Here is a 288,358-nt window from a genome sequence, read left to right on the forward strand (position 1 = left end):
TTTAGCAAACAAATTTGCTCAATGACAATCAAAATGGCAACACAGTACTGCTTTCATGCTTGGCTCACACCCCCCAGCCTGCTGGTTCAACAGCTGCAATAGAAGAGGAGAGGTGGAAAACTGCAGGACCCCAAAATCCACGTCTTGGGGTGCAGAGCGGCAACAGCAGCAGCAAATCCTCAGGTCTGATCACACACCAATGGGCACCACCGCCAGCTCAATGGACCATGGTGAAGTTAGCACAGCATCTGATCTCAGGGACGGGGCACCCATGGAGCCACAGCAGCTCATCCTGCCCTGTGCAGCTCCCCCCGGATGAGATGGATCACTGCCAGTCCGGGGGAGAGATGCACTCCCCAGCTAGGGTGACCAGATCCAGATGTCCTGATTTTATAGGGCCAGTCTCGATATTTGGGGCTTTGTCTTATATAGGCACCAATTACCCCCACCTAGGGTGACCAGACCGCAAGTATGAAAAATCAGGATGGGAGGTGAGGTGCAATAGGAGCCTATATAAGAAAAAGACCCAACATATGGGACTGTCTCTATAAAAGTGGGACATCTGCTCACCCTACCGCAACCCCCTGTCCTGATTTTTCGCACATGCTATCTGGCTATCCCCAGCCCAGCCGTGTGTGACCATTCCAATCCTGGCTGCCTGCGAGGAAGTGAGTTACTTTCGCTGTCATTCCTCAGCAGGTAAGCAGCCAGCCTCACCTCCCTCCCAGCACCTCACCCAACACAGCCCTGAGAGCCCACACGCCAGGGGAAAGAGTCACACTCACAGATGAGCATAGGCAGCAAGTTTGTATAATTTTTGGTGGTGCCCAAAATGGTGTTGCCCGCCCCCCTCCCCCCCACTGTAGCCCTGTAAGCTGATATAAAATGAAGCTACAATGCGTTGGCACCACAAGATTACAAGGGTCAATTAAAAGTGTAAACTCAGAAGCAGCACTTGCCTGCTTCAATATACAGTATTATATTTTGTTGCACTTGTGAAAAAGTGGGAATGTTCTAAATGTTTTCTCTGAATACTGTGTGTGTGCCTCAGTTTCCCCTGCAAGGTGCCAATTGAAGGTGCTAGGGACAAAGAGATCAGAAGAGATCTAGAAGAGACACAAAGGCTAGAGGCGGGAGTGTCAGTTTGGAGCTGGCTGGGGAAATGGGGAGAGGCCCAGAACTTGGGTCTAGGCTTCCCACCCTCCAAGATGGACCTGACTGAGGGGTCCTGTTTTCTGTACCTACAAGCTTTGTTTTAGACTGTGATCCTGTCATCTAATAAACCTTCTGTTTTACTGGCTGGCTGACAGTCACGTCTGACTGCAGAGTTGGGATGCAGGGACCTCTGGTTGACCCAGGACCTGCCTGGACAGACTTGCTGCGGAAAGCGCACAGTGTGGAAGGGCATGCTGAATGCTCTGAGGTCAGACCCAGGAAGGTGTAAGCGTCTTGCTCTGGAGACAGTATGCTCAGAGAGAGGAGGCTCCCCCAGAGTCCTGACTGGCTTTGTATGGAGTAGTTCCAAAGCATCCCAGCATCCTCTTCCAGGAAGTCCAAAGAGGCACTGACACTCTCTCCTCTGGCCTTTGTCTCTTTTCCAGGCATTAGGAGGCCACCTGATCTCTTTGTTCTCCAACACCTTCAGTTGGCACCTTGCAGGAGAGTGACCCAGGCCATCAGTTGCCCGGAGACAGGGTTTCAGCCATTCTCTGTGCAAACGGCATCACACTGGCACTCTAGGGCTCTACAACAATCACACATCTTTATCCCACCATCTAGATCCTTGAGAAATGCATAGGGGAAACTGAGGCACCCACACAGTATTCAGAGAAAACATTAAGAACATTCCCACTTTGTAACACCTGTATACTTTAAAGGGTGTAAAATAATCAAGTATTGTGCTAAACACAATGATACTCCAAACTGACCACCAAATTTAAGTTGCATGTTTTTCCCCTCAAGTGAGGGCTCTGGGATGGGGCTAGGGATGAGGGGTTCACACTGCAGCAGAGTGCTCAGGGTTGGGGTGCTGGGGGCACAGGCTCTGAGGTGGGGCAGGGCTCAGGATAAGGAACTTGGGATGCAGACAGGCTGCCCAGGGCTGGGGCCAGAGAGGACTCTCCCCCCTACTTACTGGCAGAAGCAAGCTCCAGAGAAGGGACCCCTCCTCTCTCTCCTGCCCCCCACCCGCAGCACACTCACTCTGCACCACAGTCACTGCACATGCTCCTAGTGACTCTCTCAGGTCCAGAAAGCCCGCTCGCCTCCCCTATGATGGGTACCAGGGTGGGGGGGGTTGCCATCATGTGTGGTCTCCCCATCCCTGATGCTGCCACTGAGTGCGGGGGGGGGGGGGGGGGGAGAGAGCTCCCAAGCATGTGTGTGCCTCCTTCCCCCTCCTCTCTTCCTCTTCCCCTCCCCCAGTGCTCCAAGAGGCTGCCTCCCAATGATCTCTATAGCCTTAGGCAAAAGCAGCCCAAACAAAGGAGAGAGGCACTGGCTGTTTTCTTTCAGCCAGGGAAGTTCCGAGGTGGGGGCAGAGGAGAAACCCAGCTCCAAATATTGGTGGAGCACAGCCCCCAGCCTTGAATATTCCTGGTGCTTGAGCACCTTGAGCCCATATAAGCTGCCACCCCTGCAGGTGAGTTCCTTCCCCTACCCCTTCCCAGAGACTTCCCAGCAGCCAATCTCCTCCCTCAGACTGTGCTGCATTCGGCTCTCTCTAGGACCCAGCAGCCCTGCTCTTACATTCTCCACTGCTTCCCCTCTGTCTGGGCTCCCTGCAGAGAGGTGCCCCCAGACCTTTTGGTGCCCTAGGCGGCTGCCTATTCTGCCTATGGCTAAGGATGGCCCTGCCGCCCGGACTGGCCGGAGCTTCCCCGTGCTCGCTACCAGGAGGAGCTGCCTGAGCTTCCCCGTACTCCCTACCAGGAGGAGCCGCCGGAGCTTCCCTGTGCCTGCGGCTACCCGGAGGAGCCACCGGCACTACCGTGGCCCGAATATCCCGAGGAGCTCCCGGACCTACCACCCAGCCCCGGTTGTGATGAGCCTATGCTCCTGGACCCCGCTGAGGCCGTTAGGACCCAGGTAGGTCCCGAGGGGGAGTACAGAAGCAGCCCGGGGGCAGCCGACCCCAGTCAGGCTGTGGAATTGACAGAGCCTATGTCAGTGTGTTGTGGCCAGGAACCCCACTGACTGACCAGAGGAGTGACAGCCGCTGTTAGGGCCCCGGGCTGGGACGCAGTGGAGTGGGAGGGCCTGCGCCCCCCCTGCCACCTCACTCCGGGGTGGCAGACTCCCCCCTCTCCCTGGCCTGAGGAGGCTGATAACTGTTATTACTGACCCAGCGTTTGCCGCCCGCCCTGACCAAGGGCTGGGCCTTTAAACTGCCACTGTTGCTCAGCCCTGACCAAGGACTCAGCCTACTGATTCAGCATTTGCTGCCCCGCCCTGACCAAGGATTGGGTCTTAAACTATTACCATTGCTCAGCCGTGACCCAGGCCTGAGCTTACTGATTCTGTGTCGCTATCCGTCCTGACGTAGGAACCGGCGCCTCGCGGTTGTTACGGCTCAGCCCTGCCGGAGGGCCTGAGCCCCTCGCCCATCGGGCAGACAAGTACCGCAAGGACTGCCGGGCTAACTTCCCAGGCCAACAGGAGCAGAGTGGGCCAACGTGGCTCCCCTCCTCCCCGGAGAGGGTCGAGCCCCGGCGCCACCTCGTTTACACCTGGTACCAGAAGAGGGAAGAGCGAACCCTTGGCCCCTGTGAGAAGGGGCCGAAGGGGGACATCGCCCTCCCCTAGACAATCATGGAGATGGAGCGGCTGTTCCGGCTGCTGGCGGAGAATCAGGACCTGCAGCAGGCCACCCAGCTACAGCAGCAGCAGGCCGCTGCCCAGCTCGAGCAGCAGCAACAGTGAGATGCCGCCTAGCTCGAGCAGCAGCAGCAGCTTATGCAGCAACTTGGGACCCAGCTGCAGCAGCTGGTGGCCACACTACCCCGCCCTGTAGGAGCATCAGGGGACGGCGCTGGGGCACCCTGCTCTGCCGCCCCAGTACGACTCATCAAGATGGGCCCCGACGATGACCCCAAGGCGTTCCTGGTGACCTTCGAACGCATGGTCCTCGTCGCGGGATGGGCCTGGGACCAATGGGCCACCCTTCTGGCCCCGTATCTGCCCGAAGCTGCAGTCCATTTCTGTGCAGTAACGCTGCAGGTGTCCCGTCTGCCCACACCAGAAACAGGGTCCTAGTTCAGGGTGGCCACCCCTGGGACCTCTGAGGGGGCTCCACTGGGCCCTCGATGGCATACCGGGGGCTGGTGACGGACAAAGCCAGGGATTACTGCCAGGTCAAGGCCGCGATTTTGGATGCCCTAGACGTTAGCCCTGAGACCTTTCGGCAGAGGTTCCGGGGCCTCCGACCTCGGCTGGTGGCCCAAGCCCTGAAGGAGGCGTGTCGCCAATGGTTACAGCCAGAAACAAGGACGGCAGCGGAGGTCACTGAATAAGTCGTCCTAGAGCAGTTCGTACACACCCTGCTAGCCTGAGGACGAGCCTGGGTGCTCCACCACTGGCCAGCAATGTTGGCCGCGGCTGTCTCACTGATGGAGGACTTTCTCACGGCCGAAACCTCCGTGGGACTCGCCTTTCGGCCTCCAAATCCCAGACCCGAACACCCTACCTCGGACAAAACGGGGAACGCCCTGACCGGGCCGCGAAACCTGGTCCGCGGGCAGGACACCCGTCCAGGGCCCCGGGCCTGACGCCCGAAGCGGTCTCCTCAGTCCGGAACAGCCCCCTCCAGGTCAGGGCCCTCGAGGGCTGAGTGGAGCCCCCTCAGAGGTCCCAGGGGTGGCCACCCTGAACTAGGACCCTGTTTCTGGTGTGGGCAGACGGGACACCTGCAGCGTGACTGCACAGAAAGGGACTGCAGCTTCGGGCAGGTCTGTGCAGGGGACACCTGGGCCCGGTTGCCACAGGCCCCCAAGCTTACAGTCCTGGTAGTCGTCGGGGACCAGGCAACCTAGGCGTTGCTCGACTCCAGCTGTGGCCAGACGTTAATCCAGCAGGCCCTGGGGCCCCCGGCAGGTCCCCGTTTAGGAACAATACTTCTACAATATATCCACGGGGACATCCAGCCATACCCCAGTGCCTATATCCCGCTGACAGTAGCTGGAGTCACCCGACGGGTCGTGATTGGCATAGCCTCTCGGTTGGCATACCCGGTGACCTGGCCTGCCTTCGAGGAGGTCCTCCAGTTGACACCGGCGCTGGAAGCAGAACGCCAGGAGGCCCTACCAGAGGAAGTGGATGGGGCCCCGAGGACTGAGGAGGGGACCAAGGAAACTGGTGACCCTCGACTGGAGCCCACGGTCGAGCCCCCCCTTCATACCGACTTTTGCCGGGACCAGAGGGCTGACCCTACCCTTAGTCTGGCCTATGAACAATTCGCAGCCATTGATGGGACTGTCATCGACCCACAGCGCGCAACCCAGTGTCCCCACTTCGAGTTGTGCCAGGACCATCTTTACCGGATCGACCGGGACTCCCGCACAAAAGAACCCCAGACACAGCTTCTGGTACCCGGGGTCACTGGCGCGCCGTGATGAAGCTGGCCCATGATGTCCCGGCTGCGGGGCATCTGGGCCATGAGAAGACCCTTGCCCGGATCTTGGCATGGTTCTTCTGGCCCAGTGTTCACCAGGAGGTGAGAAACTACTGTAGCACCTGCCCAGAGTGCCAATTAGCCGCTCCGCAGCACGTGCCCAAAGCACCCCTGGTCCCCATGCCAATAGTTGAGACCCTATTTGAACGAGTGGCCATGGACCTGGTGGGCCCGCTCCCGAAGAGCAATGCCGAATTCCAGTATGTCCTGGTCATCGTCGACTATGCCACACGGTTCCCCGAGGCCATCCCACTGCGGAGTACTACCGCCCAGACCATCGCTGAGGAACTGGTAAAGGTCTTTGCGTGGGTGGGCCTGCCCCGTGAAATTCTGACCAACCAAGGCACCAATTTTACCTCCAGGTTGTTACAGCAGGTCTGCAAGCTCCTGGGGGTAAAACAGCTACGCACCTCCATCTACCACCCACAGACAGATGGGTTGGTCGAGCGGTTCAACTGAACCCTTATGGAGATGTTGCGGAAGTTCCCCCCAGAGGAAGTACGCCAGCGGGACCAGCTGCTTCCTCCCCTGCTGCTAGCCATCTGGGAGGTGACCCAGTCCTCAACCAAGTTTTCCCCATTCGAGCTGTTGTATGGACATCGCCCACGGGGCCTGCTGGACTTGATGCGGGACACTTGGGAGTAGTCCCCCTCTCCGACCCAGGGACTCTTGAAGTATGTCCTTCCACTACAGGACTACTTTGCCTGGGCAGGGACTCTAGCTTGGGAAAACCTAAAGGCTGCGCAGGGCAGGCAGGAAAGGACCTATAACCGGGAGGCCCAGGTGTGCGACTTTGAACCCGGGGACCGGGTTCTGCTCCTTCTACCCTCGAGCGAATCGAAACTACTGGCCCGTTGGCAGGGGCCCTACGAGGTGGCTCAGAGGGTTGGGCCTGTCACCTACGAAATCCACCAACCAGACCGGCGTAAGAAGACCCAGTGATACCATGTAAATCTTTTAAAACGATGGCGAGACCGGGAGGGCTTATTGATTAACCCTTACCCGCCTGAACCAGAGCTAGGTCCCTGCGCACCCCAGGCAGAGGACCTCAGTGCTCCCCTGCTCTGCGACACCCTGACAGGAGAGCAGCAAAAGCAGGCCCAGTGTCTCTTGCAAGCCTTCCAAGGGACCTTCACGGCCCTACCAGGATACACGAGCTTGATCTACCACTCGATCCAGACCGAGCCAGGGAAGGTAATCCGAGAAACGACCAGGCCGCTACCATACCGGATGCACCAAGAGGTGGAGGAAGAGGTGCAGGCCATGCTAGCCTTAGGAGTCATTGAGCCATCTCGAAGTGAGTGGCGTAGCCCGGTGGTCTTGGTGCCCAAGCCCGACGGCACCCTCCAGTTTTGTATAGCCTTCCGGCAGGTGAATGCCATCTCACGATTCGATGCCTACCCCATTCCCCAGGTGGACGAGCTGCTGGGCCGCCACGGGGAGGCCCAGGTCATCACCACCCTCGACCTCAGCAAAGGGTATTCACAAATTCCACTTGAGGAGACCTCTAAGGAAAAGACAGCGTTCACTACCCCAACGGGACTCTACCAATTTACGTGGATGCCTTTCGGCCTCCATGGGGCCCTGGCGACCTTCCAGCGGCTGATGGACCGCCTACTGCTGCCCCATCGAGAGTATGCCGCCGCTTACCTGGATGATGTTGTGGTCTATAGCCGCAACTGGGAAAATCACCTAGAGCGAGTGGCGGTGGTCCTGCACTCCCTGCGACAGGCGAGACTGACCGCCAACCCAAAAAAATGCCTCATCGGATGGCAGGAGACCATGTATCCGGGGTATAATATCGGGGGAGGCCGAGTAAAGCCCCTTGTCCGGAAGGTACAAGCTCTGACCACCTGCCCGACGCCCACCACAAAACGCCACGTCCGGCAGTTCCTGGGGCTTGTAGGGTACTATCAGCGCTTCATCCCCCAGTTTGCCTCCATCGCGGCACCCTTAACCGGACTGCTGACCAAGAACAGCCCTCGGCAGATACAATGGTCCCCAGAATGTGAAGAGGCCTTCCGGACCCTCCAGACATGCCTTTGCCAACAGCCCAGATTTCCACCGGAGGTTCATCCTCCCGATGGATGCTTCAGAGGTGGGGCTAGGGGCCGTCCTGTCCCAAGAAGTTGAAGGAGAGGACCACCCAGTGCTGTACCTCAGCCGTAAGTTATTTCCGCGGGAGAAGAACTATGCAGTGATTGAAAAAGAAGCACTGGCTATAAAGTGGGCCTGTGATGCCCTAAGCTACTACCTCCTTAGGGTCCCGTGCACGCTGGTCACCGACCATGCACCCCTCTGATGGTTGATGAATATGAAGAATAATAATGCCCGACTCATGCGGTGGTATCTGACCTTACAACCTTATGCGTTCACCGTCCAACATCGAGCCAGTAAGGACCATGCGAACGCGGACTTCATGTCCAGCCTCAGAGGGATGGACGGGTCTGGCCCTGGCGAGTGGGAGCCAGACTTGGGTGGGGGATGTAGTGGGCCGGCGTGGCTCCCCTCCTCCCCGGAGAGGGTCGAGCCCCGGCAAAGGCCAGAGTGGGTGGAGCTATGGAGCTCTGAGCCACCCCTCAAAGGGTCAGGCAGCAACCCGGAACTATAAAAGCCAGCCCTCAGAGCTCAGTCAGGCCCCAGCGGCCAGAGAGAACAGACATCCCTCCGGGAGCTCGAAACTGGGAGACGCCGGCGACCCAGGGGAGCCACCCAGACTGGCCGGAGTTCCCCGCGCTCGCTACCAGGAGGAGCTGCCTGAGCTTCCCCATGCTCGCTACCAGGAGGAGCTGCTGGAGCTTCCCTGTGCCTACTACTCAGAGGAGCTGCCGGAGCTTCCCCGCGCCTGCTGCTACCCGGAGGAGCCACCGGTGCTACCGTGGCCCAGGTATCCCGAGGAGCTCCCGGACCTACCACCAGCCCCGGTCGTGAGGAGCCTATGCTCCTGGACCTCGCTGAGGCCAATGTTAGGACCCAGGTAGGTCCTGAGGGGGAGTACGGAAGCAGCCTGGGGGCAGCTGACCCCAGTCAGGCTGTGGAATTGCCAGAGCCTATGTCAGTGTGTTGCGGCCAGGATCCCCACTGACTGACCGGCGGAGTGACAGCCGCTCTTAGGGCCCCAGGCTGGGACGCAGTGGAGTGGGAGGGCCTGCGTCCCCCCTGCCACCCCACTTCAGGGTGGCAGACTCCCCCCTCTCCCTGGCCTGAGGAGGCCGACAACTGTTATTACTGACCCAGCGTTTGCTGCCCGCCCTGACCAAGGGCTGGGCCTTTAAACTGCCACTGTTGCTCAGTCCTGCCCCAAGGCCTGAGCTTACTGCTTCAGCATTTGCTGCCTGCCTTGACCAAGGACTGGGCCTCTAAACTGATACTCAAGGCCTGAGCTTACTGCTTCAGTGTTTGCTGCCCCGCCCTGACCAAGGGCTAGGCCTTTAAAACTGCTATTGTTGCTCGGTCCTGACCCAAGGCCCGAGCTTCCTGACTCAGCGTTTGCTGCCCGCCCTGACCTAGGGCTGGACCTTTAAAACTGCTGTTGTTGCTCAGCCCTGACCAAGGCCTGAGCCTATTGACTCAGTGTTTTGCTGCCCCGCCCTGACCAAGGGTTGGGCCTTAAACTATTACCGTTGCTCAGCCCTGACCCAGGCCTGAGCTTACTGATTCTGTGTTGCTATCTGTCCTGATGTATGAACCGGCGCTTCGCGGTTGTTACGGCTCAGCCCTGCCGGAGGGCGTGAGCCCTCACCCGTCGGACGGACAAGTTCCGCAAGGACTGCCGGGCTAACTTCCCGGGCCAACCGGAGCAGAGTGGGCCGCCTCCTTCCAGGAGAGGGTCAAGCCCCGGCGCCACCTCATTTACAATCTCCCACATTGCAAGAAAATACCCTGACCCACTGGGCTATGGCATATTTGGATATAGGTTGCTTTCATACTCTCCTGTTGAAGCTATTCCACTGTGCAAAAATAATTCATTTGACCTGAAATGTACTTTTTCGATTCACTGAGTTTCTCTGCATCAGAACAAAATCTCGTTTTTAAACCTCAGAAGTCTTCACAGAGTAGAATTTTTGATATCTGGCCAGTTCTTCTAATTTTCTTCCTGGCCGAGGATAACTGGACACGGATCTACCCAGCAATTTGAGGCTGACAGGAAGGGCTGTTGAAAAAGAATGTAGAATTTTTCTTTCCCCCATGGAATGAGTACACTCACAGTCACCACTACTTCAGAGGAAGAGACTACATTCTTCCTCCAGCAATAGTCCATAATTCTTCCCAGGAGGCAGGGCCGGCTCTAGCCATTTTGCTGCCCCAAGCACGGCGGCACGCCACAGGGGGCGCTCTGCCGCTCACCAGTCCCGCGGCTCCGATGGACTTCCTGCAGGCGTGCCTGTGGAGGGTCCGCTGGTCCTGCGGCTCTGGTGGAGCATCTGCAGGCACGCCTGCAGGAGGTCCACGTGAGCCATGGGACCAGTGGACCCTCCGCAAGCACAACTGCAGGAGGTCCACCGAAGCCGCCTGCCACCCTCTCGGCATCCGACAGAGCACCCCCCGCGGCATGCCGCCCCAAGCACGCACTTGGCGCGCTGTGACCTGGAGCTGGCCCTGCCAGAAGGAAAGGGCTTGTTTGGGATTTTGGCCTTGAGTCACATTTTCTGGGGTCCTGTAGCCATGCTTTGGATTGGAAAGTAACTACAGAGGTTATCTACTGCTGAGTCTACAAGATAGGTTATGGTTTCTAATTATCCAAGGTCATTTTGTTATCAAGAAAAGAAGTGCAAAAACACTCCCCAACTCATGAACAAAAGGATTAGCTTGAGTCTCTAATTTACCTACCCTGCATGGAAGAGTTATCCACCAATGAGCAATTTGGCCAGCCTTAATAATCACATTTTCACCTAGCTGAACTTACAACTGTTTGTTGACAAATTAACTTTGGCCAATATATTCAGAATATAAGAGCCAAAAATTCAATTTCTGTATTCTTACTAGGGCACCTGCCTAATTTTGAAAAGTGCTGAACACCCAGTTGCTCCCCTCAATTTCGACATTTTTGACTTTTGTTGTTCCATGGAAGGGTTTCAGGTTGGAACCAGCTTTGTATTTTTGTTCCTTTGTCTGAGGTTCCTCACTACCACATTTTTTGTGGATTTATAATTCTATAAGTAGAAACTCATATTTATTTTCCACCCTTTTTTTTAGCCACACTGAATCAAAAAGGAGAGTATCAGTGAATGTAGATAGCTAAGTGAAGAAGCAAGATCTACCTTCCAGGCAACAAAAAGAGAATCCTTTAAGAAATCTTGAAGCAGTTACCTGCCTGATTTATGCTGCAGCCTAATTTTGTGCTGAAACTGACCCCCAAGAGTTGGCCTGCAAGCCATGTGTTAATGGGGTGATATGCAAGATGGAAAGAACCCAGCTTGATGTTCCCGGGATTCTTATATTGTTATACTTTTAAACTGGGAAAAAATGATCTGGAGTCACCAAGGGCCAGATTCTCAAAGGAAATTAGGCACCTAAAAATGTAGAACAGGGGTCGGCAACCTTTCAGAAGTGCTGTGCCAAGTCTTCTTTTAGGCACTCTAATTTAAGGTTTCGTGTGCCAGTAATACATTTTAACGTTTTTAGAAGGTCTCTTTCTATAAGTCTATAATGTATAGCTAAACTATTGTTGTATGTAAAGTAAATAAGGTTTTTAAAATGTTTAAAAAGCTTCATTTAAAATTAAATTTAAATGCAGAGCCTGCTGAACCGGCGGCCCGGACCCGCGCAGTGTGAGTGCCACTGAAAATCAGCTCATGTGCTGCCTTTGGCATGCATTCAATAGGTTGCCTACCCCTGATGTAGAAGGTGTTTAAGTGCCTAAATAACTGAGTTCCATTGAAATCAACAGTAGTTAGACACAACTGATAAGCACCAAATGGGATTTTCAAAAGGTGTCTAATCTCCATTTTTAGGCATCTAACTGCCTGTGGAAAATCTTGCCCTGAGACACAAACACAGAACCCTCACAATGGCATTTTCACAATAATTTTTCAAAGTAGAACAGAACAGCACTTCAAACAATTTCATATACTATAATAGCAAAATTTGTACAGACAAATTGGATATCTCCAGATATGAATTTACCTACTAACCTACAGGTGACACTACACCATTTATCACATACTTTATATATTACCTTTTATGCTATATACCAGTACTGGGTTGTCTTCCATCACTGAGATAAAACTCCCACACCTTTGGAGTGAAATGTAATGGCAAATATATATATATGTGAGGCTTTGGCAGTGGAAGAGTTGGATTTAGGTTCCAATCCTGCAAAGACTTACGCATATACCTAACTTTACGCACTGTGATTAATCCTAATGAGGCAGATCCTCACCTGGAATAATGGTCAATGGAACTGTAACAGTTTACATCTGCTGAGAATTGAATTCAGTGGAGCTGCTCATAGTGCATAAAATTAAACTCATGTAAATCTCTGCATTATTGAGTCCTTATTTGGTATAAACAGACCAAATCATGAGGTTTTTACTTATTTTTAATCAATTCTTACTAAGAAAATCTCTCACTGAAGTAAATAAATGTATCTAAGCACAGAGTAAAAAAATTGTCAAAGGAACTCAGAGACAGTGCATGTGAGAGTAGCCCAAATACTGGCCTTCAATATATGAGCTTTCCCATGACAACACAGGAATTCATCAAAAATGATTATTTTCCATGGGGAAAATATTGTTTAATAACATATTTTTATTTTATTGGAAACTGAAAATGTTTTGAAATTTTGATATTTTAATTTTCCCTTTCTTCCCCTTTTTCACCACTGAATGTAATAGAATGAATAACTAGGCTGGGGGGGGGAAGGGGTGACATCACTTTCTTTTTCCCTTAACTTTTCAAAACTTCCTCAACTTTGAAAAAGTGACAGGGTAGAGAATGGAAATGCTAACTTTGCCAGTCTGTCACTTACCCAAAGTTGAAGAAATGTTGAAAACTTAGAGTGAAAAGAGTTAAAAATGGGAGGGTGAGGGGAATCCCTGGACATTATTCACTTTATTGCACTCAGTGGCAAAAAGGAAAACAGGGGAGGAACTAAGGTTTTGGGGTTTTTGCCCCCCACAAGAAAGGTTGCAAAAGTTTTTCTATCTTGAATCTTATGAAACAGAAACTTTAATATTTCCAATTTTTTAAAATTGTTTTTTCAACCACCTCTAATACACACAGTTGTTTTATATGTTTCTATTAACAGTGCTTTAAAAAATTACTTACCATGAGCCTCTCCTGCATTACTTGAGCATACACAACACCCATTGAAGAGAATGAGAGTTTGTGGAGTGAATAAAAAGCAAGATGGGGCTCTGAATTCCCTCTGATTTTTCCTTTTACTCTCCTACCCCTTACTCTATTTTTTCTTTACTTTTATTGTATAAAACTTGACATATACAAGAGTTTGCCACATTTTCAGTAATAAGTGAATAGGAAAACATTACACATTAACAATACATATCAACTGAAAGAGAGCGGGAGGGATACAGCCTGTTCACTCCTCTTGTACAGTGGCCACATAGGGCTTCAGATGCTGGTTTCTCCAAGATTTAAAGGTTCAGCTACCCAAAAATCAATGCTGGGAAAGGCATGTTTAATAGAACAAACTCAATCTAGACAGGTCAGTGGAAACCAGGTAAAGTAGCTACACGGAAAGGTACTGAATTCCTATATTGCTGAGGCCAGGAATCAGGGTGGTAGACTAATGAGTGTTTGAGATGCTCTTTGTATGTCCTTTTGGGAAGTTTATACTGTATGATGTTCCAGTATAAAATCTGGGTCCTTTTTTAACAGTAATGTGTCCTATGCTTTATGTTTGCTATCTCTGCTTTCCTTCATTTTTCAATACATAATAATTGCTTCCTTGTTCCTTAAAGTTCAGACTCCGTCCACCCCACTTCTTCCGCTTCATTCTCTTATCTTCCTCATTTTTTCTTTTACTACCTCCCTCCACCTTTCTTCTCTCCACATCTACTTAAACTCTCCACTTCTCAATTTCACCCCTCTCTCATTCTGCACCTATCCTACACAGCTGCCCCACAACCCCCAGTTACACTCCCACCCAGAAGACATTAGGATACATCCTGGCTTCTAACCAGAAACCCAGCAGATCTGCTCCCCCGAGGATATCAGGAGTTTGTCCAGGATAAAGATGACCTGTCCAGAGCATCTCATTACCATGTCAATCCCCTGGGGCCCAAATAACCCTTGAAAACATTGGCAGACAGCCCTCAATTACTGCAGCGTTGAGGGATAATCTCATTTACACTAGTCTCTGGATGCTCTAGATTTTAGGGAGCATAAGTGTTGCTTAAATCTGTCTTTTTTTCCACCCACTCCAGTTCTGCACCAAGCAGGATTCAGCTGGACAAGATTATCTAGCCCTACCTGTGCTTTACCAAACATACTCTTTCCATGGAAGTCCCATATCCCCCTTTCACCAGTCATAAATCTCTTTCCTCCACACCTATGTGTTTTCCATCTCCTTCCCCAGCCATATTCCATTCCACCTTCCTATAGTCAAGAACATCTCCCGTGAAACCACCTTTCGGCCTTATGTCTTCTGATGATACTGCTGTGTTCCAGCTGCCTACTTCCCATAGAAAAGAATCAGTGGCAAGATTTGACTGGAAGGTGAGGAGTATCTGGTGTGCTCCAGGGAGCAAATAGAACCTGGGACAGATGTAATCAGAGGAGGCCAACATTCAGGTGCAAATCTGGCTACCCTGATTTTGCTGCCCTCCTCAAATAAGTCACCAAAAGCAAGTACATGGTCAGCCTGTCCTGTATTGACATCCCTGTACTTAATGATGAATATATTGATGTTAGATATTGAATTGTGAGTTATAGCAACATTTATAAAAACTTCAAAATCTGTGTATATACTTCCTTATAACACTCACCTCTCTTACTTGGGATTGGTCTACCGAAGCAGCCTATTGTGCAGCCTTAATCTCCTCTTTTATGCTCTTTTATGGTATCTTAGATATAAATATTGAATCTCTGTAATGTACTAGTAAAGAAATTAAATATAACAGAAACATAAAAGTTCATAGTGAGATAATTTTATTCAAGATAGAGAACTATCCCAGATCCCCCAGTCACATGCCACCTGTTTATGTGGTGCACACCGGTAGCTCTCTCTTTCCTGGCTTGTGCACACCCGTAGCCCTCTTTCCTGGCTTTTGCAAGTACTAGGCTTTGGTAGTAAACACCAAACCCACACTTTCTTGAGGTGCTAGGTGGTTGGAATAGCCTGTGGGTACCTGACAGCACCTAGGCAGGGTTGTATGTCAGGGCTAGTTGTTCTCTGCAAAGAATGCATCAGATACACCTAAATAGGATGCATCTTTCCCACATCTGACTAGCAATAGCTTTGCGACTTTGTCAACCTTTAAAAGAATTTGTTGAATGCTTAAAACATATGACTTTTAATATGATAATCCACTCATTGTCTGGAGCTGTGCAAAGTGACATAAAAGCACAATGAAGCCTAATTAAACTTGTTCTGTGAAAGCTAATTTCTCAAACCCAGAAGCATAGTTCATAGATAAATGCTAATATTTGAAAGTCAAATTAAAGTTGAAAAGGTTTGTAATAACAGTTAATTAACTCTTGTTTTGTTTTCCTCTCACAAACTTGAACCAACTGAAATACTGTTCAATTCATCTTTAACATTTTGGACCACAAAGATAAAATTCAAAGCTTTGAGATAAGCCTTTGATGTTGGTATTCTCTACAGATTAGATATTATTTTAAGATCTCTTTGTTTAAAAATTCATTTTTATTATCCCTGCATGAAATGCATGGCAATTCCCTAAATAACTAACCATCAGGGCAATTAACATCTTCGATCGACACCATATTCCTGATAATTAATACAGACTTTGTACCTCCCCTGTGATAGCTGCAAGGGTTTGATTTTCCAGAGCAACTGTTCATTTACAGAATCAGTTTCATCCTAATGAAAATGGATTGTGAAACTTTAATGAACATGACTTTGCTGTCATAATAATAAAGACTTTGAAACAACACGAAGACCTACATAACAAGCATCTGACTACACTCATGTTGCTACAGTATATCAAACCAATTAAGCCATATGATGAATATTTACACCAAATGTTTTTAAGCTATATGACATAAGAAACTCATAAAAGTGAGCATTAATTCTCCTTCGACAGCTACTGACATTATAGCTTAATAAACTAGCATCTATAAAGCAACATGGCTTGATCTGCCCTTCTCTCTTTGTTTTATAATAAAGGAAAACAAAAAATTTTGAAAGTCTGAAAATCCAATTTACATACAGTGTGTGCACTTGTTAGGAAAAACAATCAGTTGCTCTGTATAAATGTCTTTGTGCCTGCTTTTAGTAACATGTATTTATAAAAGCAAATAATTACTAAAGAGATCTGCCAAGAATGTTACATCTGCCATCAGTGCAAGTGTCTGTCCATTATTATCATGTGCAATAAATAATTCACCTACTAACAGGCAGGCAATCCCAATGGGAATTTCTGTCTTTTAGAACCAATCCTGGTTGAACTGACTGCAGAAGGTCATTCTTCTGGGTAAGAGTTCACAGGGCCATCTAAGCAACACTGCCCAGTGACATATTATTCCTGGAAGTACTATATTTGAAAGCATATTTTGGGGACATGAAAAGAAAAAGTGATGCCCCATTTGCCCTTCTGTTTGGAAAATGGTCAGTTTGGCAAAGACAAAAATAAAAATAAAAGACACCTTGCCCAGAATTACTTACATGGGGTTCCATCCAAAGCCCATTCAAGTCACTGGGGTCCAGAGTCTCAAAGGTATTTAGGCACCTAATTCCTGCTGATTCCCACTGGAGTCAATGGCAGTCATAGAAATCAGTAAGGACCCTCAGGACCCTTAAGCCCTGAATTCTTCATTATTAGAATGATAAAACAGGCATAAAGTTGAGTTCCCGAGGAAGACAATGTCATGTTACATGACTTCTTCAAAACAATGCAAATAACTCTTCAATCACAGTCTCTTATGTTGGTGTGCAGCATAATTTAGGAAAAATTAGTTCCTGTAACGGCTACCTGTTAGAGTAGTATATTTGTGGCAAGAATAGAAATTTTAAAAGGTCAGGAAGCTTTTGACCCTAGCACACATTCCATACACCACAAAACAGTTTGTTTAGTTAGTCTAGGGATGTTCTGGAATATTACTTCCTTGAAGGATTGGGTTGTTAGTTGTCTATGGATGATTTTGAAGCACTTTCTTGTTTTTATATCTTTCACAGTTTCAAGGAAACTGCACTTGTATTCCCCTACTCTGTGGTCCACTCCAGGAGTGCCCCCTTCAGCTGTCTCTTACCTCTGGGCAGGGATCTGTGTCCCACTCCCTTATGACCAGAGTTTTTAAGGGTGCACAGCTCCCTGGCTTATGCTGTGATATCCCCTCCAAGCCAGTCTGCCTAATTGTCAGCATCTGTTCGAGTGCTATGAACAATGCATTACCAGCTGTTACAACACAGCCTTCCTAAGCAAGCCCATTTATTCTTAAGGTAAAGGCATTAGAAAGAAAACATAAAAACAAACATTTAGACACACAATAAATATAGTGGAAGTCACACAATCAGTCTTACAGGGCTCTAGTAGGCCAAAATCCTTCCAACCTGTCCACAGCATTGGGGCCCCTCAGACAAAAAAAATCATGTTTATTTTTTGGATTAGAAAGAAGGCCCTGTATCAATTTATATTCAACCTTCCTATACCCAAAGCCCTTTCTTTATCTGTTGGTCTCTGGAAAACCTGATCTGAACCAGTATAGGCAAGCCTCACCAGGGGGATAATAACTCTCTGTGGCTGTTTACAGTTTCAGAGACTTGTCGTAATCTCCACCACACACACACACACACACACAAGTTCCTGGAGGACCTTTGGTAACCCTACCCCATGGGGTAGAACAGTCACACTGAAAACATTTGTAAATGTAGTAGTGGCCCCAAATCATATTCTGTGCGGTTGCAACATCTATAACTGTATCTTCTATTTAACGCCATGAAAACAGGAGCAGAGAGAAGGAAATACATATTATCACAGCCCCAAAGATGGGCAGAGTTGGACAGCTAAGGATGAACTGATTCAACACATTCCCAGGAAGCCTCTTCTAAGACTCTTGTGGAGCCTTGGCTGTGATTTAAGCTTTTCCTTCCCTGGGAGATGTTTTCAGTGAGCCCATCAGGTGCAGGTAAGTTACACACACTTCCTGCAGCAGTGGGTATGAACCAAGCCCAACTTGACTGGCTTTTGTTAAATAGTAGTATTGAAGAGAACTGAACCACTACGTAGATCTTCCTGGAATATTTAATGCAGAAGTACACTTCAACTCCATGATGGAAAGTCTTTCAAAGCTGTAACTTACCTGTAGTGTCCTTTTAGTTTTCACTTGGCTAGATTCCCCTCCAGAAAAAAGATCTGGTTGATGGTTTCCATTAAAAATGAGGGCAGGGGAAATCATTAGTAAATGAATGAATGGGATGAATTTTCAAAACTAATTTGTTCAATCAAGAGTAGTTTGAGCAGCATATAAGTAGTCACGGAAAATCAAACTATTACCCAGTATCGTGCTCTTTTGACTATTAAATGTCTCCTTTTCCACATCACCGCTCTGCCAATAGGACTGTTGCTTCCTTTTTGTTGATGCCACCTTCTTTGTATTTTTCTCTGTTTTTATATTGTCATTTGATTTATTGTATTTTAAAATCATGAAGGGGCTGCATATTAATGGATGCTATATAAAAAAAAGATTCTGCAGCCCTCATTTCTATCAGCTGTCCCATTGATTAAAGCCAGTGGAACAGGAGCAAACCCAAATATTATTGGGCCAAATTAATCCTTGGTGTAATTCCATTAGGTTCAATTGAATTACACCAGAAATGAATCTGGTGCATTGATTATTCAATATTGCTAAAGTGTCTTTATCCAAGAGACATTTATCTCATTCAAGTCAATGGGACTGTTCTGATTGACTTTATTAAGCTTTGGCAATAGCAATGAACATCTTTTTTCATTCAGGAGGTAAACGAGGAAACAGTCTTATTTTATAGTTCATGCCTTTCTTGGCTATAGAGTCACCCTAGAATTGCAGAGCTAACAGCGGATACTCTGAAGTTAAAATTGGGCCTGCTTTTTGTTAACAGAATTTATTTAATCTTACTATGTAACATTTCCCTGAAATACTATAGAATTCCATTAAGAAAATAAAAGTAATATTTCATAATTAAGTAAAAAAATTTTAAAAAAATTATATGAGGCATGTTTTACTGATAATACTGACTGTGTCACTCTTAATAAACCTAGAGCAGAAAAGAGGAGGAAATTGGCAGCTTTATTTAATACGAGGAAGGTTTATAGTTTTTTGCTCTGTAATATATGTCTTGTATTGCAGGTTGAGCTTACTGCAGTGAATGGTGCAGTTACTATATCTAGCAAAAGATAGCTTCTGTTCTGTGCTGATCCACACTGCCTTTTTTGAACCGAATCCTCTTGTGCTCGAGGCAAAAGACATGGTGAATATTTTCCATTAAAAATAAGAGTAGGGACAAATCACTGTTAATGAGATGTGGGGTGGGTCAGTAAAGACGCACAATAAACAGTCATTTAGGCTGAATAGAAGTAGTCATGGAAATTTATAAACTATTGCCCACTATAGTACTCCATTGACTATTAAACATCTTTTTCACACCAAAGGCCTGAATGAGTGGCTTGGCAGAAAAACATTGGCCACGTGGCAAAATGTGCTTAGTAAAACCCATGTCAGAATATTTTGTTTGGCCAATATCTAACAGAAGCTGGTTTTAATGTATATCTGTAACCCTTGGTGTGCCACAGACGTATCTGAAGAGGGACCCACTGATATTCATTGAATGGCATGACATATTCAGGGTATGCAAATATGTTTTATGAATTAAAATAGCCCTCCATACTCTGCCCGTCTTGCCACTTTGCACTGCAATTCTGTTAACGATCACAAAGTAAGCAGAGTAGGGTGGATGGTACTATCTTTTAGCTGAAGTGTGAAGAGGCCCTGAACTCCTTTGATCACTTTGCTTGGCAGGGTGTCAATCCTGGTTTTCTGGACAGACTTTAATTTGGGGGCCTCATTTACTTCATACAAGAATAACCCACATAAGGAAGAGGAAACTTCCAGTCACAGAGATTCCTACCCATTAAACTCATGAAGTTCCCTGCTCATTCTTCTCTGAATTGAGGGACATGGTTTGCCTCTATCCTGACAGAAGAAGTCAGGAGCCAGTTTAAACCTAAGAGGTCCCTAGAATCTACGTGAGGCAAGGAGTATCTGCGAGGAGGCTCCAGAACACCAATCTACTGCCTGGCCCTATACTAGCTCCTGCTGGCCCCTGGGGAACACAGCTTTTACAGAAGCCATATTTCCAGCTGCTCATCCAACAATTGCTCCTCTAAACATTGCTTACACTGGCACCGCACAGCACAAAAGGGGAAACCAGTGCATTTTAATGCCCACTGGGCTCCGTTAACTTGTGTGGTAACCCTGTGTGTCTGGAAGAAAGAACAATGAAGAATCATATCTTTCCCCTTCCAGAGCTCAGACCCTGCTGAATCCCCACAGAAGGGGAGTGCGGAACATGCTACAGAGACAGCAATCCCACCCACATGCGGACATTGAGGGGCCAATAAAATCCTTGGGGAAAAATCAAGTCTGCTCACCTACACTAATTACTTAGGGCTATATTGTGCCTGGCTGAGGGCACAAGGACAGGCCATGATAACTATCAGATTTCAGTTTGGACACTATTCATAATTTGGGTGAAGAATCAATCTCTTACATTATCTGAACTGTTTTCCTTACCCTGAACAGTGCCAGTTACTCACTAAAGCTTTAAGTTTTTAAGTAAACTGTCCTATTTTCCATTATGACATCAGACATGGCCTGTCAAGGGATAGAATATTCTGAATTTTACTCCTTGGCCAGAACTCTGCCCCAGCTTGTGAATTTCTTCTTTACTCCCAGATAGAGTTACTATAACAACTTATATTTATACAGCACATCTTATTCTGAAGAATCCTACAGTGCTTTATGAACATACACAAACAAAAGTCACTTTGTCTACCACTGAAATGCAGACCCTACCAAGACTAAACAATACAGTGACCCCTGACACAGGTTAACTAGCACCCTGTTGCAGTCATCCCCATGGGCCACTGCAGGGGTGCAGAATCACTGGATCATAAGAATATTGCCTTCCCCACTGTAACACCTCCCCCACCCTGGAATGCAACCCAGGACTACAGGTTGCTGTGGAGATGACAGAGAAGACATTGCACCTGCTGTAGGGGCCTCCTACACTAGTGATATTCCCAAAGGTGGTTACAATTGTCCTATGACCCTTTGTGCCCCACTGATCTATGTTCAGAGGGAATCCTCACCTCTGTCGTATTTCCCTTTTCCTCCTTCCACAAGGGATTTACACAGAGGACGGTGGGAGATAGCTGGGGATTGGGGTACACAGCCTGTTTTGGGTAAGAGAACGGGCTGGGGTATGCATAATGTTTCCCCTCCATTCCCCTCTGACCTTTCTATGGGACTGCTGCAAAGGGGCCACAAGACCACACTGAGTCAGGCCCAACAACTGTAGCCAAATGAAACTGCAGAAGGTATTTAGGTAGGCAACAACACAAAAAATCTAATTACCGGAGCTGGAATTGGGCCAGGCCACCTTCACTAACACCTGTATTCATATAAAAAAATGCCATGAGTTCCTTAATGACCGCCAATGATCAGGACCACTGTTTTACATCTACAAAAGCCAGCATGTGCTGCAGCACCCTAGAACTGAATAAACAGAGAAAAAAATTTCCACAAATATTACTTCACATTTTTAAACAAATCCACATTTAAACAAAAAGACTCAACCCAGTTTCTCTTGAGCCAATAATATCTGAGCCCAAAAGTAGGCCAACTGCGGACAGGTATGGCAGTCAGGATCTGGTACTTTTAAAATACTCCAAACAATTAAAAAAAAACCAATAGCCTGCAATATGTAACACTATTATATGCAGCAAAATAGAAATAATAAACCTGAGTGTAAAAAGCTATCTCATTCCAAAATTTAAAGCCTTTTCTGTACCTTTTGGTCCTGCTTCCAAGCCCATTGAAATCAACAGGAGTCTTTCCGTGGCCTTCAGTGGACTTCGGACCAGGTTTATAAGGTGCCACAGGACTCTGTCACTTTTTACAGATCCAGATTAACATAGCTACCTCTCTGATAATAAATAAGGGCTAGATTATGCTGCTAGTCCATAGCAAAACATCTGACAAAGTGGGTATTCACCCACGAAAGCTTATGCTCCAATACTTCTGTTAGTCTATAAGGTGCCATAGGACTCTTTGTCCCTTATTTATTGTTACATACTGAGTTGAACTGAAAGGAGTCAAACATATTTACAGAAAATTCTGGCAGATACTTGTTTAAAATGACAGATACATTTCTGTACATTTCTGTCAAACTTATTAGCGTAAAACAGCTTGGAGCCAACGGCATAGCTCCAATTTATGCCACCGATGAAGTTTGCTCTGCTGTTTTCAAAAAGAGTTATGTTATTTTCCAGTGCCAAGGAATACAGAAATCTCATGCACTGCTATGGAAACATAAGTGAAACAAGGCTGTTTCTGATCCATTAAGAGTTTCTTTTATATTGGTTACTACTTTGAAACACGTCTTTAGGCACTTTTGCAGGCTATAAAAATGGCCAGAATCTGTTCTTTCTTCAGATTGTGCAGTTCTAAAATCCAATCAAACCCAAACCTTCATGTTGAAAAAGAAGATGCAGCTACACTTCGCTTCCGAAGTAGACTAGCATTTTGTCTACCTTCAGGAAAAAACAAAGCTTGTAACAATGTTCTGTAATAGGTGGCTCTTGTGCTATTTGAACCATTTTTAATACGTGTAACTGTTGGAAAAAAGTTTTAAACCTACTTGTAAGGAGGCGCCCTGGCTTCCCGCCGCGCCTGAGAGGGACGAGCCAGAGCAGGTGCCTCAGTGGGCGGAGTCAGCACTGCCTGTCCCCGCCCCCCGGAAGTCAAGGGGCGGGACAGGAAGTATAAAAGCCCGGCCCCAGCGCTCAGTTGGGAGTAGGCTGCCGGAGAGGACAGACGCTGGTGCCCGGGCTCCCACCGGGCCCAGCCTGCCCCGCGCCCACTACCCAGAGGAGCGCTGGCCTGACCTGCCCCGTGCCCAATATCCAGAGGAGCGCTGGCTGGACCTGCCCCGCGCCCAATATCCAGAGGAGCGCTGGCTGGACCTGCCCCGCGCCCACTACCCAGAGGAGCGCTGGCTGGACTTGCCTCAGACCCGGTACCCGGAGGAACGTCCGTCTGACCTGCCGTGTGCCCGATACCCCGAGGAGCGGCCTGAGCTTCCCCACGACCAGTACCCGGAGGAGCCCATGGTCTGGGACCCCCCAGATGACGCTGGCAAGGACCAGGTACCCAGAGAGGGGGAGGTTGGAAGTGGCCCGGGGGTAGCCGACCCTGGTTTGGCTCCTGAAGAGCCCGAACCCATATCAGTGTGTTGCGGCCAGGATCCCCACTGACTGCAGCGGGTCTTGACCGCTGCTAGGGCCCCGGGCTGGAACGCAGTGGAGTGGGAGGGCCTGTGTTCCCCCTGCCACCCGTAACCGGGTGGTAGACTCCCCCTCTTCCCGCCTATTGCCACTGCTCTGCCCTGATCCAGAGGGCCAGAGCTCACTAGACTTGTGTTTGGTGCCCCGCCCGAACCAAGGGCTGGGCCCCTTTGACTTTGCCACTGCTCTGTCCTGATCCAAAGGGCCAGGGCTAACTAGAACTTTTACTGCCCCGCCCTGCCAAGGGCCTGGGCTGATACTGTGTTTGCTCAGCCCCTGCTAGAGGCCTGAGCTTGAACTGCTACTGCCCCGCCCTGCCCAAGGGCTGGGGCTTATTTACTTTGAGAGCCCCGACCCCGGCTAGAGGGCCGGGGCTCTACCTTGTTTGCAGACCCTGTACCCCCCTCAACACGTGCGGAGGGGCTAAGCCTACCCAGACTGTGGCGTGCTAGGAGGCGCTCTGGCTCCCCGCCGCGCCTGAGAGAGACGAGCCCCGACACGACCGGCTTACACTACTGTTATGCTGGCAGAAGCTGGAAGTAGTATAGAAACAATATACTTGGCTCTGGAACATAGCACCTAACTGTTGCTCTGCATTGACCCCCATGACTGAGCAAAACGAAGTATTGATGGGATCTTAAATGGACTCCCATTCAGTCCTCCTCAGCCAATAAGGGCTGTTTTAAAGTGGAGGCCTAACTTCATATTTCCCTGCTTTCATTTCACCCTTAGCTGTGGGAATGAATTAAATTAGTTTTGCTCATATATTCTTGGCTTCATTAGCATGATCTTTCCGGTGTCCTTTATTAAACAGCCGTTGTAAAACTCCCTCAACTTAAGAATTTCAGCTAGTTACAATTCAGAAGACTTATGCTACTTTAACATGATCATCGTGCCATTCTTTTCTGCTAAATACACGCCACTTATTACATCTACAGGATCTCACTGTTTCAGTTATGGAACAAATCCGTAAGATAACAATACAGATACAAAACATGCAACCAAGCAAGCTGATTTTGGCACTTGGATTGTCAATAAAATTTATGCTTCATTAATGGACGTCTAATATATATTAAACAGTTTAGAATTGACCTCAATGTAGCCAGTGAGGCTGGCTGACTCCCTGAAAATATGATTACACAATGAGAGATTAGAGAGTTTTGTTTATTGTATTTGCCATTTCTAGGAAATTACTTTGTGTCTGTGTAGCTGTGTCAGCCTTCCTGTGTAAAGTTGTGGGGTTTTTTTTAAATGTTATTAAATTTGAAAGTTAAACTACCAAAAATACAGGCAATGGCAGCACAATTTCCTTTCAGATCAGAGCCGGTGTTTCTCTAAAATCTTAGCAGGCTGGGTGTGCCGTAAGATCAATGCAGCTGAACATTCCACCTGCAGAATGAGCTCATTGTCTATGCATTACACTCACCCTCTGCCAGCCCAAGAAGTAAAACTTCTGGGGTTGGTGCTGGACCTGTTACTCCCCACAGTGGAGTACTAAGTTCTGCTACCAAGACACCAGGCATGGTGTTAAATGCATTCCTGTTGCTGTTATTTCTTAGTACACATAGGACCAAGTTAAAAAGTCAAAAAATGTAATTAGAAGCAAAGAGTGAACAGAATGCAAGAAGACTTTTCCTAAGTGTGAAAACTGCCACCAGGGCCATCCCTAGGGGACAGGGCAGGATGGGGGCAGAAGTGATGGATTTGTCTCTTCCGAGACTGGCCCCATAGCAGTCGCCCTGGTTCACTCTACCCAAGGGACAGCTCTGACTGCCACTTAAAGATGCTCTGAAATATGCATTGGACCTTGCCCTTCCCCACACCCCAGAATCATCACCCCCTTTTGGAGGAAAAAAAGAGTAAATAAAATCCAAGTGAAATGCATCTACCTTCATCCCAGCTCTACAGTCCATTCACCACTGTTATTTAACAGTGTAGTATTTCCATCTTCCAGACCAAGAATCTTTTCAGAGGCTATAGCTCAAATGCCCCAGACTTTGGAGCCCCCTACAGCAATTTGGAGTACCCATTCCATTGAGGGATTGCAAAGCAACAGCATCCAGTCTTCGGAGTGGTCACAACCTCTTCAGTGAACAACCTGGAAATTGCAGTTGAGGACCGGAGTGCTGCTCTTAATTAACTTGAGTACAACTAGTGAACAGGGAAGTGAAGTTCACGTAAAAGCATTTTGGTGGAGAGATTTAACTCAGGGTTTTACAGCTCTTACCGGGGAAAATGAAAATTGCTATTTGTGGTTATCTAGTTTTGTTTCTTAGAGTTGGAGTCTCAGGGCACCTCATGTTTATCATTTGATAAAAAGCTAGGAAATGTACATTAGATAGATTAAGGCTGCTAGCATCCTGCCTAAAGGTTTTCCCAAACATCAAGACAACAAAAGGAAGCAGTCAAAGTTTCTTGAGGTCCCGTGTGGAACTTGAAAGTTCTCAGGACACTAGTATCTATTTCAGCAAATGTAGCAGACCAATTACCACTGTAATGATAACTTACTCCTTCCAGAACCAAGCCACTGAATTCCAAGCCACTGTTCTAGCATTGTACACTTTATAAACTAATATTGCTGTTCTATTTCTAACTATTTTATTGGTAGAGACTTAATATAAGCTTTGCTATTCATTCTGTGTATTTTGCTAACCAATAGCTGACAGTAAACAAAAAGAAAAAGGAAGACTTCAAAAACATAAACATTTCCTTTGGAACACATCACTGTATCTAGATGTTGTTGTACAGATGGCAGAAATGTAAATATAACATTGCCTTTATGCTAGTCAGGTAGGTCAAGCAATTCTTTGGGATAAAAAAGGACCAGAGTGCCAGCTGGTGTAACTTGGTGTAGCTCCACTTGTTACAAAGGAGCAGCCCAAATTTACACCTTCTGAAGATCTGTCTCTTTAAACTGTAATCACACAGTATGGCATTTTACTGTTAGCTTTATTGTAGTAAATAGTTTGAACAGCCATAGCTCATCATACAGTTCATCTCCAGACATTAATATTACTATTATGATCAACATTAACAATTACTCTGTAAAATCACTTTCAGCATTTTATTTTTTGATTAGTAGTTTTACATTTTGACCAACTTGCCCAATGACTATTATGAAGAGTCAATCAATAGCAGCAATATATTGTAAAATGCACCTGTGGCTTATTTATGCTTTGTGTCTTCTATTTAATTAGCATTATATAGAAAGTCTGGCAACTCCTACTTGGTCAATCAAAGTAACCAAGCCATAGAGTGAAGCTATAATAAGAAGCAAGTGTAAAATTCTGTGGTGGAGATAAAAATTGTTAATTCTACCTCTTATTCCAATATTTTCCTCAATGTTGGAAATTACTCCCACAATTGTGCACAATTAATATATTATCACACAATGGATTCTTCTAAGAGGCATTTAAATTGAACCCTCCCTTGCTAAATACCCATGGGAAGAATGTAAACTGAGAGAAAGTTCAATAAGGTTGACCCTATGATGGGGAGTTTCCACACAATGGGGACAAGTTAGGAGGAATCTTTGCAGATGTAATGCTGCCCTTCAGCTGCCATCCTAAGCTTTTGAAAAAATCTCCTCGCTGAGGTAACTGCAGTTACTGTGCCCAAATTAATGCTGCTTCAGGCGAAAATATTCACCACCTCTGGGGGAAATGAAATACCGTAGTGAATGGCTCCTACCCTCCCATCCTCAGTTCTACCCTTGAGTTCATTCACCATTGAGCTCCTGAAAAGGAGTTTCCACTCAGTTAGGGGAAGAAGAAAATAATGCTGAAGAAACATCCACTCCCTGCATCAGTGTTCTCCTGGGGATAGAATCCATCTAAGCATGCCTCCACTCGTGGAAGCTGAGAATACGAACACGGCCTGAGATACTTTCATAACATCAATATTGCCAGACCCAAGTGTTCAAAACTCATGAGTCAGGCCCCAACAAATCATGAGTATGTTTGAAAATCATGAGCTTTTAAAAAAATATACTAAATATTGTACCCTTTATTTGTTTTCCAGTTTGGGGGGCCTTTGATGTTCACTATTGTACAGTTTCTCTCTGCAACCATGAAGTCTAGAAGATGTTTAAAATGAAAGATGAGGCCCTTATATTCAAATGACCCCAGGAGCTGGGGCTTTGAGAAAAACCCCAGCTATTGTGAGACTCACCAAAAAAGGTCACAAGCATTGACAACACTGCAGCTTAAATTATCAATATATAAGAATTCAGCACTGGTGTCCAAAAGACACCTTACTTCCTCATGCCATATTCACAAGGTTTCCTATCTGACATTGGAAGAGCACTCCAATCTGTACTAGAAATGAAATAAAAGTTAGTGAATACAGGCTTGATAGGTTCAGCTTGTGTTGGGCGTTGAGATATATAGATATATATGATCACTAACATACATATATAGCCATGGTCACCTTTGCTGGTGACTTTACAATGAAGTTTTGGATTCCAAGCTAAAGGCAAAGCTGTCACCAAGAATTACCTCATTGTAAAAGCACCATGCAGTTGACTATTGTGACTAAGGCACTCAGTTAAGATTTAATTATTTAACATTTCAGATTACTTAGGGTGTTTTAATATCAAAATTCTAAATTAGGTGAAAGAAAAAAATTGTATAACAGATATGTTCAATTTAAATAGAACACTGAATATGACAGCAAGATTCACAAGGTGGATGAGGTAATATCTTTTATTGGACCAATTTCTGTTCGTGAGAGAAACAAGCTTTCAAGCAGCTGTCACATTGCATCACTGTAATGGAGAAGGTATGCTGTATCTTCAAAGAAGGAATGCCTCATACTCATGGGAAATTAATAAAATTTTGCCTATCACATTAGGTTCTAACTCCAAAATCTAAGGTGATGCGTATTCCTCAGGTTCAAGTTCGTAACAAAATTGTAATGGCTGATTTTCTTTTCATATAGGTCAGGCAGGAAAGAAACTTTTTGCTGGTAAAGTTTGAAGCTAATTGAAAAATTGGTGGAGTGATAAGAACTCAGCATTTGTAGAAAATGATCTGGATCACTTGTTGAGCTGGGTTCATTTGAATAGCATGAGTGAAATCCTAGTCCCATTGAAGCCAGTGGTAGCTTTTCTATTGACATATGGCCTGGCTTTCCTCCATGTGTTTCAACACAGCCAAAAGTACAATCATAATGTAGGAACAACAAGAAGGTAACTCACACATACAGAATGGGGAGTTATATCCTGGAAAGTAGAGAGTTTGAATGAGACTTAGAAGTTATGCTGAAAAACCAACTTACTAGGAGTTCCCAAAGCCATTTGGCTAAGAAAGCTAATGAGACCTTTGGATGTATAAGCAAGAGCAGAGAGATAGTATTACCTCTATACACAGCATTAACAAGACCATTACTAGAATACTGTCTCCAGTTTTGGTTTCTATATTTAAAAATGTTGCAAAATTATAAAGGACAAGAAAGAGTTTAAGTAGGATTTGAGGTTTAGAAAGCCATACCATGAGAGATTTCAGAAGCTCAATCTATTTAAACTTGTCCAATAGAAAGTTAGGAGGTGCCTTAATCACAATCCACAAGTATGTACATAGGGAGAAGGTTTCTGATAGTACAGGGCTCTATAATTTAGCAAAGGCATAACAAGATTGCATAGCTGGAAGCTGAAGTTAGCCAATTCAGAATAGAAACGAGGCACATTTTTTTGAAATAACACTGTGTGGAATTAACCATTGCAGGAATTTAGGGATGTGATGGATTCTATCTCACTTGAAGTCTTTAAATCAAGGTCAGATGTCTCTCTAGAAGATATGCTCTAGCTCACCAAAAATTATTGGATTCCTGCAGGAATCAATCAGTGAAATGCTCTGGCCTGCATTATGCAGATTAAACTAAATGATCGCAATTGTCCCCTTCTAAACTTAATCTGTGGAACCATGGTGAAAATCAGGAATAATCTGACTGACATCAATGGAGCTACACTTAGTGTAAATGAAATCATATCCACTATTTTTTAAATGCTGGAAGAACAATCAGTACTAGTGAAAAGAGTTGTTCAAATTCATATGATGATAGCCTAAGAATAAAGTCCTCCCATCCCATTCTGAGTATAATAATGTTTGACTCTGACAAAAAAAATTACATTAATTGCATTCATTCTAGCAACCACTAAAATACCATTAGAGCTTGTGCATACAATCACATTGCCATTAGTCAAATGGCAATGGTAATCAGTATTCTGTCTTCTTCTAATTTGGCTTTCTTCATAATTTCTTGCTGTATGTCTCCCCCTGTGCCAGTCAGCTACAGTGGTTGAAATTAAGATGGGCAAAATTGTAACTAACAACATGTCAACGGTACTCCCTATGGGGAATACTCTGACCATCAGGGCAGTGATAATGAAGTGCAAAGCAGCAGTGGTAAGAATCTGAATGGTGACCACCGAATGCAATGTCATGGCTTCCAAGCTACTTTGCTGTCAATCCTGCCAGTCCTTCACCTTCTGAACCCAGGGGCATGCTCACTCCTGAGGGATTGCCGCACACTGGTCCATGTGTGGTACACAGGAGTGAGGGAGGAGAGAAAACTGCATAACCCTGGGTATGTAATGTGGTGTGGGGAAAGCAGTGCATGGTTTCTTGAAATCCACCTTCCTTCCCTTCTCCTCCCTAATCCAGTTGGTCAAAGGAGCCACTACACATCCAGGGCTAGCAGTTCAGGGAGCAGGTGGCTGGCCAAAACATTGTGTGTCTGTTTTCGCAATATTCAGTCCAGCTGAGAGTGCACATGTTCTGGTCTCTCAGAGCCACCAATGATACCCCTTGAACTGGACTGAGCTTTCTTCTGAGTAGAGGGCTGGGGAATGGCCCAGGGGAGGGGCACAAAAAGCAAGATGAAGAGGGAAAGTGAATAAAAATGGAAAGCATAAAAAGTAAAATAAAGCATGAAGAGAAAAAGTAATGGGGACAGAAACAAAGAGAGAGTGGGCAGGAAAACAGAGAAGTGGCAACTCCTAAGGTGAGGTGGAAGAGATACAGGGTCAGGGGGTTCTTACAAAGGTCAGAACCATTGTATAAAAGACTAGGAATTTTACTGTCTGTCATACTCCAGGTCAACTTCAGTGAAGTCTTCTTTGGTTTTCCTGGTACCAATACACCAGAAAGAAATCCCCAGATTATTAGAGGCAGAAAGCTCTTTTACATAACAGGAAAAAATAATTTCAAAGCAAAGCAGAGTGTGAGTTTTTTTCGGTGATTATTCAGGTCATATGGATCTCTATTTTTGTCAAATAATTAACATTTTTCTCAGATCAAGGCAGTAAGGCAAGAGATTAATAGATTGTCATGTTATTTTGCAAACAGGAAATGTGGTTTGTCCATTGACCTCAGAGAGGCATGATTCTGAACAAACAGCACACAAAGGAGTGGGATCTCCCCACTATTTTGAATGTCTTCATTCCACAAACAAATATTGTTTGATGTAGTAACACCAAACTCCAGTACAATATTGTTTTAAATCTAACAGTTGTTCATTTTGTTATAAATCCTCGTGTTCCTTCAAGTCGAGCCCTTTCATTTATGTTCATTCTCCCCCCTCTTGTGGTTCTTTATAAAATCACAATTGTTACTTTCATTTACTTTCAGAAATGGTCTACATTTATGCTTTGGTTCAGAAAGGATGAAAAAAGGGCCCCATGATGGCTACCAAACCCAAGAAAAATGCTACTAACAACCTTAACAGACTCCAAATATAGCAGTGTAAATAATTAGCGTGTTATTCAGGCTAATTCCCATTCCTAATGTAAGTGTTCTTTATATTTTCCAATTGAAAGCAAGAATTGCCACTATCATTATGGAATACATTTTTGAAAAGACAGTTTTACTGTAACTACTAATGGAATATCATGTGATATTGCCTGGGAAAGATTTTAGTACTATGTATTCTAAATCTTTTACCATACATTATAGGTTTTGAACCAGATCCTCAATTTGTGTAGGCTGTTGTAGCACCAAGAATCAATGTGATTTATACCAGTAAATGCAGTAAGTTGTTGTCATGTTACACAGGGTTTGATCTGCAAGGGGCTCAGTACTGCAGCCTGATCCAGCAAAGTGTTTGAGTCTGAAAAGCATTAGCTGAAAATGAACATAGCATCTTTGTATACATATTAGGAATGCATGTTTACTTTAAGGTCTGCAGTAAAAGTAGGTTTGAGGCATGCAAACAATCAGTAGTGAATAGACATGAATTTGCATACACGCATGGGGATCTTAGTAAGAAAAAATGTATTCTCTGTTTCATGATAAATCTGCACCAGGTAAGCTAAATAAGATGGATAGATTGATAGAAACCTGTCAGCTGAGCAAACCAGGAACACAATGCAGGTATGTCAGGACACGGTAACATGCGAGATTAAAACCTATTAATACAAGTCAGAAAACTGTCATGTCAGACCTTCTCACCTTAATGCTGATTGACAGCCAAACAGTTCCAATTCTGAACATAAGTTAGACTATCAAATTTGCAATCTGTTTCACCTGACATTCTCATATCTAGAAAAACACCATTTTAAGAAAGATCTCCCTTTACTGGAGAAACTGTTCCTATTTAGAATGTGACCTTTTTCACAAGGCTGAACTGCAGGTAGCAGGTTTAGGATATTACAACAACCCACATGCTCAGAAGTGCAAAACCACTGTTAAATCCCCATGTGGTTGCTCTTGTCTTGCCTTTGAGTCAGAAAATAGCAGGTTTGCATTTTGATGAATGACAGCAGAGCTGTTCCAAGAATAAGTGTTTTATTTTGGAAAATGGTGGATGGAAAATTCTTGGATCAGCAACCCTGTAGTTTTTACTAAAATAGGTACCATAGAAGGTAAAGTAGGGATGGCGGTGAGAACTAGATGGAAAAAAACACAACAAAAAAACTAAACAAAACTGTTTTTAGATTATGCAAATTGAGAGAATTTAAGAAGGCCAGTTTAAACAAACAGCATTAATTGGAGGGAGACTACTTTTTTGCATTTCTCCATTTGGACAAGGAAAGAGATCTGTTTCTTCTTTGTTCATAGTTGGTTTCTAGTTACTTTCAATCTAAGTAGTACGATGAGTTTGGATTCACAGCTGTTCAGGAGGAATATTTAATCATTTTTTGCCCTTTAATTTTCTGAAAATATTCCTATTTAACATTCAATTATTGACAAACTTTCTCCCACTTCCTTAATGAAGCATCTCATTGAAGACATCTTAAACAAAATCAAACTAACAGGCCTACATTTTCAAAAGTGACAAGTGATCTTGGGTGCCTAACCTGACACCATAAGCAGGCTTGAAATTCAGAAAGTGATGAGCACCCAGTATGTGAACATCAGGCCTCTTTAAAGATGTGTCAGATTGGACACCCAAAAAGCATTTTTAAAAGTAATCCACAGTACACATTTCCAAAACACATTCAACTCATGCATTAATCTTATACTTCCTTTCTCTACAGGGAATTATTTGTTGACGGCCTACCTCAGCAGCAAGTGATGACACCCCTCCCACTGATTCATACTGACCAGTTACTGTGTGGGTGAGGGAGCATAGACCCCCCACATTCTGTGGCCCTACCCTGCACCTTCCTCACCCAGCTGCTCCAGGGAGGGAGTAAGCAGACATGCAGTCCTCTGATTCCTGCACACCCGAACCCAAGGTTCAAGAATTCCATGTAAGGATGTAACAGGAGGTCTTACTCCCTTCCATGATACGTAGTCCAAGTCACAATTTAGTCCCAAAATACTAAGGGATTAAGGTTGGAATATAGTTTTACTTGGAGCTGAGCAAATCATTGTCACTTAATACATTTCATGATGCATAAGTTTCACCTCTCTATCCAAAATTACTCAGTGATTTATTTAAAATTTTTCTTTTAATTAAGGGTTGCTATTCAAAGGCCAAGTGTTGTTGCTCAATTGAGATTGACCCCATAAATCACTTAGTTTCGTTTCTGTTCCCCAGTCAGGTGAACATAACTCGTTCAATGAGCTTTGGGATGCAAATATTCAGAAAGCAAATTTAAATTTCACTTTTGTGAGAATAGTCCATTAGGAGAGCTTACTGTTTATTTTCTGACAGTATTCACACTATTAAAAACTTACTATAGGAGTTTGCACAGAAAATGATACCAACATAACCCAAAAAAGTCTGAAGCAGATTTGTATCAGTAGGAGTATTTTTGCATCATATATCCAGCTCTAGTCCTAAACCAAATATATCCTGCTAGCAGACTTGGAAGTGCATGATGAAGTGTTTTAAATTTCCAGTAGATGTCAGCACACCTTCCCCAGCAAGTGCTTAAGTAAATCTATAAGAAGCTTTTAAAAAGCTGGTTGCAGTGTATCATACAGTGAGAACGCTCAGAGACTTGTGTTGCTTTGGGTGGCATTTATTTGTTGTAGCAAATATTTTTCCAGTAAAATCTGTTTTCTTGATTTGCAGTAGTGAATAAGCAACCTTACAGAAATCCTGTCACTAATGTGATCCAAACCCTGACTGAGTTAGGGGTTTGAAAAGGGAAAAAAAAATCCAAAGAAATAATGATATCACTGACGCAAAACTATTATTTTATAAAACCTTACAGTTTTACTTTTGTGATGTTTTCCAAGAATACAGAATTCAAAAAAATATTGGTTCTAAAATAAGGATCAGCTATAGACTGAAAGAGGTTTGATGACACTAAATATAACAAGAACATATTTCATCAAGAACACACATACTACAAAAACAAATGACAAAATTGAGCTTTTGCCCTTTGAGATTTGCTGTTCAGCTTTGTTGTATCCGTATACAAAGTACAGAATGGGCCAGAAGTACAACAGTTTACACCGGCTGAAGATCTATTCCAATATGTCAATTCCTTTTGATGAAAATAATTGCCTGGACCAGATGCTACAAAAAGCTCTACAAATTCAGATTTTGATTCCACTGTGGTCAAATTGTTGTGTTACAAGAAGTGCAGGGAGAGCAGACATCCAGGTATATTCTGTAAGTAGATGCAGCAAACAGACCTTTCTGGGGTTTGCCAATTCCAGTGATCAGGGCATATCATGCTGGTGTCTTCTTCTTACCCCATTAGTGACGGCTAACATTCTGGAGAGCTAGAAAGGAGAGTGCTGAGACTATGATTCTGGCCAGCTGCATTCAGCCTTTATAGATTTTTGTACCCTCACTTCCCTTGCACACCTCCTCCAATGCCCATTAAAGTCAATGGGAGGCTGTTGACTTCAGTGGGCATTGGATCAGGTTCAAAAACAAGGTCTAGCCTTTATCTGGTTCTACAAGTAAAGGGGCTACATCATCAATGGAGTTCCACATGTTTACACTCATTTCAGTTCTCTATGTCTGTAAAAATTTTCATTGTATCCTATTATATTGAATTACTTTTCACCATTTATATTTTCACATGTCAAATTAAGACAGAAAATTATTATTCCCTATTCTCTTAAAAATAATACCACCTAAATCCATATAGATGAGAGAATAATATCAATAAACTATCTGTAAAATCCACCTCTGTGCCAAGGATTTATACAACACATGCTCTGCACTTAAACCTCTCTATTTCAAGAAGTTAAGGGGGAATTCTTGTGGAGACTCTCTGCCCAGATGTGAATTTCACAGTTTGTTGATATTATTCTCAATCTATGACAAGCATATTTCAGAGAAAATTCATTCCTAAAAAAATCTCAGAACAACAAATGTGGGTTTTGTTTGTTTGTTTTGAGATTTTTCATTTCCCAGCATCTCAATAGGCTGCAAATATAAAAGCAGTGGTTCTTCTGGATGTATTTCATCACTTCTGCTTCCGGGTGCATTACACTGAATAATAATAGATTCTATTCTCGATTTACTAAACCTTTTTAAAACTTCGAAGATTCCATTCTGAATCTGGATGAAGGCTTACATCCAAATGATTTTGTCCTTCTCTAATTCAGAGTACTAAAGCTCTACCTCAGAATGTTATAATACATATCAAAAATTGGCTCTTGGAATAATTTTAACCGATGTCCGGAGTTTCTGGTGCATTCCTAACCAGAATATTTTTTGAAGGTTTTTGTTTGGTTGTTTCGCTGGAGGGGGTTAAAACCACCATGTGGCTTAATCTCTCTCTGAAATCACAAAGGGTTTACAGACTAATATATTGTTACCCCTTTTTAAACTTGAGCAGCTACTCAAAATTTGGAGTATTGGGGTTGTTATGGTTCGAAGTAGAAATTGATAGTGGTGCCAGGCATTTTTTGTTTGATGCAATCTTGTTCATTTACAAGGAATATACAAAGTCCTGCTTCTGCGACCACAGGAGCAAAAGGAGAAGTTTCTTAGCTCCTGAGGCCCAAGCTTCTTTCAGCCAGCACCTCTGACTCAGTATCTTTTTTTAGGCTTCTCTCAAGGTCGCACTGTGCTTTTCAACCTGCTGCTTCATTTTCTCTCTCTGCTCTCAGTGTGTCTGTGCATCTTGTCTGCAGCCTCAGCTTCTCTTTTTCCACACACATGCAGACATACCCACCTTCCTGGCCAGAATGATATCCAGCTGAACCATCCACCTACATGGGGCTAGTTTCTGAGTAGACTCCATTATGCCTTGTTTTAGGTGTCGGTCGCCCCTTAACTGTCTCTTACAGCAATGTTAAGTGAAAGGTGCAGTCACACATCAGTTACAATGAGGTTTCAACTCAACCCATACTAAGGCTGAACTAAGCTCATAACAATACTATCACTGGTATTCGTAATACGACAGTCACAGTTAACATCAGGTTGAATAATAGCTACACTAACTTCGTTACAAAAAAAGAACAATCTTAAAATAAAAATGTGACATGGAGATGACCTTAATATGATTCCTTTTAGTGCTTTTTAATTCTTAAAAAAAAATCTGTTCAGTTTCAATTTCTTCAAATTACATATTATTTTCAGAAAGTTAGGCTTTAACTTAAAAGTAGTTCAAGTAAAAACCTATCAGGTGGTTTATTAAATCAGCTACAAGGATGGCACAACAGGGGAACAATAAGAACAATCTGCTCTGAGAAAATTGGTTAATTATTAACTTTAAGCCTTCCAAGACAGAAGCTGCAATAACGTTCAAAGAAAGTTAATAACTCACAGTACCTAGAAGAGGAAAAGTATCAATTTTGTGGCTCACTTGATTGTGGTTTTGTGGATTTTAAGAGAGTCCAGCATGAATAAGCTAAAGGTAAAGAAGATGCCTCTAAAAAAGGTTGAAGACACAATGGCTCTTCAGTGGGCAAGAGTTGCAAATCGTGGGGAAGAGAAGAGGAGTGTTGATAAAATCAAAATTATCCAGAGGGCTGCAGCTCTCCGCTGTGCTGATGTGGATAGAGAGAAGGCAGCTCTCAAGAAGTTTTTGGAGAAACTTAAAAAGTCCACAGGACACATGAAGGAAGACAGTCACCAAGTAAACACACTGAGAACCAAAGATCATCCCAAGTGAAGCATGCTTCATTGGTTATTCAACAAGACAAATCTCTGTAGGTGAGACTTAACCACTTGCTTTTATTCCATATATACACTGGCACTTGGCCACAGCATAAAAACAGACCTTCAGTTTGTAGAGAGCACAACTACATGGCTGCTCTAAATTAAAAAGACAGGACTTCTGTTAACTTTATTATTATGAGTCAAAAAGCATGAAAGAATTTTGCCTTGATAACTGACACCCTGGAGTCTGGACCGTGGATAAAAAAGCACAAATAACTGTTTTGGAATATAACTAATAAGAAAATGCCAAGTTACAGTGTGGCAACAATTTGAAGTGAGAGAAAAATCTTTAAATCTCTGCTGACCTCATCACTGGGGCTTCCAAGATTCACAGAACAGTGGAGTGGTTTCTGAAAGTGTGACTCCAGGAGGATAGTTGTCATGGCTTTGTTTCTTCCTCTAATGAAAAATCACTAGGCCCTAAAATGAGATGATTGCTGTAGCTGAATTTATTAGCAGTAATATTTTATACTTCAAAAAGTTTTATTTCCCTTCATCAATTTTCTTTTTTCTAGTTCCAGGCAAATAGAAATTCATCCATAAAAAATAAGTACAATACATTTGAAAATGTAGCCTCAGAACTACAGTTAAAATACATAACTTATCCATTCATGCCAATAGGCAAAGAGTCAATGCTATTCATTTGTATGCTGCAAGATATTATAAAGCAAGCTAATGATCAAATAATGTTAAACTGCTTTTTCTAAATAAACTTTTATCTCTTGATTATTCCTATGCCTATCTGTTTTATATTCAGTATTACTAAATAGGAGTTATGATCTGAGTTTATTTTAATATTCTAAATTATAATGTACAGCTATATTAAAATAGCTTTTGTATGGCAATGAGTAGAGCTGGTTGAAATATGCCAAACAAAATGTTTCTCTGAAAAAAAAATTCTTTTTGAAAACAATTTTATCGTGAAAAATTGTCAGCATTGTTGAAGTTTTTTCAATTTGTGAAAAATGTTGTGCCTTTAAAAAACAAGTTGTCCAAAAAGTGACCCCAAAATCTTATCAAAACTCAGTTCTGATAAACTTAGAATTTGAACAACAATTTTAATAACGTGAGAGAAATAAGCGAAGGAACAATTTCAATAATACCAATACTTTTGATTGGCAGGGGAGTGGAATTAAGTGACAAACTCCTCAAAAGCTTTTCAATAAGAACACACACAAAAATCAATATAGAACCCTTCAAAAGGAAAGCAACTTTTACATTTCAATTTATTTTGCAAAACTACTTTGTTTGTACCAGTTCTAGTAACAATATTTGCATAACAATCAGTCTTCTCTGACATAATCCTACAGGGCTCAGTATCAGGGCTGATCCCCACACTCCATGCTCTAGGATCCTGCTAGACTTGGACCTACTACATGGACCTATTACTCTTCTCTCATTCCCACCTTCAGTGGATTATGAGGGTCTCCATCTTTCTTCCCCTATTATCATAAATTAGTAGTAGTAGTAGTAGTAGTATTGTAGTGCCTAGAAGCACCAGGACCTGACTAAACACTGAACAAACAAAAATAGTCCTTCCCCTAGGAGTTTACAACCTAAACAGATCATCATTGAATGGGGAACTCTTCACACTCACTACTTGACAAATATACAGTAAAATACTGAGTCACCAAAAATTGGTAAAGGGGCTTTTCATTCATACAGCAAGAACTCTAACTCCCTTTACATTGGTGACTCCTCTCCCCTCCCTTAGTCATCAAGAATTCATAGTGTATTAACATTTCATGTCTCTTCTTCAACTCTCCATGACTGCAGTACAAATGTTCTGGCTTCACAGTTAATATGTAACGCACAGTTAATGTACCATGAGTTTATGGACCATTGAACATTTCACTGATAATTCACAATTACTGATTGACAACAGCAAGAACAATCAAGTAAGGAATAAAAAGGGCATTTATGTACCAAACTAAATCTGGTGAGACATGTGTCTGTTCCAATTAGATATGATGAAATGAAAGAGAGCCATACCAGTTATAAAAATAAGATATTTATGGAGTATTATTCAGTAATCCTGATTTTCTAGCTTCCACTAAGTCTCCTTAAAGGTGCTATAATGTAATCATGGATTAAAATTCATCCCTGTGCCCTGGCCCAGCACAAGCCTATGGACCAGGTTAGTCCCAATGTGTTTTGAAAGCTTAAGTGGGACTTATATAGGGCTTCAGGAGCTATTTAATAAGGGGCAATCTCTAGGCCATATCACCTGTACAGAATGTAGTAGGTTTCTACAAAAATTGTTACCAGAAAAGGAAAAGAGTATTTATGTGCAAAAAGAAAAGGCACCAGATGATACAATTTAACAAGCCCGTTACAAAACCATCACAGCAAGAGGATCAAGGGAAAATATAAGGGAAATAAGTGAAGGAACAAGATAAGAAGCATCTGTCTCTGTCTCTCTCTCTCAATAAATAATATAGCTAATACAGGAGCTGTGGAACTTACTATAGAAGGATTCTTTTTAGGACATCTGACTTAAAGGATGTCCCAGTCTGAGTACAAACCTCTTTCGTGTGCATTAAGGTATCTGATGCATTTAGAAGTTCACACCTCCAATTGAGTCTTGGCTAGTATTAAGTGTTTTTGTATAAAAGCCTTAGGTGCTGTATTGGGGGGAGGTATACTTCAGTGGTTTAAGCACTGGCCTGCTAAACCCAGGGTTGTGAGTTCAACCCTTGAAGGGGCCACTTAGGGATCTGGGTTAAAATCAGTACTTGGTCCTGCTAGTGAAGGCAAGGGGCTGGACTTGATGACCTTTCAGGGTCCTTTCCAGTTCTGTGAGATAGGTAACAGAAGTACTATCTGATAAAAATGGCTCCCTAATAAGCTAGCATACAACAAATTTATTTATGGAGTACACTTTACATTTAATTATTCTTACTTCATGAACACTGCTATTGAAAATATACCACAACAGAATAGGCAGTAATCTAAGATAAAACCATGTAAAATTAGTAAGCATTCACCATACATGAACACAAGATATGGTGAAGGTTGCAAGAATGTTTTCAGGAACTATACCATGTAATATTAAAGAGACAAAGAAAATGCTGATACTTTCACATGGTTAACATTCCTTTTACTACATCAGCTCTGAGAGGTCACAAACATTAAGGTCTCAGTGTACTAGGCACTTGTCATAAACAGATAGCTAAGGGTTAATGTCTCTTTCACCTGAAAAAAAAGTAACCTGAAGCACCTGACCAGAGGACCAATCAGGAAACAGGATTTTTTCAACTCTGGGTGGAGGGAAGTTTGTGTCTGAGTTCTTTGTCTTCTGTCTGCCTCTCTCTCAGCTATGAGAAGGATTTTTCTATTTCCTGCTTTCTAATCTTCTGTTTCCCAGTTGTAAGTACAAAGAGATCAGATAGTGAGTTATATGGTTTTTTCTCTTTTGTATTTACATGTCTATAGTTGCTGGAGTGCTTTAAATTGTATTCTTTTTGAATAAGGCTGTTTATTCAATATTCTTTTAAGCAATTGATCCTGTATTTGTCACCTTAATACAGAGAGACCATTTTTATGTATTTTTCTTTCTTTTTATATAAAGCTTTCTTTTTAAGACCTGTTGGAGTTTTTTCTTTAGTGAGGAACTCCAGGGAAATTGAGTCTGTACTCACCAGGGAATTGGTGGGAGGAAGAAGTCAGGGGGAAACCTGTGTGTGTTAGATGTACTAGCCTGACTTTGCATTCCCTCTGGGTGAGGGGGGAAGAGAGATTGACTCTCGGTAATTCTGTTCTCCAGGCTGGGAACGGGGAGGGTGGAATCCCTCTGTTTAGATTCACGGAGGTTGCTTCTGTGTATCTCTCCAGGAACACCTGGAGGGGGGAAGGGAAAAGGTTTATTTCCCTTTGTTGTGAGACTCAAGGGATTTGGGTCTTGGGGTCCCCAGGGAAGGTTTTTGGGGGGACCAGAGTGCCCCAAAACACTCTAATTTTTTGGGTGGTGGCAGCAGTACCAGGTCCAAGCTGGTAACTAAGCTTGGAGGTTTTCATGCTAACCCCCATATTTTGGACCCTAAGGTCCAAATCTGGGACTAGGTTATTGACAGCACTGTACAAACACAGCAAGAGCCAACCCTTGTTCTTGAGACCTTACAGTATAAAACAGACAAATTTGAATTTTCACACAACCTGTTTGCAGGGTTTGATTGGTTGCCTTAGGTATTTCAGGTTTGATCAACATTTACTTAATAATGACATGATGTGCATGTACCTCAGATAGTGAATTCCTTCAGTTCTCAAGTGAACATACACAACTACAGCCAACTGTTCAGCTTCTTTCTCCCTTTATTTGGGATGATGAATGCCTTTACCAGCATCTCCTCAGTCTGTCTTTAATTAGATGGAAACCCTAAAGAGTAAAGAAAATAAAGATGCTAAGGTTATCTTGAAGAAACACTCTCACTGCACACACACTGATGTGCCCTGGCTAACTTCATCCCCAAGACAGGCTGCATTTCAGAGCAGTTCTGGATAGTCTGTAAAGTACGTAGAGATCTTTCTCAAGAGAAGATGCTTTCCAATAGTTAAAATATTTTTCAGCAATGGCTGCCAATACAAACTTCAATCTGTCCTAAGTCTAGCGGGTTGGGAAATTTTTATTTTCCAGTGAGAAGTTTCAATGAAGGGAAAAAAACCACTAAATTACCAGTAGGAACTGACCTACTAAAGCCCTGCAACTCCTTTTATCTGAGCCTGCTGGGCTCTGATTGGCTCCTTCTGTGCAGCCTTTCTAGGCAGGCATGGAAGACCCACCTTCACTGCACTTTTCCTGGGGCAGGGTCTAGTAAGACTGCAGCAGGAGGCTATGAAGGCCTGTTACATCCCATCATACAAGTCCTCTGCTATAGATGTATTGTTCTCATAACTTGACTTCAAAAGGATTTCCATGCAACTAACCATTACATCTTGGTTAGTGACGATCTGCTGAGAAAGTCAAAGACAGACACCATATAGACCTGCCCTAAGATTTCAAGCTGGCAATGGAGTTCCCCTTTGAACCAAGTCCTGAAGAATTTCTATCTTTTCTATATGCTACAAATTGTTCCTTTAGGTAGTGGGTGATTAGGCTTTTGGTATGTTGGTTTCTGACCACGGGACATGCTCTTATTGAGCATCTGCCTTAGCTTATCCATTCCTTTAACTTTTCTAAGTTCCTGGAGACATTTAGAGTTTCTGGTTAAAAACCCAACACATCATCAGTGGTTTAATTTTTCGCTTATAATAGACAGTATTTTTTATGCTTTCTACTGTTGTGCAGGGGAGTTAGAATCAGCTACTAGCTGTGCAAAACCCAGTATAGGTCAACCGGTGGATTTATAAATATAGATCTTGTTCTTTGTACCTAAAGTCATTTTTTGAAACAAATAATGTCAGATCAGTAACCTTCACTGTAAATAATGTTTAATGTAATAGACACACAATACATTGAAGTATGAATTTTTATTCTGTGAATAAATGTCTGAGTCAAAATATCTGTAAATACTAGAACTAAATATAATTTTCAATACAAATATTCGGTTCATAGTCCAAAGTCATAAGGTCTGTTAAACAACTTACAAAGAAGCTTGCAGTTCACAGCCCATTTGTCCAACATTTCAAAAACATACAATTTAAAAAACAGTTCTGAGAAATGAAATGAAGAGAATGTTTTTTTCGCAAGCGTAGCTGTCAGATTCCAAAGTAACTGAGCTAAATTCTGCCCTATGTACCCCACTGCAGCTCCTTGACTTCAGTGCGGTTGAATACATATATTTTAGAGCTGGTAACAATTTTGGTGCACAAAATTTTCCTGTTAAGAACTATGGTTTCATTAAAACTGAAATTTTTTAATTGGAAACTGTCAATTCTTATTTAAGAAACAAGATGGGTGAGATAATATCTTTTACTGGACCAACTTGTGTTGGTAAGACAGACAAGACCAACACGGCTACAACGACATTGCATACAATTCTGATTTAAAACACTGATTTTTCCCATGGAAAGGCAAAACAAAAGGGTTTTTTTTTAGAATCAATGTTCTAAATGAAAATGTTTAATTTAAGAATTTAAATGTCATTTTGTTTCTTTTCAGCTAAAAATACAAAACAAAAAAATATTGTGTCTAACTGGTCAATTGAAAATGACAGTTTTCATTTTGTTCTGTCTTCAAATGTTTGGGGTTTTGGTTTCCAAAAAACAAAACAAAAAAAATGGAACACAATTTAGTAAAAACCACAGGCACCAGCTTCCTCCAGGCCCCATGGGTGCTCGAACCCAGCTCTACCCCAGGCCCCGCCCCCACACTTCTTTCCATCTCCACCCCGCCCTGTTTTCTGCTGTACACAGTTTGAGGGCTGTTGACTAAGTTTGTATTGGGAATCAATACATTACTTGTGATCCAATATGTGGCTGGTGTAAAGGGTTGTTTGGCTGTGCTTTTCTATGGATTTTCTCCCTTTGTACTATGCCCTACTATAAACATTTCCTGGTTCACCATGGCACCTTTACTATTATTTCTGCTCTCCCTGAGTCAGCGCTGAAGTATTTGTATTCCTTCTATACGCTCTTACTGACTAGTTGCACTTCCAAAGAGTTGGATGTACTCCGAAGCATTCTTCAGCCTGTGCAATACTGGGAGTACACTGCAACAAAATACCTACAGCTGGCCCATGTCAGCTGACTCGGGCTTGCTGGGCTCATACTGCAGGGCTATAAAATAGCAGTGTAGACATACAAGTTCCCAGAGTCAAATTTGTGTTAAACTCACCAAATTATTCCAGTCACACAACAAAATTCTGGAAAAAATAATTTTTTTATTGACATCTTTGAAATTAAATGTTTCAGTTTTTCAATTCAAAACAAGTTTGCTTTGACATTTAATTCAATTTCATGAAAAAACAAACATTTTAGAAAGCTCAAATTAAAAACAAATATTTTCTTTTAGGTAAAAAAAATTTTGTTCAATCTGAAACAAAATTTTATTTTTTAACTCAATTCAATTTTGTAAAATTTTTGGTTTGGGTCAACCTGAAACCAATTTTTCAGAACTGCCACACAGATGACCAAAAAAAAGAAAAATTAGTTATTCACTCAGTTCTATTTCATGTGATTCTGGCAATCTAAATTCCACTTGTACCTACTGACAAAGTAGCGCAAAGTGGTGTCTGTGCACATAAGAAATGGATTTACTTAATTTTTATTGATAGCTATTTTTGGTGCTTATATAAACATCTCTTTGGCATTACACAGGCATAAGATGTACTTGTGAATTCTGTCCTCTCTTGGATGTTACATATTTGTCAGTAGAACGATGGCATGCAGTTTGTACCTATCCATTTTTGAATGCAGCTGTTGACTTGAACACGTTATGGGACAAATTCTACTATTAGCTACATGAATGCAAATACAGAGTAATTGGCATTAGCCAGAGCCAAAGAAGTGAGGCTTACAACGGTGGAACAGAGCAGAATTTGGCCCTTTATATGCAATTTTGGATTATAAGGATAAATTATAACAATATCTTAATAGGATCCCTGTAGTAAACGCTATTACCCTATGTGTTGCTATTCAGTTAAATGGTTTACATCCTCAGTGATGATTTCACCATTTAATGTGTCAGTTCAAATATGTATTTGCTTTTAGTGAGGAAAGTGTCAGAGTCATTGGTATAATACAATGAAACCTTTACAAAAGACCAATCCTTACAGTGCAAGGTCACGTCTTAAAGGGCTGCCTCAAAATAGTCATGGTATACTAAGTAGAATTAATCTCCACTCATATAAGAAAAGCATCTCTGTAAAGCATCTGATTTTTGTCTGAACTTTGAGTGGTTGCTTAAAAAGACGGTTACTCACCTTTGTAATTGTTGTTCTTCGAGATATGTTGCTCACATCCATTCCAGTTAGGTGAATCCCAAGCCATACCTAGGCGGTGGGGTCAGAGTGAGAAGTCGCGGCATGGAGCACTGCAGATCCGAAGGCCGCGTCCTCTCTGGACTGCTGGACCAGGGCGTAGTGGGAAGCAAAGGTGTGGACCAATGACCAGGTCGCTGCCCGACAGATTTCCTGGATGGGCACACGGGCGAGGAAAGCCAGCGACGACGCCTGCGCCCTGGTAGAATGCGCAGTCACACGGCCCGTAGGAAAGTGGGCCAGCTCATAGCAGGTCCTGATACAGGATGTTACCCACGAGGATAACCTCTGCGAGGAAATGGGAAGCCCCTTCATGCGGTCCGCTACTGCCACGAAAAGCTGAGGGGATTTGCGGAACGGTTTGGTCCTCTCCACATAGAACGCGAGAGCCCGACGGACATCAAGCGAGTGGAGTTGTTGCTCCCTGCCTGAAGAATGAGGTTTCGGGAAAAAAACCGGTAGAATATCTCTTGGTTGACATGGAAGGCTGAGACCACCTTGGGGAGAAAGGCAGGGTGCGGCCTCAGCTGCACCTTATCTTTATGGAAGACTGTATACGGGGGATCTACCGTGAGAGCCCGGAGTTCCGACACCCGTCTAGCTGAGGTAATAGCTACTAGAAAGGCAGTCTTCCAAGAAAGATAGAGTAGGGAGCAAGTAGCTAACGGCTCGAAGGGGGGCCCCATGAGCCGAGACAACACCAGGTTAAGATCCCAGGTCGGGGCAGGGGGTCGGACGTTAGGGTATAGACGTTCCAGCCCCTTCAGGAATCTAGTCACCGTCGGGTGAGAGAAAACGGAGCGGCCATCCCCACCCGGGTGAAAGGTGGAGATAGCTGCCAGGTGGACCCGCAGGGATGAGATCGCCAAGCCCTGTTGTTTGAGGGACCAAATATAGTCCAAAATATTGGCCACCGAAATTTCCATCGGGAGGAGACCTTTCTCCACGCACCAACAGGAGAAACGCTTCCACTTTGCCGAGTATGTCGCTCTAGTGGAAGGCTTCCTGCTGCCCAAGAGTACCTCACGTACCGGGGTGGAGCAGCGCAACTCAGAACTGGTCAGCCACGCAGGAGCCACGCTGCTAGGTGCAGCAACTGGAGGTCCGGGTGACAGAGAGTTCCGTGGTCCTGGGTGATCAGGTCCGGGTGAAGGGGCAGGGGAACTGGGTCGGCTATGGCCAGGTCCAGCAACATGGGGTACCAATGCTGTCTGGGCCACGCCGGGGCTACCATGATCACGCGGGCCCTGTCCCTGCGCACCTTCAGAAGGACCCTGTGGACCAGCGGGAATGGGGGGAACGCGTAGAACAAGTGGGTCGTCCACGGAATAAGGAAGGCGTCTGCTATAGACCCGGGTTCCCGGCCCTGAAAGGAGCAGAACGCCTGGCATTTCCTGTTCCCCCTGGACGCGAAGAGGTCCACTCGGGGACAACCCCACCTCTGAAAGATCGAGAGGGCGACGTCCGGGCGAAGGGACCACTCGTGCGAGAGGAAGGATCTGCTCAGGCGGTCCGCCAGCATGTTCCGTACTCCGGGGAGGAAGGAAGCCGTGAGGTGAATGGAGTGGGCTATACAAAAGTCCCAGAGTCGCATCGCCTCATGACATAGGGGAGAGGATCTGGTGCCGCCCTGCTTGTTGATATAGTACATGGTCGTCATGTTGTCGGTAAATACCGCGACACAACGACCCCGAAGCTGGTGACAGAACGTTTGACAAGCAAGGCGGACCGCTCTCAACTCCCGCATGTTGATGTGTAGCTTCACCTCCTGTGGGGACCACAGGCCCTGTGTTCTCAGGGTTCCCAGGTGGGCCCCCCAGCCGAGATTTGAGGCATCCGTCGTTAGGGACACCGAGGGCTGGGGCGGGTGGAATGGGAGCCCCGCACACACTACGGACTGGTCTAGCCACCAGCTGAGAGAATCCAACACTCCCTGGGGGACTGTGATCAGCATGTCTAGTGGTTGCCTTGCCGGCCGGTAATGTGCGATGAGCCACGACTGGAGGGGCCTCATGCGGAGCCGTGCATACCCGGTCACAAATGTGCAGGCTGCCATATGGCCTAACAGGGTTAGACATGTCCGTATCGATGTCAAGGGGGCTGTCAGCAAGCGCTGAATGATCGCCGACAACGCCTGGAACCTTGGCAACGGCAGAAGGGCCCTGGCCACGGTGGAATCCAGGACGGCCCCAATGAACTCCACCCTCTGTGAGGGGAGCAGGGTGGATTTGTCCACGTTGATCATGAGGCCCAAGGTAGCAAATAGGCCGGTGATCCTGCAGACGTGGCTGCAGACCTGCAGCTCCGACGTGCCCCGAATTAACCAATCGTCGAGGTAAGGGAACACGTGAATGCGACTGCACCGAAGATGTGCCACAACGACGGCCATGCATTTTGTGAATACCCTCGGAGCCGTAGAAAGGCCAAATGGGAGGACTGCAAATTGGTAGTGAAGGCGGCCCACCACGAATCGAAGGAAACGTCTGTGGTGTGGCCATATGGCAATATGAAAATAAGCGTCCTGCATGTCGAGGGCGGCATACCAGTCTCCCGGATCCAGGGATGGGATAATGGTCCCCAGGGATACCATGCGGAACTTCAACTTCACTAGGTATTTGTTGAGCTCTCGCAGGTCGAGGATAGGCCTGAGGCCTCCCTTGGCCTTGGGGATCAGAAAGTAGCGGAAATAAAACCCCTTGCCTTTCTCGTTTTCCGGAACCGCCTCTATAGCTCCTTTGTTGAGGAGCGTCTGTACCTCCTGTCGAAGGAATTGCTCGTGAGAGGGGTCCCTGAAGAGGGACGAGGAAGGGGGGCGGGGGGGAGGAAATGATACAAACTGCAGACGGTATCCCGTCTGCACCGTGTGTAATACCCAGCGGTCGGATGTTATTTGGGTCCACGCCTGGAGGAAAAACGAAAGGCGGTTGGAAAACGGGGGGGAAGGATCCGTGGGGGAAACTGGTACTGCGCCCTCGGGCGCACCTTCAAAACGAAGGTTTGGGTCCAGGCAGGGCTTTGGAGGAGCTCTGATTCTGCCCCCCTTGGTTCCCCGACTGTCTGCGCCTTCCATTTCTGCCGCGGCGCCTATTAAGGTCCTGCCGCTGGCGGAACTGGGGGTATGGCCGACACTGCTGCTGTTGCTGCGGCCGGAAGGGTCTGCGTTGCGTCCCAGGCGTGTGCATCCCAAGGGAACGCATAATGACCCGATTGTCCTTAAGACTTTTCAGTCTGGGGTCTGTCTTCTCCGAGAACAGGCCCTGGCCTTCGAACGGGAGGTCCTGGATGGTGTATTGGAGCTCCGGTGGAAGGCCAGAAACCTGAAGCCAGGAGATGCGGCGCATCGTTACCCCCGAGGCGAGGGTACGGGCAGCCGAGTCTGCAGCGTCCAAGGAGGCCTGCAACGAGGTTCGTGCAACCTTCTTGCCCTCGTCAAGAATCGCCGCAAATTCTTGACGAGCCTCTTGTGGCAGCAGCTCTTTGAACTTGTCCGCTGCCACCCAAGAGTTAAATGTGTAGCGGCTAAGAAGGGCTTGTTGATTGGAAACCCTGAGCTGAAGGGCCCCAGCCGAATAGACCTTGCGGCCGAGGAGGTCCATACGCCTGGTCTCCTTGGATTTGGGGGCTGGGGCTTCCTGTCCGTGACGCTCCCTCTCGTTCACCGACTGCACCACCAGGGAACATGGTGTCGGGTGAATGTGGAGGTACTCATAGCCCTTGGAGGGGGCCATGTACTTCCTTTCGACGCCCCTCGCAGTAGGGGGGATGGAGGCCGGTGACTGCCAGATTGTATTGGCGTTGGCCTGGATCGTCCTAATGAAGGGTAGGGCGACCCTGGTGGGAGCATCGGAGGAGAGGATGCTGACGACGGGGTCCTCGATCTCAGAGACCTCCTCAGCTTGCAGGCTCAGATTCTGTGCTACGCGCCTGAGGAGGTCCTGATGTGCCCTGAGATCTAGCGGAGGAGGGCTATTGGAGGAAGTGCCAGCCACCGCTTCGTCAGGAGAAGAGGATGAGGAGACCCCTGGCAAGAAAGTGTCCAGCGGGGGGTCCGCCTCAGCCCTCGTCTCTGGCTCAGGAGGGAGACCAGGGTCTTGTTGCTTCGATCCGTCCTCCCCGTCCGGGGAGGGAGGGGGGCGAGACAACGACGCCTCCGGCGCCCTGTGCTCTGCCGTTGCAGGCCTAGGAGGAAGCTGTTGGGGGCCCTGGGCTTGATGGTACGCCCAGGGTGTCCAGAACCCCCACTGCTGCGGACCCTGGTCCTGTTGCGGAGGGTCTTGGAAAAGAGCCGCTTGTCTGTCGGTGCCCAGCGCGTATACGCTGTCCACCTGTGATGACACCGACGGCTGTCTGGAAGGCCATGGAGGGGCCGACCGCGGCTGGTAAGAGTCTCCGCGGTCCGGCACCGAAGATGTTCTCGGTGCCGGGGACCGGTACCGGGAGTCATACCGGTGCCGGGATCGGGATCGGGTTCTGTCTCGGTGCCAGGATCTGGACCGGTACCGGCCGCTGCCTCGGTGCCGGGATCGGGACCGGGACCTGCCACCGACGCGGTGGGAGGTCGACCGGGACCGGGACCTGCCACCAGCTCGGTGCCGGGAGGTCGACCGGTGCGCTGATCGACGGCGGGACTGGCTCCTAGAGTCCCGGTGCCGGTATCGGCAGCTGGAACCAGACCGTGACCGTCTGGAGGCCGATCGGTGCCGCGAGTACGACCGGTACCGCCGAGGGGAGCGGTGCCGGGACTGCGAGCAGCGGCGGGATCTTGAGCGACCGTGGTGTCGGGACCTCGACCGCGAGCGTGAGTCCCGAGATGGCGCCGTCATCATGGGTTTGCCCCTGGACGCTACCCGCACCGGAGGTACCGGGGGTGGAGGCTGAGTTGACTCAGTCAGGGCAATGAGGTCCCGTGCCGAGGCGAAGGTCTCTGGAGTCGATGGGACCAATAGCTCAACCCCAGATCTTATGGGGGAGCTCGGCGGGACCGGACTCGACGGACCCACCGGGCCCGGAGTCGACGGTGCCGGTAGCGCCGCGGCAGATGTCGATGCCGGGCGCTCCACTCGAGTCTGCCTGGATGGAGTTGCAGACTTCGAGGGTCTTGCTTCTGCACCCGGTGCCGGGGAAGGTCGGTGCCGGGGAGTCTTTCCGGTGCCGGTGCGATCCGGTGCCGGTGTAGAGATGACGGTCTGTGAAGCTGCTGGGTCAAGTGCCGCTTCCATTAGGAGAGTCCTAAGTCTCTGGTCTCTCTCCTTCTTTGTTCTGGGCTTAAAAGCCTTGCAAATGCGGCACTTGTCCGACCTGTGCGATTCCCCCAGGCACTTTAGACACGTGTCGTGAGGGTCGCTGGTCGGCATAGGCTTCTTACAGGCCGCACATTTCTTAAAGCCCGGCGAACCAGGCATGAGCCCGGTGCCGGGTGCCGGGAAGGGCTACAGCCCAAACCGGCTAACAACTATCTACAATATTATTTACACTATTAACTATATAACTAACTATACTTAACCACTAACTAACAACCGTAGAACAAGGAGAGCTAGGGACGTGGAGGACAGCTATGCCACGCTCCACAGTTCCAACGACCGACACGGCGGTAAGAAGGAACTGAGGAGCGGGTGGGCCGGCAGGGGTATATATCGGGTGCCATGGCGGCGCCACTCTAGGGGGCGACCTGCCGGCCCACTGGAGTTGCTAGGGTAAAAAGTTTCTGACGAGCGTGCACGCACAGCGCGCACACCTGACTGGAATGGATGTGAGCAATCACTCGAAGAAGCAGCAGCGGTTACTGCACATGTGCTAATATTTATAAAAGGTATGTTAACCCTTATCCAGGATAAATGCATGGTTGACCTAAGACATCAGCAAGAAGATGTCAGCAAAGAAATTTCTTCTGCACCCCTACACATCTGGAAGTGAGCTGGACTTTGTCATACATAGAATAAAAGATGGAAGCATCTTTCATGAAAACTGGGAAGATGATGACAATTTAGCACTTTCACAGTGCCTTTCATTGAAATATTGAAACACTAAACAAATAGTAATGGATTAAGCCTCATAACACTTCTGTGAGGTAAATTCAGGAAGTAGGGTTAGGTAGGGTTTCTCTTTAACTTTTTTGGGGGGAAAAGAGGGCAGGGGGGGATACTAGCACCAGAGAGTTGCCTACCACAAGTTATTCAGAGCAATATTCACAAACAACTACAAAATGTCAAACACAAATCTTCCTGAGTTACCAAGAGACATAGAAGCAAAAAGACTCCCATGACATTGCTGACTGAAAAATTTCAAAGTTCAAACATTTTGGTTGAAAAAATTCTCTATGTAAACAGAATAACTCAGGGTTCAGTCAGAGTTATAATTTGTTTACCTGTTTTTTAAAATATATGCACACATACTTTCAAACAAGTATTGGCTTGAATCACTTAAAAATATGTCTGGGGCTTATGCACTACAGGAATTCATGTACAACTATGGAATGCAAATCCATTTTCCTTGTGTGACATGCTAAGTTATTTGCGGATATCTAAACATTTTGTACAGAATCAGGTATATTTTTATACATATTTTTACAAACTACTATTTTCCAGGATTTTTTAATTTCATGTAATTAAAAAATAGAAAAGAATTACCTGTAACTATATATCCTGTAAAGGACCACATTTTTAGACAGCCTAAACCACTTCTCAAAAAATCTCAACAAAGAATCCTGTGGCACCTTATAGACTAACAGAAATCTCTAAATCTCAGAATTCAGCCTTGAAAATGTGGCTATTTGATTTCTTACGTACCTTCAGTATCTAATCCTGTGCAGATATTTCCACAGTTCTGTTTATTAAAAAAATAGGACCAAACCTTCAACATATCAGCAAATCAGCATAACTCAATGGAAACTTGAGAATTTTGTGCCCAGATAGTACTGTTTCTATTGTATTCTATTGTATTCAAGTTTATTTTTGCATTTTTAAGAATCAATTTTTGTGACATGAGTGCATTAAGCTAATAAATCTTTTGGGCAACTTAACAGTACTGTAATTATAAAGAAATAGTGATAAAATGTCAGAACATTTAAAATCAAGTGACAAAATTCTCCCTAGTTATCATGATGCACCAGTGTAATCAAGAAGAAAATCTGATCCCAAATCTAAAATGACAACAGTTATAATAATAATAATTTTCTTTTCTGTTGACATGTCCATAAGTATTGCAGAAAAAAAAAGAGCGAGGGAGAAGGATTACTTGCTCAAACCACTGATACAAGATTGCTTTTTCTGTTTCTTTTCCTCTACATACAAGACTTTAATAGTTTTTAAATAAATTAATCACAAAAATAATATTTTTAGAACTACATCATTCTGCGTGTGTTAGTTCGATTGCTTTCGGAGGCTATATTTAGTCATTTATACAAAGCTCTCTTCCATATTTGTGCAGAGCAAAAAGGAATCCACGAGTCTAGGCTTTACCAACTGCTGGAAATCTGAATCCTCAAGGCCATCAGGACTCATAACGGCTAGTCTTCGTAAGGCTGCCTGTCAGAAACAATGACAGCACAATTAAGGATTAGTAAATTCTTCACTTTAAGTCCATAACATACAGTGCCTATCGATAATAGTCAATACTTGAAACTGACCCCCGTGCACAGGGTCAACATATGGCCTATGTACTAGACTGAATTGTCCACTCATCCACTTAAATCTCTCTCTCAATGTGATTATGAAACTGTTCTTTTGAATGCATTACACTGAGTGCATGACCTGTTCTGTGATCTTTGGCAAGTCATTTCACTTTCTATGCCTTTGTTTCCCCTCCCTATTGACGGCCAGTAGCCCACTGGGCATCAATCAATTTGTGAAATATATGTATAGATATTTAAGGAGTTGTGAGACTGTACTGAAAATTATGTTCTTAAGGCTGATAACCAGGAGTTGACATGTCTCAGGCCTGGTCCACACTACGCAGTTACATCGATTTAAACAGCGTTAAATACATTTAACGCTGTACCCGTCCACACTACAATGCACTTTAAATCGATTTTAAGGGCTCTTAAAATCAATTTCTGTACTCGTCCTCAGCGAGAGGAGTAATGCTAAAATCGATATTACTATATCGATTTAGGGTTAGTGTGGACGCAAATCGACATTATTGGCCTCATTCTTTTACAGTAGCTACCAACAGTGCACCGCTCCAGAAATCGACGCTAGCCTAGGACCATGGACGCACACCGCCAAATTAATGTGCCCCAGTGTGGACGCATAAAATCGACTTTATAATATCGGTATTATAAAACTGGTTTTAGTTAATTCGAAATTATGCTGTAGTGTAGACGTACCCTCAGACAGGTTTCTTTCAAGTAGAAGGTAACAGACACTTCTCTCTCTGGTCTTGTATATATTGGGCATTGTATGCAGGGGTGAAAGTAATTTAAAGGACTTACTGGTGCGCAGGTCGGCTGGGGTCCTGGGCAAGGTGAGGTAGGTGGCTCTGGGGCCCTGGAAGGGGCAGGGCCTCAGGCAGAAAGGGCAGGGCTGGGGCCAGACTCCCCCAGCCAGCCCTTCAGCGCTGCCTAGCCCAGGCCACCCAGGGCTCCTGCAGTGATTTAAAGGGCCTGGGGCCCGGGACAGCTGCCCATTTCCCCCGCACACACCCCGCGTCAGCGGCTCTGCCGGTATATTGCTTTAACATCAACTGTGTACCCGTTGCCACTTTCTTACCGATATGCCATACTGGACCATGCCAGCTTACCTCACCTCTGATTGTATGTCTCACACTGGATTACTGTTTGCACAGTGAGCCAAATGCTCACCAAGAGATTATGAAATCTTCAAGAGAGGAAACTTGCAGGATGAAATAAATAGCATGAGGGGATCCTCTTTATGAGTAAATACAATGGATTGTTGTGGTGTATCAGGATGTGCAGAAATACAACCTGGATCTTTCACAGAGCCATAAGCTAACAGCATGTTTGTCTTATGAATGGAGGTCACAGCTAATTTGGCTGTAAGACACACAGGACTTTGGGCAAGATTTCTCTACATGAGAAAAGAGTGCCTACTTAATTCTAGGTTTTAGAATGCATATTTAGGGTTTGTTTTATATGTAACTGTATTTCCAATATTTGTACTTGCTGTCACTTGAATCTCTATCCTTAGTTAATAAACTTCTACTTGTTTGCACTATAACCATATCTAAATGCTGTGTGTTAAGTGGAGTGGCAAGCTGAGGCAAACTGTGACTACTGTGAGTATCCATGGGACCAGAGGCAGGGCACTCCAGAGAAACCCTCAGCAGGCTCAGGGGTTGGAGTGTGCCTATCTGTAATAGGCAGAGTGGCCATTGGGACTGGGGAGCTGACCCCCAGCAGGCATAAACAAGGCTTCCTCACACTAAAGTCAGGTGATAGAAAGGTGCCTCACAACCCTGGGTAACCCAGGAAGCATGACAAAGCCTTATTGAAGAACCAGTCCTTGCATTTAGATGTGAACATGGTCTAGTTGGAACTCCGTCTGCTCTTGTCCTCTAAGGCATTCCATAGTTATGTTTACTCACTGAAGGCGCTCTGCCCCCATGTGCAAGAGTCTTATTCTGCACTTTGACAGTACACATTCTGGCTTCATAATTACTGAAGAAGAGAACTGATGGTATTGAACCCTGTGGCATTCAATATGAGGAGACATATGTCTCTGTCAGGATTCATTCTGATCTATCTTAGAGGAATGAATGAAGCTAACATAGTGCTGGCTTCTCCTTCTCCTGACAGGTCGTAAGCAACACCCTACAGAATCAATGGCAGTAAGGAGGTCCAGCAATATCTATTATACACAAAAACTATATTAAAGAAAAGTTAAAGTTGCCAAGTCAAGCACTCAAAAGGGATAGAAAAAAATAGTACACGATCATGTAATTAAAAACTATATCATAATGCCTGCACACCAGGGCACTGTTTAAGATTGTACATGCAACTTAAAAGTTAGGAAATGCCAAAATTTAAAGTACTTGACTTTGCAACCTTAAACGTTCTTTAAACGTATTTTTTGTGTGTGATTTTCTGGATTTTTAAAAAAGCAAACTGAAAATACAGAAATTCCATCAAGTGGAATCATACTGGCCCCTAGAGACATCAGCAGCAGAGTTCAATCCATTAGATCCACTGCCCAGACTTCTGGCACTTGAGCGAATAAAGTAACCAATAGCAGTAGCAAGTTGTCATCCTTTATGTATACAAGTGACTAGCGGGGGACAAGACACATTTTGTGGATTTAATGGACATTGTCAGCAGCAGAGGAAGGTTCAGACTCAGGAATCTTGGGTTCAATTCCTGGTGATGGAAAGGAATGTACTCTAGTTCATACAGAGCCTTCTGCCTCTCTTCCTCACAAGCCTGATCCATTGTGTCCATATCCTCTCCAGCCTGCCCCTGTGCCAGTCCTGTCTCTCCAACCCCTAGGACGCCTCATCCCACTTACAGTCTCTTTGCCCAATCAGTATCAATTTTCCATCCCTTCAGGCTCCTCCCAAATGGTTAAACTTTAGCTAAGTTATAAGCACCTGAAAACAGGTCTTATGATGGAAAGTGTCAGGCAACCTTGACTATAGGCTTTGCTACCAGCTCCACTTATGATGGAGGTTTCAACTCTAGCCAAAGGAAGTCAGAGCCAGGAAAAAGCATTGTCTTTGCACCATGTCCTATTCCAATGCCTGACTGTCAGTGATCTAGGAAACTGGAGGAAGTTAGAAGCCATTGGATGAGTTTTAAAGTACAGTTAGAATCAACCAACTCCCAGTGTGGCATTAAATAGGTCATGACTGTAACTTCACTGAGGATGACGATGACACAAACCTGCTAGCCAACTCTTCCAGGTCCTCTCATTCCCAGGGACAGTAAGTCAGCCCATCCAGCTCCTCTGGCCAGAGCAAAGCTCCCTTCCTCACCCTGCTGGTCCCAGCCAGGAATTGACCTGTGCAAGCCGTACAGTTCCTTTTATTTGAGCCTGCTAGGCTCTGATTGACAGCTTTCCCCCCCCCCCTTCTCCCTTCCAGGTGTTCCCTCCCTGGGTTCCTGGAGAGATACACAGAAGCAAGCTCCGTGAATCTAAACAGAGGGACTCCACCCTCCCCGTTTCCAGTCCTGAAAACACAAGTACTTCCCTCTTCACCCAGAGGATATGCAAAGTCAGGCTTAGTAAATCTAACACAGAGATTTTCCCCCTGACTTCTTCCTCCCACCAATTCCCTGGTGAGTTGCAGACTTAATTCCCTGGAATTCCCACTAAAGAAAAACTCCAACAGGTCTAAAAAAGAAAGCTTTATAAAAAAAAGAAAGAAAAGGACATAAAAATGGTCTCTCTGTATTAAGGTGACAAATACAGGGTCATTTGCTTAAAAGAAAAAAATGAATAAACAGCCTTATCCAAAATGAATACAATTTAACACATTCCAGCAACTACACACATGTAAATACAAAAAAAAACAATATAAACCTTATTGTCTTACTGTCTTGTACTTACAACTTGGAAACAGAAGATTAGAAAGCCAGGAGATAGAAAAATCACTCTCATAGCCGAGAGGGTCAGACACAAGACAAAGAACAAAAAACTCACACCCAAACTTCCCTCCACTCAGATTTGAAAAAGTTTTGTTTCCTGATTGGTCCTCTGGTCAGGTATTTCAGGTTACTGGTGTTACTCCTTTACAGGTAAAAGAACATTAACCCTTAGCTATCTGTTTATGACACTTACACACACTGAAATCCCATTGAAACGAAGGGGATTTCTGCATTTTTCAGGAGAGATAAAGGATGGCTTAAGTGCACCTACCAGACAAGCCACTAGAACAGAATCACTGTTATTTCTTTCAGCGGGTGATCTGCAGAGTTCTATAAGGCGAGGAATACCTAAAAGTGTAGAAAAGAATGGAGATAAACAATGTTTGTTGTTATCGAAAACACACCATTTTTACACCAAAAATCAGCCTGGTGGATTCTTTAGTTTTATCTGTCTCATTTAATACAATTGTATTCATTCACAACTGCTCTACAAGAGGTGTAGAAGGAATCTCCACACATGCATTAGAATGAGCTGTGCAATTTAAAATTGCCACAGTTAGATAACGGCAAAGCATAAACAAATATATTGTTTTTACCCTCTACTGCTCTTTTACAATGAATAGAGCTGACCTAAAAAAAAATCCTTCCTATCCATCATCACCCAACTCCCCAAAACAAACATGTTTTTCCCTCAATTTTTAAATTTGAAAAATCTGGTCCCTGCTGTGTCTCTTTGCTGGAGGATCCTACTAGTCACATGTGTGTGAGGTTTTAAATTGAGGAGAGAGTAGATGCCACATCTTCAAATGTCACAGCGTCAGCTAGTCACTGTAAAAGCTCTGTATCCCCTCCATCCCTAGCTATGTGTAGGAGGAAGCTGCACCCAGTTTTCACTGAAAAATTAGCCACATATTCACTTAGCACATTCTCCATATCCACTGTCAGGACAAACTCTGCAGGGAACCTTGTGGTCTGTAGAGAGCAACCATTAACAAGTGATATAAGAGAGCCTTTCCTTGCTAAACCAGCAAGAGCCTCTGCAGCCCTAGTCTCAGCAGGAAGTCATTCTCTCCATATTTTACAGTCTCCCACTAGGTCAGCATTAAATTCTTACAGCTGAGTTTTATGGCTGCATGTGCCACTTCAGGATCTCGGCTCAGCCGTGCCAGAGTAACTGCAGATTTCTGCTGAACTCGCTCACAAGCGGTGACTTCTGCTGAATTCCCAGAAGATGATCTTTCAAAGAGCATTTCCATTAAAAGCTGAACTCCTACAAAGTGAAAGTTGCTGTTAGTATCTCTCCCAGAAAACAAAAACTTCTATACAAGAAAGTTTAAAAGCGAAGCAAGCTTTGCCTGAATAATGACGCACAACTGCAACAGATGATTTTGCTGTTCAGAATATAGGCACAATCCCTATCTGCGCAAAAACATATGTTGTCTACAGAAAACTGGAAAACATAGGGAATCAGCAAATACATTCACATTTCCCCCTCTTCTCTCCAGATTGTTCTAGTACAGACTGATGTCTGGATTTTTGACTGACCTATCATATCTGTCTCAAAATCCACTGCAAGGCTTTTAGTTCTTACTTACATTCAACTTCTTATTTGAGATAAACCTATATGCAGGGGCCTGACATACATTAGAAGATCTTTCAGGTAACGTATAACATGTAACATGTACTAACATGTATGTAACTTTCCTTTCCAGCTCATATGTTTGAAAACACCTTTTTAATGTTTCAATTTAATCAAGGCTAATAGACTGAATTCTCAATTCAAATACATTTGTATGTTTCCCATGGACTTCAATGACAAAGAGGTGGATGTGAAGGAAGATATTCATCTCATGTTTTAGACTCTTGGGGCTTGTTGCATTCTCAGTAAAATTTTATGCTTCAGTTTATTCATCCAAAAAATCTCCAAGATATGTGCCTTGGTTTCCAATTGTTATAACATAATATTTACCATTATTTTAAATGTCCACTAATCAAATCTATTTTGCTGGGCTAGTGTCAAGTTAAAAGCCTCTATGATGTTATTAGCTCACCCACTGACCAATGTTAAGCTCAAAGCCTTTGTGAAATTACTAGCTAAGTACCTTTACTTTGCCAGGCCTCAGTGCTTATGGCTCAGCAACATTAGCTTGTTAGGCTTCTGTGAAGGCTCAGGATTTTGTGAAGTTATTGGGTCAGCACATCTAATCTGCTGGTCTGTGGCCATGGCTAGTTTTGGGAAGATTCAATTTAAATTGATAAATATTGGTAAACGTCAGTTTCAGCTGACACACTGAAATGGACTAAAAAAATAATCTCTCTGTAACAGTCAAAGGGAGTGCAACTTCCCTCCTGCACCATGAGCCTGCAGAGACTGGGTGTCACTTGCCCTGTGGCACTGCAGGCATTCCTCAGCATCCCTGCTCTCTCAGCTCCATTCTTTCACCAGCTGGGAATGCCGGGGGATCTCTGCTCTACCAGAACAAGTCTTCCCCATGCCTTGTGCCTGCAGGGAACAGATGTCAGACGCTCTGCAGCCCTGCTGTCAGTGCTGGGAACCCCCAACAACCCTTCTGTCAGTACTCTCCTAACCCGAACCCCACTTCTGTTTTAATTTCCTGCAACTGTAAAAAAAACAATTAAAACAAAAAAGTAAAAAAAAATTAAAATAGATATTAAATGTTAAATTCTGCCAATGTAGTCATGGCACAGGCTGCTGTGAGGTGTCTGGTTCAGTATCCTTACCTTGCTAGACTAATGTTATTGCAGAGGACACTGACGATACTGACTTAGGATTTCCAGTTTGCTGGCCTAATAACATGGGAAAGGATATAGTGAGGTCATAGGCTCATCACCTCTAGCTTGGTGGTCTGATGGCAAAACACAAACCTCTTACCAACATCTCATCCAATGTCTTGTGCAGGGAGGAGATGCTCAGATTAGGAGGCAGCTCCTCTGTGCTTCCCTCTAAAGATTAGGCTCCTTTAAGGTGTTTCAAGTTGAGCATAGATTTACTAGTCACTTTTTGACTAGTTGGGGCACACATGTGCATATGTATACATGCACGCATACAGGGCAAGATTGTCACTTTAAGTCATTACCCAATTTTGCAGGCTTTGGGCTGCACAGCGTTCCGTGTTACACTGTGATTGCTGCAAGTTCATGCTATATTCTGTTACTAGGGTGGTGTGCACACAGTATCATGTCCAGGTAACTCTGTTGGCTAGTGCATAGGAAGCAGGTTCATAGCCTTATCCGTACACACCACCAACAGAAATCATACCACCAGCCAACCGAGATTCCTCTGCCCTGGTGCTTTGGGGGTGGCAAGCCATGGGGGGCACTCTGCTGGTCGCCATGAGGGCGGCAGGCAGGTTGCCTTCGACAGCATGCCTGCGGAGGGTCCGCTGGTCCCGCAGCTTTGGCAGACCTCCCGCAGGCATGACGCCGAATCCGGGGGACCAGGGACCTCCCGCAGCTGTGCCACCAAAGGCAGCCTGCCTGCTATGCGACAAAATACATAAAGCCGCCCCTGTGCGTAGTTAGTATAATATGTGCCTTGATACTACACTGATGGCCACCCTGTAAATATCTGTAACAATAATACAATCAAAACAGTAATGAAGCAGCTACTGTACTCAATTAGAAGTTTTGATGATCCATCAGCTCTCTGGACACATCCACACAGTAAGAGGGGAAAAAAGATTCCTTGCAGCCCCTAGACTTCTCATGAACCAGATTACAGGGGAGTACCCACTGGGGCACTAGTAACATAGTTATCTATAACTAAAACAAAAAATATCACACTGCCAGTATATCTATGGCAAAACATCCTAAGTATAAGTCTTACAGGTATCATGATTCCTTTTAAAACAGGACATAATGATTAAGAGATGAGAGCAACAGCCAGACTATTAAAATTATATCATTCACAAAAGCTACCCTTTCAGTACCAAAACAGAAGAGAATGGTAGATAGATAGATACTATGCCAAAAACATGTTAAAGGGGATATGAAGCCCCTTTTCCACTCCAATTAAATGCCATTGCAATTGAACTCCCATTTGTTTAATAGAGCCAGGATTTCATTTAAAATGTCAACAATCTGTACACTTCTGTCTATGTATTTATTGTACCTATATCTGTAATTTAATATTATGGTAGTATTTTATTTTTATATTTTTGTTAGAACATTCACATAATTAACAAAAATATTAATTGCTTCCAGTTAGCAAAAGAATCAGCGCTAGAAACCAAAGTTGAGAAGAGAGCCCAACTAAGATCTTCCAATTCCAAAAACTCTTCTCTCATCAGTATCTCTGGTTTCTAACCAACTGCTAATTGTTACCATATTACACAGACATAGGAAACTATTATGCATAAGTTGGATCTCATCCCTTTTCACAACCCTAGAGGCAGCTGCCTTGGTCTGAGCTTCCAACAAGAGGGAAATATGCAGACTTTATTGTACCACAAACACACTTTGGTTAATTAAGTCTAAGTTTTACATGGACATGTGCCAGGACTAATATGATCACTTACATGCATCTTCTCACTGGCTAAGAGGGAGGGCTAGATGGCACCGTGTGCTAATACATTAACATTTTAATGCTCTGCGTCTGGGTCCAAATAAGCACAAATGAAGTGCTTATTCAGCACAAATGAAGTGAACGTGTGGTCTCAGTTTAGACTATAGTGGATGTTCATGCACATCCCCAAACTGCTGCACAATTTATTGAAACCTGCAGCATCAATTCAGCAAGGACCTGATCCTGTAAGGTGCTAGGTGCCCTCCACGCTAACTGGGCTTGATTCTCCTCTCACTCATTTGGCATCGGAGTAACTCCACTGACTTCCATAAAGTCCCTCCTGATTTACACCAATCTGAGTGAGAAGAGAATCAGACCAAATGTCTTCAGTGGCAGTGGAGAGTGCTCATCACTTCTCAGAGGACTCAGCACCTTGTAGGATTTGATCCTACAAGGAGTAGACTGGAATAGTGGGTGTATTATAGCTCAAGATGAATCTGTAACAACAAACTGTTTAGATGATGCCTATAGCAGGGTGGTTATCCTGCTCCTGCCCTGAAGGGCTTAAAACAGCCCTGGGGGAAGGTTGTGGCTGGGAGCTGCTAAGCTGGGCTGACTGGGAAGTGGCTGCAGCTGGGCCACGCCTCAGTTAGGCCACAGCTGGCCTGTATAAAGAGGCTGGGAGCCAGGAGCTCAAGAGTCCCCCTCTGCCTGTAGAAGGAGAAGGGCCTGGCTACAGGGAGCTAGACAGGGTACCTGAGTGGTGCAGGGCTGAGGAAAGTTAGAGGAGCTCCAGCCTAGAAAGCCCCAGGCTGTGGCCTAGCATAAGGCCAACAGGTACTGGGGGTTGCAGAGGGCAGTCCAGGGATAGGCCAAAGCAGCAGGTCCAAACTCAACCTTGCCAGTGATGAGTAGGTTGATACTGCAGTCTGCTCCAGAGCATGAGGCTAGACAATGACTGGCAGTAGCCACATACTGAGGTGAGGTGGGAATAATGAGTGGGGGTTCCCTGGGGAGGGGAGACCCTAAGACTGAGGGGTTACTGCCAGGGGGCAGCACCCCAGGTAAAAAGGGCACAGGGATCCAGGGAGGGACATGGGGGCCAGAGGACAGGTGGATCACCAGCCTGCAGAGAGTGCTCCGGAGCTGGAACAAGCTAATTCCCAGAAGTCACCAGCAGGAGGCACCACAGGGGTGAGTCTGCTCCTCTATAATGCCTAATTGAAAATACATGAACTTACAAACAGCATGACCCTACACAGACTTTTGCCTAATATATAGTGTAATCATATACAAGAAAATCTCCTTGTAAGGCAGCTTTACTTCATGCGCTCTCTCTCTCACACAAAACACACACACACACACACCTGACACAAACACACAAAAGTAAGGAAATGAAAACCTAAGCCTCTTATGTGTCCATGGACCCTATTGAATCCAGGTTAGTTTGTGCCAGTCCTCCATCAGTCAGGTCTGTGTGCTTAACACTTTCAGCTATAACATGAGAAATGACTAAAAATTACCCTAAATCTAATTATATTTAGTAAACAGACCACTGTATCATTTCTCCTCAGAATCCACCTCTACAAAGTTTTGTGTAAACAAAAAATGATTTTAAGAGTATTGGTCAACACTGAAAAAGTAGGTCTGCTAAATAAATGTTTCAGCCACAACTCAAATTCAAACCTTTTCTATTAAAAACATATTATGCAAAACCAAACAAAGCTTCATGGGACAGAAAAAGCTGTGTGAAATGTCACTGACTAGCCATCTACTTTTAGAGATCAACAGGAATTTATGCCCCATTTTAAGATCATATAATCATAATTATAGAGCTGCTACCAGGTGCCTCCTTAAAATCAGTTAGATCTGCTATTCCCTTATCCACAGGACTGTTCTCCTGCCCTTACAGTCTCCTATAATACCTTGTTTTTGGTTTTTTAAACCTTTCCTCATCTGTCAGGTTTTCTAAACCATTTATCATACTTATTGACTCTGCCCATTTGCCCACATCTTTCCTGAAGTTTAATTCCCAGAACTGGACACAGTACTCCTGCAGAGGCCTTAGCAGGACAATTACATTCTGTGTCTTAAATACAATACACCTCAGAATGATGAGCTTTTTTGCAACTGCAACACATTTTTGACTCATTCAATTTGTGATCCACCAATGCCCCAGATCCTTTTCAACAGTAATACTGCCTAGCCTATTCCCATCTTGTAATTGGGCATTTGATTTTTTTCCTTTTTAATGGAAGCACTTTGTTAAACTTCTTCTTGTTAAATTCAGACCAATTCTCCAATTTTCAAGGTTGCTTTGAATTCTAATTCTGTCTTCCAAAGTATTTGCAACCACTCCCAGCTTGGTGTCTTCTACAATTTTTATAAGCATATTCTCCATTCCATTATCCAAGTCATTAATGAAAATATTGACTAGTACTGGACACAAGACTGATCCCTGTTGCACCCCAATAGATATCCCTCCCAGTTTGACAGCAAACCGTTAACTACTTTTTGAGAAGTCTTTCCACCAGTTGTGCATCCATCTTATAGTAATTTCCTCTAGACCACATTTCCTTAGTTTGCTTATGAGAGAATGTCATGGGGACTGTCAAAAGCCTTACTTGAAATCAAGAGATATCAGATCTACTGCATCCACCCGATCTCTAGGCCAGTAAACCGGTCATAGAAGGAAATTAAGTTGGTGTGGAATGATTTGTCCTTGACAAATCTATGCTGGCTATTTCTTACAACACTATAATCCTCTAGCCGCATACAACTTGATTGTTTAATAAGTTGTTCTAGTATCTTTCCAAGAATCAAAGTTAGGCAGACTGGTCTAATTCCCTGGGTCCTCTTTGTTGTTCTTTTTAAAGGCAGGCCCTAGTTTTGCCTTTCTCCAGTCCTCTGGGACCTCACCCATCCTCCAGGAGTTTTCAGGAACATTAGTTTTTTGGTTTTTTTTTTGAGACTGCTCCAGCTAGTTCTTTAAGTATCCTAACTACTTCATTTCATCAGGGCCTGACTTGAATGTATACAACTTAGATAAAAAGTCTTTAACCTTGTTCTTTCCTCATTTTGGCTTACATTCCTTCCCCATTTTTCTTAACATTAATTGCACTGGAGTATCTAGTCACAATTTTTAGTGGAGACTGAAGCAAAACAAGCATTAACCCCGTAAGTCTTTTTGATATCACTTAGTAACTTTCCTTCCCCACTAAGTATATGGTACCTATCTTTATCCCTTAAATTTTCTTTCCATGGGACCTTACCTACCAGTTCTCAGTTTGTTAGTCTGCTTTTTTTGAAATCCATTGTCCTTATTCTGCTGCGCTTTCCTTAGAATAATGAAATCCTATCATTTCATGATGACTTTCACTCAAACTGCCTTCCACCTTCAGATGTGCAATCAATTCCTCCCTGTTGGTCAGATTCAAATCTAAAATGCACACTTCCCAAATAACTAAGTTTTGCCAAAAATATAATTAAAGGGCTATGGGAAAGCATTGCTTTTGCTGTTTGTACATTTTGGAGCAGTAATGTCTTATTATAGTATTATACAGTTTGAATGAAACAATGCAGGATGCTAATGTACAAAGCTCAATACATAGATGATGTAATCTGATTTATGAGAATCACAGGTCTTCTCAAACATTTTAAGTCTTAATTTATGGAAACAAATGTCACTATCACAATGCTTCAGATTGCCTCAACATACATCTGCGGGTAATGATGTGAACTACAAATATTAAATCAGCAGGATGGCTATGTATTTGAAGACTTCTAAATCACGTTTATAGATTCATAGACTGTAGGACTGGAAGGGACCTTGAGAGGTCATCGAGTCCAGTCCCCTGCCCTCATGGCAGGACCAAATACTGTCTAGACCATCCCTGATAGACATTTATCTAACCTACTCTTAAATATCTCCAGAGATGGAGATTCCACAACCTCCCTAGGCAATTTATACCCTGACAGTTAGGAACTTTTTCCTAATGTCCAACCTAAATCTCCCTTGCTGCAGTTTAAGCCCATTGCTTCTTGTTCTATCATTAGAGGCTAAGGTGAACCAGTTTTCTTTCTCCTCCTGATGACACCCTTTTAGATACCTGAAAACTGCTATCATGTCCCCTCTCAGTCTTCTCTTTTCCAAACTAAACAAACCCAATTCTTTCAGCCTTCCTTCATAGGTCATGTTCTCAAGACCTTTAATCATTCTTGTTGCTCTTTTCTGGACCCTCTCCAATTTCTCCACATCTTTCTTGAAATGTGGTGCCCAGAACTGGACACAATACTCCAGTTGAGGCCTAATCAGCGCAGAGTAGAGCGGAAGAATGACTTCTCGTGTCTTGTTTACAACACACCTGTTAATGCATCCCAGAATCACGTTTGCTTTTTTTGCAACAGTATCACACTGTTAACTCATTTAGCTTGTGGTCCACTATGACCCCTAGATCTCTTTCTGCCATACTCCTTCCCATTCTGTATGTGTGAAACTGATTGTTCCTTCCTAAGTGGAGCACTTTGCATTTGTCTTTATTGAACTTCATCCGGTTTACCTCAGACCATTTCTCCAATTTGTCCAGATCATTTTGAATTTTGACCCTGTCCTCCAAAGCAGTTGCAATCCCTCCCAGTTTGGTATCGTCTGCAAACTTAGTAAGCGTACTTTCTATGCCAACCTCTAAGTCGTTGATGAAGATATTGAACAGAGCCGGTCCCAAAACAGACCCCTGCGGAACCCCACTTGTTATACCTTTCCAGCAGGATTGGGAGCCATTAATAACTACTCTCTGAGTATGGTTATCCAGCCAGTTATGCACCCTCCTTATAGTAGCCCCATCTAAATTGTATTTGCCTAGTTTATCAATAAGGATATCATGTGAGACCATATCAAATGCCTTACTAAAGTCTAGGTATACCACATCCACCGCTTCTCCCTTATCCACAAGACTCGTTATCCTATCAAAGAAAGCTATCAGATTGGTTTGACACGATTTGTTCTTTACAAATCCATGCTGGCTATTCCCTATCACTTTACCGTCTTCCAAGTGTTTGCAGATGATTTCTTTAATTACTTGCTCCATTATCTTCTCTGGCACAGAAGTTAAACTAACTAGTCTGTAGTTTCCTGGGTTGTTTTTATTTCCCTTTTTATAGATGGGCACTATATTTGCCCTTTTCCAGTCTTCTGGAATCTCTGTCTCCCATGACTTTCCAAAGATAATAGCTAGAGGCTCAGATACCTCTACATTGTAGAATGGCAGCGTATTTCAATTACAAGGCCATTCCAAGACCTCACTTTGTGTTCCTCATCAACCTGTATTGGCCAGCAGTTGCAGATTCCACAAAGAATTATAGCAAACAACAGGCTTAATTTGCATTGGATCGCATCCATAGATCATGTTGCCCTGTGATTAACACAGGTCACCTCTCAAGCTCTCTCCTTTTCTCACATGCATTCCATACATACAAATACATCATTAACTCAGCTCAAATACATACCATTTCCTTGGATTATTTCTGAAGCACACTGGTCCAGCACAGACATGTTTGCTAATATTGTCACAACCTGCATTAATGAAAGAATAGAACATAAAATATAATGTTACAATTTAGAAATCGTATACTCACTATTTCATATACTAAATAAGATAGTATAACCAGAACAATAGAGTAGAATAAAAAACTATCCTTGTGTGCTAACATTTTATTATCACTTCTCCACGCTCTGAGGTTGCCTTAACTTACACTCAGCTGTTAATAACATTCAAGAGTAGCTGGAGTGTATGTCTCCTTTCCCCCAGCCATGCCACCAACATGTACCGGGGGTTGCCAGATGGAGGTTGTGGATCCATTACTCATACAACAGAGGATTTCCTTGGTGGCAAGATTTGCATGCTTTATGGAAGTCCCTTTACTCTGCTAATTCATCATAAAGGGGCTCAACAGCTACAAACAATTGAGCCTCTCGCAGTCCTCATTTAGGTACAAATCCTGAATTCCATACTCAAATTCAGACACAACTCCCATTTAGTAAGTACTGAGAACTTCAGTGTATATCCAAGCAATACTACTATTTAGAAGTTAGTTTTAATCTGCAAAGCAATGATAGAAACACTGATTAATCCTCAGAACCCCCTTGGGAGGTTGCTATTTTGGGCCCTGATTCTGAAAAGCATACCTATTCAAGGACAACACATAAGTAGGATTTAGCATGCACTCAGGTATTGTCCTGAACAGAGATGGACTTAAACACATGCTTAAATGTTTTCCTGAATTGGTGCCACAGTCACATTTTTCAGCTGAGGAAACAAATTAAGGACCTGATTGGCAGAGCTGCTGAGCAACCACAATAGTTGTGGGTCTTCAGTGCTTCTCAATCAGGTATTCGTACTCTACACCTTCTTGTAATAATCTTTATGCAAAATATGCCTCAAGATGCATCATTTAAAAACTGGTAACACTGATTAATAATCTTGTGGAAAGTATGTACAAAATTCATATTAAGAGTTCTGAACAAAAACTGAAATTATGACTACAGTGTGTTTACCAGACAAGTCTGGGAAGTGAGTAAACCAATTTCTCAAAGACAAAGGAAAAGTTAATGCCTCCTTCCAGGTGTCATTTGATTAGCTATCACCTAGCAAGTGGCCATTCTTTGGCAAGGAAGAGAGGCAGGAACAGAGAGAAGTGCATTTTTGCAATCAACAACATGGAACCTCTTTTGTCACAAGACTCCATGTCTCCAGCTTCACAGCGGGAATTAACTGTATCTAGGGTAGCCCTCAGAAAATGCCTTTCAAAAGGTGACTAGTCTATAAAACTGAGGGGCAAAAACACCCCAAGCTATCGCTCCCTCTCACCTAAGAACACAAAGGAAGCAGCCCTTTGACTTTGCATGGGGATTCTGATGAGAGTTTGCGTCATCAATGTTGGTGGGAATACGTGATAAGGATTTTTTACCTTGAGCCAAATCTAATTTTTTAAAGTTTTAGCTACTAGAAAGTGTTTTATCCTTATTTCTCTTGTAATCACTTCTGACTTTAATACCTTATACTTACACATACTTAATCTCTATATAGTTAAAAACTTTTTAAAAAAACATCAAGACTAATCTAGTGTTGTAGTTAAACCAAACTGTTAGGGTAACTCCAGTTAAAGTAGCAAACTGTTGAATGTTGACTGTTTACAGGGACAACAGACCTCTAATATCTGAACTGCCTGGGGAGGGCTGTACAGTGCAGATACATGTTTGGGGGAAATTTGAGAACTGGGAGTGCATTGAGTCACTCTGCAAGTAGCAACCAAAGCTAGTGGAAGCCAGAGTGTGATTGGAGTGTTGCTGACAGACTGCTGGGGTCAGAACTACTGGACCAGGGCTGCAGCTATACACAGACACTCGTATGTGACCTGCATCCTGTTTGTGAGAGGCCCAGATTGGGAGGTACAACAGCAAAACATTGTGAAGCACCCATGCATTCAGGACAGGTGCTGACAACCCTCACTGGTATGATTGCACCCTGGAATGTGACAGAAATTAGGGAACTGATTGGAAGGACTGCTGAGCAAGCACAATAGGAGTTGTGGTCTTCAATGCTTCTCAAAATCAGGTCCAAAGCAATTTGTCTTTGGCCATACGACGATTCATCGATAGAAGTCGGATTAGAACTCAAACAGCTAGCTCCTAATCCACTACACTAAACTGGTTTTGTTGATGCAGTGCTTCAGGGTCACAGGCAAAGATATTGTTATTTAACATTAACATAACTTCCTGCATATCTTGCTGCATGCAAAGAACCATATATGTTGTTGACATTACTGTGTAAAGGGATTGTGAATAACCATTATTATATGTAAATTACAAAACAAATAAATAATTGCATTAAAAGGATTTTCTTTTGTCTTTTTTTCCTTATTCTAGCTTGATGCTGTTGATCTGCTTGAGGAATAATGGAGGAAAGGAGGATACATTTGGCTAACAGCTTTTGGTTGTAGGATTTGTGTTCGCAAACAAACTTCCTTGACAGATGTAACACACACGAGAACAAATTACCATTAATGTTGATCTCACTGTGCCATTATAGTAACAAAGGTGACTAATTTTTGGTACTCTGACATAAAGGTCTTCCACTTTCCAAGGCAGTGTTACAGTGTCATCTCTCTGAATAAATTCACTTACTTAGAATGAAAATAAGCTGATGAATCTCTAAAGAGTGACAGGTAGAAAAATGGAAACTCAATATATGTCTAGGTATTTATTCCATGTTAATTATTAACAGAGTTTCAAGCAGCATGTATATATTTTTTCATTCTAAATTATATCCTGTTAACAAAAATTACTTCCTCTATGTAGAGTCAGTATCCCATGTGGCTCTCTAAGTGATAGATGAATTCAATTAACCACAATTTGAATACACGCCAATTATTTCGTCTGCAAGTTATTTAATCTAATACACATTTTTACATATAAAAATACTTATCTTTTTATACAAGAAATTATTTGAGTGAGGGGTGTATTTCAGCTTAATCAAGACAGGTCTGCTTTCTTTGAATATACAGTACTTTTCCAGAAAAAGAAGATGGAAATATCTGGCTTCATGCTTAACACATGTCCAACAGCACCTAGGATGACAGGTCATGCCATTGGGCAGCTGGAAGAACATGACAAAGGGGTCAACTGAAAAAAATCTCTTCATTAAAACACTAATCAGAGAAGGAAAACTTACAGTACTTATCATAAGAGAACATGCAAGAATGGTGCAGAATAGACAGGGATGGTGGTGCTCTAAGCACCATCTGACAGCATGAGAAGAATTCAGATTATTTCACTCAAAGTGAGCAGAATTTTTCAGTGGAAAAATGAGTCATACCTTTTTGTAATGTAAACTACATTCACAAGCAACATAGAATACAGATTAACTGAGAGAAGACATTACTCTGAGTGTTTGTTCTTATTCTTACATAGCATATACTTATTGGTATTACCAGCTTAGTATAAGTACAACTCCTATCTCCCACAGCAAGATTCATATACTGGAGAGACTAAAAATGGACTCTCCTGGCGAAAACACAGTTCTATCTGTAGACACAGCCTAATTATCATCATTTTGAGGAAAATGTCTCTTTTTCATAGACTCATAGAAATGTAAGGCTGAAAGAGACCTCAAGAAGTCATCAAGTCCAGCCCGCTGCGCTGAGGTAGGATCAAATAAACCCTGACACATCCAGCCTTTTCTTAAAAACCTCCAATGATGGGGATTCCACAATTTCCCCAGGAAGCATATTCCAGAGTTTAACTACTGTTATAGTTAAGAAGTTTTTTTTCTAATATTTAACCTAAATCTCCTTTGCTGCAAATCTGAAATTTGTCTGTATCCTTTAGCAACCAATGAATTCTGTGTCATAGGACAGTGCAAGACTAGGATACCTATGAAAATGGAACACAGACCACATTCTCACTATCTGCCTATGCTCAAGATCTATAGGACTGTCATGGTATAAACCCCCACTCTGAACCTTAGAGTCCAAAAGATGGGGTACCAGCATGAATTCCTCTAAGCTCAATTACCAGCTTAGTACCCGTAGCGCTGCCACCAACCAGGAATTCCAGTGCTTGGTACACTCTTGTCCCTCCAAAACCTTGCCCGGGGACCCCCAAGACCCAGTCCCTCTGGATCTTAACACAAGGAAAGTAAACCCTTTCCCTCACCGTTGCCTCTCCCAGGCTTCCCCTTCCTGGGTTACCTGGGAAGATTACTGTGATTCAAACTCCTTGAATCTTAAAACAGAGAGGAAAATCCTCCTTCTCTCTCCCCAAGAGAGAAAGTAATCCTAACACAGAGAGAAAATAACCTCTCTCTCCCCCTTCCCTCCTTTCTCCCCACCAATTCCCTGCTGAATCCAGACCCCGTCCCCTGGGGTCTCACCAGAATAAAAAAAACAATCAGATTCTTAAACAAGAAAAGCTTTTAATTAAAGAAAGAAAAAAAACAGTAAAAATTTTCTTTGTAAATTTAAGATGGAATATGTTACAGGGTCTTTCAGCTATAGACACCGGGAATACCCTCCCAGCCTAAGTATACAAGTACAAATTAAAATCCTTTCAGCAAAATACAAATTTGAACTCCTTCCAGCCAAATATACATTGCAAATAAAGAAAACAAACATAAGCCTAACTCGCTTTATCTACCTAGTACTTACTATTTTGAATCTATATGAACCTGTATCAGGGAGATTGGAGAGAAACCTGGTTGCACGTCTGGTCCCTTTGAGCCCCCAGAGTGAACAACCACCAAACACTAACAGCACACACAAAAACTTCCCTCCCTCAAGATTTGAAAGTATCCTGTCCCCTGATTGGTCCTCTGGTCAGGTGACAGCCTGGCTCACTGATCTTGTTAACCCTTTACAGGCAAAAGAGATATGAAGTACTTCTGTTCCATTAACTCTTAACTATCCGTTTATGACAAGGACCATTGGGAAAGTCACAGCTCAAGCCAGTCAGGATTTCCAGTACTACAGGGTAATTCCTAGACATAATATCTCTAGGAAAGCTGTCAATAAACATAGCAACCTCAACCATAAGGTGTCAGGGAAGGGCACAGGCCACAAAATACACTGTTTGCTCATTGGCCTTCAAATACTCCCATGTCTAGAGGAAGCCACATTTCTTTGAACATTTTTTGGACTGTCTTGATAGGAGGAACTGAATTGCTCAAAGAATCAAAGGATTGATAATGGAATAGATACACCATTTCACCTCAGAGTCGCCAGTTAAAATCTACCCCAGTGCTATTGTGACTGGAAGCTGTTACTACCCAATGGCTATCCGGTGGTGTGTGCTGAGTTCGTGAAAAGGCAGCTGCATTAACAAAACCTCTACCACAAAATAAGCAATGACACCCTTATTAGCATTCTCTGCAAAGAGGCCATGAATGTGCAGGGAAAGAAAACCATCTCAACTCCTAGTTGTGGGCCATGCCAGGCTGGGGCATATTGGTGGAGCAGAGTGAGAGAGCTTGCATTATCACTTCCCAGTACATCATTCTTTGGTGACTAAAGATGTACACAAGTTCTCAGACAAATCTACATTCATTTCCAGACCAAAATAACTGGGTTGTGTTTTGCATAAACTTCAGGTAATCTAGCACCCAAGACGCTTGTCTTTCCTCTCTCAATCCCCCCCACCCCCTTACTATAGATACAAGTTAAATTTTTAGTGATGGGCGCAACATATACATTCAAAAAAAACACATCTTCACAATCATTGCTGCAGCAGTTGAAAATGTTATCTGAATTTGTAATAGATCAGCAAGAGTACACTTGGCATAGTATGGATTTTAGAGCAAAACACAATAACTAAAAAGAACAGGAAAAAAAGACTAATACACTCTCTCATTGGCTCAGGAACCATTATTCTGTATCAAATTCTCTCACCGTTGGGAACACCAACTCATCTTCCTTAGAATAGCGGGGGGGAAATGAATTATTTATATACTTCCTGGTAGAGAGAAAATCAGCAGCAGTTTTTGGATATTTGAAAAGTATCTCAAAGATTTCAAGAGGAACTTATCTTTGCTCAGGATTCTTGTGGTTTTATAGCATATCACCTTTACAGCAGTGGAGGGCTGATATCAAGAATAACCATCTAGCTCCCAGTAACACCCTACCCAGTATAAACAGGTATCTGACATTCTTCAATAAGCATGTAACAATTGCACTACATTGCCCACAAAGTACTAGCCACAACAATAAATCACAGATTGGGTAGGGGTGTGGGGAGAGGATTTATGACAAATCTCCTACAATGATACTTCCTATTCCCTATGAGGCTCTAAATTACTCTGGGGAGTGTGAAGTGGCACCCAGAGAGCAGGATCAGGGAAAGGGAAAGGTGGTTTACAGCCACTTCTCCACTGGGCCCAAGACCTGCTCCTCAATTCCTAAATTTCAGCCAACTTCACACTTCATCAATTCCTTAGAAGTATTCAAGTATCCAGATGCTAGGATTCTCATTACCATTGTACCTACAAATGATGCAAATCATATTTGTTTCTTTCTTATCTGTAGTTGGTATTTTAACGAGTAGTAGCAGTTACAGTACATGCTCAGATTTAGGGATGGGCAAAGCAGCATGGATAAGGTAAGAATAAAGCCAAACTATAATTGAACCAAAAAAAAGAAAAAAGTCTGAGGTTTGAAGCCAATGGGTTACCCTGCTTTGGGATTTTCAAACATCTCTGAATTGCCTGGTTTGGGCTGGAAGCAGAAGCACTAAAATACTCTGAGAAAGGCTATTTTCATGCTGTAGCAATGCTACCTACACTAGGAATTTCTGGAAATTTTTAGAGACCCTCTTCTCAGATGATTTCCAGCTTTTCAAATGGAACAGACTGGGATAAGCACAAGAAGAATCTGAATACATATTCCAGCTGCTGGAAAATTATCCAAACCTCTGAAGCTTTTTACATCCGTCTATCACTAATTTTGATTGGAAACTATTTCTGAAGGGCTCATAGTTCAGAAAGAAACTTGACTTCATGCAGCAACTTAGTATTTCAGGCCAAATTTGATTTAAATCAGTACAGCCATTTTTAAGTTCTAGAAGTAGAAAGAAAAGAAAAGAAAAAGAGGAAAAAAGAAAAAGAGAAACAGGTTTTGTGATTTAAGATTCTTTTTGATGCTCCTATAAATCAAAAGCAGCTTCATGTTTCAAAATGAAATTTTGAAGCCATTAGTCTACAAATTGAATAAAGACCTTTAGGTGCTTTTTTTTCCTTAAAACCAATTTAAATAGTTACAATATTGAGGTAAGAATATCAAGTAATCCACATGTGCCATTAACTACTTTTCATATTGTATTGTTCTTTGCATTTATTAACAGTCTCTCTTTGGTTAAAAATGCAGTCTTTATACTGTGTCTTCTAATGTATTTCCCCCTGTTGTATTTGCTATGCATACCTCAGCTTCAACAGCTGAAACACTTTACTTAAGCTCAGAATTACAGTAGCAGGCAACAGAAAACTATGTGAGCCTCCAGCCCAAGGTATTATCTCAAAATACGGATACAGTCATTAACTTTAGGGATCATTTAACTATTACTTCACACAAACCTAATGGTGATGGGCACCCTAGAAATACAGATCAGACTGATAGATAAACTGATCAGCAAGTATTTGTTCCACTACATGAAATCAGAGTTGTTCAGGTACGTGTCACAGGCTGTCAACTACTGAATGAGATTCTCATTTAGTTCTAATACTATGGGGCTATGCCTTGGTGCAGGGGAATCAAAATGTTACTTGTTATCGTGAAATTATAATGGTGTAGTCTACAGCACAATGACAATCACAGAATCAGTGAGACCCACCATGCCACTTTTACAGAGAGACTTTTCAGAATAGAACTTTAAGCACTTCCCTTAAAGGTCCTGAGCCAAAGCACTTAAGTACGGGAATAGTTCCATTGGCGCCAATGGGATTCCTCACATGCTTAAAGTTATGTGAGTTAATGTTTTGTTAAATTGAGGCCTAAAAGCTAATTTTCAGAGATGCTGAGCACTAAGAATTCTGGGTGCTTAGCACCACCGAAAAAAACAGGCTCTAAACAAATGTATTAGTGACTTAGGAGGTCTGCAATGTATTTTTAAAACTCTATGAGAAGTCTCTTCTCTTTAAATCTTATATAGCTTAATAATAAATATATGTTTCATATCTTTACAGTTGTTACCACATCATGTTAGTCTTACGGATTTATAAAATTCACCTCTCAATATCTCACAGCACGTATATAAAATCTAATAGAAACCATCTAAATTTACAAGAACCTCACAGATAGGAGATAAGAACCAGCTAGACAGATATTTCACCTACATTTTTTAGTTTTAATATTAATTGGCAGCATTTGTATCATTACAGATTATGTCATCTGACAGTAAAGAAAAACTGCATTCTGCTTTCAAAACAGAGGAGTTTTTAGCCCCAAAAAAGAATAGCCTAACCAACCACAAACTCTGACTGAATTTGTAAAAGATGAACTCCCTTTGTCTTTTTTTGTGATCTGGTTGACACTGAAATATGGAATGATGTTAAGTCATGTTCTCTTAGAGTCAGTGGTACATTACAGAAATAAAACACTTCTGGGAAATCAATCTTCTGTAAAGAAAAGATTGATTGAAATTTGAGGAAACTATAAAGTTAATTGAAGGTCTTTAAAGAAATTTTCATTAGATATTGTGAATGGAGACGTGTCAGCTTGAAGAAATTATATTGCAAGGAGACCATAACCACAAAAGACTATGATAATGTGTCTTGTTTTAAATTACAAATGTTGATTTATTAGCATGTTTAACTAATAGTGAATGAAAGTACCAAACAGTATTTGTGTTATTGCTAGGACCAGATTAAAAATTCATTTACAGGTTAAAAAGGCAATGCTAAGTGAATGTCCTCATTGTAAACCCAAAGTGTGTCAAAAGGATTAAATAACCAGGTTTGTTTACTGTTTGGGAAAACTCAGTCCACAACGGAGACTAAAGGCTACCTAGCAGAGGTGATATGGGAGACACGCGCGGTCAGGTGCCCCACAGAGCTGCTGCTTGGCTTTTACTAAGCATGCTCACACAGACTGAGCATGCTCAGTAACATCTGCTGAAGCCTCTACCCTCTCTCTGCCCCCGACTATCAGCAGTTACTGGTCAGTTCTGCTGCCAAGAAATTCTAGCTATCAGAAACAGTGAAGATGCTAGCAAGGGAAAGATGAAGAAATAGAGGGAGACTGGACAGGCATTAGAGAGCAATATAGGTACATTTTGGGGCCCAGTGGAATAAAGGATATCCTCCCAGTTGTGACCTGCTCTTCAATGATCAGTATCCTCATTTTGTGAGTCCTGCCCTGTACAGATGAGAGGCATGATCTTTATTGTTGCTAAGGTCACCATGTTTCATAAATTTTTACTGATACTGCTGATATAAGTAGAAAAATTCAAGCTCAGAATGAAAATGACCAAATCATTAAACTGAGTAGCAAAGAAGATCAATATGGAACCGCTAATCTTCTTAGTTAATTACTCCTTTAAGGCTGGTTCATCGCTAAGTAAAATTAATTTCTGCTACACATTATGAGTGTGCATATTGTTTCACTTAAATGAATCAAATGAAGATAAGCCAGAAAGAGTTTTCAAAGTTCCAGACACCCGTCTGCTGGGATAAAGGCATGTCTGGCCACTTGCAAGAAGCAATATGGAGTTTATTAGATTTCTTTATTTCCTTATGTAAATTAAAAACATCAAAGCAAAGTCAACCTACCTGGAGGCAGCATAAGGAGACCATTTTTTTTCCCCATCAAAGGCTGACAGCAGATATCAGACTTATGGAGCAAGACCTTTTAGACAACTAAGAGGTGCATCAAGTGTCCTAAGAAACCTCTAAAGAACAGGAGTGAACTTCCTCTGGTACTATATGAAGGAAGAAGATTCAATACTATATGAGCCAGCACAGCATGTTTGGTATTCAGGACACAACATAGGATGGGAATCCCTTTCCCTTCTTCCCTGTTCTTTTAGGTCTGGAAGCAGCACCCAGCTGTGTGTATGACAGTCATTTTCTTTCTACTATCTTACTGGTTAGTAACAGGCAATGTCACAGCAGCAGTTGGAGGCAGGAGATGTTGTGGCAGATGGTCTCAGGGAGATGCAAGAGGAATTCTTCTGAGAACCATAAGATTCAGCATGAGGGATTAAGACAAAATAAACATCTCACCTCTGGAGTAAAGGAGACACTGAATATTTCTATTTACTCATATTTTTCCACACTCTATATCAATATTTTAAAGAATTAAACAACACAGGACTAGCCTGTAACTAGGACTAGAAGACAGTGTACAGGTGTAGAAATCCCGCTTACTTGCCTACCTAGGCTACCTGGACTTTTTGTCTGAGTGACTAGAAGTAAGCATGGTGCATGAATGCTTACTCCCTCCCTGGAGAAGGTGGGCAGGGGAATGGAGCGTGGGCAGAGCCAAGCCTCTCAATTGCTGGCCAGAGTAGCTGAGTGAGTGAGAGTAGTAATTTATTGGTGTCTATACCAGCAGTAAATTACTACTCCACCGGGAGCAAGAAAGATGCAGGAGTGGAATTGTGACTCAGGGAGGGACTAGGGAATTTGCAGAGTTTATGCAGCAGCCGTTGCTGACAGCAGTGCCTGAGATCACCACCTAGCCATATGTTGTGATATTTATTTAGAGGGAAAAGGTGTCGTGAAATATCAAAATTCTGCAGCAGTTTGAGATCTATTATATTGTTTGAAATCTATTTTTATTGCTTCCTACCAGACTGAAGAGAACCAGATGGAAGAAGCACTCTTACGTATTTGTGTCTGCATTGTTTTCGGTCTTACAAATTTATAACTACCCTAAAACCCATAGCCTGTCTTTATCATTTCCAGTTTCTACAGCAGACAAGAAGCTGCACTTTCTGCATCAGCTGACAAGGTGGAAGGCAAGGACAGAGTCAGCAAGCAGTAATAATAAATAAAAACTGCAACAATGATATAGCATTTTCCATCCATAGATGCCATACATCAATGAGTAAATACTGTTTGCCCCACTTTACAGATGGCGAAAGAAAAGCACAGAGAAGTTAAATTATTAGCCCAAGGTGACATCAAATAAGTAGAGTCAGGAGTAGATTCCAGGGCTGAAATTCTGGCCCTAGTGAAGTCAATGGAAGTTTTGTGATTGATTTCAATGGGGCCAGGATTTTGCCCCAGGTCTTCTGATTCTGGCTGGTGCCTTATCCACTGCAACATGCTGCCTGTCTTGCATGCTTCTAACTCCCAAGTACTGGACCAAAGGCTGGACATAATGATCATTTTGGCTGAGAAAGGACCCCTGGAGTTTATGTCTGCATTATTTTGACTCCACTATGCTTGCCAAAGCTGATTTTCACACACATTTATATTCTTACATAAGTTTCTCATGGAGTGTCAAAACATGGTTATCTGCCTCTTTTTCCAATGTTCAAATAACCTAATTTGGCATGGAAGTGCAGAGATCAGAGGGTGTTTTTAAAAAAGAGGGGAGGAGCTCCTGTGGAGAAGTTATTATAGTCTCTTATAGAAAACTAATTAGGATACAAGTAATATAATGGCATTGTTAGAGTTCCCCAACTTGTGGCCTTGCTCTTATTTTTATATCTATTATTGGCAACCATGGCTTCTTGTTTAATTTCCTAAGTATTTTGTGGAATTTAATTACCATAATTTATCATCTTTTTTCCTTGTTAATAGACACCAGAGGTTACCTCACCACTCACTATGCAGCAAGGCATATGATTCCGTTTTCTTAATGTGAGTCCTGTTACTAGTATAAGTGACAGTGTCATGCCAGAATGTTTAGTGTATTATATTATCTGGTCACAGAGCATATTTGAAAGTTCCTTCACCCAGAGTAGTCCAACCACAGATAGGCTGTGTGAAGTACTAAGCAATAGTAGAAAATGAGACATCAAAAACCAAAAGTCATAAAAGCAAGAAAGTTCAGATCTAGCTGTAATTTTTATATAGCGTCTCATTAACAGAAAGTATTTAAGAGATCTTTGATACATAACTTTTACCACCGCAGTGTACAAGGGTAGGTGCATACTACCAAGTACTTACACAGTGTATGACAAGATATTGGCATTCACAGAGAACGTGTCTGATCATATGCTTAAACATAGACTTTAATTTTGTCAGAAGGATTGGTCACCTCCCTGCTTTTGATCATAAAAGGAACGGGGGGAAGCTATGGTCTGCTGGACTGAATATAGCCTGGGAGAGTTAGGAGACCTGGTTTCTGTTCCTTAATATGCTAACTAGCTGGCTGCGTGACACTGACCAAGTGACTTAGCCCGAAATGTTAAAACATGGATGTCTCAAGTAGGGCAGGAGCTCTTGCTTCCTACCCCTGGACCTTCTCTAGCAGAGACACTGCACTAGTGGTTGTGAGGCAGCAGGGCAGGGGATCTTTTCTCCCATCTCAGCTAGGATTTCAGTAAGAGGTAGCAATGGCAGGGGGAGACCTTTGTTTCCTGACCCCACCTTTTCTCTGCCAACAGCACCAAAGCCTTAGGATAGAGATAAAGTCTTCACGGCCTCCATTCCCCCTGCACCATTTTATCTTGTTCCCCCTGCATGATTTTTGACATAGTCCTGTCAAACTGAAGTGGAAGGCACCCAATATGGAGTACAGTGCTTCATTGCCCAAATTCCTCCACCTCAAGTCCTCTGTTCTTAATAATTCTCAGGCAAACATATCCAGACCCATGCTGGCTTCCAACACGAGGCCATCTGGTCAGCAGCTTGAGAACAAGCTGGTAAGCCACCAACCTGAGGTTACTGAGCAGAACCTAGATAAGGAGTCCACAGGAAGAATGAACCAACTGATATTCAAGAAGCTCTGATTATAAAACAATAATTTCTGATGCAGTAATAAAGGGTGGGATTTTCAAGGGATCCTAATTGAGTTAGGCACTCAACTCCTACTGGCTTTCATTGGGAGCTAGGCACTTAACTCTTAGACCCCTTTGAAAACCTCATCCTACAGGCCTTGATCATAAGGTAACATCTGCCTCTCCTCTACTTTTGACCTTAAAATTGCAGGGGGGGCGGGTTATCCCTAAGGCCAACACAACAGGAAAACTTAATAAATGCCCTGAGTGAGTGGTGGAGGAGACAGAAAAAAATATCTAGAAACTAGAGAAAGATAGGCTATGATTTCATCAAAGCCTGCAAGTCTCCAGCAAGGAGCTGCAAAAATGGGAAAAAAAAATCAGGATTATGCGGAAAACAGGAGGAACAGCTAACTAACTATAGGTCTCCAGGACTGAATCAAAGGCCCTCCTTCCCACAAACATTTGAGGAATACGGCTTACTGAAGTATTAAACCAGGAATACAAACATAACTGCTTTAAAATTGATGGTTCACTGCACATTATGTCTTTGTTCCTCTGGATAACGAAAGACCAAAAACTGTTAGACTGTAGTTCCACAACTTCACAGGTAAGGTGAGAATGCTAGCATCACTGAGGAGACAAGATAAGTGGGAATTCAGAAGGAACAGATTTTATTTTATAATTTTCTCCCCATGTACGGAATGAGAGGAGTCCCTGACCCACAAAAGTTTCAATTACGCCTTCCTGTATCTGACAGTGCTAAAGATTCATGAAGGCAACATGATGCAGCAGAGTACCAGCTTTCTCTGTCAGGAGGAGGTTGAGGTCCCTGAACATGAAAAAACTTGATACTTACTAAACAGTCATCGGTATCTGTATTAACACCAATGCCAATTTTATAACTGTTCTTAATGAAAAGGTAGATGCTAATGCATACAAACTCTCTTGTTCCTACTGGAGAGGTACAGTAGTTTTCCCTCTCCTTCTTAATGTAATGCTTTACCCCGCTTCTAGTTTTGGGATGAGAGAAAGTGGGAATTTTGTTGTGAGTGATGGGATGGATCAGCTTCTGCATAGCTTCTGACTGGATACCTGTGAACCAGTCCTTTAGGCCTCAGGAAATGGTTTCTTCTTGGCATCCCCTGATAGTTGTGGGAAAATGCTGTTTTTTGATCTATGGAGCTTTATGATGAGACAGGAAATAGAAATTTTTTTTGTTTTTTGGAGGAGTGGAGACCTATTTTGTGCTTCTTAATGCTTTAAACTGAATATGCAAAGGTATATGTAGGTGACCTCTTACCTATATGAGTTACCTAGGTTTATACCTGCAAAGATCTGGGGCCCTTCACTTACATCTTTTAAATAAAGTGTTTTCTAATGGCATAAAATGAACTAAAGATACTCTAGCATCCTGGAAGTTATCCATGCCCCTCTAAAATGGAAGACAATCTTATTTATTATTAAGAGGAGTGATGCTCAAGTTGGTTTCCTCTAGGAAGTATTGGCCAGCAGTGTGAATGGACAGCATAGATATTTTACAACAATAAACCCAGGGATGTTTGTGTTACTATTCCACACAAGTTCACCATTTACACTCAAAAGTTCCTTTTCAGTTATTGCTAAAAGGAGGTTATTTTATATAGGGAGGTGATTTCTCTAGGCACTCTAGTTTAATTCAATATCCTGTTCTTTAGTAGAATGTATGCTACTATGAAGAAAATGGCCAGTCTGGCTCCCAAAGTCCATAGTGACTTTACCATGGAATTCAAAGGGAACAGAATTGTGCCCACTGGTAGGAGGAAACATAGGACAAATAATTAGAGAGGATATGAAAGAAGGAGCGAGAGCACATAAATTACATATAGTAAATAATGGGCATACAGTAAAGCCAAACACCACAGCCTAGATCTTCAGGGGCACCAGAGCAGGGCTTGGCATACCAGAGTAGGGAAGGGGCATCCATGGCTTTTTACATTTTACACCACCTTTCTACCACCATTCTCAATTCCTTCTGGTGACGATAAAATGGCCACAGGTGCAAGTTAGAGCAGCCTCAGTGATCACGTGTTTTACTGCATCAGATGATGTCTACTTTGGAGCCTCCCCAGAGCCAAGGTCACCGGAGAACACTGTCCTTCTGCTGTGCCACTCCCATCCCAAGTACAACATTGGACGGCAGAAGGTTGGCTATGTCATCCCAATTCTGAGCTGCTGTCTTTAGCCAGGTTGAAGTCACCTTTGTGCTGCTGCAGTGGCATGAAGGAGACTGACTTAACAGGGGCTGAGGATCTGACCCCATTGCTGTATCTAGATTGCCCACAAAAGGTAGACAGCTGATGAGGTTAGAGCCTCATCCTCTACCACACTGGCTAGCAGAGCTGACAGGCTCAAAACAGGATATAATTCTGTACTGCCTTAACATGAGTAATAGTGAGTGCATCTCTGAAAATTGGGAGCTCTAAAAAGTACTTTATCTTATTGAGGCTGAATTCATACTACAGCTCTCACTTAAGCAGTACCCTTCTCGAACAACCCTAATGCAGGCCAGTGACTCATGGGTATATATGAGCTCTTTGTGATTAATTATGCCTAACACATTTCTTTGCATTTAACTCCTTAGATTTCTTTAATGAAAAAAGAAAAAAAACTACTTCACTTGTTTAAGCTACTTGCTACTTAGTTGAGCTTTGGATCAAGTCCTATTATATGAATCAGGCGCTTATTTAGCCTGTAGAACTAGCAAACTCTTACTTTCCAATCCTACAAACACTTACATGCATGCTTAACTTCATGTAGGTGAGTAATTAGGACTACATGCATGCAGAAAGTCAAGCATGCACAAAAGTGCTTGAAGGATTTGAGCCTTAAAGAGCTGCACACAGATTGTTTTGCATTTATGTTTAAATGATGGCCTATAGGCTTATGGAGATTTTCTATTGTGCATTAAATTTTCTAATAACCATAATTTTCTTAAATCAAAACACATGGTTTTCACACTAAGCAAAGGCCCCTTTTCCCAGTCAGGATTATATACATGCTTTCAAATATAAAACCTCAGCCATTTTTGATAAAGCCATGTTCAAAATAACTTTGTTCAATATTGTTCAAATTACACAGACAGAGGAAAAAGAAAAATTTGGGCAGAAACCAACCATGGAAAATATGGGACCAAATGAAGTTTTGAACACATCCAGAACTGGACATTAGAATTGAAACTATTGAGCCATTTTATAATAAGAACTGCTATAGGCATGTGTAAACATAACATTTTTTTCAAAAACCACTCACCTGATCTCGAGAATATGGAGTATCCACTATCTGCTTGTCAGCACAAGCTGCTAGAAGAATTTTCATTGCATTCAAGTGAAGCAACATCTCACAAGCCATTGTGTCAAAAAACGTAATATTGGCAAGTGCTGCTGAAGCCAGAAGGAAAACTTCACCAGTTGAGGCCTCTTGGCACAATTCTACAAATGCAGAAAATAATTTAATTAAAATAAATCATTTATTCCTCCAGCATGAAAAGGTTTGTATACGAGTTAAATATTTGTCTGAAATTAATATCAGACATTTCCACTTGCATTTTTGCAGACTGGACTGAAGCAGATATAGATGGCAAGATAAATCTAGACTACAAGTCTCTGGGAGCATTCACTTAATTAGTGACCTAGGCTATCACACTCGAATAACATCCAATGGAGAAACTTAAGATAATTGTTATATTACTAAACAAAATGAGATGCAGTCAGCAGATGGGTAAAACTAATGGATCCATGAGAATAAAATTCTGCAATTTATCTTACTGTTTCTAAAACTTTTTTTATAATCTAAGACTATCCTGTATATTTTTAAATTTTACAGACATCTTAAAAAATGCTGCAGACATAGCTATTATCATCATAACCTCCTAAGTGCCTTTTAATTCCTGTACACATTTACTTTAACTAGGTCTGAGTCACCCAGCAATTTGATTTCAGTGCGCTTTATAAATTAAAAATATGAAGAGAGAGTCATTCAATTACTCAGCTATAAATATTACAAGGAAATTGATGACTGGATAGTGAAAAGACTTCCCCAAATTTGAGTCATTGTATTCCTAAAGCTTATATTGCTTAGGCTTGGTGCATCATCAGCTGATGATTTGGTGGTGGCAATCAAGGAAATAGCCTTCTCCTCAATGACTCTGCCCAGAGGAATACTGATTCATTTTGGCATATTCCTGGCTGGCCACGATTGCTGGGCTTAAACACTGGTTGGCGGCTAGCAAGTTAGCTCAACAAGTGGAGTATAAAGCAAAAATTGACAGCTGAGAAAGCTGGATTACCTTGCTCTTTGAAGATATGTCCCCACATTCTCATGCATCCCCAACTCCCTTCCTGTCCCTCCCCAACACACAGTGTACGGGTTCCAGGGCAAGCGTGCTATGGGCTTCTAATCTTCAGACAAGATGCTGAGGCCCAGTCTGGAACAGTACACTGAACAGTATAAAGTATCAAATAAGGTCTAGCAGGTTTCATACTCACTGTATTGGACAAGATAGTATGATTGCCATATTTGAGATCTAGGATAACTTTCCATCTGGCATATTATTCCAACCCCAGGGACAGGTGTCTTTCAGCTTCTGCTGCTCAACAGGCCAATGTTTGTGATGAACTGTTTACCTGCATCTTGGATTTTGTTGAATTTGTAACAGTTCTGATTGGAGCATCCCCAGGTGTTGCCCTATAACTCCATTTCAGGCTGGGATTGAGTAAATTAGAGGTGGAGTAGACTGGGTGTTGGTGGGATAGAGCAGAGACCTATGTATCTATTCTGCAGGTCTTGCATATGCAGTTAGATGATGATTCTGGTATCTGTTAGTATATGTAACTATGGATTGTTAAAGATGAATAAGTATTTATATCTTTAATATGGAGGGAGTGGAAGAAGCACTTATTCGGAAGAGTCTTGCACCGGAAGAGGCTAGAAAACAGCATTAAAAACTAAAGGTTCCCCTACCTAGCAAAGACTAAATACAGATATGAATGACATCTCAGACCATGATACTAGCTTCTTAATTTACAAGAACGTCATCATTAACCCCAGATAAAGGCAAACCTCAGTCATGTGTGGTAGCATATCATTGTTGACTGGAGGATGCATTTTGGTCTTCATAATTATGTTGTACTTGTCACCACTACATTCCACCTCTTGCCTTAGCATGGACTGAGATCCTAATGAAAAGGCCACTTTTTAATGCACAAGAACAAGTTATACAGTAATGTTTTGTATAAAGTATCATACAGTTGTAGAAAAGATAATGGGCTTGATATTCCACTCACTTTCACCAGTTTTACACTGATAGCTCTCCACTGACTCCTGTATTCTTACTCCTGATTTACACCAGTGCAGGTGAGATGATAGCCAGGGCCACTTTTTAGGCCTTAAATGGCTACTATTTTCACAAATAAATTGTATTTGAACTTTGGCTAAAAGTCAAGAATGTTAGAACTATTGAAGAATTTCAGGATTTAAAACAATTGAGCTAATCCACATAGATTTCTACTGTGGAACGTTATAGTGGCAAGAAAGGTAAATACTTCTTAGAGAACATTGCTAATGGAGGAAAGTCAGTCTTTCATCGTAAGTTTCTTTTTCCTTTTCCAGTAAATCTAACAGAAAAGGCTTAAAACAAACCATGTCTACTTACTGACAAGTGCTGTGACAATTTCCTCCATATTCTCCAGAAAGCTGCTGAGATGCTGAGTGAAAGTGAGATGTGGAGATGTGATTTGTGCTATTACTGCTGCTGCTTCTGCACGAGTGGCTTCAGAATGGGTCCTATCTGTGAGAATGTCAGCCAAGCACAATATCCCGTCAACCTTGAGTGGGAGGAAGGGGAACAGTTGGATACAGGTTAACCAGGGAGACAAATATTTTCACAGCTAAATTAGTATTTACATGTGTGCATTGTATACTACTTACAAAACCACTGAACTGATTTCTTTTCAAAATTGGCTTGAATCTTAGGACTCAATGACATATACCAAACAAAAAGTTAACAGATTCAGCCTTTTTAAAAACTGAGTGCAACATAAAAAAAATATTCTCAGAATGCACAGGAGTGGGGAGAGGGGGTAGGAAGCTTTTATAACTCAAATTGACTGAGCTGATTTTGCTCAAACATAACAAAAATGTTTTGGCAGACCAAGCATGGAAAATCCCACTCTAAATAAGAATTTGTTTGTTAAAGTCAACAGATATTATGTCACAGTCTCATTGAAGTCCCTGTTTGTGCGTGTCATTTCACTCAACTTACCCAATATTGCAATGAGCTCCAAATGGGGAACCTTGAGGAGCTCATTGACAATGCCAAAAAGCCAATACAGGACGAAGGCCTATAATTGTCAGCCTCTAGCCATGACAGAAATAAGAAGATTGTTGTAGATCAGCAGTTTCTGGGAAGCTAACACAAGTATAGCATAGGCGCATACTGTCTCAAACCAGAGCTATAGCTATTAGTTCCTTACAAGTTTTGAAAAGTAAAACAAAGCAAAGATTTGTATACCCCTGTACATCTGGAATTACTGATATCTTCAGAGTATGTTCCTTTTAGCAGGCATAAATATACACACATACGTATACACTTACTCTGTGTTATAATGCACCCTTTTACACATTGATGTGCTAAAACACGACATGATTAAAACAGCCAACACAATGTGACAGGTCATATTGTAAAAATTTGATACCTATTACCCAGATAACCAGCAGATAAGAGCAATGAAAGACCTATGGACAATGTCATAATCAATGTATTTGTAGACCAGTAAAATTTGTTTTCTGACTGTGCTACATATTCCTGAATAATTCACCATGTTGCCATGTAGGTAGGCAGATGGGCTTATTAAGGCTGTTTTACATTTGTGAACACAGAAATTGAACATAATGATCCAGATTCTGCTATCTGTTACATCCATGTAAATCAAGAGTAATTCCATCGATCTCAGAGTTGCACACAAATCTCAATAATGGACAGTAGAATTCAGCCTGACAGTTAAAAAAATATTACCCCTTTGGTAAGCTTTGTTTGGAAGCTCCTCTAAAATCTAATTTTTTTTCCATTTGCTTCTTTACATGGTTTCTGTTCTCTATCAGCTCACAGTAGTTGGACAGATTTTATAACTCACTTTTACAGACCTTCCTCCAAGAGGAAGATTCAGGAACAATAAGGAAAAAAAAGGGGAAAAAAGAAAGGAAGAAAACAAGTATAACCCTTCCTTTCCATCCTCCCAATCCCTATTTGTGAGAGATTGGGAGGACTCTACTGGAAGGTCATAAGATCTTAACTATCTCTTCACTTCCTAGGTGATGATTATATATTAATTTCTACACAAAATGAGTCCCTGGGGGAGTCCTTTTATCATTATATTTTAAATGTGTTGTGGAGCTCCTAGAGCAGGGATCGGCAACCTTTGGCACACAGCCCACCAGGGTAAGCACCCTGTTGGGCGGGGTCGGTTTGTTTACCTGCCACATCTGCAGGTTTGGCCAATTGTGGCTCCCACTGGCCACGGTTCACTGTTCCAGGCCAATGGGGGCAGCAGCGGCCAGCACATCCCTTACCTCAAGCCGATTCCCACAGCCAGGGCTGGCTCCAGCATTTTTGCCACTCCAAGCAGCGGGGAAAAAAAATAAAAGCCACAATCAGTGGCACTTCGGTGGCAGGGACAGAGGGACCCACTGCTGACTTGCAGCTGAAGAGCCGGATGTGCTGCCCCTTTCCGTTGGCCACCCCCAAGCACCTGCTTGCTATGTTGGTGCCTGGAGCTGGCCCTGCCCACAGCCCTCATTGGCCTGGAGTGGTGAACTGTGGCCAGTGGGAGCCACAATCGGCTGAACCTGTGGACACAGCAGGTAAACAAACTGGCCCGACCCATCAGGGTGCTTACCCTGGCAAGCCTCATGACAAAGGTTGCCGATCCCTGTCCTAGAGCAAAGGACAGGAGGCTATTTTTATAAATGTGTGGATAAATACAACAAACTCACATAAAAAACAAGCAAAGAGGCACACTAGCATCATGGGAAGTTTTGGGAATGTTGCCAGGTAGGGCACACTCTCTTTAATTATTAGGCAGTACTTGAAGACTGCATAGAGAGGTGCCTTAGATTTTGGATGTGTTGTTCTTCTGATTAGTCTCCGATGCTTCTCAATACCCCAATTTAGCACTTTTCAGAGATATCAGGACAGAGAAAAGATCGAGCAACCTGTTGCATAGTCAGGAAGAATCTAGCCCTGCCGAACTATGCCAGGAATGACTACCTGAGCGTAAGCTGAAATTCTGAGGACTGGCCATATTCTCAGTTGTCCAACTGCCATATGTAGAAAAGCAGTCAAGGCAACATACCTACCTTGGGCTTCTGGGAAACTTACATGGACTTATCAAATGCACTCATCAATCAAGCAATTTAGGCTTGTGGAGCAGTCTCATTCTCTCCACCCAGTCAATGTTTCCTTAAACCTTGCATATTTTTAATATTCAGTCATTTGTCTCTAAATGGTTTGTTTAAAGCTTCTCTTGTTCCCATTTTAGTTATTTATTAATATACAATGCCAAGTTACCTTAATTAAATGTCCCTGTGGGACATAAATTAAGTTGTTTGGTAAGCCATGGCAATTTCTGTACTCTAGAAGATCTATCAAATTCCTAGGAACAGGAATTACCATCTTGAAGATCAGTCATTGGGATGTACTTTTTAAAGGGAAATATAAATATTCAACTGGATCCCTATTAACATCAGGAAATACAACAAAGGAAACAACATCTCTTTGGATGTGTTCCTACTGATTACAAATGGTGTTCAGACTAGATACTCAAAAAATGACAGGAAGAGATGAATTACTTTTCAATGTTAAATTTTTTTGACAAGCTTTCAATATTAATCTGCCTAGAGCAAGATATTTTCTTCTAGTTATGGCAGAATTCTACAGCTTGAAACTGGGGATTCACAGAACTCATTTAGCTTCAAGGTGTATTAATAGAACTCTGTCAAAAATTACTATGTCCTCACAAACTGATTTAGTAGCCAATGTGTGCTAGACATCATCGTGAGCAAAAAAAAACCAACCTACTTTGTCATCCTGAAGCCTTCCAGTATCACACCTTGTTTGGGATGAAAAAAACGCTAATGACAATAGTCAGTTGAAAAAAATTATGTATATATTTCAAGACATTCAAAAAATACTGCAGCAGGGACTGGCTCAAGTGTTTGGTAACAGGTTACACACAGACTTTCACCTTTAAAGTCACTGGTTCAAACCAGACCAAGGTCATGACCTGTTGACTATTATTCAACTACCTATGTGGAAAGACTTCAGTGCAGTTGTTAATAGAAAGGAATCCTCATCCCCAAAACTGCCATCACAGCATATGGCACTAACTTGCACCCTTGCTGACAGTCTCAGCAGAAAGGCCCGGGGATGAATACCTTGAATGAGAGAGTGAACCTCCCAGCTGCTGTGCATACTTTATGAATAAAGGATTAGTTTCCTGTTTCATTCTAATAACTTTTGCATTGAAAAAGAAATTCATATACTGAAATATGTTGAGATCTTAGGTTACGTCTAAACAGCAAAGCCATATGAAAATCATCTAGAAAACTTACTCAGAAGAGCTAAAATAGAACTAAATATACAACAGCAATCCAAATGTAACTGCTGCTTAGAAAATACATTTAGCTACATAATTTATACTGTAAATGTATACAAATGTTTACAAACGCAATGCATGAGCATGCAGTGAACACAAGTATAAGAGAGTGTTTATTTTCACCACTAAGAAGAGAGAGGGGAGAGAGAGAGACAGGACCATGCATGATTTATCATACATCTCCATTCATGAAGAGACAGAACTCACAGGCAAGTAGGGATTATAAAGCTATATTATCAAGAAGATCTGGCTACCTCTCAGAAAGCTGTGACAGAACTGTAGCCTCTCATTGTTGGCTTCCCTGTAATAATTGGACTAAATAATAAATAGCCAAACATTTGAACCATGGATATCTACATATCAATTTAGAGCCTACCTTTAAATGCTCAGGTTTGAAAAATTTGGCTATATACACCAGAAGGGCATTGTAAGGATTAATGAGTGTCTATACTATGCACTGAAGTATTATTAACTATTAATTTCTATTTTCCCCAAATAGAATTCAGAATAAAACAACCCACATGTCTTTATGTCAAACCAACTCACTATAATCAGAGTTTCAAAATAATCAGTCTAGGTCTTTCATGGTTCCACTTTTCAATTCTCCTCCATCCTTTTTCAACAGCCAGGCTTCCCATCATCAGCTGTGGCTGTCAGGAACTCCAGCAGAATCTGTCATTGCCCCTGATACTGTGAGGCCTTCAAAAGGCATCGCCTTGCGCCATGCAACTGTAGATGGACTCCACCTACCCACAAGAGTAGCAGGGCTCTAACAGGACTTATTTTCTTTCCCTCGCCTCTCTTTACTCTGAGAGTGAGTAGAATGGGGGATATGTAAATTCCCTATTTCCATTGTAATGCTTTACTTTGAGCCATGGCCACAGATCTCAGAGACACAACACTTTCTGTGCTCAAGGGCTCACAAGTCCACGTATCCAGAAGGATGAACCATAATCACCAGAGCCTAGCTACTTATACATTGACCTTCTATTCATTTAGCAAGTAGGTGGCATCAGATGTGGGACTAGGAACACAGTGGTTAAGCAATTTTCCTGACCAGTATTTTGCATTTCCTTCCCATGTCTTTGCAATCCATACACATTTTGTAAAGTATCACTAAAAAGCAGCAACCACCACACGGTAGAGGTGAGGGAAAGCAGATCTAGGACACCAGAAAAAATCTCCTACTATTATAAATCATGATGTGGAGTATTTTATGTCCCTATGGCCCAGACAACAGCTTGTATCTCTGTGTCTTGACCAGAAACTCTCCCCTGCCCCCAATACAGGAAACTTCATGTAACTAAACTGATCTTCCTTGGAAGCATATACTGATTCAGCTGTAACAGAAATTGAACCTGTGATTCCACTGAGTGTAAATATTGCAAACTTGAGGATTAGACCACCAACCCATCCACAGGGGCACACTTTCCTAGGCAGTGTAAGACCCCATTCCCTCCAACATACTTTAGGTCCATTTCTCCAGTGACTCGCATCTTGTATAGTCATTTACACCCATGCAAGGTAGGTGTAAAATACTACCACTTGTCTGTGTGGTGAACTGTGATCTGGGAGAAAAAAATAAAAGAGAAAGTGCTAGTGACTCCATGAAGTCCACTCGAGACTTCACTTCTGCTATCCACTATATGAGGACAAACGCTTAGGTAGCAGAGTGATGGTTTGCAGTAAAAAACCACGACAGATTGCCTATTTGACTTGGCTGTCTATCAGCCTGTGTTTCATACTGACTTGGTGCAGGAGTAAAGGACTATGCAAGGTACAAGACAAATGGAGAATAAACCCATAGTGTGTAAAAGATATATACAATTGAATGATTAGAGCTTCTGCCCAGTACTTGCTGTTTATAACTAAAAGCCAGTATCAAAATGTAAAGGACAAATGGCCTTCCCTTGGTCTGCCACTGACTTTTGCTTTCATACTTTTGATCTGCTGAGTTGCTGTATTTGGAAAAGGGGGCTTGATTTAACAGTGAGAAAAATATAAGAAGGATATATCCTGGCTGGCCCATAAAACAATAGGCTTGGTATTTTAGACTCATAAAACCAGATTAGTCATCTTTATTTTTTCTTTTACAATGATGCAATATGCCAGCAAATTTAGCCCAAGATCTGCTTTATGCGGTTTTGGCAACCATTTAAAAAAAAACGCTCCAGCAAGCAACACCATTTATAAGTGTCCAATAATAAATTTTAAAATGACAAGAGAACAATCTAATAAAAGCACTTAAACATCCAAAAAGAAACTGCTGCTCAAAGCATTTATATAATTAGCTTTCACACTGAAAGGAACTTTGGATAGCTGCCCTGTTTTCTGTTTAATTCTGGTGAGGTAATCAGATAAACGTCAAATTCGTTCATCACCTTGGCAATACAAAAGAATGGGTCAAAGCCATAAACACAAACAAAGGAATTCTATGAATGCAACAAGATTTTGCAAAGACTTTGCATTTGAGGAACATTATTTGATAAGCACTTTATTATATGCATTACTGATATGTCATTATTGATTACTGGAAAAGCTAGGGGAGCTTAAATTCTTAAAGGCACAACCTTATAATGTAAATTTCACTGGTGTGACAGTGACTGATTTCATGCACAGATGTCTTCTGGATGGAAATGATTTCCATTTATCACAACAGGAGAGAAAAATTTAGCCTTGTCCAGTGGCACAGGAATCATTTTTATAGTGAGGGTGCTGAGAGCCACTGAACCAAACTGTAAATCCTGCATATGATGGAAGCCACTTCAAGCCAGGGGATGCAGCAGCATCCCCAGCATCCTAATTTCAGAACCTATGGCCTTGTCCTCTCGTCAATACACGTTGATCTCTCAGAAACATTAAATGAACACAGGGTTCTGTAAAAGCAATTTGGACTGGTTCCAGTGAAATCCTGGCATTTAATGAGGTGGCTAATATGGAATGTCTGAAAAATGACATTAATGATTTCCTGATTTGGAGTATTATGTAAATAGAAGTCTTAACCTTTAAAGCATTGAAGACTCCTCTTGTATCTTCTGTAGCAAGATCCTGAAGCAAAATAATCTCGTCTTCCCTACAACCCATACTGGAAAACGAGAGCTCTTCTACTTCTATAACCATCATCTGGTTTGTCCCCGCCCTCCAAGTGCACTGTAACAGGCCTTTTCCAGAGAGCGGATCACCTGACACTCCCTGCCCATACTCCACTGACACCAAACTGATTTCTACTTACACTTCAATTTCCATGTTGGTTTTTCCCCCATTCCCTAAAATGACCTCCCAATGTGATTCACTTTCCCCATGCTGGTTCTCAGTCGGAGAAAGATCCTTAATGGGTAACAACCACTTTCCCATAGACTCCCATAGTCAGCTCCCCTGGATATGCTAGCAGCCCACACTTGGGTTCTGTTGGGGAGAAGCAGCAGTTTACAGAATTTCCTCCCTGTACTCAGCAGAGGAGAGGCACTGCCTCACTGGAGGAGCTGTGCTGTCGAGGAAGGAAAAGTTCTTTGACCAAAGGGTGCTCTTTTCTGTGAAAAGAGACAAGAGGAAGGGCAGTGGGATTAGAAGCATAAAGGGGAAAGAGACAAGGGATGGGGGGAAATGCCTCAAGTTGTGTTCCACCCTTCACAGGGTTGATGTGTCACATTTTGGGTTTGAAAGTGGAGACTGCATCCCACAGTACAACATTGGGAGGAATGCGGGGAAAAATATCAGAGTTGAGGTTAACTTGGTTTTTCCTTTCTTCCACACTTGTTATGTATTAGTGTTTAGCACCTGCAATTTGAAACCAGAACAGAATAGCTAGGAGCTACAGGTAATGAGATGAACACTATGGTAGTTGAGAAACTAAAAGGCAATGCTTTCAGTATCAGGGCAGAAAAGCTCAAAGCTACAGAGCTGGATTACAACTCAAACAAAACCATACTGAAAAATTATCGTTGGAGGAGGGGAAGCAAGAAATTACCACATTTGCCTTTGTGCAAAAGAAAAATATGTCTGAATCATTAGCTCCACACTCTTGGAACAGACCACACTTCTTTTTCAAAACTACAGTATGAAACATTAAGTGACCTTCCACTGTATTGCAACTGTTCAAAACAGAATACAGTGGCATACAATATATCCTTATTTCGATGAATGGATATTTATGAGCATGAATCTCCGATCATCAAGATGGAACTATATCCTATAATTATAATCCTATAATGCTTCATCTTCACTGTCTATGAATTTTTTTTAACTCATCTTGCACTTTTTAAATGCAAAAGGCCTACATTTTTGCCTACAATTTCCACTTAAAATTTATGAAATGAGACAAAAAATAATTCCACCTTCCATATAGCACTATTTCATATTTCAGCAGTTGCCAGTTTGAGATGCTGTCCAGATCCCCAGCAGGTGTCAGCTGGCATAGCTCAACTGACTTTGAGGGAGCTCTGCTTATTTACACCAGCTAAAAATCTGATCCACTGTTATTAACCCAAGAGGATACAGAGTAAAGGCTAAATACAATTGTTACCATTAAAATGTTTACAAATGCCATTCCAAGAAATTAGCACTAGGAACATAGACTAGAAGGAACCTCCTGGGTCACCGAGTCCAGTCATCTTCTATCCTGGGCAACCTATACTGCAGTGTTTGTGCTATTCCATTAGTTTACCTTATTTTAAGTATAGGGAATATCATGGTAAAACTATCTAGTAGTAAAACAAAGTTGCATTGACAGGGGCTCTGGAACAATTTTAATAGTGGGGGTGCTGAGAGCCATTGAATCAAACTCTGTGTATAATAGAAACCACTTCAAGCCAGGGGTTGCAGCAACACCCCAACTCCACCTTTGTGCGGTGATTTTCATTGCTACCTCTGAACAAAGAGGCCATGGGAATTAATTGCACTTAACCCATACTTTTTACAGTAAAGGATGGTGTGGAATTTCATTTAGGCTGATCAGCATCAATGCATTTAAACCGAGCGGATTTCAAATTGCTGGCAACTGTCATCATGATAGCACTTTTCAGGTATCTAAAAGGGTGTCATCAGTCGGAAGGAGAAAACTTGTTCACCTTAGCCTCTAAGGATAGAACAAGAAGCAATGGTCTTAAACTGCAACAAGGGAGGTTTAGGTTGGACATCAGGAAAAAGTTCCTAACTGTCAGGGTGGTTAAACAATGGAATAAATTGCCTATGGAGGTTGTGGAATCTTTATTTAAGAGTAAGTTAGATAAATGTCTATCAGGGATGGTCTAGACAGCATTTGGTCCCGGCATGAGGGCAGGGGACTGGACTCAATGACCTCTCGAGGTCCCTTCCAGTCCTAGAATCTATGACTCTATGAATCATATTTTGTTTCAATTAGCAACTGATGATTGAGCCCATATTGATCTCAAAACCAGCCTGGAATTTTGAATTTTCTTCCCTCTGAAGGTGACTGCATTATTTAAGGAATATTTATTCCTCACTATGCTTAGCCAATGAATGGTCTTGGTTTTCGGGTGTTCCCCGCACCTCAAAAAAGAAAAAGAAAAGAGAAGATCTGCTCCACTATCTGAGGAATACTGTCATATGGTATGTCAATGAAAGATCTTAGACTTATTGCACAGGACAGGACTGAAAGCTACCTTTAAACACACAGCATGAAAGTTAGTTTCATTCAAAAAATGGCTATCCCTAATGCAGCAGGTCTTGCAGTAATAGTGAGGGAAGAAAACAAAAACAATCTTGTGTTTCATTTCTGATTGCGAGGGCTTTGTTGGACCCCTTCTATTATTTTCATAAAAGTGCTGCATCAAAGTGTTGGGCTCATTGGGACCAAGAGGTAAAGAACAGGTTGAGTCCTAACCCTCAGACACCATAGATATACTAATCATGGCAATCAACTCATATTCCCTTGTGTTCGGTATTTAGGGATGAACTAGGCTGATTATGGATAAAAGCACCTTGATTACTTGTAAAACACTGGGATTAGCAGAAATTTCACTGTTTTAGGCTCCAGTGTACCCTCTTGTGCAGACAGGAAAGAGAAGCTCCAGCAAACTCCCATAAGGCTCATGTCAGCAATTTCATTCAACTCTTCCCTTCAAGAATAAAGGGCTTGGGTAAGAGACAGGGTATACAGCTGCACAGATCCCAAGAATCTATGAGGAAGAGAACACATGATCTTGCAGAGTGTTCTCCTCTGTACTGCTTCTCTGATTTGCCCCAGCAAACCAAATCAGGAACCAGGCTGCTATTGGCCAAGCACTTTATGCCTGTACAACCCCTTAAAGCTCAAGGCTAAAGTTAACGTGGCTTCAGGCCACACTACTTTAAAATGCATTATCCAGTGCCACAGGAGGAGAGAATGCCAAGGAGAAAGGCATCTGTGTCTCTTTGCTGCACCCCTTGCAGAGACCCAGCTCTTCAATACATCCATAGTATGGGTGCTGTGGGTTCCAAGGAAGGCTGGGGGAGGGACAGTGCCATGGGGCCCACATCCACACCACCCAGAATCCAGCCTCTTCCTGCTTGAATACTATGCTATTATAGCTGGTATTAAGTGTCTGTCTTTTTGGATTCTTAGGTTGCATCTATAACATTGGAAGGAAAATTATTGAAGACCAGTGACTGTTCTGCATAGGGCTCAGTACTGATAGGACAACATTTTAAAATGATTTCCAGTTTGTACTCGGGCAGTATTTTGTCAGTACTGTACTTCCTGCTTTTTGTCAGTGGTCTGGTTCTCCCCCCTCCCTGTCTCCCTGATAGCCAAGATAGTTGTTTAAAAACAACAGCACCAACGTACATCAGCTGGAACTCGTGTGGGTCAGCTGTAGGGTCAGGGGCTTGTGCAATGGGAAGCACTATTTTTGTCTGCATATGATGAAGTTTGGGGTTCAGATTTCCCAGACTATTTGAGTGCTGATTGAACTCAAGTCAAAAGGTTTCTATCTCATCTAGCCCTAGAGTTTTCTGGCTTAATACACTGGTTTATTTTTAAAATTGTAGAAATAAATATATATTTTATTTGTAGCAATCTCTGATGTCTGCATTACAGATTCCACAAATTATGGCCCTGTTTCTTTTAAATAATGAATAAGTCTTTACATTTTATACTCTGGGTCTGCATTTCATTAAAATGAAGCTGCAAAAAGAAAAAAAAATGGACTGAGCAATGTAAGATGAGAGAAACTGTCACATAAGATATAATAATGCTGAACAAGATGCTGGGACCTGAAACCTGGGTTTAAACAAGGATTGCACATTAGCAGTTTCCATGTAGCCCTCATTTTTATTTACCCTGGGGGATCACAGTCAGAGACAAAAACTACTCCTATATACAAACAAGAGGTCTAGGCCTATGCATAGCATGGCACTCTTGGAAATGAGATGTGTTCACTGAAAAACATGTTCCGATCATCTAGTTTTAAATAAATAATGTCATAGGCACTTGATTGCATGAGGACACATTATCAAACACCTGGTGCCTGGCATTTAGAAACAAGAGCCTTATTTCAACACATTTGATTACTTTGTATTTTTTTGTTGAGTCTTTTGGAGTGACACTGTGGATTTTATGCTCAAAAAGTGCCTGTCAATGTATTTCCAGTAAGAAAAAAAATTCACAGAGGACTTTTCTGGTGTATTACAATAATGAGAAGTCATCCCTCGCCCCCCACCCCGAACCTATCCAACAAGAGCTGGACTCAGGACACCATCAGAGAAGCAGTCATTATCAAATAATCTGACTTTTCATATTCCCTTTTCCCTAGAAGAAAATATCTGACACATTTTTTCTGTTGCTTTAGATTAAGTCCCCCATCAGAAGCCTGAACTTATTCAAACACATACCTTCAAATCTTTCACTGTGCTAGGAAGGATCCTTGGATAATTTGAAAAAATAGAGTAAGTAAATAGTAGTACACCTACATGTACCCAAAACCCCCACATTAAAGTAAAGTCCTCACACAGACCAACAGACACATATACAATTAAGTAAAAGCTGACAAATCCATCCTCAACCCAGAGCATTATGCCACAGGGGTTGTGGCAGGAAGCACAGGAGGTATTTTAGAACAAGCAGTGCAGGTGTATGCAAAGTATAAACACCAGAGGTTGCTGCTTTTCTCACTGCAAATTTAGGGCTCCAATCCTGTAAATGCACATGTATGGGCAGGCCATTACACAGCCTGTTTTCCTGTAGGTAAGTTGTCCACGAACCATTCCCGTTTTCTATTAATGAATGACTTATTCATAACTATTTGCCAAACACCTCTCTCAAATGTTTCTCATTTCAAGGTAGTCACTAATTTTAGTCTAAAAGTTGTCTACATTCTATGCAAATTTGTCTCTCTCCCCCCACTCTCACACACATTTTATTGTTGAAAATTATTTATGTCAGAAACAGAGAATCATAAAACTCAGGTTAGGAGAAAGGAAGGAATTCCACAGCATCTTAAGCTTCCTGCATGAACCATAAATTGGTGTCCCTCATTTTCACTCGTCACACATGATGCCCCTAATTTGGGCCTTGGCAGAAAATTCTTCTAAACTGCATATCTCCCTGACATGGCAGAGTTCCATCAAAAAGTTGTTCTAGTTGTTAGACACACTTTTTTTAATGGAGTGCATATGCAGTAACCAGATGCAGAGTAACAATCTGATATTTTCTTTAAGTAGTAGTTACTGAGTATATAGAGCACCAATTGTTCAAAATGAAATTTTAAAAATATATATAAGTGACAAAACCCATATCATGGGCTCAAAAACTTGCCAATATTCCATTTTTAAAGCAAAGTTTATTTTTGAACTATAAAACGACCACTAGGCATCAAGAATTAATAAAATTCTATTTGTTCCAGTCATACCTTTAAAATAGCCTTGCAATTATTTTAGCAAATCGATTTAAATAAGTTAGCTTCAGGCCTGAGCCTGTGCATGCCAGATTTCATCTGCAGAGAATTTTTACAGCTAAGTTGTACAGGCTTAAGATAATGGTTTATAGTGGAAACACTCGGTACTTTAACCATAGAACTTCTAGTGGGTAACTTTATAAAAGTTTCTTTGTGTTGTAATAATGACATAGGACATGACTGCTTTATTATGATGACAACAACAACTCACTAAGTAGCAAAAGGTTAGACCGTTAACTGGTGTATGTCAGTGTAACTCCACTGACTTCAGTGGAGTCAGGCTGACCTAGACTAGCTGAAGAATCTCCTCTTTTTGTCGCCTACAAATACTAGTTTATATCATGGCGGTTACACCAAAATATTTAAATTTGGTTAACATGTGAGATTCAAGCTTAAATTCAGCTGTTTACACAAGCATCCGTGCTGGACAAACATTTAGAGACCTGCTATGAACCATCAGATGAAATTATTTCACAGCTATATCACTTAGAAATTACCTGATATTTCTCCTTTGTGGAAAAAATGCTGAATATGACAGGGATGTCTTTTTTTGTTGGAAGCAAGGATATTGCTGAGAGGCTACAATGAAGAAGTCATTATATCAGCTGAATATTTCCTCTTCCTTCCTTCAATACTGTTTGCTTTCTGATCCATCAAGGTTCTGATATAGGAAAGCATCCTCAGGACAGCATTGGATCATGGTATACACACGAGAGGTCTAGTCAGGCACCTGATCAATCAGCTTATGGCTGACAAGCTCTATTTGAGAGTGACACAGCTTGTTACACTTTTCACAGATCCACACGTTGTCTGAGTTGGAATCCAAAATTACTGTATGCTTTCTTGTTTCTCAATTTGCTTCCATCGGCTGGTCAAAGCTGCTTCCGGTTAAACTGCATCCTGTGCCAGATATTGCCTCCAGATTGGAAAGGATTCTGCGCAGACCTCCAAGCTGTCTACATTGCAGCTGAATGACTTCATATTATTTTTATAAAGAGTGACCTCACTTTCTAGAGCCACCATGAATCTTGCTGTACAAAAATATTCTTGCGGATATGGTCTTCTCCCATTCGTCTAACATGATTGAGCCATTACAATTTCCTCTTCTTAATAGTGGTTTCTAAATGTGTCAGTCCTACACACTCCAGCACTTCTGCATTTGGTATTTTGTCTTCCCACTTTATTTTCAGGATCTTGCACAGGTATCTCATATGGAAGCTGTTCAGTCTCCTGATGTGCCTAGCATATGTAGTCCACATTTATGAACCATAAAGCAAGGAGGACAGCACACAAAAGTCTCAGATTCACATCTTCACTTTAGTCAATAGTTTGATGTTATTCCATACACATTCCTGTAATGGCCTGAAATTCTTAGCTGCTTTTTCAATTCTGTTAATCAGTTCAATCTAAAGGTCGAGATTCCTGCTGATTGTAGAACTCAAGTAGCAAAAGCTGTTGACAATGCCAAGAGATTTACTCTCCAGAGTAGCACCAGGCATTGGTTCTTTCACCTCTTGGTACGTGATCACAGTCTTCTTGAAACTAATTGTCAACCTGAAGCTCTTTCATGACACAGCAAAAGTGCCCAAGAGATTTTGCAGAGAAGATTCACCGTGGGCAACCAAGGCTGTAGTCATCTAGAAACAGGAAATCTCTCAGAACCAGCTCTTTCACCTTGGTTTTCCATCTAAAACCTTGTGATGTTGAATAATCCTCCATCTAGTCAATGAAAAGATAACGCCATCATTGCTGTCCTTAAATACATGAAGACACAGGATTGAAAAGTAGATGTTAAGGAGTACAGGGGCTATGATACACCGTTTCACCCCATTGTTGATATCAAAGGCATTTGATTCTTTGTTTTCGTACACTTCAATTGCCTTCATATCTTTGATGTAATGAGCAAATGATGTTCAGTTTGGGGAGACAACCCAGCTTCTTCAGAACAGTAAAAAGGCCCTGTCTGTTGACCAAGGCCTTTGTCAGATCAGTGTATAGTGGTGTTTGTTTTTCTTTACACTTCTCTTGAAGCTGCTTGTCCAAAAAATATCATATCAATGGTGGAATGTCCTGAGTGAAAAAACACACTAACTTTCAGGATAGTGCTTTCACTAGAGATTGCAGCGTAGGGAGCATAATGTGAGTGACAACTTTTCGAAGATGTTCCCCAGGAAAATACCTCTGTAGTTGTCTCAGTTGCTTGTATTCCCTTTGTGTCTGCATAATTTTATAAACCAAGCATCTTTGAAATCTTGCAGTACCACTTCCTCTTCCCAGCAAAGTAATATAACTTCATGGAGCTTTTGGAGTAGTTAGTTGTTGGCACATTTGTAGATTTCAACAGGCAAGCAGTCATTGCCCGAAGCCTTGTTTCCAGGAATAGATTTTAACAGCTTTCTACAAATCTTCTAATGCAGGCTTGTTATCCAAATCCATCACAACTTCAAACTGTGGTAATGCTTCACGTTCTTCATGTTTGATTTCAGTTTCACTGGAGTGTAGAATTCCATAGTGCTCAGGTAACACTTCAGTTGTTTTTGTTTAATCAGTGAGGATATTTCTGTTTAAGCCTTTCAGTGGAGATGTTTTCTTCTTTACTAGACCAATTGCTTGTTTAATGCCTTCATACATTCTGTAGCTATCACCCGCATCAGCTGCTTTTTGAATATCATAACAGAGTTTCAACCAAAAATCTTGGGCATACCTCCTAGCCTCCTTTTGCATTGCTCTTTCAGCCTCTCTCAAATGTTCCAGGGTTATAATGCTAGGAGATTTCTTTTAGATAGTTAGTGCTGTCCTTTTGTTCTCAACCAGTGATAGAAGCATTCTGGACTACTCTTCAAACCAGACACCATTTTTCTTACATTTTTTGCTAAACACTGTTATAGTGGCATTGTACACATTGGTTTTTAAGTTTTCCCAAACCTCAGTAGCTGAATTCTTAGGTAAAAAAACCTACTTTCACAACTTCTTTATGGAATAGCTGCATCTCTCTACATCTTAGTTTGGCTGACGTCAATCTGACGGCAACTGGTAGTTTTACTGCAATGGATGTTTTTGGTATTGATTTTGACTTTGTAGCAGACTAAGGCATGATCATCACCACAGTCAGCACTGTGATAAGATCCCATGGTGCAAGATTTTTCATGTTGCACCTGGTCAGTTCTGGATCTAATTGGTGCCAGTCCCCTGATCTTGGATGTTTCCACAATGTCCTTCCTATGTTTCTCCCAGCAAAGTAGGTGTTAGTAACACTGGCTGGCCATTTTCATTCATTTCACCAATTCCGTGTTTGCCCAGAATACCCAGGCCAATTCTCAAAACTACATCCAGCTCTTGCATTAAAGTTGCCAAGTATTAAAATGTTCTAATTTCTGTGAGTTCTCAAACACTTCAAGCCGTTGGTAGATAAAGTTCTTGTCTTCATTGCTAGCTCGAAGGGTAAGCACATAGACACTAAACAACGTGATGAAACCGTTCTGTGTGTGCACTCTGAGCATCATAGGTTGAATAGATATAGCAATGGAGCTTTCACAGGAAGAAAGTAAACTGTTTTCTTATAGCAAAACCTATTCCTTTCTCTCTCCTTTCTCCTGCTGGCTTCCCATGCCAGAATATGGCGTAACCATTCTCTTGGATAGAACCTGTATCTGAAAGAAGAGTTTCTGATAAAGTAGCAAGGTCAGAGTCCAACCAATTTGTAGTTTAATTGTGCCTAATTTCATAAATCAGAGTCCAAATCAAAGCCAGGGGTTATGGTCTGAACATTCCAACATGCAAGTCACTTTATTTTGGCCAGGATAGATTGGGTAGGAGCACAGCTTTTTTGGCCCACTTTTTCTATGCCTTGGTAGCTGCCTCCGGTTCTGTATGCCCCTTACGGAGTCCTGTGAACATCACACCAAGACCTTTGATGTGTATACCTAGACAAAAGTATGGTGGAGGGAACTCTGCTCCACATCTACTATCCCCTTTAGGACCATTGAGACAGAGTCCAAAGGCCAGACCGAGTCAAGACATTCAGTGCCTCAATGGTTGTAGCTTCTACCAGAAAGCAACAGATTTGAGCTGTTGCTGACTGCCTAATGCCTCAGCAACAGCACTTTTCTGTCAGGATGATGTCCCTTAGCCTTGCTCCAACTAAGGAATACCCACAAGGCAGTGGGGGCTAGGATTTTAAGGAGCCCTATACTCTCCTTACTCTGAAGGTTGCAACATTGTGGTATTTTAGAGGAGCTACCCCACCATGAGTAGCCCCACGGCGTTGCCACTAGGCCCTCAAGTCAGATGCATAACCAGGAAGGTATGAGGTCAGGCATAAGTGTTTTCCCAAATCGCGTCCCAAGTTTGTCGTCATCCTCTGCAAGCATCAAGAAGCAGAGATGGCTCCAAATGAGATCACAATTCTTTGATAATATGACAGTTCAGATCTGGACTCAAATCAAAATTTTACAACTAAGGCTCATTTTGGTAAGATGGCAACAGGCCAGAACACCAAATTGGAAGCCACTCAGACTTTGGGGAAGTTCAGATCGAGATCAAAACAACAGCTCAGGATCTCCTCTGGCTAAAAAATATTTCATGTAGAAATATCTTGCAATTTCAATATTGTTTATGCTATTAGTAGTGAAATTAAAACCTCATTACCTTCATATTTTACCTGATCAGCAGCATGAATCCGAGACTGAGCATGGTGTTGAGATAACCTTAAATTCTAATCCCCATTCTACCAGTAACTCACTACATGGTTTTATGCAAATAATTTAACTAATCCAAGTCTCAGTTTACTCATTTTTAAAATGGGGATAATACTTGCTTACCTACCCGACAGGGCATGTTGTGAGGATTGGGTAGTTAATGGCTGTAAAGCGCTAAATATGATTACTCAATGGGAATGGGCAAACAACATTTTAGTTAAAATAAGATGAAAAACATATGGCTCCTTATCCAAAGTATTTTCATCTCTCGAGTCAGCAAAACTGGGCTGGAAATCTCATATAATCAGGGGTTCACTGAAAGATTTTTGTATTTCTTCCTTCTGGCCAGATCATCATATCATAAGACCAGCCTCGCTTGGGGCATTTCTTCCAGACTCTGAGTCCAGCAGAGTACAGAACTATATGAAACCAAAACATACATGTTTCAAATCTTAAATGCCTTCAAACCTCCAAAATGTTTGAATGTGGGTTCCATTTGCATCCTGGGCAAAGATTAAAGCCAAGTCTTAATTTAGCTCAACCAGTTCTTCCATTCCTAGTTTAATGTTTAGCATTTTTAATGAGAGGCTTTGATCCTGTAAGCTTTTCTTTGTAAGCAGACTCTTACACCACCTTTGGTCACCTTTGAAATAAAAAAAGTTCTGCCCAGGTGTATGGATATCAGAATGCAGAGCAGCTTGTAGGATCAGAACCTGTTTTTTTATTGTGTTCTGGAGGTAGAGAGTGATCACATTTTATTAAAGACAAAAGTGATATTAGAAATGGTTGAAAACATAGGAAAACAATATAAAAATTAAATTAAACATTTTAAACAAAAAGTTTTTACAATGAAAATGGTATCTGATCAGCTATTAGAGCTTGATGAAAAGTGGAAAAAATGGTCATGAAAATTATCAAAATACGTTTCCAATCTTTTGTTGAAAAGTTTTGACAGAATGTTTCTAACCAGCTCTAGCTACAGTACACTCTATTTTCAGAGCATTACAGCTGTTTGTGATTTTGTATCATTGTTTAATGGTCCAGCAGGTGGAGCTAAAACACTTACTGCCTATGTGTGTGTCTCAGACAAAGTGCAGCACATAAAGGCTGAGATAATATCAGAGGGTGAAATTCACCCCATGGAGCGGGCCAGTCTTGGCACTGCTCCATCTCATATAAGCCCTATCTTCACCCAAGGTGAATTTCACCCAGCTAAAGCACTGTAAACAGATCTCTCTACAACTTGTACTCCTCTCTGATGTTTCAACTATAAATATTAAGTTTAATAAAAAACACTAAAGATTTGAAATGAATATTTCAGGGTCTGAACGAAAGCCCACTGAAGCTAATGAGAATGTTTCCATCGCCTTGCAGAGCAAGCAGACATTTAAAAAGCGAGCAGAACGATATGCATAATTCTCCTGTCTTTTTGAAAAGTGATTTTTTTTAACCACATTTTTCCTGTCATGGAACTTGTTGGTTCCTTAGGAATAAAGGTTGTTGAATTATTTTACTTACTATATTTCCTCCAGCATGGTTCTTACATTGGCTAATTTTCAATATGAAGATTTCTTTTAACTTTACTGTGTGGAAGTAAGTAAATGCTATACATTCCACTGCGAATCATCATTAGTTTGATCTCTTTCTGCTTAGCATGAAGGCATCCAAAGTCTAGTTCATAGGCCATCAAAATGCATGGCCTCAGCTGCCCTCATCTTTAGCAAGGAGATCTATGCCCCACCAATATAATTAGTTACATGCCATTTAGTGTTCCACCTTGGTCTAAACAACCTGGTGTGCCAGGGTCCACTGGCTCTGAGCTGCACCTCCATATTAAAAGGTAAAGGCTAATGCAGCCTGCTCCATTTCATGCAAAATATCTGTGGCCTTCCTGCTACTTGGAAAATGTTGATGTGGCCTTATGGGAATGTCTAAACTGAGCAAGTTTCCCAGCCCTGATAGACAGATTTGCACTAGTGGGACCCATGCGGTGTGGAAGCTCAGATGGAATCTCAGGCTTTCAAGCCTACCTGACCCCGCTATAGGTTTGAGAACCCAAGAGGGAACATTCACATTGCTACTTTTAGGGCACTTGCACTAGCTAGGCTCAAGCTATTCTTTTTACCCAGACTGGGAGGCATGCTCCGAGCTGCAGTGTTGACATACCCTAAGGGTCTGATCTTGCCCCATGAAGTGGATGGGAGCTTTACCATTGATTTCAATGGGCACAGAATCAAGCCCTAATTGAGTATAATTTGGGTTCCCCTGTAGCAACGCTGAACATCTATTCTGTAGCCACATCATTCTCGACATGCACTGTAACTTCCATCAGCATGTATGATTACTCAGAGCTACTATATTTTGGGGGGGGGAGGGGTAGCACATTGCAATGTCAAATTTTGCTCATGGGCCCCCAAAAATGTGTATGTGCCCCTGAAGGCATGGATCATCCTTTTTGTTAATTGTTCTAGGTGCTGTACACAGAGGTCCATGGCTAGGTATTACCAGAGGCACTGGAATGGGGGGAGGAGCCAGGAGGCCATGGCCCCATCGCTTTTAAAAAGGGAAGGCTATACCCTCCCACTTGTTATGGTTCATAAGGGAGAGAAACCAGAGAAGGGGTGGAGAGGAGCAACCAGGGATGGCTCCTCAGGGGGAGAAGAGGCAGTACAAGGATGGGAGCTTGAGGAGAAAGGGCAGCACAGCCACAGTTCAGGTGCCAGTGGTCCCCCTCTTTCTCCCCCTCCCCAGCTTTAGGGAGCTCTGTCACTCCTGGGTGCTACCACAACACAAATAGACAGCAATGGTAGTCACAGAATCCTTTGCACTCATTTCTTACTTTGTTTTCTTCTCAGTGACTCTTTTCCTGAAGATCTGTGGAACAAACTTGGTTGACATGACATACAAAATATCATCAAAGCTATGCTCCTCATCAGCATTTTTATTGACTGGGCATCTGCCAGACCCAGAATTACTAGGTCCTCCCTTGCATTTGCAGCATTTGGCCATTAAACCATCCCAGATTTTGATAGGTGTCCCCTCACTTTTTCTGGCACAGCTTATGCAACTCTTGCAAATTGCACTAATGGCACTATTCAGACATCAAAAAAGCAGTGGGTGGTTTTCCACATTACCTTTTTTAGCAGAAACATCTTTTAACCACTTATTGCTGTTTAAAACATCCTTTGTCTTTTCCTCACCCTCAGAAACACACATCCCTTACACGCAGAAGAGGAGAAGGCTGCATACATTGATCAAGAAGAAATCATCTGGCTCTGTTTTTTCACACCCACAAAATGCTCACTCCCATGGAAAAAAGTGTCCTGGTGAATGCCATTATCTGCACCACACTTGCAAACTTGGGTTTGCAATTGAACAGTGGGTGTACTCATGTTCTCCTTTTGAAATTTGGCCCAACGTATCCTTTTTACAAATTACTCAGTTTTTCATGGGTATGATTTTCTTTAACCCAACTTTAAAATCTTAATCCACTTAAATTACAGAATCTTTAAATGGTACATGCTTCCCTGTCTCACACTACCCCTTTCTCTGGGTTTCGGATGGTTTTCCTAAGGTAGGATTATTGGACTATCCTGATTGGTTTTCTTTCTGAAATGGATTTCTGGACTTTTGTAACTTTTACGCTATCGAAAAGCAGCTACAGTACACTCTAAATCACTTTCTTCTCCATTATCAGTATCTTCCATATGTTGTCTTTTTCTGTGAGAAAAATCAATTATACTTATGCAAGTGTCCTCAATTACCTGCCCTTTATCAGGATGGAAGTCATTTCATCCACTTAACTGGAGTTTCGCTTCCCGGTGCCCCTCAGACAAGCTGACCTAGGTCCTCCTGTGTGGGATCTACACTATATAAGAGACTTGCGTACAAACACATGGACTGTCCTCCATTTTTAACAGACTGTACACAAAGGAAGTCCTTACATCAAAGACACAGGGAGTCAATAGGATGTCTTAAAAATGAGATAAGAGCTTTCTTCCCTGTTGAAAAGAGAAGTCTAGAGTGTAGGGAAATGAAATGAAGGGTGATCAGCATTCAGGATAATGGTCCTCACCCCATATGACATCAGCTTTACCTATGGCACAATTATTGTGGTGAAACGAATACAAGTAAAGACTGAGACTCTGCTTTTTGATATAACCCTGTAGGCACTAACCTCTCTGAGGCACAATTCCTCAGAGAGATTCCTCAACTGTAGGGTAGAGTGCAGGGGAAGAAGTGATATATTACAGTCCATTGAAGGATGCAGTATACTCCCTGCAACTTCTCCGGTTATCTCTGCTGGTCAGACTATGTGGGGAGGTAGGGAGGAGGAAAAGGGGAAATGGTCTCATCCACTCCCTACTCAGTTGCTCCTGGGCGGGAGCATCTGACATGCAGCTACAGTTCTCTCCCAAGTACAGGGACTGTGATGTGAGCAACTCTAACGTGGGCACAGAAAAGGGCCAGTATCCTCCTGCACACCCACATTAGGAATAGTCATGGTTTGCTATGGGCTGTATAACACTATGTATAACACACATGACTCCTTTTATTCTTCCCCTGGATTTTTTTTTTTTAAATCTGGGGTTCAATATTGTCTTGTGGTTAGATCAGGAGACTTTGAGTCTATTCCTTGTAGACTTGGCGTCTGTCATTCGCTTGTTCTGGTTCTCTTATCCCCTCTTGGCTTGATTTCTCTCCCCCTCATCAGCACTCAAGCTGTCAATTGGGTATAATATTTACTCTCCTACATACAGTGCTTCAACATCCTTTGATAAATAGCACTATATTGGTGTGGTTACAAAAATACATAAGGCCAAATTCTGCCATTCTTACTTACTTACTTGGTAGTAACTTACTGTGAGTGCAGGCTCGCTGATTCCAGTGGGACTACTTGCAAAGTAAAATATTACTCAGTGTAAGAGCGGCAGCATATGGCATATAATAAATGGCCTTACATTTTCAGAACTACCCTAAATGCTACTCCCTGTAAACCAGACATATTCTCCCACCACCCATCACATATTAAAATTTGCTGCATCTGTAGACAGCATAAATTTGCCTAAACTTATCAGCCATGCTTTCAAACATCCTTGCCAATTGCAAAGCAATTGCTCTTTCTTATATCTAGTCACCTGTATCGGTGTCAGCAAGTTTACACATGAAATAATTTCCACATACCCCTCAATGTAAAGGGATTTGGTGCTCAGAATGAAATGTGGTAAATAAAAAGAGTTCGAAACCTGTTAACAGAGTGAAATGAAATAGCAGAATAGCAGAAGTTGTTGATGAGCTAAGTTAACCTTGTTTCACCATCAGCTCATATAACTACATGCTATGAACCTGAACTAGAATCTGATTTTTAGATTAAAAATGGGAGTCTGGTTGGGATGAGGATACAGGTCAGAGCAGCTTGAAGACTGCTTCATCTCACTCTCCCTCACTATCTCATTGCTTTAAAATATAACAGCAGTGAGGAATCACTGGGGTGTAAAGATGCCCTGACCATACCTCTTCCTATCTCCAACTCACCAGAATGCTCTGCTACACCTCTCATCCTGGATGCTCAGCAGGAGCTATGTCTGCTCTACAGCTGCACTGGCACAAAGGGGCTATAGGGAAGGGATGGATTCTCCCTAGAGCATTTCTGAACATTCATGGATAATGAGATTCAACCTGCTCATATTGAAAAAAATAGAGTTTTTCTATTGATTTCAACAAGAGCAGGACAAGGCCAATGCTAGATAATTGATTAGTACTGAGCAATAGCACAAACTGTTTTGGCTATCTAACCCTCTTTAAGGGAGATGGATGGAAACTTTCCAAGTACTACATTGAGATTACACACAAAGCGAGGTTAGATTGAACTAATGTTAAATATAGACTTTAATCAAATAGATAAGCTAAGTTTAAATTCAGCTCTTTTGGAAGAGTTTTTTTGTTTACACAAATCTAATTTTTTTTAAAATCAAAGGAGTCTCAAAACGTTTATTTCTGGTAAACAGATATATGATTTGGGTCAAGATGCAAAACTGTTCTGCAAATTGGAAGATAAGAGTTGTATGTCAATAAATGAGTCACTACAGCCTTGATTCAGGAAAACGCTTAAACGTTCTTAAATGCTGCCCTGAACAGGGATCCTTTCCTGAACTGGGGCCTATAGTTACAAATTCAGAGTACATTTGGGGGGAAAAACGGGGAGAAAGTAATTATAAACTGAGCAACTGTCATAATTCCAGTCTCCACTGGGTGACACTGTTGCACAATCCAAGGTATGTTTTATGCTACAGGAAACCACAATTAACAAAAATGACATACAAAATTTAAGTAGCTGCATTTCTGCCCATTTGAATCTTCAAACTAATCGCTCATTTACTTCATACATCCCTATAATATCACAAGAAAATTGATTTAGGCAGGAATTACTCCCATCCAAAGTGAGAATAATTTCCCCTGGAGCAGCTGCATGTGAAGGGTTGGTTCAGCAACCTTAACAATTGCTAACACAAGTAAGACTCCTTTTCCTATTGTACACAAATATTCCTTCCTGTTGGATAGAAGACTTGGCTCACATGATTTCATAGGATTCTTGCTCCACATCTGATCATAGGCTTGATCAAAGATCACTTTATCTACCCCTTATGATCCACCTTCTTTAAACTGTCTAAGGATGATCAACTTGCCTTGCTTCTAAAATCAGTCTGTGATAATTATGTTTACTTAATGCAGGGCCAAATTTACTTGAACAATTATGGCTAGAATCTTGCCACAAACCCAACTAGTGGACTTTAATATATTCACTCATTCACCTAGTCTAATCCTCAATTTTTGCATCTAACTGAAAGGGCCGCACATTTATAATGCCAATGCACTGCAATGCCCATTTCTCATCAATCCTTTGCAATTTAATGTGTAGAAAATATTAGTTTTATGGACTGGATTTAATTTATTAAGGTGACTTAACGGCTCGTGGGTGTCAAGCACTTGATGAATATCAGTCTTCATTGAGATGCCTCAAATTGCAGACCCAAAAAACTTTTAAAAAAAAAACAAAAAAACACAAAAACAAACCAAACACCACTCACTTTTGAAAATCTTTGCCAAAGTATAGAATACTCCCTGCAATCCGTCCTCCTGCTCATATTCCTTCAAGGTTTGTATATTCCCTATTCCCTCAACCTTTTTTGACAACCATGCAACAAGATTTATTTTTTCCACTTTATGTCAGGGAAGCTCTTAACAGCTTGCACTATACTTATATGACATTCACACGGGAAGAAGGAGAATATTGCTGTTATATTATATGGTGATCTTACAGCTGCCTCTCCCAATTGGTGTCATTTGGCCAAATTCTTCTCTAAATTACACCAGTAGAACCCTATTAATTTCAGTGAGAATTTGGTTCAGTTCCTACAGACAATGAAGCTAACGTTCAGGAGCCTCCCTTCATAATGGCTCATCTTTTCTGTCATCCACCTATCCCTCCCATGTGACGATTGCCTTGGCTACTAGAAGACCATCAACCACCTCAGGCCCAGATTTGTAAAGGTATTTAGACTTTGCTACACTCAGTGTTGCAATGCCTGACTTAGGAACCTAAATCCCAGTTTCAAGCATTTAACCACTTGGGAGTCTAAATCCCATCATCTGGGTCACTAAATAGCAAAGAAATTCCTACAGACACTGACCTTTAAGCACTACATCACCTCTAGATGATCAGCTGTATTGAATATGGAACAAATCCCCAGTTTCTGTACAACCAGCTGGGACATTCTAGTTTTGAGGGACACTGCCAATCTTTGAATACCCAGTTGGCATAAGTCTGCTGCAGCAGGAAAGCCTAACACACTGAAGTACTGCTCATTTCTGAGTCTGAGAAACTCTCAAGAGGCTGTATTTATTTAAAAGAAAACAGATAATTTTCTTAGGCCAGGCAAACTGCTCGGCTTGTGAGGTACTATTGTGGGCTGACCCACAGAGGACAAAAATATTTTAGTAGAAAACAAAGACAGGAACAACAAATAACACTATTCAGCTACTCTTCTTCAGACCATGCAACAGAGCTCCACGTTCCATGTCTCTGTCCTAGGTTCTCAAACTGTGTCTGCAGGCCACTAGTGACCCATGGAAAAGTGGACGTCACATGTATAGTTCCCCCTTTTTATGTCCAGTAGCTAAAAATCACATTTAAAAACACCTACAAGATAGAGCAATTGCTTTCATATTATTGCTACAGGGATATTAGGCATACATGACTGGGGGTGGAAGGCTCATGCAGTCATGAATTGGAAGGGGAAGTGGTCCACAAGTCAATATATGTATTATGAACAATTAAAGAATCCCTGTGCTTCCATTAACAGTCAGAACTGAAATAACAGCCTGAGATTGGCTCCTTTTATACAGCAGGGCTGAAGTCATATGGTCTTTAGTCCTACTTTTAAGGGTAAACATTTTCCGGATACTTTTCTATTCCACCACAGTGTGGAATCTACTTGCCTTTTGACAATAACCTAAAACACTCCTCAAAGGGGTATTGTTTTAACTTTAAAATTCTTTCCCTCATATAAAAATAGGCAGACTGCTACACAGACCTTTAAGCACTACATCGCCAGCCCACCTGCTTATATCTGTGGTAAGCTTTTCTCTTTTTCCCCTTCTATAATTTTGCAGATTGAGAAATATAGGGAGCACTAAATAAGATCTATTTCAATTCAGAAGCAGTATAGTCTGCAATGCTGCCCCCCCATAAACTAAGACTTACAAGTCATCCCATGATGCCACTTTTAGGAGGGCCCCTGTACAACAACATTTAGTAGCATTCTGTAACTTAGAGATGCAAAATTTAAACAAAATAAGGTCTTCACACAAGTGAGGGGCAGTGGGGAATGGAGGACTGTTAATTCCTGGAAACAAGGGTCTAAGCCTATTTTTCCAGTTACCTGTTTTTAGGGAGTAGCTGTGTCAAACTACTCTAGGGAGTAAGGGCATCCAGGATACTGGTGTTCACAGACTCTGAAGGTAGTCGAGCAGGCTCCATCCTATGCATGGGCAACCAGTCGTCCACAGGAAATTCTGCTTTAAGTTACACTGCTGAAGATTCCTTCCCTGTTCACAAAGGTCATGGAAAGGCTTCTGGGGGGAACCTCTTCTACCTCTTCCTCACTGGGCTGAAGCTAGAAGATGGTCTGCTGGATGGCAGAAAGTTTTGAAACCCCACTTTTACACGAGGGCTGCTAGAGATCTCCTCTTCCTGCCATTTTCCCGTCTGAAACATGGTCTTATGCCATATCATAATCATACTCCAGTTGAGATATTTGTATCTGAGAGTTGTAACCTGGTGGAGTCTCTACCCAGCTTCACACAGAGCTACCTACTGTAGTTAAAAAAAAAAATAGTCACCCCCTTCTGAGGTCCAGATGATCACCAAAAAGCAAATCCAAGACCACCACCACTTAAACCCCCAAGCATGAGCCTGGCTCCTTCTGGAGTCCCAGTGCCTCCTTTGCAGGCATGGCCACTCCTTCTTGTGGAAAGCTATTCACATCTCTTATTTTCAGGGTCACTGACCCACATCTGGCTCTATAGGTCAACTCTAATAAACCTGTTCCAACTCCGATTAACGGGATGGGACAGGAAGAGGACTTTGCCATTCAGTTACTAACGTCTAAATATCATCTGAAAAGTAGGACCCCCAATATATAAATATGCCTATCCCTAAGTATGACAGAGGGACAGGCTGGCTGGAATCTGAGGCAGGCTCATTGGGAAACAAATGTTAAAGAAAGACAATACTGAGAAGGAAAGGAACGGTCAGAGAGCTGTTGTACAGGGCTGTAAGGGTAGGCAGGCTAGAGATGCACTGAAGGGTAGATCCATGAATGTTGCTGTCAAATGCTTCACTTTGCAAAAACAAAAATAGTTTGGTATTGAGATGTTCTTGAAGAAGTTCTTTAAAAAAAAGCTCACACATGCAAGTTTTAGAACATGTCAGGCAGATTGCCACATCTGAGTGGTTTCCTGCAAGCAAACCTGACTGAACAACCTTAAGCTGTGCACGTAAACAAGCCCCCACATCTGCTATCATCATCCGCACATTAGCTTCAACCGCTCTGAGAAATATGACTTTGTGCATATCACAATAGTTCGCAAAGACTGGTTGGTTAGGAGGCATTGGCTGCTGTTGTTTCTCTTTTGCTGTGAACTTTGAGAAAACTCTAAACCCTTTGTAAGAATTAGCAGTTGGCTCAGAGTAGTCAGAACTCCCTGGAATTGAGAGGGGGGGAAGCAATGAAGTAACTTTACACACATACACAGCACTATTAGTAGGGAAAGACAAAGTATAAATGTCAGTGAGATTATTCACTTAGACTACCCTTTGCCTCCAATACAGAATCTGTTGAGAGAGTAAGGGTAGGGATAAGGGTAGGGGAAGGGGGAGGAAAGATTTAATTCCTCTGTCTCTATGAGGAAGTATTTTCAATCCTTCTCACCCCACCCATTCTGGCTGCAGTTGACTAATGAACACTTCAGCATGTGTGTGCAACAGGCCAGTGTAGATGCTACAGGTTAACGTTTCCTTTTGATAGAGAGACAGAAAGTACCCAGGAGAGCTAAGAAAGCGGTTCTTTTCATAGATATCTTTTCAATTCCTTTTCTTCCTTGTTTCTTTCCTCCGTGTGTGCAGGAGAGGGGGAATGTCTGGACTTGCTGCTCTAAATCTCCCTCCTCCTGCATTCTTTTTAAATGTCTCCATTGATTTTCATTAAACTATGCCCTCAGCTTAGAAGCTGACCAAGCTTCTCTCTCTCACTCATTTTAAAAGGGAGATTGCTTGCTAGATGGATTTCCCTAACTGAAATAGTAATCTGTCATTAGCCATGTAATTATCAGATTTCCTATATGATCTTCATGGATCATTTATAGACCTGATTATCATTTTATGGATTACTATAAATCCCTAAACAACAAACATTGTCTGGTGACTTCAAGTTATTTTTCCATCCACAATATTCTGTTAACATCCTGACTTTTGATTCATAAATCTACAGCTATTTGAAATGCTTCAAATGAAGTATTTAGTCCCATATAAAATTAACAAATAGTATGAGATACTAATTTAACGACTGCAAAAACTGAGTGTAACCTATATCTAGAAGTATCAATGCATTGTGGGTGCCTGTCCCCAAACTCAGATTTGTGGGAGTGGCAATCCACTGTTGCAATTCCAATTTTATTTTAAAGAACAAACTGTATGCAATATTAAGCACTTTACAACATATAACAGTGTGACTTTTGCAACCTTAAATTGCATTATTGTTGTATTAAGATATATTTTCAATTTCTAAACAAGCAAAATCTTCACATTGTCTAATTTGCACCTTATAAAAGGAAAGTGCATACACAAATGACAAACTGCAGTGGTGCAGAACAAGAAGGTAATCAAGACATTATACCTTATAGCGTGGTCACTGAGGGAACTGCAGAGGCTTTGCTGGACAGACGAATTGCCATGGTACAGCTACAACATCAGCTCTTTAGCTACATTGCCATGCTAGTGTAGACATGGCTGAACTCAAGATAGAACCATAGTGAAGCTCTCTCTGAGTAAATGCAACACCTGTGCACTGCTGCAGGATGAGGTGTGTTGAGCATGGCAGGTGCTTACAATGCCAATTTTCTAAGCTAAGGTAGACCAGGCTTTACTGAACCTGTTAGAACCCAAACCAGATAAAGCTCACCTGGTTTCTTTACAAAACTTTTGCAGAACCCTTAATGTAGCATCCACGCTATCTACCATCACCCAATGGTGTGCTTGAACAACCTGTGTCTTGCAAAACAGAGAAAAAGGTTAATGATGAATATCTGAGTTTCTTGTTTTGTGAAATTTATTACAGTTCAAAGGTCCAACCCTACAAACATTTATACATGTGTCTAAAACCTGAGATACATGAATAGTCCTATTGAATTCAATGGAGGTATTCACATGCTCAAAGATAAGGACATGTGCAAGTGTTTGCAGAATCAGGACCTAGCTTATCTAAATGGTGATCTACTGGCAAAAAAACAAATCATGCCTTATAATGGCAGGCGTTCAATAGCTTATTAGGTTACTCTTACAATGTCCTATATCTGTTCACATAATCATCTCTTGTGGCATGCATGCTAGCTCCCCCTCTCCTTCTTCCACAAATCTGTAATTGAAATTAGTTTAGTGGAATAGGGATAATTGCAGTGGCCCCAGCCCAGGCAGGTATTCTATAGGTTTCCCTACATAGATTTGGCAAAGTCCTTCAATCCTAACCTAACAGGCACTTCCTCCCCTCCCCCGACATCTATGTATCCTGAACAAGACTGGCAAGTACGCGTTGTATTTTCCTGACATAGTCAAAAAGGTATTCCCATTAATCCGATTACTTTTCATCAATTATAACCAGTGCTAGATTTGAACAGCTTAAAAGATGACACAATTTTACTGCCAAATTTCATTCCTTTTACCATGCTAGCAAGGTGATAAATGATTCAGTAAGCAAATTTCACTATAATTGCAAACTCATCAGCAAAGGATTCCCTTCATACTGTAAGTACAAGATAAACTTTGCAATTACTTAAACAGTCCTATTGCTCTCGCATGAAAACTTGTTGAATGGAGATGCATATACTAATAATGCATGGATAGTCATGTAATCACAAGATAAAAGTGTAGCCACCAAATAAGGTGTATGAAGCCAAAAGAAAAAAAAATGGCAATCCCTGCACTCTTAGACAGGATTTAATGAATCTTGCTGGGGCTTTGACAAAGATGGAATTTGCCAAAGCCAGCACATTTTTCACTGCCAATTAATTAAAACTGCTTTATTGAGAAGTATCAGAGGGGTAGCCGTGTTAGTCTGGATCTGTAAAAGCAGCAAAGAATCCTGTGGCACCTTATAGACTAACAGATGTTTTGGAGCATGAGCTTTCGTGGGTGAAGGTGCATCTGAAGAAGTGGGTATTCACCCACGAAAGCTCATGCTCCAAAACGTCTGTTAGTCTATAAGGTGCCACAGGATTCTTTGCTGCTTTTATTGAGAAGCACACTCCAATAAATCAGATCTGCGAATATAGAACTTTAGATTATCTAATTGCGCCATGAACTCAGATGTTGGAATAGATTTGCCTGGCTCCCACACAGCTTTTGGAAACATTATTCCCCCTAACTATTGCTTAACGTTCTTCTGCCATTTTGTTGCTACAACAATATTCTCGGTGACCTATAAAATTAAATAGCATTTATTGACCAGCTCTAGATGGAGAACTCTAGACATGTAAGTAAACTAGTTGTTTGAGCTTGTCTCATTTTCACAGAAGAGGTCATTCTCCTCACTCATGATTAGATGAACAGAAGTGTCTTTATCTGCTCCTAATTATTATTCGTAACTTCATGAAAAATTATTACAAAGCCCTGCTATCAAATGACCAAGCTAAGGAAATGGGGCCAGTGCCATGTCAGCCCTATTGGCTGCAAAATAAAGGTCAATGTGTGAACTAGAAATAGAAAATACAATCAGAGATGGCATTTGAGCCATAGGGCATTCATTAGCTTATGAAGAGAATGTGTAGATTAAATTTTCTTTCTCCACAGTAACCCAGTATGCTCTTAGCCCATAAACTAATGCATTCTGTCTTTTAAACATTCTTGAGGAAAGTATTTTTCTCTTTAAAGAAGTAATATTCCCATTCATGCACTTTCCCAAAGTTCTTCTTTCACCAAAAGGCCATTTTTTAAGCATGAACACCGATCTCTACTTTGCAAAATGGACAATGATGTGAAAATATTGGTCAAGAGACTCATGAAAAATTGAGCCCACTCTGATACCTATATATGCATGAGAAATAGAACAAAGTGTTGTTTCTCAATGAGCTATGGGAGTGTATTTCATGAATATTTTGGAAGCTTCTCTATGAATGAATAGCTAATTTTAAAGCCCTCTCCCTTAAAAACACTGTACCTCACCTTCCTTCTTCCTAATTTGAAATGAGTGACCTGCTTGGAATAAAACTGAATTGTTGCTCATCTCGAACATAATTTTTTTAAAGTTTTGAAAAAAATGTAATTTTGCGGTTATATCCCTTTTAGGCACTTCTCTCTTTTCTAATTCTGATACAAACTTAAAATGAAAATGCTGAAATATCACTTTAAAGGTTCTTATTGCCCAGCGGAATAACAGAAATTTCATAAGAAAGCCCATTCACATAAGATTTCTAGCTCAATATAACAGACACAACGTGTCTGAATAAGCATCTGTAACCTACAGATAGTTTGAAGCAAACCTTTGAATTGTATGAGATTTGCTCATTGCTAGCAGCAATGTAACAAGCCACTGCTCGCTTATGATAAAAATCATTTCCTAGGTTTGCCAGCTTTCTACTGTACCTTATCTAGATGGAGCTAGTTTTTATGTTTAAACTGAAATAAGTGACAAGAGTATTCTTTATCTTATCTCTGATTTTCATGACTAGTTCTAGTGAGGACAAACTCAGACTTATTTACAGAAAATTAAGGAATGAAAAGCTAAAGTATTGACTAGCTATTGGGCCAGTCCTTTGCCATTGACTGCATTGTGCACAGCCTCCATCAGCTTCATTGGGTGTTTATTCTCTACAGCAAGTCACATAGATCCTCACAGCCAAACTTTTCAAGTTGATCTCCAATTTCTGCCTCTCACCAGAACTACGTAAAACTCAGGGGGGTTAACTGACAAGGATTCATGCAATGTTTTTCTTCACTGGGGTCAAACCACATGTATTTGGCTTTAATAATCTGAAACTCAAAACAACACTCAGTCAAAACCACAAAGTTTGAAATTGTTTCAAAATCAATAAATCAGCTCCCATTAGCTCAAATTTATGTTCAAATGTTACATGGCTTCAGGTTCTGCAGCAAACATTTCACACAGTCCTACCCCCATATAAAGTGACCATTGTTAAAAACTCTTGTATTTTGTCTAACCTGCTGGACAATATTCTAGTCCTGCAAAGATTACGACCCATGTGTAAAGTTATAATGTGCTTCTGTCTTTCCAAGGCAGGGTCCCTACATAATATTAACCGTTAAGATTTTTCCTGACATTTAAAGGAGTTTTGCAAAGTTATTTCAGATTCACAAAAAAAGTTTCAGTTCACAGTTGTTTTCCCATTCCTAAACTTCTCTTTTTGCAGTAATATCTCATTTGAAATCGTGTGTTTTCATTGAGGGACTCACAGCAATTTACAGCCCATAACTGGGCAATTTTACATAATGTACAATATTAAAAAGCTTTGTACGTACCCCCGCCTTTTGCAAATGTTTTATTAAAGTAGCAAGGGCTGTCATCAGCCTCTCTCTGGAATCATTTCCCTTTTAATGAGTAGATTCCAGGTGTCTGGCTCCATGGGCCATTTTAAATATTTAAAACAAATATGTACTGGTCAATGTTAATATTTGGGCAGCTGTTTGAATTAATATTTGTGAAGATCATTTGTTTTTGTTGCAGTTGCCTCAGTTCAAGATCCATGGAGAGTTGCAGCCTTTAAATGCATTACTATATTGCAATAATTAGCCATTTGTGGCCTGATCCAGCAGATCTTTTCCTCTTGTTTTGAGTTTTGACTGAGTAAGGATCACACACTTGAGCCTTGGTGTAAGTGTTACTTTTTTGCAGTAAAATTGTACAAGTATCATGCCTTAGACCCCAATCCTTACAAACTAGCTATGCAGACAGAACCCCTTTGACTTTAATGTAGCACAGGGGGCTTCATGAGTGGAAACCATTGCAAGATCATGGCTCATGTTTTTCACTATGATGTTAAATAGGCCATTTAGGCAAAGAATCCTCCATGTTACATGAATATCTTAACTGAAACTAGGCTCATTTTCCAAGCAAGATAGCTTCACAATGAAAACATGTAGAAATACCCTTTTTTCACAAGTTCATTGTGGAAACTCTCATTTTAACCACACTTTGTGTAAAGCAAACTTTTGAGTTGTGAAAGGGAAGGAAACCGAACATCATACATTTTTGCATGTCATTACACAAAACAAACATTTTAACTCTGCACCATTCTTTCTCTTAGATCATCCTCCTTATGGAGGAACCTAACTGAAGAAAGCACAACATTGTTCTCTGAATTTTAAAAGGACACTATGAGTGATCCAGGTATTCATACTATTCCCACACATCACATGTACAATATGATCATGTCCAAAACTCTCCTCCCGCTTCTTAGGGGTTTGTCATTAGAAATCTGCGTCAAATATAACAGAAGACAAAAGGCTGTATTCACAAACAGTTCTTCTTACAGAACATTGACCAAGGTTATTTTAACCCTTTGTCCCCATCTCCCATAGATTGCCTGTTCTATGCCCTTACACGCCCCTTGCATACTGCGGTACAAGCAGGCCTCTTGGAACTGGGCTCCATGTCACATGAGGGTACACACACCCCTGGACAGTCCTCAGAACCCTTTACCCTGTAACATTTCTGCTGCTAAGGGGACCTCTGCATCCACAGAAGAGGGGGCAGGGGGTTGGATGTGCCCTTAAATGCTGTTCTTTCCTAACAGACAGCTGAGGCTATGATCTCTCTTCATTTTCCCATTTTTAGAGGTATAATTCCCTTTAGGAGGTTAGGGGAAAATTCCACAAGATTATAAAGTGCCTAGTAAAGTGATAGGTTTCAGAGTGGTAGCTGTGTTAGTCTGTATCAGCAGTCCACAAGGACTCCTCGTTGTTGTTGTTTTAGTAAAGTGATAGCAGCCCATGTTCCATCTGATGATTACAATGCAATGGTTACACAGCACTGTGTTCATGCACACACAACTCCTCAATCACAAAATTCAGGTGGTTTCCATAATTATCTTACTACAACAGATGGCTTCTACTTGAAAAATTTGAACAATTTAATATTGACAGATTCCCAGAGTGGTCTAGTTCAAGTCTGTACAATTAACCAACAGTACATTTTCAAGTATCTTTACTGTACTTCAAGCAAAGTAATAATTACCCCAGATCACTTCAGAACTGACCCATGCTGCAATATTTTATCTCTGGTCAGCTGACTTAATCTACAAGAGAACTGAACCATTACACAGCAAGTGTGGCTTAAACTGGCTCAAGACAAAGATATTTACCTGCTCACCCTTATGACAACAAAAAAGCCACTGTAAAAAAAATTAATTACTTACTTATCTGGTTTTATGGGAGTGCAAGCTTTTACAAAGCAGTTCTAAACTGTGATAAGGTGAGTGCATGTATACGTGGTAGGATCTGGTCAGAAGAACTATTCTTCAAAAACAAAATGCTGGGGGAAATGTTCCCCTTTTAAAAAATAGGCATTTTTCAACACATTTAGATTTTAAATTCATGTTTTAACTTGGATTAGGTTTAGGATGACAGGAGATGGGGAGGTAATAGGAGCCTACATAAGAAAAAGACCCCAAAATCGGGACTGTCCCCTATAAAATTGAGATATCCGGTCACCCCAAATAGGTTTGTAGAGCCAGGAAAAGCATCTAAAAATCCAAATTATCACTTAAGCCCTGCCTGCTCCTCCTGAGAGTGTGTGGACTCAGAAAAGTTGAATTCCATATTTCTTTACAGAGACAAAGGCTTTGTCTACACTAGCAATTTTGTTGGCAAAACTTGTCAGGAGCGTGAAAAAAACCACACCCCGGGCGACTTAAGTTTCACCAACAAAAGCACCAGCATGGACAGCACTATGTGCACAGAGACTCTCTCCTGCTGCTCGTTGGGGGTGGTTTAATTATGCCAGCAGGAGAGCTCTCTCCCACTGGCATAGAGCAGCGACATGGGAGACCTTAGATCGAGGCAGCTGCAGCAGTTCAGCCGTGCCGCTGTAAGGTTCGTAGTGTAGACATAGCCAAAGTGAGGGAGGTAATATCTTTTACTGCACCAACTTCTGGTGCAGAGAGAAGCTTTGGAGCAACACAGAGCTCTTCAGGTCTGGGAAAGGTACACCAAGCTTCACAGCTAAATGCAAGGTGGAACAGATTGTTCACCATTAAGCAGTTAGTGCATATTCTAGGAGACCATTCAAGGTAGAGTGGCCCATTAATGGGGTGATGCTCCAGTAAAGAGAACCTTTTCCAGACCTGAAGAGCTCTCTGTCGTTTGAAAGCTTGTCTCTCACACCAACAGAAATTGGTCCCAAAACAAAAAAATAAATGTACTCACCTTGTCTCTAATATCTTGGGACCGACATAGCCACAACTATGCTACATATACTGTATCTTTAAGTCAGTCTTATGGATGGAATGGAGGTTAAGGATAATCTAGGCATGGCCCAATAGCTAAACAAATACTTTGCCTCAGTCTTTAATGAGGCTAATGAGGCACTTAGGGATAATGGCAGGATGACAAATGGGAATGAGGATATGGAGGTAGATATTACCACATCTGAGGTAGAAGCCAAACTCAAACAGCTTAATGGGACTAAATCGGAGGGCCCAGATAATCTTCATCCAAGAATGTTAAAGGAACTGGCACATGAAATTGCAAGCCCATTAGCAAGAATTTTTAATGAATCTGTAAACTCAGGGGTTGTACCATATGATTGGAGAATTGCTAACATAGTTCCTAATTTAAAGAAAGGGAAAAAAGCGATCCTAGTAACTATAGGCCTGTAGTTTGACATCTGTAGTATGTAAGGTCTTGGAAAAAATTTTGAAGGAGAAAGTAGTTAAGGACATTGAGGTCAATGGTAATTGGGACAAAATACAACATGGTTTTACAAAAGGTAGATCGTGCCAAACCAACCTGATCTCCTTCTTTGAGAAGGTAACAGATTTTTTAGACAAAGGAAATGCAGTGAATCTAATTTACCTTGATTTCAGTAAGGCATTTGATACGGTTCCTCATGGGGAATTACTAGTTAAATTGGAAAATATGGGGTTCAATATGAAAATTGAAAAGTGGATAAGGAACTGGTTAAAGGGGAGACTACAACGGGTCGTACTGAAAGGTGAACTGTCAGGCTGGAAGGAGATTACTAGTGGATCCTAAGGGATCAGTTTTGGGACCAATTTTATTTAATCTCTTTATTACTGACCTTGGCACAAAAAGTGAGAATGTGCTAATAAAGTTTGCAGATGACACAAAGATGGGAGGTATTGCTAACACAGAGAAGGACTGGGATATCATACAGGAAGATCTGGATGACCTTGTTAATTGGAGTAAGAGTAATAGGATGAACTTTAATAGTGAAAAGTGCAAGGTCATGCATTTACGGATTAACAACAAGAATTTTATTTATAAATTGGGGACACATCAGTTAGAAGTAACGGAGGAGGAGAAGGACCTCGGAGTATTGGTTGATCATAGGATGACTATGAGCCGCCAATGTGATATGGCCGTTAAAAAAGCTAATGCAGTTTTAGGATGCATCAGGCGAGGTATTTCCAGCAAAGATAAGGAGGTGTTAGTACCATTATACAAGGCACTGGTGAGGCCTCATCTGGAGTACTGTGTGCAGTTCTGGTCTCCCATGTTTAAGAAGGATGAATTCAAACTGGAACAGGTACAGAGGAGGGATACTAGGATGATCCGAGGAATGGAAAACCTATCTTATGAAAGGAGACTCAAAGAGCTTGGCTTGTTTAGCCTAACCAAAAGAAGGCTTGGGGGGGGGAGATATGATTGTTCTTTATAAACATATCAGAGGGATAAATATTAGGGAGGGAGAGGAATTATTTAAGCTTAGTACCAATGTAGACACAAGAACAAATGGATATAAACTGGACAATAGGAAGTTTAGACTTGAAATTAGACAAAGGTTTCTAACCATCAGAGGAGTGAAGTTCTGGAACAGCCTTCCAAGGGGAGTAGTGGGGGCAAAAGACATATCTGGCTTTAAGACTAAGCTTGATACATTTATGGAGGGGATGGTATGATGGAATAGCCTAATTTTGGCAATTCATTTGGCAATTGATATTTGATTATTAGCAGGTAAGTACAGCCCAGTGGTCTGTAATGGGGTGGGATCTGAGTTACTACAGAGAATTCTTTCCTGGGTGCTGGCTGGTGAGCCTTGCCCACATGCTCAGGGTTTAACTGATCGCCATATTTGGAGTCGGGAAGGAATTTTCTAGGGCAGATTGGCAGAGGCCCTGGAGGTTTTTCACCTTCCTCTGCAGCATGGGGCACGGGTCACTTGCTGGAGGAGTCTCTGCAGCCTGAGGTCTTCAAACTACAATTTGAAGACTTTAATAACTCAGACATAGGCTAAGGGTTTGCTACAGGAGTGCATGGGTGAGATTGTATGGCCTGCATTGTACAGGTCAGACTAGATGATCATAATGGTCCCTTCTGACCTTAAAGTCTATGAGTAATTTTGTCCTTATAACATTTGCAGACACAAAACAGAAAACTTGCTTTACTGTAAATACTAGACAGTTCATTAAAGCTTCATTCATATTAGAAATTTTTTATAATGTAATTATGCTACTTTAGTGTTCAGATATTTTAAAATCCATGAAAAACATCAGACTGAAATGTACTCCCATTGCTCCTGTAAACACCACCACACTGTCTTGGTGGTTTCCCTACTTGAATAGCATTTATATCAGCCCAGACACTCTTATTCTACCACTGAATTTGTGAGATTGCATGAAATTGGAGAAATAAAAGAAAATATTTCTAATGTCTCCAGTCACTAAGCCCTATAATTGTTTCCATGAGTATACCACTCCCTGTTAGCTCAGTTCCCCACTAAATATTCCATTAGGTGGTTCTTTACAAGCATTAATGGCTTTGAAGCCTAATTGGATAATTCAAGACAAAATAACATTATTTGACAATCTAAATTGTTTTGGATACAATGCATCTTCAGTTTTAATGAATTTTCTGCATTAAAAGTACAGTAAAGTGTGCTGAAGTTCTAATGCTCTCCTTCGGGTGTTAAATGCCCTCCTTCCTGTGGTCTGATGATGATGCACAGAACAGCAAGTTAAATCCCAACTAGAGCTGGGCTACTCTTTTCAGACAAAACATTTTTTCCATGGCAAAAACACAAATTTGGCAACACCAAAAAGCTTTGCAAAAATCATGTCCATTTCACTGAACAGTTTCAGCTGGAAAAAAAAAATTTTGAAAATTGAAATGAAGTGTTTCCATTTTTCACTTCAATATGAATTTATTTTGAATTTTCCCCTCTTCTTTCTGATGCGTGATGCATTCCTCCGTTCAGGAACAGTTTACTAAATCCATAAACATATACACATCCTCAACAGCCACAAAATCCTAGCTGATAGAGTGATAGATGGCTGCTTTAAGGTTAGTATAGGGCAGTGGTTCTCAACTAGGGGCCGGGGCCCCTGGGGGGCCGCGAACAGGTTTCAGAGGGTCTGCCAAGCAGGACCAGTGTTAGACTTGCTGGGGCCCCGGGCAGAAAGCTGAAGTCCCACTGCATGGGGCTGAAGCCTGAGGCCCTAAGCCCCACCACCTGGAGCTGAAGCAGAAGCCTGAGCAACTTAGCTTCACAGTGTCCCTGTCACATAGGGCCCCGGAGAATTGCCCTGCTTGCTACCCCTTAATGCTGGTCCTGGCTTTTATATGCAGAAAACCAGTTATTGTGGCACAGGTGGGCCATGGAGTTTTTATAGCATGTTTGGGGTGGGGTCTCAGAAAGAAAGAAAAAGGTTGAGAACCCCTGGTATAGGAGATCGTCTGTCATTTTCTTTTTTATTTCCAATTTCCTAAGCTCTCTCAAATATAACTCAAATTAACTATCACCCAAGGAGGCTCTCCTCATGGCTGTCCCATTTTTCCACTATCAGCATGAATTAACTCTTGTGTTTCCTCATTAAATCATAGCCGCCTAACTAGTCATTAGTATAGATCTATTCTCTTTAATCTCCATTAAACATTTGTTTAGTTGTCTTGCTTTTCTTTAGCTTCCCCCTTTTCCAGCTGCACCTCCCTTCTTTCTTCTCAGGAAAAAAAAAACAAAAAAGACAGCTGCCTCTGCCACACATTACCTCACTAACAATTGAATGTTCCTGTCTTGAACCTTAATTCTGTTTAGCCAGATGTAGGAAACAAAACTTCTCAGCTCCAGTTCTGGCCTTTAATGGACAAGGCACAGATTCTGAGAAGGTGTGGATTTAAGGATTGAAGGCCCAATTGACAAATGAATTGGTGAATCCAATGGTAAAGATCTCAATTAAAAATAGTCAAACCCCAGCAGAGAGTTGATTTTGTCCAAACTTGTTCTTCTCACCTCCTCTCCCCATTACAATCAGCCCAGAGACATACAGGCACAAGGACAACAGCTTCCTCTTGGACTTCTGTAATGTCATCTTAATATTCTCTATGTCCCATATCAAGGGACTACATCCTGAATTTGCCAGGGAATGGCCTAGACAAGATCTAAGAGGCTGTTTCCCCTCTTTAGCAGTTTTGTTGCCACGATTATTATAGATGTAATGGTGAACCCTTGAGACTTCTTCCTGTGTCAGTCTGAACTAATACTTATTTTAACAAAAATGTGAGACGTTATCTTCATTAAACCTAGGCTTGCAGACTTAATTTTTGCTGCAGATGTGCTGTCATACTTTGCTTGAGTTCTGGGTAGTAAATTACAAGACATGTCAATGTAAAGTAGCAGTGAAATAATTTATCATTAACTTGAAGAGGCACATTATTCAACTGGAGAAGATGAGTGTTTTATGAAACACAAAGGATGAGATCATGATTTAGTAACTGGTGGAAGTGCTCATTTTCCTAAATATAGAAGTGTACTTTTGTGGGTGATGTTGGATTGAAGTATAAGCAGTCCAAATAATTTTGTGGGATAATGTTTTCATGTCAGCTATCAGTGTTAAAATGGTCTTCTACATGACTTATTGCTTATTGGTGGAAGCCTCTTCCTAACATTCAGCTATTATATTTGTCTCAATACTAGTGCAATTATACCCCTTATACGTCGCCTCATTACTACAGAGGTGCTTTGCAGGGATGTCAGAAAAAAGGGCTTAAACATGTTTAAAGCTCTCCACATTTCAAGGGTTTGGGTTATTTGGAACACTGGGATTTCTAAACAAAGACTTTAACAAGTCCAGAGGTAATTACTTCAATAATTTCTTGACACAGCCATCAATGCATCTACTTGCCTTATGGAAATTATCCCTACTTAGAGAGATCATTTGTATAGACAATTGAACAGGATAATGTTATTGCTGAAACTAATAGTGTAAACATTGAAGATGTGCTCAGTGTGGGAAAATTGAGCTCATCACCAAGCAGGGTATGAAACACAAGCCTGAACGGAATCCAAACATATTCCCAAGTTACCAATTACTAGACGAGATTAACGATTAGACTCCACTGTTCTTGTTGAACAATCACTGTAAAGAGCATTGAAGTAACAATACCTTTTCCAGCTGGTGAATCCCTTCCTCCACACAGCATATGGATGCCAGTGTTCTGAGAGTCTGGGGATAAAGGCACCTGAAACAATCCTGGCGGCAGATCTTAAAGAGAGCCACAACACCTCCTTCCTGTAAAAGGAAAGCAAACTCAAGTCAGCAACACTAATTACTACTTTGCACTTTATTGTTCTTTTTGAAAGATCAGGGATAATAAATGTTCTTTCAGTAATTTCTCCAAATTAACTACTGCCACAACAACAAAAAAGGTGTTAAGATCACACAGAGGCGTCAAATTGATTAGTGCTTATAAATTAGGAGATGAAAGAGTAATGTAGCCTCAGTGGGAGGTGTGCTTAAACTATTGACTTTTACCATTTACAAACACCATTTTAATTAAACTTGTCATAGAAGTGAAAATTATACACGGAATTATCATCAGAATTTCCAGTCTTGTGGTGGTAGCAATATTTGGTTGAAAAATTTAGCTGGGGAAAAGAAGAGGTTCTACCAGTAAATATTGGTTTTAGGGCAAAAATAAGAGACCCACTGCAAATACTTTACAATCTTCCAAATTTCTGAATCTCATACACACACACCATTTTTGGCCTCAGATGTTGCCAAAATGTCACAGGGATGCACTAGAGATTTATGTATGTGTGTATCCATACAAGTGAGCTTCCCTCAGACATTTCCAATTTTTCCATTAGAAAAAGATAACATTATGGCACTTTTAAAGGACTACTCAGGTAAACACCACCTTTCAAATTCTGGGATTTCACATGAGAGGCAAGCTCTTAATTCTGAGGAACAAATGACTGAGAAGATCTAGAGTATTAAGTCCAGCAAGGAGACAGACGTCCTTGCATAACATCTAAATACATGCAAAAACAAAGTTAGGAATGGCGACAGCTGTTAGACAAGTAAGGGGGAGCAGAATCCATAAGGAAGATTGCACATGAGGAGTGACTGGATTTGGGGAAGACTCTGATGAAATTATGTAAACCTGAACAAAGATCTGGTTCTGGTTGGGCAATGGGCAAAGCCCTAGATCTTACTTTGCCTAAACAAGTTTTCCCATCCCTAACAAAATCATGTATATAATCACCTCTCAGACATACAGATGGTGCTTTGGTGCAGTCAGTCTTCTCCCCACATCTCGTGGTCCATTCCTCACTAAGTGCATATGCACACACACACACACAGGGTTAAACTACCCCAAAAGGATATTCATAAAAATATATACTGACATTCTGTTAAAATAGAGATTAATGAGAGCTGCTACAGAAAAGCTTAGGAGAAAAAGGTTAACTTGTGGGCACAGGCATTGGGACTTGAGAAACAAGGCTCACTTCCCAGTCCTGTCACACACTTGCTTGTGTGACCTTGGGCAAAGTCACTCCCTCCCTCCCTCTGTGACTTAGTATCTCCATTTTGCAGATGAGAAACTAACACCTTCTTTCTCCTACTCTGTCTTGTCTATTTACATGATAAGGTTGACGCATAAAGTGTTTCTGACTACATTTGTACAGATCTTGGTTGGGGTCTGTAAGTGCTACCATAAAACAAATAAGAGTCACATCCCATATGACTCTGGATAATGTTGCAAATTCAAGAGATAAATGCTAATCCATTCACTGATTCCTAAAAATTAATCAGAAGTATTATTAAATCCTACCATTTACAAATCTTCAATTGGAGACAAATCCTGACACAATCTGAGCACCTACAACTCCTATAGACTTCAGTGGAAGATACATGCACTCTCAACCCTTTAGAAATTGACTGAGTTTCTCCATTCTTCTGGGTATAGTTGACATCATGAATGACATAATTAATAAAGAGGAACAAATGTAAATATAAATTTAAAAAAATCCATACATACACTCACTTTCTATGTTTTTATCCTATCTTTACTAATTTGTTTCAAATGTTAAGGCAGTGCTTACACTATATATCGCCTTAAATTATGTAAAAGCAAAGACATAATCAAGATGGAAGCATTTGAAATGTGTTCTCTCTTTTGTTGACAGTAGATGAAAGAGTTTAGCCTAAAGCACTCAGAGATTCCAGGAACTAATTAAAAAATAATCAAACATGAACCAAATGACATTCAATAAAGGTAGAAATCCTCAGGCATCTTCCTAAATACACCTGAAAGGTCCAAGTATTAAGATATTTTTCAATTTCACAGAACTGTCTCTTTGGGGTGGTTTTCTTCTTTGTTTTCATTTTTGTCTTCTTTTACCATTTGTGATGCCTAGAAATACTGTGATACACAGAGCTTTATTGGCATGGGGGTTATGGCATGAATGTGAATCAAACATTATTTTATTTTCATTCCAGAAATCATTGTATGATTTTGCATTCTCTATATATGAAAACAATACAAACAGTAGAAGAGTTTGTTTAGAGTATGTTAGATTTAACAAAGTGATACTACTTGAAAAAAATCTGAATTTTTAAAAGGTGAGCTCTGAATAAATCTTCAAGGTAGAATTTTTTTACTGTGCCTTTGGCTATGCATGTGTAATTTCCACTGATATCAATGGAAGAAGTATGCATGTATTTGAGAGCAGAATTTGCTCCTACAATCATCATAACATATACACAGCAGTAGCACAAAACCTACCACGTAGCTCATTACTGAATCTCTAAAATTAATGAAGGCAATATACTAACAAAATTGCTTTATGTTTCAATCAGACCTTTCTTCCACCAAAGGACATAAAAATGCTTTACAAATATTAATTAATTAAGCCTCAAAACACACCAATGAAAAAGATACAATAGAGTTGGTGCACTGCACTTTTTCTAACTCTAGTGCAACTAGGCATTTGATTATTTCAATTTTAAAGTCCTTGCAGTTTGTCAGATACAAAGAGGACACACTGAACATTGCTATTCATTAAAGATCTGTATTTCTGTCCTTCAGTCTTAATAAGTGAATGTTTAGAATGGATGACACTACTAATTCCCAAACAATGGTGGCACATTTATTGCAAGTTTTCTGTGTGATAAAAGCCATCCTGCTTTTGTCTAACATGAACAGAAAGTGAGTTATTGATAACTTGCTCAGCAGGAGATACTACCTATTTGTTTCATACCTATGTGCTGTATTGAGCTGTAAAGAGTTGACCATAAGTAATGAACCTAGAAAAGTGAAAAAATGAGATTTCTGCTTCTGTATGGAAGTTTGAGATAAACACCAAACCAAAAAGCTCTCAATTACTACTGACTTCAAGAAGACTCTCAGCACTTCCCAGGAGTCACTCAGAACCTTGCAAGAACAGGTGTCTGCACCTTTAATAATGATTATAGAAGGATTTAGCCTGATGGATATTAAAATATGTAATAATTAGAGATGTTTGAACTAATTCAGAGAAAACAAAGAAGTTGACCTCACAGAGCTGTGCCTGTTCCCAAGAGCTTCTGACACATCTAAGCCTGCTTCCCCCTTTCCCACCCAAATTCTTGCTTGAAACCTGAGCCAAACTAAATGTACTGAATTTTTCCAGCAATCAGAATAGCGTCTTATATTGCCTTCAATTCCTCTGAGCACTGTAGGGACTGAGCACTCTGGGGCATAATTAAGAGGCCTGAATTAGAATATCAAGCCCAGTATTGGCAGTTTCAGCCTTAGCATTTCTCTCTCCTATGGAGACTATTAGCATAGTATTAAATCACAAACCATTAGCATTACCCCTTAATTGTTCATCTGCTAATTTGATTCACTTACAGCAAGGTCTGTTTCTTGAGTGGTATTTTTCCTTTATTTATGTACCATTTATTTGTTATTGGCTTTTGTTGGTTCTTTTAGCTGTCATGAAGCAGAATTAATTTAGAAACAATCTGTTTCACATAAACCAATTTTCCACAAGTGCTAGACTCCATGGTTAAGATTTATAACTCAGGTTCTTGAGGTCTCCCTATGATCTCAAAGCCTAATGACTGACTTTTAATGATCGTTCTATGATTAATGGGTCTTGACATGGAAGGTCCAAGGGAACAAAAATATAATAGACATACTGTAATAAAGAGAAGAATTTTGTAAAAATAGCCCTGCAACAGCCAGACAATGGTACAGCCAATAACTTATGCCAAGCCCTTGCTTTAATTCTGTTTGCTTTTAAAAGTATATACACATTACTAGTGTCTCCCTCCCATTGTCACCGTAGCATGTACATGTCTGTGTGTGTGTGCACATGCAGACACACACGCAGACCATGTATTATTATAAAACTTACAGCCCAATCCTGGGTTTTTTCTTTATTCAGAACACCACCACTACACACAAAACTAGTTTAGCTGTTCCTAGGATTTCCCCCTACAGGGCTTCCTTTCTTCCTCTGAGTCAATATTCTTTAAACCAAGGGCCAGCATCATGTAAGGGGCTGCTGGAATTGCTTGCAGAGGCCCTGATCCTCATGAAATTAAAGATTCCATAGCACTCAACCTAACATGCTGGCCATGGTAATAACTCTACCTGCCTTCAGCTCCCCTGTGGTTTGTGTTTTGTTACAGTGCACTGTTAAACAGCTGTGGCATTTCACTCTCTCTCTCTCACACACACACACACAGCATGCCTTCACTTCAGTGGTAGATGGAGATTCTTTTTTATATGGAGTCTGTATAATCTTGGGCCTGTGATAGAGGTAATCAGTGGGAGTCCCAGGAAGCATTTTGGCTGCCTCAGAATGTCTCTTGGAGCTCTGGGTATTAGAAACTAGAGTGGGAGCTCTGCCACCTTTCTACAGGATGATACATGTTCCCCCCAACCTTCATTGGTAAAGTTTTGCTGGCCAATGTGGAACCATGTGCTAAATCTCACTCTAGTGTCAGTAAAAAACTTGTACTGTCCTTGCATTCAGGAAATGAAAGTACTTGGTCTGTGGCTTGCCTTTGCAGAAATACAAAAACCAAAAAAAAGTGGAGGAAAGACTCTCTCTCATCTCCCTTTCTGTCCACCTGTGCAGGTTCAAGATCATCATCTTACCATTGGAAGTAGAGAAAAAATATTTGATCAGTTTTGCTTCCTTTTCTATTCACAGCATTTATACAAACACACTGAGATTTTCTCTAATTTCTTCACTATTTGAAATATTCAGTCATCTCCATGGCTTGCTTTCTGGGAGTATTCAAACACAAAAGCTTAAAAAACATTTTCCATGAGTATTTGTAGTAGTAAATGGCACACAAAGGGGTGCAAATAAAGCCAAAGTGAATTCATTTAAAAATACAAAACAACAACTATGAGAAATATTATTTTCGCTATATATCCATCTTAGCTTTTGGTAAACTGGCATTTTATTTTCCTCCATGGCACTTTAGCCCTTTTTATACATGTGCACATATTTGTGTGCATGTCGTGGTTTAAAAATTTATATGGTATTCAGATTGCTGTATTTACTATATATTAGGGGACATTCATAACACTTTTTTTTAAGTGAACATACACAGGGCCCAATTCACTACTACCCTGCACCTTGTGTAGTCTTTCACACCAGTGCAAATTGGGTGTCATATGCTACCAAAACTGAAGATCATAATTTTCAGCCATTTTGCACTAGTAGAAGTAACTGCTGAGTAACACCGCATCAGCCCACAATGTACATTTGGAACATTATACTAAATGTGCCTGCATCATCTTGTTAGCAATTCTTTTCACAATTGTAGAGATAAGATTAGACTTTTAAAAGAAATGTTTATTTTGATAACATTAAGCCCAAACCCAATGTGCAATTAACGCTGTCTACAGGAGATCTCTAAATAATTTGATAGGTTACTAAAACAAACTTGGCAACATTTCAACTATGGATTTTTAGATCAGACCATACTAATGGTTCTGCTTCCTTAAAGGATGGACAGTCATTGGACCGAGTAATTCATTGAGTACATCACAGTAACATGTACAGATATTGGTTTGCATTTGAAACCCAGCCAAATGGCTGCATTTTAGAGCGTGTAGCTTTTCCTCTATAAAGCTGTGACATACTTTGCCCTCTTATCCCTTGAATAACTAATACTGATAGCTGCATGTAATCACTTCAGTTCTAATATGCTCTGCAATGTTCATTAGAGAAACAATCTCTAGTTAGAGCAGACTGAACTGAGGCAGCTAAATGACAGCAGAATTTCCAGAAGCACCATAGAAAACCTTAAAGTTCTCATTAACAAGGACAGAAGGCAAATGGTGGCTTTAAGCTAACTTTCTGCTCAATAATCCTGGGACTGGCTAGGAGCCAAAAGAGGCACTTGAGCCAGCTTATAAGTCTCCTGAGAGGCCATTATGACAGTAACGATCTACAGAGCACAGTGTGCTTCAGCCCGTGAAACATCTTCTCCCACTCCCAGTAAATTCCTGCCCCAGGAAGTGAAGGAGGAGACGATGTAGTTTGCTATGCTGGCTTATATCAGCTGGTGATTCCCTCACATTGAGGGAATGCTTGGCTGCTCATTTAGAGTAGATATAAGGTTTCTTTTCACCCTCAACCTCTACCTCAGATTTCCTGTGTCTTTGGGTAAGTTATTTAGCCTTTCTGTGCCTTAACTTAGAGAAGGTCTACACTATGGGGCTAAACTGACCTAAGTTATGCAACTCCAGCTATGTTATTCACGTAGCTGGAGTCAACGTACCTTGGGCTGACTTATTGCAGTGCATACACCATGCTGGGTTGATGGGAGAAACTCTGTCAACTTACCTTATGCTTCTCATTCCGGTGGAGTACCAGAGTCTACAGGAGAGCGATCAGCGGTTGATTTAGCTGGTCTTCACCAGACCCACTAAATCGACCTCCTGTGGATCAATCGACACAGTTGATCCATGGTAAGTGGAGACAAGCCCTTAGTTCTCCATCTGTAAAAACGGGGATAACAATACTTCCCTTCTCACAGTGCTGTGTTGTGAGGATAAACACATTAAAAATTGTGAATCACTTTGAGATTTGCTGATGAAAGATGCTGTATGAGAGTTAGGTGTTAGTATTATTACATGCCAATAGAATCTTCTTTGTGTGAAAAAGCCATTCTGCGTGAAATGGGTTGTTTTCATCCCTCCACTGGGCTCTATGCAGATGCATCTTTGCCAATTTCGGGGAGCAGAGGGGATACTATTCTTCATTACATTTTAAAGTAAAGATGTTGCTCAATGTTCATATAAATATACTAGCACACTTGTTCCTCTTGATATTTTGCAGAGCTATTGAGTTAAACATTTAACTCAACCATTTAAAGAAAGTTAATTAAGTGATAAAAGATAAGCATATTATACTAAGTTGTAGAAGAAAACGAACTGCAATGAGGCTAACAAAATAAAACTAATAAAACTGTTTTTTGTAAAGTCAATTAGTGCCCAACCTACTGGAAGTATTTTCATTGACATCTGTGAGCTTTGGATCAGACCCTAAGTTACTTTTTCAGTATCCATATAAATAGTGGCAAATCATGAACAAGTATGTTAGAGAAATTGGCGTCAATTAATTATACATATAGCATAAGATATCAACATACATAGCTCAAGCCTCCACTTTCATTGATAAACTATATCAGTAATTGTTGTTTTTACTTTAATTTGAAATCACTCAAACTCTTTTGAGGTTCATGTATTATTGATTCGGCCATGAGTCTCTTAAAAGACATACCTTCTCCTGGGGTTATTAATTTTCTTGTAGATTTGAGAACAAATTGATAAATACAGGTTTTTAGTTCTTTTGACAGTATACTGGTCTACACTCTAGTCATAAATTAGCACTCTTCCTTGAAACTCCTTTTCGGACTTCAAGTAGAGTTCTAGTATCTATACCTTACAATGCATCTCCAGTTTTAAAAATAAACAAAACATTTTACGCCTACTCTTTATTGATGCCAAATGTTTCTAAAAGCTGCTAAAATGACTGACAGATAAAATTGAGTTCTGCATGTGTCTATTGCCCTTTCATGTTGAAAATGATGTTATCAGTTAAATTCAGACATACAGCCAGAAATTCAGAGTTTTATCAATCAATATGTCTCAAAAGAAGATGATACTCCTTTTATACCCGATAAGAAAAAATATCTTGATCCAACTGGAATTCAAGTGTTGTCATGTAGCAAAAGATAATTTACTACAAAACTGCCTGGAGTTATTCTTGTAATGGCTTATGGAAGTAAATAGTTAAGCAAAACACATAATAAATTTAAGATATCCACAGCTAATTTACAAATAGTAAGGAAACTTGAAACGCAAATGGTCCATTCTCCTCTTGGTATATCCATATAAGTTTCATAAATATTAACAGGTGCTGGGGGTCTGAATATCAAGGGAACAACAGACCCCTTTATTCTCAGATATCCTTCAATCCATGGCAGAATTCCAAAGGATAGCCATGGAAGTTGTGTATAGACTGGGGTTGTATATGGCATATGATTTTTTGAATGGTACAAGGTGAATTTTCAAAATGCTGTACTGGAGTAAAATAAGGGTACTGAAGCATAAAATTCCAGTGTACAGTATGTTATAAATTACAGAGGTCACTCTAATGCCTAATACACAGTGTTTGGGGTGGTGACAATGGGAGTGTACACTATTAAGAAGCCCAAAAGGGCCTGTAACTCAATGAAAGCTTATTCCTAAATAACAGACAGCAGAAGGTTAGCCATACAGGAAAGCAGCCAGCCCTCTCTAGCCAATTCATATGCCAGTAACAAGTCTGGGTTCCAGTAGAATCATAGATTGGGGGTGGAAGGGACCTCAAGAGATCATCTAGTCCAACCCTCTGCTCAAAGCAGAACCAATCCCCAAATGGCCCCCTCAAGGATTGAACTCACAACTCTGGGTTTAGCAGGCCAATGCTCAAACCACTGAGCTATCCCTCCCCCAGTAAGGCTGGTTTTTCTGGGTTGTCATCATAACACAGTGATGTGATGTAATTATCCCTTTAACGAACATGCTGTGGTCTGTTTGTGTTCAGACTGGCTCATGGCCTATTTCAGGAAGGTTTAGAATTCCATCATTACCATTTAGCTCTTCTAGCCCCACAGATGGAAATTTAAGGGGGAAAATATTGAATTAGCGCCTCATGAAAAATTCAACTCCTACATAAATAGCTATATTAGGAACACCACAATTACACTTAAAATGTCAGTACTGAGATAGAGTCACATGTTCCATGACACCTGTAATACAACAGTATCTGTGCCATCCTCTACCCAGCTGCCACTCCACTGTATGTCCAACTTTTTTGATATTTTAAATAAAAGAAGAAAAACATGGTTTCTTAAAGTAAAAATTTATTTTTTCATTAAAACTGGATTAGCTGAAATAAAAAGTACCAGCCTGCTGCACTATAAATTTTCATATTACAATCTGTACAGTATGTTTATCATAAATGCCCAGTCAGTAACTCTAAATCAACCATTTCCATAATACATGGTAATTAATCTAGTTCTAGATTTACTTCTGGATTGCTCTAAGAACAGGAAGTAGCTTCCCCAACATTGCACCCCCAACACTTGGGAAACCTCTGGATCATTGCAATGATAATAAAAAAAATAGCCAGTTAACTCTACATTGAAAGAATTTGTGTGCACCTTACCTTAGCTATGATGCGGCACAATTGAGCACCCTCTTGGGTAAGGCTGAATAAACCAATGGTAGATGATTCTGTGATATATATATTATCTGATGAGTTTATTTGTCTCACAAGATTCTGTGCAACACAAAAAGATAATAAACACCAGTTACTTCCAATGAGAAGAATCAAGAGGGGATAACTGTGGTTTTTCTTTTAGGTTGGAGTAACTGAATCTAGTCAGTTTAACCAGTTTCAAAGTTACTAATCACATAGTGAAGGGACAGAGAGAGAGAAAGACATTGTATGGGCCAAATTCTGCCCTTATTAACATTGGGTTACCATATATATTTCAACTGCATAGATGGAACTGAGGGTAGAATTTGCCTCTACACCCTCTTTATATGGAGATCTCTATTAATGAAAATAATATATTTAACATACTGAGCAAAGACCATTGCAATTATTTGGGAGAACATTATTTGATTTAGCATGGAATTCTTCTATGATTTGCAAAGGGTGATTAATTTGCTTAGCTCATAACTAACATAATGCTATGAATCTCCTATTTTTACGCTAGAGTAATGCTGCAGACTACTGACCTAACAGGTCTTTTCCTCTTCTAGGCTCCACAGTTCTAAATAGGATCCTGTTAAGATCTATTAACTGTCCTCAAACTATAGAGGAAGTCTCATGGGTCAGTGCATGGCCTTGTGACAGAAAAACCACTGATTAAGTCTCCAGTAAAGGTAATTGATTAAATGCACATTTTCTTTTTAAATTGTTATCTTGGTTTTGCATGTGTACCACTGCATTTGCGCAGATTAAGAGGGTTGTTAAAAGAGTAGAGACTCCATAATGCTACATTTAATGTTGTTCTCTCCACCACTGCATGTTATCATTACAAAGAAGAAATACACACTGATAATAATCTTTAAGAAAGTAGCTATGTATTTTTATTTTTCTCATATCTTTGGAAGAAGTGCAGAGAAAAATCCCACATTTATAAGCTTATGAGCCAAAATTCAGTTCTCTTCTCTTCAACTGTCTGTATTTCTATCTTTAACTTTTAGTCCCACTGCCCAAAAAGTCATCTTAGAAAGCCACAGAACCTATTGTTTTACAATTTAACATTAACTGTGACGGATTGGACCCCCCTTCTGGGATGCTACCTGATGCACTGAGATTTCACGCAGCCCGCCTGCTCCACTAGCCTGGGCTCCCTCTCTCTGTTTTGCTGAATCAGGCTTTCTGGCATCTGGCAGCACACAGACACAGGTAGGGAGCACCAGCTGTAGAATCACACAGAGGCTGCAAACACCTCTCTGAGTACAGTCTAGTTATTTTATTTGCTAAATTGAAATAATGACTTAAATTATTTACACAGCTATTTATGCTTGGAATCATTTGTGGCATTACATATGGTTCCCATAAACCATAACTAAAGCTCAACAATAGGCAGCTTGTTACCTTGACTTAGCTCTGGGATGCTGAAAATCGCTTCTCTAGCTTCCCATTTCCTGGGCAACAATCTGTTTTAAAACTAAGGTATTTGAAAGAGAGGACTGTAACAAACAGGCCATAATGGGTTTGAATCTCTTAAGATAAGTTTAATTTTGCTCTAAATTAGAGCACAGAAGCAATTTAACTTTGGCAAAGTATTCAAAGTACTATAACTATTTCTTCCATTCTCAGCCTTCATGTTTCTTTTCTGCAGTGAAAACATAACAGTTCTGGGCTGTATTAGCATCAGCTTCTGAAGTATGCACAAATACTGCAATACATATTTATTTACCCTACATTTAAACTATGTAATCCCAGTCCAATGCCACAGTCCCAGTCCTTATTTCCAAAAGATGATTAAATGGGGAGGGGAAAAAAAAGAATGGGTTTGTTTAGCTCATACACAATTACATATTTCACTCACTAGAACCTAAAGTCTAGGACAGATGTGGCCTTGTGGGGAAAACCTGCAGAGAGGAGCCAGCCAGCAACTCCAGCCAGTAGGAGCCAAAAGCAGGGACTGTTCCCCTGGCAGAAGATTATAAAATGGGGCCCCACTGGAGCCACTCTTCCTCCCCAGCACCCCCCTTTGACCCAGAACTGTGCAGGAGAGACCATGGATGCTCTGGGGGCACTAGGACCCACATGGCACCTCCTCACCCTCCCATCACGTGGTCGTGAGGAAAAAATGGCAGAGAGGAGCTGAAGACTCCATCTGGTAGGGGCAGACACAGTCAATGCAGGGACATTCAAAGAACTTCCCATGGTTTTGACTGTCCTGTGCCAATTGGATGTTTTCACCAATCCCATCTTCCCCCCTCCCTCAGTGTCTCCTTACCTGTCTTTCATACCTGCCCCTCTTAACCCCTCCTCTATCCCTTTCATCTACCTTCTCTTTCTAGTTAGCTGATCCACTCCTAAGCCCACCCCTCATATTGTTCACTCTGCTTGTGTGTTCTACCCTTTTTACTACTCTGTACGGTGCCTCGCACAATGGGGCCCCATGCTTGGTAGGTCCTTAGGCACTATTGTAATAAGCATAACAACAAGAAGAGTGGAAGCAGATCCATTTCACGGAATCATTATTTGGACTCTGCCCAGAGGTCAGCTCCTTTAAACTGAAGAGAGCCTGACAGCAGATGTGATCAACTCAGGCAGCCACAAGATCATTTTGTTGGGGACATCTATCATAACCTTAGTCCCAGATTTGGACCTTAGCGTCCAAAATATGGGGGTTAGCATGAAAACCTCCAAGCTTAGTTACCAGCTTGGACCTGGTACCTGCTGCCACCACCCAAAAAATTAGAGTGTTTTGGGGCACTCTGGTCCCCCTGAAAAACCTTCCCTGGGACCCCAAGACCCAAATCCCTTGAGTCTCACAACAAAGGGAAATAATCCTTTTTCCCTTCCCCCCTCCAGGTGCTCCTGGAGAGATACACAGACACAAGCTCTGTGAAACTACACAGAGAGACTCCCCCTCTCTGTTCCCAATCCTGGAAACAAAAAGTACTTTCCTATTCCCCCAGAGGGAATGCAGAATCAGGCTAGCAATCCAACACACAGATCTCCCCGATTTCTTCCTCCCACCAATTCCCTGGTGAGTACAGACTCAATTTCCCTGAGTAAAGAAAAACTCCAACAGGTCTTAAAAGAAAGCTTTATATAAAAAGAAAGAAAAATACATACAAATGTTCTCTCTGTATTTAGATGATACAACACAGGGTCAATTGCTTAAAAGAATATTGAATAAACAGCCTTATTCAAAAAGAATACAAATCAAAGCACTCCAGCACTTATATTCATGCAAATACCAAAGAAAAGAAACCATAGAACTTACTATCTGATCTCTTTGTCCTTACACTTAGAAACAGAAGACTAGAAAGTAGAACTACTTCTCCAAAGCTCAGAGAAAGCAGGCAGGCAGACAAAAGACAAAAGACTCAGACACTCAATTCCCTCCACCCAAAGTTGAAAAAATCCGGTTTCCTGATTGGTCCTCTGGTCAGGTGCTTCAGGTGAAAGAGACATTAACCCTTAGCTATCTGTTTATGACAACATCAGAACCAGATCAATGAACAGAGAAAGCGAAGGATACTGGTGCTCTGGAAAAACTAAGTGTGCATGAAATCAAAGAAGGGTCTGACCAGTGATGGGCTATGTGAAGACTTGAATTGGTTACGTTTAGGGCCTGTGGGATGTTCTGTCTCAAAACAAAATTGGAACTGTTTTCAGGATGCTTGAAGCACCAACGTCAGGTTTGTAGGGACTGAGGGCTGTAAATATTTTACTTCCACCATTCCAAAAAACACTCACCTTCAATACAATGTTTTTAAAAAAGCATTCAATTTTTACTGACCTGTATCTCATATGTTAAGGCCAATTCTATCAACTGGCCGAAATACTGTGCCACTGTGGTTAATGTTTCATTAATACAAGATTTCATGGACTGTAATGTCTGTTCATCTTCAGTTTGTATGCACCTGAAAAGAATGGAAAGGAAACTAATGAGAAAAATACACACATTAGGCACCACCTTTATCTAGCTGATTGAGCCAACCAAGCACTTTATGTTGCACAAATGTTAATAATGGAGATTCAACTGTTCAAATCAAGGTGCAGCCTTATTATGGTTAATGTCAGAAAAGGCTTTTAGCAAAGTCTTGTCTGTCCAAGGTAAGGAAGAAGGCAAAATGATAATATTATAAAATTAATATCTTACAGGTTCATAATGCGCTTCATAGACTGACAAATTCTGCTTTCAAGTACACTGGGATATATCCAGAGTAACTCCACCCACTGTCGACTAAAGCTTAGTATTGTTGTGCATCAAATGACTGCTGCGATCCACCCTGAGGTGTCTGCATTGCAGTTGTAGGTACGTACATTCTCTATTTGCAGAGCCACATTTTTTTCATAATAAGTTTAATTTCCCATATTTTAAATGGAAGCAGGATCTAGGCTCTAATAAGTATGAGTCAAATCGTCCATGTCCATGGAGTTAGTCCGAGTTTAAAATGGTGTACCTGAGAGCAGAAATTAGCCCTCTTACCCAGGAGCTGCGCCAGGGTTTCTGACACCCTAGGCGGACGGCCATTTCGCTGCCCCCCGCGGGTCCGGTGGACCTACCGCAGTAATGCTGGCAGACGGTCCGCTGGTGGAAAGGCTCAGGTGGAACTGCCGCAGTGATGCCGGCGGGCGGTCTGCTGGTCTAAAGGTTCCAGTGGACCTGCCGCAGGCATGATTGCAGTAGGTCCGCCGGAGCCTTTAGACCAGCACACTGTCCGCCGAAATGACTGCGGCAGCTCCACCGGAGCCTTTCCACCAGTGGACCGTCCGCCAGCATGACTGCGGTAGGTCCACCGGACCCGTGTGCCACCCCCACGGAAAAATAGCGCCCCCCAAAAATTCTGGCGCCTAGGCCATTGCTCTTACCAGTACGGAAATATAGCAACCTCAAAGATTGAATGCAACAGCCATTCTGTGTCCAACAACACTTGTCTACAGTTTTGACGAAGGAAGATGAAGAATAACTTTTACACATACAAGGAGAATTTAGGTAGACAAATTTTTAAACAATAACAATGTTCTTTATGCTAACAATTTGGGGCAGATTACCAGGGTTAACATCCTTACTCTTTTCTAATATGTCATTAGATATTCGAACAGCCACAAATAGTCAGGGTCTCAATTTTGTATCAAATCTAAAAGATTGCACCTCCATTTGTACAGTTCCTCCTAGCATTGTGGTGGGGCATTATTTTCAGACAAAGATTAGAGTGAGATCTACAGATCATGCGCACAACTTCTTAGAGCACTTTAGTTGTGTTTGGGTATCTTATCTGAGTATTATTGACAAGGCCCAACTCTGCTTATCTTATGAAAACTGATGGGATTAGGGATGACAACTTTCTAATCGCACAAAACCAAACACCGTCGCCCCACCCTTACCCGAGGCCCTGACCCCTGCTCACTTCATCTCCCCCCCCATCACTTACTTTCCCCACCCTCACTCACTTTCAATGGGAATGGGCAGGTGGTTGGGGTGCAGGAGCTGGTGAGGGCTCCGGCTGGGGGTGCGGGCTCTGAGGTGGGGCCAGAAATGGGGGGGTTGAAGTGTAAGAGGTGATTCAGGACTGGGGCAGGGGTGCAGAATGGGTTGTGGGCTCCAGTTGGGGGTGTGGGATCTGCAATGGGGCCAGATATGAGGGGTTTGAGATCCAGGAGGGGGCTCGGGGCTAGGGCAGGGCATTGGGGTGCAGGGTCTTGGAGGGAGTTAGGGTATGGGAGAGGGTTCTGACCTGGGGCAAGGAGCTGGGGTGCAGGAGGGGGTTCAGGGTTCAGGTCTGGAAGCAGCAGGCAGAGGGGCCAGGGGGGTTATATAATATTGTCCCACAAAAAACTCATTCACTTGAATTAAGATTGGTAGATCATATATGCAACCAACAAAACCCAGAAAAAGCAAAGCAATAAACAGTTCGGTCATTCAACATCCCCGTTTCCACTTCCTTCAGCGGTTCTTTTAACCTCACCACTTCCCATCCACCACCCATAGCCCATATAAATCGAAGCAGATGCACAAATGGCCTGATTTTTAGAAGTGCTCAACATTTACAGCTCTGACTGAAGTCAATGGGGCTGTAGAAGATGAACAACTGACAGTGTGGCCTAGTGGTCAGTTGATGGTTAACACTACATTTCCCCGTTGAAGCACAGTCCTGTCCTTCAGCACCCCCACCCCAATGGTTTCCAGTCCTTCCTTTTAGTACAGGAGCATTCGGGGCTGGGCCTTTGAACAGTCAGTGTCTTTTCCAGCTTCCCTCTCACTGGAGGTGAAGGCTCTTGTTGTATTGTTCTTTTGGAGAGAGCAGTGGAGCCCAGGGTCAGCTACACCCAACCCCTTGGGGAGCTAAGCTGCTGCCTCCTCTGTCTACTTCCTACTTTGGTCTCCTTCAGCTTCCCAGAATCAAGTCTCTGACCTGCACACTCTGTTCCCTGCTTCTCCTTTGTGCGTTTGCACAGATCTATATTGTCAGGTCCCATGCAGTGAGCTCCTGGGCAGTCCTTCCACTCAAATCAGACGTCTACTCCCTTCCACTGCCCGACTCCGAGCTGCTCTGCTCCCCTTTTTAAAGCCCTGCCTCCAGCTTGTGCTGGCCCTGCAGATATGTCTTGGCAGGACTGCCTGGGCCCCAAAGCTGTTCCTTAATCCCTTGCTCTGCAGTGTGGGATTTGTCTACCCCATCAGTGTGCGCTCTGGCAGGGTTTCTCAAACGGGGTCGCCGTTTGTGTAGGAAAAGCCCCTGGCGGGCTGGGCTGGTTTGTTTACCTGCCCCATCCGCAGATTCGACCAATCGCAGCTCCCACTGTCTACAGATCGCTGCTCCGGGCCAATGGGAGCTGCTGGAAGCAGAGGCGCCGCTTCCAGCAGCTCCCATTGGCCCAGGGCAGCGATCCGCAGATAGTGGCAGCTGCCATGGGCCAAACCTGTGAACCGGGCAGGTAAACACACAGGCCCGGCCAGCCAGGGTCTTGCCCTACACAAGCAGCGACCCCTATTTGAGAAACTCTGCTCTAGGACACACATGAAGAACAACAGTGTTCAAGAAACACATTTTCCATTTTCTGGTAATTATACATTATGTTTTTTCCCTAAAGATGCCCCAAGTTGAGTGACAGGCTCATTGTTTAAAGTAAATCAAATGAGACTATTGATTGGCACGACTGTGCAAACAAGGAAAGTTCTGTTAGAATCAGGGCATCAGCATGAGAAGAATTCTTTCACAACTCTCACTTTAACAATGATGTATGGTGCTTATATCAGTGACTCTAATCTAACGCAAGTGAATGCATATCTGTGCTTAGGGAACAGACTAAAAAAAGCTTGCAGCAGTACATGAACATGTGGTATTGTTGTTTTCAAACATAAACCAGGACTGCAGATTTCAAACTTAGCTTGAAATCCTGGTTCAGCTGAAGTCAATGGTAGTTTTGTTATTGATTTCAATAGAGCAAGTTTTTCACCCTCAGTGCCTAAAGCCCTGAAGGTGTAAAGCATCACAATACACTGCATTGATCCTTGCGCCATGCCAAGTTTCCCATTCAACAACAGATCCTAATGAAAGATCAGGGTCTAAATACGGATATAGCTAAGTACCTAAGTTAAGTATCAGAGGGGTAGCCATATTAGCCTGTATCTGTAAAAAGCTTTTTACCTAATTTAAGGAACTGATGGCCCAATAGTCCAAGGGCTTTTTAATGAAAGCTGCACAGGCTCAATTAAACGTTCAATGAGTGTTAGTTGGATTTGCCTCCTTCATTAAAATTGCCACAGCTTGTAACCAATAATTAGGAAGCAAAACTGACTATCCAGTTCAGGAAATTTAAGTTACCTTTCTGTGACTGCTGTAAATTCCGAACATTTTTCAATTAAAAGTTTTTCAAACTGCAGGGGGGAAAAAAAGGCAAAAATGTGTTTGAAATAATGTATCCAGGATATATCCTCTTTCAATAAGAGAAAAACACTTGATTACAATAAATTAGAAACAGTCAAGAAGATATTATGTGAACACCAATTTGTTTAATTTCCCTTCTTATTGGCATCTGTGGTTAATTGTAACAGAGATAAATACTGAAGCTAAGCCAGTCCCAGTTCCATAAGAACATTTTCTACATCTTAACTGAAAATAAGACTCAATTTCAGTAGTCCACATGGAGTGAACTACTCAACATAAGTAAAGGTGACAGAATCAGGCCCACAAAAACACTGATCCTAACATAAGACATGTTTGTTTACACACTCACAGGGGGATTGGATGGTTGAGATATGGAGTCTCTCTCACTCATTGTTCAGATGATTTGCCATTATTGCAATAAAAAAATACAAAGGTTATCCTCACCAGATCTATCCACTCCCAAATTCTAAATATAGTTTATAAAGTCAAATTGAGAAACAAATTAATATTGAAGAAATAATCCTACCTGGTGCATTTCTTCTGAGGAATTTCTAGTGAAGCTATTGTATTCATTTATCATTGAACGTACGTGACAATTGACTCTTACTGTCATGCTGTGAACTCTCTGCCATCTGTTCTTCTCTAGTTTTTGAGCAATCCTGGTCAATTCCGTGCTTATGATCCAAGCTCTTTTTAACAGTAATTGTAAGCTATCATATGGACTATGTTGTGATGAAAGGATAAGTTCACTCTGTGCATCCTCCTCTGTGCTGATTGGTTTGGACTGAAGAATACACATACATTCACAATCCGTCATCAACTTCAAGTCCTCCATCCAACGCTGCACGGAATCCACCTGAATTAAGTGCATGCTAAAGTGTAGTGAAAAAGAAAACAAACAATCAGATGAAAGATCTGAATCAATTTAGACATAGCCTTCATGAATAGAATATGGGGATAAAACTTCTCATAAGGATGGATCTCAAAAAAAAATCAACTAAAAGAAGAATGAATTTGGCTGCATTATGAAAGTGACATGTTTCATATTCCAAATAGAGATTTTGACCACCTATAAACCACTTCCACTTTAGAGACATACAGATCTTCAAAAGGGAGTATGATTTGCCTATAGCTGGGCATTAGCTGAAATCACTACTGTATATTATTCTATTCTATTGGCTGAAATTAAGATTAGAGTCAAAAAGTTATTTTATTAATGAAATAACTGACAAGCAATGGCCTTCTCAGAAGTGAAACCACTAGGCTGATACAGACCAATACAAGTCCATACTTGACTTATAGCAAGTAAGAGCTTGTTAGACTCTCAATCTTCATGAGACCTACATACACACAAAACAAAGTTTGGGGAATGGGGGGGTGAGAAATACATTACTTAAAACACTAAGATTAAAAGTAAATTTGTGGAGAAGCCAGATTCAGATGATGTATAAAAATAGAGTCCAGTCCTATGAGATGCTTAGCTCTTCCTAAGAAGGGGTAAACACTCTCAATTCTGATTGGTGGTGCTCTGCACCTCTCTGATTCAAGGGTACAATTAGGAGCAACAAAAATCAAATATTGGAGACATCTGTGAAAAGATATTGAAATACAAATATAAGAAGAATTTAAATGGATTAGCTGTGCTGAAGAGTATCATTGAAGAGATGTAACATGCCAACTAAACTTTTGTATCTTACTTTTGTTTTCGCATTTTTACCTACTTTTTACTATAATAAAACACTTGTCAGTCATTCACTCTGAAGTGTTTTGTCAGACATGTATTTTTCAGCTAACAAAAGCCTTGCAACTAATACTAGTTTATGTAAAATATAACGCAGCAACAGAGTACTCCAGTGTTCCATGTGAATGGAAGAAAGCTGTTTAGAACTAACACTAAGGGTTGCTTTGGAAGACCACTTCAAGTTAGATAACTAAATAAATGTATAGAATTACCAAATTTCACCTCAGATACTGGAAAACATATGTTGCACATGCACACACAGTGCCCATGAAGAAAATTAAGGAAAATGTGACCATGTAAGTGTTCCTCAGAACTATAATCTTTGTGCCTCATGGGTTGCATCTGCAGACTTCCCCACTAGAGAAAAGGGCATTTTCACATAAGTTTAGATAAAGGATGCTTAGTCAGGGCATTCAGTACAAGATTTAGGTCTCAGGAGGGATTTCTCCCCATTGCTGTAGAGTTGAGAAGCAAGGCAGCCACCACAGTATCAGAAGAGGGCTTCCAACAATCTTTTTGTAGAGCCTCTGAGGTTAAATAACAGCCTCATACCACCAATAAACTCAACATTGAGAATGAAAGATACTTCTTTTCAGTGGTTTTGTTTTCTCGTTGCTCCAGGCAGAAGGTTTGCTAAAGCCTTCTTGCAGGTTGAAGACGCAAATTAATCTGGCTGGGTCTTCAAAGGTGTGGACACTACCAACCTGCCTTAATTGACAGGTTTGATTCTGCCTCCAGTAAGCTGTAAGCAGGTGTAAGACCCATTGTAATGAAGATGTGGACTTTCCTACTAGTAAATAAAAAACCTTGATCTAAAAAACCAAACAGTTCAAGGTGAGAGGTGTTAAGTCTAAAGGAAACATCGTAGATAAAGTACAAATAAATATGGATCATATGTGGAATGTATGCTCCTTAAAAATTGAAACAATCTGTCCTCCCTTCTCTCACAAAATTGTATACATTTTGCATAAAAATAGACAATTCTGGGCAGCTGAATCCTATTTTATTAGTATTTGGCTAGATACACCCATCTAAAATTAGATCCTTTCAAAAGGGCTCACAGTGGAAACTTATAAAGTAAAACAATTACTATAGTGACTCTTGTGCATTTCAGAACTATGTTTTCTTAAGAGCACTGATGGACTCTCAGTAGAGGCAGAAATCTCCTGATAACGGGAATAGCATGGAGGCCACAGGATGTAATAGTTACAGAACAAAATAATGGAAGCAAGCCATAGCATCTTGTAAAACTATCTGAACCCAGGACCGGCACTAGTGTTTTTAGCGCCCTAGGTGCATGGCAATTTCGCCACCCCGCGCGCTGGTCCCGTGGCTCCAATGGACCTGCCACAGGCATTCCTGCGGAGGGTCCGCTGGTCCATGGCTCCGGTGGAGCTGCCACAGGCGTGCCTGCGGGAGGTCCACTGGAGCCGCGGGAGCAGCGGACCCTCCGCAGGAATACCTGCAGCAGGTCCACTGGAGCCGCGGGACCAGGGGACTCTCCGCAGGCACGCCTGCGGCAGGTCCACCGGAGCCACCTGCTGCCCCCCCCAGCAAAATGCAGCCCCCCCTGGCAAAATGCCACCCCCCAATAATCCTGGCGCCCTAGGCGATTGCCTAGGCCGCCTAAATGGAAGCACTGGCCCTGTCTGAACCACAGTCAATTCACTGTGTGAGTCCTTGGTGAAGCTACTTCACTTTGTGCATCAGTGAACTCAGTAGTATGATAGAGGCAGATAAATGGCTTACACTTAAAACAAGTCATTTTTCACCCTGGCCAAGCTTTCCTGGGCAAATAAATTACTGATCCAAAAATATTGGCCTGTTAAATAATAAATTTACAGTTTTGAATGTCACCAGTGTTTTAACTTCATTTGTTATTATATTGAGCATGCTATTGTACAAAGTAGAGACTTGGCCACTGACAGTAACTAACAAAAAGAGACTGGAGGCTGCTCATCACAGATGGATGAGGAAGATACTACACAGTTCGTGGAAAGTCAAAATAATAAATGTGAGAGTAAGAGCTGGCAGAGCAGGACGTATTAGAAAATATCAAAGAAAAAATGCTCAGGTGGCTGGGACATGTACACTGTATGGAAGATGAGAGAGATACTAAACAAGCATTGCATTGGGATACCAGGGATGAAAGAGAAAGCAAAGAAGGCCAAAAAGAATTGGTAGAAGACAGTGGCAGAGGATAGTGTATATAGTGGCATCACCTGGGGAAAAGTACCACTGCTATCGAGGGACTGATCAATGGAGGACCTAGACTGCCCAATGTGTAAGTGGCATAGGAGGAACGAATGTTTAAGGATTGTTTTAAAAGAGATTGCCTTCCTCAAATCTCCTGTCTGGAGTTGTTTCCGAAAGGTTCCCACTATGAAGTTGATCCTGGTGCCATTGTACTCTATCTATGGTAATACATTGCCTGGCTTCAATGGAAACAGGATCAGGCCCTACATTTAATGGATATGACTGATGTACCACAAGTGCTGTACCATTATACATTAGTATAACTAAGTTGTGTACACATCAAAATACCTGATGAATTATGAACAAAATATTTTACAATGCAAATTAAAAACAACTGCTTCTTTCACTAATGACCAAGTCAGCAGTTTAATGCTTCTGTATGCGTCATGAAATAAACCTGAAAGGTTTCTATGTGATCTGGAAAAATGGTTGAGAGAGTTTATATGGAGGCTTAGGAAACTGAAATAAAAGATACCTACACAGTTTTGTGGTAGAAATGTGTGTGGATTGAGCACAAATGTGGGGGTCCCTTGATTTTACATGTAGACTGGAAGCACGGCGTGTTAAGAGGCTTTCCATCTACTTCACTATATACAGCCTGGACTAATGCACATGCAAGAACAGAAAACATAAATCGATAAGGGCCAGAGTCTATTCCTCATATCAAACTGCATCCTACTCTGATCTCACTGATGTACAATGGGGCTGCTATTGCTCAGAGGTCTGTACTGTAAGATGACCAAGGCAACAAGAGTCCACTTCAGCCTGCTACATAAAATTGTTTATGAAATTCAGTAAAAATTGCAGATAAATCTGGTACAAACAGAATTGTTTAGGCTAAAAGCAGTGGGATAGAGGGTCCTCGAGGCTACTGATAAAGTCCAGGATTGTTACAACAGTGAGATAAAAGATTCTAGAAATGGAATGAAATGTTTTCATTTGAAATTACCAAAATGTGTTTAGGACTGGTGAATGTAGATGGCTTGAGACTGCCACACCTTTCTTGGACATTGTTTGTCCATGGGAGCAAGTGGACTGAAAACTGTGAGCTTCACCTTTATGGCTACCTGAGGAAAGGTTTCCTAGTGTGTGGTTTCCATTGGCAGCCCCACTGTCTCCTGGAACCCCAGGATCCACCATTACCATTGGGTCTTCACTGTCCTGATCAATATAAATGACTCTAGCCGTAGCTCAATGTAAGAGGCTCACTGATATTGGTGAGTAAGTTTCAGCTGGCCTGACCAGTTCAGTATACCTCAACTTACTAATGACACCTTCTAGATACAGTTAACAACGTACTGATCATTAATATTATTGGGTTGTGTACGTATGAAGCTTAAATTCAAGATTACAGCTATATGGAAATTATGTTATCAAAGTGTATCTGCCAGGCAGCACTGAAGGTACCCCACCCTAAACAAAGGAATGTGGTTCTGTCGCCTGAAAAAGGTATTTCTAGTGTACAATGAGACAATGGGAGAGCAATTTTAATAGAAGGTAAACAGGACCATCAAGTCAACATGGGGAAGAGACAACCACTCGGCATCACCACAGGGGAAGGAGATTGCAGAAACAAATAATTCGCATTTTAGCAAAAACCAGCAGGGAAGAAACCTGCATGGAACTCCCTGCACCACTAAAGCAAGTTTAAAAAGTAAGAACAGAGATACAGAGCTCAAAAACAAGTCAATTTCAAAACATTTAAATATACAAGGGCAGTAAAAAGCTATTTTATGGAATATAATAACCTGAATGAAAGATATTCTGGGAAAAGACAAGGAGAAGAAATGTATATTTTTGAAAATGTGCACAGATCCACATTCTAATATTAAAAAAGGATACAACATCATTTGTGCCCTGTTCATAACTATTATGGTTGGACAATGCACTGCAGATTTTATTTTTGTAACTATAAAAGCAACGCAGGAACCTATAACTGGCATAGCTAACTGAACCTAAAATTTCACCCACATAACACTTTCAAAATATGCACTTTTTTACACAGTATAAAGGTCAGATCCTCAGCTGAGGCAAATTAGTGTAGCTACACTGGAGTCAATTAGACCTATGTTGTTTCACACCAGCTAAAGATTTGTCCCTAAATATTTCAGTGATTTGTCTCAAGAGAACTGCTTTTCCCTCAATTCTATTTCTAGTGCTGTCCAGGTTGGAATTGATGAGGCACAGAGACTTTAATTCCATCAGAAACATATACAGGAACTCCTCACTTAATGTTATAGTTATGTTCCTGAAAAATGCAACTTTCAGCAAAACGATGGTAAGTGAATCCAATTTCCCCATAAGAATTAATGTAAATGAAGGGGTTAAGTTCCAGGGAAATTTTTTTCTACCAGACAAGAGACACACACACACAGTACAAGTTTTAAACAGTTTAATAGTTGTACACAGTGATGATGATTGTGAAGCTTGGTTGAGGTAGACTCAGAGGATGGGATATTTCCCAGGGAATGCCTTACTGCTAAATGAACTAGAAATGGACTAAGCCTTCAAGGGTTAACTCTCACAACACTCTACAAGGCATCAGGAAAGGAAGGAGGGCAGAGATACATACCCAGCACCTGAGAGAAAAAAATGTGCATTTCCCCTTTAAGTAGCTGACCCCAGACTTAAGTACATTGCTTTGTTAATTAAATCAGCTTGCTGAGACCTGAGAAGGCAGCTACTGCCTAGAAGCTCCTTCCCTCCCTTGTGTGTTCTCCCTGCTCTATGGAAGATTGGGTAAGCAGGGTGCAGGAGCAGGGGGTGGGACACCCTGACATTAGCCCCCTTCTTCCACTCTTCACCTCCGTACAGCAAGCAGAAGTATCTGGGCACAGCTCCAAGGCAGGGGACAGGAGCAGAACATGGCAGTGGGGGGAGACACAGTTGCTGCACAGGGCATTTAGGGGAGTGGGGAGCTGATGGGGGGCTGCTGATCCACCCTGGTTCCAACTACCCACCAGTTAGCTGCAACTGGCTGCTCTTCCTGCAAGCAGTAGACAAAACAGGTCGCTGCCAAACGATGTTACAAGGGAGCAGTTCACAACTTTAAACAAGCGTGTTCCCTAACTGATCAGCAACGTAACATCAAAACAACATTAACCAGGACAACTTTTAGTGAGGAGTTCCTGTACCTATTCTTGGGGTTTGGTGGAGACTTCAAGAGGGCCCCACCATTCTTCTTTCCTTGCTAGTCTGACCACTGGTTACATTTTGCAGCTGACTGTGTTCAGAAGTTGCTACCCTAGAAATAATTATGGAAAGTTTGAATTAACTCTTGTAGTTTTTTCTACCTATATACCTATCTAAGCATTTATACTACACTCATCACCAAAGTATGAATGCCCCGCACTGTCATTACATAAAGTCTTGCTGTAAGAATAGAATCTGCAATTACATTAGCTAAGATAAAAATGACATGACCATCATCAATTCTCATGCTTCAGGGTACACGCTGATCAGCAGCTGGACTCAGGAAAAAAAAAGTGTCCTCCACTGTGGTATAACAGTGCTGCATAAGCAACCTGGTACATTAGGTATGTATATATTGGAAGTAGAGTCACCCCTGGAATTATTCAATATAGGCCAGTATTGGAAACAAGATACCAGAAGAGAGAAATTATTGATCTGTTCTATCACAATTCCCACATTGCCATGTTTAATATCACTGCTTTTTAAATTTGAGACTTTACAGTCTGCTGCTGTTTAAGGTCTTCATTTTATTCAGCTTTGAATTGAATATTGTGTAATTGCATCACATGGTTGATTGTGGCTTTCTTATTCTTATTACTATGTATAGTTTCTCTTTCCTTTATTAGATGTGAATAACGACGTCCTAATTGTCAAAAATAATGATTTTTTAAATGTTTGATTTATAACCACATAAGCAATTTGCATGACACGCAGTACAGGTTCATTTGACCTGCAAAATGCATTTTTCATTTTTTGGACTATAGAATGTACTGATTAAATTTCTCTTTACTGAGTACAAATGACTGTTACTACATTTTGCACTCACGGGACGAAACCTGAATGACAAATAGTCAGCAAAAACAGGAAATCATCTGTATTCTCTAACAGAAAATAAATCACCCATTTGGAAGAGAGGAAAATTATGTAAAGTGGTGGGAATTTCAAAAGCACTCACCATCAGCCTAACTTTGTTCTTATTAAAGTACATGTTAAAATTCTGATTGACTTCAGTGAGGGCAAAGATGGCCAACACTTAGGCTTTTGAAAAAGCACACTGTAAATATGTAAATTGGTTGGATTTTACATCAGGAAAGATCTTCAGCTTGCATTACTGCTAGTTCTTAAATTTATATACACGGAAATTAAAATAATGTCAAAATAAATTTTAAAAATAGGATTTGTAAAAAAAAAAAAAACCTAGTAGCTGCTTGGAGATATAGAACAGCAAACTTTTCACTTATTACTTTCAGGGAAACATATCCTTAAGAACACACGGGGGGGCAAAATCTTGCTCATTTTCTTGACACAAGTAACAACACCGATTTCAGTGGGACTGTTCCTATGAAGAACATTCTTTAGCCCTAATACTGGAAACCTTTATAAGGCAAAAGCCATTGTACCCCAACTGTATTTGATGTCACTCTAACCAAAAGTTGCTGCGAGATATAGTTTGGTTATGTTTAGTACAGGTTGTTTGTATTATGGACCCTCAGGTAGAATATGTAATCATGCCTATTGGAATGATTGATGTGTACAGTTATGACTTAGATTTTACAATGTTTAGACTACTCTTGTTTGTATGGTGGTTTTTGTACCTGTCCACCTTCCATCTTAAAGCATTGTCTATAACATACTTCACTGCAGTATGTAAGCACTTGCCAGGCAAATTGATCCACATAGCAGATCTCTCTAGTAGACTTCATGGAGTTTTCTGGTCCCCTCTCTTCTCTGGTTACCGCAAGCTCTGTTAGGTTTTAGATCTATTATAGTTTTTAACACCATTCTGGTTGTGATAGGAAAGCTTTAATGGAGAGGAGGCTTCTTAGAACATTCCCTAAAATGCCCAGACTCTACTTAGTCTAATCTCCTCTGGAAGTTTATTCAATGGCCAAACACCCTTGTAGCATTCTCCAACATCTTAGGCTCTCATCTGCTTCTTCTAGGCTTCATTAGCGACGTTTCTCTGAGAAAGTGTAGCCATCTCGGGGAGTCATGGCTGGAGATGCAGTCATCAATGGATAGAACTAGATTCTGACCTGCTGATGCCCTGAAAATTAAGGCCTTAGTACCAGTCAACAGAAGCAGACTGGGATCCAGTGGAGGGATTTGTCCACACAAGAGCTCTGGGTAAGCTTGAAAGCTAGTCTCTCTCACCAACAGAAATTGTTCCAATAGCAATTATTACTTCACCCATTTTCTCTCTCCTAGTCTTTAACTCAACCTGGGAGCTCATGTGAAAACTATAAACTTTGTCAGCTTCACTAGGATTTTACCTCATATTGGTTAACTCAAGTTAGCTAACCTTGGAGTTCAGAATATACCTTTTTCCTAGCAAAGACAAAGCTGAAATGGCCATTGAAATTTTCATTATGAAAATTTGTGCAAATGCATCCGTACTACTATTTCTGACACCTCTTTTGGGGATTATCCTTGCTAACAAAAATTCCCCTTGTTTGAATGTTCATGAAAAGCAGAGAGAAGGGCTTGAAATACCACCAAATATCACAGGGATGGGGTTTTTGTTGTTGTTTTTTTTTTAATCAAACGAGTTTGTTAAAAAAAACATTTTGATATCCACCCAGCTGTAACTTCAACATGCTTGTCAACTCACCATATAGCATTATGTAACTCTAAATGAGTCTGAGAAGTTTCTGTAGAAAAAAAGGTAAATTGAGATACTTTCTGGTCTTGAAGGTTGATTATATTATTAGCATCTATTAATTATTTTTTATTTTAAATGAGACACTGCTGTCCATCCTTTACATACCTATGTATGAATATATTTTTATTTGATGCAGTGGCTGCTTGCTCCTTATATCTGTTAAGTCTGCTGGCCTCTATTCAGAGAGATGATTAAAAGGCAATAAAGATAAGAACCAGCTAACCTTTTCCCAAAACAACAGTACTTACTGAAAGGTTAAGATGCTTTGAAATCAGAGGAGTCCCTTGTGGTAGATGGTAAATACAACATTATTTAAGTTAGTCAATGACAATGCCATTTACCCTTTAACACCATTGTTTAATGTGGCAGTAGGCTTAAATCACTATTAAGAGTGTGGGAAATAGCAAAGACAAACCAATTTTGTTTTGTTATCAAGGTTTTCTTAAAGATTACAGAAAAAAATATAATAAAAGCTGTAGCTGTATAACAGCTATTATAAAAGCTTCCTAATAGATTGGGTCTGAGATGTGTGGGGATTGATGTATGCAGTATTTATAGTGTTATTAATCAAACTTAAAGAGACCAAATTAAGAAGCTGATTGTGAAATCTAGACCTATGCAGTGAGACATTTTCTATTACTCTTTTGCTTATAAGGAAAATAAAACTATTTAACCATTAAACCCCATTCATATACATGTCAGTGTCAAATTAAATATAGCATTATTACATATAGCCAAAAGGCAATAGGTAAGTTATCATTTTGGTTATGTTATTTCAATACTAATTGCTGCAAAATATGTGAGTTTCAGGATAATTCTTCCAATTATTACAACTTATAAACTTTCTCCTTAAAGCACGTATATTTTTATATTTTCCGTGACTTCTTCATTGTAAATTATTCCCCCCAGAAAAGTTTACATTAGAGGATCACTGGCTCACTGGAGAACATAAGGAAGAGACACTGTAAGAATGAATTTTCAATTCATTCACTTTATGATGGCTAGACCACAACAGAGCCAAGTTTAGGTTCTAATCTTGAAAAGACTTATGCATATGATTAACTTTACTCAGAACACAGACTTTGTTTTTTTATATCTTTGCCATATTGAGACCAGATTATTACAATGGGTTCTACATAGGGCTACTCATGTAAATGGAAGATGTCTCCTCTGTTCATCCTCCAGTCATCAATTGATATCAGTTGAGATCCTGGAGCTGCCCAGTCCTAGATTTGTTTTTGGCTGCTAGGGCCAGGGCAGGCAAAGTGGAAGGCTGTTGACCCCAGAATCTGTTCCCCACTAGGTCCATCATCGTCAGAGTTTGATGATATTCAAGGCACATTGCAAGGCAGGTCTTGTGGTTGAAAATCTTTGAGTATCATTACCAGATGTGGTCACAGATAGAGATTTATTACACATAGTGGGACAGGCAAAAAAAATCAGAGCTCAGCATAGGCTACTAAGACCTACCAGCCAGCGGCTGCTCCTACCCCAAACATTATACAGGAAAGATTTGCAAGACCAGCAACAGGAAGAGAAGAACATCCAGTTGCTCTCCTCACAGAGCAGCTAGCAACAGTGCAGAGGACCACATCTCCTGACCACCCCTATTGGTGATCAGCCAATAACAACAGTTGGAGCCAAGTCACTTGACAACTCCACAAAGACAACATGCCTTAAGGTACAGAGAAAACTCCTTTGTGTGCAGGAGGCGGAGAGGAATTGTGTGGGGAGAGAAAGAGGGACAATGTTGTACAACATTTGGAGGTTCAGACTGTGGGGCTGCCCATCAGTCATATCTCCAACAAGAACCCACTTAGAAACTTACAAAAGCTCTTAGGAGCCTGTGCCTAGTTGAAAACAAAATCTTGCTGCAAATGCCCCCCTCTCCTGACTTTTCTTTTTATCCACCTTAATTTGTAGCATTTACAGCAATAATGTAATTCCTGCCTTCTTTTAAAAGCATAATGACATGAGTTATGAGTGTCAGCATTAGCTCACTTCTGGTTTTTACTCATTTTGTGTCCTCAACCTTATGTTACTTAAGTAAAGACTGAATTACCTTAAGGAATGAAGGACTGGCCCTGTTTACAGAAAGTAAGAAAGTCTGTAGAGTTTACAGATGAGACCAGAATGGGTTTGGAGCTTCATCTCCATCTGCTGGTCAACATCCCTGACCAAATGTATCCAATAAATAATTGAAGGAAAGCAAAGAGGGTAGCTATATAAAGATATTCTCTGTATTTTTAAAAACTGTTAGAAGAGTGTTAGCATTTAAATGGACAAGATAAACTAGAGACAACTAGCACCCCACAAGTCCCCAAGTGTTGGTGTAGTAAGCCTTGGTGAACTAAGAACTTAACTTTAGCTGAGCAGCAGCACCACTAGAATACGCATATAAGTGCTAACTCAGCAAAGCACATGGCTAAGTTCTTTGCTGAATCAAGGCCTTATTGAAGTACAGTGGGACAATTACCATCTGTGTCTTACATACAACACTCCTGTTAATGCACCTCAGACTGATGTTTGCTTTTTTCACAACTGCACCACACTGTTGACTCACATTCAATTTGTGATCCGCTATAATACCCAGATATTTTTCAGCACTACCACCACCTAAGCCATTTATTCCACATTTGGTAGTTGTGCATTTGATTTTTCCTCCATAACTGAAGTACTTTGCCCCTTTCTTTACTGAATTTCATCTTGTTAAATTCAGACCAATTCTCCAGGTCCTTTAGAATTCTAATCCTGTCCTCCTAATTGCTTGCAACCCCTCTCAGCTTGCTGTTGCCCACACATTTTAAAAGCATATTCTCCATTTCATATCCAAGTTATTAATGAAAATATTGACTAGTCACTGACCCAGACTGACCCCGGTGGGTCCTCATTAGGTATACTCTCCCAGTCTGGCAGCAAACCAATGACAACTACTCTTGGAGAATATTCTTTCAAGCAGTTGTGCACTCACCTTATAACAATCTAGACCACATTTCCCTAGTTTGTCATATGGCAATGTGGCAAAGGCCTTATTAAAAATCAGGATACCATGTCTATTGCTTTCCCCCTATCCATTAGGCCAGTAACCCTGTCAAAGACAAAAAATAGATTGGTTTGGCATAATTTGTTCTTCAACAGGGTTCAGAATTTGAATCCACTGAGATCAGGAAAGCAACTCCCGGCTGGCATTTTCCTGGTAAAAGCAAAAGGTAAGTGGTAGAGGGGTCCCTCAAACTGCTCATTCCTCCGAAGCATTTCATTAGTGAAGACTTTTCACCTCTTTGCTATTCACAGCAGCACTGGAGTAGGGGAAAAGAACAAATCTTGATGACAAGAGCCCTGCAGTGTGGGTGCCAATCCCTATGTTCAGAAGGGAGTGGGTGTAGGGACTAATGTACTGATGTAATGAGGACAGAACCAATGTGGTTTTTATGGGGAGCCAGGGAAATGTTACAGGCGATAGCAAGAATGGAGGCAACAAAGATATTTTTTCCTCTTAGTGAGTAGAATGAAGCGACATATCTATTTATTCCTCTTCATTTAGCAAGGGCAGGGTTTGGGTCACTCTCAGTGAATCTCTGATACAAATGAGTTATCCATGATTCATAAGAGTATGCAGGCTCAACATTCTGTAGCACATTAAAAAGGGAACAATGATGTTTTTCAGAAGAAATATTCTGGAAGCAGTATATGAATTAAGACAATTATCCCTTGTTAATTATATATGCAGTTATAATAAATTCTGTATTACTGCCCATAAAAAGGACCTGGGAAGCAGCAAAGAGAAGTGAAGTTGTAGTGAACACCATTGTCTTGCAACAATGTATCATCAGGTTCAATGAATTAGCCTCTGACACCAAACAAACAGGTATTTTCTATGAGAACTGTATTTTGCATCAAAAACAATTATGGAATAAGTGGCTCTGGGATTTTGTGTTGCTACATGTGAAAATGAACAACAGCTGGAAGCAAGGGAATGTTTTATAACTTGAAATTTATTATATTGGCAGCTTTAGCTACTGGAATCTTTTTATTTAAAATTTTGTAAATAAAAGCAGCAGCTTCCTGAAATATATCTTAAGTAAATAAAATTGACAAGTGAAAGAAATGTAATGGTTTATTAAAATTGAGATAGTAATACTTCTTTCTCCCACCCTTTGCCTATCTTCTCTATTGGATATAAGCTCCAAGGCAGGAAATATCTTAGGCCTGGTCTACACTACACGTTTATATCAATTTTAGCAGCGTTAAACCGATTTAATGCCGCACCCCTCCACACAATGAGGTCCTTTATACCGATATAAAAGGCTCTTTAAACTGGTTTCTGTACTCCTCCCCGACAAGAGGAGTAGCGCTGAAATCGGTATTACCATATCGGATTAGGGTTACTGTGGCCGCAAATCAATGGTATTGGCCTCCGGGAGCTATCCCACAGTGCACCACTGTGACCGCTCTGGAAAGCAATCTGAACTCGGATGCACTGGCCAGGTAGACAGGAAAAGCCCCGCAAACTTTTGAATTTCATTTCCCATTTGCCCACCATGGAGTTCTGATCAGCACGGGTGGCGATGCAGTCCCAAATCCAAAAGGAGCTCCAGCATGGACCGTAAGGGAGATACTGGATCTGATCGCTGTATGGGGAGACAAATCTGTTCTATCAGAGCACCGTTACAGAAGACGAAATGCCAAAGCATTTGAAAAAAATCTCCAGGCTATGATACAAAGTCCACAGCACAGTGCTCTGTGACAAGCGTTAACGGAAAGCCAAAGAATCAAATGGACGCTCATGGAGGAAGGGAGGGAGGACTGAGGACTCCAGCTATCCCACAGTTCCCAAAAAGCATTTGCATTCTTGGCTGAGCTCCCAATGCCTATAGGGTCAAACACATTGTCCGGGGTGGTTCAGGGTATATCTCGTCAATTTACTCCCCCTCCCCTCCGTGAAAGAAAAGGGAAAAAAAATCGTTTCTTTTTTTTCAGTCTCACCCTATGTCTACTGCATGCTGCTGGGGCACTGAAGAGCAGCATCCTCTCCCCTCCCTTCCCCAGTGGCAGATGGTACAGTGCAGTAGGACTGGTAGCTGTCCTCGTCATCAGCCCGTGAGTGCTCCTGGATGGCCTCAGGTGAGGTCGCCCGGGGGCGCCTGGGTAAAAATAGGAATGACGCCCAGTTATTCCCGGCAGCTGGTACAGAACAGCTGGTAATCGTCCTCATCATAGCAACTGGGGGCTGAACTCCATCAGCCCCCCCCCCCCCCCTTCATGTGAAAGAAAAGATTCTGTACTGCCTGGACTATCATAGCGGCGGGATGCTGGGCTCCTCTCACCCCCACCGTTTAATGTCCTGCCTAGACTATCATAACAGCTGGAGGCTGCCTCCCCCTCATTTTATCTCACTAAAGAGTCAGTGTTTCTTATTCCTGCATTCTTTATTACTTCATCACACAAATGGGGGGACCCTGCAACGGTAGCCCAGAAGGGTTAGGGGAGGAGGGAAGCAAAGAGTGAGGTTGTTGCAGGGGCACACCCTAAAATGGCATGCAGCTCATCATTTCTGTGGGATCTGACACGGAGCGGCTGTGCTCTCTGGTTCTCTAGTACACTTGCCCCATATTCTAGGCAGGACTCACTCTATTTTTAGATACAACATGAAGGAAGGAATGACCCTCCGGGTCCATTTTTGTGTCTTTGCGCCCCTGGCCGACCTCAGCGAAGGTCAGCCAGCAGCACCCATGACAGCAGCAGATGGTACAGAACGACTGGTAACCATCTCTGCTACCTTGCAAAGGCAAATGAATGCTGCTGTGTAGCGCTGCAGTAGCACCTCCGTCTGCGGCATCCAGTACACATACAGGTGACAGTGATAAAAGGCAAAACAGGCTCCATGGTTGCCATGCTATGACATCTGCCAGGGCAATCCAGGGAAAAAGGGAGCGAAATGATTGTCTGCCGCTGCTTTCACAGAGGAAGGAATGAGTGACGACATTTACCCAGAATCACCCACGACACTGTTTTTGCACCATCATGCATTGAGATCTCTACCCAGAATTCCAATGGGCGGGGGAGACTGCGGGAACTATGGGATAGCTATTGGATAGCTACCCACAGTGCAATGCTCCGGCAATCGATGCTAGCCTCGGTACATGGACGCACACCACCGAATTACTGTGCTTTGTGTGACCATGTGCACTCGACTTTTTACAATCTGTTTTACAAAACCAGTTTATGTAAAATCAGAGTAATCCTGTAGCGTAGACGTACCCTTACTATATGTTTGCAGTGTGCCTAGCTTTCATCTTGGTTGGGAATTCTTGGATCTACCCTAATGCAAACAGTAAATAAAATAATATTTGGTTTGATTGTATGAAGACACCGAGTGGACCTCGTTTTCAAGTTTGTGTACCTCTGATTTAAAGTCCCCTTTCTGCATTTGAGTATGTGAATTGACAATTAAAGTGTGGTTGTACAGTACTAAGTGATTTCATACAAAGACAACTTCATAAAGTGCAAGCTTACAGTCTCTCAGTGACTCCAGATCAAAGTTTTTTTCAGTTCACAAGTAAAATGCTCTGTGTGTTTTTTCTTCAGCTGCCTATCCTGCAAAGTCAATCTGGGGTCTCAAAGCCAAGCTCACACATAACCAGATCCCACAAGCCAAGTTCTGCCCACTTGTGTAATCCAGAGCCAAAAGTTGTCTGCTGACCTATTTCTCTGTATGGAGCAAACAAAACCCTCCAGACTCCTAATCTTACTAAATTTGGGAACATTTGCAACTGGGAGCATTAGGCCCATCTAGCTTAGAACTGAGATGGCCTGGAACTTTCCAACCCGATCAAAAGAGAAATTACATTAAAAATAAACCCAACATATGGGTGACCCATTTGAAAGAACCACCATTCTAAAAAGAAACAAGATGATTGGACCTCCCTGCTTTAAAGTTAAGAGAAGAGAACTGGTTGCGTAAGTCATATTTTGATGAGGATATTCCAGTTCCTACAACAATATTCCAGAAGTGAATCATAATGATGGAAATAAAGTAATTTCTTCTTCTACTTATATGATAGCATTGATTTCACTAGCATTTTAGTATTGTTCTGTTGTCATCTGTAGGTTAATGCTTGTTTTGAAGGGGGGGGGTGGTTTTTTAAAGCAGTGTTTTTTCAGTCCTAATGCAATGAGATATTAATTCAGTCAATTTCCAATAGCCAACAGTGCAGAAACTTAAATGTCCATTTGTAAGGCAGAATACAGAGAGGCAATTACACAAATGTGGCAAAAGCAGCAGGTACAACAGTGAAAATCTCACAGGACTTTTACTGCTCTTTAAGTTTCACTTGCGACTTTGTATAGGAGTTGATCAATAAATTAGTGTGGTGTGCTGTGCTTTTATGAATCTGTAAAAGCCTCATTTTATGTCATCTACCTATACTTTGCCCGCTGTCTGACAAAGATACACAACATGGATTTTTAGTTTAGTTTTCCTTTCTCTCCCACCCCATCAAACCTTAGGCAAGTCTCATCTGAACACTAAAGGCCTTGGCTACACTTGTGAGTTACAGCACAATAAAGCAGCCCCGGGCCCCCTAGCTCACTCACTCCCTGTCCACACTGGCAAGGCATGTAGAGCACTCTGACTCCACCACTACAGCACTGCTGGTACTCCACCTTGGCAAGTGGAATAATGTTTGCTGCGCCCCAACTGGAGTGCCATGGCACCAGTGTGAACGAGGTGTTGCATTACTGCACTGTGATCAGCCTCCAGAAACATCCCATAATCTCCTTAAGTCAAGTGGCCATTCTTGTCACTGTTGTGAAATCAGCTGCAGGAATGCAGAAATGCCCTTTCAAAAGCTCCATTTTGGAGAAGATGGCTGCTTATCAGCCCGAGAAAAAGCAAACATTTACTGTTTGCTTCGAGTGAGAGAGGGGTCTGAACTTACAAGACAGCATGCTGACACTCCGCACCTCAAAAACCCAGTCCCCTGACATACACACAACACCCTCCCTGTCACACTCCATCCCACACACCCCCTATTTGAAAAAAACCATTTCAGTCACTGCAGCGGCATTGGGAGCGGTGCATTATGGGCAGCTATCCCAGCATGCAAGTGCTGCAAATGTAGTCATGCTAGTGCGCTTGAAGCTGTCAGTGTGGACAGACTGCAGCGCTTTCCCTACTGCGCTCTGTGAAGGTGGGTTTAACTCACAGCACTCTACATCTGCAAGTATAACCATGCCCAAAGATTTTAAAAAGGCTTGATATGCCTCAAATGGCATTATTCAGGTTATGCCCCAAAATAAGGTAAAGGTAGCATGCATCATTAAGCAGCAATGTTACCAGTGCTACTGCTGCTGAAGAGAGGGTTAGGGAGGTGCACTGTTCCTCTATTCAGAGGAAGCCAATTTTGTCCCCTCCTGTCCCAATACACTCATACACACACTCTCAGATCCTGCATCAAGCAAGAGCTGGTCCTACCTCTCGTCACATTATATGCATCCCATCATGGGTCATCTTTTCAGGCACTCTGTGTAACATATAGCATGCTGTATATAAATCCCTAGCAGCATGGCATAATCCAAGTGTTAGCTTTGTATTACGTTCTGGTGTTTTTAATTTTTTTTAAATGATTATAAATATCTTTTACACACACAGTATATATTGTATTAAATGAATACTAAAGCAGTGCTCCCAAAACAAGAAGACATGACTCTTATACCCTGGGCTTACAGATCTATTTCTAGATGCAAAAGAAGAATAAGACTTCATGCATCAAGTCACAGAAAGTAACTGAAGAGAACACTAGGCCAATGAGGTACCAAATAGTTCAGAACCCTTGCCCATAAGAGTATGAAGCACAGCTTTTGTGAAGGGGGGGCGCACTAAGGTTCCCATCATGTTTTTGAAATTTTTTTCCTGGAAATAATTCTCACATAACTATTTCTGTTCATTTTATTCACGCTTGTCCAAATAAGGAGCTAGTCTTAGTTGTACATTGTTCAGTTCTGGAAATATTGCCTTTCTGCATAGAAGCTATACTTGTCTGCCCTGTCTTCATACTTACAGAGAGTGGTGTAAAGAACAAGGAGCATTGCACATGTCAGTTTACATTGCTCATATTATTAGAAGGTACACCATCTTTGACATTCTGACAGAAAAGGCTGCACTTGATGTCCTAAACCTAACATTTCTTCTCTTGTGTAACCACAGTCAATTAGCTAAACCATGACATATTTATCTGCTTGAAGTCTGAAAGCTTGTCCTAATAAGCTCCCAGGAGATACAGAGACCTCTAATAATAATAAACTGATTTCATTGCTAAAGCTTTAGGAGATCTAAAACCTAACTGGCTTAGATTTCTCCTGCATGTAAACAAATTATAAAGACAATTCTGGGAGCACAATGCTGTTGCGCTCTAATCCAAGTGTGATTGGTAGCTGTGTATAGAAACAAATAAGTTAAACACTAGATATTATTCCCACAATGAATGGCAATAAGTCTCAAAGCTCTTTGTGGAACTGCCCCTTACACTCAGAACAAGAGGTTAAAAAAAAGAGGGGCAGGATGTGGCAGACACTGAGTGTGCCTGAGACACCATATGTTTGAGAGTGTCATGAGTAGAATTGGTCAAAAAATGCCAGTGCCACCACATCATATTCTAGGATTTACATGGATTGCTCAGGTCAGCCACAGAGAGACCAGATTGCATCATGGGAGATGTAGTCAAGCTGGGGAACAATGACCATAGTGGAGAATGGGGGCATGAGACCCAGAACTACAGCTCAGGTGGACACAGTTTAATGTTGACCCAAAGCAAAACAAAAAAAACCATTGTTTGTATTCCCCCCCCCAATAAAATTCTGCTATAAAACGATTTGAGTAGAAAAATCTCAATAAAACCCCTTTTTCAGGGGGAAAATATTTCATTTGAAGTTTTTTGCCAGTCTTACTAATTATAGAACACATTGCAAATGCTAAGATAACATTATCTAGTAATCTCAAGGAAAAATTAACTGTGTGTGTGTGTGAGTGTGAGTGTGAGAGAGAGAGAGAGAGAGATACACAACCCGTATCCATATATGATGTTTTTGTTACGCTGTTCAGCTTGTCCTTATAAACCATTTCTCAGCAATTGAAACCATCAGTCTAAGTCTGTAGCAAAACTATCATTTGTAAGAAGCTGCAAAAGGAGAGAGAGAAATTTTCCCTACCAGAGGGGTGGGATCAAAAACCCAAAAGAAAAGAAATTAGAATATGGAAAAGAATGAATCCCTCAAAGTAAGAATGAAAACACAAGAGATAAAGGTGGATAGTAGGGATGGAGGAAGAGTTTGGTAGAGGTTGTTGGAGGATATGGGAATCTTCTATTTTTTATATACTCATTTGTCAAAGCTCAGGGCAGCCATTCTGGAAACACATGATTTACATTTTTGTAAGTCCCCACACAGATTTTGCTGTTTGCACAGATTGCAATTAACCTGTGTTATTACAGTATGAATGAACCTATACAGAAGTATTGTACAATGTATGGGGGTCTTGTCTTTAAATACAACTGTGTTACATCAAAATAGAAGAGAAAAATATTGACGTGATATTTCTTACTTTTGTTAATTTAAAATAAATTGTCAAAACTACCACCTAAAGGCCTCGAATACTGTTCTGGGTCTGTACACAGAAATCAGTGGGCATTCACTTGTAGATTAAAAGCAATATCTTACACAGACTGCAGAAGCTCACAAAAATAATGAAGACTGTGAGACGGATGGTTATAATTATAAATCTTGTCTAGCATTACATGGGATAGTTTTATGACTCCAGCATATGACCCCATGAAGACATGGGGCCGGATTCATCCCTGCACTGTCACCAGCACAGGGACAGAGGGGAGGGAATTTGTGCCTTCTCTGCTGAGGAGCTGTTGGGGGCCAGCTCAGACCTCAAAATAAGCTGAAGTAGCCCGAACAGCTGCCTTAACATGCACCTCTATAGCTGCAGCCCCTATGGGACATTTCAGGGGCACCAAATCCCCAGATATGCTGCCTCCAGCCACGCCTACCTTGGAATGCCCACAGAGGTGGCACTCCACTGGCATAAAGGCACTGAGCAATGGCGATATTCTCCATATTCCTTACACGTGTGTTGCTTTTTAGTTAGTGTGATGGGGCAAAGTGCAGTGATGAATTAGGCCCATGAAGGCCCAGCTTTTCCAGCCTGGGCTTCCATTTTAAATGGAAGCCCAAAACACACTTATCCTAGAACTCCACAATCGGAAAAAGCCCATTTACATACCTAAATGTCTATTTAAATGCTCAAATGTCATAGCTGAAGATCCTGCTTAAGTGCTTGTGTTTGAAAATTGAGACCACAGCTTAAAATAAATGCTACTAACACAATTTTAAGATGAATATATGCTTTGACCAAAGCAATAACAAAAAAAAAAAGTGACTTTCACATTGCCACCGTAGGTCATAGTAGGGTCATGTCGCAGTCCACTTGAAAGACCTCAGGCAGCCTCTCTTTTCACATGTGACAAGATAAGCAACAAAATATATCTCATGAAAAATTAATGAGACCAGCCTCCTATCTAATAAACCCCAGAAGGCTGCACAGTCTGACTGACTCTCTCAACGGAGAGCGAACTGGTTGGGGACTGATTCATGCACTTATCTTGACAGTGACAGATTGTAAAGATTTGTTTCCAGTTCATTTCTAGCATCTTAGACTAGAGTGACATGATGTTAGACCCTTTCCCCTCCAAAGCCCTGAGTACATTCTGGTTTAATCACTGCCTGGTTAGCTGTCAGAGCGTAACACACACACACCCAGTGCTCAAGTTTTCAGTGTCACTGGCAGAGTTCTGATGAGGGGAGAAATTGGGACTTTTTAAAATGAGGATAGGAAATCACCTTTAGCATTTTTTTTAAATAAATCCCTAAAACTAAAAAAAAAACAATAAAAAAAAGTCTAAGGAAGCATTTTGATTCCCATTTCAGCATCCTTAGTTCAGAGTGAAATGCCCCATGCCCTGATCATAAAATTGTTGATCATGACCAGAGACTGGAAGTTGCATATTCTTTATAACTACAGATCTAAACACTTCAGCCAAAATTTTCAAAATTGGTGCCTAAGTTGGACACCTAAACAAAGGTGTTGAAATAACCACAACTTTTATGGACTATACTGGGAGCTATGAATGCTCAGCACCTCTCAATATCAGGTTACTTATTTAAATGCCTCAATAATAAAAAGATTGAGGCATCAGATTTTATGCACTCAAATTTGAAAAATGTTGGGTTTTGAGCTGAGCAAACAATGAAAATAAGTTTGTGAATATTTCAGTTTACAATAATAATCACAAAAAATTCACTGAAAAAAATTATTCATGTTTTATTTTCCATCATTTGTTCAACTCTAGGTATTAAAGGTCCACAAGTTCTCTGAAGCACCTCACTCAGGCAGCTGGACCAGAGGTCAGGCCCAGTGCTTCAGGAGATCCTCATAGCTGGAATCACTGAAATTAGGAAGCACTTGAGAACAAATTATTTATTTTTCTTCATGGGTTTTTTGGGTCAGACCTCCCCCCCACCCCATCAGAATTTGACCCAGGACACAATAAGCTAAAACACTATGCATCAGAATATATTATATCTCAAGATCAACCCAGGTCAAGATAAGTCTATAAATATTTGAAGAGCAGAGCCATTAAGGAGGGTGAAGATTTAATCAGAGACAGTTCAGAGTAGTGAAATGAAATGAAGGGAAAAGATAAGCTGAATATCAGGAAGAAGTTCCGGACAGTAAAATCAATTAACATGTGGAATAGTGTCCAAAAGGAAGTGATGGAAGCTCTGGTAGGATATTTAAAACTAGACTGGACAAAGTGTACTAAGGGAAATGTTGAGCTGATACACTAGAAGGCATTTCCTATATCTAGAAGTTGAAATAACAATTTTGCACTCAGCAAAGAAGAGGCTTGTTACATGTATGAACTTATTTTCCAACTATGAAGTCACAAAAGTGCCATACTTTCAAAAGAAAGTAATTTCCTGACTCTCAGAACCTGCTCTGGTCACACGGCTAACAAATACCCTAGAGAGGGCAACATCCTTACTCGGTTTCTTAAGAGAACAGCTTATTTTTCCCCCGGTATGAGGGAATATCAAGCTGGTACAGACCTGGCACTGAGAGACCTATCAGGACATAGCTAGAGCACACTGTACTCCAATGTCTCCCCTGCCAGGGCCCCTCACTGGCAGGCCCAGGGATTGGACACCCTAAGAGTGGCTTAAAGCCACATCTGCCCTCCCACCAGCAGCATCAAGAAGAGCTCTGATACAACCGGCAAGCTGTCCCAAAACATTGAAACTTTAAAGTTTAGTATTCAATCCAAGTGTTCAAAGATTTGTTTCTAACTGTATAAAAGCTATTTACAAATAAAAGTTACCCTTCACAATTGTGGGGGAAAAGTGCACCTTGCCTTCTGATTATGTTTCTTTTATTTATTTGACTACCTGCATACACTGGATGCATTTGTCTTTACCAACCCACCAGTGAGTATCAAAGTAATTTTTTTGCATTTTCAATACCATTTACTTCTTAAATCATGTGTTTCAAAGTGAAGTGGAGCTTTATTTTTAAACTAATCTGATACAGGATACAACAAATGCAGAATCAAACATTTGTGCCCTACATGTGCCCAGCTGAGGTTCTCATTGACAATGAAGTTGAGAATTTTTTTGCCTTACGAAAAGGAGGCTTACAACAATCTAACTAGCCACTGAATCCCACGTTGTTTTACAGTGATGTTTTCCAACCCTCTTCCACAGAAGCTTTTCCATGTGTTAAATTTTGTTCCTATCTATTAAGCATTTGTTTTGCTCCTGATCTGACTCCCATTCTAGTTAATAGAGAAACACCCATTGACAGCAATGGTCCATATACAATTTTTCCTTTGTGCCCATCACACACACACAAATATTTACGAAAGAAAAGAAAGAGCAAACTAATAGCTAAAGCACAGTGAAAGTCAATACAACAGCACAAACATTTGTTTAAAACCAGGCCTCTATAATCTCTCTCTCTCACACACACACACACACACACACACGCAGAGTCTTATTCAAGTCTACATACATATTCTTCATCACAGCATACCCTAAATATTGCAAGTAACAAATACAGTGAAATGATACTGGTAGCTAGCACATTTCTGTTAATATTAAACTCCTGTGTGTTACCTGGTCCATCACTCCAATTCCCTAAGGGGTAATGTGAGCTGGGAAAGCCAATAGCTAACAGACACCAGGGAATTTAATGAGACTAGAAATGGGGTCAAACCAACACATTTCTTAAGCTACTAGCCTGTTTGTGAAAAAGAGAAAAAGCAAGAAATCCATTTACAAGGTTGTGGCATTGTTCTCTCATCTCTTTCTTAACTTGCTCATTACAGGTAACTCAACAACTGATTATAAAGGTCCTCCTCACCATCCCCAGCCAGCAAATGAGCCAAATTAAGGGAGATCAGGCAATTATGTCAGGAAGCCATTCCCTAAGGAGAAAAATGTGAATTAAAGGCGACAAATATTCTGTTTAATACAATACAGTACAAGTATTAGTAATAAATAAATAGGTGAGATGACAAGTAAGACAAATCATATTAAAAATATCTCCAAAAAGATCTTAAGAATCAGAGTGGAATAATGTGTCTTAAAAATTACAAGGTGGAGAGCTATTCAAGCAGTCTATCACTTATAGGGAATGATGAAGAAAAGTTTAGTGAACTAGCTCGTTAGGTGGCAACACAGAAGAAAGAGGTACATAATAAAATCTGGCCCACAGATACTCAGATTCTGAGATATGCACATCACTCATTTTTCACATTTATCAAAAGCTCCCACTCACTGGATTGACCGCTTACAACGTTTTGGGGCGTTGTATGGGCAATGACAGCATTTCAAAGTAACGCAGCACATGAGATAATGCACAACATTATTTACTTGTTCAAACAATTACATAAACATTCAATCTTATAGCAGCCTTCTGTGGTAGGTAAATAAGCATTTTTATTGCAATTCTACAGAAGGGGAAAGTAATGGAGGGGTGCTGAAGTAGCTTCCCTAAGCCACATAACGAGTCAGTTCCATACCCACAAAATAGGATCAGGAATAGTTCCTGACTTCCAATCCCATGATCCATTCACTAGAGCACATTGCCTCTCTGGAAGCAAATAGCAAGTTACCTTTTCTCTTGAAAAGATGATCCTCAGGCAAGTGAGCTGGCTCTTTTGGGCATTGGGATTCCTTCTTTAATTCAGTCTCTGTGTTGGTTTACTGATTCTGTCTAGGGAGCATGTGTCTTTAAAATGTCCTTTAGGAAGAAACTGCCTACCCCACTGTGTCCTCTCTGGCATTGTTTTTCCTCACATCTGGTTAGCTCAGTATATGCAGCCATCTCCAGGCCAGTGTCAACTGCTCAAACGAGGCAGTAAAAGTTCCGGACAGTAAAACCTTAAAAACCAGGGTGAAATCCCAGTAGGGTGACCAGATGTCCTGATTTTATAGGGACAGTCCTGATATCCGGGGCTTTGTTTTATATACACACACCTATTTACTCTCCCTCCCCATCTGATTTTTCACACTTGCTATCTGGTCACCCTAAATCCTGGAGCCATTGAAATCAATGGCAACACTCCAAGTGACTTGATCAGGAGTAAATCCTGGTGCTCGGTGATCATTCCAGACAGACAGTCAAGCATTATTTCAATTATATTAAGCATGTGATAAGAACAGTGTAACTAAGCTTGATAAAGGCAACAGATGAAATACGATTCTTTATATTTAAAGGAAGATAGAAGGAACTACAGCACACAGTTTCTTGCCAGTAAAATAGTTTGCATTTCTATTGCACTTGCATCTCAGAGCACACCACAGACAGTAAGCAAATCTCACAACAACCATATGAAATAGGTAACTATTATCCCTGTATTACATACGGGAAAAAACAAACAGAGCTTTTACGTGATTTGCCCAAGGTTAGATACAGTGGAAGAGAAAGGAGTAGAATCTAGGTCTGGGTGTCAAGAGTCCTGCGTTGTTCGCTAGAACCTGGATGATTTTAAAACCAATGTTGTTGAATTGTGTGTTAAGCTTGGCAAAGTTGATCACTGACTAAAGTTCTATAGGCACACAAATATTCAAAGTGAAACAATCTGATTTTGCATCATCAAATATTGATAACAGTTCACAACAAAAATGACCACAAGACAACCTCAAGCTTCGCAATAGAGATAGTCTGTGCCTTCTTGCTACTCTACCCCTTCTCCACCTCCAGCCCTTTGTCGCTTCTTGAAGAAGCAGCACATCCTCTCACTACACTTAATACATTAAGACCAATGGAGCATTCCCACAATCAGTACTCACTACACTATAGAAGAGCCACATTCATGGCCTGAAAGAGCCACGTATAGCTGTGGTGCTTTTGAGACTGAATATCACTGTGTTTATCACAGGATTCAGAATTTAATAGGAGTTTGGTGCAGTGAAGCTGTATAGGACAGCGAAATCACATGGTACCAGTATACCAAAATCAAGCACACACAATTGTCTCTCAATTTAATTCTGTGATATCCAACAGGATTTCTTCTTTCTATGCCTTCATATTCAATGTGAGCGATTTCCTTACATATATCAAGGATACGATGGCACTGGGAACAAACAAGAGGTAAAGAAACATTTAACTCCTGATGCTACACAGATGTAAGAAAAGTTTAAATACTTACAATAATAATTATGCAGGGAAGACAAACCAGATTTGAGTTAAAACCGAAGAATTTAAGAGGACAAATACAACTTCATAAAAAAAAATTGGAAAAAAAATTCGGTGACTAACTAAATGTATCCCAAAACTATTTCCATACGCCTTTGTGTTACCAAAGGCCTCACAGAATAGCTGTGATATGAAATCTATAGTGCTCTAACTACAACAGAAGCATTTGAAAGACTGAAAAAAAATCAAAAGCACCTGTGTCAGGTAGTGCGTCATCTACAATATTAGACACAAACAATAATGAGAAATCCCACACATGGCATAACCCCATACAGAGAGGTTAATGATCTTGTTGCAAAACTGTGCTCTGAAAATAGCACACAGACAAGGAAAACCAGTGTGAGTGGCTGATATCTAGATACCTGTTCAAGAGCCTTCCTGAAAGATGCTACTGAAAAGGAAATATGAGGGAAATGAGGGTGAAAACAACTGCAAATCACTACAGATAATGTAAGGATACTTCAGAAAGCTCATGAAGCTACTGAGGAAAATTTGAAGTTCTGTGCTGTAAAAGTTACAGTTTGAGCCAAAGCCAGAGGATGAACATGGCCAGAAGAGAGACTCAAGGAGACCCCTGTCATAAAAGTTTATTTAGACAAGACTAATGTGTTGCTACTTCAGTGCAGAAGATATGCAATACCACACAGGATGTTTACAGAAGGGATAAATACAGTGTCACAACAAACACCTATATGAAAAAGACAAAATGAACTTGCATTGAATAGAGACCTTCCAGTTAAAATACTGAATTATTAAACCCTGAGGACCATAGTTTGAAAGTCACAGTCTCAAAAGGATACTAGGTTCATGCTAGAATGGAGTTTATCAAGCAAATCAAGACTACTATTGCCTCATTGTTTGTAGGACAAAAAAAGAAAAAAAATTATTTAGAGTTCCACATTTCTGAAGGTATGTTTTGAAGACAACAAAATTAAATGATATGTCTCAAATTAATGTTAAACTGTTTTCTGCAACATGTCTATGAAATGTGCTATTGTCACTGACCACAGAATTTCAGGGTAAAATTCATCTCTGTTATCTGAAGTGAAAGTTAGTGTTTGGTTTAACTTTTTTTTTCCTTTAAGATCAATTTACCTCAAATAATCAAAAAAATTGATGAATGAAAACCTGATGAGAGGACCTGAATAAACACAAAAGAGAACCTTTCCACAAGAATGGAATTAATTGGTGAGTGAAAAGACAAAGTTGCTAAAGCTTCAGTTTTAGCCATTGTTGATTTCAACCTTCATCAAATTAAAAGCCAGGCATTCCTGTGATTTCTATTGTATGACACCATTTCTTAAGCTTTATCTCTCATATTACTTCTTAGAGCTTCCATAACATCTTATGTTACACAACTTGATTTAAAAGCTACAGGGGTATAAGTATAAAAGACAAGATTAGGAAAAATCCTACTGTCTGGCAAATTGATACAACCAAAACTGCAGTCAGTACTAGTGAAATGCAATTATTTACTGCCCATAGGCCAAGATGCTGACCTAAATTTAAAATGCTGAATGCAGTTACTGATTGGGACATTTGACCCATGGATGAAAATGAAAAATGGTCCCCTTATCCTGTCAGCCAATGGAGGATCTCTTGACATGGTCTCTACTTTGCTTAACTTTTCCTCTGGCTTCACAAAACATGCTCTACTACACACTGCAATTCCAAAAGGGTGCATATATGGGTAATTATGTAAAACTTTTTAAAAAGCAAAAGAAAAAAGAGCATAATCTGGATTTCATGTTTTTGTTGCAGGTGAGTTTTAAATCCTTGGAAAGGGAAAAAAAAATTATTCACTATAAATCAAGCTCCTTTCCTTTGGCTATAAAATTCTTAGTTGGAATTGTTATAAGATAAATCAACATGAAATGAAACAAGGATAAAAGGTCATTGAATGAGGTATCAGTAGTCACTCAAGCCATTCTATAATTGAACAGAATTCTTGTCACCAAAACATAGCTGTCATGTAACTAATATAGTATCCTCTTTTTCCTATGAAATACTATTTCCAGGATTTGTAACAAAATAGGCTTTTGCAAAAACATTTTCAATTCTCCAGCAAACATTTTATTCCTGAATGGTATTTAAAACCACAACCACAACAGAACAACAACAACACGGAGCTGTATAACAAAAATCTAACTACATCAAAAGAGAATGGGGATTATGCAGCATTTTAAAATAAAATACAATATTAAAAGTACTAAATATTAGGCTGCTTTCAACTCTAATCTATTTTACTTTATACACTGTGTATGTCTCAGATTTTTTTTTACGTATTCATACAAAATGATTTTTAAAAAATCATTAATACTTATTCCTGATTTATCCAAGGGAAGGCTGTATTGACAGTCAGGGATTCTGCTTTCTCATTAGCTGGACAACAACTGCACATGATATCTGCATTTTACAGGCTAGTTAGCAAACACACACAAGTACTTTTGAGATAGGGAGCCTAAGTTTCAGACATAGGTGAAAATGTTAGCTACTGAAAACACTTTATTACAATAATGGGTGCTATAGAAATTTCAAAAAGAATTAAGCACTTATAGTAGGTGGCTGAAAAGGTTTATAAGCACTTATATGTACATATGGGCCCTGATTCAGCAAAGCACTTAAGCATGTATTTGTATTTAAAACGTACGTAAGTGCTTTGCTGAATATTGATAGAATTCAGAACATATCAAACTGTTTGTTTCCTTATTTTCTGACTCCTTGGGACATTCTTGGGAGTTAGGGGCTGGAGAGAAGGACAAGGCTTCAGGGCTAGGATAAAGATAAAGGGGAGGGGCACAAGGAACAGAGCAATAGTATCTCAGTGCATATGACATACAGAGGTGGAGTAAATGAGAGAATTACAACCTCTAAAGGGAGTTGATGGTGAGGAAAAAGAAGGGAAAAGGACAAAGATGAGGACTATCTGAATGAAATACACACCATGAGCCTGATCCTGCAAACCCCTATTTTTGTGAATAGTCCCCCAAAAATTAACAGGACAATTTATGTCAGTTTGGATTACTCATTGATTAAAAGTTGTGGGACTGGCCCCTAAGAAAGTAGTTAGCTGAATGAATTAGGAATGTCTGGAAGAGATAAGATAAGATAAGATATGAAAAAAAGCTGTTGCCCAAAATTCATTGCAAAACTTCCAACAAGACTTAGTTCACTTTTAAAAGGCGGAGTTTGTTTTTATTGCCATTTCATGTGTCCCAACCTTAAATAGATACTGCAGAGGCACAGTCAAAACATGAAAAATATAAATCACTATTTTCAACCTGGATGAAATGAATAGGAACTAGAAATCTTGTGAGAACCTATTTTTCTGATTCTTCCCATGCAGTTTCTAATCCACAGTTAAGTACCTGATATTTTGGAAATTTGTCTCAGCTGACAGGAAACTCCAGCCTTTTTTAATTTGACCATCAATGCTTCTTGGATGACTAAGGTGTATCTGAAGTTCTCAGCCCTCATTTGAGGGCTGTGTTGAAATTAGCAAAGAAAATTCGCACTCAAAAGTTGTACAGTAGTTAAAGAGGTGTAAACAAAAACCCAAAGGGCTAGATCCTCATTGGTGATAAACTAATATATCTGCACTAAATAGAGTTATGTTCAACACCAGTTGAAGATCTGTTCCAAATAATTTTAAACAGTCTATAAAATTTGCTTCCCCTTCAATTAATCACTTTCCTGGCACTTTTGATTTCATAATCCAACCATCTCCTCTATAATCCAGGAAGCATCTTCCGGGATAGCCAAAACCTGAATTTTTAAATGTTAAGAATAAGCAGAGAAAGACTTACAAAAAACCCTCTTAGGCCTACAAACCAGGGCAAATTTTTGTTTTCAAGTGACTTTTAAATTAGTATTCTCAGTTGTTTATATAGAATCATATTAAAATACCAGAAAATTCTGGTTTAAAAACATGGCATGGTCTGAGATATCAATATGTGACAAAGTGCACACTTGGATTAAACAAGGTTTTTTGACTTAGTACCTCAGCTGACCCCTGTCCAATATAATGCTGTGAGCAAAGATGAGTGGTTGGAACAAATACATGTCTGAAGAAAATCTGTCTGCTGGGAATATGCAACCACTTAAAAATAATCACTGCTAGGTGTTTGAATAGGTAGATTCATTCAAACTTTTCAGTACTGCTTTCAGAATGAAGTGTTGCCTCCTGTTTTTAGGAACAGACACTATCAGGGTCTAAACCAATTTTAAAAACCTCACTATACTTTAACCAAAAAAGAAAAAGAAAGAGAGAGAGAGAGAGAATGAATCAAGTGCTGGCCTGGAGAGTGACTGCACAGCAGACAAACAACTGTTACAATGACTAACTCTCCAAATTATTTCCACCTGGGCAGCAGGTGTAGAAACTCAGGATGTCAAATTCTGCTCTCATCTATATCATATTAGTCTCCTAACAAGCAGAAAATGCTCCAATGCATGGCACATGCAGAATCACTAGTCTTCAGTAGAGGCTGTAGCAGCTGGCAAACACCTGAAGTATTTCTAATTTCATTAACAATAATTTCTTTTAAAAGCAAGCTTAATGCTTCGAAGGCTGGAAATATGGTGTTAGAAAGTGAAGGCCTACATTTATGCACAGAACACGAAAACAGCATAAGTAATAGCTATGAGGAAGAATGATCTTGTAATGACTGCACTGGACTAGTAGGCAGGGCACCTCAGTTCAAATCCTACTATGTCACAGATTTTCTGGGTGACCTTGGGCAAGTCACATAATCTAATTCTGTCTCAGGTCTCCATCAGTAAACAGGGAACATAGTACTAACCTACTTCACAAGGGTGTTCCTAAATTCTCTCTAAGCTGCATAGCCATGCGGCCATGCAGCTGCCTATTAAGCACCTCACAGGTGCTCAGGGCTGTGGAGAGAGATGCCTCTCCCCAAGCCCCAGACCTGCTGTGGTGCCCCTCCCTCAGCTCTGACCCAGCCCAGCCCGGACTTGCCGTGTCCGGAGGAGAAAGAGCTGGGGGGGTTCCCCACATCCCTCATCCCCAGCCCCACCCAGAGCCTGCACCCCAGCCAGAGCCCATACACACTCCAACCCTCTGCCCCAGCCCTGATCCCCTCATCTCCAGCCCCACCTAGTAGCCTGCACTCCCAGCCAGAGCTCTCACCTCCCCGCACCCCAACCCTCTGTCCCAGCCCTGAGCTACTCATCCCTGCCCCCACTCCCAGCCAAAGCCCACACCCTAGGCAGATCCCTCACCCCCTCCCCTGCATCCCATACTCTGAACCTCTCGGGCCCACCCTGCCACATGAATTCCACCAATATCACCTCCATATCTATGCACATCACAAAATTCATTCCACACATGGGAGGGGAAAATTAGAGGGAATACTACGTAAATCCGCTTATGTGTGAGATGCTTAGATACTAAGATGGCAAGGGCAAAAGACAGAACCATTCAGTTTCCCTACACCATGTGTTATGTTTGCTAAGGACAGTCAGGAATGCAGAGTCAAGCATACATTGTTGGAGGGCTCATTAGGTTTCTCATTTCTCAAATCCAATGATCTCAGGAGAGAGAGAAAAAAAAACTTTGTTCAAGTGTGCACAAGCTGCACTAAGTTCATTAAACTGAATTTGAACTATATAATTCTTAAGGCCTCTGGCTCAAACAGAATTAGCAAATTCTATTCTATATAGGTTCTCATACTGCCCCCGTCTCCATTGTATCTCAGATTTTTACCATTATTCCCATTTTGTACAAGACAAACACTTATTTACATCTTGCAAACACTGTATAAAAGAAATATAGAATGATTAAGCAAATTAGAATTATATAAAGGCTATATCTCAGAATCAATGTAAATACACTGGAGGTAAAAATATGGATTTATGGCTAAGGAGGTGTTATCCTCAAACATTGATACTTGCCATTGCACCTGTTAACATCTGATACCTGTTAACAGAAAGCGGAGATTTCCCTAGAAATTTATTTAATTAGCTAAAACATTTCATTTAATGAAGTAAGGAACCAAAGACATGCTAATGTGAGTTAACATTTTCCAAACATCATCTGCATGAAAGTAATTGTAAGTATCTTTTAAAATTCAGTAATCTTGTTTTTACCTAACATTACAATAATTTATAATTTTATTAACCATTTTGGCATTAGTAATAAGGTCTATCCCTACATTTGACTTGACCTGAAAAGTTTTGTTTAAAGTCAGTTCAGCATTAAACTGCATTTCCCAATTGTGCCACATTGCATCATGAAAAATTGTAGTTTTCGTCCCCATTCTTGCCTATGAGCTGGGTTACCTGGCCCATAGTTCACTGTAAGCTCCCCTCTGACCAAGCTGCATGATGCATCTTGGAAGTCACATGACTGAAGGTGTGTCGTGAGACATGGCCCATACAAGAAATGATCCAGCGTTTGTTTTCACATGCAAAATTATGGGTACAATTTTAGACACTGAGTGAGGTGGCTGAAAACTCCTGGGGCCAAGTTTTCCATTCATTCAGCACAATCCATGATAATGAAGGTCTTAAAATTTAATGGAATGTTCCTTCTGTTTTTCCAGCAAGCTCAGTTTTTTGTGATTGTCTTTATGTGACATACAGCCATGGATCTATTGTCATCACTATGAGTTTACATAGCTCCTTTCACTAGTAATTAATACAGATTCTTTATAAATTAAATTTATATAGCTCCATTCACCTACTGTATAAACATACAAGGGAACACCAATAGATAAACTCTAATGCAACCACGAAAAAACCCAGGTAAGTAAGTTAAGATAACTGGAATAAGTTAAAGCATTAACTCTAGATTTTAAAAAGAGCTGAGAGCCAAACTAAGCATGATCGCTCTTATGACAGAATAGTTAAGCAGCTCCCTTAGATAAATTATCAGAATACTGCTGATGCAGAGCACATTTTAGAGAGCAGCACAAGGCTATAAATATGCATGGAGTGACCTTATTTGTATTGTTCCTTCTTAGGGCTATGTTCATTAGTCTAACAAAGAAAGGAAGAACATCCAACAAAGGGAGGAAGGATTGCCTTTTGGTTAAAGAGAGGACTGGGAATCAGGAAACTTGCAATCTATTCCTGGTTCTGCCATGGACTTCCTCTGTGACTCTGGGCAAGTCACTTAACAGTAAACTTTTTGCATTTGTGGGACTACATCTAGGAAAAGGCAGCCTGATTTTCAGAAGTCATTAGAGTTAAATAACTAACTTTAGGTACCCAAATATAAAATGATTGTCCACTGGACCTTGGTTTTCTCCTCTGTAAAGCGGGGATACAATATTTATCTAAGTCACAGCGTTGAAGTTACATTTGTTCACATTAGTAAGATGCTGTGAGAGCTTCAAGTGCAAGACACTATGGACTGAAAATGGTTTTATAACATGGTGTCCAAAGCCAAGATTTAAACCAATTGCAAAATGAAGATAAGCCACCTGCTCCCATGGGTGTTGGATAGTTGTTTTTTTTCTGGCCTGAGTACTCACACACTAACTCCTGACCTTTGAATAAAACTTCTTTATTTATATAATAAAATATATTGCCCTTTATAATTCCAAAGCAAAGTACAAACATGACTAATTCATCTCTAGGGTCACATTTTTAGAACTAAAAGCATATTCAAACCTTGTATTAAACATTCCTGAACTGCTTAAGTTTCTGCAGTCAGGAAGGCAAAGTGCCTTCAACCCACTTTGAATTTCAGGGGAGCTAAGATGGGCGGCACAGAACTTACACTCCAGGAGGAGGGCAGAGGCCAGCATAGCTTCTGTCATAGTATAATTCCCAAATCTGGACATTAGTGTCCAGGATATGGGTACTAGCATAAAGTCCTCTAAGCTTAATTACCAGCTTAGATTCGGTAGCGCTGCCACCAATCAGGAATTTTTAGGGCCTGATAACCTCTGGTCCCCCCAAAACCTTCCCAGGGGACCCCAAGACCCAGATTCCTTGAGTCTCACAACAAAGGGAAATAAACCATTCCCTCCCACCTCTTTACCTCCTCCCAGATCTTTCCTGCTTGGGTACACTAGGGGATACCGTGAATCAATTCCTTGAAACACAACACAGAGAGATCAAGTTTCTCTCTCTCCCCCTCACCCAGAGGCAATACAGATTCAAGCTGCGTGAATCTAACACAAAGAGGAAATTTATCCTTCCCTTCTCCCCACCAATTCCCTGGTATATACAGACTCAATTTCTTTGAGCCTTAATTAGGAGAGAAAAATCAACAGGTCTTACAAGCAAAACTTTTAATAAAAAAGAAAGAAAAAAAGTAAAAGGTTTATCTCTGCACTTTAGATGGTAAACAGTTACAGGGTCTTTCAACTTATAAACAATAGAAAGAAACTTTCTCCAGCAGAAACACAATTTAAGCTACTTCCAGCAATACACATATGCAAATGGAAAAAAACAAATTAAAAGACTATGACCGCCTTTTCTTACTTACAGTTCTGAATAGATAAGAGACTGTAGCAGGGAGATTGGCAGAAACCTGGTTGCACCTCTAGCCCCATCCAGGACCCAGAGAGAACAAAGCCAAACCCAAAACCCACAAACAAAGGCTTCCCTCCATGAGATTTGAAAGTATCTTGTCTCCTGATTGGTCCTCTGGTCAGGTGTTTGCAGGTCACTGTTTGTTAACCCTTTATAGGTGAAAGAGACATTAACCCTTAGCTATCTGTTTATGACACTTCAATCACTTTGTACCCTCCAGATCCTGGCTCTTCAAGGGTCTGGAGAGGCCCCTAGAGTAATTTAGGCAGCCCCAGTCTAAGCCTTGCCTGGGGCTACCCTATGGGCCACAGTACTGCCCAGAATCTACATGGTGCTGTGGGCCACAGCCCCACTACCAAGACACCACCTACCAGGTTTAGGGATTGGGTCCTCCAGAAGCAGCCTTATGGCTGTCTTCCATGATTCCTACACCTGGAGAATCTTCCCCTGGTCAGATACAGGGCTTTTAGGGCCCTGATAGACCATTTTATCATAAAGCAGGAGTGAGGATCTCCAACCAGGGGAGATTACGCCCTATGAAATTAAATTGGTTAAATTGAATACAAGCAGATTAGCCTCTGTGAGGAGAGCCGAGGCCAAACATAAGTGAGTCTATCCTAGCAGATGAGGTTCCAATGCACAAAATAGGTTTCTTGGGTTTGTTTTTAAATCTAGACAATTTCTCATTATGCATTTTATAACATGAAAGTATGTTTAGGTACTCTGTATTTACCATGCTAACAACCACCACTGAGTCTGACATTAAACTAAAGAACTGTGTTATGTCCTCTTTAAATCTCTCGAGCTCATGGTAACAGTTTACCATCCATAAGGAGCTTTGCAAAAAGCCACAAATATGATGGAAAAAGTGTGGCTGCAGCATGAGGTTTAAACAAAAGCTGATTAGCCTTTTGTATTTTACTTCATTACCATGTGGGCAGGGGGGAAATCAATATCTTCCAATACCTCTCTACTTGGAAGAATTCCCTAGAAACATGGAGAGAATTCAAATGCAGTAAAATTTCTGAGAGAAATATTGATGGAAAATAGTTCCCATCAATCGGGAGTTTTCAAAAGCTAAGCTGAGACATTACAGCAGTCTATCAAGCATATTGAAGGAATATACATCAAAACAAGCTGTATTGAACTGGCCGTGACTATCACTCTGAAAATGGCATCTGTATGAAACATTTTTCTCTATTCCCTTAAAAGGATAGTGTTTCATATTAAACCTAATGATTGTTCTGGAAACCATTTAAACAATGCTAACTGAAAGAGGGATCATTAAAATTTACTTCTGAATGTTTTCACTTATAAAACTCATATTGGTCACTATGTGTTCTTAACTTAGAGAGATGGAAGATAGGTTTCTATAACAGTGGTTTTGTTTCTCTTTTAGGTTTTTTTGGGAGATAAACTATACACAAAAGTACTGTATATATCAAACCAGATGTCAATTAGAGAAGATAGGTCTGACAGTACACTAGAAAACCACTAGCGAGGTGACTTAATACACCAGGGACTTCCCAAACCAAACTGTGATTTCCCACAAAATCATAGGGGAGCGAAAAAACAGAGTAAACAGTTTAAACAGGACAGGAACACAGTTTAAGGGCCTGTCCTGAATTCTTGCACATTCAGCATAATTAGTGACTTTAACAGCAGTTGAGGATGCACAAAGATTGGATGTGGTATTCTCTTAAGGATAGAGAATATCAGTACTAAATTGACCATTGTGGAAACAAAATACATTTTAAAAAGCAGTCTTACAGACTCCTAGTGGGGTGTATAAATTTATATTTATATTTAATGCCTCACATAATACAATACAGTGCCACATTTTCTGCTGATTAACACAATTCTCTCTCACATACACATGAATGCCAAGCCGGAATCCTGAGACAGGCATGCAAACCAGGCTATAGGCTAGTTATAATGGCCTATTTCTTATTAGTTAACTAAGTGTTATTCTGAAACCTGACAGTCCTCATTTAAATACTATTCTGTCTATTAATCCTTTTACAAGTCCACATCAATTGTTTCACAACTCTGTTTAAATCCCACCCATTAAAGCCATTATATTGTGGTTTTCAAATTGGGAAGACTGTTTTGCACCATCCTTGGACCTTATTGTGCACTCAACCCACACACATGAGTAAGCAGTATGAGCTGTTTGCCCTCCTCCCTCCACCCCCACCCACCCAGTATTTTTCCCTCCCCAATACCAACACCTTTCTTTCACGTTTGCCTTTCATTTTATGTATGTCTTTTGTGTTACTTTAGCATCCTTTGAAACACTTGCCACTCTTTTGTCTTGTTATGATTATGACAGACTGCAATCCATTCTCCCTCCTCCATCGTACTCTCCTTCTCCTTTTTCTTACCAGAACAAACCTTATTAGCAACGTTTAAAGAAACCCCAAAACCAACAAAAACCCACACAAGAGATCAGACATTTCTGAAAGAGTTTAACTGTTTCGGGATTCTTAAACCACCTCTACATTTGATTCAGCTACCATTAGCGGAGGACAGAGCACTCACTGAGTGAGTGTGGGTTATGCAAGAAATATCTGAACAAAATCATAATTTCATTTTCACAGAGGTTAGGAATGATCAATTACTTCTATAGTTGGGTTTTCAGCAGTCTAAATAGGGTACCTTTCATTATGGTGACTTTCATCACTGTGAGCCACTAATCAGACTGTGATACTATAAAGTAATTGAAACGGCTATATTACTGCTACAAATATAGTCCGACATTTTTAAAAAAACGTAGTTCATGCTCTCTTAATAAGCAACCAAATTGTATGCTCAAAACACCAAACTGCACACACAGAATAGGAGATTTGCTAATAGCTTTGCATGAATGCAACCCAGACTTACACATACATACTCCGCTCTTTGTATGTATGCTTTTTTAAACCTGGAGCCACAAAACCAAATTAACATCCAAGTTCTGATGTTTTGATCCACAGAGAAACTCATTGAGCCAAACCAGAGCAACTGGACTTCAGATATAATACTCAGTGTTTATCTTAGCTCACAAATGTACGACATCTGCAGCCTTTTATTTTATTTGAAGTAAATTTTGTAATGTGGTATTACATCACTGTGGGTTCAGCTCTGGTGGCTACAGTTTCAAGCTTAAAGTGAAAGTCACTTTTGCTACTTGCTTCAGGTTTAGAGTTTCTAGGAACACATAAAAACCAAGGATAGTGACCACACATACATTTCATCAGAGAGCAAGGGTGAAAAAATTGGGATGAGGGGGGTGGGGTATTAGGCATCTATATAAGACAAAGCCCCAAATATCAGGACTGTCCCTATAAAATCAGGGCATCCGGTCACCCTAAGCATTAGGGTCTGTGAGTCTCATGGATTCGTCATCAGTAGAGGGATGGTTCCTGCAGGAATTTCCCCACAGAAAGTTCAATTTTCCTAATCTGGGCACCCTCTTTTTATAATGGCATATGACTATACATCATTAGCATTTATGCAACAAATATACCCTAACTGCAGGGTGCACTATTAGAAAAACGTGACTGGTAGGTATCTTGTAAACAAAAATTTACTCTGTTAATTTTTTACAATATCATCCATTGGTACTTCTTTTTCCCTGTAATCTTGTGGCATAGGGCCATTTTTTGGTATTTACTTACATCAAGCATTTCTTAATCCTGTGGCCTAATATGACTAAGCTAAAAATTTTACAGGTCTCAGCCGGCAGGCCTTGCATTTCAACCCTAATTACTTACATACTTAATACATAATTATCCCTTCTAACTACTGATCAATTTTATATTCCATAATCCTACAATTTAACTCTATTTAGCGTAGAATAGAGATATTATATTTTTAAATGTTAATTATAATATCACACAATAAAGCACTGGCTACACATTACATCAGCTCTTACCGCTGAACTGGCAGTGGAAGGGAATCTAAGTATTCATCACCTTGACAAGCCATGCTTCTCAGTCTGTACTTCTTCATGAGCCAGAAAATCTAAAATAAAATGAATAAATCAAAACAGCAGAAAGTCAGACTGATATGGTACAATTAAGTGTCAAACCACTCTTTTTGCATACAGTAATAATATTCAATTATATAGCAAAATAATCCATTGAGAACAACTCAAAGGGCCGGATTCTCCTCTACACTAAGAATGCTTCGCATTGCTCTGGCAGAGAGTCAGACCAGAAAGTACATAAAATTGTAGAACACATAGGATTACTGTGCTCATGAGATTCTTGTATTATTGCACAGCACAAAGAGTTACTTGTAAGGAACATTATACTAGTATGGGGGCTGTGAAGTGACACAGGGTCATTACCCAGCCACCCCCCTTCTCCCTCACAGAAATTACATCCCAGGATCTCACAGAGACAGCAGACTCCAATTACAATGCATCAGGCTATTGTGTGAAGGATCAGCTCAGGCAGTATGTTAACACTGTTTTAGCAGCATTTGTATGTATTAAAGAAGTGGGCAGGATAGGCCCCTGACGTCTAATGATAAGTGTTAACATAAGAACAGCCATATCAGATGAGAACAATGGTCCATCTAGCCCAGTATCCCATCTTCTAACAGCAACCAATGCCAGCTACTTCCACAACAGCCTTGCCTACCTGAGTGCTCCTTTAGCACATTAAATCATCCAGTGGCCCCACAAATTGATTGGCTAGATTCCTACTTCTGATGTACTTAAACAATTTGTTGCTGTTAATTTGTCTTTTGGTAGTTGCTGCTCATATTCTCTTTTGGCCTGCTGAATTGTACTTTTACACTTCATTTGCCAGAGTTAATGCTTCTTTCTATTTTCCTCAGTAGAATGTGTCTTCCAATTTTTAAAGAATGTCTGTTGCCTCTAACTGCCTTCTTTACTCTGTTGTTCAGCCACGGTGGTATGTTTTTGGTCTGCTTTTTTAATTGGAATATACGTTGAAGTTTGAGCCTCTATTATGGTGTTTTTGAAAACTTTTCATGCAGTTTGCAGGCATTTCACTCATGAGAGTTCCTTTTAATTTCCATTTAATTAGCGTCCTCATTTTTTATAGTTGTCTTTTTGAAGTTAAATGCTATTGCGATTAGCTTCTTTAATATTCCTTCCCTCCCTGCCACATTCACCACTTTGATGATATCCTGTGTTCCACTTGTGGTTTGAGGACTAGCTGCTTCAAGAAGCAGTCATTTATGTGGTTTAGAATTTTTAATCTCTGCATCACGTCCTAAGGTGACATGTACCCAGTCGATATGGAGATAGTTGAAATTCATCATTATTGAGTTCTATTTTTATAATCTCTCTAGTCTCCCTCAGCATTTCATAATCACCATCTTGGTCAAGTGATCAGTAGTGTAGCCGTACTGCTATACTCTGATTATTCAAGCATGGGCTTTCTACCCATAGAATCTCTCCGGTATAGTTTGAGTCGTTTAAGATTTTTACTATATTCAGTGTAATGCTTTCACATATAGTGTCACTCCCCCACCAGCATGAACTACTCTATTATATTTTGTACCCTGGTATTACCATGTCGCATTGATCATCATCATTCCATCAAGTTTCTGTGATGCCTATTAGATCAATATCATTATTTAATATAAGTTACTCAAGTTCACCCATCTTACTATTTAGACTTCTTGCATTTGTATGCAAGCACTTATAAAATTTGTCAATATTTAATTGTCTGCCTTCATATGATGACTGGGACTCTTCATTTGACTGTTTCTCTTCAGCCCCTACCTGTACTTTATAAACTTCTATCCTCTCCTCTTTATTAGGATATAGAGAATCCCCATGAGTAGGCCCTCCCCTAAGGGATATCTCTATCCAAACTACATGCTCTTCAGCACCTGTCAGCTTTCCCCCAGCCCTTAGTTTAAAAACTCCTCTCTGAGCTTTTTGATTCTACATGCCATCAGTCTGCTTCCATTTTGTCTAAGTGGAGCCCACCCATCCTGTATAGCCTCCTCTTTTCTCAAAAGGTTTCCCAGTTCCTAATAAACCTAAATCCCTCCTCCAAATATCATCATATCAGGCACACATTGAGACTCTGTGGCTCTGCCTATCTTGAATGTGGAACTAGAAGCACTTCAGAGAATGTACCATGAGAGTTCTGGACTTTAATTTCTTACCTGGCAGCCTAAATTTGGACTCTAGGCCCTCTCCCCTACCTTTCCCTATTTCATGGGTACCTAGGTGTACCATGATCACAAGCTTCTCCCCAGCTACGTTCTCTCTAAAGTTTGTGCCTAAGCGGCCACACAAGAGGAAATGTAGGGCCACGCACCTAATTAGTGGAGCCACACAGGCATGGCTCCACTAATTAGGTGTCCTCTGGACCCTGGAGAGGACATGGAAGGTGAGGTGATGGTGGAGGAAATAGGGGGTGGAGGGGGACTAAGTTTGGGGCATCCCTCCCAGCCCCAGCTGGGCTGTGTGTGGCAGTCAAGGAGAGATGTGATTCTCTCCCAGCAGCCATCTCTCTGTAACCCTAGCTGGGCTGTGGGGGCTGAGAGAGACAAGGAGTTCCAGGGTGCTGCTGCAGGGAGAGAGAGCTGGGGGAAGTCCTCTCTCCCTGCCATAGTTCTAGGGCAGCCTGTACCCAAACCCCTCATCCTCAACCCTACCCCAGAGCCTACACCCTCAGCCAGAGCTCTCAACCCCAATCTTCTTCCCTAGCCCAGAGCCCCCTCACACACCACAAACCCCTCATCCTGGCCCACCCCAGAGCCTGCACCCGGAGCCAGAGCCCTCACCCTAACCCTCTGCCCCAGCCCTGAGCCCTCTCCCACATTCCAAACCCCCTGGCCCCACCACCACCACCACATGAATTTTGTTACATGTACCAATATGGAGGTGATGCATGAGGGAAAAATTAGAAGGAACACTGCCACCAGCACTGCATACTAGTCTATCTAGATGCCTCGACAGATCCACAACCTTCGCACCAGGCAGGCAATTTACCCTGTGGTTCTCTTGGTTATGACAAATCCAACTATTTCTAAATAATCAAATCCCCCATTACTATTACCTGTCTCTTCCTGGGTTCCCTCTCCAGGAGGGTATCCTTCATACAGAGGATACCATGACATCATCTGAAAGGAGGATCCCAACTATAAGATCGTTTCCCTCCATTACAGTCTGATGGTCTCCTTCCCCAAGGCTTTCATCTGCCTCAACAGCGCAGAGGCTGTCAGATGTGGGTGAACCACTGTATCGCGTCCTGGAAAGTCTCCTCTATGTACTTCTCAGTGCCCCTTAGTTCCTCCAGTTCAGCCACTCTGGCCTCAAGAGCCCATACTTGGTTTCTCAGGACCATGAGCCACTTGCACCAAATGGAAGCATGTTACCTGCCCACAAGGCAGGTAATCATGTATTCAGTGCAATAAACTGGATAGCCTCCACTCTGCTGCTGGACTTCTACCTGCATTGTTTTTCCTCTTGTAGCTTTTTTTTAATGTTTGTTTTGGTGAGGAGCATTTGTTGGTGTAAGTTTAGCGAATGTTTGGTGTGTCTGGCTTTGCTGTCAAGGAGTTGAGCACCCTTGCTCAACTCCTTCGCAACACTCCCATTTTGCCTCTCCTGGCCACTAGCTCCCCTAGCCACTTAAGAGATAGCTTTTGAAATCCCTGTTCTCCCTGAGTAACCTCTCCTCCCCAGTTAAGGTCTCCTGAAGGGATGGGGGGCCAAAGTCTCATTAAGAAGGTGTCAGCCTTGCTTAGCAGGCCACTAGGCTCAGCACATGCTCTCTCCGCACTCCTCTCGAACAGGCCACATTATCAACTTGTATTTTTGTTATATTTCTTTCCATACACAGTGGTTTAGCAATTTGTAATGTTTTTCATCGTTTGGGGTGGGAGAGGCATGGGGGAAACTGGCAGCTTAAAAAAAAATTATACTAGAGACAATTCCACATTGGTCTACAGCTCCTTGTGCCAAAAAAAGGGAAAGCAAAAGGAACCATTTGCTTTTTGCAAAAAGGGGGAGACACAGTCCCCCCCCCAGTCTCTGACTAGGTGGGACTACCAACAGTCAAAGGAGGTCTGCCCCACTCAGGAATCAAGAGGGACCTATAACCCTGAGTAACCATTCAACCCACGGCTAGAGGGAACCCACTCCCCATTAAACTCATGAGGCCTAAGATGAACTGCTGCTGTTTGGGGAACCACAGAGGGTCTTCTATTTGAGGTGACAGGGAGTGAAGAATGGTGGATTGGAGTGAGGGAGAAACAATGTGAAATGGATGCATTTTCTGAGATGTGTCAGGGAAGGATACTGAATTGGTGGCTTTTGGTCAGGTAGAAAACATTTTACCCAAGGCATGTCATATGTATTCACAAACTAAACACAGAACATTTGAAAGATCCCCTAGGGGAATTTTGGCAGCACATCAGCTGGTTATTGTCTATGCTCTGTAAATGGAGTTCAGCTGGCATTTACGAAACTTGTCACTCCAAATTGCTCTTAATTGACATTAAGTGTGGGCCTCAGCCTCTTTCCTGACAAACTGATCTCATTCCTAATGCATTTCCTTGCTTTATGCTGGATTTGTATGTCAAAATCCACAAATATTGTCTTGAGTAAATAAAAGTTATAGCCAAAGTAATTCACCTACTTCATCCAATAATACACAATACCACAGATTGTTTGGGAAACTTAACACACATGCTTTCCTGGAAATAATGAGTTTACTTTTAAAAGATGTATCTAGCAAAGGAATATACTGCAAATAGAATAGCATAAAACAATTAGTGGTTTAAGTGTTATTGAATACTCTGATTTTAAAGAATTGCCAGTCTGAAGAAGTTCCATCTTAAAACAAGATTGCTTAAAGCTTAATAAACTGCCCCTACATTGCTCATACATATTAAAACATAAATCTCTTCTGAGATATGTCTTGACTTGGGACACAGGATTAATGAGTCTTTTTGACATTAGGGGCTCTGCCATACAACCATGAAAAGTACAGAAAAAAAATCAAATCATATCTTTATTTAGCAATACAAAAAGAGTTCAGTAATTTTTGCCTCTTCAACCAAAACAAATTTAAGGGCAGCTAATATAAATAACTAAATTTAGTTTTACTGGAAATACTTCACTCATATTGGTTCTGAGCAAATTTTTAATCAAGGAAATAAAATATTGCTCAAAATCTTGATCTTCAAGGTCAAGTTTCCTCTCTATAAAACTAAATACTCAAAATATTTGTAAAGAACTGAGAGACCACTTTTCTAACAGACTGTGTCTGAACTCACATTATGGATATCAGAAATAGAATTCGCATTTTTCGGCTCCCAACACAAAGGCAAAGGCCTCTGTCTGGCAAGCTAATGCAGCTGCTCCATTAGCTCAGCCAATGGAGGGAACCTGTACACACATGAATGGCTCTGATCTAGTCCATTAGCAGTAATCAGCTATATACATACATAGTTATATACATATGTATACATACATAGATAGAGACTTGGTCAATGCAGTCTAGTTTTCTTTAGATATTAAAAACCTATAAACATTTGAGCTATCCAATCGACAATACACATTTAGATCATGCCCTTGGGAGTCTTTAATGAAAAGCTATTTCTGGATCATACTGCACCCTAAAGAATCCCCAAGCACTTCACAGATTTAAAGAGATCCTTGTTTGTATATTAGGTTATATATCACTAGAATGTAGCCCCTATCCCCAGACCAAAAATGTCTTAAAGCTCAAGTTAATATTGGCCAGGTTTGGAAAGGAAAGTATGCTGCATGGTCCCATGAGCTGCTTCAGGATGTGCATTTCCCCTGTATTCCAAGCAAGCCTCATTGTTCTCCTGGGATAGTGAAGTGCCAGACTACCCCTTATACTGGGCTGTGATTAAATGCTTAATTCAAGCCTTAATAAAAATGTATACATGGGTCATAATTTGATGTGACAAGCTACAGTTCTTTGGCAGGCAGGAAATTCTACAATCTATGAGTAATGAACTGAACACACGAGTGGTACTCATACTTCCATACAAATGGAGTGTTAAGAATCCTGTGGGCAAGCTGTATATTCTGCCACCTGCAATGTAGTCTGTCCCTTCACAATGTGAAAGGCTGTTAGCTGTGCTTTATGTCATGTCATGTCAGCCCTCAGGCTGGTCAGAAATTATCCATCAAAACTGGTTTTTCAAAGGAAAATTGGGTTTTCCACTCAACACATTTTTGCTGAAAGCATCTGCTCGCCCAGGAAAATGTCATCTTTTCAACAAAAAAATGAGGACTTAAGAATTGGAAAGTTTCTGGCTTATGGCTAAAAATCTAAATGGCTTGGTTTTGGCCAAAGCCCAAAATGTTTCCATTCAGAAATGTCACCACAGTGCCTCCTGAGAGGAGTAGGTTGAGTGTCTCATGCATTCTCATGCATTGGGGGGAGGGATAGCTCATGGGTTTGAGCATTGGCCTGCTAAACCCAGAGTTGTTAATTCAATCCTTAAGCAGGCCATTTAGAGATCTGGGGCAAAAATCTGTCAGGGGATTGGTCCTGCTTTGGACTAGATGATCTCCTGAGGTCCCTTTTAACCCTGATATTCTATGATTCATTCTCCTCTACTGCTCAGGCTCCCTGACTGGATTACATCTCTCATGAAGAAACATGGTCTCACCTTTTGCTAGCTCACTATAGTGCTTCATAGGAGTCCGTTGGCTGTGGTGCATCATGGAAGATAAGTCCAGCTGGGAAGCCTGACCTACAGAAGAGAATGGGAGCTTGAGGCACCCAAACTACACCTCCCATGTGATACCACAGTACCATTTCCCAATCCAAATCTTTGGGGATTTGATTTCATTAAAAAGTTAACAAAAATATTTTGAATTTTTCTCACTTGGGCAGGATGCAGGGAGGAGGAACCTTTCTGCCAGCTGTAATCAGCATTCCTAAAGGCAACATCTCCTAAAATGGATGGCATTGCAAATGTCCCCAGAAATATCACCTAAAGCCACGCCATAACCAGAGACCTTTCAGCATTTCAAACATTTAATCTTATACATTAAACACTCTAATCAAGACCGAAAATCTAACTCCCCCTCCCCCTCTTAAATCTTGTTTGAACTAAAAAACTCTAGGCACAAAAGGGAACAGATGCAGTGGTGCTAGCAAAACATGTATGTATGTATTATCTCCCATGTCAAGAACACATGCTGTGAGGCAATTTCTCTGAAAGGCTGAAACACATTCTCAGGGCAACTTGAGCTGTCTCTGCTGTGCTTGCATTGTTGATGTCTTTGCTTTTTCTGTAGATACACAATTGAGAAATTGTTTCCTCTCAGAGCTGACAATCCAGCACTTTTCACTAATACTAAATTCAACTTAAAAATGTCACACACACACACACACACACACGCACACTCCTACTTGCTTCCTGGGGAGATTTTTCATAACACTCACAATTGCTGGTCTGCAAGCAGTGCCTGAAGTCCCGTTTCAATTTTTTTTTTCCTCCCCAAAGTCCATTTGAAAGGTGTTCTTGTGATTTTTTTGATCTATTCATAATTACCACCAAAAAAGAAAAAAATATATACCACACACATCCCACCTGTATGAAAATCTTTGTGATATTAACAGATGTGCTGCCACTTCTTATAAGTTAAGTAGTTACTGAAAGTTAACATTTCATTAAGGCAAAATTAGAATGCTACTAGAAATAAAACCATTTTAAGTACCTAGCAGTCTTTTTTAAAAGGTCCTATAAATGCTTATATTCTTAATCCAATTATTTTTTATTTGTCTCATTGGTCATGTTTATATTGATAATAGGTTATCATAGTAGGAACAAATTTCTAAGCACTTTAATATGTGTACATATGACACCCATCTATCAACTTGGAATTCAGTGGTGCTTTAAGATTTATAATAAAATAAATTGTAGAGTTTTCTATTTTTTTATTTTAAAAGTCTTTTCTCTTTATTAACCATTGTAGAATAATCTGTCCTATGGATATAATCAGCTGGATGAAAATAATTTAGACCCACTTTCATTAGTATCCTGCTACAGTGCTGTTTTTAAATAAATAAAAGATTCATGGAGCGTCTCTCCATTTTGCTATTACTAATACTAGAAACATTGAAAATTAGAGGTTTTACTGGAGGCACTTACAACCACCATAGTATGGGATAACTCCTGTTCATATAACATCTGGTGATACTAAGGTCCTGGCTCAGGAAAGCACTTAAGTATGTGTTTAAGTCCTGTTGAAGTCGTTGAACTTAAACATTTGCTTAAGTGCTTTCCTGAATCAATAAAACTTACATTTTTCAGTGTTTCTAATATTAATAGCAAAGTGGAGCTGCATTCACAAATCTTATTTTTAAAAAAAAACATTAAATCTATACCAGGATACTTAGGAAACATTTTACTTCATATACTCATTCAGGCTTAAATCCAAGGCCTACTGAGGTCAACAGGACGCTTTCCATTGACTGCAACAGGTACTGGGTCAGGCAATGAGGACTTTTCAACATGCAAATTTGCATGAAAACTTAATCGGTTGTAATTTGCGCCATTTGTTATTTCAGTACACTTCTGGGTGTGGACACTTATTTCACAGTCAGGTACAGGGAGTACTTGGACTTATGACACAATTTGTTCCTCAAAATTGCGTTGCAAGTCGAAATGTTATAAGTCAAAACCACTTTTCCCATAGGATCAATGGTATGAAGGGGGGGAATTGGTTCCTGAACCAAGGCTTGATACACTATTTTCACCATAATAACCCAGATTTTTGTACTAAATGAATTATAGGATGACTAATATTGCAACAATGTATTTACTGTACACTGAATTTGTGAACAGTATTCAAAACAAACAAACAAACTCACATATGCTGCTCAGAATGCTGGCAGCACAGGTTCAGAAAGCCAGGGAGACAGCACACATGCTGAATCTCAGCCAATCACTGTTCAAGCTTTCTGATTGGCTCCTGGCCCTGGGCTCAGTCAATCAAAAACAAGCGGCAACCCTATTCTGCAACAAGCTGCCCTGCTGCCTCAAAGCCAATCGGAAGTGACCCCTTCCAGCTCCATACCAGTATAAATGCAACCAGGAAGTGATTTCAAGAGAACTTTATGCAAATTGAGCATCTTAAGGGCGAAACAAGCATTGTAGGGGCAAAACAGGCAGCCAATTGAAAAGCATCATGGGTGGCATCCGACATAAGTCGGGCATCGCAAGTCCGAGGACTCCCTGTAAAAGTAAAAGATTGACTTACCAACTTAAGCAACACTGAAATAGGACACTTGGATTGTGAAATAAGTGTCCACACCCAGACTTGTGCTGAAATAAGAAATGACGTGAATTACAACTGATGTAGTTATTTCAGCACAACTGTGTGTGTAGATGTGACCTCAGCTATATTCTTGTTGCGTCATTTGCCATTCCTTTTATCATGTCAGTGCCAAATATTGTAAGACACTGTTTCCTCATGTTTATTAACAGATGGGAATATGAAGATCACAAGCCACATTTCATTCCCATCAAACACTTGTCAGCTAAAGTCCTTTTCAAAGAAAAAAGACTATCATGAAAAAGAAAACAATATAAACAGCACATAGAAATCACCTATAAAAACTCAATCATTTATGAAAGACTTGGCCTTCTAGTTTTGTGCTTGCAGAGTGACAGGTAGCATGTTTGCCCTAAAGCATTCAGGCCCTATATAGTGAAGAGATGCAGCCACAGAAAGCCAAATACAACTTCCTGATTCAAGGTCACCCAGTCCACGCATACGTTACAGCTGGAGCACCAGTGGAGAAATAGGCATAGGGAAGCAAAGCTCTACCCCACCCCTAACACACTCTACTTCCCCTTTGCTAGGGGTTTGTGGGTGGCTAATGTAGGAGACAGCTATGCAGCCTCTGCCAGTTCTATGGCAGCAAAGATTTCCCTACACAATGGAAATTCTCTGTTGGGAATATCTGGCCATTTAGCACTGTGTAGCAGCGTACACAGCACCAAGTGGCTTTAGCAGACCAAAGGTGTCTCCTACACTACAGGTAGAGCAAAAACATGAGGGGAAAATTATTTTCACTCAACAACTTGCAGCACATCACATCTCCCAGTGTAAGTTCTCTTCCCATCATGCAATATTTAAAGGTTAGAAATATAATTTTGCTAGTGTGAGTATCCCAACATAAGCTAATGTTGATAAATATAGTACATTAAGTTGATTACCATGAGATTAATCTTGTTCTAAAATAGCTGATAAGCTAGAACTAGGAATCATGGCTTTTTTGCAGCTGATTGAATTACTGTTTTGGTCCTTCATAAGAGAGATGCCAAAAACTTCACCATTAACATTAGCTGATAAACAACAGTATCCAAGAGAGAACATGGAAAAGTAAAGGCTTTCACTCTGGCAGTCTCCCAACTTGAAACACTGAGGGATCAACTAGAAATTTAGAAAGAATCTAATAATCTAGATTCTATTTTAGGAAAAAAGACTATAGAGATGTAATCAGGTCCTGGTTTTGTCAGAAGCTGGGGAATGGGCTACAGGGGATGGATCACTTGATGATTACTTGTTCTGTTCATTCCCTCTGGGGCACCGGGCATTGGTCATGCGGATACTGGGCTAGAGGGATCTTTGGTCTGACTCAGTAGGGCCACTCTTATGTTCTTTTCTCACAGTTATGGCAGAGAGTTCCTCAAACTGAAATAATGATGACTCATTTAGTCCTATTAATGCTGATCTTAAGAAAGTTCTCCCCTCTCAAAAGGATGTGCTGGAAAGTGGAGGTACTGAAAGTGATACAATTAATTGCCATTTCTGAAGTCACAATGCCAGGACATCCACCCTTCTGAAGACTTAAATCAGAAGTCAAGTCCATGAACTCCAGTGTCAGCTGCAACCTCAACAACATTAAAAAGAGTATTTTAAAATACAGAGCATCATTCTTCATTTTCAGAGAGAATAATTTTTTCACCCTCCATTATTAATATCCTTGGATTTGTAGGAAGCTAATCTCATAAATAGCCTGGCTAACCTGGGGATAACAAGCCTTCATCCACAGCTGAAAGTCATTGTAGACCAGACATCATTTAATCAATCAGAATGGTTGTTACATCATAATAAAGGAAAAATCCTAAAGGGAGTGTCTGTCCTCCTTTTATACTACTGAAAATCTGGGAATCATTAGTCACTATTCTCCTGGTACACAGAAGATCTGCTAATAGAATGCCACAAATCAAATTAAGGGCAGTATTGTGACAGTACTTATTTACTGTTAGTTTGCGTAAATTAGTCAGAGAGGTGGAGGAAAGTATGTAAGCATTCTGTCCTCGGTAACAATAGGTAGGATTCATCATTAGTTTTTCCTACTGTCCACTTCAAGACTCAGAATGCTAATACTGGCTAATGCTGTTCATACCAGTATAAAACTGGTATGAATCCATTTATTTCAGTGGAGTTATACCTCATTTACACCAGTGAAAGCAAAAACAGAATAAGTCAATTTGTGAGCCCACAAAATATGAGGAGGATTAAAATCAAGAACAAACAAGAAAAACTTGAGGGTCCAGCAGAAGGTGTGCTGAAATGGTATAGTGATGGTGGCCATGCAAGAACATGGATATATATATACAGACACTCCCTGGAATGCAAAACAACACTTATAAAGGTGGCGGGGGGGGGGAGAGAAGAACAGTGTCAGGTCTACATAGATCTTTAGCAGTATTAATTACTTTCAAAACCAATAACCAAGTTTTCACTGGCCTTGGCAACATTACAAGATTAACTATTCCTCTGCAATGGAAGTGTACCTTTTGGGGGCACAACACATTTCTCCCCTTGTCCCTCCTGCACCATGCATATTTCTTCTGGACCACCTCTATTTCTTTCATCACATGCCTCTTGAGTATCAGATCTTATACCAAACTTGTAGCAAGCATTTTTGGACTCTTCATTGATTGGAATGGTGGTGTGTCAATGTCAAATGGAGAAATGAACAGTATTTGATTATGTTCTACACGGTTAGTTCTGTGGTTGGAGTTCTAAATTAGATATTTTCTTCTGAGGATTCAATGGAAGAAGAGAGGCAGAGAAAATCCAGCACAACAGAAACAGCTTATCCTGCTAATTACACACAGGAAACAAATACCTCCAGATCCTGCACTGGGTTGAGAAGTACAATATCAACAAACTCGAGCATTAGAAAGATAATAGTGAAGCAGACCCCCCAAAAAAGTAATAATATTGGCCTAAAAGTAATGAAGTTTTAAATAATAAGTTTGGATTCTTTATATTTGCCTTCTGGTTTTTGAGCCTTTATAGGGCTCTCGCTTCACATTTTCTAGTTTTTCCACTGCAACCACAAGGTTTACCTTATTTAAAAAAAAGTGAAAGTTAAGAGGCTCATTCTGCCTTTTGATTCCAGTGAGAGTGAAGGCCCAGATTGCCTGACCTAACAAAATAAACTAAGCCTATGTCTATAGATATTGCAGACGGAAAAAAGACCTGTCATCTCATCTAGTCAGTTCCTTTGCCAGCACACAATTTTTCCTTTCCATATAGGTTTAAATGTCTCTTTAATAGGCTTTCCAGATATTAAATATATTTTTAATACAGTAAGAAACAGGGAAGTGTGTGACTTCTTCCATATTGCATCTTTTTGTCCAAGCAAAAAAATTTGAGACAAAGAGCCGAGCCCTAACCTCACATACACACACTTCAAAACCTCCAGTAAATTCAGCTCCTTCCCTTGGCATTTTTAGCTCATTATTCAGAGAGATCTCCTCTACTGGGAGGGGTATACACATTTATAAAATATACAGCAATGTGAGGGGTGGGGGGCATGATTAGCAGCCATGTTTCTAGTAATTACAAATTTCAGTGACAAAGAATTTACTTTTGCGGTTCAGTATCAAATAAGAAATAGATTGCCACTTGCTGCTGCATTTTTTTTTTAAGTGCTGAATAATCACTGCATTAAAATGTTTATTAGTTTTCATACCTATACTAATATAGGCTGTTCTCAGAAAGTGCTGAGATGTGCAACTTTTTCTAGCAACACACTGCCTTGTGATTGATTGACTGTATAATGCTTTCCTCTTCCTATCTTAATGGAAGAATACAAGTATGTTCTTTTGACATCACCTCTTTCAATAATGATTCCCAACACTAAAGCTCAAAATGAGGGCAACTCTACTCTAGATAATGGCTTCTGACTTTGAAAGAGGTTCATGCTACGCAGCAGGTACGTGCACCCCCTTTCTCTCAGCTGAAGTTTGCAAACTGTCAATCTTCTGACTTGGGTTATGTTTTCTGTCATAAAAATTCCCAGAGATATGGCTGGATAGCAGAATTTAGGTCTCTGAACTATAAAATATTAGGTGCTGTCTACCCTCAACTTACACGGAAACAAAAAGGAGCTGAGGATAAAGAGTGCCTCATAGGAAACACTGAGCTGACAAGTTCAGATCCCTCATTTGTACTGGAATAACTTATGCAGAATGATTTATAGTGAGAAACAATATTAGAAACATGGCCACTTAAGGTTAAATTAGAATATTTAGCCAGAGCTCTAAGTAGGAACCCCAAACACTTGCAGCTGGTCCCCTAGCGCATGCACTCTGCCTGGAGGGGGGAGGGACCTTCCTCCACTTGGACACCCTCTTCACGACAGTGTGAAATGTCTGAAGTTCAGGGACTGCAATTCTCCCTGGTCATTTTGTAGGGCGCACAAGAAAGAAAGGGGGAGGATGGATCCTTGCACCATCCATGACAGATATCAGTGAAAAGGCAGGGACAACCACTCGGGAAAAGTGAAGGACAATGACCAGGGAGAATTGGCTTCTATTTTCACCTCTGTCACTGAATGACTGCACACAGGTCTGTTTAGCCTCTCACTCCTTCTCTGTTTAGACGTAAACTCTTTGAGTCAGGGATGATCTCTTCCATATATATGTATGGCACCTAGCCCAGTGTAGCCCAATTTCATTGGAGGCCTCTAGGCACTATTGTAATACAAATAAAAATGAACAGACATATATATGTTAGTTCACATTTTGCACCTCTGATTTTCTTCTAAGAATCAACAGAATATTGTCCTTATAATTAATGTCACCTATTGCTGATATAAGATTCCTAAACTAAAACTGAATTCTCTAAATAGCACTAAGTAGCTTAATGAGTATTTTTAATATGGCTTTATTGATGTTGTGATAAAGTCACTTAAGCTCCCACAACTTTTTATGCAATTAAAAAAACTTCAGAGTAACTGAGATAGAAAAATTAAATGACTTTCCCCAAAATTACAGAAGAAGCTTCTGAAAGTCAGGAACTGAAACCAAATTCTCCTGAATATCAATCTCCTATACCTTAGCCACAAGCCTAGCCTCTTTCTCAGCATAAGTATGGATGGCAGAATCAGGCCCTATGTGAACTGCTCACTACCTGCAAAGCAAAGAGGATAGGAATGCCCCTGCATCTCTCCACAGAAAGGGGATCATGCATAATCAGAAGATTTCAGCTCACTTAATACCAGCTGCTGTTCTTCACTGATGCTGTCTGAAAGACATCCTTCCTGCTTACATTCAGGTTCCTCTAAACACACTGAAAATGATCTGACATTTAAGACAGATTTTTAAAAGATGAAAAAATAATACTATATTAATTCAGGTCACAGTCCCCCTCCACAGTCTTTATTGGAAGTATTACATGGTATTGCATGGTAAATAGTGGTGGCATTTTAAAAATATTTGCAAGCTATCACAAATATTTTCATTTTGCAGTATTAATATCCGATTGCTCCTTTTTGATATTAGCTTGAAAACTCATGAAATAAGTCTCAGACCAAATACTGACACATCCACATAAAACTTAATGTGGTAAGGAAGACCAGCTGGAGGGCTAAAAGCAGTTTCCTGTATCAATAGAACAGGTTGTTTGCATCCAGCAATAAACTCCAGTGCCTTTGTTGTTGATTTTATTTATTCTTCTTTTCAGTGTGAAAAAGCGAGGAAAAAAAAAACAGGGACTTTCTTCATAAGTTAATAAGGAAGAAAATATACAATCAGTGTCAAAAGTTACCTTCTGCTAATAAGACATTTCAGCTGAACACAGAGGAATCAGATTTAATGACAAGAGGAAACCAGTTCAATCAAGACACTGAAGTGACATGTACTGAGAGCTTCCAAAGCTCAAAACCTTAGTTCATGGCCTAGGAAATGAAAATGATAGCTGCCTTCAATACTAACATGATGCTTTTTTTAGTTGTAAGAGGCCATCACCGGTACTTATTACCACAAAAGGTACTAGATATAGTTGAGCCAAAGAATGTCAAGTTCATATGAATAAACTAGCCATTTTTTAAACCAAACACACAGTTGTGTTCTCCAGTCAGGCCTCAACATATGAGAAAGCAAAAATCATGAATCCGCTCCCCTACCCGCAAAAAAAGAAATCATGATTAGATTAAAAAAATCATAAGAGTTTCAAGGAAAATACTTTTTTAAAAATAATGACCATCTTTGGTTTCTTAGCCTTTATGGTGCACTGAGGTCATACTTTCAAGCTTTTCTCCACAACCATGAGAGCTAGAAACTTTACATTTTTTAAAAAAAGTGAAAGCCCAGGTTCTTGCCTAATGAAGTTCCTCCAGGATCTGGAGTATTAAAATAAAAAATACCAAATGTTGCAAGACTTGTGATTAAATCATCAGAGTCCACAACACTGGAGTCATCAGGAGTTTCAGCTTAGTACATTTTCCACACTACCACTAACCCAGTGCATTTGGACTTGGGAACTTTTAAGCCACCAAGTTTTTAACTTCAGTTTTATAAAAACGGCAGTAGACAATGGAAGAAAAACATGTGCATTCTATCTTTATTCCTTCCTTGGCTGCAGGCACTCTTACTCTGTTAATACAACAAATGGCCAGCAATGCAGATGTATCATGAAGCAGGAATGGATATTCAGCTCTCATTCCCTTTAAGATCCTTCCTCCTAATGCTAAAGGAACCTAGAGATGTATCTGATGTCTATTTCCATTAGATCTGTCAAGCGATTAAAAAAAATAATCGCGATGAATTGTGCTGTTAAACAATAGAATACCATTTAAATATTTTTGGATGTTTTCTACATTTTCAAACAAAAAGTGTATAGTGCTCGCTTTATATTTATTTTTAATTAAATGTATGCATTGTAAAAAACAAAAGAAATAGCATTTTTCAATTTGCCTAATATAAGTACTGTAGTGCAATCTATTGTGAAAGTTGAACTTACAAATACAGAATTATATACAAAAAATAACTGCATTGAAAAACAAAACAAATGTAAAATTTTAAAGCCTACAAGTCCACTCAGTCCTATTTCTCATTCAGCCAATTGCTCAGACAAACATGTTTGTTTACATTTGCAGGAGATAACGCTTCATGCTTCAACCACCATTCCAGCGGACATACGCGCATGCTGACGACAGGTTCTGCTTGATAACAATCCAAAGCAGTGCAGACCGATGCATGTTCATTCTCATCATCTGAGTGAGATGCCACCAGCAGAAGGTTGATTTTCTTTTTTGGTGGGTCAGTTTCTGTAGTTTCTGCATTGGAGTGTTGCTCTTTTAAGACTTCTGCAAGCAGGCTCCACACCTCGTCCCTCAGATTTTGAAAGGCACTTCAGATTCTTAAATCTTGAGTCGAGTGCTGTTGCTAACTTTAGAAATCTCAGATTGGTACCTCCTTTGCATTTTGTCAAATCTGCAGCGAAAGTTTTCTTAAAATGAACCTGTGCTGAGTCATCATCCGAGACTATTATAATATGAAAGCAGGTAAAATAGAGCTGGTGACATACAATTCTCCCCCAAGAAGTTCAGTCACAAATTTAATTAACGCATTATTTTAACAAGCGTCATCAGCATGGAAGCATGTCCTCTGGAACAGTGGTCGAAGCATGAAGGGGCATACAGACGTTTAGCATATCTGGCACGTAAATACCTTGCAAATGCCTGTTCTCACTTTCTGGTGACATTGCAAATAAGAAGTGGGCAGCATTATCTCCCATAAATATGAACAAACGTGTTTGTCTTAGCAATTGGCTGAATAAGAAGGACTGAGTGGAGCTGTAGGCTCTAAAATTTTACATTTGTTTTGTTTTTCAATGCAGTTTTTTTTGTATATAATTCTATATTTGTAAGTTCAACTTTCATGATAGATTGCACTACAGTACTTGTATGAAGTGAACTGAAAAATACTATTTCTTTTGTTTATCATTTTTAGAGTGCAAATATTTGTAATATAAAGTGAGCAGTGTACACTTCATATTCTGTGTAGTAACTGAAATCAATATATTTGGATGTTTTTCTACATTTTCAAACATATTTAATAAATTTCAATTGGTATTCTATTGTTTAACAATGCAACTAAAAATTAGATTTTTTTTTAGTTATGATTTTTTGTGTTAATCACGATTAATCGATGGCCCTAATTTCCATATCCACTTCTACAGGTATAAAGAGCTCATGCTGCACACTTGCAAAGAAACCAACTTTCTTAGTAGGGATTCATCGGAGAAATTGATTTTGTCAGCAAGTTCCAATATAAACACCCCCCTAACCTTGCCTTACAGGATGCCATATTTAAATGTGAAATAGCAAAATGAATTAGTTGTACAGAAAGTTATTCTCTTAGGTTGGGAAAAACTTGACAATTCACAGCCATCCAATGGCAGAGTAAGGAAGAAACACCTGACAAGATTAGTGAATCTGCTTGAGAACATATGAATGTAAATGTTTGAGCCCAGAGCTCTCATAGTTATTTTCACTTCCACTCAATATTATGGTGAAATATTTAATAGGATAGTTTCAAGTAACAGGTCTACCATGTGCCTCACTCATAATTGTTATAAGATCATGTAAGTTATTGTGTTGACTCTCCAGCATATCTAGATTAAAACAACAACAAAAAAAACCCACAACTTTTGGTCCCTAGTTTAAAGACAAAAAAAATCAGAGGTGTAACTGATTAAATCTAGAAGTCATTATTCCATTTTTACTCAGTCCTCACTCATGCAAAATTTCTATGGACTTAAATGTTTTTTGCCTCACTAAAGGCTTCAGGATTTGCCCCATTGTGCATATGGGACTGGTAATATTTTCCGCTGTCACATGGTATTTCTGGTCCTTATTGATTTTTTTTTTTAAATCAGAAACAGAAAGCTATGACCTGTAAAGGCTAGCAAGAAAGAGAATATCCTTAAACTGAAGAAAACATTAAAGTTACTGCAGTGGTAAACGTAAATCAGTTCTGAGACTCAGCCATCTAACTGTCCATTAAAATAGCAAAAACTGATTCTTCTTTTAATTAAAAAGCCCAGTAAAAGAGAGCCAAAGAAAGAGGTAAGCATTACTCATGATGCAACTACTAGTCAGAGCTTTTGACTCATGACTCATCCAATAAATGTGAAAGCATCTCAAAAGCAGAACCTGGAAAGTTTCAGCTGGAAAAGGCAAATCAACAAGAAAGAAAGAAAAATCAACCACAGGAAATATGAATCAATCATTAGGGCTAGGGAATGAGAATGAGGGGTCCTAAAACTCTATTCGTAGTTTTGACACTATTTACTATGTGACCTTGAGCAAGTTAGTTAACCTCTCTATGCTTCTACACCAAGTGATAGTACTCTGGTGTCTCTCCTAAAGAATTCTATTTTCTCATTACCCAAATGACATAGTAGTATTGCATATCAGAGCTAAGAAAAGTTCATGATATTTTTTTCCCCTAAATTTCATCCTTTCCCCCCGCAGGTCACAGGAAGGCCACAAACATCAGTTTAATATATTTTACTACTTATTCAAAATTGTCCAAGTTTTAATGAAAAAATTAGGAGGGGTTAAGAAACAGGAGATGAAAATGATCAGTGTCATGGGAAAACTCACTTATGAAAAAGGATTGAAAAAAATGGATTGTTTACTGTAGAAAGACATAAGAGGGGAGATGATAAAAGTACCTAAAATAATGAATGGTAGAAAGATGTTAAATCAGGAACTTCTGTTCTCCTTGTCTTGTAACATATTAACAAGGGGGCAATTAAATTAAAAGATGGGAAATTGAAAACTGATAAAAGGAAATGCTTTTTCACACAGTGCGTAATTAGACATGGAACTCATTGCCACAGGATGTTATTGATGCCAGGAACATAGCAAGATTCAAAATGGATCATGAATAAGAATACCCCAAGTTATCACAATTAAATGATAAAAAATTGGAAAGGATAGTGACTTCATGTTTCAGGGCTTAAGCCAATCTATTTATTAGAGATCAGGATGAGGTCTTATGTACATCTTCCTACCTCAGTGTTCTTACACCTTTCTCTGACGCATCTGGTACTTGCAATGGTTAAAGACTGGATACTGGACTAAGTGGACCTTGAGTCTGACCAGTTATGGTAATTCCTATGTTTCTATGCTCCTCAAAACTTTTACATATGGTTTAATGGCTTATTATTCAGAATTTGAAACTGAAATTTGAGTGAAGTTCTTTAATACTTTTGGTCCAGAGCCCTCAGAGGAATTCTGGCCAAATCATTCAGAATTCTGTTTGACTCCAGCTTCTCCTGCTTAGGCTTCCTAGAGATAACTAAAATTTCTGCATCCAGTTCTAGCTGAAAATACCACAAAAACAGCCTCTCACGCTATTTGCACTGGAGACCAGAAACCTGTGTTTGGAGGGATGGGGGAAGCCAGTCTGACCTCCCATTAAAGCAACTGCAAGTCTTGCCATTGACTTCAATAGGAGCCGAATTGGATCCAAAACTTCTTGCATGGCAAGAGTTGAGTAAATCGACTGGGACCTGTCTTGTATTAGGTTCTTTCACACATACAAACACAACCTGAAACTTTACCGATAATTAGCCTGTTAGATGCCCATAAAAGTCAAGGTAAGATTTTATTATCTGCACATTTCTTCTTACTTAGGGAATCCAGCCAATATTAGTCAGCACAAGTAGCTGCTTACAAGCAAGAATCTTCCTCAGTGGCAAAAGCAAAGGCAACGAGGGAAATCCAAAACAACGTTACACCTACCAGTCACATCACATAAATTGTACTCTTTTATTCATCAAAAAGCTTTGAAACAAAGATGCCATATTTTAAGTGAGTTCTGAATTCTCTTTCCATGAGGGAATATGTAATTTACAAAAAAGAGGATTTGAAGTTTTAAGTGCTTATGACTTAATTCAGCATGCTGTATTGATGGTCCCATTTAGATGATTCCATTTTAGACCCTCTAACGCATTAAAGCCATGACTTACTCACATCCATTTGGCTAATGATCCCCTACTGCTCAAAGTAAATCACAGCTATTTACAGTAAATTATTCAATTAGATGAAAGGAAATGTGGTATTTATTTTGTATTGCTTGATATGGCAAAACAGGAGTGTGCAAGGAACTAGGGGGGGATTTCAGAATCAATTGTTTAATACACTCCACAATAGTTGTCAGCATCAGATTATTACTGTAAACATTGTGTAAGACACTGAAATGTCGTGACTTCTGTTTCTGTATTATAAATTCTACCCACTCCAAATATAAGATGCCATAATATAAAAAGGATTCTAATAATTATCTTAGATCATTGCTTTATTATAAACATTTTAAAATAAATGCATAGATGTTTCTGAAAATTTTAACCCAAGTGCCTTAGGAGACTAAGTCCTATTTTCAAAAGCGACAGACACTTAGGAGCCTACATTTTACTGATTTTCAGTGAGAATTAGACTCTTAAATGTCCTGTTTCACTCCTGAAAATGAGACTAATGAGACAATCATGTGGGCACTTTTGAAAATTTCTACTCTGTGAAATAGAGAAAACAAAATAAACTTCCTTTGTGAAATATCAGAAGAGGTCAACATTGTTTGGCTCACAAATGAAGGAAGTTCCAGGAAAAAAAAACAAAAAAACCACCACCCTCAGATGAAAAAAAAACCAACAACATTCTGAACAAGTTCTAGGTCAATTCAGTGTTCAATAAAAGCCACAGAAGGATTGCTCCTTTGGGATCAGGACTTTAGACACTGAGCAAGGGATGTTGTCACAGTTCTTCCCCTTTTTCCTTCTTGCTCCTGGGGAGGCTAGGGGTGGCTCAAGTAAACTGCAATTCCCACCATTACACACAGTGATTCAGCTATTGTGGCCAGCAAGTAGAGGTGCTAGAACCAAGGCTCTGCCCACTCCCTGCCCTGCCCTCACACACTTGCTCTGCAGAAGAGAGTAAGTGGATGAGTAGCCCTGCCGATTCCTCTGCACTTGGATCCAAGATAGCTCCTCTAGGGCTATAAGCAGGGTTTTTACTCCCTTTTGCAGACACTTATTCCAAGTCAGCATCCAATCAATGGAGCTTTGGAGGAAGGTGCAGAAAATCTGTTTTTCACAATGTAACCATCACACAGAATAAATTAGGATAGCAAAATGTTTGACGATTTCTGGATTTTAATATACTGATAAAGAGCAGGGCCAGCTCTAGGAACCAGAGTTCCAAGCATGTGCTTGAGGCAGCACTTTTCAAGGGGCGCCATTCCAGTCATTTTTTTGGTTGGTTGGTTTTTTTTGCTTGGGGCAGAAAAAACCTGGAGCCGGCCCTGACAAAGAGGAAACCATTAACAAGCCCAAGCCAAGCATGCATGTTTCTGAGGGTAAAGGGCTGTAGAATGGGTTTCAGGCAACCAAATGGAAGGACACTTTGCCTTTGGCTGAACTGTTACTGCATTTAATTTTGCTGTAGGTAGCTGGCTAAATTCATCAATTGCATAAGCAGGCACAACTCCCATTAAGTCAATGGGAGTTGCATCTCTTCATGCCAGAAAAATGACAAGGTGTCCAGTGACTAGGGCAACAGACCACAAAACTACTATTGCAGCTGGCTTCATTCACCAGTCCAAGGGTGGAGTTAAAAAACCACACAAAGTCTGGGCTGTTTAATTTCTCTATCCACTTCATTGTTATTTTTACATAGGGCCATGATGGTGGAGCCCTAACATCTTTGGTGGGCACATACTTCTGCAAGTAGAGCTATTAATTTCAATGGGACTATTTGTGTAACCAAACAGTCACCAAGGTGAGTAAGGGCTCCACAGTCTGGTTATCCATATGGATATATTTAACTTCATCCTGGCTTGTGCTAAATAAGACTACTGTGAATTGTGCTAGCATTTTGTTGTTCTGAGTAGCAGGAGTCCAAAACTGCTTGTCACACTGTTCACAAGACTACTGGGCTCCCAGTCTCTAACTTGGTCCCTAAGAGTGCTTTGGCTCTGAATGGGCCTCAAATATTTATTTTTGGTAGATAGTTTATTATTTTGCCTTTTGGTTTTTCCTTTTAGGAAGGATTTCTCTCATTCTAGTCTCTAGCTCTACCAGAAGCAATGAGCTCAGTTTGGAGCCCCAGCCCAGATCCTCAGCTAGAGTAAATCACCACTGACGTCAATAGAGCTATGCACATTTACATTAGCTGAGGATCTCGTTCTCGGTTACCATCTCCAGAATTTCAAAAGCCCCTCATTTTCAAGTAACTCTTACTAGACCTTAGCAAAATGCACTGTTCCTCCAATCTGTGAAGTGACTTTCTCCAAATTATGCTGTCCACACAATGTCTTCCTTGTTCTTTTTACTACTTTGAAACTAAATACATATCCTATATCTGCTGACATGTCCTTTAGTGCATGAGGAAGTGGCTTTCCGAGTTAGCTTTTTTAAATTTGACGATCCTCTGAAGTTTGCTACAGTTACTGTTTTTAGTAAGCTACCTGCTGAAAGGCATTGGAGTTGAACCAAATTGCAAACTCACTCTTCATCTGGCAAGTTTTTCATAATAGGTACATTTTTACAGCTGTTCAGAAAAACAAAAACAACACCATAGCAAAAAAAGAGAGAGACAGCCTTAGACTTCACTTCACATTTTTAATTATGTATTTGACACAAAAATTCCATCCAATGATTAACCTATTATTTACCTAATTTTGAAGTTGCCCCAGATGTCCACAGGGATCTATGGGACAACTGAGGGATTAAGATTTAATTGTAAATAACTGATTTGCAAATGCAAACTGTGTTTAAAAGACTAACTACACATTCAGTTACTATATACCAGTTTTGAAAGGGAGCTGTTTAGGTGTTCTGTGTAGTCCTTTTTCAAACTGGACTGTGCTCACAGAGGAGTGATTCTGTGCTGTGACTCATGGAGGTTCAGCACAGAACATGTAGCCCAAAAGGAGATCAGAGAGATTTCCCTATGCCAGACAAATCGTCAATTGGCCAATTACTCTGCCTTTCTAGCTATTTTCTGCCACAGAATTTCAGCTGAGAATCTAACCAATAATACAGCATGTAAACATTTTCAAAAGCACAGGCATCGCTTTTTTAAATGATTACTTAGATTGGGGTTAGTCTACATCTTCTCCTGACTCAAGGGGCCAGGGTGGGGTGGGCGTGCTGAACTCAGAGCAGTCACAATTCCTATTCCCAGCTTTGCTGATGATTCACTGTGTCCCTGGGCAAAGCACTTATCACTGCTATGCCTCAGTTTCTCATTGCTAAAATAGGTACATTACTTCTCATCTACCCTACTTTAAAGAGAGACTTAAGGCATAATTAATCAATGTTTGTAAAACACTAACATTCTCAGCTGAAAGGTTCTATACAAGTACAAAGTAGGATTAAATTATTTTTCCATTCCATGTGGGTATGTAACGAATGTTCCTATTAACATTAGTGGGGGCAGAGAGGCTGATGCACGCATGTCATATAGAAAACAGACTCCCTTATTGATGTTTAGCACACCCCTGATGAATATAATTGTCAAGCTCTGCTTGTTAGTATAAGTTTTCTTTTCACGAGATTTTTAGCTAAGTTGTTCTCTAGCTTTCATAATGTTGAGGCTAATGGCAAAGCTCCTATATTTGTATAATATGGATGTATTAATTGGATGTATTAATTAATCTCCAATAATAAGATGTCTCTAATTATACAATACTGCCTGTCCCATTTCAGGCTGTCTCCCTAATTTACTAAATGACTGGGTCTGGCTATATTTAGTTACCAACAACCTACAGAAAGAACGTCAACGGAAAAAGAAAAGAAAAAACCTAAATGGAGAATGGGGCAGAATCTCAATTCCCACTAAACTGGAGCTTAACTGTGTTTTAAAGAGCGACTCCCTAGACTGACCCAGGGTCCTCAGGATGTCAATAGCCATCTAGTAGATCTCTAAAACAAGTAGACAACCATTTTCCTCACTACCAGCCAATGGCTGTCCTCTCAGCCACCACTTGCTAGCACCACCTATCTGCACCCACCCAGCATTTACAGTGGGGAACAATGAGTATTTGTTGGCATTGTTGGTAATCAGTGCTTCATTTGTGCCAGGGCTGAGCCCCAGTACCTCTAGGCTTGTCAGTATCACAGTCCAGACACCCCTGGGCTTGGCAGGGCAGTTATGTGAGTAAAAAAATTGCTTGAGTCCCAGCACCTTATTTCTTGAGCCCCAATGCCTCTTTCATTATAAATTGATCACTGGAGGTAAAAAGGTGCCTAACTGCTCTTGGTCACTTGGGAGGAGAGAGGGCTTAGAGGAAGATATCTACATTGAAAAGGAACATGGTTCAGGTCTGAGGTAGGAGGGGGTGGAATCTGTATTAAGAGATAAGTCTCTTGTATTCTGCACTTCTACTGTAGCATCCTAGCTAGTGACTGAGCCAGTCCACTCCTATCTCAAGGTAGTGATTTTAGCAACAATGTGAGCAACTGTCAGCCACAGTTAGCATGCTAAATGTCATTTAAAAACCCACACTGAAAATCCCAAATCATACTGACCTTAAAGAAGGGCAAAATGCATCAAGCCAGTATTTTAATGATTTTTACATTCCAAACAACTTTCCTTGTTTTTTCATGCAGTTGTTGGGGTTTTTTTAAGTGCTTACATGTGATGTTATATTATAAAAGTTTTAGCCTGGAGCAAATTTCGACCACTAAATTAACTCCTGGAAATAAATATAAGCCCCTAATTATTTATAGCATGTATAGATGCACATGTCCTTTTTTCCCTAGGGAAAAATCCATATCTTAAGCAAACATTTTAACTTTATCATTCTGTTCTACCCCACCACCTCCCAAAAATACCCATTTCTAGTGCGTTTCAATAGTTGCTATATATACACACACAACCCCGTGTTTCCTTCCAAGTGTCCCTATGTATTGCTTTCAAAAGGTTGGCACCTATGGCATCCATAGATATTAATATTACTATTAAATTTGGATAATTTTCCATATCAGTTGCTCTCTAAACTGCTGAGGATCAACCTAAATAAATTATCCCATGAAGAATCCAACGTTCCTAGAACTAGTCCATCTAGAACTTGGTCCATATCTGGCATCTGTTCAGTGTCTAGCATTTTAACTGTCTGGAAGGGAATTTAATACATTTATACTGAACAGCCACTGCTTCAACTGTAAAGCTTGCCTGGTGGTTTGTAATTAACAACTTTCTATACAGGACTTTCTATACAGAGTGTTTACTGATCTTCCCTCTAGCAGCTGAGAAGCTGTTTCAAATATTCTAACTCAGAAGTTACTATTGATTTTAACAGAGCTGATGAGTTTCTTGATGGAGTGAAAGTAACTGAATTTCTCCTCAGACTCCCCAGCAGCTGTGGGGGAGGCAAGATTCAATTCCCTGCATGCCTCAGAAGCGAGTGGATACTAAGGGGAGCTGGGGCTTCAGAGAGTGGGGAAGAGGGATGCTATAGGAAACAGTGTGAAAGAGGGACAATTGGGGTATGGGAAGCCAAAGGCAGCATGGGCCCAGAGCCCTCCCACATTGAAGCCTCCAGCCACTTCCCCAGGCTAGGCCCTCCCAGCACCAGAGTGCCCCAGTCTCCCTCACCTCCTCCCCGCCCAGCCCTGGAACAGGTGGCATGGTCCTAGTGTGATGGGAGGGCGGGCAGTGCAACCACTGCCCCCACCCCCAGCTCTGGAGTGCCAGGAGGTTGAGTGGCGCAGCCTGAGCCGGAGTCACCCCACAAGGAGACTGGAGTGGCCATATGGAGTAGAAGCAGAAGGAGGGGATCTGGTGGCAGAGTATGGGCAGGGCCACACCTGGCTGTTTGGGAATGCACAGCCTCTCCCAGCCTATGGTAGCCGCCACCCATGCCAACAACTCAGATTTGCACCCACAAATGATCAGTAGGTATAAAACTACAGGCACAGGCGACACCAAAGGAAAGCTATTCTTGAAAATGCATCCCCTAAATCTTTCAAGCTATGAGGATGATTAAGTATGAAACTAGCAATTGTAATAAACTCCTCCAGATTCCTTATGTTCACAGGTACCAGGAGCTTCACACAGTTCTTAAAAATAAGGAATATCTATAGGAATTCTTAGTTTGTGTTTCAGCCAACTGCCTAGAAGCAGCCTGATTTTCCTTTAGTGGGTGAACACATCCTATTTCTCTTTGTCCTGTGCCCACATCCATATATTCAAGTCAGCTTTTGGGTCTCAGCATTTATAGCTTTCATATGGTTATCATTTCTAACCAAACCACTTCCTTAGTATTGACATGTCAAGTTAATTTGTCTCATTCTGCATGGGGCTCTGGGACTGGCACAGTGCTAGGGGAAAAAAGAAATCAGACCAAAACCCTAAATAATGCATTTCTCAAGATGCTGTAGATCAAATAAGCCAAAGACCAGGGGGTAATTTTTATTTTTCAAATTACTCCAGGTTTTTCCCTTTTTCCTCGCAACATGACCATCTCATCTGTACACAGACTGTTCTGAACTCTTGCATTTTCCATGGGTTCAAATAAAGATTTAGATTTGGTTTTGCCCTGGATCGCAGACATCAGTGACCAATCACTGGTGTAGCCGCCACAAGCAGAGGTTCTGCCTACTCTTCTTTCAAGCAGGGGTAAGCTTCCCTGATGCTAGTAGCGGCTTTGCCTGCCTACACTATCTCGGGGTTTTATGCTGCTGTCCATCACTGCAGTATCCACGTCCCTATTCTGGTGGGGGAATATACTGCCACAGCTACACCAAAAGCTAGCCAATGATGGCTGTAATGCGGGCAAATCTCCAAAACATACGAAGCTTTAGAATAATAAGTGGATGTTACGTCTATTCAATAAAACAAAGTAGTTCCATTTTTGTAAAAAGCTGTTCGGAGGTGTGGAGGTTGGGTTGCCAGTCCAGCAACTTTCTGGGATGTAACTAATTCCAGAATCCAGCAGCCACATAAACTCTTTATTCCAGTACATGGACTACCATAAAAAGCAGAGAAACATTTCATCTAAACTGATCTGCAATAAGAGTGTTTGTACTAAGATGATGATTGCCCTATCGGCACTCACATTCCTTTGCTTTGAGGCAAAAAGGAGGGGCAGCAACTGAAATCCTATATGTTGTGTATGCTTGACAGTATAGATCCTTGATCTGAAAAAGCTTAGCACTGGACACATGAATTAGATTCTGATCATTGAAAACAAAAGAAGACTTTAGCTCTCTCAGACCATTCCTGCTTCCATATTCTTGCTTCAGTTGTAATTCATACAGAAGGTAGTTTACTAGGTCTTCTCCATCTCTATCTAGTAGCCACCACTGCAACATTGCTCCAAATAATAGATTGGAATTTAAGAAGTGCCTCATGTATTCTTCAAGAATAGGGGGGTGGGATCCTATCAGAATTTTGTAGTTAATCAAAAAGCCACCATTAGAAAACAAGGAATTTAGAGTTAAGCATTAGACAAACATTTGAACATATGCAATAAAAGTTTAGGTCTCTGCTACTCTTTGGGGGCTCTTTAAAAACCCAATAGATCATTCTGCTCTTCCTAATTCACCAGTTAATGATGTCTCAAATAAGCTTCTCAAAAATCCAAATAGGTTCCATGCACAAGGTTGTGCAAAAATACAAATCAAAACAGACCCATATAAATCTAAACTGAAGTTTCTAACACAAACCTTCCCTGAGAAGACATGGTGAAAAGCATCAGAAGTATATTTTAGGTGTGCTGAACACCTATGACTCAGGAAAAACAGACATCATAAATACATGGTTACCAAAGTATCTCAGACCACACATACAACATTTGAAGTGGAAGTGGCCTTGAAGGCCAAAAAAAGAAAGAGTCCAATTCCTAATGGAAGGCAAGAATCAACCCTATGAGGAGTCTATAGCCTCCCTCTAATTATATTATGTTGTTAGCCACCAGCTTGCATTCCAAAATAGAAGTCAGAACTATGAGGCTGTCCATACAATACGGACCACCTTCAGAGGTGGGTGGATTATTAATTTTATGTTTGTTTCAGTGTTATAAAAATGTTAGAAGTGGGCAGTTTTAAAAATCACCAAAAATTATGCAATTTATTGACAGCGCCTATGCCACTTTATACCATCTGAGTGCCTAGCTGATTAGCCTGAGAATAGGAAGGTTGTAATCTAAGAATACCATGGAATGTCCTGAGTTTCAAAATGCCAAGTTCCAGTGAGAGTATTCTCTCAAGTTTTTTTTACATTCTGTCCTGTAGCTCACTTCAAATCACTGAAAGCTCAGCTTCCCACCAGCTCCCCTTCAACTTCCTTATCAGCCCCAAAGCATTGCTCAGGACAGACATTTTTCAAACTTTGTAGCCAGAAAATCAAGTGATGCCAGTACATGACATTGTCTCACCATTTTCTTAACATTTATTGATGATTTCCAACTCATTTTCTGAGTAGCAGCCGTGTTAGTCTGTATCGGCTAAAAGAACAGGAGTACTTGTGGCACCTCAGAGATTAACAAATTGATTTGAACATAAGCTTTCGTGGGCTACAGCCCACTTCATTGGATGCATGCAGTGGAAAATACAGTAGGAATACAGTATATATATATATATATACACACACACACACACACACACACACACACACACACACACACACACAGAGAACATGAAACAATGGGTGTTACCATACACACTATAAGGAAAGTGATCAGTTAAGGTGAGCTATTATCAGCAGGAGAGAAAAATAACTGTTTGTAGTGGTAATGAAAATGGTCCATTTCCAGCAATTGACAAGAAGATGTGAGGAACTGTAGGGATGCGGGGAAATAAGCATAGGGAAATAGTTTTACTTTCTGTAATGACCCATCCACTCCCAGTCTTTATTCAAGCCTAATTCAATGGTGTCCAATTTGCAAACTAATTCAACGAGAGACTGCTGAATTGGGAGTCTGTTTTTGAAGGGTTTTTTTGTTGTAATATCGAGACTTCTAGGTCTGTAATCGAGTGGCCAGGGAGATTGAAATGTTCTCCAACTGGTTTTTCAATCTTATAATTCTTGACATCCGATTTGTGTCCATTTATTCTTTTATGTAGAGACTATCTAATTTGGCCAATCTGTATGGCAGAGGGGCATTGCTAGCACATGATGGCATATATCACATTGGTAGATGTGCAGGTGAACGAGCCTCTGATAGTGTGGCTGATGTGATTAGGTCCTATGATAATATCCCCTGAATAGATAATGTAGGCAGAGTTGGCAATGGGCTTTGTTGCAAGGATAGGTTCCTGGGTTAGTGTTTTTGTTGGGTGGTGTTTGGTTACTGGTAAGTATTTGCTTCAGGTTGGGGGGCTGAAAGTAACAGAACACCACTAGCCATCACCTTCAGCCCCCAACTAAAATCTCTCCAGCTCATCATCAAGGATCTACAACCTATCCTGAAGGACAATCCATCACTCTCCCAGATCTTGGGAGACAGGCCAGTCCTTGCTTACAGACAGCCCCCAAACCTGAAGCAAATACTCACCAGCAACCATACACCACACAACAAAAACACTAACCCAGGAACCTATCCTTGCAACAAAGCCCATTGGGTTTTGTTTGTTTTCACAGTGGAGCACAATTTGATGGGTATGTAGTTGGTAAAATGTTTTTTAAAAAATGGAGGAAATGCAGCATAACTAAATTGTTTTAATCTTTAGTCTGTCTTGTGGATTATGTTTGTGACTTCAATCAACAACATAGAATTAAAAAAACACATTAAAAAAACCCACTTCATCCAAAAGTAAACATGATAAATTGGCAAAACACTGATGGCTGCCTTTGATCACAGAAGGCACTTTGAACTTCAAAACCAATTAATATTTAATTAGTAAGTGTCACTTTCATTTCTGTCCTAGTAAAAATAATTGCTCTTAATTGAAGAAAACTGAAACAGAATACAAAGTGTAACTGTGATAGCAGGTAATATTTTTCTTGTGCTATAGACTGGGATTTCAGTCTGCTGTTGACCTCACATTGCAAAGATTGCAAGCGTGTCCAGCATATGGGACTAAAAGCTAATCAGACTAAAAGATTCTTTATTTAACTAAAGATGAACAAGTCATATTTGAATTGCCTGAAACAAAATGTTTAATTTTATATTAAAACAAAAAACAAACAGTTTCTACGAGAAAGAGAACAAAACCAGCAGAGAAGCTAGCATGCTTCTCACTAGCAGCTGCCGTGCACAGCTGTTTCCAAACTAAATTGACACATGTACAGGCTAGAACATCAGTTGCAACACTGAATTAACTTTTTGCAGAAAGTGTTACTGTCATTTAGTGGGTTAGATGCTGCATCATCCCAGCAATCTGTTTTCTGAACAGGTTCAGACTGGGCCACTGAACAACCAGGCATTTACCCTGTGAGCCACTATGATCTCAGTTAAGATGTATTGAAACGGACGCTAAGGTTGGGAGTGCACAACAGCTGCTTCTGAAGCCGTCAGTAGGGCTTTCAGTGGACTCTTCCCCTCACCCATTCTCTGTACACTGACAGGGCTGCACTGTGGAAGAAGAGGTGGATATAGCAAATGCCACTGCTCAGCATGCTCTCCCCAGGATGCATTATGCCTTCTATGGGCACATCGCCTCTCTCCACAGTGCTTGAGCATTGATGATGTCCACTCAACTCCTTAGCAGTTATGTAGCCCACAAGGTTCAAATATTTTTGCATTAGCCACTGAAAAGGGAGAACATGAAAGAGCAGCTATAAAGCTAATATCAAGGAGCAGCTGTGAGACACAGTCACCATAGCCAAAAGAAACAAACATGCCAGGAAGCAGATGATGCATTGGCACTGTGTTAAAAATTAAGACTCTTTTCTCTCCCCCTCTATGTATTTGATACAGGTTTCAAACCTGTAACACACAGCTTTCCATTGATAATAGGAAGAGTAGGGAGTAGCAAATATTTCTTGGATTCAAACAAACTTCATTGCCTACCTGCGCCCCTCCCCTAATACTTAGTTGAAAGTACCCCAGGTTGCAGGGTTTTAATTTATTTAATTTCAGAACTATTAATTTCCAGCACAGATTTACAGAGGCTCAGGCTGGCAATACTTTGGAAATACAAATAGCAGCATTACCTAGCTGCAAACAAAGAGAACAGAACTTTCCTCATTTATAAATAAGGGACGTGATGAATCTCAGGGTATGTCTACAATACAAGCTGATCTGGCAGGTAGTGATCAATCTATTGGGGACGATTTATCACATCTAGTGTAGACGCCATAAAATCGATCCCCAATCGCTTTGCTGTCGACTCTGGAACTCCACCGTGCGCAAGAGGCAGAAATGGAGTCAATGGGGCGCGGCAGCAGTTAACTCGCCGCTGTCCTCACGGTCAGGTAAATCAACCTAAGATACATTGACTTCAGTTATGCTATTCCCGTAGCTGAAGCTGATGTATCTTAAGTTGACTACCCTCTTCTCCCCCCAGTGTAGATCTAGCCTCAGTAACAATAGCCCTGCACATGGGAAGCAAATGGCTTTAAACCCCCAATATACTCATTGTAATCTGATGCCACCCGGGGCATTCCTAGCCCCTAGTGTAAGTTTAAGCAGTGTCAAGGTTGCTCTTACACTCTGAAGTACAATTTTAGAAAAGAAATGCAAGGCCCAATTCATCCCTTTCAAATATTTATGTCAACGCAAACTACAGGCGGCTCTGTAATGTGTTTAAAGCCACTCATCAGATTCTGGACTCTGATTTTTTGGGCAAATGAGGGAAGAAATGGGTGTGTGTACAACTGGCTACAGATTACTAGATCAGTGTTTAATAGATATATTTTTACACATATAATTACACGTTCTCTGTCACAGGCCCCCTTTTGACTTCTTCACTGGACCAGCCTCTGAATAGGAAATTGTGAATCTAAAGTCCAAAAGCTGGCACAAAATCGCTTCAGCTGGCTAATATTCCTCTGCCACTTGGGAAACCACTGCATCTCTTTATCTCCCTCTCTCTCTCTCTCTCTCTCTCTCTCTCTACCCCTCTTCCTGGCCCAAGGAGACCCTCCACCACTTTGTGAAGGTGTGGGGTAGGAGATGAATAATGTCGGGAGGCTCAGAAGCTCCATCCAAACTAGCAGAGCCTAACTCTGACCTAGTTATTCTCCTCCCTAGTTTGTAGAGCTGCCTCATCCTTGGTCCAGTTTCCAACCTTGCAGCACAGCAGGAACATATGTTTCTCAATGTTGCAGAGTCACTCAGTGGTTATTGACATTGAATCCAACTAGTTTATGCTAATAACAAATGCCTTTTGAAAAATTAATTACATACAGTATTTATCATCCAATCTTTAGATGCCTTCTTCAATAATACATACACACAATGGAGAAAGTTCACAAAAGAAAAACGGTATTGTCACTCTGTGACATAGGAGGTTGGGTAATGGAATATTGAAATGTAAGAGGAATCAGGTACAACAGCACCTATTTTCTAGCATGACTATGCATCATTTATGATGGTTTGCTACAAGCCTCTATTTGAATACTTTTGTTTCAGAAAAAGGACACTAAGATCAATTATTGGTAGATTTGTGTTATTTTTTTCTTTTGCTTCCATATTAAATTACAAGTGAGGCAGTACAATCAGTCCACAAGCTTAGTTCCTGTTCTCCCAGATTGTTCATACTGCAATTCCTTCTCTATAAAGGCTTATTGAACAACAAAAAGTTATCTCCCTCTGGAATTTCTCATCAGTTATGTGGTGTTTTTCTGCTTTTTATAATGACTTTGAATCAGGTTGATTGTATGTCAAAAATATTGAGAGGCAACAGGGGATCTTCACTCTGTTTGCAATCTTGTACAATATTAAATTGTTTAAGGCTCAAAAGAAGGGGGAAAAAAACTAAAGAAAATGGTATGTTCATGTTATGGAGGAGGAGGAGACGGAATAATTAAAATAAATAGCACAAATCTAGAGTTGGTTTAACTGTCACTGAATCAGGTTATAAGATCTCCTGGAGTTCAGTCCTATAAGAAGCTGAGCTTGAATCTAGGAAAGCATTTAACTTTCCTTTAACTTTAACATGTGCACAGTCCTAGCAAAGCAAATAGAACTACTCAGGTTAGAGTTAGGCAATTTTATAAGTGCTTTGCTGGATTGGGACCAGAGCAGTGGAGGATTTAGAGTTAGTGGGGCCCTGTGCTCAACTTTGTTTTTGGGGCCCTTCTTTGGGACCCAGCCAAGAAACAAACAAACAAACAAAACACACCACTCATCTCCTCCTGCCCCCCTTTTTCATTCCTCCTCCTATAATTAATAAGAAGTAAATGAAAATAAAGTGAGGTACCTTGATTGTTTTTGTAGTCTAACTTATTTTTCCACAGACCACTTCAAAAAAAAATCGCTGAGGGTCTTGGCAGACCACTTAGTGATCTTTCCAAATATTGTTTGTACCATTAGCTAGCTATTGTGGAGTGCTTTGGCTAAGATCACTTTATTAAGTAAAAAAAGCATTGGGGTGTGGGGTCTGACCAGGAAATTATATGCAGGAGCAGCCTGGGGGTTGGGGTGCAGGGTTTGGCCAGGAGTTAGGGTGCAGGAGGGAGCTCAGGGCTGGGATAGGGGGTTGAGGTTGTCATAACTTAGTCCCAGATTTGGACCTTAGCGTCCAAAATATGGGGGTTAGCATGAAAACCTCCAAGCTTAGTTACCAGCTTGGACCTGGTACGGCTGCCACCACCCAAAAAATTAGAGTGTTTTGGGGCACTCTGGTCCCCACAAAAACCTTCCCTGGGGACCCCAAGACCCAAATCCCTTGAGTCTCACAACAAAGGGAAATAATCCTTTTTCCCTTCCCCCCTCCAGGTGCTCCTGGAGAGATACACAGAAGCAACCTCCGTGAATCCAAGCAGAGGGAGTCCACCCTCTGTAATTCCAGTCCTGGAAACAAAAGCACTTTCCTCTTCACCCAGAGGGAATGCAAAATCAGGCTAGCAAATCCAACACACACAGATCTCCCCCTGATTTCTTCCTCCCACCAATTCCCTGGTGAGTACAGACTCAATTTCCCTGAAGTTCCCCACTAAAGAAAAACTCCAACAGGTCTTAAAAGAAAGCTTTATATAAAAAAGAAAGAAAAATACATAAAAAATGGTCTCTTTGTATTAAGGTGACAAATACAGGGTCAATTGCTTAAAAGAATATTGAATAAACAGCCTTATTCAAAAAGAATACAAATCAAAGCACTCCAGCCACTATAGACATGTAAATACAAAAACAACAAAACCATGTTTGGTACTCACACTTGGAAACAGAAGATTAGAAAACAGAAATCACTTCTCAAAGCTGAGAGAAAAGCAGGCAGACAGACAGACAAAGACTCAGACACAACCTTCCCTCCACCCAGAGTTGAAAAAAAAAATTCGGTTTTCTGATTGGTCCTCTGGTCAGGTGCTTCAGGTGAAAGAGACATTAACCCTTAGCTATCTGTTTATGACACGCCCCCCAAATTGCAGACAGTGGGGAAGCTCACTGGCGGCGATTTCCTTCTAGAACTTTAAAATAAACAGATTAATACAACACATGCACCTTTACATATACCACTAAGTATATAACTAACAGACTTCTACATTTTAAGAACACTTTTTAACTACTAGATTTTGGGAAACTCTTATGGGAGAGTGCATCCGCTACTTTGTTAGAAGCTCCTGTGATGTGCTGAATTTCAAAATTAAAATCTTGGAGTGCTAAACTCCAACGAAGAAGTTTCTTGTTGTTCCCCTTGGCAGTATGGAGCCACTTTAGTGCAGCATGGTCAGTTTGTAGTTGGAACCGCCGTCCCCAAACATATGGGCGTAGCTTTTCCAGGGCGTACACAATGGCATAGCATTCCTTTTCACTGACTGACCAGTGACTTTCCCTCTCAGACAGTTTTTTGCTGAGAAACACGACAGGATGGAAGTTGTGATCTGTTGCTTCCTGCATGAGCACTGCTTCTATACCACGCTCAGATGCATTCGTGGTTACCAGGAATGGCTTGTTAAAATCCGGGGCCCTGAGCACAGGGTCAGACATGAGCATCACCTTAAGCTGGGTAAAGGCCTTTTGACACTCATCAGTCCACTTAACTGCATTTGGCTGGGTCTTTTTGGTCAGGTCGGTCAGTGGGGCAGCGATTTGGCTGTAGTGTGGTACAAATCGCCTGTAGTATTCGGCCAAGCCTAAGAAGGATTGGACCTGCTTTTTGGACCGTGGGACAGGCCACTTTTGGATAGCATCCACCTTGGCCTGTAGGGGGTTTATGGTTCCTTGACCCACCTGATGCCGCAGGTAAGTCACTCTGTTTTGGCCTATTTGACACTTTTTGGCCTTAACAGTTAGTCCGGCCTGCCTGATGCGCTCAAAGACCTTTTCCAGGTGTAGCAGGTGTTCGGGCCAGGAGTCTGAAAAAATGGCCACATCATCGAGGTAGGCAACTGCAAATTTTTCCAGTCCTGCTAGTAGACCATCTACCAGCCTTTGGAAGGTGGCGGGTGCATTTTGAAGGCCGAAAGGAAGGACATTGAATTCATACACCCCCGCATGGGTGACGAATGCTGACCTCTCCTTGGCAGGTTCATCTAGCGGTACTTGCCAGTACCCCTTGGTTAAGTCTATTGTAGAGATGAACTGGGCCCGTCCCAACTTTTTTAATAGCTCATCGGTGTGTGGCATTGGATAGTTGTTCGGACGAGTTACTGCATTTAGCTTACGATAGTCCACGCAAAAGCGTATTTCCCCATCTGGTTTGGGTACCAGAACCACTGGAGATGCCCATGCACTGGTAGATGAGCGGATTATACCCATCTGTAGCATGTTCTGGATCTCCTGTTCTATAGCAGCTTAGGCATGAGGAGACACCCGGTAGGGTGGGGTTCTGATTGGGTGAGCATTACCTGTGTTAATGGAGTGGTATGCCCGTTCAGTCCGTCCTGGGGTGGCTGAGAACAATGGGGTGAAGCTAGTGCACAGCTCCTTGATTTGTCGCCGCTGCAGACGTTCCAGGGTGGTTGAGAGGTTCACCTCTTCCACGCCACCATCTTTTTTCCCGTCGTAGTAGACACCGTCAGGCCACTCAGCATCATCTCCCTGGACTGTAAACTGACAAACCTGTAAGTCTTTGGAATAGAAAGGCTTGAGAGAATTAACATGGTACACTCTGGGCTTTAGTGAGGAATTGGGAAATGCTATGAGGTAGTTCACAGTTTCCAGGCGCTCTTGGACCGTGAATGGCCCTTCCCATGATGCTTCCATCTTATGGGCCTGTTGCGCCTTTTAGACCATAACCTGGTCTCCTACCTTGAAGGAACGTTCTTTGGTATGTTTGTCATACCAGGCCTTTTGCTCTTTTTGAGCATCCTTTAGGTTCTCTCTAGCAAGGGCTAAAGAGTGTCGGAGGGTGCTTTGTAGGTTGCTTACAAAGTCCAGAATGTTAGTTCCTGGAGAAGGCGTAAACCCCTCCCATTGCTGCTTCACCAACTGTAATGGCCCCTTAACCTTGTGGCCATACACAAGTTTAAACGGTGAAAACCCTAAACTGGGATGTGGTACAGCCCTGTAGGCAAACAGCAACTGCTGCGACACTAGGTCCCAATTATTGGAGTATTAGTTGACGAATTTTCGTATCATGGCCCCCAAAGTTTCATTAAACCTTTCCACCAGGCCATTGGTTTGATGGTGGTACGGGGTGGCAACCAAGTGATTCACCCCATGAGTTTCCCACGGTTTTTCCATGGTCCCTGCCAGGAAATTAGATCCTGAATCTGTAAGGATGTCGGAGGGCCAACCTACCCTGGCAAAAATGACTGTTAGGGCCAGGCACACAGTGTTAGCCCTGGTGTTGCCTAGAGCTACTGCTTCCGGCCATCGGGTAGCAAAGTCCACCAAAGTCAGTACGTACTGCTTTCCTCTGGGTGTCTCTTTTGGGAAAGGACCCAGAATATTCACAGCTACTCACTGAAATGGGACCTCAATTATGGGGAGTGGCTGGAGAGGGGCCTTGACCTGGTCTTGAGGCTTACCCACTCTTTGGCACACCTCACAAGACCGGACATACTTGGCAACGTCCTTGCCCATCCCCTCCCAGTGGAAGGACTTCCCCAACCGGTCCTTGGTTCTGTTCACCCCAGCATGGCCACTGGGATGATCATGGGCTAAGCTTAAGAGCTTCCCCAGGTACTTAGTTGGAACCACCAACTGTTTTTGCGGCTGCCATTCTTCTCGGCGTCCACCAGAAAGAATTTCCTTGTATAAAAGTCCTTGGTCTATAACAAACCGGGATCGATTAGAAGAGCTGAGAGGCGGTGGGGTGCTCCGTGCTGCCGCCCAAGCTTTTTGAAGGCTGTCATCAGCTTCTTGCTCAGTCTGGAACTGTTCCCTTGAGGCTGGGGTCACCAGTTCTTGCTCAGACTGTGGACTTGAGCTTGGTCCCTCTGGAAGCAATGTAGGTGATGGGGTTGGTTCCGTTGCTGGTGAACCGCTCTCCGCTAGTGCACCTGAGGGTATTTCAGGCTCTGGCTGAGCCTTTTGGGTATGGCTGTCTGTTGCTTCTGCCAGTTTTGGCTTGCTGGCGCCCTCTGGCGTTGAGTTTGAAGATGTGGTTGCACTTGCTGGCGCTGGTTGCTGTTCCAGTTCCGGGCCTGGGACTGGAGGTGCTGTGGCGGTTTCAGTGGTTAGCATGGTATCCGGGTTCACTACCTCTGTCTGGGTCTCTGGTAACACAGACGGGGTGTCTGTGGACGGCTCAGGAACAGGAATGGGTCTGGAAGCTTGCCTGGTTTGGCTACGTGTAACCATTCCCACTCTCTTGGCCCGCTTCACCTGGTTGGCCAAGTCTTCCCCCAGTAGCATGGGGATAGGATAATTGTCATAGACTGCAAAAGGCCACAATCCTGACCAGCCTTTGTACTGGACAGGCAGTTGAGCTGTAGGCAAGTCTACAGCTTGTGACATGAAGGGGTAAATTGTAACTTTGGCCTTTGGGTTGATGAATTTGGGGTCAACGAAGGATTGGTGGATAGCTGACACTTGTGCCCCCGTGTCTCTCCACGCAGTAACCTTCTTTCCGCCCACTCTCAAATTTTCCCTTCGCTCCAAGGGTATTTGAGAGGCATCCGGGCCTGGGGATCTTTGGTGTGATGGTGGTGTAATGAATTGCACTCGCATGGTGTTCTTTGGACAGTTGGCCTTGATATGTCCCAGTTCATTACACTTAAAGCATCTTCCATCTGATGGGTCAGTGGGCCGAGGTGAGTTACTGGAGACTGGTGAGGTGGAAGAATAGGGCGTCTGTGGCTTTACTTGGGTTGTATGTGGGGTCTTTGGCTGTTCTCGGTTGTAGGGTTTATAGTCGGTGTGCCCCCTGGGGTATTCGTTCCCCTTGACAGTAGCTTTCTTGCTTTCTGCCACTTCCATCCATCTGGCTCCAATCTCCCCCACCTCAGCGAGATTTTTGGGTTTTCCATCTTGTATGTACCGTGTGATGTCCTCAGGAACACCATCCAAGAACTGCTCCATTTGTATGAGGAGGTGCAGTTCTTCCAAGGTTTTAACATTGTGTCCTGATATCCAGGCCTCATAATTTTTTGCAACGTAGTAGGCGTGTTTGGGAAATGACACATCTGGTTTCCACTTTTGGGTTCTGAAACGCTGACGGGCATGATCCGGGGTTATCCCCATTCTGTATCTGGCCTTGGTTTGAAAAAGTTTATAGTCATTCATTTGCTGCTTAGGCATTTCAGCTGCCACCTCTGCTAAAGGTCCACTGAGCTGTGGCCTCAATTCAACCATGTACTGGTCTTCAGGGATGCTGTACCCAAGACAGGCTCTTTCAAAATTTTCCAAGAAGGCCTCAGTGTCATCACCTGCCTTGTAGGTGGGAAATTTTCTGTGCTGTGGAACAATCATTGGCGCAGGGTTGCTAGGGTTGGCTGTGTTTTGCTTAGCCTTTTCTAATTCCATGGCCTGTCGGTGGGTTTCTCTTAGGAGTTCCAACTCTCTCCTCTGGGTAGCCTCTTTTTCTCTTTCCCTCAGCTCCATGTCTTGTAGTCTTTTTTCCAGTTCTCGCCTGTGTTCAGCTTCTTTGATTTGTTCTTCGGCTTCCATTTTTTTTGTGGTAGGCATGGTTCCTGTTTTTTTGTGTTGGGGTGCCCTCTGGTGTTTATCTTCTGAACTGCAGGCTCTGTTGTCTCCTGGGGTCTGCCTAGCAACAGTGCCTTTTCCCTTTTTTTTTCTTTAGCTAATCTTTTCAATGTTAAGTAAACCAGAAAAACCACTTTATTTGCATGTATATAGTGCTGGTATTTGCCTCCTAATGGGAGTGCTATTGTGTGACAAAAGACCCTTTGTCACAGCTTAATGGTTTCTTGCTTAATATGCAAGCCACAACTGCCAGAGAGAGCAGAAAAAAAAATTCTCTCTGGTTCCCTTTTAAAACCAAACTGTTTCTCTCTGCTAAAAAGCCCCTAGCAGAGAAAAGAAAAATATAATATTCCTACTGGCTTCTGGATTCTATCCCACCACTGCCACCATGTCATATCTTAGTCCCAGATTTGGACCTTAGCGTCCAAAATATGGGGGTTAGCATGAAAACCTCCAAGCTTAGTTACCAGCTTGGACCTGGTATGGCTGCCACCACCCAAAAAATTAGAGTGTTTTGGGGCACTCTGGTCCCCACAAAAACCTTCCCTGGGGACCCCAAGACCCAAATCCCTTGAGTCTCACAACAAAGGGAAATAATCCTTTTTCCCTTCCCCTCTCCAGGTGCTCCTGGAGAGATACACAGAAGCAACCTCCGTGAATCCAAGCAGAGGGAGTCCACCCTCTGTAATTCCAGTCCTGGAAACAAAAGCACTTTCCTCTTCACCCAGAGGGAATGCAAAATCAGGCTAGCAAATCCAACACATACAGATCTCCCCCTGATTTCTTCCTCCCACCAATTCCCTGGTGAGTACAGACTCAATTTCCCTGAAGTTCCCCACTAAAGAAAAACTCCAACAGGTCTTAAAAGAAAGCTTTATATAAAAAAGAAAGAAAAATACATAAAAAATGGTCTCTTTGTATTAAGGTGACAAATACAGGGTCAATTGCTTAAAAGAATATTGAATAAACAGCCTTATTCAAAAAGAATACAAATCAAAGCACTCCAGCCACTATAGACATGTAAATACAAAAACAACAAAACCATGTTTGGTACTCACACTTGGAAACAGAAGATTAGAAAACAGAAATCACTTCTCAAAGCTGAGAGAAAAGCAGGCAGACAGACAAAGACTCAGACACAACCTTCCCTCCACCCAGAGTTGAAAAAAAAATCCGGTTTTCTGATTGGTCCTCTGGTCAGGTGCTTCAGGTGAAAGAGACATTAACCCTTAGCTATCTGTTTATGACAGAGGTGGGGAGCGCTTACATGGGGCAGCTCCCATTTGATGTGAAGGGTACAGGTGGGGATGTGAGGGGGGTGCAGTAGCTCTGGTTTGGTGCTCAGGGTGGAGGTGGGGATGTGTGGGGGGTGCAGAAGTCAGGGAGGGCAGCGGGCAAGTGAGGGGGTGCAAGAGTCAGGACAGAAGGTGTGTGTGCTGGGGTCAACGGGGTGCTCCCAGCCTCCTGCCCCACCCCAGCCCCCTGCCCTGAGTGGCTCATGGCAGGGGCGGGTATGTGTAGGGAGAGTGCAGGGGCTGCACAATTGCTCTGCCCTGCCCCGATTCCACCACCTTCCCTAAGGCCTCGCCCCCATCTGTTCTCCACCTCCTCCCCTGAGCATGTTGTGGCCACACCCCCTCACCCCCTAGGGCGACCTGAACTCTGGCAAACAACTGTTTGGCAGCAGGAGCAGTACTGGGAGGTCGGGGGAGGAGTGGGACTGCAGCACACTCAGGAGAGGAGGCAGGGGATGAGGAGCTTGGCTGCTGGTGAGGGCAGAGCCTGCAGCAGGAGCTGGCAGGACCAAGCTTCTGCCCCCGCAGCTGCTCAGCCCTGACATTCCTTGTCACGGGGGGGGGGCTTGCCAGGGCACCCTGTGTTTCATTGTAAATCTACCTCTGGACCACAGTGCTCAGTATCTTCCAGAATCAAGAAGATGACTGGTGTTGTGGTTACAGTATTGGGCTGGAACTGAGAAGATATTAGCTCAATTCCTGGTTCCGCCTCGGATTTCTTGCGTGACCTTTGGCAACTCACTGAAGGCCCAAATCAAAGTGCTTATGCAATTAACCAGGTACTTAAGTCCTATTTACTTCAAGGAGATTCAAGCATGTTCTTCAGTGAATAAAGAGGACTTCCAATGCAGCAAAAGCAGAATCTTAGCCACTCTGTATCTTATCTTCCTATCTATAAAATGCAGATAAGTATCCTTATCTCTGACACTTTGCCAGTCTTGTCTATTTAAACTATAAGCTCTCCAGGACAGGGACTTTCTTGTACTGTGGGTCTGTACAGTGTTTAGCACAATGGGACTTCAATTTCATTTGTGACCTCTGGGTGTTACTGCAGATAACTGCACACTGATTTATCTTAATCCTGTCTTGTGCATATGTTATATTCCTTGCCTGGGCATTGTTATAAAGTATGAAAACCAGTTGAGAGTTAGGATAATAGTTTTGCAAGTTTCCACCAGGCTGCACTAGTTATGCAAATTCTAATGTATTACAAAATAAGTTTGTAATCCATTTGCTTTGCTGTTTGTGAATGGGTACGTAAGCCCTTCTTTCCCCCTTTTTATTATTAATTTGACATGCCCTAGCCTTGAAAGCAGCCAGGATTCAGCAACTCTGACTGCTCTATCGTCTTAAAAGGGTTACAACTGATCAAGTTCCTTTCATTAACATTTCTTGCTTTTCAATATTCCTTCACACACACATTCTCCTATGGCTTTAACAAATCTGATTCCCTGAACTGTCAAGACTGGCAAATGCACCGGATATTTTCAGAACTATACAGCTGCTCACTGGACAAGACCTTGCCAGACAAGATTTCACCAAGTTCAAAAATTTCACAGCCCTAGAAATAACCTCTAGTTTACACCAAATGTATGATTTCTCTTTTCTACCATGTCTGGACATAATTTTCAGATAAGACCATTACAGTAAATGGACCACCACAAGATGTGAAAACATGGAGAAATCAAGTTTCACAAAAACTATGTAAAGGTCAGATGCAGCAATTCACTTTGTTTTATAAAAAAGGAGATATAGAAATGTTTTCCACACCCTTCCACTGTTTTAATGGCATAAACACAATCCATAATTTCATAGTAACACCACATCTGGGATCCAGAACAGAAATTGAATAAAATATGTGTTTTAAAAACAGATGGCACATTCAAGTCTTATGGAGGTGGGGTAACTAACAGGGGAGGAGAGAAAAGAGGAGGAGGAGAGAGAAGGTGAAGGGAAAACAAGTTGAGATAAAGAGCAGAATAGATAAAGGGGGAGAGCAGAGGGCACTGATGTCCATGGGAACTGAGGGCACTGAGCACTACAGAAGAAGTGTTCAGCATCTCACAATCAATTCATAATGAAGAGAAAATAAGGAAACACAGGAGGACAAACCGGAAATGCTTCAGGTGATGTGTTTTGTTCTCTGCAGCTGGCCCACAAATTCTCTACAGGTTTCTTGGCCCTCTTACTAATAGGACCAGATGACAAGCAGTGAAACGTCTGGGGGGGAGAGGGGGGAGAGAAGAGAGAACAATGTGTTAAGACATGTAGGCAATGCCAAGCCTCTGTGTGGAGGAATGAAAGTAACACTATAGCTGGCAAGCTGGTTATTCAGTGTTTGAACCCTGAAAGTTTGCATCTGTACAAGTTATTTGGACAAAAGTGGTGTTTGGACAATACATCAATGGCAATTGATACTGCTGTGGAAAACTAAGATAAAATGAAAAAAAAATAATATCAAAGTTCACCCTCTCCTCAAGTTTTTCCCAGTTTTGTAACAGCCAAAAGCCTTGTTTGCCTACATATTTACTCAAGAAAATATCTAGTGATCAGAGCACAAGACAAGGAAGCTGCTAGAAAGCTCCAAGTTTTAGCACTGACTCCTCTTGATGCTAAAAGCAGTCACAGCCATCTATGCAGCAGTTTCTCCAGCGTAAAGTAGGGATAATGTTACCTACCTACCCACCCAACAGGGACATATTATTTAATATTACACTAGTGATCAGCAGACCATGGCACTTGTCACTGGGATTATAGTGCTAGCAAAAACAAAACAAAGCACAAGAAGCCAAGCAGAACAAGTACAAAGGTCACAGACTTGCAAACATTTCTTTATGTCTGGCCACTGATTACCTCTCGAGCACCCCGTCATGGGCAGAGATCACTCTAGTGAACACTACCCCTCTGGCCATCCCATTTCTTCAGGGGACCCTTAAAAATTCACAAAATAATTCAAACAGTCCCCAGGAGAGGGCTGACTAACTAGGATCCCAGGTACACAGAGGCCCCAGTCCCTTTTCCAGTAGTCCAACACAAAGGCTTTCAAAACAAAATACAAATTCATGTAACCCTCACCCCAGAGTCCTCCCTAACAGCATCGCTCCACTGCTTCTTGGGCAGGGTCTCTCCTAGGACTCCCTACCTGGAGAAATGTCTTCTACTTTCTTGTTCTTTTTCCCCTGCTGACTCTCTACCACCCTAAAGACAATTTCCTGAACTTCCCAGCAACTGCCTACTCTCTTTATCCTGGGAGCAGCTGATTCAGTCCAGGTGAGGCTCATCCTGTAATTAGAGCTGGTTTAGCCCCAAACTCTCCAGCCCATGGGCAAGCCACCTTGGTACAGTTTCCATGGGACTACTTACACAAGGTCAAATGGCATAACAGCAACATTTTTTGGAAAGTGTCTGATCTAGTCACACAGAATTATGAATAATTTCTGACAGCACCTTTAATCACTTTAAAATTTGGATTGTATTGTTCCACAATAGAGCTGTGATCAACTAAACCTATTTAAGCTTACATCCAGGAATTTTTAAAGCAGTATCTTGAACTTACTTTTGAAATATTTATTTCTGTGCTGTAAACACCAGCTCCAGCATGCCAATATTAATCATCTGTTTCAAGCCTGAAAATCCCTGGATCTGTACTTATTGCAGAAGATAAACTGAACATATTGACTCGAAATCCATCACAAAATTAGGAAGGCCTTCTTTTGATGAAGATGATTTGTGCTAAATTTGATCAGCTACTCAGTCTTCAAACTCTTCTGACTTTCTCCTACGTCCTTTTCTCTTCCAAAAGCTGTTACACTTTTATTATATTTCAGAAGAGTATGATTTATTGTAAGAATTCATATTTGTCAAATATCCTTTAACACATTTTCTATCTTCAGTTCATGCATGTGATGCTTTTTGACCTATTTGCACAGCATTTAAGGGTGAGATTATAATAATGCTATTGGCTCTGAGTGAGGAGTACCACATAGCTGCCCTGGAGTCACAGCACTAAAGCAACTACAGAACAGAGATCTTAAATGCTTTGTCCTGTTTTTCTTGCCATAAAAGTTAGAAGGCTATATAGAATACTAGCACACGGTAAACACTGCCAATAAGGCTCCCATTCAATCAAAATAATTTGTTAGTTTTTACTAGTTCTAGAGGGGTGGCTAAATTTAACCCAGTTTTACATGGCTTCCATCAAAGTGTAAAACATTATGTGTGATCCCTACATGTGGGACTGCAGCACTGCAAGGCTTCTGCAAGCTCTCTTCTACCTGGGAACATGCAAGCATCTAGCACAGCCCAAAAGTATGGCAGGACAAATCTATGTGGGGGGTATAATGATGCTGGACACTGGAGAAGTGAAAAAGAATTTGTAAATATCAGATAACTTCATTATGAAAGTCCCAGCTACTTTAAGGGGGAGGAGGGGCTATCATATAGGGGGTTGAAGAAATAAGACAGATTTTCTAAAGGACTATTTGCTACCTACCTGTCTCTGATTATGTTAATTAGGGTTCACAGCCAGGCTTTGTGCAGGCTACACATAGGGAAATAAATAAAATAAAATCCTTCCTTAAATTAACAGCATATTGTTGAAATACAACTATGATTTGGGTCTGACTCTTAATCTGAAGAAGATTAAGAGCTCATTGACTATCCAAGAGAAAGTTTCTACCTTCAAAAGAGGGAAAGGAAAACAGTAAAAGTCTTTGGCCACTTGAGAAGACATTACAATGTTTGAGCATGTCTGTGGATATGTCCATGCATCTTTTGTGACATAAACAAAAACCACGAGGCCTGGTAGTATTGGGGAACTTTAACTACCAAGGCATCTGTTGGAAAAGTAAAATGGCAAAACACAAAATTTTCAGTAAGTTCTTAGAAACTATTGGAGACAACTTTTTTTTTTTTTGAAAGTGGCAGCAGTAACCAGATGGACAGCCGTTTTAGACTTGATTCTGACCAACTGGGACCAATAGGTAGCAAATCAGATAGTAGAAGGCAATTTGGATGAAAGTCATCATGAAATGATATAAAGAAAGGAAGGTGTGACAGCTACAGAATAAGGACAATGGACTTCAAAAAAACAGACTTTAACAAACTCAGAGAACTGGTAGGTAAAGTCCCAGGGAAAGAAAATGAAAGGACTAAGGAGTTCAGGAGAGCTGGCAGTTTCTCAAGGAGACAACATTAAAGGCACACTTGAAAACTACTCAGATGCAAAGGAAAGATAGGAACAATAATAAGAGACCAGTATGGTCCATCAGGAGCACCTTAATTACCTGAGAATCAAAAAGGAATCCTAAAAAAGTGGAAACCATGGATGAATTACTAAGAAGGAGTACAAAAGAATAGTACAAGCATGTAGGGACAAAGTCAGAAAGGCTAAGTCTCAAAATAAGTTATATCTACCAAGGAACATAAAAGACAATAATAGGTTCTTTAAATACAATAGGAGCAAGATAAAGACAAAGGAAATTATAGGTTCTCTATTTAACAGGAAAGGAGAGCTAATAACAGATGACATTAGGAAGGCTGAGGTGCTTAATGCCTATTTTGCTTCAGTCTTCAGTAAAAGGTTTAATTGTGACCACATAGTCAACACAAATAATATTAATAACAAGGAAGAATGGAATGGAAGCCAAAATAGGCTTAAATAATAGTTAGATGAGTTAGATGTATTCAAGTAAGCGAGGCCTGATGAAATCCATCCTAAGATACCTAATGAACTACCTGAAGCAACTTCAGAACTGTCAGCAATTATCTTTGAGAACTCAGGGAGGACAGGTATGGTCCCAGATGACTGGAGAAGGGCAAATATTTAAAAAGGAGAACAAAGAGGATTTGGGGAATTATAGACTAGTCAGCCTAACTTCAATACCTGGAAAGATACTGAACCAAATTATTAAAACAATCAGTTTGTAAGCACATAGAGGATAACAGAATTATAAGGAATAGCCAGCATGGCTTGATAAATCCATGCAAATTGTCCCAAACCAGCCTTTGACAGGCTTACTGGCCTAGTGGATGGGGGGAAGCAGTAGACATGATATATCTTGATTTAAGGAAGGCTTTTGATACAGTCTCACTTGACTGTATTAAACTAAGGAAATGTAGTCTAGATGAAATTACTATAAGGTGGGTTCACAACTGGTTAAAAGACTTTATTCAGAGACTAGTTATCAATGTTTAGCTATCAACCTGTGAAGCTGTATCTAGTGGGGTCCTGCAGGGCTCAGTCCTAGGTCCAGTACTATTCAATATTTTCATTAGTGTCTTGGATAATAGAGTGGAGAATATGATTATAAAAAGGTGAAGATGGCACCAAGGACTTTGAAGGTTAGGATTAGAATTTACAACAACCTTGACAATTTGCAGAACTGGTCTGAATTCAACAAGAAAAAAATTCAGTAAAGACAAGTGCAAAGTACTTCAGTTGAGAAGGAAAATCAAATGCACAACTACAAAATGGGGAATAATTGGCTAGTACTGAAAGAGATCTGGAGGTTATAGTGGATCACAAACTGAATGTGAGTCAATAGCTGCAAAAAAAGGCTATTATTGTTCTGAGTTAACAGAAGGGTCATATGTAAGACAAGGGAGGTAATTGTCCCACTCGATTCAGCACTGGGGAGGTCTCAGCTAGAATACTGTGTCCAGTTCTGGCCACTCACCTTAGGAAAGATGTGGATAAATTGGAGAGAGTATGATAAAAGGTTTAGAAAACATGACCTATGCGGAATGGTTAAAGAACTGGGCATGTTTGGTCTTGAGAAAAGAATACTGCTAAGGGTTGTTCTAAAAAGGATGGTGATCACTTGTTCTTTACAAACACTTAAGGCAAGACAAGCAGTAATGGGCTTACTCTGCAGCAAGGGAGATTTAGGTTAGATATTAGGAAAAACTTTCTAACTCTAAGGGTGGGTAAGTTCTGGAGTAGGCTTCAAAAGGAGGTTGTGAAATCCCCATCACTGGAGGTTTTTAAGAACAGATTGGACAAACACTAATCAGGACAGGTCTAGGTTTATTTTGTCCTGCCTCAGCACAGGAGGCTGGAGTTGATGGTTTCTTGCGGTCCCTGCCTACATTTCTATGATTCTATAACATGAACCCTCAGACATTTGGGGTGCTAGGGCATAGTGATCTTGTTACATTTGTACACTGACCTGTAAAATCAACATCCACAATTAAAGATTATCTCTTATTTAAAAATAAAAATTAAAAAGCTAGTATGACCTAACCCATCCACAAGAGTAGAAAGCTGTATACGTTAAAGGTTTAAACACAAGTGGCTCTCTTGTATGGCTTCAAGCAAAGTGAAGATTGTCATGACTTTTGCACATCCCTAGTTAAGTCTGCTGGTAAAAGGCATAGGGATTTATAATCCTCTTGTGTATTTTATATTACATCTATTTTTGCTCCACTTCTTCCACATCCAAATCCATCTGTAAATGCCCTGAATTTCCCATTACTCTCAAACAATCAAGATCACAGTACATTAGAAAGCAGACACTAATGAAACACCTCTCTCTGCTTTCGATGTGCCATGTACAGATTTTACATTGCCTGAAAAATTATTAAACTCATGACATCAGAGAAAGGCAGGGATTACTGTTGTTTTGCTTTCAGAGGTCACATATACAGGTTTTAATTTTTATTCTCCGCAAATTCCATGAAGTCGAAGTGCAGATCAGAAAAAAATATTGCCGCATGTTCTTTCCTATTTGAGAACTCACAAAGGAGCAGCATGCTGCAGTAATAGATCCAGCAAGCAGTTGGTCCAACTACAAATTTACTTACTCTAAGTTCAGCATTCAAGAATGCTGTTTAATTAGAGCAGAGAACTGGGCATCAGGAGTCCTGACTTTTATCCCCATCTGTGTTAGTGACTTTGGGCACATCACTGAACCTGTTTTTGCTTCAGTTGACTCATTTGGTACATAACCTTCCTCACGGAAGTATGTTAAGTTTTAATTTAATTTTGCCACATTCTGAGATCTCCAAATTGAAGGCACTTCAGAGGGTCAAATCCTCCACTCAGACACAGGAGAATTTAGCCCAGGACAACAGCCACCATAAAAATGCCAATATATTTCCTAACATGCCCTGTTCTACAGTACCTGACATACCACAGTTATTTCCCCATTCTAAGTATATGGATATAACTGGTAGGTCGGATGCTGTGTGTAGCAAGTGTTGGGAAAAGTGGATTTTATTTAATGGATGCCACTACAATTGCAAAGTATCATCAATACCTGGGTTATTCAAGAATGCTAATTAAAACCCACAGTAATCAAAGAGTTAAAAGATCGTGTTAACTTCCTTTGAAATATCAATATGCTTTTGTTTCTATTACTAGGCATGAAATACTATGGCCTCCATGTTATAAAACCTGTAAAACCAAGATACAGAGAACTTCACATGTTCCTCCTTCTAAATAGTCCCTTTCCCCATTAGTTGGGTTGCAGGTGGTGTGATTTGAGAGAGAGGCAAGGGGAATGGACACTGAAACAAACTGTTCTGTTGTGGGGAGGTTGCCTGTAGCAGCTATTAGGGAGGCAGGCACTGCTTGTGAAGGGTCTGGCTGCACTGAAGTGTTTTGGGGTGGTGGTGTTTTTTAAGACAATGTGCTCTCAACTCATGGGAATGAGTGACGGGGATGGATCCCTTGATGATTACCTGTTCTGTTCATTCTCTCTGGGGCACCTGGCATTGGCCACTGTTGGAAGACAGTATACTGGGCTAGATGGACCTTTGGTCTGACCCAGTATGGCTGTTCTTATGCTCATATTCCTCCGATGCTACAATACATATACTTGGTCACAACCATAGGACCAGTTCTGTCACCTCAACCTGGAATCAGGTACAATGCTTGTGAGTAAGGGTGGCAGTATATGGTCTGTAATAAGTAATTTACTTAAAAACACTATTATTGATAACTACTCTTTGAATACGGTCTTTCACCCAGTTGTACACCCACTGGATAGTAATTTAATCTAGACTATATTTCCCTAGATTGCTTAGGAGAATTTCATGTGTGACTGTGTCAAAAGCCTTACTAAAATCAAGATATATTGTGTCTACATTCCCACCCACCCCCCTTCATCCAGTAGGTCAGTAATCCTCTTGAAGAAAATTAGGTGCACCCCACCGCACTTGAGTACGTTTTGTAGTTTAACACTTTTATATTTACACAGTGTATTTAATAGTTGATAAAATATAATAGCTGGTAAAACCTTTAAACTAATATAGTGCTGTATGTGCAGTGTATTATTCCCCGCACACACACACCGTCCCCCTTCGTGGCCTCACCTCATTTTCTTCAGGCCAATTATCTATGTGCTCATTTCCTCAGTTTTAGTTAGACTGGCTGGGGGGTGAGGGAAGTTAATGTAATACAGTCAAAATTGGAAAGAACTTTCTAGCCTAGCTGATTATATTTCTAACAAAGAAAACTTGAGGCAGTGTGAAAATTCCTCATGTACAGGCCTTTTATCAGATTTTTCACCAGCCTATTCACTATTCTTATTATTCATTAAAAATGACCAAAAAAAAGTCTAGCTCTTAACTATTTTCCTAATATAATCCCTTCCTTCTCCACTCCTTCCGACTCACTGCATTTGCTTTAATAAAAAGAACTAGAAGTTTTCAGCCTTTTCTAAAATCAGTGTGTTGGCTGCTCATAGAGCCCTTTCATTACGAGATTACATAAATGGGTGCTTGACTCAACAATGATGCAAAACAATTTTCTAAAAGAACAATCTATTCATGTGATAATAATTGCCTCATTTATTTTCCATAGAAATAGATCTGATTAATTTAATGTTTCTATTTTCAAGCAGATTAGATTGTGGCTTGCCTTTGGGGAATGGTAGGTAATTTCATTGTGCTAAGTAATTTTTGTTTTGTTTTAAATACTGTTTATTTACTATTATTTTGTTACCCAATTTCATGCAATCAGGTCTTTAAAATGGCAAATAAAATTATAATGAAAACAGATACAAAAGCAACAATGTAAATTGTTTCACATCTTCTAACACTAACAATGGTATTAAAGAGACGATCATTTCAAATTTTCAAAACTGTCCCTGATGGCTGCAAGAGATATCTACCTGGAGAAGGATGACCCCAGTTACAGGGAGCCTGCATAAAGGAGTCAATAAGGTTTCTGATTCCTTCTCACTGATGCCAAATTTGAGTCACAATCTAGCCCTGAACCATTATTCTGTTTCTCCTCTGGGCAGGATTGTCATCCTTTCTATGGAACAAGTTTGCCAGTCATTTACCAGGCATTCATGAACTAACCTAGCTCTGAGGGGGAGCCTTTTCCAAGTATGTAGACAACATACTTATCCCACAAAACCAACAGAAGCAGGATAATATTCTTAAATTTACAAGAATGATATCTGGACTGTGTCCTGTAGAAAAAGCAAATAATTTTGAGGAGTTTTGTGGGTAAAAAATGCTTTGAAATGTGGCCAGAACCCACTAGAAACTGTGATTGTTCTCTTTTGGATATCACAGTGGGGAGAGGGGGTCATGACATTCCATTAGCAGGACTACAATCAAAAGAGAATATTTCTTATCTTATGCAGCTTGCTTTCATATTTCAGAAGTAGTCTGCATTGGTTTGTGTGTGAAAGTTCAGTAGCTGGCAGCACACAGATAGGTTGGGTGCAGCTTGCATTTGTTACCAAATCTGTTCTATGTCAGCAAAGGACATGATGCAGCAAAGTTTTAATGGCAGATGCCCATTTGTAATTGCAAAAATGTGCATTCTGTTGCAGTTTCTGCATTTGTGTACCGGTAGAAGTTTAAACACCTGGTTACATATACAGCTGGGTACATGTTTTTGCACCTGGATCTCAGGCCTCCTTATTTCAAAGTGTGATCCTACATGTATAAATGGATTTGGAGACATGAATGCCATTCTCCCTCAACACATTACTGCTGTTCTCCATTCACAGAAAGCAACCAAACACAAAAGACACATACTGCCATAAAGTGATGCAATCCATCATTCTAGAGTAAAACTTTATGCTCCACTATACAGATCTGCCAAGTACTGAATTTCTGCCCTCGTGGTGCCAAGATATAATAAAATAGTGGTGGTGAGGGGGAGGATTCTGATTTAAAAGAAAATCTCTATTTCTGAGCAAGATCAAGCCCTGTAATTTGCACTTTACTGCATCAGCCACGGCTGCTGTGTCCCAGGGGAATTCCTTTTCCATCTTAAAGGCAGGAATAGAAACATAAACTGCCCTCTCCAGGAGTGAACTGAAAATTCCAGTGGGGATCCGCAGGAGTCCAGCTGGTGGAAGACGCTGAAGCTCAGGCTGACTCAGGCAATCGTCAGTAATACACTTTAAATCATATTAAGCTAAACTGCCCACGGGCACTTTTACTGTGCAGTAAGTGTCCATATGGTGAGTGATGTTTTTGTGAAGGCCAAAACTATAACAGGGTTCAAAAAGGAACTTGATAAATTCATGGAGGAAAGATCCATCAATGGCTATTAGCCAGGATGGGCAGGGACAGTGTCCCTAGCTTCTGTTTGCCAGAAGCTGGGAGTGGGCAACAGGGGATGGATCACTTGATGAGTACCTGTTCTGTTCATTCCCTCTAGGGCACCTGGCATTGGCCACTATCGGTAGACAGGATACTGGACTAGATGGACCATTGGTCTGACCCAGTGTGGCCATTCTTATGTTCTTATGAGTTAGTGCAGAGTATCCAGTGTGCTGTAAATTCACACTCTAGCTTGCTATGCACTGACTTCCCTGTGTAGACAAGCCTAAGTACATACAATAATTGTGCCTGGTTTTGTGGGGGGTGGGGCGTTGTGTGGGGTTTTTTTGTTTGTTTGTTTTTTTGTTGTTGTTTTTTGCAAGGGCAATAGGAGCCTTCCAAAAGGGAGACCAGTCTTCAACCCTTTTGAAACTTCAGTACTATATATCATAGTTATTGCATGAGCAAAGTAAATGGACCTCTACTTCCTGAAAATTAGGGCCTTTGTGACACATTGCCAACTAACAATAAACCCAAAGTGATGGGTTTCTGTTTGATGCAAAACATGCATATGTGACAGCTTTAGGAAACATTGCCAGCTCTTTACATTGCAAGTCTCACAATATTTGCCTTTAAAGCCTTAGCTCCTGAAATCATGCAATTATCTGAGCATTACAGCTTTCATCTTTAAAAAATAGGGTTCTAACCATTGTGGTAGTGGAGAAAAGCTAGGAAAAAAAAACCCAAGGCAAACAGAAAGAACGGAGCCAATGATTGTTTGGTTTTAGTCACATGAGTTTTAAGTCTATCTCCTGATCATTTCAGGGGCCTGACTCACAATTGCTGAACGTTTGTGGCTAGAGTCATAGAGTTTAAGGCCTGAAGGAACCACTAGATCATCTAGTCTGACTGCCTATCTATCACAGGCTACTAAAACCACCTAGCAACCAAAATACTGAGGATCTCAGTATTCATTGGTTCCGCCTAATAAGTTTCATTACTGCAGACAGGCAGGATTTTAATGTCTACGAATCCTACTTTTCAAATGTTGAAGCCAATGGGACTACTTACATGTGTAAAATTAAGTGTGTGTGTATGCTGGATTGGGGGCTAATTTAGCACAAGAATGAGGTTTGCCAAGCAGAGAAGCCATGGAAAAGTATATGCTTCAGGTGATTCATGCACCAACTTTGTTTTCAATGTCCTACTGGTTAACAACAGCATAGCAGGCTAAGAGAGGGAGGACACTTAGAATCATAGAACCATAGGGTTAGAAGGGACCACAAGGGTCATCTAATCCAGTGGTTCTCAACCAGGAATACGCAGAGGTCTTCCAGGAGATACGTCAACTTATCTTATTTGCCTAGTTTTACAACAAGCTCTAGAGCCCTGCAGCAGGATTGGAGTCCCGCAGGTCCTGCAGGACCCACTGCCATAACGGCAGGAGCAGGATGAAAATTTAATGTACAAAGCAGGAGTGGGTACTGTGGGACGGGACAGGAGTGGGGTTTAAAAAATAGTCCTCCTGAGCTGCAAACAGCATGAACACTCCACTGCTCTCCGGCTGCCTAGTTCTGAAGGCAGCGTCACTGCCAGCAGCAGTGCAGAAGTAAGGGTGGAGTGGTATGGTATTGCCACCCTTACTTCTGTGCTGCTGCTCACAGTGGCTCTGCCTTCAGAGCTGGGGGGCCAGAGAGTTTTCAAGTGAGGTGAAACTTGGGGTACGCAAGACAAATCAGACACCTGAAAGGTTTACAGTAGTCTGGAAAGGTTGAGAACCACTGATCTAGTCTAACCCCCTGCCAAGATGGAGGATTTTTTGTGTCTAAACCATCCAAAAGAGATGGCTATTCAGCCTTCTTTTGAAAACCTCCAGTGAAGGAGCTTCCACAATCTCCCTAGGCACCCTGTTCCATTGTCCTACTGTTCTTACAGTTTGGAAGTTTTTCCTGAAATGTATTCTAAATCTCCTATGCTGTAGTTTGAACCAATTGCTCTTGTCCTGCCCTCTGTCACAAGAGAGAACAACTATTCTCCATCTTTTTTGTCAGCCTTTCAAGTATTTGGAGACTACTGTCATGTCCTGCCTTAATCTCCTTAAACATACACTGTTCCTTTAGCCTTCGCTCATATGACTTGCATTCCATCCCTTTGATCATCTTTGTCACTCTCCTGTGGACCGTTTCCAGTTTCTCTACCTCCTTCTATACACTGGTGACCAAAATTGGACACATTACTCCAGCTGAAGTCTTATCAGCTCCAAGTAGAGAAGTCTATCACTTCCCATGACTTGCATGCTATGCCTCTGTTAATGCAACCCAAAATTGCATTTGCTTTTTATGCAACAGCATTGCATTGTTGACTTATGTTGAGGTTGTGATCCACCACAACTCCCAGGTTCTTTTTAGCGGTGCTGTTGCCAAACCAGTTATCCCCATTCTGTATTTTTGCATTTGTTTTTTCTTCTCTAAGTGTAGCACCTTACATTTGTCTTTGTTGAATTTCATTTTGTTCTCTATTGACGATTTATCAAGATCCCTTTGAATTTTAGCTCTAACCTCCAAACTATTTGCAATCCCTTGCTAGCTTTGTGTCATCTGCAAATTTGATCACTGTGCTCTCTATTTTACATCCAGATCATTAATAAAGATGCTAAATAACACTGGACTCAGAATCGATCCCTGTGGAACCGCACTTGAGACTTCCTTCCAATCTTGCTTCATACTTGCTCCATGAGTCAAAATATGCATGGCAGGTTAAATTTTAAGCCTACCTGTCTTGATGGTGTTATTTAAAAAAAGGAAAATATATATTACAAAGTGTTGCTTGTTTTAAACCTACTTACAACATTGGCCACAATTCAGAAAACCTTCATAGTCAAGACAGTTCTAACACTTATGCTTGAACATTAAGAACATGATTAACAGCTTTTGAAATCAATGAGACTTAAACACCCACTCTTGGATCTTACTGAGCATGGATTGGAGTACACAGTTAAGTGCTTTCCTGAACTGGCGCCTCTAGAAGCAAAATCTGAGATATTACATTGTTTGATTTATACAAAATAACTGGGACTCTCACAAAAACGTTTCATTCTCTGTCCATTCCAGGTCCTCCTCATAGTTCTGCATGTCACATTGAAAAGACTGTGGTGAATCAAGATACCTGTCATTGTGTTTGAGTTTACTGACCAAACTGAAGGAAGAGAATAGCCTGATTGTCCTCATTGCTCCTTAGCTGAGGAGCACTGGAAGTGGAGCTTTGCAAATAATCAACTTTTAGGGTCACTGGCTGAACTGAAAACAAAAATTTGATTCAGATCAATCAGAAAATATTTTTGCTTTCTCATCAAAACAAAAAAATTGTTTTGGGTCAAACAAAACGTGTTCTGATATCAGGCATTTTAACAGCTTTTTTATTATAAGATAAGGAAATCTGATAACACCATTCACAAAACAGGAGTCAGAGGAGGAGGAGCTCCCCTTAAAATCTAGACCCTAGTATTAGACCACTCATCTGAGATATGGAAAACAAAGGCTCATGTCATTAGTCCACCTAATTCAGTGCAGGGACTTTAATCTGGGATCTTTCACATTGTAGGTGAGTGCCCAAACTACAGACCTACATGGCACTCTGGGTGACTTGCTCTAAATATCTCCTGCTGAAACTGTTCCACTTTGTATAAGTAATTAAATATTCATAGAAGTGGCCAAGTGAATTTACAGTCTTCTGCTTGACTGACAATGCAAGATCCCTTAGCTAACACCTTTCACCTGTAACAATCCCAAGAAAATTCTTGACTAGAGTTTCCTGCTCACATAAAATAGATTCCAGGTTTCTGTCTGAATTTTTTACGATCCATCTATTCTGTGTTTTGTTAAAATACACTAATAAACTAAAATGCTATTTGACCACTGTACAAATTCCAAAAATTCCAAACACAATTCAACTGGTCTCTAGATGTGCACCAGACCCTACAATTTTCCTTGCCTGATTATTTGCATACATAACCCCAAATGGGAACATACACTTGCAATTTGTATGTGCAAATGTGGATTTTTGTGCATGGAAATCTAATGGCAGGCACAAGAGAAGGGAAATGTAATTTCTAACAGTGTACAACTCAGCTAAAACTGAACAGAATTTAATGGGACAAAAAAAAGGCATTTTTTACCCTGCAGGCTTCTCTTCAGCTAAATTTCAAAAGCCAGCTTCAAACAATGGAGATGTGAGAGCTTCTCAAAACAAAAAGGTTGTCAGAATCTTTTGTAATGGGAAATGTTAGGCAACCTGAATATGAGTGTTGCTGCCAGCTCCCTCTGTAATGTATGTATAATAGCTAACACAATGAGGCCCTGATCCCCAATCAAGGACTCTAAATGCCACCACAATAGAAATAATAAATGGTATTTCCCATATTTATAATTTTAACTAGAAAGATTATTGCTAGCAGATGTAATATCCCTTACACCAGAATGAACTTTTTAAATGCACTCATTGTAGTTACATTATTCTATATATAGTAAAAAGTGCCATATAGATTAAGAGGTACTCCAACCATAATGAGACACATATAATAGAGTGAATGCATTTAAAAAGTTCATTTTGGTTTAAGGCAGTGGTTCTCAACCAGGGTGGGTCACGAGCAGATTTCAGGGGGGTCCGTCAAGCAGGACCAGTGTTAGATTTGCTGGGGCCCAGGGCAGAAAGCCAAAGTCCCACTGCATGGGGCTGAAGTCCGGGGCCCGGGGCAACTTAACTTCACAGTGCTTGTGGCATGGGGTCCTGGGCAATTGCTTGGCTTGCTACCCCTTAACACCAGCCCTGGCTTTTATATGCAGAAAACCAGTCATTGTGGCACAGGTGGGCAATGGAGTTTTAATAGCATGTTGAGGGGGTCTCAGAAAAAAAAAGTTTGAGAACCCCTGGTTTAAGGGATATTCCATGTACTTTTACTATAAATAAAACAACGTAAATAGATGTGTCATAGAAAGGTCTATAAATAAATGAATTACTTAAATAAAGAAGAGTAACTATTAGCACTCCACTATTAAGGTAAAAAAAGCAAATAGTCTCTTGGCAAATTACAGTATTATGCAGCATATTGTATGAATTACTTGCAGAGGCTGAAATGCACGCATTATAGAAAAACAGAAAAAATGTTTTACTTTCCTATCTGGCAACTACCTCCAAGTCCATGGGTAGTGGGGCAGACTCAGGTTTTTTTAAAAGGTAAACGGGAACAGCTTTTGATCTCTGTGAGATACAGTGTATTGCCAAACAAAGCAAATAATTGCATCAAATTTGCCAATTAATTGTTTTACTTATTTCCTAGCATGCCTCCCAAATACACGATTACAAGGGAGTTAGACCCAGATTTACCTGTATCCCATAATATCCAGTGTTCTCTCAAATTATTGTGTTGATCATTTATTTATTTATGATAGTGTTTGTTAAATACTAATTCATGAAACTGAGTTTATGGAAACTATTATTTCTATATTAGAAATTAATCCCATATCACGTTAAGCTTTTATTATTGTTTTTTCTTATGTAACAAATTTTGGCTCTTTATCTCAGTCGTAGCCCACATTTCTGCTTCAGCAGGTTGAATATATGACTGTCCTGTAATTTTGTGCTGCAACTTATTAGTGGTACCCATTGGAGGCTACATGGCTCAGTGGTAACAGGATGTGAAGCTTTCTATAAGTGACAGGTTTATTTACAATGCAGGTCAATAGTAACCAAGTTAGTTACTATCCGATAACTATTTGGTGACCATGAAAGGAGTTGGTGGTTCCAGTCCCATTTCCAGGGAAAAGGATGTCCAAATCATAGACTTACCAGTGTGTCTGGCACTAATTAACATATTTGGTGAGAGTTTCAGCACAGACTAAAGTGCTGAATGAACTTTAGCATCCTCACTCCAAGAGGTAGTCCCTGCAGAGCAAGGCTGAGCATGGAAATGTTCTGGGTTCCAATACCTTCAAGGCCTTCCATGACCCATCTAGATAAATTTGACCACCGGTAAGAATAGTTTAATGTGTAATATACATTTTAACTTAAGTGTCCCTTTAAAAGTCAGTAACATTTATAGTATACTGTACTGGACACTGTTCTTTTAAAAAACAGCTTTTAGAATCAACATATCCAGATTACATTTGTTAACTAGAAATGTACTTTAGTTATAGCAGAAACTACATTAGGAGCATACACTGAAACACTACCAAGAATAAAGATTTGCCTCTGATCCTCCAAGCTCACAACTGGAAAAAAAGGAGTAGGCTGGGGTAAGGAGATATACACTCCTGATTCTGTGGCCAGCAAGGCACTGGGCTGATCTCTGATGTAAATTAGAGTAGCATCATGACTCCCCTAATTCACACCCAACTGCTTATTGCTCTGAAGGATTGATCTGGGAGCTGAAGATCCTGTAGGGAAGGATTCTGAAGGGAGAATTCTGCATGCTGGGAGGTGGTGGGGGGAAGGTTTTTGAAATCCTCAGTGGTATAGAGCACTATAGAAGCTTTCTCTTCCTCCAATCTTTGCACAGGGGATATGACCAAAGTGTCCTGGGGTTCTAGTGGTCCCCAGCTGCCACAGCAGACAGGCAGACAGTGCAACATAAAATAGCCCTGAGGCTGTTCTACTTCACATCGGGGCTTGTCTGATGCCAGCTCAAATTAGCCACAGAATCAGAGGAAGATCCAGTGATTAATTTTGTGCCAGGGTTTACCAGGGCTGAGCCCAGGCACCTCTAGGCGTGGCAGTTCATAGCCCTGGCACCTCTGGGTTTGCCGCATCAGTTATGAAAGTAAAAAAATTGCATGAGCCATGGCAACCAAATTGCTTGAACTCTGAGCACCTCTTTCATTACAAATTAAGCACTGAGAAGAGTGACTTAAAACCACCTTTGCATGGCACCTCACCCTGTGAGGAGTGCTGCTTTGGTGCAGCTGAAAAGTTGGCCCAAACTGATTACCAAGTAGAGTTAATATAAAAGTAAAACATCATTTAGCCTCATTCATATTAAACATTAAGTCTTATCTTTTTCTAGAAAAAAACTTAAAATACTCAAATATGACACTCTATTACAAAGTTTGTGATGTTTCCAGGTTTTGTTTTCATATATAAAATCATAAATAAAATACAATGTAAGATGCTGTATTAAAACCACGAATGATGATAATTTCTGTACACAAAGCATCTTTCACTCAGAAGAACCACAAAGCACTTTACAAACATATCTATAAATGGAATCCACCAATTAAATGCAGCCATTTGTCTGAGATCACAAAATACAAGTGAAGTAGTAAATATATGTAACAGACTACAAAGAAAAATACAAAGGCCGATCCTGCTGACCACGAAGTCCATGGCAAAATTCCCATTGACCAGTGGTAGCAAGATTGGGCCCTACATTAACAGTCTACAGTTTGATTTAATAATCTTGCATTCTTTATAACTTCCTCTGCAGTTTCTTTTGGAACAGAAATTCACAGTTTGTCTCTTATATACTGTATCACTTATCTTATTAGTGGAAACACAAGAAACTTCATTACAACTAGAACCTATTCTGTTACTCTGATCATATTTCAGTACAACTGATACATAAAAAAAGAGAAAAGTCTTACATAAGTCTTCATTCAAGACACTAAAATCTGCAGCTCCAAATCCATTTTATCCATTCTCAGTCACATAAAAGTAAAACATTTTGCCTAGAAGAATAATGAGGATGGTAGAAATAGACAATGTTTTCTACCAGTCCATTTAACAAATGAAACATTTACTTTCTGCTTGGTGTAAAGTGACAGCAGTCTTATTAGACCTGATACCGATCCTCCCTAGAGGATTTCAGTGAACAAGTCACACAGGTTGAGGTCAGTATAGCAAATGAATTAAATGAAGAGAGGCTGGAAACAGACAGAAATTAGAAACAGAAATTAATTAAAAACAACAAAACACAAATGATAAAAGTATTCCCAATGAAACCTTGTCTGGGAAATATAACATTTAATAAAATATTAAACTGCTCTGAAATCGTTTAAAGATTTTTGGGGTTCAAGTGTGTGCAGATTTGAATCTGAACCCTTCAAAGTTGGCCTCTCTTCACAAGCACAACATGCCACAAATATTGCATACTGTATAACTCCTATAAATGCTCAACTTGTGCTATGTTACCGCTTGACTTGCTATTAGATAAACATATTATGTTTGTATTTGCTGTATATTTAAAGGTGAAATAAGCCAATGACTTTTGTACAATAGAGAAATCAATATGCTCGTACTGCAATGTGATATTCTCTTATTTTTTACAAAATCAAAACTAAAAAGATTGACACAGTTGCATGCTAAGCTAAGATGGGGAGAATTTTAATTGACACTGCCCAGAAGCCACATGTTGCTGGTTGGAGACAGTTTCTCAGCTTGCTTATACTGTCTTAAATAACCTTAGTGGCCTTTAAAGGTCTCAGGAAGAACACAGCATTGGAGGTATGAGAGGATCAATTTTCCCAGGTTTTGTCGAGACTAGAGCTTGAAGTCCTGTTTGTATGTGTCAATTAACTTGAGTGAAGAAACTCAGCTGTAAATGTTAGGTCTAGAGATTCCACAGACATTTGCAGTTTACCCTAAACTGAGCAGTGATACTTCCTCATGTGGGATTATTGGTCAAAAGGCCGAAACTAATGAGTCCTGTCCCAGAAGATCATAGAAATGTAGGACTGGGAGGGAACTCAATAGGTCATCTAGTGCAGTCTCCTGCACCGAGGCAGGACTAAGTATTATCTAGATCATCACTGACAGGTGTTTATCTAACCTGTTCTTAAAAACATCCATGACAGATATTGCACAACCTCCCTAGGTAATTTGCTCCAGTGCTTAACTGCCCTCACAGTTGGGAGGTGTTTCCTAATGTCTAACCTACATCTGCAATTTAAGGCCATTACTTCTTGTTCTGTCCTCAGTGGATACGGAAAACAACTTGTCACCCTCCTCTTCAGAACAGCTTTTTACATACTTGATGATTGTTATGTCCCCCACCCCAGACATTTCTTCCCAATACTAAACAAACTCAGTTTTTTCAATTTACCCATTTCCTACACCTTTAATCATTTTTGTTGCTCTCCTCTGGACTTTCTCCATTTTGCCCACATCTTTCCTGAAGTGGCCAGAACTGGGCACAGTATTCCAGCTGAAGCCTGATCAGGGTTGAGCAAAGTGAAGACTTCTTGTGTCTTGCTTACAACACTTCTACTAACCATCCTGGAATAATGTTTGCTTTTTCCCCCCCCCAACAGCATTACGTTGTTGACTCGTATTTGGTTTGTGATCCAACCATAACCCTAGATCCTTTTGTGCAACACTCCCTCCTAGGCAGTCATTTCTCATTTTCTATTTGTGCAATTGTTTGTTCCTTCTTACGTGTAGTACATTGCATTTGTCCTTATTGAATTTCTTCCTATTTATTTCAGACCCTTCAGTTTGTCAAGGTCATTTCAAATTCTAACTCCGTCCTCCAAATCACTTACAATCCCTCCCAGCTTGCTATCATCCACATATTTTATAAGTGTATTCTTTCTCTCATTATCCAAATCATTTATGAAGATATTGAAAAGAACCAGACCCAAGACAGAACTCTGTGGGACCTCATTCAATATGCCCTTCCAGCTTGACAATGAACCATTAATAACTACTCTGAGTATAGTTTTCCAACTAGTTGTTCTCCTATCTTATAGTAGTTTTGCCTAGGCTATATTTTCCTAGTTTGCTTATAAGAAGGTCATTTTCAGGACCTTGTCCCTCTGAACCCATGGGAAAATCCTAATGACCACAGATAGAAACCAGATTTCGGGAGCATAAAGCTATCATGATGCACATAAGGTGAGCATCACAGAACATTTCATCCATGTGGCAAAGCCAGCCTGCCTAAGGAATAGCCTATGGTCTAATTCGTGGTATTTTTAGAGTTAACTTTTACTTCTAAACAGCAGCATAAATATATTTATATGTATGAACTCTGAATGCATTTTATTTAAGAGGTTGAATATTTGTGTCTCTTACAGACATGTTATCAAGAAGAGAATCTATTTATTGTTGGTAGATCTGCTTGACCCCATGAGTTAGGTAGACAGGTATGTGTATAAAAGTCATCCCAAGCAGATATTACACCATTGTCTCATTCCAAGACAAGACAAATTCAACCTTAGCAATCCTTGACAGCTTCGGGTTGTAGCAGATGGTCAAAAAACAAATGGACATGGTACCAAGGCATCTGTAGGAAGAGTCTGTGATAAGTATTCTATTATTTGCATTTCAAAAGAGCTGAATAGTAACTGAAACAGCCATGCCAGAATTTGCATCAAGCTCAGGAGCCTTTTGACAATCTGTTATTCTCTGAATATATGAGTCCCATTCCAACCCTCTTATGGCCAAGGACCTATAAAGCACCAGAGCAACTCACTTCAGTGATTATTAGCACTAATGGTCCTGTTAAATTAATGCTGACCTGTTACTATGACTACGAGAACCAACACAAAGCCAAATAATGAGGAAAATTTGAATGTCATTTCTGCTCTCTAATGAAAATTTGGATATAGAATTCCCCCTTCTCACCCATTCACTGTCATCCTAGCTGAAAAGCCAATGGTAGCTAAATGAATAGAGTATCTTTGCAGAACTCACAGGGTGGGATTCACAGTAAATTTCCCAGACAACTAATATATCCAGAAGTCCATTATACAATGTTAAGCTGACGTTCCATGATCTACAAGCAATGATGAAGCCAATAGTTGGATACGAAGACACAATATGTTTATTAGGTATTTTCAAAACAATATTTTCTGTCACTGTGAACTGTGATGACCAGTCTTGTGAAGGTTGCTACATATTAAATCATTCATACTGATTTTCACTTTTTTTTTTAATAATCTTCCTGTATTAAGACATAGACGTCTCCCCACTGCAGCTAACACAAGATTCTCAGAGACAGCAGCTTTAGTCTGATTGCCACTCACCTTCATTTCTTTTCACCAATGTCTGTGGCAGGCCTCTGGCATGTATACTTGAAAACCTTCAAAGCCTAAGATGCCAGATTTCTGTTTGTCCTATGGGAGACTGGCAGGACAAGCCTAAGAGAGCTACCAAGTGAAACACTGCAAGGGAGGTAGGAGGGTGGTCATGTACCACAAGGATAGAATGCAAGAGATACATGGATTGGACACTGAATGCAGTGCAGTGGTCACACTGAAGCTACATCACATGAAGGTTGGCAGAGGTTTGGAGGTGAATGATGTAGTTATTGTGTGTGAGAAGTAATGATAGAGGATACTGACAGCATCATATTTATCTCCTTGTGTCACTGACTTTCTTATATTGCATGTGCCAGGCAAGACTGGCAGCTATCTGTTCAAGTAAGTTCCCTAAGCCAGTGGTTCTCAACCAAGGGTACACGTACCCCAGGGGGTATGCAGAGGTCTTCTGGGGGGGTACATCAACTCATCTAGATATTTGCCTAGTTTTACAAGAGGCTAGGGAAAAAGCACTAGTGAAGTCAGTACAAACTAAAATTTCATACAGACAATGACATGTTTATACTGCTCTATATATTATACACTGAAATGTAAGTACAGTATTTATATTCTAATCAATTTATCTTAAAATTATATTGTAAAAATGAGAAAATAAGCAATTTCTCAGTAATAGTGTGCTATGACACTTTTGAATTTTTATATCTGATTTTGTAAGCAAGTAGTTTTTAAGAGAGATGAAATTTGAGGTATGCAAGACAAATCAGACTTCTGTAAGGGGTACAGTCAGGGCCGGCTCTAGGCACCAGCACTCCAAGCATGTGCTTGGGGCAGCACTTTCCAAGGGGCAGCACTCCAGCTCCTTTTTTTTTTTTTTTTTTTTTTTTTGCGCTTGGGGCGCAAAAAGCTGGGAACCAGCCCTGAGCAGAGGTGAGCCGCGGCAGTGGGGAAGCACAGGGAGGGCCGCAGGAAATAACCTGGGGGGTGGGGGCAGAGGAACCGCTCCCCTCCCAGCTCAGCTCCGCTCCACTGCTGCCTGCTCCCCCAAGCACGCCGCCACTCCGCTTCTCCCCGCTCCCTCCCAGGCTTGCCACGCAAATCAGCTGTTTTGCGGCAAGCCTGGGAGGAAGGGGGCAGGGCCGGCGCTTCCATTTAGGCGACGTAGGTGGTCGCCTAGAGCACCAGGATTTGGGGGGGCGGCAATTCAGCTGTGGGGGGTCCTTCCATGCTCCGGTCTTCTGCTGCAATTCTGCAGCAGGTCCTTCACTTGCTCCGGGACCCGCCGCAGAAGTGCCCCGAAGACCGGGAGCATGAAAGGACCCCTGTCTAGGGCACCAAAAACCCTGGCTCCACTCCTGGAAGTAACCTACAGGAAGTAACCCAGGGGGGCAGAGGAACCACTCCCCCCAAAGCTCACCTCCGCCTGCTCCCCTGAGCACGCCTCCGCTCCACTTCTCCCACCTTCCTCTCAGGCAAGCCGGGGAGGAAGAGGTAGGAGGGGAAATGCAGTGCACCCAGGGGAGGAGGCAGGGCCAGGGATTTGAGGAAGGGATTGGAATGGGGCGGGGAAGGGGTGAAGTTGGGGCAGGGCTCAGGGGGCACGGGAAAATTTTTTTTACTTTGAGTGGCAAAAAACTTGGAGCTGGCCCTGGGTACAGTAGTCTGGAAAGGTTGAGAGCCACTGCCCTAAGCATTCTGAAGTGCGTGATTGACTGTACACTACCCAATAGCTTCTCTATTTGGTTATCCATCTAGCCAAGTGCCCACAGCTATTTCAGCATTCAGGCTGGAAAATCTAGATACCATTTTGGACTCCATGATGTTCATGTTCTCCCTCATGTTCCCTCAGGTCCCTATGGGGAAAGCCAAGGTATGGAATATTGAATGCACAATCTGAGAAAATGAACCAGTGAGCTAACCAATGGCTAGATAGTAAAGACAAGCCACATTTAATATCTACAGAAAAACAATAGAAATACCACTTCCACATCAAATCCCTCTAATGATGCAACCAGCAGACCTTGAAGCCACAGACCATTGTACAGATGCCATTCCAAGGACAGGGAAACCGTGGTAGTTATTTTAAGATACATTGCATTGTATGAGGAACAACTGTAAGCATCACATTATATTTGCTCTGAGGTCTGTAAAACATACCTTTACCAATACAGACCTCAGAAGCTCAGATACTGTGTCTTGATTATATTTTGGAAAAAGCTTAATCCTAGAAGAAGTGCTACCATTTTTGAGAAAGTTTAGGGCTCAGAAGCTTTCCCAACATAAAGATCATGGTTATGTTCTGTGCCTGCCTGTATGTATATTGTTCTAACAATGTCTCCTTGCAGATAATAATCCAAAACACATAATAAGAAGCTAATTTCACCATAAGAAGCTGATGACCAGCGGTAAAACAGCATATTAAGGTTAAGTAGAAGAGTGAAGGAAGATCTGTTCCAGGGCCTGGACCTTGCAAATTTCTAGCTCAATTGCTGGAGTAGTTAAAATACATAAAAGGAAGTTAACAGAAATGTTTCTTAGTGTCCACACTCTTAAGGCCTGATCCAATACCCATTGACTTTAATAGTCTTTGGGCCAAGTCCTCAATGCCCAAGATGCAGAATGAGGTTTTTCTTAAAGTTTTCTGCAACTCTCTGGTTCTACTAGGAGCTTCTGTGGTTTAATCAGATAAGGTTTTACTAATTGGTTCTTCCCAGCCCCAACAGCCATCCATCCCCATACAGAGTTTCGCTCTCACCGCTGTTCTATGCCAGAGAGAAGGGGAAAAGCTACTCCCCTGACTAATTCTGACCCTGGACCTGAAGGCCCAGAGTTAATTTTAACAATCTGTTATAGGCTTGTTTAGAGACTTCTGATCCACTACAGTCTACTTATACATTAAACCCAAGGGGTACCAACATCTCCATCTTTAACCTCACCTCCCTCCAGACACGCATGTAAAGGCCAAGGATAATCTAGCCATCAGGCATTTTTCCTAAGCTTATATTTTTATTTTATTGCCTTATTTAAACAATATGTTCCAGGTCCTGAGCACGTGTACATCCGTACAACTCCACTGACTTCACTAGCACTGTACCAATTTACACTGCCTGAGGATTTTGCTCTATAAAAGCCTCCATATATTTCTCCTATTTCCAGTCAATTTCTTCTCTTAGTGGAATTTACCAATTGTGATGTTTTGATGACTGATTATTATAATTTCACTGTCTGTGTAGCATCCTGAATGCTTTGGCAGGGAAGAACTTATTAAGTATGGCACAATTTGAGCTAGTGACATGGATTTCAGTTCAGTGTTCTGTAGGTGCTAGAGTGAGTGACATGTTATGCTAGGAATGCCTTTTTTGAGCCAAATCATGTCCCATTTAGAGCTCCATCTTCTCAAACACACTGGGCATGAGGATCTGGAATTAAGCATGTTTATAGTACATTTTAAAAACCCTGAAAATCATCAGTTAAGCAATTTGTCTCATGGCATACCTGTCATTTCAGAAATATGTGCCTCTTACACGTGTTTCAGTTTCTTCTCCTTAGTTTTACTACCTGGCTTTTACAGGAGCAGAGGAGAAGTTACACTAAGGCACATAACTAGATACAGTACCAGCTGCCACATGTAACCATGGAAACCTACAAAGGAATGTCTTCAAACAGTCAAAGAATGTGCTGTTAATCATTTCAAATACGCTAGAATCTCAGTTCCACTTCTGCTAACAAAAAAACCCACACAGGATACGAAGGAATAAGCATTTGTTTGGGATATTTTTCCCTCATTAGAACATTACATCTGCATTAGAACTTTTCTGAATGATGGCAATATTTCCTTTCCTTAAAATCATCTATTTCCAACCACAATTACCTCATTCCAGATACTCAAGAGTAAAGTAGTAAATCATTTCATGAAAGTTTGAAGTGTTCAATTACAAAACTAAGATTTATGAATCATATCATTTATGGTATACTCATCAATAAAGATGTCAATAAGGTCCAGGCATTTTAGGATAAGATAGGTGGGTTAGTATAGCTTTGTATAATCATCTGAAAAACAGACCCATGATTTGATAAGGCTGAAATAAGGCACCAACATTTTGCATTTCTATAGCTCACTCAAAGATCTCAGAGTTCTTTACAAACATTACTAAATTAAGCCTCTCAACTTCCATGTCACATAATTATCACTCTCCTTTTAATGCCAAAGTTATTTACCTCATGTATAATAGTCACCAGCAGGGCAGAGGGCAGGAACCAGAATTCCTCACTCCCAGACCACATCCAAACCAGCCACATTCAGAACCCAAATCCAACTTTTTCAGCTAGTTCACCAGACACTTTTTTTCATCATGATGCTGTGATGCAAACAAGCCCAGCCAAGAAGGGCTCTGCATTTCAAAACCCCATCCCCAAAGCATATAAGAAAGGCTGAATTTGCAAAACTTTGTGAGAAAAAGATGAAGTTGTCAATTTTCCAGATTCATTTACGCTAATTTAAACCCCCATTGATTATCTTTTGAGCAATATTCTGGGTTTGGATATATCCATGTTGAAGACAGTGAGAAACATGCATGTTTCACCAATGGCACTGTCTGGCTTTATATGCTTATGAAGTAGTGCTGCAGTAGAGAGAGGCTTGCAAACAGCTGAGACATAAGTCTAAAGCCAAGCAGTTCCACTCAGTTCTATCCACATATAAATGAGTTAGTTTGAATAAGATAAGAACTAATACAAGTCTCTCTTTTTAAGGGCATAATCCAGCTAGTGTCCAACCCAAGCTCCACAGACTTTGTTTACCTGCTGAGGCTACTCACAACTATAGGCTAGAAATGCCTTTTCTTCAAGAGGTCATTGAACACAGAATAAGGAAGTAAGACATTTCCAACATTGGGACCACTATTATCTGTCCAACCTGCTAAGTGCAGAGCCAGTGAACTTCCCCAGACTGTCCACTCACTGCCCTCTCTGGCTCCATGGGTTGCCCAGACCCATGGAGCACTCGCTATGGGGCTCAAGTAACCAGGGATGTTGTTGTGGAGACATCTAGGCTGCCCCTTCTATGCAGAAGGGTGAAATCCACTTAGAGGAGACCCTCTGCCTTCACTCCAAAGGTTATGACTGGGCCCAAAAAATTACAATAGTTCACTCTCCATTACCAGTCCTTACAATAGACCTTCACTGGGTATGAATGAATATGGAGTAAAAATTATTATGAAGACATCGGGGGTTTACCTCAGGAGCTGGACCCACATCATTACCACAAAACAGATAATATATATGCCATAAAATAGATCAGACAAGTGTTTACAAATGCTGTAAATAGAACATTATTCTATCATACAAGTGATTACAAAGTACTTTCAAGTTTATCCATGCCGTTACCCCAAAAATGTATACTGAATGCCTGATTATCTCTGGCCTTGACATGGGTGTTCAGTGGTGGAGAAAAGGTAAAAAGGCACCTGCCATTCCCTGTACAAGGGCTAGGGATAATCACATTATTCAACCTCAGGGGAAACAGACCTTGTCCCTTCATGAATGCCTGCTCAGGATGTATTGGTAAAGTGGCAGGATGGGCCATGCCCTCCCTACCATCACCATACACACCAGTATTGCTGGCTGGGCATGGATAGTAGAAAAAGGTGCACCATCCTTCTGCTTTGGGGAGCTCTGGGAGAGATTTTACCTCCTTAGGTATAATCCATTCTCAAACTTCCCCAAAGGCAGTGCAGTTCTGCTCCCCTCCCCCGACACACAGCCCACTGCAGGACAGTGACGAAATGCCACAGTTTGACTCTATAAGAATATTAGCACCTTAACTATCCTAGAAAATAACCAAAGAGGTGTAAGCTTGAAGGGTTACACTTTGCAGAATATTTCTGGAAGTCTTGTTGCCAATTGAAAGTTATTCTTCATTCCTGTCCAAGTGCTATTTGGAAAAGCAGAACAGAGAAGCAAGGCAAAGGTATTTTACACCACCTTTATGCTTCCTTGGAGCCACTCTAACTTGCATCTGGTACCTATGGCTGTTCCAGCAGCCAGAATAGCCAGAGAACAGTAAGTTTGGGTTGACCTCAGGAAGTAGCCATGCTTCCTTCGCAAAGAGAAAGCTGAAGAAATTTGAGGCAGGGGGCATTCACGCTATTATAATTAGTTATGCCAGGTGGCAAATTTAGAATGCCCTGCCTTCCTAGACCCCATTTATTCTCAGTCCCGAGGAATGCATGTTTTCACTTTACTTGCCTAGTAAATACTTAGGCTTTAGATGATTCCTATACAGGCAAATTTATGGGAAAAAATTTTCTGTCAATATATTATCTTGTATGTGCTTTCTATGCAATATTCATCAAGCCCATTTTATACCCTGTTTCTCCACCAGAGTTCTCTACTACGTACCAAGCTTGTCATTTTTAGCATTCACATGGGCGAATGAAGAGTAAAAATTCATGGCAATGCTTGTTAAAAAAAAACAAAAAAAACAAAAAAATACCAAAGACTGAGCAAGCTGACCATTTGATTTTTCATTGAAATAAAATGTACCAGTGGAAGTTCTGCACCATGTTACTTAATATTGTCTTCTGAACATAGCACCTCATCATCCAGCTTTTCCTTGGGATAATATTCTCATACGACTTTACCTTATACAATGCTGCCACATGTGAAAAAGCCATACAGCAAGAAAGATATATAAAAGAGTAAAATAAAACTTTGAATTCAAAGTAATGAGAACCGATTAAAAATATATAAAATCTATAAAACTGAAATGGAACATCATGTCATGTACTATTCATTCAGTCCTACTGAGCATCATAAAAAATGTAGTTTCTTTTTACAGGTGCAACACAATTCCATTCACCCAACAAGATGTGTAAAACTTTCAGTTAGACTTTCAGTATGAAAAATAAAATTAGCTATCAAAGGAACAGGCACACAGCCTGATCCTGAAAAGACTTTACAAGTGAGTAACTAGTCCATTGATTCTGCATGCTTACCCATATCCATAAGTCTTTTAAAGATCAGGCCCCAAAACTGAATTTAAAAACTATAAATGTACTTAGAATATTTATTGCAAAAAAAAATTCTCTTATTATTCTAGCGCCTAATGATCTGTGTGCCTCAGTTAGCTTAAAAAAAAAAGAAAGAAAGAAACGTAAATAATCAGGCTGTTTTCATAAGAATGTCTCCAGCTCAGGAGGCTCTCAGTACTAAGGCATTTCCCAACCCCGTCTGGATTTGAACCACATTAAACAAAAAAATATAAAGATAGATATTGCATTACTGTTTTTTCATTCAGTAAGTCTGTGGAAACTGCCACATATACAACTAAGGAAAAGTATTCATCCTAGTAATAGCTTTCCCTTTCCAATAGGAAATATTTTCATCCATGTATGCAAATTTTATAAGTATAAACATAAGAACCAGATCCTCAGCTAGTATTGACTTCAGAGACATGACACTTTACACAAGTTGAGGATGTGACTCTTAATATTTTACAAACTGATGATCTATACACATATGATGAATAAGATACAAATGTAGGAATACAAATCTTGTGCAAAGGAGAAAGAAGAAGTCTTATGGAGTATTTCACTAGTAAATATCTATGTTTTTTCTAATTTATACTCAGAGCTTATTAAAATTCTGGTGCTTAATGTAGTGCAAGTTTCTCCGATAGAAAGAAACAGTTAAATTAACTAAATTCTATTTTTAAATAGCAATCAGTATGTTAAACGTAATGCTATTAAATCCCCAACAACAATTAATTGCAGTCCAGACAACTCAGAAGGCTATCAACAAATACTGTCATGGCACAATAATGGTTTACTTTAGTTTTCATCAAGTCCATACAAACCAATACAATTTTCTGCTTGTTTCACTTAAATTGACATTTATCTGTTTTGCTTCTTATGGTCCCACAGAACTTAGTGGGAAGCTGATAATCCACTGAAAGGAGGAATCTGATGTACTGTAACTGAAGTTTTCAGAAGAAGTTTATGTACTGTATATTTAAACTCAGCTATATATTAACTTTATTTCTCTAAACAGTGAAAGACTACACATTATAGTTATAGGGCAAACACTAAAACAATTCTAAGGCTGCCTAGGCAAACAGTGAAGTTTTATTTCCCTACTAAAACTGTACATAAAGGAGAAGAAAGTGCAACTTCAATACTTCAAATCAAAGCCAAAAAAGTTAATACTCACCAATATGATATAGTATATTCAGTAAATCAGATGAATGGCAGAGGTTTTTTTTGCAGAAAACAAAAGTTGCAGAAGAAACAGGCAAAAATAACCAAATTACTGCAAACTAGTGTAAATCTTCTCTCTCTCACTCCCTCCATTCATCTACTTGAATATTGCTAAAGACTAAGAGAACGTTAAAAAAATTGCTTTCAGCAAAGACTACATCCTCTTGTCAGTCAAATGCTGCATAGTTTCAGCTAGGCATCCATCCAAACAGACGTGGAATTATTCTATTTTTGTCTCCCATTGCAGTGGAAAGATTTTTACAGATTTGTGGTGAGGACTTAATTTTTATAGTGGTCAGCTAGTGGAGGAAATGTAATTAAAGACCCTATTAAACTTAAGTCTGCTCAGAGAGGAGGAGCTGAATAAATTTGAAGATAAATAATAACCTTACTACATTAAAGTCTGACACAGAAGTACAGTAAAAACTTTCACCCAAGCTAAGAATCCATATGCAGTTTACCAAAAGAAAACTGTAAACACTTTTTAATAACAGTAAGGTTGTCATGAGTAATGTGACTATGATATATTTTCAGTGAATGTGGACCTAAATTTTAAAAATGAAATAATTTTGATAAAAAACATTTTTGTATGTTTTTACAGAGAAACTTAAATATTTTTATTACCACCCATGCTATGCCTGGTATGTTACTGTTTTTATTCAACACAGGTGTTTCCTTTATAAGTGCTTCACATTTCACCTACTGGTAACTTATAAAATAAACCTTCTAAATCTCTGACTTTGTAAAATTCTATATTATTCTTGGTTATGATATACTTTGTTCTATTGCATTTAATTTAGTTTTTATTATACTGATATGAAAGTACAGTAGTTTCCTCTGTACATACTCTCCAGAAGCTACTACTATACATTTATATATAGTATCTAGAGGGCTCACCAAATTAGTAAAGATATATGACTTTCCCCTCTAGGCAGCCATTTTAAATCCATCCCAGTACCCCGATCCTACAGCAGAATCTACCAGTTTGAAATACTATCCAGGTCTTTATCATTTCCTCCTCTCTGCTCTCTCTGACATCCTCATCTGTTAATTTCTTCTTTCCCATTATTCTGGTTATGTCAACCCCTCTTTGAATTCTTCCATTGACTCTCTCTTTCCATCATATACAGGTCAAGCTTCTTACCTTCACCTTCACAGCTCTGCCCCTCCCTAGCTATGCTGGTTTCTTATTGAGTCATTACTCTCCTTCACTAATACGGCTAGTTTTATCTTCCCACATGGCCTTTTCTCCCACAACCATCTCTGTGCTGTCTTCCATTCTACCTCTCAGGCATAGAAAGCCATTCCTAAATTAGTCTGTAAGGCCACCACCTTCTCTTTCATAACCCTTCTGGAGGTATATACAAGAAATTAGCCAACTGATAACAAATAGGTTAAAGACATCTCAGGCATAGTTGATGAGTATTTATTTATATTCTTTATTGGCACTAAAAAGATGAGTGCCTATCATCCCCCTTGTATGTTATAGCTTGCTCTCTCTCTCCTCACCTGTTTCAGACCCTCATATATTGAATACTTTGAATATTTATATTCTTTATTGGCACTAAAAAGATGAGTGCCTATCATCCCCCTTGTATGTTATAGCTTGCTCTCTCTCTCCTCACCTGTTTCAGACCCTCATATATTGAATACAGCAGCTGTTTCTCATTAGATGTTTGCACAGTGCCCAGTACAAGGGGTCTCCAATCAGTTTGGAACTTTTGCATACTACTGCATTACCAATAAGAAATAACAACAGATATATTTCTTTAAGATCTCATTTTCTTCTTTCAATTACAATTATCATATGATGTGGGATGTCATTTAATGACCGTGATGAGTGAAGAGACACATATTTTAATACTGGGGGATCAGAGAGAGGAATTATGACAGGCGGTGCATTCATGCACACAACTTGAAAAGATGTCATCATTTATACTGTCCTCAACACAATGTTATCAAAGCAACAGCAGTGGGAATAATTACTGAACATTCAGATTTTTCCCCTTTTGAAACATATTAGGAATATTGATCTGCAGGCTCTCCTGGCTAGGGTGTGATTTTGCATGTTACCATGTGTATTTCCCCTGCCCCAGAAATGAAAGTTACACACAGCTCCCATTCAGATATTTCCCATTCCCATGGAACTGCTGTGGCAAGGCACCTTCTCAGTCTCCCCAGCCTCTGCTGCTTTTAGCCCTGGTGAGACAGGTTTGGGTAATGTGGTCCCCCTTGGGACACAAGGGAAGTCTGCTCCCTGTATCTCCACCAGTCCTGTTTAGAGTATTTTTACTCCCTTGTGGGAGAGAGTACTGCCTTTCCTCCTAGTGAGGCTCACTGTCTTGCTGCTCCAACACAGCTGGCAGCAGGGCTCCTTCTCTCTCTGCTCTGCCCCCTCCTTCCTCCCAGGGAAGGGTTTAAAAAGGTCTCAGGCAGCCCTAAGCTGGAATCAGCTGATCCTAATTAACCTCAAGTAGCTCCCCCTCAGCTGATTCTAATTGCTACCTTGGTAACCCTTTCTCAGCTGAACCTGATTGACCTGTAGTTGCCTCCCAGTTGATAAGGAAGAGGGCCTTTTAACCCTCTGGGACTGATTCTTACCCCTCTCTTGTAGCTGTCTGTTCTGAGTTTATCACGCTGCTCATTACCAAAGAATGGGTGTGTAGTAGGGCCCCTTAACCCTTGCTGTCAGGATGCAGCTATGCCTCAGTTTTCTCATTGGGCAATGGTTTTCCTCTTGGTGACTAGGCAGTTTAATTTAGACTTTTATGCCTTGGTTGCAAGGTCCACAGATAGTCCTTCCCCCATTGGTGGTGGGGGATTAACCACTCAAAACGTGTATCAGCACACTACCTCAGGGTGGCACTAGTGAGGCATATGTGAGCCCACCCTCTACCACAATTCTAGCTCTGAGTCCCTAAACATTTAGTAGTGATAGAATCAGAGAACCATAGGGTTAGAAGGGACCACAAGGATCATCTAGTCTAACTCCCTGCCAAGATGATGGCTTTGTGGTGTCTAAACCATTCAAGACACATGGCTCTCCAGCCTCCTTTTGAAAACTTCCAGTGAAGGAGTTTCCACAACCTCCCTAGGCAGTCTGCTCCATTGTCCTACTGTTCTCACAGTTAGGAAGTTTTTCCTGAGATTTAATCTAAATCTGCTGTGCTGTAATTTGAACTCACTGCCTCTTGTCCTGCCCTCTGTGGCAAGAGAGAACAACTTTTCTCAGTCTTTTTATGGCAGCCTTTCAAGTATCATGTCCCTCCTTAATCTCCTCTTTTCCAAACTAAACATACACAGCTCCTTCAGTCTTTGTTCATATGGCTTGCATCCCTTTGATCATCTTTGTCCATCAACTCCAGCTTCAGAGTTGCCTGTTTCACTCTTCCCTTCACCATCCATTGCTGTTTCCTATACTTGCTTGCCTGTTGCCCTCTTAGGCCTTCTCTCCAACCTCCTCCTCCCATTCCCTCTCAGTTGGGAGTATCACCACTGGGCCTTCCTATACCTCTGCCACTGGAGAGCCCTGTCACCAAGCTGCTGCTCTCACCCACACTAGGATATGGCTGTACCTTGTATCCCACTTCCCAGTAGACCTTACCACTCATTGCTACAATTCCCATCAGTCCCTCTGGGAATTACAACCCAGAGAATGGGTCAGTCCTCAGGCACAGACAGTAACAGCAGTTTGAGGCCTTGGACACTTCCTTACAGGGCAGTACTCCCTGTTATAGAACACCTATGTGTACACCTGCATCAGGAGTAATTTTATTTTCTTCATGCTTGCCAGATTCTGATGCCAGTTTTCAAAGGTGATGAAGGATGAACAGCACAATATGGAATACTGTGACTGATACTATTGTAACAATTTTAAAAATAACATTTTTACTTCACTCACACCCATTATACTGACTGACTCTGGAAGGATATGCATTAGGCCTTAGTCAGCTGAAGGGAAGGTCAATGCTACTCCCAAAGTATCCAAAGAAATAGCTAGAGCAAGGAGAACGAAGTTTGAACAGAATTGCACAGACTACCTAGTCATCCAACTGCTGTTACTACTTGACTGAAATTCCATGTACCTTAACTGGAACCCATGCCCTCTCTCTGTATTAGACAATCCAATATAGACAATAATATATAAAAATGCCTTGTTGTGAAAAGCCCATGTAGCCTATAGGGATGGTGCTTGCTTTTGTTAAATAGAAAGACGCTGAAATGTAAGTAGGGCCTACATTTTGGCTTGATAATAATAAGGCCTAGTGAATTAGGTGAAGCGAAGTGAGTGGCAAGCTAGAGGTAAGTTAGGACATAAATCCAACTTATGTTGTAAACATGTTTTGGTTCTAAGTGGATGTTTTAGAACACTGATAACCACAAAATTTGCATTGACACAAATTATAGCTAAAATTAAGTTGGATATTCATAGCCAATAAAGAAGAAGAAGAAGAACATATTTGGGTTTTGAGATACGGAAGATTAAATATGAGAGCAGAAATATAGATATGGTAAAAGGTAGGCTTAACTAATTAGGAGTATTATTATAATTGACTACAAAAAGGATAGTACAGTAATTTTAGATTTGCATGCTCCTCCTCCGTAGAGGTGCCATTAGAAAAAGGATTATATACTCATTCTTCTCGTCCATGCACTGATCAACCCTGGATGCACCATTTCATCTCAGAACGTTGTGTATGGTTAGATTGTAATGTCTGTTTGCTTTAAACTAATTATTTTATTTTAAATAGAGTCTTTAATTCTATCACTTGTGTCATTCACAGTCCTCCACTAACTTAAATTATCTGGAACCGCCCCAGAGATTCAAACCTTAAAGATTTCTGCTTGGTTCTGTTCCTTATCTTTACACTATTAATTGGGAACACATAAATCAGGTTACATCCTGAAAGCAATGACTGATCGAGTGTGGTGCTCAAAAAAATTCCCCCTAGGACCTAATTTGGAAAGTACCATGCCTGCTTCCCAATTTTAATGAGGCAGTGAGTTCAGAAATGTTAAGAAAGCTAATAAAGCCATGTGTAGCCCTCAGGATCTGGCCCCATGTCTCTTTTATTCCCCTCACACCTATAAACAACCAAATGACAGACAATGGTTACCTTGAATGCCAAATGTTAGTTCGATACCACTATAGATATAATCTGAAATCATCTGTAAAAGTGCAAGTCTACATGTTTATCAAGTGGGGAGGGGCGGTGTAACTGTATTAAAAAGATACATTTGTTTTTGTTCCTTTTAAAACAACTAAATGATACCACATGTGGAAATTACATGTTTCCAACATTAAATGCATTTAGAGAGACACACCCAATGTTATTTTTTAAAGCAGTTTAGTCTCAAGAAAATAAATCCCACATATAATTAGACATGTCAACATACGTTGAATAACATTCTTCTTTTTAAATTAGCAATCTTCCCTCAGTACTAAACCATATCTTTGCAGACCATTAATCTAGTAAATTACAGGTTTTGGTTAAAACTGACTCATTTTGTTTCTCAGAAATTTAAGGTCTTCAGACTCTGTATACAGTTCCCTACAAAGATTTCTTGCAGTAAAAGTTGCATAGCATTTCAGTTCCTAAAGTTTCCCCAGTTTTAGCTTTCTTTATTCACAGTTCTTTGCACATTGTAACAATGAATTATCCTGTCCTCTTTCTTCAACAATGCTAGGCTGACCAGTGCAATGCCTTTTACAGCCACATGGCTTTCACTTCACTCTCTTCATCCTCTCTCTGAACTACCAGCTCTGCGCTTTATCTTCCTCTTCCTGGATCAAAGTACAGCTTACAAACGGTAATTCATTTAAAAAAAAAGTAACTTCCCTGGAGGAACAAACTATGCTCAGTTACTCAGGGCCAAATTCATTGAAGCCAGCAGTGTAAACGCTATGGTATTAAGAAAGTTACACTTTTAAACATTAATAAAGCATATTAATAGTAAGTTATTTTTCCTCTAATGGTTTGCATTTTCCCAGTTATCACTCCTGAGTTTGACCTTTGCAGTTGCTGAGGTTTCTGGGTACATGGATGTTGGAATGACTCTGCTCACAGCTTTGGTCATTGCCTAAGGCTGTGAGATGTGGCTGCAAAAACAAAAGGTCATTCTCCATTTTGGAAGGTGGAGTTCTGAACTTCTGCGTGAAGCTATGACTAGCTTAAGCTTACAGCAGGGTCTCATTGTTATGTAATGATTAGATAAGACTAATATAGCTGTTTAATTAATAAAACTCCGTCTTAAAAAGAAAAAGCACACAATTGCTGGGAAGAGAGTTGGAATAAGTCCCATACATTTCCTGATATTTTGGCTCCTCTCCTTCTGACCTAGGCTGGAAACTGAAAATGTAGAGGCACCTAGAAATGAAAAACAACTAAGAAAAAAATATTATCTAGATTTACCGACACCTCAGAGAAACTTTGGTTAAAAGCTTCTAGACAAATGCTTGATTGATTCTTATTTTATTTTATCTGATTTGCTCAACCCTTCTTACAAGAATGAGATCTGCTCTGCCAGCTAAACATTTTCAACAACATTGGTGGGAACAATTTTTTAAAACATACATTTTGCTGAATTAGAATCAGCCTGAATAAGAATTATAAGGCAATAGTTGGAACAAGTTAAAAAATAAAAATAAAAATGGAAATAAAATCAAAATACAAAGTAGCTCTCTATAGATAAGATTTCCTTGGAGGCTTTCTCTCTCCCTCTGTTTAGAATTCATTCTAGTGAAAAGAGTGCATTGTAGCTGACAGTGTGACTCAGATTTACTTAAGCTTCTTTCAGACACTGTTGATGCCTCTGAGCCTTTCCCATTAATCTAAAAACTTTTGCCACACTGTAAGTGTTCTAAGGTTTTAAAGGTTCCAAGGTCCTTCCTGCTTTAAAAATAAAGGAATGCTTCACTCCTCAAACACTGCAATTCTGCAATTACTTTGAGGATATTAGAAATGTGTGATTTGTGAGGAGAGGCATAATTATGTCTTTATGTGAATGAGACCACTCAGAGAATTTCTGCTAAGAGACAAATTCACTGCAGCTTTAGGCCCTTAGAGGTCTAGCATATCATTAACAAATACTCAGGACCTCAATTTGGTCAAGTAGTTGCTTGGATGATGATTGTCTATTGCCATCATTGCATTAGTAATTAATTATTTATTTAAATAGCATCTCAAACATTCTACGTGGTATAAAATAAGATAAGTAGCATGCCCCAAAGAGCTTACAATCAAAATAAACAAGTGTAAAGGAAGGGGGAAAATGAACATTTCTTTTTTAAATTCTTTCCTCTTATATATTTATATTTTTGGGCTTTAGCCCTTTCCGAGTTTACTTTTAGCACTTTTATTTTTAATATGCCCTCATTTATTTTATTTAACATATTCTCATTTTTTATCTCCTGTTTAACCCTGTCTTATTCCAAACTCTCAACTAAACTAATCATTTCCATTACAAAAAGGTTGCTACCCTAATGTCCATGGAAGTCAATGGGACTACTCAGAGTGCATAAAGCTAAGCACGTGAGTAAATCCTTACAGGACTGGGCCCTTAGAGTATGTCTACACTGTGTTTTAAAACCTGCAGCAGCAAGTCTCAGGGCCTGTGTCAACACACTCAGGTTCCCACTATGGCACTACAAACAGCTATGTAGATGTTGCAGTTTGAACTGGAACTTGAACTCTGAAGCCCAAGGAGGAGGGTGAGCTTCAGAGTCTGAGTTACAGCTTGAGCTGCAGTGTCTACACTGCTGATTTTAGCGCCATAACTTGAGCCTTGCGAATCTGAATTTATCAACCCGGGCTCTAAGACTCGCTGCTGTGGGTTTTAAAACACAGTGTAGATGCACCTTTAGTCAGTTTCCAACTCCTATTATTTTGATTTGCTCTTCATTTCAGCCCTGGTAGCCACTAGCTTCCTATCTCTTCAAACTAATTCCTTTCCTGTGATTGCCCTCTTATTTGCTCTTTCTAACATTTTTTAAATTGTCTGGATAAGCAACCAAGAGGTTTGTTGTAAACCATGTGCTGGTTCACATTCACCATGTCTTTCCTTTCATTTTTATTGCTTTCCACAGAGCCTATCCTTTCTAATGCCATTGGACAGAAAGCCAGATTTCCCTCAAGGGAATGCTCAAGCAGACTTTAGAAGCACTCTGGCCCTGTTTCTCAAAGGTATTTAGGATCCTAACTCCCATTGAAATCATTGGGAATTAAGCAATTACATACATATAAGGATCTGGTCCTCTGAGCTTAATCTTGCATCACTGAAGTCAATAGGAGTTTTAGCATTGATTTGAAGGGGTTCATAATCAAGCCCTACCTTCTTCCTAGCTGCAATGGCTCACAGCCTGATCCTCATTTTGAGCCCTGATCTACATAATTATTTAGGTACAGCATTGAAATCGCATATTTCTTCTTTCAAGCTGTCTAGCACAACTTGACACAGATTTCAACTGACTGCTATAGGATGGGGGAATGCTGATTATGTGGGAAATCTCTGAGTCACCTTCAAATAATCAGAAACTCAATATAGACTGCACTGGCCTCAGAACTGGGTAGACCTGAATTTGGATTAGTAGGAGCCAGGATGAATGAAACCTGTAGAGATACTTCAGCAAAACCATTTGGGGTCTTTAATGAAATATGCACTGACATATTTTTACTCCTCTTTTGATATAATTGATCTATAACTTAGAAGCGTGCAATTTTATACATGAATACAGGTACTAAAGGGATTTTAGTTGGGATTTTAATGGTTTTAATAACCATTTCTGAGCCTTTGTCTTACACAAAGCACAATTTTTCCAATATATTCATAGGGCTCAGAACCCCAATAGAAGCCAGGTTTCCAAAAGAGTGTTCCCATTTAGGAACCTCAATAAGGCATCAGAGTTCAAAAACTTTGCAGCATTGTTCTCAATGAGGGCTGGTGAGTGCTAAGCATCTTGGAAATCTGGCCTCAGCTGTGGACACCGATCGTATTTGAAAATCTGTCCCAATGTGTTTTGAAACATCTTAAAGCAGATTTGGAATAGTCAAAAATATGTTTGAGATATAAGCTACATGGAATTATTCTGATCTTATGTAGAGCTCAGAGATCAATTTCAAGGCCAACTAAGATCATGGCTTTGGGTTCAGAATATCTCCAGTACTGTAATATCTGAAAGCCAAAAAAATCATAGGCTGATTTTATGGGATTTCCACTGTTTTAGGCTAAAATCTCCTGAGAACAGATCTTGGATACATCCAAGCCAGAACTGAAAAATGTTACAAAACTGAAATTACCCCTGCTGAGGTCAGTTTTAATACAGCAAAAGGATGCAGTGGAACCCACTAACTGAATCTAATCATGCAAGAATGCCAAAGCCCCTGGAATCCCTCCACATATAAATTGAGAGCCTCTAAACTAGAACATCTTCATCAGAAAACAAAATTGAGACTGACCTCCAAAATAAATAATCTAGATGGCTGGGTAGCTCGTGTGGAGAAACATCTGGATCAAATAGAGCATAGCACACAGAAGCAAGAAGAAGCAGCCAGTGAGTGGCAAAAGTTCAGAATAGACATTGAACTATTTCAGTCCAAAAGCCTGGGATTGCAGAAAATCAGCTATGGTCCACAAACATCAAGATTTTGGGAAATCCTCTGTATAGGAAAGACCTTGACCTCAGAGTTTTTCTAGACCAAATGTTGTCTACCCCATTCCCCCACTGAATCTCACTGTGATCCCTTTTATGTAGAGGAGAGCTATGGAATGATCCCTGTTAGGGGTGAACTGAAGAAAATAAAGTGTGAAACACAATCATTACAACTATCTCCAATTCCAGAGCTATGGAGAATCCAAACTGCAGCCAGAAAAAGACATCTCTCATTTCAAAGAAACAACATAAGAAATTTTCCAGACCTCAGCCCAGCAACACAATTCCAGAGAAAGAAATTAACAAAGGTGAAATGCACATTCGCTAGGAAAATGCAGAAACAGCAGTCTTATACCCCCACAAAACTCATGGCTATTAAAACCTATATTTTTGGGAACTACCAGTGATATGCAAATGAAAATTGGAAAGGAAAATATCTACAAAGAAGGAGTGGAATAATAAGATGGGCATATGTTTAGAACTATATCGTGTACTGGGTAGGTTTCTGGCTCCTTAAGCAGTGTTTCTAATTCTGTTGTAAAGTATTATTGTACTCAAGGGCACTTAAGCATCCTAAAATGGTTTATTTTCCTTCTCAAAATGATAATCTATTAAACAAAAGGAAAAAAAAGTATTAATAACCTGAATAGCTTAACAATAAATGCACATCTGCAACTTGCTTCCAATGAGTCATAGACAGAACTAGAGCTTTGCTACAACCCACACCAACAACCATCACCAGAATGAAGCCAGGCATTAAAAATGGATGATACCAGCAGAACTGGACTGAACTGAATATTTGATTTTTTTCCTTTGGTGGGAAATATACCTGCATCTTGGAGTGTGCATTTACATAGATCCCAGCAGCTTTGAAGCAGCTGCCGTTGTGTTGGGGTTCAGGGTTTTTTTGTTTGTTTTTGTTTTTTCTTCTCCCTGTCTTAGGCAGCTCAAAATGAGGGATGATCTGGAAAAACACAGAACAATGAAGAACAAAAGCTCTCCCTCCTGCTCTTTAAAAGGGCAACTTTCCTTTACAGAGATAAAAGAGTTCTCACCTCTTCAGCAATGACCTCTGTTCTACACTCTGAAAAGAAAACATCCTTCCGTGTCCCAGCTTCTCACTTTGGTCCAGCATTATCAGCTGTTGGATACTAATAAAATCAAATGTTATTCCTTAGTCTTTCTATTTCTAGGACCTGTTGAACTGACTTTGTCTATGGGATTTTCCTTCTGCTCACGGGATCAGTGGCATGTTTGCAATAATGACAGCCCACTGGGACTGAAAACACATGGCTGTCCCTGCTAAAGTTATCTCTGACATGAGTGGGCATCAGCTTTGGGATGGGGTTGTGATGATCTAAGGTTTGTCTTTGGGCAGGACCTATTGTCCCCACTGAAACTTGGACTTGGGTTTTGGATTTGTCAAGGTGGAAAGACTCATCTTTACCTTCATTCATAGAATATCATGGTTGAAAGGGACCTCAAGAGGTCATTGAGTCCAACCCCCTGCTTAAATCAAAGCAGGACCAATCCCCAGATAGATATTTACCCCAGATCCCTGAGTGGCCCCCTCAAGGATTGAACTTGTGACCCTGGGTTTAGCAGGCCAATGCTCAAACTACTGAGCTATCCCTACCCCTCAGAATAACAGCCTCACTGAAGAGAAGCCTCAAAAGATTGGATAGAAACTCCTAAACACTCCTCTCCACGGAAATCTTTAGTAAAAGGTGAAAGATTTACACAATCTGAACAGAAACCAGAGAAGCCATCTTTCTCACTGTAATGCTTCCTTGGAAAATACAGACCTAAATCTGTGCTCAGACATCATTGTCAAGGCAGGCCATAGGACTTGGAACACTATACCTGTCCCCAACATCCATTTCAGTCCATCATTCCCCATTTCTAACAAAATCCTTCAGATTTTTTATTTAAAAAATGTTTTGTTTTATGGCCACTGTTGGCTGATGTTTAGAACTTTCACATTCCCTAACCCTCCTCCCCTTCTTTTTTCCATTGGCCTCCTTCCTTCATTTTCAGTTTGTTTGAAATGTAAGAATGTCATTTACTATTTATTATTCTTATACTGCAGTAGTGCCTACATTAACTCTTTGTTATGTCATACATGTCCTTGAGCAAATTCACAAAACAATGGGGGAAACGACTTTGTAGGTAAAATTATGTAATAGTAGGCAGTTGCTTTAAGGGACAAATCCTTTTATTTTTCTATCTGTATCTGTGACATATATCAGGAAGCTCCATCTTACAGCATAGGTGCTGATTCAGGAAAGCCCATACACATGTTCTTCACTTTAAGCACTTGCTTAAATCCATCCCTATTCAGCAAAGCACTTAAACATACCCTTCATTTGACTCCAAAAGGATTTAAACGTGTTTGAGTGCTTTTCTGAATCTGGTCCATAGTTTCTAACGCCATAATTGTTATTCACCAAACAGTGTTCCTGTACATTCTATTTATTTATTCATTTGTACAAGTGCTTACTGGGGGGAAGTTCAGAGTATACAACACATTATTTGTTTCATCATTGCTGTCTTCAGGTGTATTCCCTAAAACATGTTTAGTCATAATCATTACTGCATAATTCAGAACTTGATGAATTATTCACTAGAGATTTATTACTTTACCAGTTTCTTGTTTTGTTTACTTGAATGTCATCCTTACACATTTCACACAATATATGGCATTACATGAAGGCTCCAATCCAGCAAACCCTCCTTCACGAGTATTCCCGTTGACTGCAATGGGACTACTTATAGGGCTGTAGATTACTTACATGACTAATGGTTTGTAGGAACACACCCCAGCATTAGGGGCTGTTCTGAAGCCCTTTCTCAGTGAAAATACCTATGTCATGTCCTTGGATATTTTACTTGAGTAAAGGCTGCAGGATCAGGGTCCCTATATTGTAGAGCTGAGTGTGACTGTATATGTAGTTATTCTGATATGGAACAATTTTTTAAACTATTTTTCTATAACATATGGGAGATATGTATCTTGACTACGCTGCATTCTGACTTGACCTTGAGATACACAGAGCACCATTAATTTCTATTGTCTGAAATGGAAATTGAGGGTGTCCTGAGTACTGGCTCAGCATAAATCAGGCCCAACCATGTAATTATAACTAAAGTTGTGAGAAATTTGTCAGTTCCAGTTGGTAAGCACTGGTGGAAATCTTTTATTTGATTTCATTTCCTATGAGCTCAATCCATAGATTTCACTTTGCCACACAGGTTCAAACAAACTAAAAAACTCAATGTGAAACTGTTTTGCATCAATCCCAGTTCATTTGAAAGGTTTGTGATCTTTAGTAAACCTTTTGATAAACCTTCAGTTGATTAATACTGAATTGGAACTGAAGGCCCGGTGATTTTTGTGCAGTTTTATAATGAAAGTTTCACACCGCTCTGTTTGTAATATTTATGGCGAGCTCCAAGAACTTTGTTTTAGAAACATAGACAGTATATATAAATGGTTATTCTAGTTGGTAGTAGGGTTTGTAGAAGCATAATTGTATTTACCTTTCACAGAGCAGATAGATGCTATCGTTTTCATTTTTAAATTATTATACTCTTAAGGTATATTTTTTTAACTTGAATTACATTAAGACCTATGAAAATTCTTGTGTAGATTTTGTCATTAATAAAATAGCTCTCTACAGTAGTACTAGTTAACACAAACCACAAACTTTTTTATTTATATAGTATTTTGAGTTAGATATATATTATGGTCTCCATTTAGATTGAAATCTCTACAGATTGCTGTTTTTAATCTTGACTAACTGCACAAAACTAATCAAAATTCAAAAAGATATTTCCATATTTCAGTAGCTGCTCTTTGGAAAGAGGACAAAATCAGTCTGAACTGTATTATGTTAACTGGTGAGTGGCATACTGTATAAAAACAATAGAAAATTACTCCAAATGGCTGCCTCAAATATCTTGATAACTAAATTCTACGTACAGACATTCTATGTCTCCTATGCCCTCTAGCTTCTAGAAGTTGTATTTTCCAGCTGCTCCATTTCTTAAATTTAACATACCTGTATACAGCTACATAGTTTTAATTTCCAGTTAACCATAACCTACAGTGAAATAAAGTAAAATAACATCCCCAGGCTTCTCAAGTATAAAACTGTCCCAAGACTGAAGTAGAGTGTTGGCACAGCTTCCACACAGCCATGAAACTTTGGGGTTGGAGTCTCATTTACACTAAGGCCCCCCTACACCACTCTGAAAATGTAAATGCATCTAAAAGTGGGCATAAATTACATTTACATCCACTTTAAGACGCCTTTACACTGCCAGAGTTCTGTAAAGGGGCCTGATTACTGAGAATCAGGCCTGTGAATTCCAGGAGTGGGTTATTTCCATCTCAAGAGATAACACAGATAAGACAGATACAGATGGCAAAAACCAAGGTGTGTCTTTATAAATCACACCTTTCTAGGCAATAATATGAGTTCTTTTGAGGTAGCACTTGCCCTGTGAAGCCTTATCAGAGCAAATCATGCCTCTGATAGAACTTAGAAGCTCTTCAAGAAAGACCCTATGTCCTATAGCGCACAGGAGAATGGCTCCTTCCTGAAGCCTTAAAGAGCTCCACCAGACTATAACTGGATCAGGATGTCTTGCCGTGGGTGCATGGTAGGTTACCCTTTGTCCTGACCATCTTGGGGAGTGCCCCAGCTATGGACGTATTTGTCCTGAAGAATTCCTAAGCAAGTTTATGTAAAATGTTTTCTGATGTGTAATAAGATCTTTGTATGCTGTAACATCTAAAAGATAGCTTTTGAAAATATGTACTTAAAAAAGGAGAGAAAATAAATAATCTAAAAATTCTTTGTTCAGAGGTGATTCAACCTAATGGTTACAGTAAATGGCAAAGAGTCAGGAGAACTTGGATCTATTCCTGACTGCCTCTGATTCACTGTGGCCTATTTCTCTATCTGTAAAATATGAGTAGTAATATTTACCTTTTAAAATTATTAATTATCATTATTATAAGGTGTTGGCATCCCAACAATTTTGGCATTTGCAGAACAAGGTAATACTTTTAGCTCAGACTGGAAAAAAATATAGACAATACAGACATTTTGTCTGTTCTGTAAACCTCATTAAAGATAAGCAAAGAGGTATCTTCACAAAATACCTCCCAAGCTGCAGAAAATTAAAATGTGTAGATTTATCAACTATGACCTTTGTGCAGAAATGGTCAGTGCTTAAAGTTTATGAAAATGATTTGACTACACAGTGCATATAGAATGACTATTTTAAATGCTTGTTTGTAGACCTTCATACGAACCAGAGATGCTTTTTGTTTGAAGTCCATTGCCCTGACATTTGATTTTTTTAAAAAACATTTGATTTTAATTCTCAATCTATTTCTTTTGCCTTAAGAAAATATATCTTAAGGCTTCTACTTTGACACCCATAAATCCACATGAATGTTAAAGAAAGAATGTATAGCCTAAGGAAAAACAGCCCTTAGCTAACTAATGGTACAAATTTTGCATGAGACATATTCTCCTCCAAAAAATATTTCAAAGCTGGAATGCTCCTCTCCAGGGGTGACTCCAGGCCCCAGCGTGCCAAGCGTGTGCTTGGGGCGGCGTGCCATGGGGGGGTGCTCTGCCGGTCGCAGGGAGGGCCGCAGGCAGGCTGCCTTCGGCGGCATGCCTATGGAGGGTCCGCTGGTCCCACGGCTCTGGTGGACCTCCTGCAGGCGTGCCTGCGGAGGGTCCGCTGGTCCCGTGGCTTCAGTGGAGCCATGGGACCAGTGGACCCTCTGCAGGCATGCCTGCGGGAGGTCCACTGGAGCTGCGGGACCGGCGACTGGCAGAGCGCCCCCCCACGGCAAGCCGCCATGCTTGGGGGTGCGAAATGTCTAGAGCCGCCCCTGTTCCTTTCAGGTCTCTGGGGGAGAACTAATGAGTGAAAACCTTTGAGGGTACATCTACACTGGGATAAAAGACCCATGGCATGGCTGTGGCTAGTCCAGGTCAGCTGACTTGGGCTTGTGGAGCTTGGCCTGTGGAGATATTCAGGGTCAGGCTAGGGTTGCCAGGCATCTGGTTTTCTACAAGAATGCCTGGTTGAAAAGAGACCCTGGAGGCTCGGGGCCGTTAAAAGTCCAGTTGGCTGCCCACAGCATGGCAGGCAGTGTGACTGCCTGGCTTAACGTGGCTCCCAGGAAGCTTCCAGCATATCCATTTTGCTCCTAGGCACAGGGGCGTTTACTGGGATTCCACACGCTGCCCCCAACTCGAACGCCAGCTCCGCAGCTCCCATTTGGCCAAGAACCACAGCCAATAGGAGCTGAAGGGGTGGTGCCTGCAGGCAAGGGCAGCGTGTGTAGCCACCGGGCCACCCCTGCACCTGGGAGCCAGAGGGAGCTATTTCCACTTCCGGGAACTGCCTCGGATAAGTGCTGCCCAGAGCCTGCACTCCTCACCTCCTCCTGCACCCCAACCCCCTGCTCCAGCCCTGAGCCCCCTCCTGCACCCAAACTCCTTCCCTGAGCCTGCACCCCACACCCCTACCCAGTCCCAGCCCACGCTGCTTCTTGCAGCTCCCATTGGCCAGGAATGGCAAACCACAGCCACTGGGAGCTGTGGGCAGCCATGCCTGTGAACATTCAATGTAAACAATGCCTCTTCAGTCATCAGGCTGACTACCAGGCCTACCTTGACTTGTTCGGACAAGTATGTCTGAAGGCCAAGCAACAACAAGAACAAGAAATTGGTTCATGAGACCTCATGGGGCCTCAATATTTGAATAATCCTCACTGAAGTGCTCTGGAGACAAACAGGTCTGGGCTCAAGGGGTGATGTGGCCGGTAGGGCCCAAAGCGCAATGTTTTCTGCACAGAGCTGATGGACTTGCCCCTGCAGTGCCTGATTTTCAGTGACTGGAAGTGCAATCCATGCCTTCATGGCTTGATTGTCTATCTGGAGGCAGGTCACTTGTTCATGACACACCAGCCCTCCTTGAGGTAGGGGAAGCTCTGCTGGGTCCATATCCCACTGGACCCCATTCAGGGGGATTGGTTTTCCTAGCAAACTGTTGTAGATCTGGATATAGGCAGTCATTACTAGTGGTCAGAACCGTGGTGGTCATGCCTCGTGGTCAGAGCAGGGGTTAGGCACCAGGAACCAGAGCTCAGAGCCAGAGCCAGAAATCAAGCCAAGGGTCAGAGCCGAAGACAGTAGCCAGAGGTAGGGAATAAAAGCAGGGATCTGGATCAATGAAAGAGGGGAGGAATTAGGAACAAGGCAAGGCTCAGGAGCTAGGTAAGTAGGCAGGGTCTGATGTGTCAAGCAACCAGGGATTCATCTATTTTCTCAGACAACTTCCTGTGCCTCCTTCTGGCTTAAATAGTGAGTCTGAGCCAACTGGAGAGGGCAAGATGTCTCCTCCAATTGGGAGTTTCATAGGCGGTACCTATGAGCAAGGGCCCATCAGCCTGCAGAAGTCCCTACTGATACCAGCAAGCTGCTGGATTGTGGCTGTGATCTGAGAACTGCCAGAGGAGCTGCAAACCAATATTCAAGACCTGTGATCCCTTACAGCCAACCAAGGTTCAGAGTTCTTCCCAGGTAAGGAAATAATCATGTAATACATAATTTGGAAATAAAAGCTATATACTTTCTGAAATAGAATATTACAGTGCAGGAACATCTTCCCTGGTGGACTTTAAAAGGTGCAAGGGAAACATATAGGCTAATTAAAAATAAAGGACAATTTTTTTTGCTGAACTAGGAAAGAATGAACTGTATTTTATAACAATAATAAGAGGGTAAATATGCAGAATAAATATATAAATAAATACCCAAACCCAGGGCCAGCGCTTCCATTTAGGCGACCTAGGCGGTCGCCTAGGGCACTAGGATTTGAGGGGATGGCATTTTGCCACCCTCGGCGGCAATTTGGCAGCAGGGGGTCCTTCCATGCTCCAGGTCTTCGGCGGCAATTCTGCGGCGGGTCCTTCACTCGCTCTGGGACCCGCTGCCAAAGTGACCGGAAGACGGGGAGCCGCGGAAGGACTCCCCAGCCGCAGAATTGCCGCCAACGACCGGGAGCGCGGAAGGACCCTCGCCTAGGGCACCAAAAACCCTGGCGCTGCTTCTGCCCAAACCCTGTCACTAAAGACAAAATGGGCCTGATTTTTCAAAGCTATGAGCACCAGAACTCAGATTGAAACCACAGGAAGCTGTGAGTGGTCAGCTACTTTGAAAATGAGGCACATAATGCATCCTCAACGTGTCTAGAAATCCTATGATGATATATCCATCTGGAGAGGAACAAAAATATTCTCAGATCCAAATTACCCAGCATGTTTTAAAAATTACCCACTTCATGCAGATATTCAATCAGCTAATTATACACGACAATGTTGAATTAAATAACCAATACCAAAATTTACTACTGTCCGTTAAAGGCTGCTTTTTGGCAAGGATCTGTGACAGAAGCAATAGCATTAGCTCTGCTCATTTCTTACACAGCAGACTGTGGAAGCTTTCAGGAAGATTAATTCAACTCTACCCACAAAAGAGAAGAAAAGAGATTTAAATAACTGGACAGAGTTACTGTGTAAATCTACCTGCATTATTTTAAAATTATGTCTAGTCACTACATTTTCAGTGAAGTTGAAGCCCAGGGCTTGGTCTTTCACAAGACAGGTGCAGACTGTCCCATGTATAAGAACAAGGTAAAAAGTGATAAGCATAACCAGAGACAGAAGGGAAACATACCCTGTAATAATGAAAGTACTGTTTTACAGCCACCATTACCCTACCGGTAGAGGTCAAGCCAAAGAAGCAGCACATAATTAAGCACCATATTTGCATGCTGAGGATCACCATGTCTCCTCTGATATACTCATTCTCTGTCTTCACCCTGGTGCTTTTTCATTTTGTACTCTGGAGAGCCAGAGATTTACTCTGGCTTGTGGAAGCAGTCTGAGATTTATTCTGAGTCAGTGCAGAGGACTGTGCCTAGTGCACAGCATAACCTTTCTCATGCCCACATGTTGCTTTGATTCACATTTGCACTGGAGATCAATACCACCACACAATGACATACAAAATGAAGGCCCAAGAAGTCTGCAATAACAGTGAGATGGGTCGTGAGCAACTATACACGTCACCTCACAAAGGCTTTGGTTATGCACATTTAAAATAACCATTTGTTAAAGAAAAACAGTTTTGACAGTTTATTAAAACATTAGAACCAAAATGGTTTGTATATCCTCTTCAACATTAATACAAACACTTGTATATGACTAATCTGTATTATGCTGCCTGACTGAACACTAAATAACTTAGATAGGATGCTGCCCATAAAGTGTAAGCCATTTATACTGCACTAGCATTTTATTTTCTGTCCACTTTCAGCACTGCTTAAAATGGCAGTGTAATTAAAAAATGAAAAGGTAGTACAATGGAAACTGTACATTCCCTTATTAAATGCTAATTTCTAAATATATTTTGTATAGTATACAGTCTGCACCTGTGCTGTGAAAGACCAAGCCCTGGGATTTATTTTTTAAAAGAAAGCTAAGGACTTTTTTTTGGCAATTTCATTAACAGAGACAGTCATGAAAAATGAAACAAGATGTTTTCCCCAGTTGCTCATGAAGTCAAATAATCAAAATTATCCATAAACTCTTGATCAATCCTGTATTCCTTGTGCACCCAAAAATGGATAGAATACACTGAACATTTGGGTGCAAAAGGAGCAGTGTAAGACCGTGTGACTGTCAACAGCAACCCCCTAACAGCTAGTAGCCTTATAATAGCTGGCAACCATTAGGAGAGGGATATTTCGGTAACAACCGTCAGTTTAAAAAAAAAACATTAGTTTTCTGACATGTAGTTTTGTCTCCCTGGAATGGGAACCTGCTGTTCCATCAGGCTTCAAAAGGAATAGGTATTGTTCACCTCTTGCAAGTCAAAAAAATATTTTCTTCCTCCTGCCCTGACCCCAGCAATGCTTTTTGGTGCCATGGCCCTCTAATGCATTATACTGACATTGCTCCCTGAGTTACCATAAGAAAGAGAAAAAGGAAGAAGCAGCAGATTTGAACTGAGATATGAGACTAAATATTGCTCCCTTAGAAAAAGAAGTGAGAAATAAAAATATACCATCTCTTTTCTTTCCAACCGGAACATGCAAATAGAAATACCCTAAAGTTACTGAATTGAAGAAGATACCTAAAGTCTCCAACCTGAAATTAGCTCTGCACATGGAAAGGTTAAGCATGGGAACTGGATGAAGTTTGCCTAAACCTTTTTTCATCATGAAGAACCTGGAGTAGAAACCTGAACTTCTCTTTTCATATGACTGAAGCTATTATTCCTAGGAAGAGATTTACTACATAGCCTTGTCTTTTCATCCAATCCTAAAGGACAGGAAAAGTCTTTTGAAAGTCTGTGGGTAAGCCAGGCCTGAGAAATTTGAGAGCTTATGTCATTAACAGATGGTTAAGGGTTAATGCCTCTTTTACCTGTAAAGGGTTAAAAAGTTCACCTCGCCTAGCTAATACCTGACCAGAGGAACCAATGGGGGAACAAGATGTTTCAAAAGGAAGGAGGGAAGTTTTTCCTTTGTTTAGAGTTTCAGTTTCAGCCGGAGTGAAAAAGATCAAGGAACCAGCCTCTTATCAGAGTAGTAAGTTTTAGAAAGGAATAAATAGGTTTATGTTTATTTTCTTTTAACTTGTCTTGGTACCATTAGGGAATTATCAAAATTGGGTATTTTGGGGGTTTTTTTGTGTAACTAAATTTGTGCCCAGGGGAACATCCTCTGTGTTTTAAATCTGTTGTCTGTGAGAGTGGCTGGTATGCTAATCTCTCCCGGAGGGTTTTCTTTTACCTTTCTGTTCTTTAATTAAAAGCCTTTTTCTTAATACCTGATTGATTTTTCCTTGTTTTTTAGATCCAAGGGGGTTGGTTCTGGATCCACCAGGAGTTGGTGGGAGAAAGGGAGGGAGATGGTTAATTTCTCTTTGTTTTAAGATCCAAGGGATTTGGATCTGTGTTCACCAGGGAATTGATGAAGTACCTCAAGACTATCCAGGGAAAAAGGTGGTACTTGGGGGTAGTGGCAGCGATACCAGATCTAAGCTAGTAATTAAGCTTAGAAGTGTCCATGTAGGTCCCCACATCTGTACTCTAAAGTTCAGAGTGGGGAAGGAACCTTGACAGCTTATCTATTAGAAAAGGTACCACCACAGGCTGAGAAGAAATTCTTGACACTTTCTTCTAGAAGCAGGTGGGACTAAGCTAGCAGGACTTCCACTTTCTTGTGTAGAATTCCTGTCTGGCTCTGGCAGCCTCTGGCTGATAATGAGGAAGAATTTTCTAACCCTTGTGGATTGAAAGGGGCAGAACAATTGGTAGTTTTAGTATGGCTAGAATTTATGGCTGCAGTAAAATTACATGAAGCTCCCTTGAATGCCTCTCAGTAATGGATGGCTGGGCATATCTTTATTTGGATCTGTTAATCCTTAAAGGCTTTTACTGCGAACTTGTCACAAGAGTTTCACCCTGTCAAAATGTGCCTGAGCCAGACTGCCTCTGGAAATATTGTGTGTATGGAGAGCCTGGAGCCACGTATTTGAGCCAGGGTATTGCAGAGAACGGATATAGTGAACAATCTGGTGCTGTGACAGAAGGGAGAAAGCACAGAGAAACCTTAACATAATCTAAATAGAATACAACTTCCTTTAGTCAGACTCTTATTATGTCTTTGGGAACTTTTTTCTGAGACCACAAAAAGGAGCAGTGAATGGACAGTGCCATTTCAGCTGATACCATATATGTGCTATATAAAGCATATGCAGCATATGAAGGAATGGAAGAAGATTCAAAGCCTCTTTCAAAAAAACTTTAATCCTGTGGTCCACAAAGTTCTTTGGAGAACCTACCCATTAGCTGGGAGAAAAATCTTTTTGCTTGAGAATGATCCTGACTGAGGCAAGTCAATGGTCAAGACAGAAAAAAAACCTGGTGGCAATATTAGATGTGACTTGGTACAGTTTCGTAGAGATGTTTATTGATGGAACTCTACTTGACATGGTTGGATCACTCAGAATCACAAGTAGGCTTATGAGATTCTGACATGTGAAAACAGTTCTACATTTAACTACACCTCATCTTGAGGGCATTCTGGGTGGTGAGATATTGATTGGTTGGTTTAACTATCTTCATATTGGAATAGATCAATTCAAACTAAATTTCAATGCATTCTGTGATTCAGAGTGCTCAGAACAGGAAGCAAATTCCCTTTCATTAGCTGAGGACTGGAGCAGATGCTTGTTGCAGCAAAGAGAATCTTCAGTTTGGTTCTTTGGGGAGGGGTTTATGGCGCTGGCATTGAGAGTCCTGAAAGAGAAAAGTAGTGTCCTATCCTTGATGCTTAGACTAGGATGAAAGGGGAAATAGAAGCTATCTAAGGAGGCAAGGAGAAACCATGATTAAGAGCATGGTTTAGATTTGTGGACAATTGGCTGAAAACAATGTGAAGTGAATAGAGATTGACTGAATGGAGCAGGTATCTTAAAGCATTTAGGAAGGAGGGAAGGGGTGCTTGAGATGATCATCTTCTGAGTCAAACAAGCTATTCAAGTAGTGGATCACTTGCAGTTTGGAAGGATCTATCTCTGGAAAGGGAGTCCGTAGGGGAGCCCTGGAAAAGAAATCTTGCAGGGACTGAGGTAGGAAAAGGAGACTGGTTTTAAGCCCTTCCTTGGAACATTGTGGACAGTAAGAACCATTCAGTGCAGTAGCTTGAAGAATCAATCCCACACAACCCACGCTTCTTCCCACACTGACTAATTTGAGGCTTGCTGGTTTGGTGCTGCAGCAGGAGGACTAGAAAGAACAGAACCAAGGGTGGAGAAAAATGACTGAGGAAGGGGCACTGCCAGCATGGGGATCTGAATGCAGGAACTTGTGCCTTTTGACATTAATGGTTGGGCCCTAATCAACAGCTGAAGCACTGAAGTGGATGAGGATTTACTGCTGGGCTAGAGGAGTCCACAGACTTCATAAAAGTCTTCTGCTGAACACTCTGTCTCTTCCAGGGTGTCAAGGTTCCTTCCCCACTCTGAACTTTAGGGTACAGATGTGGGGACCTGCAAGGACACTTCTAAGCTTAATTACTAGCTTAGATCTGGTATCGCTGCCACCATCCAGAATTTTCAGTGTCTGGATCACTCTCTTTCCCCCCCAAAACCTTCCCCTCCCTGGGTAGCCTTGGGAGACTCCTTCACCAATTCGCTGGTGAGTCCAGATCCAATCCCTTGCATCTTAAAACAAGGAGAAATTAACCATCCCCCCTCCTTTCTCCCACCAATCCCTGGTGAGTCCAGATCCAATCCCCTTGGATCTAAAAACAAGGAAAAATCAATCAGGTACTAAGAAAAAGACTTTTAATTAAAGAAAAGAAAGGTAAAAGAAAACCCTTTGGGAGGGATTAGCATACCAACTACTCTCACAGACAACAGATTCAAAACACAGAGGATGTTCCCCTGGGCACAAATTTAGTTACACAAAGAAAATACCCAAATACCCAATTTTGATAATTCCCTAATGATACCAAGACAAGTTACAAAGAAAATAAACATAAACCTATTTATTCCTTTCTAAAACTTACTACTCTGATAAGAGGCTGGTTCCTTGATCTTTTTCACTCCGGCTGAAACCGAAACTCTCAACAAAGGAAAAAACTTCCCTCCTTCCTTTTGAAACATCTTATTCCCCCATTGGTTCCTCTGGTCAGGTATTAGCTAGGCTAGGTGAACTTTTTAACCCTTTACAGATAAAAGAGGCATTAACCCATAACCATCTGTTTATGACCCAGGAAAAGGCTAAACTGGGAAGGAGATGAAGAATTTGTCAAAAGTATCTGAGGAAAAGAGCTCTCAGATAGCTACTGAGGAAACTCCTGCCTCACCATATAGAAGCAGAAGACTGCAGATCGATGTAAGTGCAGTTAACCAGTCCTGACTGTAAAGGGCACTGGCAGGAATACTGTACTAGAAAAAAAAGGAGCACAACGTCTTGCCTGCCTCTGAGAATTTGAAACAGTGGAAAAGCTCAAGCAACAGGTTCCCATGAGAAAAATAAACACTGAATTTGCTGTTAGTTATATTTCTCCACTGGTCTTTTAAATAAGTACATTCTTTCTTGAAACAAGACTGTACATATGCAAAGTATTTTCATTTATCTTGAGCAGCTCAACTATCTGTTGCTGTGAAATAAATATTGTTCATTTGAATCTAAAAAAGAAAACAAAAACAAGACTAATTTCTTTTCTATTCTAGTTTCTTTAGTAAACTTATGGAAAAAATTAAAGTACACACTAAAATGACTTTTCTTACCACTAATCTGAGCCTGCATCTCTTTAAGAGATTAGTGTTTTCACATTAATGTCTTATTAACAAACTTCACCTTTACACCTAAACTCCCGGAGTTGTCCAAGTTTAATGCACATCACTTTTCTAAAAGCAGTAGGATACTATCTTCATGTTTTTAGACAATGTTATATCTCAATAAAATGTATTCTAATGTTCAAAGCTATGTAGGAGCTATTACTGAGTACATAATGACAGATGTGCTCCTCTGTGTTGTTGAAGTAACAGGACCAAAGATATCACTGTAGAGTAATATAGGTTAATCTTCTTAGAAACTATATACATCTGAATTCTAGACATAGCAGAACTCTAGATTATTGTGGTAATAAATGCAGTTTGTGTTTAGTTAAGAAAAAAGTATCAAGCACTGCATGTAGAGAAAAAAAATTTATATTCAAGTTAATTTCAAACATAATATGTAGTATGAAATTCGCCACAGCCCTCCATCCCACTTAAATCCCACTGGAGAGGGTTGTTTGGGAATCATGCAATCATAAGGCTTCTGTAATTTAACCCAAAGAGCCATAAACATACCCAAGGATTGGATATAGGAGTGTCTCCACCACATAGCCTTTCCACCAATCATGCCCCTTTTCCCTACACTTGCCACAGTGGTGCAGGAGCCTTAATGATTGCTCCTCACCATGAGATGATCATCACTTCAGTGGAATGATCCTCCCTGGATTCGTGAAGCTGACTTTAGGGTCAGATAGCACTGGCAGTGCAGTGCAGAACAAAATAGACTCAAAGACTATGTCTACACTGCACACCAGTGGTGGTTGCAATGTATAGGGTATGTGTGGCTATGTGCCAGAATGAAAAAGCTGTCCACACATCAGTGAAAAGCAATGGCAGAGGAGAAAGGGTTCAGTAACTCCCTGCTACCAAAGTCTTTCACTGCAGCAAGGAAAGACTCTTGTAGGGGAAAGACAGTGGGGAAAGGCTCTCCCTGCTGCCTCCCATCTGTGAAAGCCTTTCACTGCTGCTGAAGTCTTTCCCTGAAGCAGGGAAAGGCTCCAGCTGCAGAAAACTGGGAGAGCCTTTCCTCATTGTCAGAATTTTTTCCTGCAGTGGGGAAAGGCTCAAGCAGCAGGGAGACAGTGGGACATTACACTGCTAAAAACAGCAGTGTATATATGGGGGCACTGCTTGGGCAAGTGAAATGCTGTGTAGGACACATAGCCACAAGTTTCAGATGTCTCATTACTTGCCTAAGCAATACCTCACCACCAACACAGCTATTTATACTGATCCTAGGAGGGCTAGCCATATATCTACTGTACACACCTCTGTAACAGGTGGTCAGTGTAGATATACCCAGAGTATCTAGCCCTGCCAGTATATTGAAAAGTCAGCAGTTTCCTTCTGTAGGAGAAAGGACCCGCGTTGGTTGGAAGGTGTCCTCCTTGGTTTTAAAACCACCCATGGATTTTCTCCAATTTCCCTTTACTCCACTCTCTGTTCTTCAGCTTCTCTAACCCTGGCCCCTGAATAGACACAGAGTATGTCTACACTACAGGATTATTCTGATTTTACAGAAACTGGTTTTTAGAAACAGATTGCATAAAGTCGAGTGCACATGGCCACACAAAGCATATTAATTTGGGGGTGTGTGTCCATGTACTGAGGCTAGCGTTGATTTCCGGAGCATCGCACTGTGGGTAGTTATTCTATAGCTATTCCATAGTTCCCACAGTCTCCCCCACCCATTGGAATTCTGGGTTGAGATCACAATGCATGATGGGGCAAAAACAGTGTCGCGAGTGATTCTGGGTAAATGTCATCAGTCAATCCTCCCTCCGTGAAAGCAACGACAGACAATCATTTTGTGCCCTTTTCCCTGGATTCCCCTGGCAGACGCCATAGCAAGGCAACCATGGAGCCCGTTCAGCCTTTTTTCACTGTCACCATATGACAGTCTACTGGTTGCTGCTGACAGACGCAGTACTGCAGTGCTGCACAGCAGCATTCCCTTGCCTTTGCAAATTAGCAGAGACGGTTACCAGCCCTACTGTACTGTCTGCTGCCTTGCAAGTTGATAATGACAGTTACCAGTCATATTGTATCATCCCCTCTGTGAGCGTCCATTTGATTCTTTGGCTTTCCGTTACGCTTGTCTCAGCTCCTTACGTTTCATGCAGCACTGTGTTGAGTCCTTATTGTGGCCTCTGTCTATCATAGCCTTGGAGATTTTTTCAAATGCTTTGGCATTTTGTCTTTTGGAACAGAGTTTTGATAGAACAGATTCATCTCCCCATACAGTGATCAGCTTCAGTATCTCCCGTACTGTCCATGCTGGAGCTCTTTTTTGATTCTGGGACTGCATGGTCACCTGTGCTGATCAGAGCTCCACGCTGGGCAAACAGGAATGAAATTCAAAAGTTCACAGGGCTTTTCCTGTCTACCTGGCCAGTGCATCCGCGTTAGATTGCTGTCCAGAGCGATCACAATGGTGCACTGTGGGATAGCGCCCGGAGGCCAATCCCATCTAATTGTGGCCACATTAATCCTAATCCAAAATCGCAATACCAATTTCAGCACTACTCCGCTCATCAGGGAGGAGAACAGATATCGATATTAAGAGCCCTTTATATCGATATAAAGGGGTTTGTTGTGTGGATGGGTGCAGGGTTAATGTGATTTAACGCTGCTAAATTCTATACAAACTCGTAGTGTAGACCAGGCCACAGTCTCAGACACTGGTTAATCAAAGAAACTGCTTCTTTGCAGTTTCTTCAGCCTGTAATTGTCATCCTGAATCCCTTTCTCTCATTTATTCTGTCTCTCATTTCAATCTCAGCTAAATACATGTCTTTTCTCCTTTGTCTATCCCCCTACTATTTAACTATGTAAACCATTTTGGGATATAGATTGTATGAAAGAGGCTATACAAAACTGTTGTCTTGCTCTATACATTATGACGTTTGTTACTACCAGGAACTGTGGGGTGTTATTCAGTTTAATCATTTTGTAATTATTTTTTAGCTACTGGTTCATGAGTTTGTAAAAGGGAAAATGTTTTCTCTATTCTGAACATTCAAACTTTAGTTCTCAAGAACCACTCTAGGGTCTGTAGTTAGATAAGACATAGGAAGTACCATATGGGAGCAGGCCAATGATCCTTCTAATCTGATATCCACATTTGGCTAATGCCAGATGCTTTTTAAAAAAAAACCTATGCAATAAACTAACAATGGTTTAAATGAAAAATCAGTTTCTCAATCCAAATGTATCTAAAATACTTTTTTTAATCTTGCTTAAATTCACAAATGATACAATATTGATGTGTTTTTAAACATACTGTACAATCATGTTAGTTAAATGTTTTACATCAAGGCACAGCACTCCATATTTTACAGATATGCCTTGGCAGGCAGCAATTTAGAGTAATCCCCGAGATTTGGCAGTATTGCCCAGATAAATAGCATGGATCACATTTCACATATATGCTAGAAGATAAATAAATAATAGATGCTATCACATTTTATTTGAAATAGAATTGCATATAAAAAGAACAAACAATAATTTAACTTGAATAATTAGATTGGTTTGTAATATACATAACAGAAGTGCTTTCATTTGATTTTAACAAAACATTTTTAAATATTAGGATGCAAAAAATGAGACTTCTGTTTGGCCTTCTTGATTTATGGAGAAGAGTTGCTTTCATTAGAAACTAAAGGGAGTTAACATTTCAGTTTCATGGCAATCTGAAAGAAAGAAATCCAAAAATTACCAAAATATTGATACAGAAATATTACTTGTGGCATAATGCAAGAATATCCACTGATTGAAACTTTTACTTGAACCAACCAGCTTTGTTTTACAAGGTGATCTAACATTCATTAGAACTGATTTTTTTTTCAAAGTAAAGTGAAAAGTTTAAATAAAGACCTTGCAGTAGATGCTCTATTTAAATGTAAAACTGGATTTGTAACACATTTGGATTAACTATTACTGTTTCTTTCTAGGATCTAAACACCATAAATCTATTTTCCATCCAAACAAGAATTCTACGTAAGATATTAGCAATGGTAACATTACTAAGGGAAGTATAGATTCTACATATATTGCAGTGTGTTTACCATATTCCAGGTGTCATTCAGATGTTTATATTTGAGCATTTCTTCTTCGCCTCCCAAAAGCTTTAGATCCCACATTGGTAGGTACAAAGTTGTTCTTGCCCACTCCTCCTGACCTGCTCAGGAAGTCTGCCAGACGATGGGTCACACAGGTTGCTGTGTTACATGCCCTTTTCTGTGCTGTTACACTGCTTTTCAAAATAAAAAAATATATATTTTACATGGACAGAATGTAAAAAATACTTTGCTTATATCAATAAGGTGTGGTTCTACCTGGAAAAGTATCTCTATAAAAATGGGATTGTGAAGTTCCATATTTATTGTGTTTCAAGGATTTACATATTGTTCACTCAGTTTATGAGTTTAAAAAATAGTTTTCTTTTTCTAGGTACCAGGTGCTACAGACTTGACTCAGGTTGTGAAAGTCAAACTAGGCTCTTTCTTTCTTGCACATCATCACCAATAGTTAAGGTTGCCTAAACAAAATTATCCCCTCAATAACACTTGATCAACTCCATTCCCACCAGCAAATAATTGAAATCTAACAGACAACTGTTGATAATGCATAAGTAGTAAAAGAATCTAGCTAAGCCTCAGCTGAGTTAGTTCTGTAGTGCTGATGGAGTATAGTAGCAAAATACCTATTTTAGGTACCTAGATCAGCAGCTATGTCAGAACGCACAAAAGGGCTGAAGTTCTGGCCCCATTGAAGACAATGGGAATTTTGCCATTGACTTCAACGGGGCAAGGATTTCAACCTGGAACTAAATCTACAGAGTAAGAAGTTGCCAGGGATTTCTGAGTAATTTTTCAGAGTTGAACAGCACATAGTCATTTTCCTTCTTCCATATATCTGATTGCACTATTTAAACAGCTTTCTTCATTATTTAGGCCTTCACTGAGCAAAGCATTAAGCATTTTAGTAATCCCACTGACTTCAGTGGGACTACTCACTTGCTTAGAATTAAGCACATGCTTATGTGTATTGCTGGACTGGGGCCTTAAGAGTACACGCTTCTAAAGTCTTTGTTCAAGCCAATCTCCTACTGAAATCAATGGGAATGTTGCCTGAGTTAGGACTATAGGCAGGCCCAGAGACAGTACCATAGAAAGCATCCCTGGTAACATGACAATTGTGTTCTGAACAGTTCCCATATTATGAGATAAATGTTGTACAGAGAAAAAAAAGTTAAAGAGGTACAAAAGTAGCACTAAATCTGTTATTAAAGTAAAAGAATTAACAGAAAACAAGATTTTAAATGAATTACCCAGATATGAAAGCTCCCCATTTTCATTCTTTTAATATACAAGTCTATCTCACAGGCTATTTCTAAAACTGATATACATGTAAAAAATCCAGTTATTCATGGTAATACATCATTGGAAAGAAGCTTCATGTAAATAATATTAAGAAAAATGAATATTAAAGTTCTTACCTGGATGAGTTCAATGAGAACAGTTTTAAACCTGGATTACATTTCTAGTGTTTTCACACTAGTTAATATGTGCATTTCTTGATGCTTAGCCATTTCAAAAGTTCATAGAAATTGTTTTACTAACTAAGATTGTGTGTGACTGATTATGTATGCACACATACATATAGAAAGCATTAAAAGGGTCTAGGAGTTCTCCCAGTGTATATGAACATAGTCAAATTGTTCAGCTATTCTAAAATTAAATTATTATACAACTTTTGTATTGTTCTGCTCTTCTCCAGTTCTGGAAAGATTTGTAAAACTTTTCTGGCTTTGTCTAGAAATCTTGCATTCCAACACAATTAATTAAAACAAACAGGCCTAATCCTCATAGAAAAATAGGTTTATTGAACAAGTGCATGAGCAGGCATGAAAGAAGAGTTTATCTGTACATGTAATAGCTAGAAATGTAAAGCTTTGTTTAGATTTTTTTAAAATAAATGTCTAAGAAAATCAGTTGACATCTCAAGGCAGTGCTGTTCATTCTTTTTTATTTTATTTGGTATATTTTTTTTTCTAACTTGGTGTGTGTATTGTGTTCTTTATCGTCCTAACTTTAAGTCCATCTCAAACATTCTCTGTCGAAAACAGAATCAAAATAACATAGCAAAGTTAGCAATCAAGATTAGATCCACATGCATCAAGTTAAAAAAAAAGAGAGAAGGGTGCAAATAAGCATGTCTAGTTGTTTCCCAGGGATTCCCCATAGTTTGCATAGCGTTCATTTTCCAGGTCATTCAGCACATTCCTTTTCTTGCCAGGAGTTCCAGCCCCGACGTCAGTACGAGGGTAAGTTTGCAATTTGTGCAATTCTTGAGACAGTTTGCCCAGCACACAAGTACTCAGACTGGCACAGCGTTTGGAAATAGGTTTATCCAGGCTGCAGGGGGAAAAAACATGCCAAAAAAGTAATATAAATCATGCACATCCATGCATTACATTCCTAGATAAATAAGAATAATTAGGAGACAAAAAGAAAAGGATAAAATCCCCTCATACTTATTTCATGCAAGGGGGAGCACACTTGAAATCAGAGGGAGAACAGAGTTTTATCATGAACAAAATGAATATTGTTTACTTTATCAAGCAAATAGATTAGATTTTGGGATGCTGGTAGTCAAAGGATAAGAGGTTTGTCTTCCACTGTACTAGACATGCTGTTCAGTCTCTCATTCATCAACATGCTTTGCAATAGGAATTCATTAGGGTTAGTGGAAATGTACTTGCATGCCTTGGCCCTGAGGGAGAAGGTGGCGCTGCGTGCACTAATAGGATGCCCCGCTTCAGCCAATGGCCTTCCATGCCTCACGACAGCATCATGCACTATCGCAACAGAGAATCCAGGAGCGATCGAACAGCCCTCAGTACTACCACCGGGAAAACGTACCTCTTGCTGCCATATTTTAATACAACCCCCTCCTTGAAGTTCAACTCACCCTCCAGGGGTTTTTTTATTTGCTCTCGGTTGTAAAAAAAGATAAAAGCAGGTTAACTAGGTGGAAACCATCCACCTGATACTGACACGGGAAAACATCTATGCAGTACCGTCCCTTCCAAAGTATTGTACAAGGTCATCCGCAGTCCCAAGGGAGAGGAAGATCTTAGCCTGCCCGAGTGTTTGGTGAGGTGGCTCTTGCTGGGAAATCAAATGGACACACAGAGTGGTCCTGCTTCCCCAGCATCTGTGCATATCCCCGGGGCTGTGTCCCTTACCTATTCCCCTCAGTCTCTTGTTCCACGTCTTCCGCTCTCATCTGAACAAATTCTTTCACCAACGCATTTAATAACCGCCGAGCTTCGTAATCACTGAGTGTCACTCGATCCGTTATAGAGTCTAAGCCAGGTCTAGGTGGAGACAAGCGAGACAGCATGAATACAAGGATAACTGCTGCAAAGAGTCTCTTGCATGTGTGCCCTTAGGTGGATGAGTTCTTGTATACACTATTCCACACTGCTGAGCGTGTCTTTGTCACTAGTGTCGATATGTATACCGAACTCAAGACAAAGACTATTCATTCCCTCACACACTAGATAAGTAATCTATTGCATGTTAAAATATGAGCGTTACAAAAAAGTAATATTGGAAGATCTACGTTTTCTCCTTTACTATAACTCACTTCCTATCTGCAGCCACGAGGAAAACTAAATGTCTCTATTCTGTTCAGATGCAGTGCTCCGAAACGCATGAGTTTCCACAGTTCTCAGCTTCTTACCTGAGTGGGGTTGCCTGGGAGCTATCCATCTGGCACATAACCAAGGCATAAACAGCAAGGAAAGGTGAAATCTTCAGCATAACCATAATGTCCTCTCTACAACAAAGAGTCACATCAAACAATGGCCATTTTCCAGCCTCTTCAATCTTAACAGATCTACTAAAGATGCAATCTTTCTCTAGACACATTTGGTAATAGGTTGTTGCTGTTAATTTGCTTTGGTGTTTTGCTTTAGTTTTCTCAAATAATTTTCAGGTTTTTTGTATATGACCAAACTGAAATATCTGGAGTTTTTTCAGAGTTAGGATTACTATCAAGATGTAACTAAAATAGGATTTAAGTTAATGCAGATCTGTCTATAAACTGATGGGAAACGTGTCTCTTCTCCCCTGTATTTGAAGCACTACGTAATTTCATTTAATGTGTCTGATCTGAACTGGACAAAATGGCACTTCAGGTATAGTAAATCGTATGAAAAAGCATGAAAGCTAAAGCTATTGTTAATTTTAAAATATGACCAATACTTTTCTGTATTCTCATTTTTGCAGATTATTAATATATGTTAATCGCTCTAATGTTTAATTTAAAAATTAAAAATAATTACGTTTGCTTAGAAATCAGCACATTATATCAAAAAGTGCTCACTTTCTGGTACAGTTTACATGCTAAACTTCCAACTCAAATACAAATTAGATAAAATTATAAAAACAGGTCCATTAAAGTAATTTTAATTTAAAAACCCCCAAATTATGACCAAAGATAAATAAATCAGATGAACTCAAGTCAAGTCAAGAGAGCAGAAAGACTAAAAATATCATATCTTGAAGAACTCCTCTCTATGACTCACAGCTTTATTTAAATATTTTTAGTTTAACGTCACCTTTTCTCCCATAGAATATTACTACCTGCAGCATATATTGCTAAATAACATACAGTGAAGGTTGTCACTTTCTAAACTTTTACCATTTTATAACAGATTTTGTGAAAAACCTCAAAATGATTACAAAAGAAATAAATCAAGCTATGCAGCCCACTAGTGTAAAGAGATTAGGGGTTTTACGACGAAAATGTAATATACTACGCAGTATCGTTTGCTTTCAATTATTCTAACGGGACTGTGTATTCCTTCTTTTATCTTGGTAGTTTTTATTTTGTTTTATTTTATTTTGAGGAATCCAGTAACGTGTAATTTAGAAGACCATACGAAATCTAGCTAATTACAAATTATGCGTTCTCTGAATGCACAGAGAAAAATCAAAATAGAGAAAGGTAATACAAGCTGTAACTTGGCACCAGTTAAAGACCAGCCTGCGCACACGTACAGCTTCAAGCATTGCAAATTCTGCTGCACTGAAATAAGCTTACCAAACACTAGATTTAAGAAAAGAAAAAGAAAGAAAGAGCATGCTTACCTTGAAAGACAAAGCTTCGTAAGAAACAGTAAAACGTGGTGGAGGTTTCCTCAATATGTGTTTCTAAATCGTGATGCTGTTCAATGCCTAAGTATCCCCCTTTTATATCTACCGCCAGGGTGAAAGTGTGTAGGCGTTTGACCGGCACTGGCCAGCCAATCACAAGTTCTGTTGGCAAAATGTAGCCAATCCACAACCGGGCACGAAACCCACTACTCTCCAATTACGTCATCTTCCAGTCACTGAGTATTCCATTCACAAAAATTGCTAGTCAGTTGGCTACATCTGATAGGTTTATTTGCACTGAGGTCACTGAACGAAGAAAAGACGGATCAAATCAGACAATTAATGGCAAGTAAGGGAAATCGTCTCGAGTCATTAATAATGTACAGTCCACCTCCTTACCCCCACAAAAAGTACCATATCTTTTTAATGAAAAATTCAAAGGACAGGTTATTTACTTATTAGAAGCGACATCTACTGCAAAAAATACCGCATTGCAGACAGAAAAAAGGACCTTGGCAACGGCGGATTATGATTATTAATTTAGTCTGCAAATGCGTAGCTATAGTAATGTAATTGCATACATGGAAAACTGTATTTAGTATTTATTACAAATATTACAGTTTTTTGTTTCGTAACAAATTAAAACATGAATGCAGAAGTTATTTCACTTATATTACTAAATAAGTTTAATTATATCACGTGAAGAGAATAGTATCTAGAGCAAATAAATCCGTTATGGGCAGCATATTAGAAAAGTTTTTTCTTTGGTACCTTGAAGCCCGATCCTGCAAACCTTTACTCGCGTGGATAGTTCCCCTGACTTCAACGGGACTAAATTTTCAGGTTCCTGCCTGGGGATTGCCATGTTACGCGTTTTCCCGTAGTTCCCGGTTTCTAGTGTGGATTTGCAAATCG

The 288,358-nt window shown here is 41.0% G+C and overlaps 2 protein-coding genes and 1 non-coding gene across 5 annotated transcripts; all 3 read right to left on the minus strand.

Moving 5' to 3' along the window:
* Window positions 1-52,169: 52,169 nt before the first annotated feature.
* Window positions 52,170-182,637, minus strand: INSC (INSC spindle orientation adaptor protein). Its single transcript, XM_050954554.1, has 12 exons — window positions 182,561-182,637; window positions 143,993-144,338; window positions 143,404-143,456; window positions 139,371-139,494; window positions 135,536-135,649; window positions 125,970-126,095; window positions 84,973-85,144; window positions 82,572-82,750; window positions 66,356-66,422; window positions 57,440-57,595; window positions 56,597-56,673; window positions 52,170-52,312 (listed from the first exon to the last, which is right to left on the minus strand). The coding sequence occupies exons 1-12, from the start codon at window positions 182,635-182,637 to the stop codon at window positions 52,184-52,186; spliced, it is 1,620 nt and encodes a 539-aa protein (XP_050810511.1). The 3' UTR covers window positions 52,170-52,183.
* An 82,830-nt stretch (window positions 182,638-265,467) lies between these two features.
* LOC127053006 (U5 spliceosomal RNA) lies at window positions 265,468-265,583 on the minus strand. The gene has a single exon (XR_007774932.1). It is a non-coding gene; the product is annotated as a U5 spliceosomal RNA (small nuclear RNA).
* A 15,929-nt stretch (window positions 265,584-281,512) lies between these two features.
* CALCB (calcitonin related polypeptide beta) lies at window positions 281,513-287,508 on the minus strand. Of its 3 annotated transcripts, none has more exons than XM_050954580.1 (5): window positions 287,438-287,508; window positions 286,026-286,121; window positions 285,526-285,657; window positions 282,341-282,525; window positions 281,513-281,965 (listed from the first exon to the last, which is right to left on the minus strand). In XM_050954580.1, the coding sequence occupies exons 2-4, from the start codon at window positions 286,109-286,111 to the stop codon at window positions 282,366-282,368; spliced, it is 378 nt and encodes a 125-aa protein (XP_050810537.1). In that variant the 5' UTR covers window positions 286,112-286,121; window positions 287,438-287,508; the 3' UTR covers window positions 281,513-281,965; window positions 282,341-282,365. The 3 variants fall into 3 exon arrangements, with proteins under 3 accessions (XP_050810537.1, XP_050810536.1, XP_050810535.1); XM_050954579.1 differs by having other exon boundaries at window positions 282,341-282,528; XM_050954578.1 differs by lacking the exons at window positions 281,513-281,965; window positions 282,341-282,525 and adding an exon at window positions 282,535-284,692.
* Window positions 287,509-288,358: the final 850 nt, after the last annotated feature.

Source organism: Gopherus flavomarginatus, chromosome 5 (assembly GCF_025201925.1).
Source record: "Gopherus flavomarginatus isolate rGopFla2 chromosome 5, rGopFla2.mat.asm, whole genome shotgun sequence".
Lineage (NCBI taxonomy): Eukaryota > Metazoa > Chordata > Testudines > Testudinidae > Gopherus > Gopherus flavomarginatus.

Coding starts and splice junctions, on each gene's coding strand:
- INSC (XM_050954554.1), bottom strand. CDS start 182,637: ATGAAGAAGTACAGACTGAGAAGCATGGCTTGTCAAGGTGATGAATAC. Junction 139,495..143,403: donor TTTACAGCAGTCACAGAAAG/GTAACTTAAATT, acceptor CATTCTTTTCAG/GTGCATACAAACTGAAGATG. Junction 126,096..135,535: donor TGTGCCGCATCATAGCTAAG/GTAAGGTGCACA, acceptor TTCCTTTTACAG/GAAGGAGGTGTTGTGGCTCT.
- CALCB (XM_050954578.1), bottom strand. CDS start 286,111: ATGGTTATGCTGAAGATTTCACCTTTCCTTGCTGTTTATGCCTTGGTT. Junction 285,658..286,025: donor TCCCAGGCAACCCCACTCAG/GTAAGAAGCTGA, acceptor GTCTCCACCTAG/ACCTGGCTTAGACTCTATAA. Junction 284,693..285,525: donor CAAGAGACTGAGGGGAATAG/GTAAGGGACACA, acceptor TTCCCCCTGCAG/CCTGGATAAACCTATTTCCA.